We start from the raw sequence: 259,078 nt of genomic DNA, 5'->3' as shown, positions 1-259,078 counted from the left end.
GGAGGCACGGGGCTCCACGGGGCACGGCGCGGCCCCACGGCCCCGTGCTCCCCGTCACGGTGGGGTGACGGCGGGCCGCCCACCCCCAGCTGTGTTTCCACCGCGCGGCGCAGCCAGGCATGGCGGGGTGGGAGCGCAGTGGGGATGGCTGTGCAGCCAGGGGCTGCCCCACTGCGTGGTCCCCATAGCACAGCTCCTCATGCTGCTCCCCAGGGCCTGGCTGGCTGTCCATTGCAAGGATCGCTTCATCCTCTGCAGCTCCTTCCCCGTTGTATGGCTCAGACCCCAGTGTTAAGACCAACCACTGCATGGATCGGGTATTGCACAGCTCCTTCAGTGCATGGTTCCCTCCACATCGCACAGTTCCTTCCCCATTACACGGCTCCATCTCCACTGCAGAGCTCCATCCCCATGCACAGCCCTCATTTGCAAGGTTCCCTTCCTATGGCACAGCTCCCAGCTGCACGGCACCTTCCCCACTGCACACCTCTCCATGGCACACCTCCATGCACGGGGTCCCTGGTGCAGCGATGCTGCTGGGAGCTGTGGTCCCCTCCAGGAGGGCTGGCAGCAGCCGTACCCATGTGTCACCCTGCAGCTGTACCCGCTCTGCTCCACGCTGCCCTGCCACCTTCCTTCCCCTTCTTGCACTTGCCATCTGTCACCGGCCTCCCTTGCTCTGTGGCCACTGTGTGCTGCAGGGAGTAACCCCCCCGGCAGTCTCAGGGTGGGCTGTGGTGGCTCTGGAGTGCTGCTGGTCCCAACACTCCTGGTTGGTGGGGATGGGGCTCACTGCGTGGGACAGACATGTGACAATGCAGGGCAGGATGCTGCCCTCAGGTTTGTGTCCTGGAGTGGGGGGGGACACGGCCAGCTGCCCACATGCACAGCAGATGTCTGCCCTCTGCTGCTCCATCCCCCGGCACCTGCTGGCCACCGGCCATCTGGACCCCAGATCCGCCAGGGATGATGCTCAGCACCAACTTCGTTGGCCCCCAGCTCCCAACCCGGGCTCCTGGGGGTGTCCATGTCCCCACACAGCTCTGTGTCTCCAAATGGGCACTTTGAGCTCCACCCGCCCCCCCCCCACCCCTTTGGTTGGGGCTGAGCCACACACCCTGTGCTGTTGGGAGTGCATTGCATTAAGCAGCTCGCTGATTAATTATGGATCCAGCAGAAAGCTTTTATTGCATTAGAGTTTACTGGTGGCAACATCCGTATTTATTAAAAAGAAAGAAAGAGAAAAAAAAAAAGGAACATCATTACAAATGTGTAAACAGCACTATTTTACAGGGAGGCTGATGCTCAGGGGGAGCACTGCGGCTGCAACCCTGCACCATACGGGGGGTGGCCAGGAAGGGACAGGGCCCTACATGGGAGCACAGTGAGGGACAGGGATGTGGGGACACAGCGATGCTGGGGGGAGGACGAGGGATCCCAGCTGGGTCAGCCCAAGACAGGGCACAGGGAGCAGTGCAGAGGTACTCGGTGTGAAGTGCCATCCCAAGTGCATCCTGCCTCATGCGGAGAGGATAAGTGCAAAATGGCCCTATTATGATAATGGTGTGAAATTATGATGGATGGAGATTAGCTGCTTATTGGAGGAAATGGTGGGGGCACGTGTGACACGGCCCAGACTGGGGTCGAGGATACAGGGACAGGAGATGGCCCCTGGAGCTCTTCCTATGGCCTTACCATCCTGGGAGCTGCTGGCTGTGGGGCTGGAGACGTGCTGCACACACAGTGGGATCGTGCCACATGGATGGTGCAATCCTCACACAGCCCCAGGGACTCCTGACACGTTGTGCCAACCTCACGCATCCCCAGTTAGGGGAGAGCCTGCTTAATGGGGACAGCAGGGAGCTGTGCTGTAGGGCTGTGCTGTGGGGCAGTGTGGGAGGCAATGAGGCAGTGCTGGCACCCCTGCGGATCCCCATAAAGGGGAGCTTGCCATAAATGTGGCTCTCAGTGACTGCGGTGTTCCAGGGTTGTCCTTGACTCCTGCCCAGGTACAACTGTGCACATCCCCCAGACGCAGCCAAGCTCCAGCTCTGGCCGCATCCCACTAAAAAGCCACAAAAACTCAGAATCTGGGGCAGAAAGGTGAAAACTGAAGAGGCACGGAGGGTCACAGCACCTTCGCCCACCCTGGTGGTCACAGCTGGGGCACGCATGGGGACACCACATGGCATCAGGCCATAGAGGCCACACATTGCATCCAGGAGGGACCCCCAAGCCTCCCACCCATTGGCACACAGCCTCTCCCTGCTTTCTCCTTCCCAATTTCCTGGGCCCCCCTCTCGCAGCAGGTGGATGCTGGGTAAGAGGTGTGTCTGGGAGCCGTGCTCGCCACGCAGCGTCGCCACACGGGGCTGCTGCCGTCGTCGCCTCCTGCTCGCCGGTGTGGGGTACGTGTGGGGACATGGGGACAGATGGGGCCGAGCCTCCCCACGTGGCACCAGGGTGCTCCGGAGAGCGATGAGGATGTGCCAAAAGGAAAGGTCCCCCGCACGCGGCGATGGCACCGCTGCCAGATCCTCGCTTTGCGTTTTTCCTTTTATTTCCACCCCCCCCCCCCTTGTTTGGCTTTTGGCAGCGGTGCTGGGAACAACAGCAGCCCCCCACGCCCCCAGCCCCGTGCCAGGGTGGGTGATGGCAGAGGGGCTCAGCTCAGCTGCGGAGCATCCCCGCGCTGCGTGCTGCCAAGTTCCCTGCGCTGGCACCGCAGGCGGCTCCGGAGGCAGCGAGGCTGGGGATGGATTGTGAAAGGGAGTGAGGAGAAAAAAAAAGATGGACGCATGCCATCGCTGGAGCGGCGAGGCTGCCAAAATGCCAGCAGGCAGCGTGGGGCCGAAGCCAGCCGGAGGGGAGAGGAGGGTCTGCAGCCCATCGTCGCTCGGCACATGGAGGACGGGCGGCGCGGCGGAGCGCGGCTTGGCGGGGCAGGATGGATGGATGGTGGATGGTGAAGCTGGAAGGTATGACTTGCCTTCGTTTGCATGCCTGCTGGGTGCGTGGTGGTGGGCAGGGTGCCCGTGGCCTCGCTGTGCTGCTGCTGGCACCGTGCTCCCGATGCCTATGGAGGAAGGTATGGGGCTGCGGGTGCTGGCGGTGCTGCAGGGGGGGACGTGCCTTCGCCGTGCGGTGTAGGTTGCCCAGGGCCGGGGCTGGGCTTTGTCTGGCTGGGCTTTGTCTGCTGCGATAGATGGAGGCAGCAGGGCTGGGACATGTGGGGCCGGCCGGGAGCAGGGCACGGCGGGAGGCTGAGTTTGGGAAGGGGAAGCGATGGGACAGCCCCATGGATGGCAGCCCAGAGGCTCTCTGGCCCCCACGTAATGCAGAAATGCTGGCTGCCAGAGAGCAGGGTGGCATGTGCTCTGGCACCACATACAGCATCCCAAAGGAACCAACCCCTGCTCCCGAGCTAGGCATGGGATCAGGAGGGGCTGGAGGGCAGAGCAGAGCAATGGAGATGGTGCTGCAGTCCTCAACACAAAACAGATGGTGAGCAGAGCGCTGTCCTCATCCCCAGGCTGAGCTTGGGGCTGCAGGGTGCCGGGGCTGCATGTTTGGGGTGTGCAGTGTGTGCTGAGGATGGGGCTGCAGCACCAATGCTGAGCCCCCTTCACTGCCCCAGCTCCTGCACTGTGCTCTGCACCCACCAAGGAACCCACTGCCCAGCTGCATCTCTGTGCCCCCTGCTCCCACACCATCAGGAACGCCTTCCTCGGGATCCCAGGGAACAGCCCATGAAAACCTCCTGGGACCATTGCTCAGGGCAGGATGGAGCCCTGAGCTTCCACCGTGGGGGGCTGAGTGTGCCCCCTGCTGTGGGACGCCCCCCCTCCGTACCCCTCTCTCCCTCGTTTTCCTCCATATTTCACAGTTCCTGCTTCCTGCACAAGCTGGGGGTCTCCGGGGACTCCAGCCAGATGTTCTCTGCAGCACACCACATTGCTTTCCTAATGAAATATTCATGCAGCCTCGCTGCTTTGCTTGCCATGAAAGCCTTCGGCAGCTCCCAGCCGTGGAAGCCCTGGGCAGGCAGCGCTGTGCTGCACACTATGGCTCGGCATCCTTCATCCCTCCGTGCTCATCCTCCTCCTCTTCGGGCTGAGCAGGGGATGCCAGCACAGGAACTTTGTCCCTGCTCTCCTGGGACGTTATAATGAGGCATCGCCCACGCGAGGCTCTGCCACAGGGACAGCGGTGTCCCCTGTGGGGGGTGACAGCTCTGGGACCCCCACGTGGCCCACGGAGTGTCGGCAGAGTGGTGGCACAGTGGCAGAGCCAGGGGCCTTGCCTGCCCTGCAGCTCCCTGCCAGCCTGCAGCGTGAGCGATGCCACGCACCATAACCCAATTAGGTTGTTTATGCAAACAGTCAGGTTTTACGTTTCAGTAAAAAGCTTAGATCACCTTAATCAAAGCGAAAGACCCGATATCATCACCAGCACTGGCTGTGGTTAGTCGGGATGTCCTGCTGACTGCATCCCACGGGTGCTGCCACACTGGGCTCCCCCCAGCACGGCGTCGCTCACGCGCAGGAGATAGCAGTCAAGCCAGGGCCCCTCCACCCGCAGCCTGGAGATAATGAACTGCAGCTCCAGAGGTGTTAATCAGTCCCTGATGAGCTGCAGGTCTGCCCCTCTATCTGTCAGCGCCCAGGCAGGGCCATTAGCAGTGCAGTAATTGTGGCTGCGGTCACATCAGAGCGGGAAGGGGGCTGGCTGGGAGCGTGGGAGCATCCCTGGAGCAGGAGCAGCATCCAGCAGGGCTGCAGAGGGCACGTCCCTTCCTTCCCTAGATGGCATGTGGTAGAAACAAGGTGGTGGTGCCACGCTGGGCAGCACCCGCTCCATCCCCATCCCTCCATTCCTTCCTTCCTTCCTTCATTCACTCATTCATTGCTGGACCCAGGGCACTGCAGCACTGTGGGGTCGGAGCATCCCGATGCTGGGAGAAAATCCCCACAGCTGCAGCTGGAGGGGAGCACAGCAGCACGGGTTGTGTGGCACAGGGCCACCGCTGGGGATGACACGGTGAGGTGGGGACATGCCCGCCTGCACTGCCTCCCCGCACACCCAGCGCCGGTCGCTGAGTAATAAGCTATGCATGTAGTGTAGAAATAAAACATGTTCTGCAGAACAAATGATGTTAATTTGCTGAGAGGCTCTGAAGCTGAGTATTAGCGAAATGCCTTGAGGGAGAGAGCGGCAGCTGTGCTGGAATTAATGGCAACGTGCCGAATTAGCACCGCTATGCATCATAGTCAGAGGGAAAAATTACCGGAGAGAGGGGGAAAACAGCCCCCTCCCCACACCAGCCCGGACCCCCATGTGCCACAGAGCAGAGCCTGGTGCCTGCAGCGTGCCCTTGCCCCCAGCAGCAGGGCCTGGTGCCCAGCAGCAAGCTGCTCTGAGCTCTGCAGCTTCTCCGTCAAGCTGTCCTCAGGAGTGCTCAGCATCCCCCAGAGTGCTCAGCATCCTTCCGGACTGAACTGTGCCATTGCAACCTCCCCAGAGGAGCACCTCCTGCTGCTCCCCCTCCCCAGTGCCCAGCACTGAGCTGCGGGCCAGGCAGTGGCGGGCTGGTGGCATCCTCTGTGTCTCTCAGTGCCCGTGGATGCTCATCCCTTGTGGCACAGAACACCGCTCTATCTCTGACCTTTCTGCTTTTTGCTCCACAGATCCTCAGCCCCACGCTGGATGGAGCAGCCCCAGCCTGGCCCTGGCTGCTGCCGTGCCACCACCCTGCTGCAGCCCTTCGGGTACAGTTCCAGGTCGTGGGCTTGTGTCTCCTTCTCTGGACAGGAGCAGCCAACAGCGTGGACCACAGTGGATGTGCCGTGGGAGCCTGCTCCTCGTGGGGCTGTGCCAACAGCCAAGCACCCATCCTGGGCTCGGGTCTCAGCACCCCCAGGAGCACATCCAGGCAGAAGATGCCCCCCACCCACCCACCACACACGGAGCTTTGCCACGCACAGTTGACGTGGGAGCACGGATTTGACCTGGGGAGGATGATGGCAGCAGCGTGGAGGGCAGCACCACGGAGCACCATCACTGCCTGACGGATACACGTGCCCCGTGCCCTGGGGACACTCAGCAGTGGCTGTCCCGTTCCCATTCTGCTTCGTGCTCTGCTCTATGCACCACCCCGACCCCGTGGACCCCAGGGATGTGTCTGGCAGCCCCCACAGCCCCGGGAGCAGGGTGCCTGGCCCTGGGGCTGCCGGTCACTGCCGGGTGCATCTGCCGGGGCACGCAAGAGTGACTCCAGATGCATTAGAAGTGCCGCGCTCGAATTTCAATTTCATCGTCTCACAATCATTTTCAGGCTCCTCTTAGTGCCACATTAACGAAGCCTGCTCGTTTGAATGCATAATTAGCCCAAGCATTCTACCTCGCTAATTTCGAAGCAGGAGAAGAGAGTTGGGGTGGGGGGGGGGGGTAGAATTTGCATATTAATTTAGCAGAGGGAGAGAAAAATTGTTTACCACTTGCTTCTTGCTGTTGATCACAGCGGACTTAACTCTTTCCCGGGTGCCATATGGAGCTGTGAGCCGGGCGCAGGCCAGCACGTGGGATGGGATGCAAAGGTTACATGGCTGCAGCTAAGTCCCCACTGCACGGTGTTGTGCCTGTTGGGAGCCAACTGGGGGCACTGGGGCCGCAAGCCAGGGGTCGGGGTGGGCAGGGGGCAGCTGGGATGGAGGGGAAGTGACATTGCCCCTGTGCACAGACATAGGGGCACCCAACTGCACTGCTCAGCCTGCGGAGTGCTGTGGGGTGTGGAGGTGTGTGCAGAGCATCCTCAGTCTGTCCCCTCCATAGGGACACCACCGTCCTCCTCCCTGCTCAGCATCGCTCAGCCTGAGAAGCAAGTAGTGCTGCTGCCTGCCCCAAAATCCCTCTGCAAAGGATGCATTGCCCTGGGGATACTGAGGTGCCCTCAGCACTGTGCCCGCAGCTATGGGGAACCCTCTGGACAGAGGGACACCTGCACTGAGCACTGGAAACACTGTGGGAGCCTTTGTTTGGGGTCTGTGGGCACCCTGAGCTGGGCTGGGTGGTGATTTATCTGCCTCCTGTCAGCTCACAGCTGCCAACCGCTTCCATTTGCTCTGCCATTAAAAAATCGCAGGTCTGACAGGTAGGAACGAAATAAAGCAGAAGAGAAAAGCCTCAAAAAATAACTCAGCAAGAGCATGGCGGGCTCGCCACGTCTGGAACCTTCCTCACATCCATTCTGCTCTACGAATCCGCGTCCCCAAAGGACTTGGGGCATCCTGGACAGCCCACAAGGGGTCACCCCAGAGCATCCTGATGTCCTGGGGAGCGCAGGTACAGGACCTGGCACTGGGCTGCCACCCAGGGGACACCGCACGCCGTCCCCATGATGCCGTGCTGGCAGCACAGGGCCGGCCCACACAGGGTTAACCACTGATTGCAGCCTTTGTCTCTGCATCAGTGTACATAATGCGCCCTGCATTTGCATACTGCAGTGTGCGCTCAATTAAAATGAACTTTTAATTTCTTCTAAGTAAATTACTTCTTCCCGCTACGTGACGTGCACAAATGTCAGAATAATGGGAGAGCCTTAATGAGCTGGGAATGAGGGGCGGGGAGGGGGGCACGGGGGCACTGGGCCACACTGCAGCCACCTCCCAGGGACACTCCTGCTGCCACCGTGTCCCCAGGGCAGGGAGGACTGGTAGCCACCTCCTTGCCATCCCTTCCTCCTGCTTGCTGCAGCATCTCTGCAAGGTCCTGCCTGCCTCTGGGCACCTGCACACCTCGCACCATCCCCAAAACACCCCATGGGCATCTCCTGCATACAGTGCCCCAGGGTGGCTCTTCCAGCCCGTGGTGGCCCAGGGTGATGCTCAAGGTGACGGTCAGGATGATGCTCAGCAGCACGATGCCCTGCAGCCCAGCCCTGCTCCTGCATAGGACCACCCTCCCGTCCGAGGGCCGCAGACGTGGGGCCAGATGGCAGGCGAGATTACTGCAATTTGATTTTCAGCTAAATCACAAACCTGGATGAGCGAGTGCTGCTCCAGATGCATTATCCCTAATCCCCTGGAAGGGAACCTTTTGGAGGAGACGGTCCCGGGGCCAGCTTGGGAGCAGCTGGGTAATCCCAGCCGGGCTGTGCTGGGGGACGTGGTGCGCTCCGGATACGCCGCGCTGCGTCACCGCGCTCACTGCGACCCACATTTGGTGCTGCACAGCCGGGGTGGGAGCAGATGGGGCCAGATGGAGTCCCACCAGGAGCAGGCGGGCACTGGGGTGGCCTGTGCTGGAGCCCATCCCGGCTGTTGGCCCACGGGGAGGAGTAGGGATGGGATGTGGGGAGCAGGGGGCACAGCCAGGATCCCCTGAGCCTGGAGCATCTCCACGTTGCCCTAAGGGCATCCCAGCACTTGGGGTGGGGGTGCCAAAGGGAGCCATCCCCTTTGGCCATCCCCACACCTATAACTGGGATGTGGGAGTGACTCCTGGCTTGCCAGGAGGAAGAGGAGGGGTGGAGCAGGGTGGCTTGGCTCCATGGGCTTTGTGCTCTTGCTCCCTGTGCAAGCTGTCCTGGCTCCACGCGTTTGGAGCCCTCACTTTGGCAGCACCCTTCCCCAGCCCCAGGCCCCATCCTCCCCTTTGGGGTCATCTCCTCCTGCAGAACTTCAAACAGGAGAGCAGCACAACTCCTGCGAACAACCCAACCCCTCCAGCAGGGGAATGCAGAGCGCTCGTCCCTCCGCTCCCGTACGCATCACCCGTTCCTGCGCTACTGCTGACCCCGATTTCCCATCGCACGGCGCCGGCGGCCGAGGTCACACCGGCTGCAGACTGCCCATCCATCACCGGGCGACGGCGCGCACAGCACTGATCGCAGAGCAAAGGGAACCGGGGGACAGAGGCGATCAATGGGCGCATTAACATGAGCCCGCGCCCTGCTCCCCTGGGGCTGGAGGCGGTCCGGGCAGCAGCAGTATTAATTCCCCCCCCACCCCCCCCCCCCCCGCCCTCAGCAGGAGGAGGAGATGTGTGGCATTCAGCTTTGTCTGTCCACACACTGCTGCCTCCTCCAAGGCCGTGAGTTTCCCACTGTGGTGCCCCCGGATCGGGGCTCCCCCGGAACGGAGCCACGCGTTCCCCCAGCGCCGAAATTTACATTGAACCGCAAATTAATTTCATAATTTTTTCCTCTCTAATTATGCCAACATCTGCTGCAGGGCCCAAGCTGTGCACATGCATTTTAATACATCCCTCCCCCACGTCTCTCTCTCTCCCAGCTCTGAACTTTTCGGTAATTATCGGCAGGAGGAGGGCTCCTTTCCGCAGGAGGGCAAAGCTGGGCGCAGGGGAGGAGGTGCCGTGCTTTGGGGGCTGGGATGGGGGGGGGCTTCATGCTGGGTACCAGGGACCGGCTCTCCCCCAGGGATGCTCCATCCCGTGGCTGCTTGTAGCCTCTTCCTGCCCCCACACCAGGACGCCTTGGTCCTATTTTCACCCACCTGCATGTCCAGGAGACCCCGGGGTCCTGGCAGCCCCCTCCCCTCTCCTACCGCATGTCTGCTCCTACTCATTGTCTTGCTGTCAGATGTAAAAGATCACCTGGATGCCGAGTAATTAAAACCTGGCAATGACCAACTGACAGCAGCAAGCCTGGCGGGTGCTCACATCATCCCTGGAACTCAGCAGGGCACTGCAACGGGGCAGGAGCTGCTGAGGAATAGCCCACCTGCACTGCCCCACTGCCCTGTGCGCTCTGCCTGCAGCCAGGACCTCACGGGGTGCTCAGAGCCAGGGTCACCCCATAACCCACCTGTCCCCATTACGGGGACACCTTACAGTGGGCATGGCACCATGCGTGCCCTATACCACGAGCATCCTTCCATGTGCGTGGCACCCCCGGGTGCTGCACTGCCCCTGGATGCTCCCACTCCATGCATGGCACCCACGGGCAGTGTCCCACACCGGGATGCTCCCACACTGGACGTGGAACTCAGAGGAGCTGCGCCACACTGGGATGACCCCGCTCTGTGCACAGAGCCCATGGGTGCTGCGCTGTGCTCTGCAGCTGGGAGGCAGCACCGTGCACCTTGGGATGCAGATCCCCCAGCAAGCAGCACGCAGCCAACGTCCACATCACCCCTTCCAGGACCCGGACGCCCCATCCCCGGCTCTGAAGGCTCCGTGCCCCCGCAGCACCCGGCCTGGCTGCTGACCCCATCCCGCAGCACAGCTCCTCTCCCACCCAGGGAGGGGAGGAGGAGGGCAGAAAACAAAACGATGATAGATGGCAAAGCCATTGAAGTGCTGCCGAGTCAACTCCATATTTTTTAACGGCATTTAAATGCTTCCCAAGCAGATTAATAAGGTCTAGGTAATAGCAGAACCAGTCTATATTTATTCTATCTTAAACGCCAGTTTGTCAGGCTGTATTAATATTGATGGCAAGGCTTGGATTGAGGACAGCGAGCGCTGGGACTTGGCTTTATCTCTCCCCACCAGGCTGCCTCAGCCCCTTATCAGGCCGTGCTGCACAGCAGCTGCCTCTTCAAGGGCTCAGCGCATCCCTCTCCTCCCCCCGCTCCCTCTTTTTAATCAGAGGAGGAGAAGTTGCTGGCTTGATCGTTCCATTTTTATCTCTTTTATTTACTCCATTTTCATGTCTTTCAGCGCATATTTTATTCCCATCAAGGCAAGACCATTGATAGCTTAAGCTGCCCCCCCCCTCCCCGGATCCCCCCCCCGTGCTGTGTGACAGGGAAGGACGAGGGGGAATTACAGGGGAACTGCCCCCCTGCCCTCCCCTGCTGCCCCTCGCTGCTGGGTCCCACTGCCACCGATGTCCCCAGAGCACCCAGTGCCATGACACAGCAGGGAAAGCAATGTGAGGACGTTGGCTTCAGGTCCACAGGTGATGAGTGCAGAATAATCCTCACGGATGTGGGTGGCACGAGGAGGGGTGTGGTGTGCCATGGGTGGTGGCTCCGTCCTCCTCCTCGCCCCATGCCCGTGCACTGAGCATCAAAGGGCCCCGCTGCTGGGAAATGGAAATCCTCATTAGCTAATAAAAAGCCCATCGCTCGCTCTGCCTTTAATATAATTAACAGCAGCCAAGACTTCAATTAAGGTTTTATCCAAACTTCAAAATGCCACTCTCGCTCCGTAATTACGCCGGGGCTCCCTGGGCCGTGCCCACGCGTGCAGTGAGCTTGTCCCTGACAGCAAATGTCTGTGCCACTGCTCCTTAGTGGGAGGCAGCGGTTCTGCTCTGACTTCAGAGGGAAAATGTGCTGGAGGGAGTGCGTGGTGTTGGGAACCAGGTGGCCCTCACAGCTCCGAATGCTGATGGGGATGGGTGGGGTTGAAGGGCGAGGGGCTTGGGGATGGCTGAGCCCCTGGATGTGCAGGGATGTGTGAGCTCCAGGGATGTGCAGGGATGCTGGGTGCCAGGGGATGCCCAGGGATGCCAGGCTCTGCCCTGGTGCACAGCACAGCCCATCTCCTGCCCTGCTCGTGGCTGCAGATGAGGGAGAAACAGCCCCAGGAGACGACCCCGCAGATGGCAGCGCTGTTGGAGAGACAGGGCCCGTAATCCTCCCCATGGGTCCCATTATCATCTCTATCTGGTGAAAAAACTCTCGTCCTGGATGTGTCTAATCCTAATCGCTCCGTATCGCGTGGGGCCACTTCAGATGGCCAGACAGGCAGACCTGCCCCCGTCCCCACATATCTGCACAGCCACCACCGGGGGGGGGGGGACTCCTCTGCTCCTAATCCCTGCGTGAGGGCTTCTTTTAAAAGGGGATTTGCTGCTGATTCCCTCCGCGAGCTGAGCGGTCATTACAGGGGTCAGCATCAGAGCGGGGAGAGCCTTGGTAAAAAATAATAGCAGCACATTAATTTGGGGGAGGGGGGGGTGGGGCAAGCCAAGCTTCTGTGTGCAGGGTACGAGGGGCTGGGGGCTCTGGGGGTACTCGCTGAGATGCCCCATTCGCTCCCCTACGAAACCCTCGTGCAGACCTCTCTGTGTTCACATCCATATGTATGGGGGCACGCGGTGTCCCCAAGGATTAAATCCAGCAGGGAAACATCCCGCAGCAGGTGCAGCCTGCCACAGGGCTGAGCGGCCGCCAGCCGGCCCCCGGATCCCGACACATCTGTGCTCATCAGTTGGACACCAGATGGGCCCCGGGTGTGTGATTTGGGTTGGGGTGAGGACAGGTCTGGCTCGCCCTGGGATGCTCACATGCTGACAGCATCCCCAGTACTCTTAGCCCGGCGTTTTTAGCTTGGTTTTGCCAACTGGAGGCTAGGACTGGGTGTGGGACAGCTCAGGGTTATACCACTGAGCCCCTGGGCCATAGAGGTGACTCAACTCCAACCCTGTGCATCTCAAGCCTATGCATCCCCACTGTGTGCCTCAGCTTGACCAAAGCCCCACTCCAGTAGGACTTTACTTTTCATGGGACATGAATGCCATGAGAAGGAGGAGGATTTGCTTTCCTCCAGCCCTGCCCCTACCCATCATCCACTCCTGCCCATATCTTCCCCCAGTCCCACACACAGAAAAAGCCCTAATGCTAGTACCCATACCCACTCATCTTCATCCTCATCCTCATCTCCATCCCGTGCTCATCCTCATTTTCACCCTCATCCAGCCCCCATCCATTCCCACCCATGCTCATCTCCATCCCTACCCTTATCCTCAACCTTATCCCATCTCCTTCCGATTGCACCCCATCTCATCCCATCCCCATACATGTGCCTGTCCATTCCCATCCCCAATCCAGCCCCATCCCAGTGCATCCCATCCCCATCCCCAACCCCATCCCACCCCACCCCCATTCCCATCCTTATCCCCAGCCCCACCGTTGCCAGCACAGCCCTGGGTCGCTTGGGGTCATTCTGTTTGGGGCACAGAGCCCAGCACCCCTCTTTGGTGCTGCTGCACATCCCCACAGCTCACAACAGCATTTCTCCTCCTCTTCCCCCCTCCCCTCTCTCTCCCTTTCTGAAAATTGATAATTAACCTTTTGTCCACGCGGCTGTTGTGTTTATTTGGTGCGGGCGGCTGCGGGGCGCTGATATGGAAATCGCAGCCGGCAGCAGCTCCGCGTCCCCTGCGCAATCCGCGGCGCTCACAGCCGCTGGGCAGAGATAAGCAGGTGCTCCTTCACAGCCCGCAGCTGCCTGCGAGGGCAGCCCTACCTGATCACTGCAATCTCAGTGAAAAACTACTTGAGGTTGGGCTGCCGCGATGGGGAGAGCCGATAGGCACCTCCTGCCTCCGCCCCTGTCCTCTCTGCCGCGCTCGTCTCACTGCTCCGTCTCCCTCTTATCTCCCTCTCCACATCCCTTTGATTTGACTTTATTTTTTTATTTTTTAATCCCTGAAAGAATTCGTCTTTGTGTTTCGGGTGAACTCCCTTCTCTCCCAGTTCTCCCTTTCAGTCCTGGAGCCTTCCCCGTCCTCCTGCGCTGCACCCACGTTTGTGGAGGTGGATTTGGGCATCAGCGGGGATGGATGGGGATGGGGAGGGGGATCGGGATGGGATGGGGATGGGAACATGGACGGGGCTGGGGATGGGGGCAGGGATGAAGATGGGAATGGGGATGAGGATGGGATGGGAATGGGATGGGATGGAATGGGATTGGACTCCATGATCTCTAGAGGTCCCTTCCAACCCCTACAACTCTGTGATTCTGTGATTGGGAATGGGAACATGGATAGGATTGGGAATAGGGGTAGGGATGAGTATGAGTATGAGAATGAGGATGTGATGGGAATGGGGATGGGGATGAGGATGGGGATGGGGATGGCAATAGGGATGAGGATGGGAATGGGATGGGGATGATGTTGGGATGGGGATAGGATGGGAGGGGATGGGGATGGGATGGGAATGGGATGGGGACGAGGTTGAGAATGAGGAGGGGATAAGATAGGATAAGATGGTATGGGGATGGGGAGAGAATGAGAATGTGGATGGTGTGGGATGGAGATGGGAAGGGGATGGGTACCAGCACCCCCTCAAAAAAATGGTTGCATTGGATGAGCACGCATCCATTGCAGTGCTCAAAACGTGCGACCCATGGGATGCCATCAACCCTTTTGGGTTCAGTGCATGTTGTTATTTTGCTCACGGGTTACTGCTGTGGCTTTCTCTGACCTTGGTTTCCCAGCTGGGGGTGGTCCCATCGTTCCCCCCGTGTCACGCAGAGATGACATTTTGCTGCAGCTGCTGCCGGGGGTTTCTCGCTTCCCCTCACACTCTTGCTCTGAGTGTCGGGGTGGGGGGAGCAGCTCCCGCTTCTCCTTTAGCGGGGGGAAGTTTCTGCTCAGCACCAAACGTGCAGCTCTGACTCAGAAAGAGAGCACCCGGGAGTGCCGTGATGCCCCACAGGGTGGGCAGGGAGCGGGACCCCGGGATCCCCCACACAGGGCAGACCCCATGCCCAGGGCTGGGGCATTCCCCATGCAGCTGCTGGGCGGCTGTGTGCTGTTCTCCTGCCAGAGAAAGCCCTGAGCTGCAGGTGATGTGGGGGACACGGGGCTGCAGCGGGTGGGGATTTTCCTCGTAGGCCCCAGAAGCCTCCAGCTCTGACTCTCAGGGTGCTCCCCAGGACCAACCTCTGCCAGGCAACCCCTGCGTGCCTCCAGTACGACCCCTGCCAGGAGGTCCTGAGGATGCTGAGCCCACCCGGCCCTGCAGGAAATAAAAGGGGATAAAGCATGATCCCAAAACAGGGAGGAAAACCCTCCAGCCCCAGCACTGTGCCCCTCAGCCTCCATGATCTGCCTGCCCCAGCAGAGCATCCTGGGGTCGGGGGATGGAGCTGCCCCAGAGCATCACCGGGATGTGGGATGCAGCATGCTTGTGGGTAGAGGGATGCATCCCCTGGGGGCTGTGCCCCGTTCAGCCTGGCTGGGTGCTGTCTGTCTGACTGTGGCCCTTTGGCCCCGTGCTGGGGCTTCCCCATGTGCCCTACAGCACAGAGCCACGTGCACAGTCCCCCGGGACCCCCAGCACTGTGTTGTCTGTCCCTCCAGCAGAGATGCTGCAGAGTGCCGACCCCTCTCGGCCCCCTCCCCGCCTGCATCCCCCATCCCCTCCCGTCCCCCGATGGCTGTGGGTTGGGGGAGTGGAGCGGGAGCCCCGGGAGCCATCTGTGGGAGCCCAGGTGGCCGCCGAGACACGCCATCTGCTGAGCCACCTTCGGGGACCGTGCCGGCGCTGCTGTATTTTTAGGACGCGTTTCCTTCCCTCCCACCTGCAGCCTTTCGGTTTTCTAACAAGTTGTTTCTCTCTCTCGTGGCTGCACTGTCAGAGAGCCCCAACCCCAGTGCAGGGGGAGGGCTGGGGGTGCACCCTACTGGGGGCCACCCTGTGCACAGGGCAGGCAAGGCACCGAGCGAGCACCAGGACACCAGCAAGGGACATCGCACACCCACACCATCCCCGTGCGAGGAGCTCATCACTTTGCAGGCCTGCAGCAAAGGGGATGAGCTCCGGGGGTTGCAGCTCGCACTGATCAGCCATGCTGGGTTACACCACGCTGTGCAGCTCCCGTCCCCGTGCTGCATGGCTATCCTGCACCATGCCAGCTGTGCCATGCCAGGCTGCATTTTGCCAGCTGTGCCATGCTGGCTTGATGCCGCACCTTGATGGCAATGCCACGCTGTGCCATGCTGCCATCCATGCCGAGCTGCACCGCGCCGTCCCCTGGCCGTGAGGAAGTGAAGCTGGCGAGAAGGGGAAGTTGTTGGAAAGTCAGACCGGAATGGCTGATAGGGAAGGCAGAGCTGGGCTTGGTCACAGATGGTTCCTGTTGGGGAAGGACACGGGTGCAGCTGCCCGGCCTCCCCCCACCCGCTGCATTATCGCTGCCCGGCAGCTGTTCACCTTCCCCCTCGCCATGGGACACGGTGCTGCTGCCACCGAGGGCCCGGCGGTCACACGAACGGCCGTGGCAGTGGGGCAGGCACCGTGCGGGCAGGACGCCCTGAGCTGCCCCACACTGCACTGAGCCCTGCTGCACACAGCCTGCCTGGTGCTGCTCCTGCAGTGGCACAGGGCTGTGCAGGAGGGGGCTGGCTGTGCTTGGGAGCACCCCCAGGTCCGACGGGCACTCGTTTGGCAGGACCAGCCCAGGTAAGATTGAGGTGGATGTGGGGAGGTGGGGGCTGTGGCTGACCCGTGTGTGCGTGTCGTGGTGATGGTGACTCGTACTGATGTCACTGGGCTGGACGGGGGTGGGTGCCCTATGGGGTGTCCCCATGAAGGCATGGCTGAGCCTGTAGCGTTGGCAGGAGAGGGCATGGGGACCTGTTTGCTGCCAGCCCCGCAATTTACCTTTCTGTAAGGAGCTGCGAGCTGTGATGATCTCCTATCTGTGGAGCCCGAGCCCTCAGTTTGCCTGCTGATTTCTGTCGCTGTAGGCTCAGCAGCCCACGTGCTGCTCGGGAGCACATTCCCATGCTCACGCCGTGGCAGCAGGGTCAGACCCAGCCCCGTGGCTCTGCGGGTGCTCCTTGCAGCGTGGCAGCACCAGAGCCAGCTGCAGGGGCTGTGGGTCCCCATGCACTGTGCTGAGTATCCCTCAGCCCCATATCTGGGCACCCGCTGGGCTGTGCCGGCTGCGGGAAGGAAAGCGGCTCCCGGCTGAGTCACCGGCGTTGGTCTGCCACGAGTGAACAATGCTGGCCCTCTGCCGTGCTTCCCCTCGCTCACCCCTTTTCCTGGCAGTAGACCCCCCAGATGCCAAGAGCTGGGGCTGCCCCCTCTCTGGGACCAGTGGGGACCACAGACCCAGCGTAGGGATGCTGCTGCCCGCTCCGTGCTGGCACACACCGGGTGCTGCCCGCAGAGCCCCACCGCTCGGAGCATCCCGGGGCTGATAACGCGGTGCTGACCGGAAGGGCTCAGCGAGATTGCTGCTGCCCGGCGGAGCCGCCGGTTGGAGGTTTGGCAGGAGAAATGTTTGTTTTGTTGGCCAAATCTCTCGGCAAACTTCCTGATTTGCTCGCTGCGGTGTCGGTGCACGGAGCTGTTATCTCGGATGCGCAGCGGGGCAGGGAAGAGGTGGGGAAAGGGAAATGAAATACAACAGAGGTGGCACATTTTTCGCTCGTGATAACGAGCCCTGCTTTTAGCCTGGGAACTTGGAAACGATGCAGGTGGACAGAGGCTGCTGCCGTGCCCCCCATTGCTGCAGTGCTTCTGGAGCTTGTGGTGCAACCCAGAGCTGCTGGGAGCCTGGGGATGCCCATGGTATGGCACAGCATGGCACAGCACATGGCACAGCGTGGTGCTGCTGCGCTGCCCCACAGCAGGCTGTGCTGGACCCACTCCTGCCTGCTCCTATTGGTTTTTCAAGGACCTTTTGTTGGCCCTCAGCTCCGAACCCCCGGGGATGGATGGGGCTGCTCCCTCCAGCCCTGCAGCAGGGGAAGGCAGGCACAGCAGCGCTGGCAGCAGCAGCTTCCTGCACAGCAGATGTCCCCGCGGCGGATGCAGCTGCAGCGGGCGATAGCCAGCAGGGCGAGCTGCCTCCTCCAGCTGCTGGCTGCCCACCAACCCTTATCTCCCCCGTGCCACCCCTGCCCAGTCAGCTCATGGGGAGAGGGGCTCCAGCCCCAAACACTCAGGGGAGAGCACCGAGGGTGGCAGCACAGCTCCTGTAACGCATCCAGGGATGGATTTACAAGGTGCTCAGCTCCTTGGAGGCAACAGATGGGACAGGGGAACCCAGACGGGCAGGCAGACACGCGGGGTGACACCGGAAACCTGCAGGCATGGCTCAGTGCCTCCACCCCCAGAGATGCCCCTCCTGCGTGGGGCACGGGGTGACTCAAGGAGTGTGGGGGGGAAGGTATGAGGAAGGCAGTGCTGAGGGCTGTTTTATAAAGCCTGGGGCTTGGGAAGGGGACTGCAGCCTGAGGAGCCATTGGCTCTCACCATTGGACTCAGAGATCCCAAAGCCGTGCCACGGGAAACCCTTTGCCTGGGGCAGCATTTTGAGAGCCCTCAGAGCTCTGTGCTGGAGGACATCCCTTCTCCATCCACACACTGAGCCAGAAACGATGTGTTCTGGTGCCACCATCACTCATGGGACCAATGCACCTGGAGCACTGCTGCAGGGACGATGCTCAGCGGTGGGAGATGCCACCTCCCCAAACAAAGAGACAGTGTGTGCACGCTGAGCCATCAATTAGTGGTGACATGACAGATGCAAAGCCCCAAAGTCGTTATAGGAGGTTCCAGCCCCTCTGGGAACCCACGAGGGCTGCAGGGCTCATCCTGCCCAGCCCCAGATTTGCAGGGGAAGGATTCCAGAGCTGTGCTGGTGCAGATCCCGGCTATCAGCCCCTCGCAGGAGCTTATCTGCCAGCCCAGTTGCTCACTATGCTGCTCTCCCATTGCCGCAGAGCTGGGGGCATTGGGTGGCTGTGTTGTTCCGTGGGATCCACGCGCGTTCGTGGGAGCGCTGGGCTGGGGGGAGGGGGGGGCACTAAGGGGTTAACCCAAGGAAGTTTGCTCCCTCTCAGCCGTGATTTAAACCAGACCGAAAGGTTCTGTCATCCATCACGCTAACAGCCGGATCGTTGTGTTTTAAAGTGTCTGTAATTGCAGCGATGCTGAGAGCGGGAGGGAGATAAAGGCGGGGAGGGGGGGTGGGGGGAGGGCACGGGGCTGGGAGTGAAGGGCACGGGGCTGGGAGCAGTGCCCCTCCTCGGTGGGAACGATGCATCGCGGTGGGTGCTGGGACCCCCCCGCTGCCCTCAGAGCATCCAAAAGCACGAACCCACCCGGGGTTGGGGCAAAACCCGAAGGCTTTGTGCTCCAGATATCGCCTTTATCTCACGGGGAGCTCAGCACGACATCCACCGCCCCTCCCTGCACGTCGGGGGGGGGGGGGGGGGGGGGCAGAGGGTGACATCCCACCCTGGTGAGGCTGTGGTCCCTCTGTCCCAGCTCTGGAGCCCCGTGCTGGCACACTGACGGGGCGTTATTAACATTCAGCCCAGGCCCTTCGAATGAAGCGGGCTGACACAAATGTTTATTTTCGCAGCGGTGAATTATGACTTCAATAGACCCAAATTACAGGGCTGCGTGCAGAATGGGAACACAGCGGCCCCTGGCACCAAAACGGCGTCGGGGGGGGGGGGGGGGGGGGAGGTGGTGGTGACACCCCACAGCCCCAAACGGACCAGGAATGGGGAAGGTGGGGGCTTTTCCCACCCAGACCCCCAGGACAGGGAGGCTGGGATAGCGTGGATCCTGGCAGTGGTGGATTTTACAGCGAATCCAGCAGCTTGCAGGGCACCCCCGTGGCCTGCTCCCTGCTCTCCTGGCTGCAGAGAGAAGTGGAGAAACCAGAGCATTGCTGGGAAGCACTCGGGGAATCGCTAGGTGCTCCACTTAGATCGCTGCATCTCCACAGGCCAGCCGGGGCTGTGCTGCTGCTGCAGTGCTGCTCGGCCCGGGGGGGTCCTGGGGAAGCCCAGCACTGCGCGCAGTGAGGCAGCACGAGCAGGATTGCTGCCTGCAGGGTGCACAGCAGCAGGAGCTGGAGGGGAGAGCGATGCTGCTCAGGCTGGTTTGGGGATGTCCAACTTGAGGTGGTGCAGCAGAAGCTGAGCGTGCAGCAGTGGTCTGGTGGCCGCGTAGAGGTCATTCTGTGGCCGTGCAATGCCCGCTTAGTGGCCATGTGGTGGCCACACCACGGCCGTGCCCGGGGCAGTGTCTGTGCAGCAGCTGTGCAGCGTCGGTGCCACGCAGCACCCGGCAGCAGTTGTGCAATGCTGGTGACACTGCCTGGCAGCGCTGCCTCCGTCCCCAGCGCCCGCGCTCTGGGAAGAGGAGAGGATGACTGATGCAACGGCCATACAGGCACAGCAACTTGCAGAGGGGAGGCAGCTGCCAAGCAGAGCGATTACGCAAAGAGGCAGGGCTTCAGCTCGCAGGGAAATTAGCAGGGCTGGCGTTACCCGGCGCACCAGCCAGCAACAACACTGTAGTAGGACTTGGGGAGGGAGGGACGCCTTTAACGTTGCCCCCCACTGCAGGAACGGGGCATACAGAGGTGCGTGGACACGCAGGAAGGCTGTGCTGAGCATTGAGGTGGGCAGGGAGTCCCACACCCCCCTAATGTGCGTGGCTGGCCCCAGGGAGCCTGGGCAAGGAGGCGTGGGGTGGGGGTACCCGATGGCCAAGGTGGGGGGGGGGGGGTTGCGTGGATTATGGGTGCACAGATGTTGTAGCTGTGTGCGTGGCTGCTCCCACTGCAACCTGGGCATCCCTGGGGCATCAGGGGAAGGAAGCAGAGCAACCCCAGCCCCTTGCAACCCCCAGCCCCACACGGACGTCTCCCATTGCCATGCAAATCCTCACCCCAGCCCTTTGCCTGCCCCTTGCATCCTCCCAGAATATGTGCAGCCCCCCCCCCCGCAACCCGCAGCTTTGCAACCCACGCAAAATCCTGAGCCTTCTGCACACTCCATCACCCTGCAGACCCCAAGCCTGAATCTTGGGGCAAAAGGGGGAAACAAGACCCCAGCAACCTCTGGGCAACCCCCTTGGTCCATGCACCTCCCTTACAACCCACTCAACCCCCCGTGCAAGACCCCAACCCTTGCGGTTCCTTTCACCCTACTCCCCCCGGGCCCCACGCATCCTCCGCACCCCTCTGCAAACCCCTCGGTCCGTGCATCCCGCGCATCCCTCCGGTTCCCCCCCCCCCGTCCCATCCCATCCCCCCCCGCGGTCCCCGCTCGGGCGGCGGTGGCGGTGCCGGCGGAGGGCACCCCCTAGCGGCGGCGGGGGGGGCCGGGTGGTGTAAGGCAGCGGCGCGGGCGGGCGGTGCTCACTCCGGGGCGGGCGGCGGCTGCGGGCGGCCCATCCCCGCACGGGAGCGCGGCCGCGGGACCCCGTGGCCGCTGCACGGCGCCGGGGGATGGGCCGGAGGGCAGAGAGCAGGGGGCGAAGAGCCCCGAGGATCTGAGCGCTTTCTCCGCTCCCCGGCTCGCCTTCGTCCCGCTGTACGTCCGTCCGTCCGTCCGTCCGTCCGTCCGTCCCCCCTCCACCACCGCCGGGAGCGGTGCCCCGATCCCCGGGCTGGCGGCTCCCGGCGGTTCCGGGAGCGGGGGGCAGGTGCAGGGGGGAACCGCCGCCGGTTCTCCCCATCTCGGGACGTACCTCACGGCCCCGGCGCTCCTCAGGACGGTGAGTGCCGGGGAGAGGGGAGCGGGGCGGGGCGGGGCGGGGGTCGGGGCCGCTGTCGGTGCCGTCGGAGCCCCCGGTGCTCGAGGGGATGAGGACGCTCCGGTCGCGGTGCCCGGTGCGGTTCCTCGCCCTGCGGAGCGCCGTCCGTGCGGTGCGGGGCTGCGGGGCGCTCCCCCGGGGCAGGGCGCGGTGCGGGGAGCGATGCTCGGCCGGCGGCTGCGTGCCGCTGCCGTCAGCCCCGCACCGCCCCGAGCTTCCCGCACGGCCGCGGGAGGCGTTGCCGGGTACGGAGCCCCGGCCCCGCCGCTGGATTCGGCCGCAGGAGCTGCGGGATCGGGACGCGGGAGCCACGCGGGGTGACACCGGGGAACGGTCGCACCGCTCCGGTCCCGCGGCCCCGCACCGCTTCCACGCGTCTTTCGCTGCGGTTTTTGGTTCCGTTTTATTTATTTATTTATTTTTTGCTCTCAGCCGACAGAGAGAGAGAGAGAAAAAAAAACAAAAAAACCCCCAACTTCTCAACTTCCCTTCGGTGTCACGGAGCCGCCGCTGCTTCATTTTGTTTTCTTAATTTGGGGTCACGTGCGCGTTGACAGTGCCTTTGAATGGGAGCGATGCTCTCGTCTCCAGCTCAGAAGGAGCTCCGGAGCGCTTCGCTCCGCAGTTTTCCCTCCGTTGTTTTCCCTCCGTTCGGGAACAAAGAGAGATTTTTTTTTCTTCTTCTTTTTCTCCCCCCCCCCCCTTTTGCTTTTTCCCTCCACCTCTAATTAAAAGGAATATCAGTTCCCCGCTCCTTTGTCGAGCGATTTGAGGACCGACCGCCGCCGCTCCGCTTCGGGCGCGGGGACGATGCGGAGCCGTCCGGGAATCACGCGGTGGGTGCGGAGCAGCAGTGGGGGGCGACGCTGAGAGCCCCGCAACCCCGCACCGCCCCTCGGGTGAGGACATCAGCCCCCGCCGCGCTGAGCCGAGTTTGGGGTCCGCGTTGGTTGGGGTTGGGAAGAGCGCCGGGGCTGTGCAGAGGGGGTCGTCCGTTTCGGTGCCGGGGGGGGCACGGTGTGTTTGGAAAATGTGCACGGAGGGAGGAGGAGGAGGAGGAGGCGGAATGCTCTCCTGTGGGGTCGGGTGTCGGTGTGCGGTGCTGTGAGGCCTCGTGTGGGTTCGATGGGGGGAGGACTTTGAGGGTGGAGGATGCAAAAACGCCCCGGTGCGGCACACGGAGCTGGGAAGGGGGCCGTGGGGGGCCGACAGCCCGGGGTGGGCTGTGCTCATCGCCCTGCTCGCCTTCTCCGTGGTGATGAGCGGTCGGATCCGCACAGCTCATCCTCAGAGCCCCACAGCGTCCCTCCGGGGGCTGCGGGACCCCGGGGGGGGGGGGGGGGGTCACAAAGCGGGGACGGATCGGTCGCAGCCACGGGCACCGATTCTGCCCCTGGCCGGACGGGAGCAGCGGTGGCACGAGCAGTGTTTGAGCGGCTCAGGGCCTGATCCTGCAGGCAGCGCTGGGAGCTCGGAGCAGAGCTGGAGTGTCCCCAGCGCTGGGACGGGGGCTGAGCGGGTCGGGGCTTATTTTTGGATTTCCTGGTGCTTGTTTGCTGCCTCCCCTCCCACCCTGCTCGGCCTCCCCAGGGGCAGCCCCACCTTGACGAGCCCGCAGCTTCCCTTTGGAAGATGCTGACCAACGTTTCCAGAAAGCATCCGAAGGATTTCCTGTTTATTTTGCTAAATTCTCATTAATTTTTTCCTTCTTCTTTTTTTTTTTTTTTTTTTTTTCCCTGCCGTTATTGCATTAAATCTCAAACGGGCAAAATTGCCTTGAGATGGAGCCTGCGGTTAAAGAGAGACAAAGAGTTGGCGACGCAGCAGCCCCGAGGCCGTGGGGGTGCTCCGCGGGACCCCCCCCCCCCTTCCCAGAGCCGTCCCCATCCCGGTGCTTGTGTGGGGCAGCGGGTGCTACTTGTAGGGACAAGGCCAGCCTCGGGCACTGCAGAAAAACGGCACGGGGTGTTTTAACCCGGGGCTGACACTGTGACCCCACGGCACGGGGACGTGGCCATTGCGTGGGGATGTGCCCCACGGTGTGCCCAGACCCACGGCACGGGGACGCGGCCCCGCAGCGTGTCTGTACCCGTAGCACTGGGATGTGGCTGTTGCACGGGGACGCGGTTTGCGGCCGTGGACGCCTCCTGTCCGGGCAATGCTTTGCACAGCTCAGCCCCACGCGTGCCCACGCGAGCCCTCGTGCTGTTTGCTCGCAGTGTTTGGAGAGCCTATGTAATCCCCAGGTGCACAGACAGCTGGGGAACGGCGAGGTGGGGGGGGGGGTGCGTGCTGCCGCCTCCTCCCACGAGCTGCTGCTGGCGATGGGGCACAGCACCGTGCCGTGGGGCAGGGTCCGTCCCACGCTCCCCCGGCACCGATGGGTCGGGTCCTGAGCTGGAGAGGCACGGGGACACGGGGACCCCTCTCCCAGCACCCGGTCCCACGCTGAGTCACGCGTCCCGGCGCTCGGTCCCGAGACGCTTTTCCAGGCGAAGGCTGAAATGCACAAAATGTTCGACTTGTAAAATATGTAGCGTGAGAAAATAGCCTTTTCTGCTCTCCTCCTCGCCGCCGCCGCTCCCCCTGCCCCATCTGCTCGCTTGGAGCACCGCCCGCAGCCGGGGAAAGGAGGGGGGGGGGCTGTGGGGGGGCGGCAGAGCGATGCGGCTGACGGCAGCGGGGTCACCCGGTGATCAGAGCCGGGCCGGGGTCCCGTGCCACCCCGCATCCATCGCAGGGAGCACCGCGGCTGCGTCGGCTCCGTGGGGATGATGCACGGGGAAAGCATCCTCCTTCCTCCCTCCCTGCGTGCTCTCCCCACCCGTCCAGCTGCTCGTGTCGTGGGGGGGGGACGCGGCCGTTCCCAGGTGGGAGGGAGGGAGGGGGGGTTGAAGCGGGGTGTCATGGGGAGGCCATGGGAAATACCCTACGAGGAACCTGGGAGGGAGCCGAAATCCCCGGAGCTGGCGACGAGCCATTGTTTTCAGCAGCCACCTTAATCCATCATTATCTGGGCATATTTCGGATCCTTGCCAAGAGCAAGGTGGGAAGGGGGGTGGGGGTGGGGGGGCTGCGAGCATGCTTTCCCTATTCCCCTGCCATCCTTTTTGCTGCCTGTGTGTAATTAACAGAGTAATTAAAAACAGGATGAGTTAATTGGTATTCATTTATGTGGCAGATGTTTTTAATTGAGATACGAAACAATTTACCTGTTTACATAAACAATAGCAAATGAAGGCTTGTAAAACAGAGAGGGCTTTTTTGCGGGGTTGGGATTTCCCCCCCCACCCCTTTTTTTTTTTTTCAAGGGAAAATCGGAATGCTTTCCTCCCCTCCTGCCCCCTCCCACCACCCCGGCTGGGAGCTGTGGGGGGGGGTTGGGTTGCAAGGGGCAGCACCCAGGGAGTGTGGGCACCCCGTGGTGCTGCTCTGCTGCAGCGAGGCTGGGGAGCACCCTGGGGACACCTCGCTTTCATTCTGCTGGACCGGGGCATCCTGCAGCCATTCTGGGACCCCATCGCTTCTCTGCAGAGCCCTTTTGGATGTGGGATCACTCTTCGGTCGGCAGCGTCCTCCCAGCACCTCGATGTGCTTCCCCTCTGCGTGCCGTTGGGGACGAGCTGCGTCCTCACCCGATGTCACCCCCTTGGTCACCGTGTCCCCAGGGTGGGACCTTTCCCCGTGCCGGGGCTGTGTCCTAGAGCTGATGGCAGCAGCACTGGGGTAGGTTTGGCTCAGCGAGCATCTCCGTGGGCATCCCATCCCCATGGCCTCTGTCGCGTGTCCCCTGGGGTGCTCGGGGCTGTGGCACTCAGCACCCCCATAACGCGGCTGCTTTCTGCTCCGGGAGGGCAGCGGGGTGGCAGTGCCCCCACGTGCGTCCCCCCGACCCCTGCCCGCTCGCACACGTGGAGCTGCCGCCGGCGCAGCGCTGCCCTAACGCGCTCCAGATGGAGCGGCTCCGGCCCCGGCGATCCTATCGGGGAGTTGTTCTTGGCCCCCGTGGCACCGGCAGCTGAGCAGCAGGAATGCTTTCCTTTGTTTGGGAGGCAGCCTGGCTTCGGGAGACGTCGCCTCCAGCATCTGGATTTCATTTGTGGCCATTTGGAGAGCATGAAAGATGCTGTTCTTTTAATTCCCTTTTAACTCCTTCCTCGCCGACAGCTCTCTGGGCCAGCTCCGTGCTCTTGGGGGGGAGGAAAGAGCAGAGGGGGTGCAGCCACCCCCCTGTGCTGTGCAGCCCCCGTGGGTACAGCCCTGCTGTCCCGGTCCCCGGCTGCCCCGTGGAGCTGCACTGCCTGCAGTGGTGGCACAGCGGGGAGCAGCGTGCCAGGGGTTAAACCCTGTGTGTGTGTGTGTGTGAGACAAACAGGGGTTGGGGGCGCGGGGGTCCGGCATCCCATTCCCAGGGGGAGGCAGGGCGGGGTGCGGCGGCGGAGAAAAGACTAATCCTTTTATTTTTATATTATTACTTATTCATCTGGGCTGCGCCGCTGAAGCCTAATGGAAACCAGATGTAGGAAAACAGACACAGCCCCGAGCGGCTGGGACGAATTACCCCGAAGGAAAATAAATAAATAAATAAATCATCATAATAAAATGGGGGGAGTAGGGGGGCGGGAGAAATTCCAGCGGAGGTTGAGTGGTGCTGGGGAAGTGCTGCTGTGTTTGGGGGGCATGGCTGGAGATCCCTAGGAGGGACAGAGGGACGCGGGGCTGAGAGCAGGATGCTGGCACCGGGGGGGGCACTGTGGGGTGAACGTTGGGGTGTGTGGAGGGTGAGGCAGCGTCCTGCGGCAGCACCGTGGGGACGGTGCCACCCAGCACAGCTCTGGGTGTTCCTGGGCTCCCCGTTTTGGGGCTGTCCCTCTCTCCCGTGCCCATGCAGCGGTGTTGGGACGGCGGCGAACGCAGCAGGAAAAAATTTATGGCTTGGAGAGGAGGGAGGGGGGAAGAAAAGGAAAGAAATCACACGCCCAGACGCGGCGGTTCCGCGGGTGTTTGTTCAGCTTCGTGGAAACTCTCCTCCCGGTGGGGAGCGTGGAACAGCCGCGTTGGCGCCGTTGTTCTCCTGCATGGGGTGAGGGAGGGATGGGGACGGGGCAGGGTGGACACCAGGTGGGTGCTGCAGGGCTCAGTGCCGTCTCCAGGGCTGTCCCCTGCTCCCCCCCCGTCTCACCCCGTCTGCCCTCGGGGCCGGGTGCTGCTCTGCTGTCGGATGTGCCGCGTGTCCGTGCGGGACGCGGACACCCTCAGGGTGCACGAGGTGCCCCGCACTCCCACCCCACTTTCAGGGATGGGGATGCCCCAGAAAATCCCGCGGTCCCCGCTGTGCCGGGCCCGCCCCGGTGCCGCTCACCGCCCGCCCTGTCCCCGCAGACCCCGCCGCACCGGGGGCCGCCGCCATGCCCGACTCCCCGGCCGATGTCAAGACGCAGCCCAGGTCCACGCCGCCCAACATGCCGCCGCCGCCGCAGGGAGCCACGCGCCAGCCCTCCTTCACACCCAGCACCAGTGAGTACGGGGATGGGGACAGGTGGCCAAGGGGGGGCCCCGCTAGCGCCGTGTCGGGGTGCGCCGTGTCCTCATGCCATCCGTGTGTGCCCGAGAGGGGATTGCTGCCATGAGGGACTCTGCCACTGCTGCTCTGCGTGCTCATCGTGGGCTCGCACTGGGGTCCATCCCAGCAGTGATGTCACAGCCTCGGATGGGCAGCTGAGGCAGGCAGGGGACCAGGCAGCCCCTGCCCCCAGGCTGCTGTGGCTTGCCGAGGTCTCTCTCTGGGCACGCACGTGCCTGTACATCCTTCTCGCATAGAAACCCCATCAGGGATGAAACAGCCCCAGGATGATGCCCCAGCCCCGTGTGCCCGGCCACGCTCCTGACCAGCTGTCCTCTAATTAGAAATCACACTGCACCCATCTGCACCCTGATGGGTTTTGCTTTTTAATCCCAACCCTTCCACAGGGGCAGGCTGCGGGCACCCAGTGGTGCTGCCACCACCCCAGCCCTCCTTCGGGGCACAGCTCTGCTTGTTCTCAGCCCTGTGGCAGTTCTGCAAGCTGCCTGCCGTGCTGGGGCTGGGCAGGGACGCCATGGGGCACCCGCTGAGCTCCAATGGGACGCACAGAGCTGTGCCCGCAGTGCTGTGCCCAAACCGGGCCCCCCCCGGGCTGAGAGCTGCCCCTCTGCTCTCTCATCACAGCGTGTTTTATTTTGCTTGCAGATCGAGACGCTGTCCCTCCGACGTTTCTGCCCCGCGGCCGTTTTCATGGTTGCTTGAAATGGTCGATGGTCTGTCTCTGTAAGTAAAGTGAAGCACACGCTCTCATGAGAGACCCGAGATGCAGCGCTGCCCCCTAACCCCTCTCCTTGCCCCCCATCCCAAAGATGCTCACCCCGTCCCCGTGCTGGCTGAGGGACACGTGCGGCAGCTAACTTAGGAACACACCTGTCGTGGGAATAAAAGCAGTTGTGGCCACGGGGTTATTTTCAGCTCCCCTTTGGCTGCCTGGCCAGGGAGCGAGCACGGCAGGCAGGGTCAGAGTGTGTGTGGGGCATGGCCATACTGCTCAGCACTGCGGGATGGGATCTGGGCACGGGGTGCTGCCCCCAACCCGGTGCTCTGCGCCCCAAAGTGACCCCAGCCCCGCGGTGCCCCACGGGATGCTTGGGGCTCCCCATCCCTGACCTCTCCTCTCCTCTTGCAGTGATGAATGGCAGCAGCCACTCGCCCACTGCCATCAATGGGGCCCCGTCCACCCCCAATGGGTTCAGCAATGGGCCGGCCACCTCCTCCAGCGCCTCGCTGTCCACCCACCAGCTCCCACCGGCCTGTGGAGCCCGGCAGCTCAGCAAACTCAAGCGCTTCCTCACCACCCTGCAGCAGTTTGGCAACGACATCTCACCTGAGATTGGGGAGCGGGTGCGCACCCTCGTCCTGGGACTCGTGGTACGTGCCCCCGTGTCTGTGTGGGATGGAGATGGTGGATGGAGGTGCTGCTCAGTCCTCAGCGTTAGGTTAGATTTAGAGACACAGGCTGAAAAAAGAGGTTGCTTGGATGGAGCTTTGGGCATCCTGATCTGGGAGATGCGACTGCATCCATGGCAGAGAGCTGGAACTGGATGGGCTGGAAGGTCCCATCCAACCCAACCCATTCTGTCATTCTGTGGCTCTGTGATCTTTAAGATCCTGTCCAACCCAACCAAAATGGCTCTGTGGTCTTTAAGGTCCCATCCAACCCAACCCATTCTGTCATTCTGTGGCTCTGTGATCTTTAAGATCCTGTCCAACCCAACCAAAATGGCTCTATGCTCTTTAAGGTCCTTCCAACCCAACCTTTCCATGGCTCTGTGGTCTTTAAGGTCCCATCCAACCCAACCCATTCTACGGTTCTGTGATTCCACCGTATTGTTAAATGGCAAGAAGGAACCCTTTGGAGCTGCAGTGCTTTAAGTTCAGGACAAATGGAGGCACCACGCGGGTCCTGCGTAACAGAGGGTTCCCCTGGTGCAGCATGGGGGGCACAGGGCTGGGGCTGAGCCGGGTCTGTCCCCACAGAACTCCACGCTGACCATTGAGGAGTTCCATGCCAAGCTGCAGGAGGCCACCAACTTCCCACTGCGGCCCTTTGTCATCCCCTTCCTGAAGGTGGGTGCCCCACGTGTCCCTCCATGTGCATGTGCTCCCGTGGGGCTCTCGGCCATAGCAGGGTGAGCGCTGTCTGCGAAGCATTTGCAATTTGTTAAAAAAAAAAAAAAAAAAAGAAAAAAAAAAATCCCCTTTTGGACATTTTCTTGAATATCTTTCTCCTGTTGCGGAGGGATTCACCCATCACTGCCACTCCTGGCAGATGTTCTGGCCCCGCTAGTGGGGAAATGCCAAACCTGTGCCCCTCTCCACACGCAGACCCTTTGCTGCCCCATTGGGAGGGTTGGAGCTGCATGGAGTTGGCTCTGGGGGGACAGCAGAGCATCCCCAAGGCCGGCACCCTGCTCCCAGCTGCTCCCACCCTGGGCTGCAGCTGCTTCCCATTACCCTGAGCGCGAGCAGGCGGGCGCGGCGTGCTTCCCAGACTCCGGGTTGGTTGGTTGGTTGTTTTTTTGGGGGGGATTGTTCCCCCAGCCAGGGAAAAGGGCGGTGTGCGTCTCCACCTCGTGCTAATGTGTCGGACAGATGGGGGTTTGGCCGCGACTCAGCTGCCTGAAGAGAAAAGCAGAGCTGGCAGCCGGAGCACCTGGCTTACATGTGTTCCTGCTGCTCCGCCGCCGCTGCTCTGAGAGCTACGGGAACAGGGGTGGCTGCTTGTAGGGCAGCTTTTGGGCAACCTCTCCCTCCAGGCCAACCTGCCCCTGCTGCAGCGTGAGCTGCTGCACTGCGCCCGCATGGCCAAGCAGAGCCCGGCGCAGTACCTGGCGCAGCACGAGCAGCTGCTGCTGGATGCCAACGCCTCCTCTCCCATCGACTCCTCCGAGCTGCTCCTGGAGGTCAGCGAGAGCGGCAAGAGGAGGACACCAGACAGGTGAGGATGTGGTTTGGAGGGATGCATCCGTCTCGCCCCGACGGGCAGAAGGGGTGTGCTGTTCTCAGGCTGGGATGGGTGGGGGGAACGCAGGGCAGTGTGGGGTGGCACGGGGTCAGGGGATGCAAGATGCGTACCCACACGTGGGGCTGCGCGTGGATGCTTGGGGACCCCCTGGGGACCCCTTGGGAACCCACATCCTCCCTCCCTGCCCCCTCCCCACCCCCCAGGACCAAAGAGAACGGTTTGGAGCGCGACCCCCTGCACCCCGAGCACCTCAGCAAGCGGCCGTGCACCATGAGCCCGGCGCAGCGCTACAGCCCCAGCAACGGGCTGAGCCACCCCCCCAACGGGCTGCCTCACCCCCCCGGCCCCCCAGCCCAGCACTACCGCCTGGAGGACATGGCCATGGCGCACCACTACCGCGACGCCTACCGCCACGCCGACCCCCGCGAGCGCCCGCGGCCTGGTGAGCCTGGCTCCATGCTTTGGGGGCAGGGGGCGCAGTGTGGGGCTGGGAGGGATGCACATCTGACCCCCCCCCCCCCCCCCTTCTCCCCCATCCCAACCCTGCCCTGTGCTTGCAGCGGTGCACGGGGCACGCCAGGAGGAGGTGATCGACCACCGGCTCACCGACAGGGAATGGGCAGAGGAGTGGAAGCACCTCAACAACGTACGTAGAGCCCCCAGTTCCCACCAGGTCCCCCCCGTGGCCTTTTTCCCCGAGCATACTTTGCACCCGTGGCCCAAATCCCAGCCCAGCACCCGGCAGCTCCTCCCAACCCCGCCGTCCTCCTCCCTGCAGCTGCTGAACTGCATCATGGACATGGTGGAGAAGACCCGGCGGTCGCTGACGGTGCTGCGGCGGTGCCAGGAGGCCGACCGTGAGGAGCTCAACCACTGGATCCGCCGCTACAGCGACGCCGAGGACATGAAGAAAGGCAGCCCCCCCTCCGCCCGCCCCCACAACAGCTCGTCCAGCTCCGAGGCACCCCAGTTAGGTATTGGCCTGGGGGGGGGCTGCACCCTCTCCGGGGTGTTTGTGCCACTCCCCCAGCACTGGGTTGGGACGGAGGGAGTGGCTGCTGCTTAACGTGCCCCCCTTTCCCCCCCCCAACATCTCTCCTTCGCAGATGTGCACCGGGACTTTGCACCGCGGCCGCTCTCAGGGTACATGCCCGAGGAGATCTGGAGGAAGGCTGGTGAGTGTGGCCCCCCGCATTCCCTCCCCATACCCACGGGGCCTGACGGGGGGTGGGGGGGGCCTGGAAGCCCCCCAGGTGCCCAGCCCCCGTTCCACACCGCCCGTCTCCCTTCCAGAAGAAGCTGTGAACGAAGTGAAGCGGCAGGCCATGTCCGAGCTGCAGAAAGCTGTGTCGGATGCCGAGCGCAAAGCCCACGAGCTGATCACCACTGAGCGCGCCAAGATGGAGCGGGCGCTGGCCGAGGCCAAGCGGCAGGCATCCGAGGATGCCCTCACTGTCATCAACCAGCAGGAGGACTCCAGCGAGGTGGGACGGGACGCCCCATGTGGGACCCACATCTGTGCGTGCCTACGGCACCCTGGGGTGGTTGTAGTAGTGCTGTCCGGATGGGAAGGAAAAGGGATTTGGGGAGAAGGAGGCACAGTTTGGGGTTGGAGTGCGTGGTTCAGTATGAGGGTGTGCAGTGCAGGATGGGCGTGCAAAGCTGGGGATGGGTTGTGTGATGCAGGATAGGATGCGTGGTCCAGGATGGGATGCGTGAGACAGAATGGGGGTGCACGGTCCAGGAATGGGAGGATGCGTGGTTCAGGATCAGGGTGTGCAGTTGGATGGGGTGCGTGGTGCTGGATAGGGTGCTCAGTCTGGGTGGGGGTGTGTGGTCTGGGATGGGATGAAGACCTGCTGTATGGGATGGCATGCGTGGCTCAGGAAGGGGTGTATGGGATGTGGGGTGTGATGCAGGACCAGAGGACAGAGCGCAGGATGGAATGCATGGTCTGAGATGGGGTGCGTGGACCAAGACCATGGGAATGCAGTCAGGGGTGTGCTGCGTGGTTCAAGCAGGAGTACGTGGTCTGAGATGAGGCTGCACAGTCCAGCATGGGGCTGCAGGCTCCGGGATGGGGTGTGTGGTCCAGGCTGTAGGGCTCACAGTCCAGGCTGAGGTGCGTGGCCTAGGACGTGGTTCAGAGTCCACAAAGAGTGCGCGTGATTTCGGGTGTGGAGCACGGTCCAGAATGCAGATGCACATTCAGGGCTGGGATTCACAGTCCAGGAATGCGGCGCGTGGTGCAGGAGCATGGAGCACAGCCTGGGATGGGTTGGCTGTCCCCCCCTCCCCGTAGCACTGACTTTTGCCCCCTCTGTCCCCGCAGAGCTGCTGGAACTGCGGGCGCAAAGCGAGCGAGACCTGCAGCGGCTGCAACACCGCCCGCTACTGCGGCTCCTTCTGCCAGCACAAGGATTGGGAGAAGCACCACCACGTCTGCGGGCAGACTCTGCAGGGGCTGCCGGCCCCCTCCGCCCCCACCGCCGTGGGGCAGCCCGAGGCGGTGCCCCCTATGGCCAGCAGCCCCAGCGACGCGGGCTCTGCGGGCGCATCCCGCGCTGGCACGCCGGGCACCCCGGCCCCGCTGGAGAGCGCATCGCGCTGAGCGCGGACTGACCCACCCGCGGCTCTCCGCTCCCCCACCCGGTGACCTCCGAACCGACCTCGAGCTCTCAGATAATCCTCACGGATCCTCAAACTGAGCTTTACGTGGAGTTAAAGGCAAATACCCACCTCCTCTGTTGGCGTTTCGATTGTTGGTTTTGGCTTTTTTTTTTTTTTTTGCTTTTCTTTTTGCTCAGTTGGGGTTTTTGGGGGGGGGGTTTAGCCCCCCTTCCCCCCGACCTTTGGGTGATCGCTGTTCCTCGCTGCCGTGTGGTTTTTGGCCTTTTTTTAATATATATATATATATATCAACGTTTGGGTTTTTCCTCCTTTCTGGATGAGGAGCTCGCTCGCCGGAGGAAGACGAACCCTCTGTTCCTTCGTCTTTCTTTCTTTTTTTTGTGGGTTTGTTTTTGGGTTGTTTTTTTTTTTTTCCTTCTTTTTACAAAAATAAAAAAATAAAAAAAAAAGATTAAAAAATAAAAAGGAAAACGTCGGACTCTTTGGCTTTAAAACACACACAAATAAAAAGAGAAAAGAAAATACAAAAAGGAAAATCCCAAAAACGCAGACAGCGCCGAGCCCGACGGAAGCTCACCTGTAACTACCTTGCTAGCTAGCCAAGAACAGACCAGACCCACCTCTGCTCCAAAGGAAACCCAAAAACCAGACAGACCCAAACGTCACTCCGCTGCCAAAGTTCGTGTCGTTCCGTTGCTCCGCCGCCGCCCGTCCTCACGGCACCGGGGGTTGGAAGAGTTTCTGTGACCGTAAAGCAAAAAAAATAAAATGTCCTTTTTTTCTTTTTTGTATGAAAAACAAAACAGCAACAAAAAAAAAGTGAGAAAATAAACAGAAAAATACAAACGTAGTGCGACCCAATGAAACGAAGACGCGGCGCTCCCCGCGTGGCACTGGGGACGTGAGCGGGGACGCGGTGCAGCCCTACCTCTGCCCCACGCTGGGGATGGGAGTGGCACAGGGGATGGATGGACCCGTGGGTGCCCGACCCGCTCCCTGCGTTGGATATTTTGGGGTTTAAAGCAACGATTTCCAGGAGGAAAGGAGAAAAAGAAAGGAAAGGAAGCGGCACCTCCCCCCGGGAGGCGCGCGGAGGACGGAGTGCAATATGGAAAGCGTGCGGCTCCGCGAGGAGGGACCCAGTGCTGCACCTTCATGGAATGTAAATAGCGTCTGCAGAGGTCCAAAAAGTACCCGAAGGATGGTGACGAGGATGAGAAGAGACGTTTGCCAAATAAAGGATGGTGATCTGCACGGGAGGATGTGGCGTGTAGGAGCTAGGCTGAACCACGAAGCAGAAGTCATGTGCTCGATAGGAGCTTTAGTTTTGCAAGAACCCATCCTGTGTGTTTTCTGTTGGCAGGGGAGACGGAGGGGGTCGGGATGCTCTGGTTGTGGGGCTGTGGGGTTGGCCGGGCCGGTGTGCCACGGTATCCTATGGCGTGGTGTGTCATGATGTGCTACGGTGTGCCATGTCATGCCATGGTGTGCTATCGTGTGCCGTGGTATCCCATGCCATGCCATGGTTCGTCACGATGAGCTATGATGTGTCATGCTGCGCCATGCCATGGTGTGCCATGGTTTGCCATGCCTCAGTGCCCCGTGCCATGCCATGCTACAGCACGATGCCATCTCCCACCCCCAGCCCCACTGCCAGTCTCTGTGCACCCCAAGACCCCATGCCGGGGGGGGGCTGCGCCGGGGGCCCCCCACGTGACTGTTCACTTTATTTATGGTGTGACATATGTAATATTGTCTATTTTTCTTACGTTTCCTGAGAAGAGGTAATATATAAGAGTCTTGTGGGTGCTCCCACCGGGGCCGCCTGCTCCCTGGGTGTCCGTCCCCCCCCCCCCCCGACCCCGTGTGCCCCCTCCCCACCCTGTGCCGGGGCTCTGCCTCTCTACCTCCGCCTCGCCGGGAAACCACAGACGGGAGCACTCACACAGCGTCTGCTCTCGTTTCCACTCCTTTCTGTTTTGCTTTTTTTTTTTTTTAATGATTATTTCTTAATTATTTTTTCCTGTTTTTTTTTTTGTTGTTGTTTGTTTGTTTTATTAATTTTTATTTTTTAAACAATAAAAATACCCTAACGAACCTTGCATCGAAACCAAAAGCCGGGGGAAGGGAGGGAGGGAGGGAGGGAGGGTGGGAGGGGTATGGGCGGTGCGGACGTCCAAACCAGAACGACAGCTTTAAAGTGTGACATTTCCCAAAAATAGCGATGGGGGGAGGACGGCAGCCACGGGGGTGGCAGAACTGCTGTAGGGTTCTGCTCCAAACCGGTGCTGAGATGTGCATGGGGACCAGGGAGGCACGGCCCGTGCCTTGCTTGCATCCTTCGGGGGCTTTGTGGCTGACGGCTGTGCCATGTGGTCCTGGGGCAACCGCATGGCATGGGGACCACTGGGTGCTGCTCGGGGATGCAGAGTGCCCTGTGCCAGCTCAAGTCCCCGTGGCTACCTGCTCCTGTTTTGGCTCTGTATCCCCATGTTGTGGCTGCAGTGGGGCTTGTGGCATGGGGACAGCTCACCCAAGGTCCCTGTTCCCATGGGATGGCAGAGCTGTGCTGTAGGGTGCAGGGGGGGGCACAGCAACACGCCTCACCCCCAGCACTGCACCGGGGCCATGTATCCCCCACCCAAAAACCCGCGTGAAACCAAAGTGCCACCTCCTGGCAATGCTCCCAGGATCCCAAACCTCCCTGGGCAGCCCCCAGCAGCGTCACTGCCGCCCCTGGCCCGCCTCCTCAGAGCATCCCCTGCTCCTCGCCTGGCTTTGGGGATTGGGACATCACCTTGATCTGCAGCAGCTCACCTCGGGGACCCCTCTGATGTCAGCCAAAGGCACAGCACCGGGAGGGAGGTGTCGTGCTGCTGTTCTCCACCCCTGCAGCACCGCACCAGCCATGGGGATGGGGACAGCGGGGGTCCCCAGGGCCGGGGGCTGAGGGCAGAGCTTTGGTAGTGGGTTTTGGGGCCAGCACAGAGAGATGACATGGTAGGACTTTCCTTCGGCATGCTGTCCGTCCCCGCCCCCCCCTCTGATTCCCCCCCCCATGCTGTTCCCTGCTTTCTCTTTGTGTACTGTATGTTTGATCTGTGAAAGATGTAAACTTTATGATTCAGGTTCTGTCTGTTCTTATCTCTGTATCTGTGTAATAAAAGATGATTTAATATCAACCCGAGGTCTCGGCAGCCTGGGTGTGTGCCGGGTGCCCTGCACCCCCTGCCCCCCAGTCTGGGGCGGGTCGGGAAATCCCCGTGAGCATCACAGTAGTGGACATCGGTTACTGTCCCCTAGGATCTGCCCTCCCTCTTGCCATCCTGAGGAGTCAGAGCAGCAGCGGGAGTCAGTGGAGAAAACGCTAGTTTTGGGGCGGGTCAGACCCACGCGTGTCGGCCCCACCTCGCCCAGGCGTACACGCGAGGCAGTGGCCGACCCCGGGTCTCGAACTCGCGGTTCCGAGGTCCGAGCCCAGGGCGGGGCCGCTTCCCGCCACGCCAGCACGGGGCGTGGCCCTGCTCTGATTGGCTGCTGATGTATGAAAGTGGCGCGCCGGCGGGAAAGGCGCACGTGGCAGCGGGAGGTGCGCGCTCCTGGCGGTGGTCGCAGCATGTTTGCGGGCAGGGCGAGGTGGGTCTGCGTGGGGGGCTGGGGCGCACCGCTGGGGGGGGTGCACCGCGGCTGCCCAGTGCTCGCGGTGATGTGAGTTTGTCCGTGAGTGAGCTTGTCCTTCCTGGGTTGGGGCGGTGTGGCCTGCTGCTTCTCTGCCTGCTATGGGAGCTCTGTGTCCTCTGCTTCCCTGCTACCAGTGGGGCTGATGTTTGATCGCGGCCTTTGGGCTCAAAGGAAGCTCCTTTCTGCAGTTTCCTGAGCTGGGAGGTGGAAGTGGACTGGAGAGGTTGTAGTAGTGCTTGTTGCTGCAGCTGTGGGGTTTCGTTGCAAGCCTACCTGCAGAATCAAGAGCAGAGAGCTCAGGAGGTGGTTGCTTTTCCTTCTGCTGGAACCAGCTTTGCCTGCTTAACATCCTGCTTTTGTTTCTGTGTTAAATAGCTGTTTGTTGAGTTACTTTCTGCTCCTATTCCTTCCTAGTCCTCTCTTCTTGGACTCTTCTGAGGTCTGGTGGCAAGACCCAGTGTCCATGGCAGCAATGGAGGCATCCTGGGATGTGCCACCAGAGGTGGCAGCTCTGCAGAGGGCTGCGGATGATGACTCAGACCAGAGCCACCACGAGGAGGACAGCTTGGAGGAGCTGGGTGTGCAGGACCCTGTGAGTGTCTGGCTGAATGTGGAATCAGTTTTCCCCTTGCCTATAAGGAAATTGGAAACCTCCTACATCTCTCATTAAGTGTTTCAAGAAGTTAAGAGTAATTTGGGGCTCCTGTTGTTAAAATCTCTGAGCTGAGAAGCAGGAAATTGAAGTCACTCTCCTGCTGCTTGCCTTTCCCTGTTGAGATATCTGCTTGTCTCAGCTGAGCTCAATGGTTCTGTTCACCACTGGCTTCAATCTCTGGTTCCTTCTGGCATTTCTGCTGCTGGGATGCCTCTATTGCAGCACTGCTTTGTGGGCAAATGCAAGGAAGGAAATGTTAACTGGTTTTTCTCACTGGTGGAGCAAGAGCTGAACTCACCTTACGCATTGTCCCCGCTGTGGAAGCCCATTACTGCAGCACAATGTGGGGAGTGGTCTGTGCCATGAGCTGTACTTTGGGTTCCAGGAGCTGGAGGCCATCAAAGCCAGAGTGCGGGAGATGGAGGAGGAGGATGAGAGGCTGAAGGAGCTGCAGCTGGAGGCTGAGAGCTGCCTCCTCATGGGCTCAGAGGCAGGTACGAGCTGTCCTTGGGTGCTGCTGTGCTCCCCAGCAGCGTGGGGTATCAGTGGGGCCGTGTCCCTCTGGGTAGCCCCACACCCGCAGGGACTGGGCACCTAATGTGGGGGAGGGAGGGGGTGCCAGGCATAGCATGATGCTGTCTCGTGTCTTACCCACCCCCCACCTTTGCAAGCTGAGATGCTGTAAATTAATTTTGATTAGGTAATTGAGTTGAGCACCCTCAGGTGCTGTAAAACAGTTTCCCCATGTCCTTCTTGTGCAGAGAGATGGGGCAATGGGTGGAGGAGGAGGAGGTTAAAGCGTGGGGTTGGGGATGCCCAGCCTTCCCCCCCCTGCTGCAGGGCTTCCCTGTGACAGCACAGCCTCAATCTCTGCAGGTCTGTTCCAGAGGACGACGGAGGAGAAGGTGGAGGCTGACCAGAGGTCCATCTACGTGGGCAATGTAAGTGGAGGCTGTGGAGCAGGGCCCTCCCTGCTGCTCCTCACCTGGTGGATGTATGCCCCCATCTCTGGTGAGGGGACTGCCTGGCTGGTCCCAAACCCCATGGAACACGAGGGCTGTGGCTGCAGGTGGACTACGGGGGCACAGCAGAGGAGCTGCAGTCACATTTCAACAGCTGCGGGCGGATCAACCGCGTGACCATCCTCTGCGATAAGTTCTCGGGGCATCCCAAAGGGTCAGTGCTGGGCTGCTGCTCTGTGTGACTCTATGAACAGCTTCGGGGTCCTGAAAAGAAGCAAAGCACGTGGCTTGAGTGTTTGCAAAGGAGGCAGTGTCCTCCGTGGGGGCTGGGTGTGCCCTGGGGAGGGATGCTCTGGGCTGCACCCGCAGTGCTGTGCTCCCCGTTCCCGGCAGGTACGCGTACATCGAGTTTGAGCAGAAGAGCTCCGTGAAGGCAGCGGTGGAGCTGGATGAGAGCGTGTTCAGGGGCCGTGTCATTAAGGTCAGAGCTGGGCCAAGCCTTGGGGTACATCCATCCGTCCCAGCCCTACGGCACAGGGCCTGTGCTGAGCCCCCACTGCCTTTCAGGTGCTGCCCAAGAGGACCAACGTACCCGGCATCAGCAGCACCGACCGTGGCGGCCGCCGGGGCCGCTTCCAGGCCCGGGGAGGGCTGATCCCACGCTGGGGTTACTACGGGGGGCAGCCCATGAGGCTGCGGGGGAGGACATACAGGTGAGGGGCCCTGTGTTTGGCTTGTGGGGCCGAGCTTTTGGGCTGCTGATGCCTCGTGCTGAGCGGTGCCCCCGAGCTCCAGTGTGGTTCTGTTTTTGCCTAGGGGTCGGGCGAGGCTGCTGCCTTGGTATTTCCCGTACTAGAAAGGAGGACTGTGCTGCCCTGGAGATGCCGATGGGACCGAAGAGATGGGATTGGAGAGATTTAAAAACAAACAAACAAAAAATGCCTACCCAAGCCAAAAAAAAGATTAATTTTAAAATGCCATCTGTCTGCCCGTGGGGATTAGTGGTGGCAGCTGAGTGCTGTGCAGCTGGAGCTGGGTGTGAGGGGGAATGCTGGGCCTGCTGTGCCAGCATCCCAGCAGCCATCTCCTTACCTTGGGGCTTGTTTTTAAAGGGGAAACTTTGTGTTTAAAAAAAAAAAGGCAGGCTGGGACACCACCATGATGATGTGAAGTTCTGCGTTGCAATCAGTTTTATTATGTAACTCTCACACTAATCTTTCCAGATCCTCGCTTAGGATTCCTCTGGCCCAGATGAGCTGGCTCCTAAAGCAGCTTTTCACAGCTCGGGGCATTGCCAGACTAAAAATCCCACTAAGTTTTGTTTTCCTTAGGACTTTGGGATATATATACATATTTAAAGCTTTGGGCCATAACTCTTGTGTTGGTTTTACACTTTCTCCAGCGTGGGCTGTGCTGTTGAGGCTGGCCTTGGTTTCTCAGTGTGAGAGAGCCTTGGGCTCAGGCTGCAGAAGCCTGATGGCTTTGAGCTTTCCTTTAGAAGGTTTGTCAATCATCGAGGTTTAAGTTTTTAACAGAAACTACTTCAGAGCATCTGGATAGTGAGCTGTGGAATAGGGAATGCTGAACTCTGAGTGAGAGTGGTGAAGACTTTTACAGCTGTGCCTTGTTTAGGAGGTGGGAGAGGCTCAGGTGCTGCCACCTCCCTTTATTTGGCAGCTTCGTGTATGGTTAAATGTATTTAAGTTCTGTTTGAGAAGGTATTGTAAATGTCACTTATTCTTAAAATAAATGATCCTGCTGTGTGAACCTCATCTGCAGTGAGACCATGCAGGGCACTGATGCTCTGCACTGACCTGGCTTTCTCCACATATCCTTTGGAACTGTGTAGGGTTATTTTTCCCTCTGCCCAGGTGCTTTTCTAGTCTTCTATGTAGTAGCTGCTCTTGATTTGGTATTCTTTAATTAGAACAGCTTGGAGCTACAGGGGGAGGAGATGCTAATAGATTAGTTTGGGATGAGCCAGGCAGCTGTGCAATCCTGATGTCTTAATCTCTTGGCATGGATTTATCCCAGCTGCACTACCTGTGCTCCCTGACCTGCACCAGAAATACTGCCCGGCCTGTTTCAGTGAGCTGCAAAGTGAGAACAGCAAACGCTGTCCAACCCAAGTCACCCATGCACCTTCCCCAGGAAGGCAGGATGAGTGCAGGACCCAGCAGGCTCAAGGTGCTGGCTGAGGCCAGCTCTGGCTGCCAGAGTGTTCTCAAGTATGCCAGCACTCTGTGGTTGCAGAGACCTGGAGCCTTCAGCTGACTTGTGCTGTTTTCTCTTTCCAAGAACTACTGGAGTAAGTACAGACAGATCTGAGCGTTCCCAGAAAGGGAAAAACAGGGTGAGGAGACCAAGTGTGTTTGAAACAAGCACTGCTTCTCCTGTTCCCGACACAGCAGCGAATGGGGAATGGCAAACAGCAGAAGGAGTGTGCTGCTGCTCTGCTCCTTTGCATCAGAGGAAGTGCTCTCAAGCACCAGCACTTCTGAGGAGCAGTGCCACTATCTGTGCCTCTCAGCTGCCTGCAATCTAGGCTGACCCCAATAATAATCGTCTCTTAGCTGTCTCTTGTGCAGCTGTGCTTGCTCTAATCACAGGCACAGTGGGAACTGCTGTTTTTCCACAAAGCCAAATTTCTACAGAAACATCTGAGCTGCACAGGAGCACAGCTGCATACATTTCTGTAGGGAACAAGCCTCATCTGATGCTGCTGACCTTCCTGAAGGAAGAGAGCTGGCTCTTGCATGCTCTCTGAAAGCACGAGAGAAGCAGAGCAGTGACTTCTGTGCAGTACTCAGGTTTGCAGGAGCAGAGGCTCGTGTGGAGCTTGCAGGTGTCAGGTTTATTTTACATAGGCTTAAAATATTACACAGGGAAAACAATATATACATCACGCTGCAGGCACACTCCTGTACACAGGGAATGTTCTCAATGCTTGGATCAGACTGGGCAGAGCCTCAGCACACCTGCATCATCATGGAGTTCACCATATTATCAAAGGCCCTAGGGAAGGAAATAACACAGCATTAAAGGAAGCAGCTAGTTCTGCACACCACATCCCTAAACAATACCAGTAGCTAGCAATGCTTCTTACTGGTTAATGAGCTGGCTTTCCTCAGGCTGAATGCATGGTTTCACTCTAGATACAGCATGTTCTCTTGAGTGAATAATGACTTTAATTAAGCTGAAGTAAGGACAGGTCTTCTCCTGGCTAAGTTTTCTTGCCTAAGCAATATCAACTCACAGCATTATTTGCATTTCTTGGGAGATTTCAGTTTAGAAATAGGGAGCAGTAGCCCTCACACAAGGAGTGTGGATAAAGAGTGAGGATAAACCCTGGACGACTGCAGCTGTTTGTTCTGTGCAACCTCTCTATCTACCTGCATGGAAATTTTTCTATCCCAAGGACACCTTTATCTTGAGTCAGTGTTTCTAACGCCAGCACTGAGATGGGAGAGAGAAGGTTCTCACAGGACTATCAAGAGTTTCCTATTATGTGGTAATGACCCAAAGACAACACAGCTGTTTTCCATCTAGGTGGTTACAGCACGTACATCCGGGCTGGCCAAGCACAGGGGTTATGTTCCCAGTCCTGCTGCAAGTCCCAGAAGGATGACAAAGATGCTCAGACCTCTTACCTGGAATGGATACGGTCCCCTGGGTTATAAAACGGGTTGCACATTATGTCTGTATAGGAATTATGCAGCTTTCGGAACATCTGAAAAGGGATTGTGGTTTAATCAATGAGTTTTTTGCTTCTCAGTGCTTCATGAATAAGAGGAAGCAGAAGAAACACCAATGCAGCAAATTGTGCTGATTTCCTGCACTTACACTGCGGATCTCATTGTCCCGAAGAGCTGTGTTTGAAGAATCCACCACCATAACAAACTTCACTTTCGAGTTTGTCACGTAGCCATATCTGGGCAGCTGTTAAGGAAGGCGTTAGGGAGGCTGGCAAAGCAACTCAAACAAAAAAGCCAAGAAAATATTGTGTTCTTGCTGCACTTGGCACGTAGCTAGGACTAGATGAGGTAAGCAAGACACCAGGTTGCTCCCCTTTCTCTCTGACTGCTGCCACTTCTGGTAACTCCAGATGTAGCTTGCTCCTGAGCTGGCCAGCAATGCATGCCTTGCACTTCAGAAGCAGTCTCCCATCTGGTGCTTTGGGTTTCTCTCCTCTCAGGAGCTGTTTCAATGACCTACCTTATCTATTGTCATTTGTCAGGCTGCACGCAGAGACCTGGAGCCCCTCTAATATCGTGATGATCTGGAACTCCAAAAATCAATGGGTAGTTTGTGAAAACCCAGAAATCAGATCTCTTAGAGCAGATCACCTCCATCTGCAGGGGTCAGAGAAAAAGCCAGAGAATGGTGAAAAGGTCAACTTTGTGACTTAAAAACACCAGGACGGCTGCTGAACTGAGCAAGGGACCAAACCCAACTCTCTCTGTGATGAACCGGGTTGCAAACAAGCCTGTGCATCTTCTGCTGATGGCTTTAACGCAGCAGCAGATGGGAAGAGAGCTTAACCATACAGGTTAAACTTGCAGGGAAGGTTATTAAATACACTCAGGCATGGTTGTGGTGAATGTCAAGTACCAACACCTACGAAGGCATGACTGTAGGGAGACGCTGAGATGTTACAAAGATACACTTTGTAGTCTTCAGTTGGATAGAGGAGCCCTAGATAGAGCTCCCTCTGATCCACCATAGCTTTGCCCATGGCAGAGATCTTCTCATCCACGACGTCCAGGGAAGTGTGCACGGTGTAGTGGAACTTGAGCTCATTTTCTGTCGGAACGCTCCGGATGTAGAGGGGGTAATTCTGGGGAGGACGACAAATGATGCCAACGCGGGCAGGGCCCCGCTCCCGGAATCGCCGGCTAACGCTACTGGAGTGCTTTCACACCGAGCCCACCTCGCACCCAAAGCCAGCCCGGCCCTCCCGCAGCACAGAGCTGTGGTTTGCAGGGGGCAGGAGATCTCTCCCGCACCACGTCTCCCCCTTTCCCCCGCTCGGGCTCTGCAGGCGGGCCCCCTGCCCCACCTCCCAGCCCCTCGTCCCGCTCCCCTCCCCGACCCGCAGACCGCCCCCACCTCTTTGGCGATCACGGCGATGCACACCGCCATCTTGGCCCCGCCTCCTCGCCGCCCGGGTCACGTGCCGGAGGGAGGAGGCGGTCATGTGACGCGGGGCGGTCATGTGACGCGGCGGTTGCCATGGCGAGAGCGGTGTTGGTGCTCCTGTGGCTGCGCTGGGCCCTGAGCTGCGCCGCGCCGCCCAACGTGGTTCTGCTGCTCATGGACGATGTGAGTGCGGGTCCCGGCCCCTGGGGGGGCACCTGGGCCGAGGGGGTGTTACGTGTGCCCCCCCTTTCTCCCCCATCCTGATAGTGGGGCCTACTGTAGGCCTGGGCGCGTTGCTGCTGGGCAGTGCGTGGGGCAGAGGGCGATACTGAGGGGGTGAAGTGGACGGGGGCCACCAGGGAGACCTGTGGGCCCTTTTGGGGGCTGGTGTTTGGAGATGTGCTTGAGGGAACTGGGGCTGTGGGGTGAGCGTGGCCCTGCTGGGTGAGCTCTGTCCTTTGGCGGTTTTGGGGTGGCCCTCAGGATCCCACTGATGTTTGAGGAATTGGTTTGGGCCGCTCAGGAGCTCAGTAGGGCTGTGGCCTGACCCCCAGCTCGCTTGTGGTATGGGCTCTTTGCACAGAGGCTTCAAGGGGTTGGCTCCCTGACCCCGCAGCTGGCTCGTTCTGAACGTTCCTTTCAAGCATTCCTAAAGAGTTGCAGGTGGGACTGATGGGACTTGTGTTTCAAGAGCACCTTGCACATTTAGTGAGCACAGTGGTGGTGGGTTGGGGTTGGACTAGGTGATCTTTGCAGTCTTTTTCTGACGTTGGTGACTTTATGATTTTCAGTTTGCTTCTTCATGTTCTGTCTGACCACTACTTCCGAGCAGTTCTCTCTGCGTGTACCATCTCAGGACAGCGTGGTCACAGTTTGCTGCATCCATTCCCTTTGTCTCTTGAGCAGCACGTGGGTAGGGTCTGCATCATGACTCATGGTCACAGGCTTTGGGCACAGTGATTCAGGCACTGCTTGTGGTTTGGTGTGATGGTCTGGAAAAGTTTGAATGAAGCTGGTGACTGCTTCCTGTGAGAGCTGCCACAGTAACTCACAGTGAGTTGATTTGTCTTTCGAGTCCTTTTGAGGTTTTCTGTGAAAGCAGTGGCAATTTGAAGGTGCTCATCGTGTGCCTCTTTCTGTTCCTTGTTTGTGGATGTCCTGCTGAAATCAAGTGGGACTTCTCAGGTCTGTAAAGTCGAACCTGGAAGCAGGCATTTTGGAAATAGTGCTTACATATGAACCAGCTTATCTAATGACTACTCACTTTATCAGCTTGTTCATAATGACTGAGTGATTAACTGTCCTTGGCAGGAGAGTGTATTCACCAGCTGGTAAGTGTTGGAAGGTGGGATGTTTTGGTTTTATCCCAGCATTGATGGAATCACTGGCCAAGTTAAGGCTTGGCTTTCTGAACTACAGAAATAATTGTGTCAGTACCTTCCAATACCATAGATGGATGCAGGGGCAAGCAGCACTGAGTAAGGTGAAGCTTTAAATATAGATAAACTGATACCTTTCAGGAAATGCTTTAGAAACCCAAATGATCCTCCTGAAGAGCTGTACAGAAGGAAAACTGTAGCTGTTAGGCAGCAGATATGATCCCAGGTTAAATAAATCGCAGGTACAGAAGTGCATTTGTTTTCAGCACAAGCTTGAGTTGCTGCTCTCCTCCCACTTTGCTTCTCCTCTCGTGTTTTCCTGTCATCCTTCAGATGTATTTGGAGTAGAAATGCACTGTGTGCTGTCCTAATCTCAGAAAGCTGGTGAGGGTGTGTATGTGACTCGAAGCCTGCTGGGCTTCCTTCTCCCACTGCAACCTGCCTGTCTTGCTGTTGTTCTTGTGGTGTTTTAATCCTCTTGTATGATCCCACTCTGGAAGTGTTGGTACAGCAGAAGACATAATGAGGCACAGATCCTGACCCGAGCTTCTGTGAACTGCTTATTTATTTATGTGCTGCTCATTAGAAATGCATCTCCACGGTCTTTCTCCTTTGATCCTTTGGTGGCTTCTGTGGCTGTCACTGTGTGAATTAGAGCAGTGCAACGTTCTGTTCTGGTGTCTTTTGTGACGATAAAGACACTGAAGAGCTGAGGACTTGGGGGTGACTGCTGAATCCATTTCAGTTCCACATCCATGTTCAGATCGCTTCTCTGTTCCAAACCTCACTGCTGCAGTGCACATGGTAGACTCTGGATGGGACCAGACAGATGGCTTTCTAAACATCGAGATGCATTACATCCTCTATATTAGTTGCTCACCTGATACACATCTGTATTAAGGAAAGCTATTGCCTTTTTTTAAAGCCCAATATAATCTCTAGCAACCACGGTGCCTAATTGCTCATTAAGTTGTTCCCTTCTACAACCTTCTGTTTTAAGTCACTTACTTTTATTTGTGTTATTACCAGTAATAGTTTTCAGCAGCAAACATAGACAGCGTGACAGTAATTTTACAGCTCTCCTGGATGGGGACTGTGCAGCCCCACTGTGCTGGGAGGGAGGCACAGACTCAAACCCCCATTTGCAAATAAGCAGAGTGTCGTGCGATGCCTCTGGCAGGTTTCTCTCCAGAGCTTGCTTTTAAGATAAACATCTTCCTGCAGCACTGCTTGTGAATTCAGACCTTTTCCTTGCTTTAAGTGTGTAGTAGATGGAGCAGATTGAGAGGGTGCAGGGGTCGAAGACACTCAGCCAAGGGCTGAACAGCTTGACTTGCAGCTGTACGCCACCGAGTGCATGCTGTGTCATACCCTCCTGCTATGTGTGTGCCTGCCACTCTTCAGGCTCTGCAGTGACAATTGAGGACATTAGGGCTCTTAACCTCGTTCTGCTACAGCTGTTTTAATGTCCACTTGAGGACGAGCAAGTCGTCCAACCTCGTGTGTGCCTCAGTTCCTCATCTGCAGCAAAAACCACGATAGTTCCCAGCTTCGTGGGGTTGGGGAGGATTGGTTTGATCGTGGCTGTGAAGTGCTCCCTGAGCAGGGAGATGAGCTCTATAAAGATTTAGAAACGGAGGGATAAAATAAAAGTTTTATGTGAGCCCAGGAGCACTGTCATTTGTGGAAGAGTAGAAGTACTTTCATGTCTTGTGGTGTGTTCTTCTTGCAGATGGGCTGGGGTGATTTGGGAGCTTTTGGAGAGCCTTCTAAGGAAACTCCTAACCTAGACCAGATGGCTTCGGAAGGGATGCTTTTCCTGGATTTTTATACTGCCAGCCCCCTCTGCTCTCCGTGTAAGTAAACCTGAGCTTTAAACTAGCACATAAGAATGCCACCTTCTGAGATTGGGATGTGTGCCAGCCTGTGACATGAGCTAGCAACCAAATCAGTGATTGCCCTCAGGGCGGAGTTTGGATTTGGTGCTTTGATCTTGTGTGTTGCTTCCTTTTTGTTCGTGTTTTGACTGCAAAACCTACAGTCTTAAGTTCTTTTAAAGCAGTACTTCAGTGATCAGTTCAGCTCAGTTCAGCTGGAGGACTCTGTCTCCTATTCTGCTTTAGTATTCTAGCCTCATTTTTCTTGATTCCTTGGGGGCAAACAAAGCAGTGTCTTAATTGTTGCTGAACAAAAGGTGCATAGTTTGCCTGACTCTGTTGGCTTTGGTGAGGCTTTTTGTGCAAGGAGTGGTGGCAGGTTGTATGCACTTGTTGACCCTGATGGCTAAGCAAGATTACTGGGGAAGAGGCAAGAGAGGAACATTTGAGTTTGGGTGGGAGAGGTTATTTATTTGTTTATAATCCTTTTTGCTTGTTTGTTTATGTTGCTGCCCCCCCAGCTTTACTAACAATCAAGAACTGAAACAAAAATGAGGAATGGGAGCCACACTGCTTGGATTTTCTCTGAGGAAATCATTTGTCAACGTGCTCATCTCTGCCCTTGCTCAGCAGAGGCACTTAGAGTCCAGTGAAATGCCACTAAGTCCAGTGGTACTTTTGCATGTGCTTAAACATCCATTTAAATGTTCCCTGCAGTCAGGACCTGGCTTTTATTGCCAAAGCTGGACAGCTTCTTTTAGTTCACTGTTGCATGACTTTCATTCAGTTTGTGTCAGGATTTCCTCTTAAATACCTGTGCCAGGTATTCCATTTCTAATGGCTGAGGTAGGAGGGCTGCAACTGCTTACTGATGGAAGTAATTGCTTTTCAGCAGTGGGTAAAGTAATTTGACAGAGGGGTCAAATTTTCATCAAGCTTATCCTGGAATAACTCTAATTGTGTGGCATGAGAACGCAGCTATCTGTGTGGTTCATTGAGAAGGGGATTGCTGCCTGCTCTAACTGAGGCTGGCCCGAGTAGCTGGCTGTCTCTGGACACTGGTGTGCTTCAGCCTGAACGTGGTAATGCTGACAGCAAGCAGAGTGCACATAAAGTGACATGATTTTTGTTTGTTTCTGCAGCAAGGGCAGCGCTGCTGACGGGTCGTCTCCCCATCAGGAATGGATTTTACACAACCAATGCACATGCCAGAAACGGTACGGGCTTCGTTCCTGGTTCCTCTTCTGAGTTGTCTGTGTGCTTAGCTTGCCACGGTTATCTTCTCTTCAGGGTCTTCCAGGGTGGCACAAAAAGATTGCCATGTTAGCTGCTGGTAATAAGCGTGAAATTTGTTGTTTCCTCCTCATCAAGCAGAAAACCTTCTCCTGTGAGGAGATGTAAACAAGGTCGGTTGATCCATTTGCTTTTGCTGGCTGAGAAGTGTTTCCTCTGGGCAGTGCAATTGGTGTCTGGTTAAACAGAGGCACGTGGGGTGTGTTAACACCCAGAGCAAAGTGCAGGCTGCTTCTGCAGCATGGCTTTTCTAACTCTTTCAGGAAGGGCCATTTTATAGCCCTGTTGTGCCTGTGCTGCTTCCAGGAAACACTGTGTGTGCATGATGTCCCTGAGTTGATTTTGGTTCCAGAGTGACAGATGCTGTGTGAGGCCACGGAGCAGCAGCTAGTACTGATCCACACTATCAGCAAGCGTGCTCCCAACCTCCATCCTCACCAAAGTCACACCTTGTATCCTCAAGGGCTGCAGAGGTAAATGACATTTCCTTCAGCTCTCGTGGCCTGAGCCAACTTATCGATGCTTTGATTCAGGAAAAGAAACGCCTTCCTTTTAGGAGACACAAACCGAGTTTGCAGAAGTGAAGGCAACGCTGATGCACACCTAAAGCACTCGTTTTCATGATGATGCTCACTCCCTTCTGCCCCTTTTCAGGGCCTCACCTTCCTTCTGCAATAGCAGCCCCCTTATTTATTTATTTTTATTGGAGTGGTGTAGAAATAAGAGGAGCTCTCTCTTTACTTGAGACGCACTGTTTGCTAAATCAACTGGCCCCCTTCATCTCTTGCTCTGGGAAGACTTCCAAAGAGTGATAGTGCAGGAACTTCAAACTAACTGCTCTTTCTGATCCAGTAATAATAGTTCTAATGATGGGTGGCCGTGAGCTGTTTGCTGTCATAATTGTAAGAGTCAGAAGGATTTTTCTTTGTTCATTGCAGCATACACACCGCAGGATATAGTAGGAGGAATTCAGGACTCTGAAATACTGCTCCCAGAGCTGCTGAAGAAAGCTGGCTACACCAATAAGATCATTGGCAAATGGTAAACTTTGCTCAGATCTCTTGCTTTGAGACTTCTACTTGTGTGTGTGTGTGTGTGTGTGTATCACAAGGGAGCAGTGGGACAACCTGAACTGCAGGAGAAAGACGTCTGAGCTTCAAAGCAGGCTCTTTCCAAATCTGTGGTGGATCTTTGCTCCTGCTGTGATCAGTTTCTGAACAGAGTGTTAGCATTACAAGTACATACATACATCTGTACATATATACAAACCCTGCAGCTCTTTGTGTTTTCATCTGTGTACCACACTACTTAATTACATGAGGAGGTGCCAAGATGTTCTGCTGGAGCTTGCCTTTGTCGCCTACGTGATTTTTATCTTTGTCCTCTGCTGCAAGTTGTTCTTTTTCTTTTTTTTTTTTTTTTTTTGATAGGCTGAGCTGTGCAAGCTTTTTGGGAGGCTGGGGAGGGGAGAAGTGTGTGGTACTGGAATAGAGATACAGATGCTTGAAGATGAGTGGATTGAAACCAGAGCCACACTGAAGCCTGTTCACTTAGTGTAGGAGATCAGGGAGGGTGGGGAGGGGCTTGGCCAGGGCAGCTGATGCTTCCAGGTGTTCTGAAAGAACCAGAGAGCTGATCCAGTGCTCTCTGCACGCTGTGCTTTGGCTTCGTTGACTTTCAGGGGAGAACAGGGAAATCTTTGCAGATGTTTCGTGATGTCTGTGAAGAACTGGAAGGGAAAAGGCTGAAAAGGTATTCTGTTCAAACACAGGCAGTGGAACCACTGCTGTAGTAGTTGAAACTGGTGCATTTATAACATTCGAATTTCAGATGCGCTCGTGGGCTCTGATGGAATCCCACGGGGCCCAGGGATCTCTGATTGCAATTTGGAACAGTGCTGTAATAAATAAATGTATAAATAGCAGCTTCAGAACTACTTACACCCCAAGCTGAGTACTGCTTGGTTAACAGTAATTGTTAATGAAGAGACTTCAGACTGGATTAGTAGCAGGGGGGGATGCTGTTTAGGAAAGTAATGGGATGCATTTTCTTGAACTGTTTTGCTCAGAAGTTAGAGAAGAGTGAGATTGGATTGTGGCTGGATTCACCAGTACTGCTGAAATTGGGAAGAAAGCAAACTAACCAGAGATAGTGAATTATTTATTATCACGAATCCGAGCAGCACAGTGGCCATGAAGAATCGGATCAGTGGGCTGAATGCAATAAGATGCAGTTCAGTGCTAATAAATGCAAATTCATACACCCGGGGAAAAGAAATAAACAATGCAGCTACAGATTGGTTCCAGGCAGTTATTTGGAAAACAGCAAATCTGGAAGGACCTGCAGCTGCTAGCATGAAGCAGACTAAATAACAATGTGCAGAGCACTGTCATGATGGATCCAGGAACTGTTGTACCGGAGAGTTCTGGGGCATGGTGCTGTGCAGCAGCACTCTCTGGCATTTGTGAACATCACCTGCTTTGCAGAAGGGTGTTTGGAGGGGGAAAAAATGGTGTTAAGACAGTAATTCAATTGGAGTTTCATTTTAGGATTTCAGGGCTTGTCGAGATCTTAAATTTTTTCCAGCAGATTTTGTATCCTTTAAACATCCCTTTTCAAACCTTTGCAGGGCATCAGTGAGTTCCACAGCTTGATGGTATGTTTGCAAGTCTAGTTTTGTCCGTGCCCACTTCTGAATTTGTTGCTCTTCATTAAATATCCTGCATATTTTTGGGGGGATGTGGCAGGGAGAGAACAATCCGCCTTCTGCTTCTCTGATTATTTCATGCCTCCTTCATGTCTCTTCTTTTCCTTTGTAAGTTCTCTTGGGTCTTTCTCAGAGCAAGATGTTTTCCCTTTTTGCCTGCTGTTCCCCAGGAGTAGCTTTGTAGCACTGTATATATAGAGGAGGAAAGGGGGAAGTCCTGTGTTGGAGACCTGCAGTTTTAGTTACATCACTGAGATACTTTCATTTATGCTGCAACTCATTTTGGAATAGCTCAGAATGACAGCCTGGATCACTTTATTCCAGGTAATGCATTTTATGTCCCTTATGTTCAGAGGGTGGTGGCACAAAACAGACAGGTTGCAGTGCAGACTTGAGAGTAGAAGCTGGAATGGTTGAATAAACATTGAGGTACAGAGATCTCCTTTAGAGATTGGGAGAGGGTGGGCAGTTTTTATCTTTGAGGTAGAGAATTTAGAATTTAGCTGGAAGTTAGGGATGGAGAGTTTTCAAGCAGAGTAGTAGAAGGCAGCTGTCATCAGTAGTAGCTAAATAGGTTTTATGTTCACTTGTGCACATCAAGAACTTGTTCTCATTTACATTCAGGTCTCTCTGTACCATTTTGGCAAAATAAAGACTCCATAAAAGGAATGCAAATGTAACGGTACACTTCATGAGCTTTGTCGTGGTTTATTTTTTGTAGCTCGGTGGTATAAAAGTGACTTGTTATAGATCAGAATCCTTAAGCAAAATATCCTGTGTGTTGTGGTGGCTCTGGGCTGTGCAGTTCATCAGTACACATCATCAGGACGGCGTGAGGGAAGGCACCAGTGCTAGGCAGTAATGGAAAACAGGCTGGGCATGGGAGCTGGACATGGGGCTGGCATGGGAGCACTGGAATAACTCTGTATGGATCCGTTTGCTGCAAGAAAGATCAAGACAGTGCTCTGCAGTCGTTCTTTGATTGAAATGCTTGAAGTTTTTCTTCTTAGGCAAAGATTGTTTTCTTGCATACCATTCTGATGAGATTATAGTTTGCTTCAATGCAGGAGAATTTTAACTCGTCTATTCCTTTTCTTTCTAGGCATCTGGGTCACAGGCCCCAGTTCCACCCCCTGAAACATGGTTTTGATGAATGGTTTGGATCCCCAAACTGCCATTTTGGACCTTACGATAACAGAGCGCACCCAAATATCCCTGTGTATAGGGACTGGGAAATGATTGGCAGGTAATTCAGCTACTTGCCTGTTAGTTGCCTTCAAAAACATTACCTAGTTGCTGGGAATGTTCTTTCCTTTGCTCTCTCTGCTGACGTTTCTGTGCTGGAAGACAAGAGCTAGCATAGCAAACCAATACTGACTCAAAGGGGTTGGCAGAACCAGAAGCTGCTTCAGAATGAAGCAGAGTTGCAGCTCTGGTTGGATGGGCAGTGGTGTGCAGGTGCTTCACCCCACGTGGGGCACTCCTCCAGCGTGTCAAGCATTAGGAATATCTTGCTTCAGATGTGTTCTGAGATGCTTCTGCTGAAGGCCCTGTTTGCTCTGCAGCTCAGCAGTATGAAACAGCTCCAGGGCTGGTTTAATCCACTGTGCCCTGCGGTCACCATCTGCAGCAGTTACTTAAAAGGGGTAGGGGTAAGAAAACAGACATGTGGAATGGTCTTTGTTTTCTTGGTTGTCCATCCTTCTGAATGGAAGGTGGTGCTCAGGTCTGTGATTCAAATAGCTGCTGGCTTAACATCCATGAGCGAGTCTGAGGCTGGCCAGTGTCCAAGATGTGGGTAGTGATTTCCACTGGGGTTAAGACAGAGAGAAGGGAAGGCCTTGTGGGGAAGTGCATGGGGCAGACAGGAGCAAGATTAACTGTCAGGAGGTCTGTGAGTTTCACATCCCAGAAGTCCTACTTCTGCATACTAGTGCTTCCCAGCGCCTCGGCTTGCTCGTTGGCAACTGAAGTTCACTCTAAACTCCTAACCTATTTTTTTGCAGGAATCCTGTCTCCCTCAGCACTCCCTTAGTGTCTAAGTGTAAAATCCGAGCTCGTTAAAGATGAAGTTAGGTGCTTGATTGTGAGGGTTAGTGATGGCCAAGCTGCAGGTTGCATGCAGACCATCTGGGGACCGTGGCTGCTCCGCAGTACCTCCCAGAGATGTTTGCTTATCCTGTTGTGCCCGCAGGCTTCCTGTGATGATTTCATTGCACTGCTTCTCTTGGAAGCTGCTCCCACTCAGTAGAGAAAGGCTGCTTTCTTCCTCCTTGCCTTGCTTTGTAGTAACCTCTTCTCTGTTTGTGCAGTACTAGGCTCCAAGTGTGCAGTCTGTACCGTGCTTACTATTTGCTTTTGTGCCCGGTGTCATCTCTTTTCACTTGCTGTTATTCTCACGAGGACTGCCACCTGCCCTTCCTCACTTAATTGCTGTCTGAAGATACGTCAAGAACAACGTTTTTGGAGCAGTGGAGCAGCCCACGTTGTGATTCCAGGATTGCTCTGTCTCACTGTGCGTTTTTGAGTGCTTCTAAAAATATTACTCACATATCAAACAGCTTTTCACGGCAGGAGTAGTGCCATAAGTTTATTACGTGTGCTACCCCTATTCTCATAGCTCACAGTGAGAAATCAGTGGCTCAGATTCATCCAAAGGCATTAGATAGAATCTGGTCGTTTCACTGCTTTGTCCCATAACTCAAAATGTGATGATGCTGCCCTTAATATCTGAAGGGAATTGGCTGGTTACCTAACAGAGGATTCTTCCCTTTTGCTCAGGAGCAGCAGTCACGTGCTGTGTGCATAATGGCAGGGGGAAGCTTTTTTGTGTTGTGTGTCCCTTGGGATTTATTCTCTCATTTCTCTCTGATTCTTTGCAGATACTATGAAGATTTCAGAATTGATCTGAAGACAGGTGAAGCCAACCTGACTCAGATCTACCTACAGGTACGGTGTATTTCAGTGCTGGTTTCTAACCCACAGTGACTTCATGGTATTTGTTTTTGAAGCGACCTGGATGACAGAGAGTGATTCTGTTACATTTATTTTTATTGTTGTTTACAGGAAGCTCTCGATTTCATTAGCAAGCAGCAGGCCAGCCAGCAACCCTTCTTTTTATACTGGGCAATCGATGCTACTCATGCTCCTGTTTATGCTTCCAAACATTTCCTGGGCACTAGTCAGAGAGGACTGTAAGTCTTATTTTTGCACGTCCTTTTATTTATCTGTTTATTTTTACTTAATACCTCAAGCTGGGGAGATGTAAAGCCTCAGGTGTGTTTATTAGTTCCAAGTACGTAGATAATTAATCAGAAGTGTGTGTGCTGAAGTACGTGAGCACGTGTGTGTTAGTGAGGGCTTTGCTTGGGTTGTTCTGTAATATTTTTGCTATGATCTTAAATGGAGATCACACGACTGAAATGGGGGTGGGAAGCCTAAGCTCCTTTGCCAGTTCGTGTGAGTAATGAGGTGCTGTATGTGGTGTTATAATTTCTGGAAGGCTTTTGTATGATTAGTGTCTATTTTAGTGGCTTATAAATCAGAACAGCAAGTAGAGAAAAGCGTGCTTGGAAAGCACAGGTTACAGGAGGCAAGAGCAGCTCTGCAGCTACGATGAGCCTCGCTCCTCAGAGTGCAATTTCAAACCAATATCCATAAGCAAAATGGAATTATTAGCTTTAAGACTATGGCAAAAGGGTATTGCTTGTGTCTGAGAACCTTGATAGATCAGTGTTTATCTGTTCTAGCCTCTGTCCAGGAGCAGCTCAGAGCTGAGCAAATTCTGACTCTTAATATCCAAGAGAAGCTGCTCTGGGCAGGTAAGAGGCACAGGCTTTGCAGTGACACTGATAAAACTTTTATTACAGTACTTGGTGCAGAAGGGAAGTGTTTCTTTTCACAGGACTGGTTTGAACTGTGTTCACTACAAGCGCTTTGGCTTTTTTCAATACGTTATGCTGTGTGAATCTTCTCCTCTTTTGCTGCCTTTAATGTTTTGCATCTGCTTTTGCTTCAGGTATGGGGATGCTGTGCGGGAAATTGATGACAGCATTGGAAAAATCCTGAAACACCTTCAGAAGCTGGGCATCAGCGAGAACACTTTCGTGTTTTTCACCTCTGATAATGGGGCTGCTCTCATTTCAGCACCTAAACAAGGCGAGCCTCAAATTAACAAAGCTGGGCTGGGATCATGAACTCAAGGCTTATATCTCCATGTCAGAGGGGCCTGTACCTGGGAGTTTCCCTTAGCCTCTATGCAATCAGGAGGAGCCTCAGAGTTCACTCACCTTTAGAGTGAGTTCTGCTCGCATTCCTTCCTTCTGGGGACTGTTGGACATCTCCACTTTGCACTGCTCTGGCAGGGATTGAATATATTGTAATTGATTTAGGCCCAAGCAGACTAACTTAGCAGGGTTTTTATTCTCCATCTGCCTGGAGTTTATTTGAGCATCAAAGTAATTGCAGAGATCGAGAGCCATTTCTTCTTTAACTCTCTTGAAAAATATCAGGAAGAAAAACCTATTTTTGTTCTGCTCTGTTTAAAGGATCATTTCTCACAGAGTCATTGCAAATTGATTTTATAACCCACTCTTTTCTATTTGGAGGCAAACTGTCTCGTGGTTATTAGACCACAGAGCAGGAAGTATCCTGAGCTCTGATGTCAGCTGAGCCACTGTGTTTGACTTTGTGTGACCTGGAATCAGCCTGTTTGTTCCTCAGTAAACTCTGCTGTAAGGATGGGTTAAAAACCCAGACACTCCTGCAAATCACTTGCTATCTCTGAGAGAGAACATTCAGGGAATGTGTGATTACTGTTTTTTGTTCTCCTATCTGTGTCTAATACTGCTCAGGTACTTCAGAAGGTTATCAGGAGAACCCTCTTGTGAACGTGTTGGATTTCTTTAACTTACAGACAGCAGTTAACATCCCTGAAGGGAAGGAAAATGCTTCAAAGTCTTTCCTGTGTGTTTTATTCTTTGTTCAAGATTGCAAGTGGTGTTTAACTGTCCATTTCTCATGCTCACTCCTAAAATTCATCATAAAGGGGTTTGGAAAAAAAAAATCAGCTCTGGACATATTATTTGAAGAAGGATTCATGCAGAAGTGGAAGTTAGTTTAAAAGTAGCCTACAAATTTCTTAGTTGACAATGTCCCTTTGTTGTATGATGTTGGCATGTTGTGGGGTTTATATCTGTTTCTTTCTCTAGGAGGAAGCAATGGTCGTTTTCTCTGTGGCAAACAAACCACCTTTGAAGGTGGCATGAGAGAGCCAGCTATTGCTTGGTGGCCTGGACATATACCTGCAGGAGGCGTGAGTATCTGCTTTTAGCAGCTCTGATCAGTGTTGAGTGGACTGAAGCGAATGGGCATTGGGTCAGACTTTGAGCATTTCAGTCCTGACACTTGTCTAAATAAGGAGCTGCCTCTAGAGAACAGTGCCATTCCTGTTCATTCTTGCAAATATGCAACTGCTGGGCCTGTGATCAGCACTTCTGGGAAGCACCACGTGTTCTGGCCTTCTTGTCTTCGTAGTTCAAACCCTTTACTCTTTTGGACCACAGTATTTTTAGTGGGTTACATATTAGAACAAACTGAAGTGTGAGCACAAGTCCCAGTCTCTCTGTGCTTCAAAGCCTCCAGTGATTTAACCCTCACAGCTCCTGCTTTGGTGCTTGATGAAAGCTCACTCGGAGAGGTGTAGATACCAGAATATTGCTCTTATCTGCCTGTACACAAATTCAGATACCATCACTTCAAAATAATCCTCTGGTGACGCTGCCAGCCTCTGTTGTCCCAGTTCTCATTAAGGAAAGATGCAATCAATTCTTCTGCGGGCAGGGATTTTAGTAAATAATACAAATCCCCTCCCCTCTGTGAGCATCTCTCATCCCTAAAGAAAGTGATACTTTATTAAGTGGGCACTGAGCTTAAAACTGCAAACGATTCATAAATAAAACATTTATTTTTCTAAGTTGCATTCCTTCTGAATGGCTTAATTGAGTTGGGATAATGATAATTTATTGTTTAGGTTTAGGAGGATGCCATCAGGTGTCGTGGACCCGCAGCTGAGGGCAGAAGGGTAGTTTGGTTTCATCGTTCTTAAGGAATTCACAAAACCTACTAGGGATGTGCTGTGATATTTTTTTAATTTGAAATGAAAACAGTCTTTTTGTTTAAATTTAAACATTTCCATAAAGTCTTTACAAGCCAAGTACAACAGCCTGGGGCAAGCACAGGGGAACATGAGACCGAAACCGACTGTTTTGTTTTCCGTGTCCAAACTGAATAATGTGCTAAAAGTAAACATGCATTATAAATGGGGACAAGTAAATACCGAGTGTAGGAATTCTTTCCGTTGTAGTAACTCCAACAGTAATTAGGAACACAAGCAGAGAAATCTGGAGGCCTGTTCCTTTTCCACATGCAACGAGCTGGTACCGCTCTCGCAGCGGCGGTGCCGTGCACGTGGCGTAGCTTTCTGCAGTGAGAAGAGGTGTCAGTGACCTGGTGTGATGTGTGGCTTCCTGCCTGATGTTACAGCTGAAGCTGTGTGTATTTCCACGTGCAGTCATTGTGGTGCAGAGTTAATGTGTCTGCACACGGGCTGGAACGGCCGACGTACCGCGGTGAGCACGTGTGAGCTGCAGGCTGTGCTTCAGGCATGCTGGGCAGGTGTGTGCCCAAGAACCCCCTCCTGCACCACTGTTGGTATCATCCTTGGCACTTCAGCACGTGCTTAAATCCAGATTCTCCTTATGCTGGGCTCCAGTTTGGGATTGTCAGCCAGATGCCTGTGCATGCAGGTGTTACGCTCCCCGATGTGCTCTTGGGCTTCGCTGGTGCACCCTGAGAAAGCTGTTCTGAGCTGTGTCCTCAGGATGTGTTGCTTTGTTCTGAGCTGAACCCTGATACGATGCTATAAGTAAGAATGTGACAGCTACTTACATGTCTTTTCTGCTTGCATTCTTGCCATCGAGGCTCTGGCAGTGATGCCCAGAGGAGCACTATCTGCAGGTGAGAGGTTTGGCATTGCTTCTGTGAAATACAGCTTACTTTGTGCAAGCACGTAGAGTGCCTGTAGTTTCTGCTTCATCATTGCCTCTTTAGACATAGCAAGTGAAGAGGTTTGTGTTTACTAGCATGCTTTTGGCTTCTTTTCAATATCATATGGAGTCTGTAGCTTCAACATCTTCTTGACTGAGTTGAAAGCAGTCTTGTGTAGTCCATGTAAAGCCTGGAAAGCCTGCTTCCAAGTGCCTCACTGCACTCTCCTTTCGAATGAGCTGAAGGAAATGAAGGCTTGGGTGCCCTGCACCAGGGTGGAAGCAGAGTGCTTCTCAGGAGTGCTGAAATACCCTCTGCTCCATCCTGTGCTGGGGTTGCTCTGTTCCAGCCACGGAGGTTTTGCAGAGCAGGCGTTGGGCCAGCAGCCATCTCAGCTGGCACCGCTGCAGCAGAAGAGGACATGTGCCTCTGGCCAGTGAAATCCAGCTATTGGCTGGGAGGCTCCTCCTGCTGATGGAATCTGGCAGTCTCTTCATCATCTTATCGATATCTGTGTTTTGTTGGGTTCCTGATCAAGGGCGCAGCTTGTAAAATGAAGGAGTGCCTTTTCAGGTAAACAAAAGAAGTTGGGTGACAGGATTGCTGGCACTTGACAGGATATCGATAGAGGTTGGGGTGTTGGGCACGGTTGGCTGATTCAGTTATTCTGGGGAGAGGGGATGCCTTGGGAGGCTGTGTTGCTCTTGGCATCAACATTCAGTAATTCAGGTCCCCCGTCAGGAATATTTATTCACAGGAAAACAGCCTTTCTGCAGTTTCTTCCTCAGCGATGCTTTCCAGGTGAGTTCACAACAAATCACCATTTCAACATTCCCCGCATCACATCTGCCTTCTGGAAGGATCCAGCTGGAAAAAAAAAAAGACTCATATTCTGTTGGTATTTGAATCCTCCTCCTCCTCCTCTCTTCCCTCACCCTCCTCCCCTTCTTCTCTCGTGCCTGCTTCCTGAAGGAGAAAAGAACATATCAACCCAAAGACAGCATTGCAACCTTTTCTTTGCTATCTCCCATGGGGCGCAAATTGAAATTGAATTAGACAGGGATATCAGGTCTGCTCGCTGTGATAACTGTAAAAGGATTTTATTTAAAAACACCCTGACATTTGTTCACCCAGTTTCAAATATTTAGCTTTCCTCCTTTCCATTCCTGGCGGGGGCGACTTTATTAATTGTCGCCTTTGATTCAGAGTTAAAGCTTGAAAGCACTGATAACAGCAGTGGTGACTATTTCTTCCAGCGACGTGGCCCACAGCAAAAGGATTTCATTTTCTTAAAGACGTTCTGTGTATACGGAGGGTTTATTAAAAAGAAGGGGGAGGAAGAAGGGGGGGAGAAATCCGTCCTTACGTGCGTAATACCGGCTGTTTCTCGCTGATATGACCAATATCTGATCTCACTCTTTTTTATATATTATTTATTTTCTCTGGGCTGTTGCCCTCTCTGGATTTTTTTTTTCTTAAAAAAAAAGGAAAGGGAAAGGCAACTAGAATGAAAAAGCACTGTTGACAGGAGAAAATGGTAATTTTTGTATTTTTCTCTGAAAATACTTCAAAGTTTTATATAAATATTAACCTTTTTTTCCCCCTATTCTACAATGCGGTGCTGCAGAGCACAGATAAATCCAAGTGGCTGTGGCACGGGCATTTAATTTCCTTAAGAAGTTTTCTCTGCTTCATGGAAAAATGCGGTCTGAGACCAGAAACGTAATTGGATGATTAAAGAGAGTCATCTACATCTGGCTATGGGTAATAAGGAGCGGGTACAAGGAGGCTGTGGTGGCCCCGCGGGGTTGTCACAATGCGATATATGAATTAGGTGATATTAGAGGCACGAGTCTCAGGTCAGCAGCTGCCTCTTGCTGCTTGTTATCAAAAGATTGAGGCGAGGGAATGGAGTGACAACAAGAAAAGTGACTTTTGGATTTGCTGTAAAATGGCGAGGCCTCGTTACAAAAAGCTTGGGACACCGTTCTGCCCGCCTGATGTGGCAGGATCAGGGAGCAGGCGTGTGCCACTTGTGCTTTGATTGGACTCTGAGCTCTGCACGTGCTGTTCTGCTGACCCCACAGCATTCCTAAGGCTTGCTCGAGGTAAATTAGTCAGCAGATGAGCCTGCAAGGGGCTGAGCATCTCTGCTGGGGTGCTGAGCACTTGTAATCCCTGCTGACCTCAGTGAGCTTTCCTGAGATCAGTGGCTCATGAATCTGTACAGCCCTGGGAGCGAGCTGATGCTTCTTGGGTTTTTGTTGTTGTTTTTTTTTCCTCTACATTATTTTTTTTATTTTTATTTTTAGAATTTCAGTATTTTCTGCACACGCACACAAGACCAGAGAGCAGCCTTTGTGAGGGGGCAGTGCTGGGGGCATCCCGATGTCCACCAGTAAGGCTTCACAGCTAATGCCCATGACCTTCTCCCAGACCTGTTGGTTGCCCTGCCTTCCTGGACAAGGGTTTCTGTGCTCAGGGCTTCCCCTTGGGCGTAGAGCTTTGCCCCTTGTTTGCTTCTTAGGAGTTGTGAGAAAGCATTCTTCCACCCAGCTTTCATATTACATGTTCCTGCCAACACCTTTTGATGTATGAAAGCCATTACACTTTGAAATTGCTGTAATCAAGTAACGTGATATTGTAATGTTGAACTTGTAATCAGTCCTCTGCATGTTGCTCTCTCCACTATTTTTGTGTGTGTGTGTGTTTTTAACTTGCTAATTCTTCACTTCTTTGCAGCTCAGCTTCTTAATGAAAGTCCTGGTATCCCCAGAGAAATAGCATTTTCCCTTTATTTATTTTTTTCTCAGGAGCAAGTATTGCAAATATTCATTTACCATGTTATTGTTTGTCGTGAAGCGAGTCAGGCCATCCAGGCCAGGGGTCTGTGTGGGACAAGGAGGAGGATTCAGAGATACAAAGACTTGGATAGTGACAGCAGTGTGATGTTCACACCCATGTTAGCAAGCTGCCAGTAGGACGTGGGTTTCGCTCACAGCATGCTTCTGAATTTACTGTTGTGAGGTCCTATCAGATGGCTTCTTGTCTCTGAACAAGAAGGGCTTTTTTCACATCACATCTTGTGCTGGTGCATCCTGGTGCAAAGCATGCTTGCTCTCGCTCTTGATTTGAATCGCTCTGCTTCAGTGTAGTGTGCTGCTGGCTAATTAAAGATCCCACAGCAGCTAACTGCAGCTTATCCCACAGAGGACGGGAGCAAAGCTTCAGAGAGAATCAGTCAGAAGATAACATTAGGGTTTTAGAATAAGGCAGAGAGATAAGCATGGCTTCCAATTAAAGAAAAAAACAGCAGCGAGAAACAAACAACAAAAAAATGCTGTGCAAATCTCCATTGGAACCAAAACCAGATGTTTTCTCCCTTATTAAAATATATCCTAAAAATACCACAACTTTACAGTTTTTGAATTGTTGGAAATGGTTTGCAGATGAAGTCATCAGGCTCTTTTTGTTGTTATCCACCTATCCCTGTGCTTTTTGTGAACGCTTTCAGGATATTCTGGAGTATGGAGATGACCTGGGGAGGGAACAAATCAAGGACTTTTTTTTTTCTTTCTCGTTTTAAGTGCTGATTTTTCAGTCCAAAAATGGTTCAGAATTTGTTAAATGAGGTTGAACGGTGTAAAAAATAATAATAATAATAATAAATAAATTAAAAAATTTGCTCCTTAGAGTGGATACATGGAGAGAAGTGAGAAGGGAAAGAGAGGAAAACGAAACAGAATGCAAATCCTGGCAGTGGAGACATATCAGTCATGTCCTTTATGATTGTAACGTGAGGTTTGCTGGTGGCTGCAGCACTGTGAAGGGATGTACTCTTAGAAGATGCTTAGCAGAGAGAGAGGTTCAGGAGGCGATGCTTTTGCTTTGGAGGAAACCAGCCTCCTCCTCTATGGCTTTGACTGAAGGTCTTTTTGCAGAAGGTGTTTCTGTTGATTTTTCAGGTCAGTCGTCAGCTGGGCAGCGTGATGGATCTCTTCACCACCAGCCTCTCCCTGGTGGGTCTGCAGCCTCCGAGTGACAGACAGATTGACGGCATCGACCTTTTACCTGCCATCTTGCAGGGCAAGCTAATTGACAGGTTAGTTATGAGCCTGGAGCTCTCATCCTTGCCTCCGAACTGAAGTGGTGCCAAGCTTTCCCTTGTTTTTGGTTCATTTTTGTTTTGTTAAATCAAGTTTGCAGAAATATTTGATGAGCTGGACGGATGTGTCTTTGCTCCTGGCCAATGAAGTGAGGTAGCACCAGGGCCGTGCATTAATCCTCTGCTGGAGCAGGCAGAGGTGAGATTTCCTGACACACAACATATTGCTGTACGATGGAGTCTGGGGACGAATGTAAATGGCAGGGGGTTAGCAGGGATCCGTGGAACAGCATATGGCAACAAGGGAGATAAAAGCCTGTGAACTGTAGCCTGGGTAGGGGAAAATACATTATTTATTACTGGAAAAACATCCATGAGTATATTGGCTCTTTGCAGAATATAGCTCTGGTTTGACAGATTGGAATTAAAGGCTGGGCTGCCACAGGTGAAGCAGAAGCCCACCTCTACCCACGGTCCTGTTTCTTTAGGTGCTTTTATAAAGCCTCGTTTGAATTAAAGAGCTGAGATCCTTGTGGGCATGGAGGAGTCCCGTTGGGGTGCAGGACTAAGAACTGACAGCAAGCATTGTTGGCTGTCACCAGAAGGTCTGGAGGTCAAGCGAGGTATTTTTGTTGAGATTTGGATAAGTAATTTGGCAGCATGGGAAATTCTGAGTGCAAACATATTCTTTGTCACTGCAGCAGCAAGGAAACATACACATGCAAAATATACTTGAATTCTTTTCTGCATTGCATGTGAGTCTTTGTTCCACAAATTGTTGCTTATGTGCCTGTTAAAGCGAGGTGTGATGGAGTCATCACGTGAATGACTCTTTTGTCTTTCTTATTTATTTCTTTTTTCTTACATTTTTTTTTCCACCCCAAACCTGACTGGGACTTCTCAGTTCCCATAGTCCCAAGAAGTTTCAAGGGGATGCAGTTGTAAGGTTCTTGTAAGCTTTTAAAGGAAAAAAAATGACCAGGAAAGAAAGGAATCGGTGACAGTAGAATTTTCAGTATAAGCTGTAAGCCTTGCTCAGAGATGGAAATGTTGTTGGGTTTTTTCTATGCAAAACCTAACCCCCGTGCCTTCAGTCAGAGGGTCACATCACAGCTTGTCGAGTAATCTGTGTTTATGGCAAGGAAAAAAGAGACTGGCATATATCAAGCTGGCATGTTTGTTTGGGCTGTTTTATTTTGTTGATGAAGCTGGTTCAGATCAAGTTCTGCCTTTTGGCGGGCTTCTCAGGCTGCCTTTGTTCCACGGGCATTTCAGGTGTTAGGATGCAGGACCAGGCACTGCTGGCAGCAGCAGTTTCCCCTTTGTTCATGAGCAGTTCCTAATGACAAAGGCTCATTGTTTGTGCAAGGAACCTGCAGAGAAAGCTGCTGTTTTAAAACAGAGGAGAGGTAAGGCCACTCCTGTCATTCAGTTAGCATTTAGGGACTGTGTTTTTTCCAGGTGGCATCACTAGAGCGAGTTGCCTTTGCCTAGTGGCATCTGAATCAAAGACAAAGGGTGTTTGTACCCTTCCCAACGTGATAAAAGAGCCCTGTGCTCTCCTCCTGCCAGCAGGCTGATGCAGGAGAGGAGGAGGTCTGGAGTCCTTGCAGGATGAGCTGCAGCTACTATTCCCTCAAAAAATGAGAGCATGTTTTGAGGGATGCTAACAGGATGCCCGGGAGGAAGTGTAGTGCACATGCTTTGGGTGCGGATTGTGCCCTCGGTGGAGAACTTCAGGGGAACTTTGGGGGAGAAGTTGAAGATTCTGCTGTGAGTTTAGATGATTCAAAGGGCACTTTAGGGGAAAGCAAATGGGTGGGAGTTCAAATTGAAGCCTGTCTGGCTGCCAGGTTTTTCTTTATATGAAGCTTTTCTGATATGAAATTCACAACAGGTCAGCACCTGGTGTCCTCCCCGGCCATCCTGTGCCTCAGACAGGAACAGCACATATCTCAACGCTGCCATAAAGAGGAGTGTGAGCATCACATACTCTGTGAATCCCCGTTTCTCTCTGGCAGACGCTCACCACTTCTGAGACATTTGGTGTTTAAGTCGGCACGCTCTATAGGAAATAACAGGGTCTGATAGTTCAAGGATTAACAATCACTGGCAGCCGAGCTGTATAATATTTCATTCTTGCACCATGTGAGCTCTCAACTTGATGAACACTTTAAAAAATGTTAATTGAAAACCTTGCAGTGGAGACTATTAGGAGGCAGCCTGTTTCTGACTGATAGCTGGATCGGAAGTCAGACGCCATTAAAGTGTTTGTCTCCCTTATCAGCGAGGCAGCGGAGGCAGCTGCCCGGGCTGGTGCTGGCATTGCTCATGCAGTTCTGCTCTCCCTTGCAGGCCCATATTCTATTATCGTGGCAACGAGATGATGGCTGTGAGAGTTGGGCTGTACAAGGCTCACTACTGGACCTGGAGCAACTCCTGGGAGGAGTACAGCAAGGTAACAGCACACCGACCTGCGCCTTCGCCTCGTTCCTTCTCTCTTTCCCAGTTGTTCTCCAGGGGGGAAATAATCATTTAAAGAGGAGTTTTAATTGGGGAATGCCACGGGGTGCTTGCAAAGCAGCCTTTCGTTCATTCAAAAGAGCCTTTCGCCTCTTGAGAGCTACCTGATTTCCAAAATCCAAGGGGACTGGTGTCACCTGAGCCCCTGGGCTGAAGTCAGAGACAAGCAGAGGATGATGAGCAAAGCCTGACTTGTTCCAAGTGGAGTTCCCTTTAAGCAGTGCTTAATGCCCCTTAATGTTAAGCTCTTTTCCCTGCTGAATTCTGATCTCTGACGTGTACCTTTACAAAGCTTGGAGGCTGATGCTGAATGAATGGGTCATTTATCACAGTATCTGGTGAAAAAGACCCAGAGTGCCCTGAACTGTGGAACGGGGATAGGGATGTGTTGTTTTGTTGGTTTTATATTTATTTTTCCTGAGAAGGAAAAGGAAAGCTTTTCTGTGCAGTGGAAAGAACAGCAGCCATCAAAAACAGTACGCTCCATATGTTTAATCTGTTGCCAGCACTTGTGCAAGCCCACGTCACTCTGTAAGGTGCTTTACATTTTGTTGGCCAAATAGGCACGGCTTCTGTAATTCTCTGTCTCATCTTCTCACAATTAGATGTTAAACACTATTATTTTTCTTCTTTTGTGACTTCCTTGCCTCAGACTTGGGCGCTGTTTCTTGAACGGCAGGTTCACACGTGTGCCTTGCTGATTCTACCTTTAGACATGAGCTAAATGCATTATGGCACAGCTTTCAGCAATTCTGTCAGCAGATTGGGGAGGGATTGTTTGTATGCTTGATTTTTTTTGTCTTTTTTTTCTTCTTCTTTAACTTATGGTGGGTCCTCAAGGCATCACAGGTGCAGAAAGAAGTGCTGATGACATTTGTGGATGTAAAAGTGCACGGTGTCTTTCATTGGGATGTCCTGAGGGTAGAAGGAAACGTCAGCTCCAAGGGAGTCATTCACATTCAGGGCTGTAAATGTCTGCGTTTGTCTTTTTAAGACTGCAGTGCTCCAGGAGTCAAAGTTTCTGTTTTTCACAGATGAGAAAGGAAAGTTGACTGTGTCACCGCTAATATTGCACGGCCAAAATGACATAACATGTTTGTCTTAAGTTAGTATAGGAGTAAAGCACATATGCCATACATGACCTAGTGTGGAGGATTTTTCCCTGTGTGAGAGACACTGGGAGCTTACACGTGGTGTTGCATAGCTGTATGAATGGACTTGGAGGCATGCTCACCCTGTGTGCTTGGAAGATAACACCACACGTGAATAATTGCTCTCCATTGTAATATATGCACATACACATACTTACATACCTTGTTTGGAAGGAAATAAACGTCTGCATTGATCTAAACTTATTGGTACATGTCTGAGTGTGTGTGTGGCTGTGATAATGGGGACCAGTTACTCATTTCAGAAGCTCTCCTACTGTGAGAAATGGCAGTTGTGCAATTAAGGAATATTTATTTCTTTCTAAGCCGTTGTTTAACTGCTGTCTGATAAAAGTCAGCAATTATACTGTACATCAGAGAAATGATTAAAAATTCACTTGCTTTCCTGCAGCTTGTATCACATGTGGTTGATGTGGGTAAAATTGGAGCACATTAGTGGACAGGCTAGCCATTAACAACATGCAGAGGAAGCTGAGGCTGAAATTTGTTCCAATTCTCCTCGTGTCCTCAAGCCATTAATTACAAGCCTTGCAAGTTTAAAAATAGAAATAAATCAGAATGCAGAACAGTTCCACAGCTCTGAGCCTTGGTTTAGGAATTCTGTAATCTCACCTTCTGATACAGTGCCTCTTTTAGTGGCTGTTGTTCTCAGCCGTTTTGATATTGGACTGGAACTATTCAGCTGCAATCAAAAAGGCAAATTTGTTTGCTAATTTCCTTTGAAGAATGGATTTGCATACGCGTGTGCGTGGTGCTGGGAGCTCTGTCTGTCAGCAGGCTTGCTGTTCAATACGTTTGATTTGCCATCCCATTAGAGCTCCAGCTAATGAGGCCGTGTCAGTTGTCTGATCTCTAGCGTGGGTCCTCACCTCATTGTGAATCTAACAGGAAATTGTAGTTAGCTTTCAAACGTGAAGTTCTTTCTGTCTGAAGGGTCCTGACTCGGACCTGGAATGAGCGGATGCGTCTGGTTGGCATGCAGTTCATTTGGAAGAGGCCTGAAGTTGGCCACATGTGTCAGAACAGCTGTCTGCCCAGATTTAGAAGGTTTGTTCTGTGGGTGGTTGAGTGTCTCGTTGTTTTGACGCATACGTGGCACCCTTTGGCCAAACCTCCTTTTCCTTTCTCATTCCCCTGTTACTGACAGTGTGGGAAACGGTGGATACAGAAAACTTGTGCTGGTTTTTGCCCATATGTTGTGCATTTTTGTTTGACTTTTAGATGAGATCGTACTGCTAAAGCATCCAGGAATCATAGTTTCGTGTTGACATTGGAAAACTTGAAATTGTTGCACGTCTTGGGTCTGGGCACAGCCATGTCAGTTTAGAGCTACCAGTCCTTATGGGATTAACTAGAAGGAATGTGCAGTGTTGGCCTCTAACCTGGAAAGCTATGCACTTGAATGTCGTATAAGTTAGTTAAGAAATAAAGTATGTGTATATAAATAAAAATCTACCAGAGGGAAGCAGCTTACACAAAGCAATTCTTGGGAAGCATAACAGGCAGATGAATGCCTCTCTCCGTATGGCACTCGGAATATTTACACTGGACAGAGCAGTATGCAGGTTTCTGGTTGTCCTGGACTCCCATGACATTAGCATGCCCTTGCTGGTCTGCATCCTCTGCCTTGTGACTTGGTGCTGAAATCTGCCAGCTTTCACAGGAATGAAGTGTGCGGTTCCATTCCTGTTGGACTGGGGGGAAAAACGGGATGTAGGCTGGTGGAGATCAACTGAAAGACAAATCCATGTAGAGTGTTGTATGGGAACTGTTGAATCAAGGCCTGAAGCACGGATTGATCACCTGAGGTGAGCATTGAGAGAAAAATGGCTATTCTCAACGGATTTACCCGAGTAGCCAGCAGGTCCTTCAGGAATTGCTTCGGGTGATGCTGCGTAGAGGAGGTAGGAGTATGAGCTAGCAGAAGAAAGGAAATCGCCATCTCTCTGCCTGCCACTGAGATTAGCCAGCGGAGAACGGTCCTTGTGCCTTCCAAGAGCAGTGATGCAAGAAGGGGGAAAAAAAATAATTTTAAAAGATGTGGAAAAAGCCCTTGGGTTCATTGGAAAGTGGCTGATATCAACCTTTCTGCTGTCAGCTCAGCATCTTGTCAGTAGCCTCCAGTGATTTTTGGAGGGGCTCCTGTGTCTTTAAGGGTGGAGGCGCCTGCGAGAAGACCCTATTGTTTTAATGTAAAATGCCACCGGGGTGATTCCTGCTGCAGTCGGTCTGATTGCCCTTCTCCTCAACGCAGAGGGATCGATAAAGCCTTTTCTGCAAGGGGGATGTGAAGTCAAGTAGAACCTCACAAATAATGACATTTGATTGTGGTCCTCTGAGCGCATGAGCTCGCCATCGATCCCTTCTGCCCGAGAACCGACGGGGGCTCGCTGAGCTGCCCATCTTCGGGGGTCTCTTCCAGACAGTTAACACATTAGCAGCAATTTTTGTTCAGCAGGCCGCTCGGAGCTCCGGGCTGGGAGGTTTTGTTGAGAGCCGCAGGCAGAGCGACAGCGGCAGCGAGAAACGTGCCCGGCTTTAACTAACCGCTGATCTTTTCTCCCTGCAATAGGAACTCAGCAGCTCTGGGTTTTGTGCCGTGGAATGAGGAGCCGTGGCCAGCAGACAGCCCCCCACGTGCCATGAGTGCTCTGCTCGGCAGGTCGGAGCTGGGCCAGAGCCAGGGTGACGAATTGCCAGAGGGCTCCGGGTGACACGAGCGGTGATTCCATCGCCTGGCGCGGAGCCCACGCTGGCAGCCAGCTGTATTTGTCTCATGTCTATATTGACATAGCATCTGTGGTCCATTTGCTCTGGAAATTGAAGCATAAGCTGTGCGGCCGATTGCCACCAGGTCTTAGGGACTGAAAAGCCATCCAGGTTACGGGACTGCTACGGGACGTGCTCAGCCCGAGGTTTCCCTGATGTGCAGGGAGTGATGCTTGGCTTAAAGAACAAGAAACCAATTCCTGGGATTACTCCTCCAGCAGACAGGTGCAGAATGCTGCTGGTGTAAGAGGTCTGGAGCTGAGATATTTCTGATCGCCACCTGATGCTCTTTGATTGGTTCCCTTAGAAAGCACGGAGCTGGTGCGCTTCAGATAGGATCTTCTGGCTTGCGTCCTTTTGTAGTCGAGGAGGAAAGATCCCAGCATTTGCTTAAACACAGGGAGTGACCTTTCTGCTTTGTTTGATCAGCATTGCTGTCAAGATGCAAATTACCTTGGGTTGTGTGTGGAGTGATTTGGAAGGCATGTGCTTTCACTGATCCCCTGCATATTGTTACTGCCAGTCTGCCAGAGAAGGAGCTCGGGGTCAATAATAACAAAGCGGTGGCTGGGGCTTGGTTATCGTGGAGCAGACTGTACCTCCCTCCCTCTTTGCTCTTCTTTACATCACACAGCTTTGGAGTGCAGTTGCTGTCCTGCTGGCAGTAGATGAGGACACCTCTCTGCTTCTCGTGGAACGAGGTGGCTTTTGCTCCAGCTGAGAATTGAGCAGTTCTGTATTTATGCTTAAAGCCTGCAGTGTCGTTAGGGTCTGTGGGGCATGTTATCTCATCAGGCTTTTACAAGAAAAGGCAAAAAGAACTATTGAATGATTTCAAGTTATCTTTTAGTGACCTCCACCAACAAAAGTGCTCGGGAGGAGACTCCCCTTCCTCACCAGGCACCCTGTCCTTCAGCCTGCATGGGGCAGCACAGCCATTTCCCTCCTGCCCCACTGCAGGGCAGCTCCTTCTCTCCTGTGAAGGATGGATGCACAGAGTTTGGGCACATCCCTCCTCCCCATCTCCCAGCAACACACGTGGCCAAATCCTCATGCTGTCCAAGCAGCTAGAGGCATTGTCCAGATGCTCCAGAGTGTGGATTGCCTCATCTTTAAGTACTCCTCAAATCTCAAGCAGATTTAGTTTATTCTGGTTTTGCTCCAGAAATTAAAAGCAATCTGGATGTGAGGATCCCAGACTTTCAGCTCTCTGGTATAAGTGATTTTTTTTTTTTTTATTTCCATCCTGAGAACTGAAAATGCTTTGAGATAAGCAGCAAAATGAAGCAGAGCTTGTGGGTGATAAGTTAAATACTTCTGTCAAATGTGCAGAAGAGCAGGCCCTGCCATCTGTATCTGTGGTGTATTACTTGCTGTGTTGCTGGACAGTGCCTCGATCAGGCCCGGGAGGATGGCATTGTACCTCTTATATTTTGCTCACTTGCTGATGAGCAAGGCAGAAAACGTTTTAAACTGACTCTGGTGCTTGAACATTAGCAGTCACACAGTACGTGGAAATAATTGTGGTCTCTTACATTTGCGGAGATAAAAGTTGAAAGGCCTCAGAAATTTAAAGCGTGGTTTCAGCCACGCTTTAGGAGGGAGAGTTATTTATCAGTGTCATAAAGCAGTAAGTTTGATTGATTATTGTTTTCCCCAGCAGACTGCTTTTGAGCAGGGCATTGACTGCTTAGATTAGAAAGACAGATAGCTTTTGGCTAGCGGCCTCAGGCAAGGTGTCACTGCACCTTTTTTTCCTAGGAGGCTCTGGGACATCCCTGAGCCCTATCCTGGAGCCTTGGCTAAAGGAAACAGAAGACAAAATGTAAGCAGGGCAGTATTTAAATAAATACCCAAGAGACCAAAATCTTCTTTCAAACTGAAGCGTTTGCAGCCAAAGAGTATTGTACCAATTAGCAGGCTCTTAATTAAATTGCTTGTTTGATTTGCATCCAAATTATAATTTGGATGTTATGTAGGCTTTGATACCTTTTCATTAACAGTTCCTTTTGGAAAAAAAAAATATCCAAAATCTATTTCCCACTCCCTTTTCCGAGGCCTGTGGCATCAGAAGGTGGGAAGGTCAATCATTTTTGTATCCATTTAAAGTCCATTATTGGCCGGCCACTACAACCTATCAAGCAACTCTCTTATTTTTCCAGTCAGTGATTCAGGAATCTATAGCTCAGTGCAGATAAATGGGATTTCATGGGCTTCTAACCTTCCTGCTTTATTGAAAAGCAGAATATTAACTGCTCCACTGACCAGCTGTCCATTAAAAACACAGGATATTTTTAGAAAATTGTTTGCCAATCAAATCCTACCAACATCTGTAGAGAGCCTTTCACTTGGTTTGGTTTTTAAGCAAATGCTACAGCTGCTTTTCTGGCCCCATTGAAATATTCCCATTTATCCTCTCTCCACGTCTCTGTCCTTGTCTCAGGTATTGTAAGGAGCGCAGCGTGCTGGCTGGAATTGTAAAACTGAGCTTTAACAAGTCCATTTGGTGCCAGCCCTCGCTGGTCCGCGGGGCTCCCCGCCTTATTTTCTGTTCAGTGAAATTAGTGCTTTGCGTTTTTTGCTGTTCCCAGGGCTAAAATGAGTTCTGTTAGCCCACAAGGCTGCAGGCAGGCTCTGGGTTATTAGCCTGACATCTGGCTAATAACTGGCTGCGGTTTGGGAGCTGCAGCCTGGAGATGTGTGCAAGGGCAGATGCAGAGAGCTGGCTGCTCTGGGCCCGTGAGCAGACCACTGGCTCTGTCCCTTGGTGGCCATCAAGTGCTTCCCCACAGCTGGTGGCCAGCAGAGTCCCAATCCTTGTGCCCTTGGTGCTGTTGCTGCGGGGAGGTCCCAATCTCTCCCCCTGCAGACTTGAACCTTAGTGACAGCAGTGTCTCCGGGCATAATGCAGCTCTCCCAGCACAGCTCTCGTTCCCAGGTGAGTGCTTCAATACCCGCCCTCTGAGATGCTATAAATCAGGTCAACAAATGCACCCGTGCCTTCAGAATTAGCTTCCACTATTACGGCAGTGCAGTGCTAGTGTTGTCACCTTATTTTGCCTCCTACGGATTGGAATCCGTTTGGAAGAATGAAGTGGACTCTCTGGGTTTAAACTAGTTGTGGGTTTCACAGGTAGACTGGAACAAGATGCCTCACCTGCTTCACACCTGATGACCTTTTCCCTTCTCTTCGCTGCAGGGCATTGATTTCTGTCCTGGGCAGAATGTCTCTGGAGTGACAACACATTCACAGGAGGAGCACAGCACTTTACCACTGCTCTTCCACCTGGGCAGGGACCCTGGAGAAAAGTACCCGTTAAGGTGAGCCAATTAACAAAGATGTGAAAACACCCAGCACTGCTGCTGTATGTGTTACATAATTCATTTGCCTCGGTAGCTGGTTGGTTGGTTTTTTTCCTACAATCTGCTGGAAAACTGTCCCAGAAAGCCATCACCAGCAAAAAGTGGCAAAGAAAAGGAACGTACATTTTCAATTGGTCGAGCTGGGTGTGTGCAGGTGTTTGTGGCTCAGCAGCGTGCTCGCTTTTGGGCAGGGCTAAGCGTGGATCAGCTGTGGAATGAAGCAGCAGCGATAATGTGTGTGCACTGGAGCTACTCTGCTGCAATTCCCAGTGCTTTTTGGGGCTAGGGAAGAAACACCTAGTGATCTTTCCATGCTCTGCAGTGTTGTGGTTTTTTTTCTATGCATTAAATCTGTGAAAGCAACTGGGGTAACCCACCAATTTCCCAGCCCAGCTGAAGGAGCTTCTCCAGAGAGTCCTGGTGAGAGGACTTTCTGCCCAATCCTTTTCCCTTCTCGGGCTTCCTGGCTGTCCAAATCCATTTTCCTATAAGCCTCCTATTGTAATATTTATCTCCAGCACACACCGTGCCCTGAGAGATTTCTGCGAGGATTTATGTAGCCATCAGCCAGCTCCGTCCACACATAAATCTGGCATCTCCAAAATGCTGCCGAGGTGTCCCGGCTCCCTCCTCCCTTCTGACTGAGTTCTGTTCTCTGGCAGAGCTAAGTGCAGCCTCATCCCTCACGAGTGGCTCTGACTTGGAGGATGTGGGAGCAAATAAAGGAAAAACTAGTGCTGCTGTGGCTGCCTGCACAGACATGGTTTTGTGCAGCAGCTTTAACAGAGAGATGTTTCCTGAGCTGACAGGACTGCAATTACTCAACTGTTTTAAATAATTGAGTGGATACACTCGCTCCATTACTTCCAAAAGAACTGAGCCTGTGCTGTCCACTAAGTGTTTCCACTAGAGAGAAGGGGAGGAAAAATATTTTCACTTCTCTCTCACTTAACAGGCGAGCACCCTAGAGGTACATTAGGCAGTGTATAAAGCTCTTCAGAAGCCCAGCACGTTAGCTCTTCCTTTCTGTTGCATTTCAGCACTAATGAGTAAAGCAAATCTGCAGCTCCTGTATTTCACATTCAGCTCGGTGAGACAATGCTGCTGGCTTGGGATTCCAGATGAGATTATGCCCTGTTCCTTTATTTTAGGAAGATGAATGGGTAGAAATGACCCCTTTTTTTTCCAAAAAATCAAATGAATGGCAGCATTAAGTGAACTGCAGTTTGTCTGCTGTTCGTGTACTCTCTAATCCTTCCAGATTTGATGGAGTGGAGATCTTAGTCAAGGGATGTTTCCTGACAACACCCACTTCCCTCTTATTTAGAGAGGAATTAAGGTTGTCCCTTACAACCACCACGAGCTGAGCATTGAAATAATTTCCAGTGTGACATCTGCAGTCATTTCTCACATGGTTCCATTGTTTTTTGGACACTCAAAGCTGTTTATTTGATTGAATTTTATACCAAGATGATGACGTGATTATGGGAAGCTGTAATGTTGCTTAATATGCAGACCCTAATAGAAAGCTGCTTCCTCATAAATGACTCTTCTGCAGCACGTTAGGTTGCTGTTGTCTCCTCTCTGGTCACAGTGGGAAAACTCATGGGAAGTGGGTCTCCTATATCCAACGCGGTAATTAAATTATCCTCATTTGTGGAGCTGTTCCTGTTGTGTATTTTTATTTAGCTTAATTATCCCCCTTGGCAGGCAGCCTGCTGGGAGTCCTGACACTAATGCTTCTCAGAAGGGAACCCAGCATTCTCCTCCAAGCATGCATCAGTCTGTCCATACGTGCTGGGTGTGCTCGTACCACGGAGCTCAGCCCGAGGTTTCTGTGTTCACACCCCGTGTTGGCCACCACCCCCTGCTCATCCCCAGGCAGCCCTGCAGGAGCAGGGTGGATCACACCTCTCTTTCACCAGCTTGGCTCCTCCGCAGCATCCTTTCGTTGCCAGAGCCTTAAGAAAAATGTGTTGCCTCCCTGATTTCTTGGTATGTTTCCCTCTTTTATTTTACGTAGTTTACTATCTTGCCTTGTTAAAAACGCACCTGGTTTTTATAGGTTTTCTGCTGCTCTTCTGGAGGCTGTGCAGGAGCACCGTGGCACGCTGATACCCTGTGTTTCTCTGTTTGCTTTTGTCACGTTTATGACTATTTTTCCCTCATTTCAGCACAACCCTTTCCTCTCCCCAAAACAAGACTTCAGTCATCTGTTGCGTCTCTTGGTTTGCGTTAGTTTGGCACAGGGGCACGTGCAAAACCACATGCAAAGAGGTTTCATCCCTTTGTTTGGAGGCCAGGCATCACACGCTCCAGAGTGCTTTACAGGTTAAACACATCTGGACTCCTCAGAGCCAAGGTGTCCTGGAAATCAGATCAGCCAGCTGAGGCAGAGCTCCTTGCAGAGTGCTTATGTTCAGGCAGTCTCATCTGAATTTTGTGGGTCTGTACTGCGTGAGGTGGAGTCTTTTTCAAGGCTTTGGTTTCAGTTCCTCTCAGAATGTAGAAATTGGCTCTTTCTGTCGTTCTCAGAGAGCTGGCTGCTGAAGGGATCACCAGAGATTCCTTTGAGATCTGGAGAGAGCATGTGAACTTCAGTTCCCTGGGCTTTGCAGTGAAGCAGAACGAGTCCTTCCTCTTCCTGACACAGCTTGCCGCATTTCCTGAAGCCTGCCTGGAAGCATTATCAGCAAAAGCTTATCTGAGGAGCACTTTCTGTGCAGTGGAAAACCTGGCCAGGCCATTCTAGGCCGGCCCTGCCACCGTGCTGAGGACACGTCTGGCACTTCTGAGCCACATGGCACCCTGCAGTTACGTTCCCCTGTGCGTGAGGCTGGGTGTGCATCCTTCTGCATGTCTGACCCTCGGAGCAGACCCTCCCAACAGGGCAGTGGCCGTTCCTTTCTGCAGTTGCTCCTCTGTTTTAGGCTAGATCTCCTCCAGCACCTCGACTCCTGCCAAGGGATGTAATTGCGTTTGCCCTCATTGCCTTGAAAGATAGCTACCGATGTTTCTCTGGCTTGCAACTTTACCACAGCAGTCCAACAGCCTCAGCAACTTTCCACGTTGTTATCTGGAACTTGTAGCAGTGCCAAACACACATTGTGAATCCTGCCTGAGCTTGCCCCTGCGATGGCATTTCACCTCACCGCATCAGCGGGCGGGATGGAGCACGATGCCTGTCCTGTGGCTGACCTTCAGCATTAGCATCAGGTACATTCACTGCCAGGCTTTTATCTCCCTCTTTTCTCAGATGAGTGGACTCATGTGGGAGCTGTGGGGCTCTGTTCCTTGAGTGGAGAGGAGCTTGGCACCACAGGATGCGCTCTGTGTTTGTATGGCAGCAGGATGAGGTGGGGCACGAGCATGCCTACAGGTACTGATAAGGGAACATTGGCAGCTGGAGAGGTGCTTGCAGTGAGAGCACCTGGAATACGAGGGTGTGTGGGCAGTGTGCTTCAAAGGAGTGTGGTTCCTGCTAAATAATCTTTCTTTCGGTTGCCAGAGGTGGTAACGTGTCTGTATGCATATGAGTTGCCTTGTTACCTAGGTTTTGTGTAGAGAGAAATGAACTTTGTGTCATCCGAGAGATTGAGGGGACCTGTGTTGGCTGCTGGATAGAAGGGTTTTTTTGGCTCGTTTGTTTTTAAAGCTCTCGGCCTTTAAATATGGACTGTGTGTCAAGCAGCACACAAAGCAGAAGCGTTTCTGTGAGTCTAAGCAGCATTTTGTTTCCTCCCTAGATGCACTAACTGATTTTTGGGGGTTTTGGGTTTTCTTGGTTAGTTGGCTGATCTTGTTTCCCTTCAAAACACCCAAACCGTGCAGTGCCTTTGTTACCAAATATATCAGAATGCAGAACTAAAAGATCTGATAGGTCTTCTTCTTCACTGCAGTCTGTTACGTTCGGGGTGTTGGGTGTCCCCTAGGTCCCCCCTGTGGAACTTGTTTCTCCACTCAGCCTATATTTGACAAATTCAGTTATGTTATCTGTTGGTATCTTCCCACCCAGCTGTCAGCTTTACTAGCGATGGCACAGGTTGTGTTTTACCCAAATAACTCACGCCAGTCAGGGAGAGCACGAGCAGTAATACGTAACTGGCACAGCTTCAGGTACAGCTAACAAAACACGCAGTGCAAACTGAAGGGGAAAGTGCAGTTTGGGGCAGAATCCAAAGCTGCAAAAAGAGTTCATAGCAGAAATCCTCCGTAATTCAGTCTGTATGCACCAGAGGTGCAGAGCCTCGATAACAATTAAGTACAGCTCACGTCTTGTTGGCACTCCAGGATGGTAACGGTGTCTGCTCTGAGCTATTAGCCCTGCTCAGAACCAAGGTTGCTACGTTTGGAGTGACAAAGTACCTACATTTTACTTAGGGCAATGGATTTAACTGTTATGGAAGGAGAAGTGGAAGTGCTAAGATGTGGCTGATGAACGTAATGATTTTTAGAACGCATTAATTAACAGGAGAGCTCACAAATGCCTACTCTGAGCAGATGGAAAATCCTGGGAATTATCAGAGAGGTAATTGCACTGGTTATGGAAGCAGCAAAGAAGGGAAGAAGCTCCTGGAGGGAAGCTAGAGGGGAAAAGATGTGATAGGAAAACTGCCAGGCTCACCTTAGTGATCAGGGCGGAAACCTCTCTGCTGAGAGAAGAGGGAAGGAGCAAAACAGAGAGGAAAATGAGTACAACAAAGAGCCAGAACTTTGCACGGGGGAGGTGCTGACTCCTTGCCTTACAGAAAGAAAAAGAAATGGCAACAGCTGCATTGCAGGAGTGAATTAACTGCTGCCACAGGAGAGGTGGCTCTGAGAAAAGATACAGCGATGGAGACCGTGGAAGACTGAGGATGGAGGCAACCTCAGCTCGACTGATTGCTGCTCGGTTGCTGCTCTCTGCTTGGCTCAGTCCAGGGTCAGGGCTCTGCAGCATGCAGTCTGATCAACCTGTAACTTGTGCTTAACTGCAGCAGGCCAGCAGCCTGCAGGTAGTTTGGTGAGCTACTGCCTGGACTAGAGGGCTGCTGTACGAGGAAGAATATTAGAAGAGCCACGTGAGCCGGTTTCAGAAATGCCAAATGCTGTTTTGAGGCCACCAAGGTGAGGGGCATCACACCTGCAGGGGTGCTTACACCTGGGTCCTGTGGGTGCTGCTGGACTGGAGAGGTGCCTTACAGTGGGGACTGCCCTTTGCTTTTCTGTTTGTCCCTGTGAGCCTCTCCTGTAAGCGCGTGCTGCCGAATTTCAGAAGCAGAGCTCTGTGTGTTGTTGACTTCAAGCTCCGAAGGAACTTGCTGATAGAAAAAAGGAATGGAGGAAGCCTGAGTAATAGGACAAGATGAGAACTTGGATGCCACGTTGCAGAGCAGCCTCAGAGCACTGAGAACAGATACAATCAAATTACCTGTATCTAGGTATATTTCACAATCAAAAATGGGCTTTTTTTTTTTTAATTAAAATAATTCCAGTGGAGGAGGAAGTAAAATACACAGATCATCAGCCAGGTTCTGAGCTCTCCTGCTGATGCTGTGTGTGTCTGGTAGAACGTGCTGGAAATGTGAAAGCTGCTATTGAGAGCCTGCTGTCCTATTTCTATCGAGTGCACTATGTCATAACCATCTGGGTACATTCCTTTGAACAAGAATGTGGTTCTGTCACTCTCAGGATAGAGATACATTGCTGTGCCTATGCACAAATCATCAGGAAGAGGTATAAATTAATATATCAAGATCTGGATTTGGAAAAAAGTGCTGCAAGCGCTCCTTAATTTCCTGTGGTGGCTTTGATGCGTTTGACAGTGTATTAATTATGGTAGAGCATCCCCTTCCTCCCCCTCACAGGTCGGGATGGTGGCAGAGCTGAAGGTGAGGGACTGAAACAGTGCTCTACTACCAGAGTGTCAGCAAACCCTCCTCCTTCCAACCAGAGTTTCACCATAGGCCACGGTGGGGTTAATAGCAGAGCAGGTTACACTCGGAGCTGTTTGGAGAAGGAGGAGATGGGAACAGATTGCCAAGGCACAATTACACTAAATGAACTAAGCACAGGCCACACCTGTGCCTGGGACCCTGTGCTGGCAATCCAGCCCTGATTGGCCCTCCAGAGACTTCCCGGAGGTAAAGTGTCAATTAGTGTAATGACCCTGGACTTTGTCCACTCCGTTCGCTCATTCTGAGCGTGGAATAATTTCATGTGCACTGGGGGATCTCTTTTAGCAAACTCCTCACAACACCACCTGCTCACCCTGCGCTCTCATTCTTCCAGTGCTATTCCCAGCTCTCCTTCTGCAGGATTGTTGAGCTGGAATACAAAATGCAGCGTGCCCTGGAGGCAGCGAGATCTGCAGCCTTGCTTAGACAACAATGCCCAAACACCTGTACGGATATTATCTTGTGTTGTAGAAGAGGATGTAGCAAGCCCTGCCCTTGTGGTCCAGACCTGCATATGCACTCTGGGAAAGGAGGGGACTGTGGTTCCAGAATAGGAGAGGTTCCTGGCTCCATTAACAACTCAGACTGGTTACTGAGAAGCAATGATCCCCAGCTTGTGTGCAGATTAAAGGCACTCCTCTCTTGCAGACTTGGCCACAAAATGCACTTTGTTCATAGGGCTGGAGAGTTTGAAGCTGCTGTATGCAGTCAGGGTTCAGATCAAGTGCCACGTGGGTGTTGGATCTTGTTATGTGCTACAGAGGTCTGTGTTCCACCGAGCCATCTGAACACCACCTCTGGCCATCTTCCAGTGCTGAGTGACACCTTACAGCCTTGGGGTCTGTTGCTGCCATGTACTTCAGCACCAGGAAGACAGCTGCAATCGGATATAAGCCAGCATCAACAGGTTTAGCCAGCTTAAGAGCATGTTAAACCCCACTGAGGTGAGGTTTATAGGTTAGCAGTGCAACCTGGAGCGTAATCTATGTGTGCTCTTTAGCCTTAGCAAGCAGAGTGCTTCTGTGAGAAGCACGAGTCTTTTCTGTGTGCCAGGCTGTTCCTGTCGTGCTTTGGGGAGGGCATTCAGCCTATGCTAGAGGCTCAAATAATCTAAGATGTAGAAGCTGCAGGGGAGAGCGGTTGAAAAGCACCAGGAGCTGAGGCTTGGCCAAGATTTCCTGTCCCTGCTGAGCAAGCTGAAACAGCCAGGAGTGTCCTGAACGTGGGAATTACAGCAAGAAGTGATGCAAGCCGACTCTGTTACACTGCAGCATTCACGTGTCTAATAATGAGTAACGATGCTGTGGGTAGAAGCAGTCTTGAAGATTATAGCAAAAAGGGTTTTTTTGTTATTTATTCCTTCCCTGGGACAGGACTGGCATATTTGGAGCAAAAAGCAGCAGTTGTGACAATGGCATTGTTTATCTTTCATCCCAACCACAGCTGTGTTTTGCAGTGGTCTGTCCAGATGACAGCTCATTTGGACTGATACGTATGGAAAGCTGCTTCGTTGGGTGAAGTGGGGCTCTTGAACACTTAAATATTTGTAAAGACCTGAAGAGCTTAATGAGATAGCAGCGACGTTTTGTCTTAGAGGTCTGCTTCCACAAGATCTGGAATGGCAATGAACACGTTGGGTAGCTAGGAGAGCAGCAGCAGAAGGCACAAAGCCATGAGCTGTCTGAATATCCCACCCCCCTCCCTGCGTGTGCAGGGCTTTGCTGCTCTGTCTCTCTGTGTGCAGGCTCTCCTTCCTCAGCCGTCCTCTGTGTGTGGACACAGGTTAGCTTGAAATGCTCCCTACCTCTTTGAAAAACCCACACTGATACTTCCGAGCCCTCTGTGTTTGAAACCCAACCAGAGGTCTCCCATATAAAACACTGCTGAGCTGAGAGGCCGTTGTGCTGCTGGGATGTGATGCTCACCGAGCTGGGGTCGCAGCCTGGGCTGTCCTCAGTGAGGGAGAAGCCATAGGCATGGCTGGTGGCCTCCTCTGCTTGCAGCAGTCTTTGGGGCAGCACAGTTTGTGAGATCTATGAGGGATGCAGCACGCAGATCTGGGGGCTTCACAGTTTCTGCACAGTCCACGCAGTCAGTGCAGCCAGGATACGGCCAGTGTGAGAGCAACCGATCAGTCTGCTGGAGCTTGTCACTGCAAATTCCTTTCCACTTCTCTATCGGCAGCGCTCAGCCCCATCCCCACCACCAGCTCCTCTCTGGACAGCTGCCGAGATGCGATATTTATAGGGTTTACTGGAAACTGTTGGCACATCGCTGGGCTTCGAAATGTGATTGTTTTTCAAAGTAGGAAATGAGCTGGAGCGTGGGGCTGGTGGCCAGCTTGGACTGCGAGCAAAGGGAGCCCGAGGTCAGCACCAGGCCGCATTGTTTCTCTTTTATCTTCAGAGGCAGTTTGCTGCTCTATTTTGTTTTTTTTTTTTTTTTTTAAGTGACTCTTAAGGTGATGGACAAAATGAGATTATGGGTTCGTCGTCCTCCACATTAGAAATGCTTGAAGTGTTGGTGAAGTACACTCGGAACCACTTAAACAAGTACCTACTGGAGTAACAGTTGGGTAAAAATCGGGTAATTTATCAGGCTTGGAGCCTGACGGATGGGTCCCGGCTTGGGATAATAAAGCTATAGTGTTGTGAAATGAAGGAGGTATTCTTCACTTGGACAACTCGCTCCTATTCTTCTCCATCTTCCTGTTTGCATAACATTAGTTCATTTTTGCTTCGCGATCGTGAAGTTGTGCTAGCCAACAGTTGGTTGCATCTGAAGCCCTTAGCTTGAGAACTCTCTTGAAAACAAAGCATTGACATTGCCTTCACTTCCCTTCAATAATTGCCTCCACGTGATGCAGCGCTGCAGAAGAGCTCTCAAAAGAGTGGAGGATGGGAGCAGTGGGTACGGGCTGACCTCTCTTATGTGCTAATGTTCCTGGCCAGGTGTCTGCCTGGTATTCTGGTTTCCCTAGATAATCAGGGGCAGACAAGCCCAGAAGCACCTTTCCTTTGCTAATGACATCCCCCTGGGGGCCAGCACAAGCTGGCAGCATTTCTGTCCAACAAGGAAGTGAGGCACTGGGGCTGCTGGAAGCTGAACAGCAAGCTGAAGCTCTGTGCTGAGCCACACTCTGCTGTGCTGGGGAGGGCACCCAGGCCTGTGCCATCCCTGCTCCCCAGGCTGAGAATCAGACCTGCAGCCTCATCCCCAGCCAGGAGGGATTCTTTCAGCCCAGGACCTTTGTTCCCTGTGGACCTGCAGGCAGTTAGTGGTGGCTAACTCTCCTCTCATGCTCTTCTCCTTTGCTGCAGCCCAGCAAACGTCTTCTGGCAAAGCTTAGAGATGCTTTAATGATGCTCCGTGTCACACCCGATATATTCAGGAAGCCCTGCTAACAACTTCTGATTTTTTTTCCTCACATTCTAGTTTTGCCAGCGATGAATACCAAGGAGTTATGAGGCGGATATCTGCCGTGGTGCAGCAGCACAAGGAGACCATGGTGCCAGGAGTGCCACAGCTCAACGTGTGCGACAAGGCCGTCATGGTGAGCTGCTAAAATTCCTTAGCTTAAAATGTATTCTGTGAAGGATTAAAAACATTGCTGAATGCTGGGAAAGGATGGAGAGGAAGAGGGGAGGGCTGTTAGTTACCTGTGGGATGCAGCAGCACTGGGCATCTCGTACAGAGCCAGTGTGTGCAAGGTCTGCCAGCACTGTGTGATAAACGGTGACTTCCTTCCTCAGAGATATCGAGATATCTACTTTTCCTTTCTAATCCCCTCTGCAGTTCTCAAAAGCTCTCTGTGTTTTGAGTGGTGCAACTGAGACAGTGGATTCTGGCAGGTACTCAGATCACTGAGCATCTTTGGTCCCGCATGGTCTCCTCTGAGTACTCCCGTGTCTGTCTTTTCCCAAGTCCTTCTGGCCTGAAGCTGGCCAAACTGGTTTCCAGTTCTGTATTCTGTTTTGAATTGTGTGTTGGAAAAGTTAGTTTGGCTTTCCTTCCGAATGCTGCTTGGTGTGTTGTGAACCTGAGAAATAAATGGGATGGTTCTTGGGAGATAAGGTTGTCAGATGGCAAGAGTTTGTGTAATTTAAGGGGATGTACCTGTACAGACTGACACAAAACAGCAACAGACAAAGTCTTCCTGACCCTGAAGTAGTCTTACAAAGTATATGGTGAGTACCTGCTGCTTAGGCTCTGCAGAGAAGTGCAGAACGTGGAGCTGCCTCTCTCTCCTTAATAAGAAGGCACAGATCTTCTGTAGCATTGTCACTGCTTTTCATTTTTGGATGTTAAGCAGGAAAAAGATTTGAAGGACCATTGTTCCCGTGTTGTTCCTTATTCAACTTTTCCCTTAATAAACCCCATTCTGTGCTCCTCTGGGATGTTATGTGGGCTCAGGCACTCTCCTCAGTGTCTGGCTGCTGCCAGAGCCCTTCCCTGGAAAGACATTTCTTCTGTGCTCCAAAACTGTGCTCCAAAACTGGCTCACAAAGTGCAGGCACGGTGCTGTTGTGGTGCAGTGTGTTCAGGAACTGCAAAAGCAATGTGTTTGTCAGCACCCGGTGCCTTTGGGCTGCACAGTGGAACAAGTGCTGGACTGGAGGTCCCACACTTCCCCCCATGCCCCAGCCCTCTCTCTGGAGCTGCATGTCAGCCTTGCTGCACTCACAGCATCCTCAGGGCTCTCAGTGCCTGCAGCCCGGACCTAGGAAGCTGTCTTGCACTACAGATGCACTTTTTCTTTTGTTCTCACTTTCTTTGTTCCTTTGGATCTCTGTTGCCTCTACGAAGCGTCTTGAAATTTCCTATGGTGCGTTTGAAAATGGAGAAACGGATTTAGAAAACGGCATGAATTGTTTGTGAGTGGTCTGGAGCCCTTCACACAGAGCCTTCAGCCAAAACTCCGCTGTGTTCTGCTCTGCCTGCAGAGATAGCTGGTGTCTCACTGCCATCTGTTGTCGGCTGCGTGGAATAGAAACCTGCTCCGGTTGTTTTGATGGGGTTAAAGCTTTTCTTTGCCTCTGTAGGAATGTCATCGATTTAATGACATGAAAAACTTAATGACATAAAAGGCAGCGGGTCAGGGCTGAACTGGGCGTTAAGAATCCCCCACGGGTGGACGTGGGGAGTCGGGGAAAGAGCACACAAGATTTCTGCAGGCAGAGATCTGCCATTCACATTAGCACAAACCCAAATTTTAAATGACACAACCCCCCCCCCCTTACCCAAACTCCTTCCTTTGGAAGTTGAGGTTTGCAGCAGGATTCCTTTCTGATGTTGCTTCTCTGTTGTGCTCGTGCTGCAGAAAGGTAGTTTGAGAAAGATGAAAACGAGGGAGGAAAACAGTTTTGCTCTGCGTTAATTGGAGTAGTTGGCTCATAAATACCTCCTACCCCATCTGTTCATGAATTTGTCCATCACAGTGCTTGTTAAAATACAGGCATTTTTCCCTCACATGCCCTCAGCCTTCCAACACTGGTGCTTTTTACTTGCTTCCTTAATAAAGTACACGGCTATTGTGGTGCTGAGGGTACGAGCTGCTTTCTGGAGTGTAGAACTGGGAGTTCACCAACAGCTCATGATCTGCTTGCTCCACGCTACTGCAGGTGAGGGAAGAAGTCCCTACGAGTCCCACCAGCCTGCATTTTACAGGAGAGACTGCCATATTCCAGCAGAGGGAATCATCTGAGGCATAAGGATTTGCAGCCTTCCCTAAAGCCTTTCTGAATAGGGTTTGGAGCTGGAAAATGGATGATCCCAGGAGCATCCGCTGCAAGAGTTGTATTTCTCAAGCACCACATAAGAGCACTGTTGTGAGAGGCAAAAAGGGGCTGTTGGGACACAGGGCTCAGCAGACACTCTGTGTGAATGCCTGACTTCATTTGTCTGTGTATTCTGTTTGTTTTTTAACAGAATTGGTCTCCCCCAGGCTGTGAGAAGCTAGGGAAGTGCCTGAAACCACCCAAGTCTGATCCGAAGAAATGCTTTTGGCTTCACTGATCTTTCCTGCCACCCTCAGGAGCTGCCCAGGCAGCCCTCTAACCAGCTGGACGCCGACCTTACAATGCATCTCTTCTCATGTTGGCACTCCTGTTTACACAGGAAGGGTGTGATGTATGTGTGATATCATCATTTGCTCTTCCAAAAGGGACAGTGTTTATATTGCTAGTGCTCAGGGTTCAGCCTGTCCTCCTCTGTCCGTTTGGTTGTTTCCGTAAATGGTAAATTTTCAAAGACTGTTTTAACTGTGAAAGACCTCTGGACAACCACAGCTCTGCCGTGAGCTCAGAAACACCACGGATGCACCTTTCCTCTGGTGTCTTCCAGCCTGGAGTCATTGCTCATGTGGGTGCCCCAGCAGTCGGGGACTGCTCAGGAAATGGACAGCCCTGCCCGAGCTGCCCTTGTTTTCTTTGCATATAACTTGTTGTTTTAACATTTCGTTTCCATTGTGGACTCTCTGGACACCGACTTGTTTTTGCCTGTTCTTCCCAAGCTTGCAAGCACTGGCTGTAGCTGTACGGCCCACACTGCTGCTGTGCATGCCTGAGCGCACACAAATGCTGCGTTCAGTTCTCAGCTAAGGGGCAGCTACAGGCACAACACCCTGACTTCTTTCCTTCTGTAGCTGCAAACATTCACCAGGTCGAGTTATAAGGAAATTTGCAGATAGGGTTCACGTGAGCATTGCCTTTCTGGTGGTGTGGGGTGCGTTCTGTGGGAGCTGGGGCTCTGCTGTTCATCTGTGGGATTTTCTTTGTTTCCAGAAATCTAGATCCAAATATGGTGTAAGCCTCTCTTGTAGCCTCGTGACCTGGGCCCAGCCAACTGCAGGCTCAGAAATGCCCGTTTGCATCACACGTTAACTCTTGACCCTGTTTCCAGTGTATGCTCTCCGAGGAATTCTCCTTGTGCAAACTCTCCCCAGCCTGGGTGTAGCACTTCTCTAAACACAGTTCCTGGTAAATGTGGATTCTCCGCATAATTTCACACTGTAAACTGCTCATCCCGTTTCGAGTCTGTTGTTCACGCCCCACACCGTTGCTAATAAATGTCTGTTGAGCAGAACCCAGCCAGGTGGGTGTGGAGGGGAATAGTTAGAAGCAGTGTAAGCTCGCTGCCTGCACCAGGGACCGCTCTGCTTTCATCCCTGCTCTGTTTGATGCAGGACACGTGCCCTCTCTGCGTGGTGTTTTGCTGCCCTGAGGAAGATCAGGGTAACTCACAGGACTGTTTCCTTCCCAGGCAAAGCTGGGGCCGCTCTGAGACATGCTGACAGCTTCTGTGTTAACTGCTGTGCTCTTCCCCCCGCGGACCTGTTGCCCTTGCCCTCCCTATAATCCCAAATGCTCTCATCCCCCCCTTCCTATGGTTCGTGCTACCTGTAATCTCCACAGCAATTCCTAGCGTCCATCTCCTGAAGCTGGATGATCCTCTAAGATCACAGAGCTCGAGTCCCAGCATCCAACCTGCCCCAACCAAGAGCTGTGCTCAGATCCCTACCATCTGTTCTTGTCACAGATAAAGATGCCACCAGACGAGGGAGTCTGTCACCGCAGCCAGAGCTGCTCTCAGCTCTCCAATGAGTGTCTGCTGCAGAGTGCAACAGCTTTGTCCCTGTGCACTGCTCACAAACAAGCCCAGGGCTGGCTGCTCACCCAGACATGCAGCCCAGCTCTCAGTGTTTGCCCCGTGCTCGTGGTGAGCACGCTGGGTGCTGGTAGCCCTGTGCCCTGCGTGCTGCTTTGTTCTTCTCTCTCTTGCAGCTTGCAGTTTTGAAGACAGAGGGTTTTTTTCCTCCTCTGCATGACTTGCTTGGACACGCTCAGCAGTGTTTGGTTACCCAGTGCTCAAAGGCTTCGTCCCTTCTTGAAACAGTCCCTCTGTGCATAGATACTGGATGTAAACTTTGCACTGCAGAGCTGGCTGCTGGAAGTCACTTGAAGTCTGTTTGCTTAATCGCTTCGCGTTCATTAGCTGTGAAAGATCAAGGCTTTGTGCAAAGGAGCAACTGCTCTGGGAACAGCAGTGCTACAGCTGGACGGCCAGGCAGGGTTTTAAATCAGTGCCTTTCCCAAAGACGTACAGATTTTGACGTGGAAGTGAGCTGAGGAGAACAAACAAACCGATTTATCAGTGAGGAGGTGGAGCTGTTGGTGTGCACACACCTGTGGAGCAGCTGGCACCTCGCTTCGGGGCCATCCCAGCTCTGCCTCCTGGATCACGGGGCTGGCTGGCCTTAAAAATAACTTGTTTTGTTTTCCTTGCATTATTTTTATCACAGATCAATTACCCAGCCCACACAGCTGCCTGGCACAGTTTGGAGGCAGGGGGGTAAGTGAGCTGAGCACGCAGCCATGGGGACGTAACGCTGCCTGCGTGCAGCTTGGGGGGCAGCCCCAAAACGCAGCGTGGGGTGTCCCCTCTGCCCCTCCGGTCCGTGTGACAGCTGCCTGCTGTGGGGACTGCCCCTGCTGCGGGGGTCCTGGCTCTGCAGGGGCTGTGTGTGCCACAGCTGTGGGCAGGGAGAGGGGCTTGGTGGGATTGAGTGAGCCACAGCAGAGCTGCTTCCCCTGGTGGCTTTGTCCCTAAGGCAGCATCAGCCCGAGGCTGCTTCTGTGTGATGTTCCTTGCTTTATGTTTCAGTCCATTCCCCAAATGCTGAGAGCTTGATATCTGCTCAAGGCTGAGAGCGTGAGGAATTCCTCTCCTGCCTTTAATTTCCAATCAGACCCTCCTGGGTCTCCCTCTGTCCCACCCTCCGCGCACGGAAGCTTCTGAAATGGATATAACTAATAAACGTGGCAAAAAGTCCTCCTGCACTTACAGTCTGCGACCACAAAAAAAAAACCCAAAACCAGAGCCTCCACTGGAAAGCCTGCAGCAACAAATGGATGATGTTAAATTAGTCTCCATGGACCGACAGTTCGGGGCAGCTGAGCACAGGGATCGGAATGCAGAAGATCAATTCCCAACACTTAGAGCCAAGGTTAATGCCCTGCAAAGGGTATCAGAGTGCAGCGGTGAGATAACGTGCCTCCACGCTCCCAGTGCCAAGCGGAGGAGCGTGGTGTTAAAGCAGGGATGGGAACGCTGGGAGCAGAACGAGAGCATTTGATTGCTGTTCCGTGCTGTTGGTTGGGCTTTCGGGCTGAAGGGGACAGCGTGCTTTTGCTAAAGGACCTGGAATGAACACCACGGAGAGATGTTGAACCGAGGGCACCTGTGTGGCTCTGCAGACAGCAAAGCAGCCGAGGTGAACATCTCCTGAAGGCCTGAGAAGACTTTCCTCCCACCGAGGACACTGCAGCCACGACACGACGTCATAGCAGAAGGAAGAGCTTGGAAGGTGAGCGTGGGTTCAGGAGGGGATCTGAGGGGGGAGGTGGTGCTGGGAGGCTGAGCAGGGCTCCTCAGCCTGGGGAGCTGTGCAGGCTGTGTGCACTGTGAGTGATGGACTGCTTCATCTGCAGCCAAGTTTTGCAGTTAGAGTGGCTCGTTTTCCCCTCTTCTGAATGGTTTTAATAGCTGGAAACGCTCTTCTGCTGTTGTTTTCTGGTTCTGTTGGATGTTTTCCATTCGCTAGCGCAGCAGTGTGTCTCCAATCAAACTTTTTAAGAGCAGTTGTGAGGGAAGAACTGAAATCTCATTTTAGGTCCCTTCTCTTTGCTGGAAAGCATCTCCTTCCAGACACAGAACAGAGCCCATTTCTTGGTTTTCTTCATATCCCCTGCTTCCACTTGTGATTTCGCTGTTGCTCGAAGTCCAGTCCGAATTATATAAGCACTAAATAAAGGTGCAGCCCTAGCCAAGAGCCTGTGGTCTCTTAGAAGAGCAGAAACCTCTGCCATCCAGCTCGGTGAGAGGCAGCCTGGCAGCTCATGTGCCATTCGCTGCCTTTTTCCCTCCCAGAGCCACTTCACACCCTCCTGGGTGATACAATACGCAGGCTGGCAGTGCAATTTCCCCCCCAAAAAAAAGGGATAGGGGCAGAAAAGCCCATGGGCTGGTTTGCCAGCAGCGAGGAACGCGTGCCAAATGCATTAGCTCTGCCTCCAAATCCCCCCTCCCACTTCAGCAGGAGGATGGAAGGAGCTCTGTGTCCCCTCCAAGGGCCTGAGCTGGGTGAGCTGGGGTCGGCTGGGAGCGGGATGCTCAGCAGGCAGCACTGGGGCACAGTCCCTCACCCCTGGGGACACAGCAAGCTCTCTGCTCAAAGCAGCAGCCCAGAGCCCAGCTTGCTGGCTGGGGAGCTGCATTCCTCTGCTGTTGAAATAAGATATTTCAAATTTGTGGGTTTGCACTGGTTTAAAGTGCATGCGTTTCCAAAGCTGAAATTGAAACGAAGCGTTCCGGAGGATTTGGATGGAAATTTCAGTTCTCGTTTCCCCTGGTGGGGTATGTTGAAATTTTGGGCATTTTGTTCCACTTCACGCTGAAGTTTGAACATCCTGAACGGAACAGAAACTTCCACGCTCTTCTAATTGCCCAGTGAGGCTGATTAGAGCGAGCTCTGAAGGCTCTGTCCACATGGTTGCTGCGTTCACAGTCTAACAACATCTCTCACATCGAGATCTTAAAGCACTCTGCAGTCACAGATCGTCCATGGGTCGGGTAGAGGGGCAAAGGCAGCATCCCTCTCCTTCAGAGCCATCAAGGGGGGGGGGGGCAGATGTGAGTCTGCAACCCCTCCTCCGGGCACGGAGCAGCCCAGCCCTCCCTGCAGATGCTGCCATCTCCCCGTGATGAGATATTCCGGAGCTGAAGCCCTTTGACATCACCGTTGGAAATTGGTCCTAGGAAAGTTCTTTTCGGATGGAAATTGCAGTAGGAGTCAGTGTGGGTGTTAAAACCAGTCCGTGCTGCTAGGTGCAGCCCCCCCCCCCGAAATGGGGGTTGATTAACGACGTGCAGTGCTGACAAAAGCTCGGAGAAACGTTCCTAAACCCGACTTCTGGCAGCTGAAGGGTCGGTGTGACCCTCTGTAGGATCAGCACGGGGCCTGGGAACCTCGTGCAGCTGCTGTGCTGTGGGGTCACGGGTGGGAACTGAGCTGTGGCTGCACGGCCAGGTGAGGAGGAGGGCCCCTTCCCAGCTCCTGCTTATTTCCACGGGCAGGCAGAGTAATTCCATCGCTTCCATCCACCAGGAGGAAGAGAGCTGGGGCAGCTCACATCTGCTGTTGTCGTTGGTGGGATGACAGAAGAGAAAAACCCTTGGAGCCCTCCTGCAGGAGCAGAGCAGCTCCTGCTCCAGCGCACGGCCCCGTGCCGCAGCTGTGTGTGCTCCGCTGGAACAGCTGTTAGGATTTTTTTTTTGCTGGTGCCAAAGAGATAATCTGACTTCAGGGAAAATCTTACCCTGCGAGGGAACGGCTGTGGAAGGAGGCACGCTGTGTGGGCTGCCCCTGGCAAGGGAGCCTGGCGAGGAAGGGAGCAAGCTCTGCAGTGACCTTCGGCTCGTCCCCAACCGCTGCCTTGGGCCAAAGAGACCCTCCAGGTGGAGGAGGAAGCAGAGCAGTGGAGGATTCGGCCTGCAGCAAATGCTTCTCCTAGGGGCTGTGCAGTGAGAGCTGGAAACCGCAGCAGCACAGGGTGCTGGGGGGCAGGCGGGACCCCCATCTCACAGCTGGGAGGTCCTCGGGCTGTGGGGGCAGCTCCGTGCCCACGGGCAGGCAGCTGCGGGTGGGGGCTGCTCCCTTTCAGCAGTGGGTGCTGGGCTTGGCTCAGCGGGCAGCTGTACCTAGCCGCATTTGGAGCAGATCCAGGTCGGACCCGCTAATGGAAAAGGAGACCTGCAACCGTTGGGCAGCACGTCTCCTGCCCACGACGGGTTTCGCGTGGGCAAACGTCAAATTCCCACACCAGGAAGGAGACGGATGTGGGGGCCGTGCAGGAGCACTGTGCCCCACCAGCAGGCGCTCCGGTGCGCCCACCTGCCCCGATCGTAACCCGAACTGCTTTAAGCAACACAACGGGGCGACTCCACGCGCTCCGCTGGGCACGGCACCTCTTTTCCCGAGCTGCGTGGGGGGTGTCCCGGTGGGGGGGGTGTCCGGGTGGGGGGGTACAAGCCGGGGGTGCCCCGCACCGCGGCAGCGGAGCTCAGCGCAGCCGCGCAGTGCCAGCGGAGCTCCGCCCGCCGGGGACGCGCAGCGGCGGCTGCGCACTCAGTGCGCGCAACGCCATGAGCGAGCAACGGCTGCGTGCGCTGCGCGGCCGCGTGCGCTCCTTCCCCGACTTCCCCGTGCCCGGTGTGATGTTCCGGTGCGGGGTCGGGGAGGGAGGATGGGGATGGAGACGAGGAGATGGGGATGGGAGCTGGGGGATGGGACACGGGAATTGGGGTGGGGTTTGGGCTGGAGACGGAGCGGGACCTGGGGCGTGGGGGGTGGGGATGGAGACGAGGAGCTGGGAATAAAGCAGGGGGTGTGAATGGGGCTGTGGCTGGGCAGGACATGCGTCCTCTGGGTGTAGTGGCAGCATCACCTGCACCCCTTGGTTGCTTGCTGACTGTTCTCCCTCTGCTTGCAGAGACATCAGCCCCCTGTTGAAGGATCCTGAAGCTTTCAAGGCTTTGATTGATCTCCTGGAAGATCACCTGAGGGCATCCTTCCCCAAAATCGATGTCATTGCAGGTGGGTGTTCACTGAGATGCCTCTGCAGGGCACTGTGTGCTCAGAATCCCCAGGTGCTAAGTGTGTGCAGAGCCTTGCTAACAGGACAGGAAATTCCATAGCCCTTGGACACTGTCTGCTGGCCTGCTTTGTACAGTACCACCAGCACGGTGTTGCCCTTAACCCAGTGCTGTCCCTTCCTGAAATACTGGTTTGGGATGTGGCACTTGCCAACCAATGCTAGTTCTGTGCCAGTTTCCTAATTCCATTGTTAAAGAAGAGGCATTCAGAGTGCACTGAAGCTCGGCGTGCTGTGCCTGGGTAGCCCTGTGGCAGGGAGCCCCTGTTCCAGCACGTTTGCCTTCCCATGCAGCTTTTACAAGCCAACTGAAACGGCCATAGGGGTGATAATGCGTTGCAGCGCATGTTTTAAAGAAGCTGAGAATGAAAATGCTGGGAAAGGCACTGCTGGTGCTGGGTGATAGCTCAGGAGCTCGGACCAAACCTCCTCCAGGTGCCCGCCGATACGATAACCTGCTGTGCAAAGTCCTTGGCTGCGTGGCTGCACTGATAAAGGGCTCAGCTGAGCTCAGCTCTGTCAAGGAGAGCTGGAGAGGGGGGGCCCAGAGGGCTGCTGGGGGGTGGGGGGTCGCTGACGGGCTGTGGGACACCACACTGACTCCTTAGGGTGAGCCCAGTGCTGTAGTGTTTGCATGTAACCCTTGGGAATCGCTGTGCTCAGCAGGATAACATGGGGTGTCGATCTCAAGTGGCTTTTCTGAGCTCTCTTGCTGCTTGCCCTCCCCCCCACCAGGTCTGGACTCCCGTGGCTTCCTCATAGGCCCCCCCCTGGCTCAGAGACTGGGGGTTGGCTTCGTGCTGATCCGAAAGAAGGGGAAACTCCCTGGCCCCACCGAGTCCATCTCGTACGCCCTGGAGTACGGCAAGGTGATGCCCGGCGGGGCAGGGCTTAGCAGGCTGTGCCTGGGCTCTGGGTGGAGGGGCTGAGCAGTGGGCAGACCATGCCAGTGTCACACTGCTGGTGCCTGACAGAGAGCCAGCCCTGCGTCTGTGCTGGGGGGGTCCACAGGGGCTGCACTCCTGCTCAGTCAGAGCTCCAGTGTGGAGAATACGGATTTTCCCCTCTGGGACAGCTGCAGGGGGATGAGGGTTGGCCCTGCAATCTCTGCTGTGCAGTTTATTTCCATGACACTGCTGCGGCTCTGGGTTTCGGGTGCTAAGGTTGATCTCTGGAGCCGTGTCCGTGTTCCCATTAGCAGGTTGGGAAGTGTTGCTCCGCGAGGCAGGGCCGCACTGAAGCTGCTCTTTGCACCCCGCAGGCTGAACTTGAAATCCAAAGAGACGCCGTGGAGGCAGGACAGAAAGTGGTCGTTGTGGATGACTTGCTCGCAACTGGAGGTGAGGAGAGTGGGGTCACCCCGGATCCCTCCACGGGGGGACCTCGAGAACGTTGTGTGTGTGTCGATCAACTGCGGCAGCTGCACCCCGGGCTGGAGCTCCCTGCACGGCTGAACCTCTCTCTGCGTGCAGGTACGATGCGTGCAGCCTGCGAGCTGCTGGCGAGGCTGAAGGCAGACATCCTGGAGTGCCTGGTGGTCATCGAGCTGAGGGCCCTGGGAGGGGCAGCAAAGCTGGAGGCCGTCCCCTTCCACTCCCTGCTGCAGTACGACTGAGGCTGCTGCGGTGGCTCTGGGTCGATGCCCCTTGCACCTTCACTCCTCTTTGTTTGCCAAGCCACAGATGGAGCGTGTTTAGTGCACGGATCCTTTTTTATCCCTTTTTTATTTGAGTTCATCTCTTTGGGGAGGGGGAGACCACGGTGCCGTTTGACCGGTGTTGTTTTTGAGGCTACCAAAGTGGGGCAGGGCAGCAGGTCCCTCTGCCTGGTCTGAGCAGGGTTCGGGCCAGCCCCAGGCTACTCCCTCTCCCTGTCCCTCTCAGCAGGGGCTGAGCTCACTGGTACAATAAACATTCACTTATTTTTCTATGTTTTCTAAACTATCTCAGCGCTCTTCTTGCAGTAACTGGAGCTGTTAACGACCCTTATGGGATCATTGACAGCCACCCTGACCTTACAGGAGGGCAGCAGTGACCTCATCCAGCTATCTCCATCCCGCAGGCTGGAGGGGGGCAGCGCAGATCTCAGTGCTGGGGGAGCACAGAGCGTGGGGACAGCCCCTCCATCACCACTCAGTGCTCCCCTGAGGTGCTCAGCACTGCCTGCAGGACCCCACTGTGCAACGCACAAGAGGGGGAAAAATGAATTCCACCCTGCAGAGCTGTGGAAAGCAGCTGTGTGCTGTGGAGGCGAGTGCAAGCCTCGCTGCTGCCAGGGCTGGCTGCGTGCACAGCCAAGGGGTGACATCAGGGAACCTGGGGACAGTGCTTTCACTCAATGCCATCACTCAGCAGCAGCACCTCGGAGCTGCTGCTTCCAGGCAGGAGGGGAGCAGTGAAGGCTGCTGCCTGAAGCCCTGCAGGGCGAAGGACGGCCCCTCAGTGCCACCCCTTCCAGCAGAAGGCGTCGTTCTCCCATCCCAGGTGAGCAGCCGTGCGTGGGGCAGCCCCTCCAGGCAGTCCCCCCCACTCTGCCCCACCAGCCCCGCTGACAAGAGCTGCATTCAGCTCTGCAGAGCCCACGCTCACTTTTTCCAGCAAGGCTTTCTGCAGAGTTGGACTGTGCCCCACAGCCCTTCCCTGCGTGAGCGGCCGGGGCCCTCTGCCACGGAGCAGTGCAGGCAGCAGGAGGGGAAGAGCACCAGCTTCACCAGGCGACTCGGCTCTATTTAAAACATTTAATGCAGATGTGTTTTGACAAGTCCTGTCGTTTCCAGCGAGCGCTGGAGATGTGCTTCCCTCCCTTAAAAACAGAACGAGACCCAAAAGCGGCGCTTTGTGACTGCTTCTCTCCCTCCTTCCTCCTCGCCCCCCTCTCCCCAGCACACAGAAGCAGCCCCTGCGCCCACCCAGGACGTGGCACAAGAGGGCTGCAAGCTCTGGATCTCACCCACAACCCCACACCGCCTTCAGCTTCAGAGGCAGCTGCAACCTGCAGGGACCCAACGGAGGAACTAACTCAATCAACACTTGCTTTGCTCCCGGAGCACGGCTGGAGCCACGTGGGGGGAGCCCAGACCCTGAGCGCTCAGAGGGCTTCTGCCTCCTTGGCCGCCTTCTCCAGCTTCTCGGTGACGAGCCCGAGCTCCACGTGCTTGTCCAGCTTGATGTAGGTGTCATTTCGGATGGTGTGGATCGTCACCCAGTCGGGCAGCAGCTCTGCCAGGAGCCGCAGGTGCTTCTCCATCTCACCTGCAGGGATGCACCCACTCAGCAGCTCAGCTCCCAGCCCAGCCCCGTGCCGCCCGCAGCCCCGCGCTCCCCTACCTGCTGCCACCTGCGTGGGGTGGCTGTCAGCCACGCGGGCACACGCCAGCTCCATGGGCAGTGCCTGCTTCTTCTCAGCCACGAAGATGCCACGCAGGATGCGGGCCACGGCCGGGAGCCGGCCCAGCGCGGCCACACGCTCCTCCTGCCCCACTGCCCGCGTCATCAGCGCCTGCAGCCGCCGTGCCTCCTTCGCTCGGATCTGGGGAGCACAGGGAGGGGTCAGGAGCAGGTGGACCCCCCCCCCCCCAATGCGGGGCCGTGGCCAGGATGGAATTACTCACCCGCTCCAGCAGCTCCTGGGACACCCCTCTGAGAGCGCTGGAGGTGCTGGCAGGGGATGCTGCTTTGGAAAGCGCCGGTTCCTCCGCACCGGCTTCAGCGCTTCTCAAGGCCAGGTTGGCAAGAGCTTTTTCCATCTGCTCATGTGGACGGAGGAGGAGTTGCGTTACAGGCGAGAGGAAGGAGAAGTTTTCCCCCCTCCACAGCCCCGGGGCCACCCTGCAGCAGCCTGGTGCTCTCCCCCCATGTGCTTCAGACCCATCTGCGTGGGGCACGGCCTCACCTCCAGCCTCGTGCACACTGATGCGTTCCCATCTGAGTCAGCCCACACAGGAGCAGCCCTTCCCCACCCCTACCTGTACCCATAGGGCTGGCTGCCGTGGGGCAGTGGAGTGCTCCCTGCTCACCTTAGTGCTCATCGTGCCCCGAGCTGTGCTCAGCACCTCCTGCGCCGTGCTGATCCTGTTCTGCTGCGGTGGCTGTGGCAGCTCTGCCGGGCTGATGTCGGGCACCTCATCCACTTTGAAGCGGGGATGCCAGCGGGTCAGCTTGTCCTCTGGCACCTCCATGGGCGGGCTCAGGGAGGCCAGGAACGCCTGCACGGGGGGGCGGGGGGGAGAATACAGCAGCTGGCTTGGGGAAAGCCAGAACGGGGAGAAATCCCAGCAGGGCTGGTGCTCACCGCGTGGTGCTGCTTGACGATGTCCACCAAACTGCGGTGGAACTCCTTCCTGCGCTCCAGCAGCCGTGATGCTGACAGGTGAGGGCGGCCGCACAGCTGCTCATCTGCAGGGAGAGAGCAGAGCACCGCTGCGGCAAAGCCCCGAGGGTACAGCAGCAGAGCTGTGGGGCTGCCCCACGCTCACGCTGCTCCAAAGCCAGCACGTCCCAGCCACGCATACCTTCCCCCAGCACCGGCTCCAGTGTCAGCTGGTACTCCGACTTCTTCACGCCGCTGCTGTAGGTGGGGATGTTCTTCTCCTGGCGGAAGCGGTAGGAGCTGGGGTACACCGCCTTGATCTGCCCCACGTGCCGCTCCTCAAACTGCCTGCAACGGCACCAGGGAGGTGGGGAACCCCGAGGGCTGACGCCGGGAAGCATCCCCAGCCTCACACCAGCACTCACTTGCGCATCATGTCCTGCACGCCCTGCTTGACCTTGGCGAAGGTGATGGTCTCGGAGCGGTTGAAGAGCATCCCAGCGATGGTGTCCACGCTGCGGAACATCTCCGCCAGCACTTTGTACTTGTAGGGCAGCGTCAGCCCCGGCGGTGTGTCCTGTGCCAGGGTGTGGAAGCGCTGGTACGCGGAGAGCTTTGAGCTGCTGGGAACGGAGAGGGGTCACTGGGACGGCCCCGAGCCCACCTGGGCCAGAACGGAGCCCTGGAGCCCAGCAGCGCTGAGATGGGAGCGCTGTACAGCCAGGCTGGGGCACGGTTCCCTCTGCTCCCCCCCATCCCAGCAACTCATGCTGCTCCCAGCTCACAGTGCTCTGGTGAAGCCATCACTTCGCCCACTATGGGGCTGATCCGAGGAACCCCACTGCCCCTCTCACCAAAACTACACCACCTCACGGGCACAGCAGCACTGCGGCCCCTTCCCTCGTGGCAGCAGCCCCGTGATACCCCACCTTTCCCCCCTCGGAGCTGTTCCTCACCCATTCTCTGCTGCCGGAGCCTCGGTCCCGGTGACCGCAGGTGGTCCCGTCCCACTGCCCGCTGCCTTGGCACGGAGCCGCAGCTCCAGGCCCCGCAGGCTCTGCAGGCGGCCCCGCAGCTCAGCGCTGGCCCCGGCAGGGATGGGGGGCAGCTGGGTGGGGGGCTTCATCCTCATCCTCTGCAGGCGGCTCTGCAGCGTGGCCAGCTCCTCCTGCGGGGTCAGGGACAGTCAGCAAAGGGCGAAGGCACACAGGGAAGCCATCAGGCGGAGGCACCGAGCCCCCTTCCCCCCACGCCCGTACCTGCTCCAGGCACGGCGTGGTCGCGCTGTCCTGCTCCGGGCCGGGGTCTATGGGGTGCTCCCGTGGGCCCAGGGATGGGGGGCTGGCGGGCTGTGGGTCAGCGGGAGATAGGATTAGGGGATGAAAGCCGGGGCTGCCACCCCGCACCCCAACCAAACACCGGGATCCCGAGGCCCCAACCCCAAAACAAACGCTGGGACCAACCCCACCCCCCCGTCCCAAAAGAAACCGGGGACCCCTCCCACTCGAGCACCCCTCCCCACGTCACACACCGGGAGGAGCACGCTGCCCCGCGTCCATCCCCGCTCCCCCAGCACGCACCTCCGGCCCCGCATCCCTCGGCAGCAGCAGCCGTTTCCGCGCCGCCTTCCCGCCCCGCTCCCCGCCGGGACTTTCCGCCTCCATCTCGCGGCGGCTCCGCTTCTTCCCCGCCAACCGCGGCACCTCCGGGGCAGCGCTGCGGGTCGGGGTGCGCGGCGATGCGGGAGGAGGAGGAGCGGAGCCATCGCTCCGCGGCGGGGCGAGGAGGGCGGCCTTGAGGCCGCGGCCGCCGTGCTTGGCGGGGAGCTTGGCGGCGGCGGCTTTGGTGCGGCCGAAGAAATCGGTGAGCCGGAGCTGCGCCATTGCGCGGAGCGGGACCCGCAGCGACCGAACCGCGCCGGGGATGCGGGCGGGCCCGCGCGCGCGCGAAACGCGCCGCTCATTGGACGGGAGCCGCGGCTCCGCCCACCGGCGGGTCACGTGAGGAAGAATTGGCGCCACGGGGCTCTTAAAGGCGCCGCGCTGCTTTGGCCGTCTCGCTGCACGTGGGGTGCGTGCTCGGTTCGGGGGTGCCGGCACCCCGCGCTGGGGGTGGGCTCTCTCATCTGTTCTCCCGGAGCGGGGCCGGGCCCGCAGTGGGGTGGCCGCGAGGTCTCCGCGGTGCCCGAGTCGCTGCGGTTTGGGCTCTGAACGCGAGCGCAGTGCATCCCCGTGGGGGCGGCCGGAGCCGGGGGAGGTTCCGCTGTTTCCCCGCTGAACCGCAAAAGCGGTGCGGAGGTCCCCTCCCCACCTGCTAATGGCAGGTTGCCTGGAAAGCTCCCGGCCGAGCACTCAGCCCGCGCCCGCAACGCATTACGGGGCCGCGTTGCACTCCAACGCGACGCTGGAAGGCGGAGCGGGGCACTCAGGGCCGGAGCGGGGCTCTGCGGTGCCGTTCCCGGCTCCCATTTGCTCCCGCAGCCTCCGGGCTCGGGTTGGGAGAGGGATTGGTCGCTTCCCGGCCCTGCTCCGTCCGTGGGGCTTTTCCGGCGTCCATCTCTGCAGCGGTGCCCACGCAGCGCCTCGTGGCTCAGCACCCACGGGCGGATCCCGCAGGGTACGGCCCCGAGGATCGGTGCGAGCACCGGACGCGTCGTGGGGCTGCGGAGCGGGAGTGGGAGCGGGATGGGCGGCGGGGGGGGGGCAGCTGGGGTGCGGGGTACCAGCTGCTCGTGAAGTGCGTTTGGAGAACAAACGCGGAGAAGCCAAAGAATGCGGAGAATGTCACGGGATGATACTTCCCGGTCGGGGTTGGAGCGACGGCGGTTTCCAGCCGGGCTGCGGGACACCCCCAGCTCTGCGGGACACCCCCAGCTCTGCGGGAGCAGCGCACGGTGCTCCCACCCCGGGAGCGCTGCCCGACCCGACGTTCTCAGCCTCAATTAACTCCGCAGTCTTTTATCTCTTTCACGACGAGCGAACAGAGGGAGCGCACCGTCTCGTAGCTGCAACTTATTTATTTTATCCTCCCCCCTCCCGTTCCACTCCCGCGCCTCTGCGTCTCAGCGCAGCCGGTGGAAGAGCTGAGACCGGGCAACTCGCGGCACTGATGGCTGCGGCGCTCCGGGCGGAGCGAGGCGGGGCCGGGCCGAGGGGGCCGGGCGGTGCCGCGGATAAAGGCAGCGGAGGGGCGGGGGGAAGAGCGTTCCCTCGCAGCGCTCCGGGTCCGGCCCTGCGGGGCGGAACGGGAACGGAACGGGAACGGCCCGGCCCGGCTCGGCATGGCCCGTCCCGCGGCCGCCTGAAGTATGGAGCGGCGGGCTCTGTGTGCGGGGCTGTATTGGCTGCTGCTGCCGCTCGCCCTGCTCGCCGGTGGGTGCACGTGGTGCGCGTTATTTCCTCTCGTGGGGTGGGGGGACTCGGGGCGGCGCGGCTCATTGGGGGTGTCGGGCCCGCGGGCTCGCGGTGCGGGGCTGCCGTTCCCACGGGTGAATAGGAGCCGCGGCGACGGGGGTCGGCGGTGGGTGGGTTGGGGGGGGGCAGGAGGGGCATGCAACTTTTTCCCGTCAACCGGAGCGGCACTCGGGGGCTGCGGGCACCGCGCTGTCACACGCGGCCGCCCCGTCCCGCGTCCCCGGGGCCGTACGGACGGAGCCCCCCCCGTCCCCGCACCCCTCGGCCGTGCGCTGCGTTGGGGCGGCCGTTCCCCGCACCACCCACGGCGGGCAGCGCCTGGCCCCCAGCCTGGAAAATCCCCGTGTCCCCGCGAGCGGGACAAGAATCGGCCCTTTGAACGTGGGCACCGTCCGAAAGGAAAACCTCTCCGGCTCCGCGGGGCTCCGTCAACACGCGTCGTTCAACGGACTCCTTGTGCCCGGCGGTGCGTGGACACCGCGGACGGACCCCCCCCCCGCCCCTCTCCGTCCCCCCCCGGGGTGTGCCGACCCCCGGAGGAGCGGGGCCCGTCCCCTCGGTGCTGGCGGAGGAAGTCGGTGGTGGTTGAAAAGCTTCTTTCTGCTGTTCGCTGTGTGCGAGGAGTGACTCAGTGCATCGCGCAGGATGTGAGGAGGTTAATTATAACCCTGCCTGCAAACCGGGCCGGGAAGGTGGCCGGGCGACGCTTGCACAAGGCCGGGCTCATCCCGTGGGGTTACGCGTGTCCGTGGCGGTGCCGTGGATCCGTCGCGCCGTATCCGAGCTGCTCTCGGCCCCGGACCGCTCTGCGGGATGCGGTGCTGCTCCGACGCGGCCGTTTTCCCCCTTCCCAACCCCTCCCCCCCCCCCCCAACCCGGTGGTGTTTGGGTGAAGTCGAAATAGAGGTGCGGGTGACTCAGCGGGTGCTCCGGGGACAGCTGGGCCCCCCGTGCGGGGGGAAACTGAGGCACGGGGCGGGCGGGAGCCCCGCAGCCTTCCTTCCCCTGCAATTAAGCTTTTCCCCGACGTCCGCAGGATGTGTGCTGGTGGCTCCCAGCCAGCCCGGTGGGGGCGGTGGCCGGACCCTGCGGCACGGTGTGGGGCAGCCCCCCGCTGGCCGCGACCCCGTGGGGTGCTGCTCTGTAGGGCCGGATTCCCACCCGGCGTGGGGGTGGGCTGAGCCGCGTGCAGCCCCCACTCCCGCGACCACCCATCGCACCCAGCATCCCTCAAGCACTCGGGCAGCGCTTCCCTAGGGATGCGGCCCCCAAAACGAGGGGTGGTTCTGAGCTGGAGGGGGGTGAGGACGCGGCCCCCCTCCCCACCCAGCGGAGCCCCCCCGCCCTCGGGGTGTGGGGGTCCTTGGGGAGCGGTGCAGGCGCGGTGCCCGGCGTGGGCTGCAGCCATCTGCCTCCTGCGGTCAGGTGCTTTTTTTAAATGAGGGGAAATAAGAGGAGGAAAAAAAAAAAAAAAAGGGAGAGAGAGGGGAAAAAAAAAATCCAAAACCCAACACAAAACTGCCACCAGACGTCTCCAAGAGCAATAACTCCGCTTCCTCCCAAGGGCGGTCCTGGGGGATGGGCTGCGGGGGGTGATGCTCTCCCTCGGAGCCGCGGGGTGTGCCGCTGCCCTGGGGGGGGGGTGTCGGGACGCGGTGGACCCCCGTTGAGCTGCGGGGGTGCCCTGAGATCTGGGATCCCCCTGGGAACGCAGGTGTCGGTTGGGCAGTGCGGGCATCCCGGTGCGGAGCTTTGGGGCCCCGTCCCCTTGCGGCCCTTCTGCTTTGGGGCAGGGCTGCCCGTTTAACCTCTCTGCTCCCGCTTCCTCCCATGCGCAGCGATGATAAGGACTCGGGGCGGGACAACCGCGCAGTTTATCCCCAGCGGCCGCCGTCGGTGCTGCGGGGGACGTCGGGGCCGTCCCCGTCGTTGGGCTGCGGGCTGGCATCGAGCACCGCTTCCCCCGGCGATGCTTTCCCCATCCCACCCGGCTGTGGGTTTTCCCGGGCACGGGGCTGCGATCCTATAGCATCCCCCTGGGGAGTGGGACGGCCCCTGCCCCGCGCTGGCAGCACCAGGATGGATTTTCCACGCAAACAGGATATGGTGGGGCTGGTTCTTCTTCCCGGAAAGCAGAGAGATGGGGCTGGGAACGGGAATGCTCCCGTTTCACCGGGCTCTCACCGTCTTTGGGGGGGCTGCGGGGGTCTCTCCGCGTGCAGCCAGCACTACCGACGGGGTGCCGGTGGGGGGGGGGGGGGGGGAGGGTCGGGGGTCCCATCCCATCTGACCCCCATCTTCCGAGTCTGCACGAGCCGTGCACAGCGGCGCATCTTTGCCCGGCTCCCGGCGCTGCTCTTTGTCCTCTGGGACTCGGAGCCGGGCGGACCCAGCGGGGAAACAGCCGGCAACGAACGGGAGCAAATCCTCGTGGGCGATGGGTGCCACCCCACCCCACTCCCACGCGCCCACCCGCCCACCCGGCTCTGTGCAGCGGCGGGGAGCGGCCGTCCCGGTGCCGCGGGGCAGTTCGCCCTTGGCACGCTGTGCGCTCCCAGCGCTGCCGAACTGGTTTTCCTCCCCCCCCACACCCCCCCGTGCTGCTCTTTCCCCGCTGTCAGCACGGAGGGGAACTGGTTTGCTCCGTGGGTGCGGGACGGCGGTGGGACGCTCCTCCTCCCCGTCCCTCATTCTGCTGCAGATGAACCCCCAAAAGCGGTGTCCCCCAACCTTTGGGGGCACGAAGCAGCCGAGCTTGTGCTGCCGCGGGTTGTCCCTATAGCACGTGCGTGCCCAGCGCTGCCACCCACCCCCCACCCCAGTGATGCTCTGGGCACCGATCCCCCTTCTCCCCACCATTGGGGTGATCCCCCCCATCCCCCCCCAGGCTCTGGCTGCTCCCTGCCGGGCCCGGCTGCTCGGGGCTGGCGCGGGGAGAGGAATAGTTGTTCCATGAGATCATGGCTTTGCCGAAATGCAGCGTGCGGGGAGGTGACGCGGGATGGGGTCACCGCTGGGAGGCGGTGGGCGGTGGCTGGCCCCGACGGGCGTGGGGATGTGAGCGGCCCCCAGCCCCTCTCGGGGGGCACGGGGCAAGCGGGGACCCCACTGTAGCCCCGCATTGGGGTGCGTGGGGAGGCTCACGCAGGATGCTCCGTCCCGTTAAAGCCTCATAAACACAGGAAGGGCCGTGCCGGGATCGCAGCACGTCCCCTGGCACCCGGCCCGCCCCTGCACCCCGGCACTGCGGGGTCGGGTCCTTTCTGGTTTGGAAGGGAGTGGACCCTCTCTGGGGCTGCCATGGGGTCTGCACCGTTTTGGAGTGACCCAGACAGGATGTTCTCATCCCGATGCTGGGGTCTCTATGAGGTACGGATGCTCCGGTGCAGCCCCCGTGCCCCCAATCCTGCCCACCCTGTGCCCCCAGCCTGCCTGTTCCGCTTCAACGTCCTCTCCCTGGTGTACCTGCTCTTCCTCCTGCTGCTGCCGTGGTTCCCGGGGCCGGCTGACGTCTCAGGTGAGGGCATTGCATCCCGGGGACCATCAATGGGGTCTGGGACTATTTTTAGGGGGCGCACGCTGTCCCTGCTCCAGGTACCCGCTCCACCTTTGTGGTTTCCTCAGGGCCGGGCGGCTCCACGTGGCAGCCTCATTTGGTTAATTATAGCCTGGTGCAACTATTAATAGTCCTCGTGCTGCGAGGTGGCCAATTTCAGGCCTTGGCCCTATTAACCAGAAACCTCAATGCCGTTCCCGGTGCGTGGCCCCGTGCCCGGGCGGGTGCCCGGGATGTGCCCCCTGCAGGCAGGGAAGTGAGGGGCTGGGGGCACGGCTGCAGCTGGGGGCAGCTCTGGGATGGGATGAGGGGCAGTGGTGTGCTGCATCCCGCTGAACAGAGAGGGGAGTGTGGCTTTGGGGTCCCGCAGTGCCTCGTGCCTCAGTTTCCCCAGTGGTGTGGCAGAAGGGATGCCCCTGGGAGGGGCTGAGGGATGTGAGGGCAGGCAGCACTGGCTCGGCACCAGTGTACCCTTCCTGGGAGTTCAGAGTGGGGATGCTGGCACCCCTGGGGGCTGCTGGGGGCGATGGGTGCCCATCTCTTGCAGGTCACGCCGGCCGCCTCCTCAAAGCTCTGTTGGGGACCAGCCTCCTCTTCCTCCTCGCCCACTTCGTTTTCCAGATATGCCTGTACACGCTTCCCGCCCTGGACCAGCTGCTGGGGCCCAGCTGTGAGTACCCCCCTGCCAGGTGCCCCAGAGCCCCCCCAAGCTGGTGGCATTTGGGTGCGGGACCCCACCTGCTGCGTGCTATGGGGCTGCTGTGGGGCCGGTGCCACCCTAACACCTCTTTCCTTCCCCGCAGGCAGCAGCTGGGAGGTCCTCGCCCGGCACATCGGGGTCACCAGGTATGGCTCCCTTCACGTTGGATGCAGTCACTAGTAGTGGAGATTCTGCCCCCCAACCCCACTCTTTCCCCCTCCCCAGGCTGGATTTGGGTGACCTCCCCAACTCGGTGCGCCTGGTGGCCCCCGACGTCGGCATCCTGCTGGTCTCATCCCTCTGCCTGTGCCTGTGCCACCGCCTCGTCCCCAAGGGCAGCGCCCGCAGACCCCCGTCCCCGCAGCCCCATGAGCAGGTGAGGTGACACCTCCTTTAGGGCCCTGTCTGTCCCCGTGGGGACACCCCAGTGCCGGGGGGATCCGGGTCGGGGAGCGGAGTTCGGGCGGTCAGCGATGGATCGGGTCCCCCCTGTGCCTCCCCCTCCCCGGGGTGACTCAACCGTGGAGGAGCGCCCGTGTTTGCTCCCGCGTTTCCATAGGGATCCCACAAACAGCCCGGGCCCCACAGAGCTGCTCCGTGTGGGACGGCAGAGCACGGGCTGCCCACGGCTGGGGATGGAGCCAGCTGGGAGCCGTGCCGTGCCGTGCCGTGCCGTGCCAGCATCACCCGTGCAGCTCCGTGCTGTTGGCACCCCCGTGTTCCCAGCCCCATTTCGGGTGCACCCCGCAGCCCCACGTGGGGCAGTGCTGTAACCGGAGCACCGATGCCTTCGCAGAGAGCAGGGGAGGCAGCCTGGAAAAAAGCTCAGTGCTGGGAACCCGGCTGCTGCTGCCAAGAAAAACAGCCGCGTTTCAGAGGCGCTTTCCAAGCGGCTCTGAGATAAACACGGCCAGGTGCAGGGCTGGGCCCCGAGCGTGGGGAAACTGAGGCACGGCCGGCAGCGGGGACTTGGGGGAGCCCCTGGGGGGGGTTGGGGCTCAGCGCTGTGCTTCCTGCCCACTGCAGGGGGAAGAGCAGGACGTGGAGCAGCGTGGTGGCACGGCCGGCGGGGACACGCCGCTCAGCGCCAGGCTGCGGGTGACGGCGCACTGGGTGCTGTGGGCGGCCGGGAAGGGGCTGGCCATCCTGCTGCTGGCCTTGGCCGGTGGGTCCGGGGCTGGGGAGGGGAGAGGTGGGGGCACGAGATGAATTTTGGAGGGTTGGGGGATGTCTGGTTTTAGGGGGTGCGGGTGACTGACCGCCCCACGGGGCGCTGCTCTGCAGGGATCACCCTGCCCTCCGCCTCCTCCAGCGTCTACTACCTGCTGTTTGTGGGGCTGTGCTCCTGGTGGGCATGCCACCTCCCCTCCAGCCGTGCTGCCTTCGATGCCCTCTGTGCCCTCATCGGCCTCTACGCTGCTGCCCACCTCCTGTGCCTCTATGCCTACCAAGCGCCCTTCGTGCAGGGGGTCTTCCCTCCCCCCACCATCTGGGCACGGTGAGCGGTGCCGTGGGTGTCCCCCTCTGTGTGTACTCCCCCACATCCCCAGGGATGGTTTGCAGGCAGCGTGGCCCCTGCTTGGCCCCCATCCTGCTCCGTGCCATCCTTGTCGTCCCCCCCCCTTCCCCGCAGGGTGTTTGGCTTCAAGGACATCATCCTGTACAACAACTGCTCCCGGCCCAACGCCCTGCAGCTCAACACCGACCACCCCTGGCCTGTCTATGCCAACCCTGGCATCCTGCTGCTGCTCTACTACACCGTGGCCACGCTGCTGAAGCTGCGCCGCCTGGATGCCAGGGTGAGGGGGTGGGGGGCTGCATGCACCCCAATGGCCCAGGACGTGTGGTGGGGGAGGGGGTGCTGTGCTCAGGGATGGGACCCCCCCCGGGTTGCAGCTGGCTCCTTGTCCTCGCAGAGAGCAGCAGTGCCAGCGCAGCCCCCGGCACGGGATCTGCTGGAGCTGGAGAGCTGGCCCAAGGATGGTGACGGCGTGGCCGAGGACACCAAGGTGAGCTGGGGGGAGCGGCACCCCGGTGCTCTGGGGGTGACAGTGGGTGCTCAGCCCTCTCCGCCCCCTCCCCCTCCCCAGCCCATGCTGTCCTCCAGCACTGGGAAGCGCGGCAGGGAGAACTGCACCGTCCACGTCATGGGTGATGCCACGCCGCCGGGTAAGCCCAGCCCCAGCACTGCCTCCTCCCTGCCCTGCAGTGGGGTGGGCACTCACAGCTCCTGCTCCCCCCCCCCCCGGCCAGGCAGGGACCGTCCAGCAGAGCGGCTGCCCCTGCAGGCACTGTGGCACGTCGTCATGAACCAGAGCTACGTCTGCGCCCTCATTGCCATGATGGTAAGGGGGGCACCCTGAGAATTTTTCTCCGACTCCTGAGCCTGAAAACAGAGGAGAAAGCCGAGCTTTTCCATCCCGCAGGTGTGGAGCATCACCTACCACAGCTGGCTGACCTTCGTGCTGCTGCTCTGGTCCTGCCTCATCTGGATCGTGCGCAGCCGGCACCACTTCGCCATGCTCTGCTCGCCCTTCCTGCTGCTTTATGGCATCGCCCTCTGCAGCCTGCAGTACGTGTGGGGCATGGACCTGGCCCCCGAGCTGCCCACCCGCGTCGGCCTCATGAGCCTGGAGCAGCTGGGGCTGGTGCACCCCAAGTACCCCTGCCTGGACCTGGGGGCCAAGGTACCCCCCCGCTCTGCCCCCATCCCCGTCCCTGTGGTGCCCGCTGGCCCCACTCACCGCCTGTCCCCGCAGCTCCTGCTCACCCTCACCTTCTGGCTGCTGGTTCGGCAGTTCGTTAAGGAGAAACTGCTAACGAGGACGTGCCCGGCCACCCCGCTGCTGGAGGTGACCGTTTCGGATTCAGGTGAGGGTCCCCCAGTGATGGCTGTCCCCGTGCCACCCGTGGGTCGTGGTGCCAGCGGTGCTGTGCCTTGCAGAGCCCGGCCGGCAGCGGGACGTGCTGAAGGCACTGGGGGCTCTGGTGAGGGATTTCTACGCCAAGTACTGGATCTGTGTGTGTGCTGGCATGTTCATCGTGGTCAGCTTCGCCGGCCGCCTCGTGGTCTACAAGATCGTCTACATGTTCCTCTTCCTCCTCTGCCTCACCCTCTTCCAGGTACAGGGGACCGAGGCGTTGGCCCCAAACGCTGCGTGCCCCCGCTGGCACCGTGCTGATGTCCCCCTCCCTGTAGGTGTACTACAGCCTATGGCGCAAAGTGCTGAAGGGCTTCTGGTGGCTGGTGGTGGCCTACACCATGCTGGTGCTCATCGCTGTCTACACCTTCCAGTTCGAGGACTTCCCCATGTACTGGAGGAACATGACAGGTCTCACCAACGAGCAGTGAGTGTCCCCAGGGCACGGCCTGGAGATGCGTTGCGTGTGGGGAAACTGAGGCACGGAAGGTTTGCCCCACTGAGGGCACCCCCACGTGGCGGAGGGGTGGATGGAGGTAACCCCACGCTGACCACGTCGTCCCCTCCCTTCCAGGTTGGGTGACCTGGGGCTGGAGCAGTTCAGCGTCTCCGAGCTCTTCTCCAGCACTCTCATCCCGGGCTTCTTTCTGCTGGCCTGCATCCTTCAGCTGCATTACTTCCACCAACCCTTCATGCACATCACCGACCTGGAGCACGTCCCCGCCGCCGATCCACGGCCCTGCCACGTCCCCCGGCCCGAGGAGCTGCACGGGAGCAGGCTGCTGCGGGACGCTGTCGTTGCAGAGAGTGCCAGGACTGAGGGGGAGGGGTCCGACACCGCCTCGCAGGGTACTGCCAGCAGTGGGGTGTCCTTGGGGATGGGATGGGATGTCCTCCAAGCCAAGAAGGGGCTGGGAGAATACAGAGCTGAGTCTGGGTGTCCTCCGAACCGGGGAGGGCACAGGGATTTGGGGTGTCCTTGAGGCCAAGAAGGGAATGGGAGCTTACAGAGCTGCGTTGGGGCGTCCTGAGCCTGGGCGAGTACAGGGGTGGGTTAGGGCATTCCCCAAGCCTGGAAGGAGGGGGCAGGATTGGGGTACCCTCCAATCCCACGGTGGTCTGTGTCCCCACAGCACCCAGCAAGTGGGGGCTGGTGCTGGAGCGCCTCATCGTGCTGGGCTGGACCTTCTCGGACACGCTGACCCGCGGGCAGGTCTTCGTGAGGCGCCTGCTGGAGCTGCACATCCTCAAGCTGGTGGCCCTCTATACCGTCTGGGTGGCTCTGCAGGAGGTACAGCACCGGGGCTGGGGGTCCTGGCGAGTGTCCCCTGGGACTGACACCGTTGTCACCCCCAGGTATCGCTGATGAATTTCTTGCTGGTGCTGCTGTGGGCTTTCGCCGTGCCCTACTGCCGCTTCCGCCACATGGCCTCGTGCCTCTCCACCGTCTGGACCTGCATCATCATCGTCTGCAAGATGCTCTACCAGCTCAAGATCGTCGACCCCAGCGAGTACTCCAGCAACTGCACCCAGGTGCCGGGCCGGGGATGGGGGGCAGCGGTGGGGTCCGGTGGCTGCGGGGTGCTGACCCCACATCCTCCCACAGCCACAGCTCAACAGCACCAACCTGAGCCCGGAGGAGATGGGCAACTCCACGCTGTACCGCGGCCCCGTGGACCCCGCCAACTGGTTTGGCATCCGCAAGGGCTTCCCCAACCTGGGCTACATCCAGGTGGGTGGGGGGCACGGGTGGGAACACGGTGGGACGCTCCGTGCCCCCTGAGCCCAGTGGGGCTCAGCACCCCTTCTCCTCCCCCCCCAGAACCACCTCCTGGTGCTGCTGCTGCTGGTGCTGGAGGCGGTGGTGTACCGGCGCCAGGAGTATTACCGTAAGCAGCACCAGCTGGCAGTGCCCATCACTGAGACCATCTTCGAGGACGTGTCCCGCGAGCAGCTGGACCACGGCTTGCTCACCTGCACCAAGTACTTCCTCAACTACTTCTACTACAAGTTCGGCTTGGAGGTGGGCAGCGGGGGCTGCGGGGCACCGCGGGGCGCAGGGTACGTGCGGAGCTGAGCTCCTGAGCCACCCCAAATCCAGATCTGCTTCCTGATGACGGTGAACGTGATCGGGCAGAGGATGAACTTCATGGTGATCCTGCACGGCTGCTGGCTGGTCGTCATCCTGACACGGCGCCGGCGGGCGGCCATCGCACGCCTCTGGCCCAAGTACTGCCTCTTCCTCGTGGTCTTCCTCCTCTACCAGTACCTGCTGTGCGTCGGCATGCCGCCCGCCCTCTGCGTGGGTAAGGGGCGTGGGGAGGGGGCTGGGGGGTTTTGGGGGGGCTGGGATGCAGCGTGCCGCTGTCCCCCTCCTCCCCAGATTACCCGTGGCGCTGGAGCCGGTCCCTCCCCATGAACTCGGCGCTCATCAAGTGGCTCTACCTGCCTGACTTCTTCGTGGCCCCCAAATCCACCAACCTCATCAGTGAGTGCCCCCCGGGATGGGTCGGGGAGGGGTCATTCCTTGGGGCGGGGCTTGGGAGGTGCCCACCCCCGTTTGGGATGAGGACGAGAGAAAGATCCCCTCCCATTGAGGGGAGAAGGAGTGGCCACGAGCCCCCCCTGCACCCCCCCCGTTGGGGAAGGGGCTTTTGGTCGAAGGAGGAGGAGCCATGTGTTGTTGAGGAGCCGTGTGTGCCCGCAGATGACTTCGTGCTGCTGCTGTGTGCTGCGCAGCAGTGGAGGGTGTTTGTGGCCGAGCGCAGTGAGGAGTGGCTGCGGGCTGCGGGTGACAACGCGGACCGGCCGGACCTGGAACGGGAGCCCCACAACCCCACTCCCAACTTCATCCACTGCAGGTGAGACCCCACGGCTGGGATGTGGGAGAGGGCTGGCATTTCCAGGCAGCGGGACGTGCTGGGATGCGGTCCCCTGGGATGGGGATGGGGTTGCAGCAGTATAGGGCCCGGGAAGCCCTCCCCCGGGCTGGGACAGGACCTCCTCTCACTAAGGTGGTACCCCCACAGCTGGGATAGGAGCACCCTGAGGGTGCAGTGGGACCTTTCGGGGAGATGCAGTGGTGGTACAGGAACCCACTGGGCATTGGGATACCCATCAAATGGAACAAGCGCTTTGTACCCCAAGATGAGCACCAGGTCACTGAAGAGGGCTGAACCCCTCAGTTTGGCTGCGGGGGTGTAGCACTTTGCTGCACCCCAACCCCAGATGGAGCTGGGTGCAGGTCCTGGGAGCGGATGGGGACCCTGCTCTGAGCACCCCGTTGTGCAGGTCCTACTTGGACATGGCGAAGGTGGTGGTCTTCCGCTACCTCTTCTGGTTTGTCCTGGTGGTGGTCTTCATCACCGGGGCCACCCGCATCAGCCTCTTCGGCCTCGGTTACCTGCTCGCCTGCTTCTACCTCCTGCTCTTTGGCACTGCCATGCTGCGCAAACCGGCACGGGCACGCCTCGTGCTCTGGGACTGCCTCATCCTCTACAACATCACCGTCATCATCTCCAAAAACATGCTGTCGGTGAGGGCTCCGTCCCCAGGGCTGCTCCTCGGGTCACCCACGTGGGTGCAGAGGGACTGACCTGCTGTCTGCCCGCAGCTCCTCTCCTGCGTCTTCGTGCAGCAGATGCAGAGCAACTTCTGCTGGGTGATCCAGCTCTTCAGCCTGGTCTGCACCGTCAAGGGCTACTACGACCGTGAGCAGGGGCACAGGGTGGGCTGGGGCTGACGGGGGGGCATTTTGGGGTGCTGCTTCACCTGCCCTTCCAACCCTTTGTCCGCCAGCCAAGGAGATGGGCAAGGACCAGGACTGCTCGCTGCCAGTGGAGGAGGCTGGCATCATCTGGGACAGCATCTGTTTCTTCTTCCTCCTGCTCCAGCGCCGTGTCTTCCTCAGCTACTACTTCTTGCACGTCATGCTGGACCTCCAGGCTTCAGCCCTGCAGGCCTCCAGGTGGGGCAGGGGATATCTGTGGGGTCTCTGAGGGTGCTGGGTGTGGTTACCCACCTCCCACTGTCCCCATTGCTGCAGAGGAGTCGCGTTGTTCAGAGCCAGCCTCATGAAGAGCATGCGCTCCCACCGGCAGGCTGAGAAGAAGTCGCTGGCTCAACTCAAACGGCAGTGAGTGGCTTTTGAGGGGGGGAGGGAGGGATCCTTGGGGCACCCCTAGAGCTGTTGGGACACCCCAAGGCACGGGGAGTGCCATGGGGACGGGCGGTACCCAAGCATGGCCGTGGGGTACTGAGGGTTTGGGGAGCTCCGGAGCATCCTGTGCTGCATCCCGCAGGATGGAGCGGATCCGTGCCAAGCAGGAGAAGTACCACCAGGAACGGCTGCCCGGTGCTGAGGGGCAGGATGGGGCCAGGGCAGGTGAGAGCCGCTGGGGGGGGTCCCAGGGGGGGGGGGTCCCCACCCCCTCCAGCTCCCTTCTGTCACCGGCGTGGTGGCCTCAGCCCATCACCAGCCCCAGCATCCTCATCCCTTGCTGAGCGAGGACCGGTGCGGCCTGGCAATGAACGCACAGTGCTCAAACCCCCCCAACACCCCCCAGCCCCTCCCCACGCCATCCACTGGGGTGGGGGCCCCCGCTGTGGGCCACGCTCAGCCCCCACTGCCGTTCCACAGCGCCCGGCAGCCCGGCGGACCCTGCCCGGCAGAGGGAGCGGTGGTGGCGGCCATGGTTAGACCACGCCGCAGGTACTGCCCCGCGGGCGGCACGCGGTGCCACCGAGGGGAGCGACGGTGACGGTGCTTTTGGCGAGGTGACGCCCCGCATGCCTCCTGTCCCCGCTCTTGGCATTAACCGGGGCGTTCTCCTCTCGCGTGCACTAACGGGGCATGCAGTCTGGGGATGCCTGGCACTGAGGTCCCCCCGTGGGTGTCCGTGGGGACGGTTTGGGCATTGGCTGTGCTGTGTCGTGACGCCCTCTGTCACCCCGACAGTGCTGCATTCTGGGGAATACTTCCTCTTCGAGTCTGACAGTGAGGAAGAGGAGGAGGCGGCGGTGCCCGAGGAGCCGCGGCCGGGCAGGCAGAGCGCCTTCCAGGTGAGCGTGGTGGCAGTTTGGGGGGGCTGGCTGTGGGGCTGGGTGCTGACAGCCCCCTCCCCAATGCAGCTCGCCTACCAGGCCTGGATGACCAACACCAGGACGGCACTGCGGCAGCAGGAGCACGAGCAGCCGGACGACGAGCTCACTGCAGGTGGGACTGGCTCATCCCAAAATGGGGCTACCAGACCCCCACATGGGGATACTGTACCCTAAAGTGGGGCTGGGGGTGCCTGGCAGGGGGGAAGCAGTTCTGTCCCACTGTTTTCAGTTGGGGTCCTGTCTCAGTGGGGTTCCTGGTGTGTGCGTGTGTGCTCTCTGATGGTAAATATAGGGCTGGGCACAAGCTGTGTGTCCATCCTTGTGCTTTTAAGAGGGAGGGCGGTCGGGGTGGTGGGCAGAAAAGCCACAAAGGGGCTTCAGAAGCCATCCCATCATGGAGAGGGCATGTCTTGCTGCCGGCCTTGCAGGGGACAGCAGAGCGAGGGAGGAGGCATTAGAGGCACCTGAAGAGGCCGAAGGCCAGGAGGAAGAGGAGGAGGAGGAGGAAGGATCCGGTAGGTGGGCAGCAGGACCCTGCAGGCCATAGCAGGGGGTGCCCTGGGTGTGCTGAGGGGGTGCAGAGCCATGAGCCCCCTCTCTCCTTGCCCAGCAGAGCGGGGTAACGTGCTGCAGCGGGCGCTGAACACCCTGCGCTTCCTGTGGGTGCTGTGCCAGGCCATGGTGGATGGCCTCACCCAGTGGCTGGATGCCTGCACTCAGGAGCACACTGACATGTCCACCGTGCTGCAGCTCGAGAGATACGTCCTGACACAGCGCCTGGCCAAGGTGACACCTGGGGGGGGGGCGTAATGGTGGCACTGGGATGGCAACACCGCGGCGGTGCTGACCCTATGCCTGCTGTAGGGTGAGGATGTGCACCGTGGGGTGCTGGATGAGCTCTACCTGCTGCCACCCGAGGAGCCCCCCGAGGAGCCCCAAAACGGCGTCGCTTCCAGGCAGGTGCATAGATACCCCCCCCCCCCGGGGTGCCCACCTGCCCGCTGTGGGGGCTGCCCAGGAGGGTGCTCACCTGTCCCCGTGCTGTCCGCAGTGGGCACAACGGAGCTGAGTGTGAACAAAGGGCTGAGCCCCCCCTGGCTCAGTGCCCACTGCGGAGTGGCAGCCAGGAGCAGGTGGCGAGCTGGGGGTCACGGGAAGACGTGGCGGGGTCTCGGGAGCTCCTGGCCCTGCCACAGAACCGGAGCCGGACAGCCAGCGAGCTGCTGGGGAGCAGGTACGGCGTGGGGATGGAGGCACTGGGGATGATGGAGATGGGGTTGGAGGTGATGGGGATGATGGTGGGGATGGGGTCACAGTGGGATTGGGGTGCAGGCTCAGCCCCCACCCCCCACAGGCGGCTGTACTTCGCCGAGCTGGAGGAGTCGGAGAAGTTCTACCAGTCCCACAACCGCTTTCTGAAGCTGCTGCTCGCCGTCTACCACTGCGTGGCCGCCCACTCCGAGCTGCTCTGCTACTTCATCATCATCCTCAACAACATGGTGACCGCCTCCGTCATCTCCCTCTTCCTTCCCATCCTCGTCTTCCTCTGGGCCATGCTCTCCATCCCCCGGCCCAGCAAGCGCTTCTGGATGACCGCCATCGTCTTCACTGAGGTGGGCAGGATGCGGCCGCCCAGGGGACGGTGACACGACGACGACCAGCTCTGGCTGCCACCTACTGACGCCCGTATCCCTGCAGGTGATGGTGGTGGTGAAATACCTCTTCCAGTTCAGTTTCTTCCCCTGGAACGGCTATGCCATGCTGGTGCGTAACGAGGGCAAGCCCTTCTTCCCACCCCGCATCCTGGGGCTGGAGAAGACCGACCGCTACATCAAGTACGACCTCATCCAGCTCCTGGCACTCTTCTTCCACCGCTCGCTGCTGCTGGTGAGCCCTGGGGCTGCTTCGTGGGTGGGGGCTGGTGGTGGCAGCCCCACTGTGTCCCCCTGACCCTCGTCCTTCCCAGTGCTATGGGCTGTGGGACCACGAGGAGGATCCCTTCACCAAGAAGAAGCCAGAGGTGGAGCAGGCAGAGGATGAGGAGGAGGAGGAGCGGCAGGAGGAAGCAGGGTCCCCAGTGGTGCTGGCAGAGCCAGGAGCTCTGGGTGCAGCCATGGGGTCAGAGCTGGAGGGTGATGCCCGAGGGCAGGAGGAGGGGACCGGGGATGGAGCCACACAGCTCCGCTTCAGGAGGAAGAGGCAGCGGGGCAAGGAGCCAGCGGCAGCAGTGGAGGAAGGTGAGTGGCTGGAACTGGGCAGGATGTGGTCTTGCACGGAGCTGAGTGGTCACCCGTGGTGCTTGTCACCCACAGCGGATGGGGAGGAGGAGGAAGAGGGGGGGGAAGAGGAAGAGGAGGAAGAAGAGGAGGCAAAACAGAGCCACTCTCAGAAGAAGCTGAAGGCGTTTGGTCTCCGGGTCAAGCTCTTCTTCCTCACCATGTGAGTGCCCCACAGTTTGGGTTGGGGCCGGGACCAGCTTGCAGCCCACTGCTCACCTGTCCCCCATCTTTGTTCCCTCCAGGGCACAGAACATGTACCAGCCCGTGCGTGGGTTCTTCCACGACATCCTGCACAGCCAGTACCGAGCAGCCACCGATGTCTACGCCTTCATGTTCCTGGCTGACGTGGTTGACTTCATCATCATCATCTTTGGTTTCTGGGCCTTTGGGGTGAGCAGGAGGCTCTGCGGGGTGCCAGAGGGTGGGAGCCCAACGTGGGGTCAGGTGGGGCTGTGTCTTCAGCTTTTTGGTGTCCCCAGAAACACTCGGCTGCCGCCGACATCACCTCCTCGCTGTCGGATGACCAAGTGCCAGAGGCCTTCCTGGTCATGCTGCTCATCCAGTTCACCACCATGGTGATCGACCGTGCCCTCTACCTCCGTAAGACTGTACTGGGCAAGCTCATCTTCCAGGTCATCCTGGTCTTCAGCATCCATCTCTGGATGTTCTTCATCCTTCCAGCTGTCACCGAAAGGTACCGGTCCCCGTCGAGCAACCTCTAATGTCAGGATGTCCTGACGTGTAGTCCTTGAGTGGCCTTTGGGGTGGTCCCTTTGTGTGCCCCAGGGCAGGAGAGGAGTGACACGTCCCTCCCGCAGGTTGTTCAGCCTCAACACGGTGGCTCAGCTGTGGTACTTTGTCAAGTGCATCTACTTCTCACTGTCAGCTTACCAGATCCGCTGCGGCTATCCCACCCGCATCCTGGGCAACTTCCTCACCAAGAAATACAACCACCTCAACCTCTTCCTCTTCCAGGGGTACGGGGCAGCAAGTGGCACGGGGAAAGGTTGCCCCATTTAGGTGGGTGCAGCTGTACCAGCCCCACCTCCCCGTGCCCCCCAGGTTCCGCCTCGTGCCCTTCCTGGTGGAGCTGCGTGCTGTCATGGACTGGGTCTGGACCGACACCACGCTGTCTCTGTCCAACTGGATGTGCGTGGAAGACATCTACGCCAACATCTTCATCATCAAGTGCAGCCGTGAGACGGAGAAGGTACGGCCCCAGTGAGCCCGCCGCCATTGGGGTGTCCCCAGCTGGGTCCTGCCTGGCAGCCCGTGCCGTCTCTCTGCAGAAATACCCGCAGCCCAAAGGGCAGAAGAAGAAGAAGATCGTCAAATACGGCATGGGTGGCCTCATCATCCTCTTCCTGGTGGCCATCATCTGGTTCCCGCTGCTCTTCATGTCGCTGGTGCGCTCGGTGGTGGGCGTCGTCAACCATCCCATCGACGTCACCGTCACCCTCAAGCTGGGGGGGTACGAGGTGAGGACGGGGGGAGGGGCAGGCTCTGTGCTGGGCACCGGGATCCCGCTCTGACCGCAGCGTGTCCCCGCAGCCGCTGTTCACCATGAGCGCCCAGCAGCAGTCCATCCAGCCCTTCACCCCGCAGGACTACGAAGCGCTGACCAATGCGTTCGAGAGGCAGCCGGTAGCCCCCAAACCCCACCAGTCCCCTTTCCTCCACCCCCCAACGGGTGCCCCAGAGGGGTGCTGAGCCGCGCGCCCCGTTCCGTCCCCAGGTGGCCATGCAGTTCATCACGCTGTACGGCTACGAGGACATCGTCACGGCGCGCATCGAGGGCAGCTCGGGCTCGCTGTGGAGCATCAGCCCTCCCAGCCGCGAGCAGATGCGCCGAGAGCTGCAGAATGGTTCCTCTGACATCACCCTGCGCCTCACCTGGACCTTCCAGAGGTAACAGCGGGGTTACCGGGGGGGGGGGCAGCCCTCTCTGTGCCCCCTCCCCCTGCCCTGGCAAACCTCTGTGCCCACAGGGACCTGGGGAAGGGCGGCACGGTGGAGCACACCTTTGACAAGCACACCACCGACCTGCAGCCCGGAGCTCCCGAGCGCATGGAGCTGGCCCAGCTGCTGCAGGGCACCCGTGACGCCCCGGTGTGAGTGTCCCTAAGGGGGCTCTGGGAAAGGGGACGCCCCCGGGGGTGGTGCCTCACTCTGCTTTCTTGCAGGCAAGTGCCCAAACTCTTCCCCAAATACATCCGGGCGCCCAACGGTCCCGAAGCCAACCCGGTCAAGCAGCTGCTGCCAGGTGGGTCCTGTTGTCTGTCGTATACGTGGTGGGGGTCTCGGCCACTCTGCCTGACCCACCCTGTCCACCCCACAGATGGAGAGGACAGCTACCTGGATGTCGAGGTGCAGCTGAAACGGGAGCGCTCGGGCTCAGGGCAGGGTGGTGACAGCTTCCTGGAGTGGTGGGTGGTGCGGCTGAAGAATGCTCCGGCACGCGATGGCAACATCCTGCCCATGGTTATCTTCAACGACAAAGTCAGCCCCCCCAGCCTGGGCTTCCTGGCCGGCTACGGGTGCGTGGGGGGGCAGGGGAGGGAGCTGGGGGTGGGGGGGTGGGAGCGAAGGCGGCTTCATCCCGTCCCCTTGCAGGATCATGGGGCTGTACGTCTCCATCGTGCTGGTGATTGGGAAGTTCGTGCGGGGCTTCTTCAGCGAGATCTCGCACTCCATCATGTTTGAGGAGCTGCCCTGCGTGGACCGCATCCTGAAGCTGTGCCAGGACATCTTCCTGGTGCGGGAGACGGGAGAGCTGGAGCTGGAGGAGGAGCTCTACGCCAAGCTCATCTTCCTCTACCGCTCACCCGAGACCATGATCAAGTGGACGAGGGAGAAGGAGTAAGGGGGAAAGCCTCCGGCCCTCCCACGGGGACATCACCGCCAATGCCTTAAGCAGCCCCGCGGGGTCGCGTCCTGCTGGGGGGCACGGGACGGTGCTTTTAGAAGGAGGATCTCATCCTCCCGTTGCTTTGAAGCCATCCAACCGGCAGAGACCATGCTGTGCCTTCTCTGGGGGCTGGCCAGCTGTGTGGGGGGTGGCAGGACTTGATGCTGCATCCCCCCCGGCTTCTGGGGGTGGGCACGAGCCAGCCTCTCGCTGCACCCCCCAGCCCTGTTCCACAACCAGGTTGAACTCTAAAGCAATACCCCTATAGCCCCAACATGGGGGGCACGGTGCTGTGGCCCCCCCCTTCTGGGGTGGCTGGCATCCCCAGCCGGACTGTAAACACTTGTGACTTTTTTTTTTTTTTTTTAATTCAAATGGTTTATTTATACAGATATCTAATAAAACAAAGCTGAGGCCACCCCAGCTTCCCTCAGCAGTGGGGTGGGAGCAGGGATGTGATGCCTGTGGGTATCAGCAGCCCTGCATGGGCACTTGGAGTGGGGTGGGGGGGGTCTCCCCAAACCCCTGCTGGTACTGGATCATTTAAACCTGGTGTGAAAGCAGCTGTCTGCATGCCAGGTATCAGCATGGGTGGCCCCAGATTCCCTCACCCTTATAGGACCCTCCTGCCCCATGATGACACGGCTCTGTGCCCCACAGCCTGGCCCGGTGCCGTCAGCTCCCACCAGGCTCCTCCTCATCGTCCTCCAGCAGGAATTCCTGGATCTGCTGCTTCATCAGAGCCCTGTGAGGGACAGACCCACAGCAGGGGCCCTGCTGGCTGCACTGCCTCCACCCCTCAAGGAACGGACCTCCCCAGCTCGTCCCCTACCTGCAGCTCCTGTGCTGTGCTTCGCTGCGCACGTAGGGTGGCAGCGTGGCAGGGGGACCCTGCAAGAGAGGGGACAGTGGGGACACAGCCCTGGCCCCATTTCCTGGGGAGCCACCCCAAAAAGCCTCACCATTTCCTTGAAGGTGAGGCGGCAGCTATAGCACAGCAGTGGGATGAAGGCAGCTCTGCTCTCAGCCCTGCGAGGAGAGGGACGGAGCGGTGACAGTGTCCCCATTGGTGTCTCCACGTCCCCCGTGCTGGAGGACATCCTACTGCTCACCCATTCCCTGTTTCCTCCTTGACCAGCGTGGGCTCTAAGGCCAGCTCCTCCTCTGCAAGAGCCAGGGGACAGTCACACACTTGCCATACGCCGTCACCCCAGCGTGTCCCCAGTGCCACTCACCCCCAGCAATGTCCAGGGCACAGAGGCAGAGCAGGCAGCGCTGCAGCTCGCTGCTGGCTTCAGCAGGAGCCACGCTCAGCTTCTCACCTGTCCTGCAGATGTGAAGAGGGGATGAGCAGGGGCACCCCAATACCTGCCCCCAACCACCCCGCCCTGAGGTGCTGTACCGGTACACGGTGCTGATGGTGGAGGGAAAGTCCACCTGCAACCCCAGCAGGAAGCTCTCCATCAGGCGGTGGATGCTGGTCTTCTCCCGGCGCTGCAGGGAGAATGGAGAGGATGGGGGTCCCAGAACTCAGTCTGGCTGGAAGTGAGGGCACGAGGATGCTCCTACCTTGGCATGGAGGGGTGGTGTGATTACAGTGGGGACCCCGAAGAAGTGGTTGTAGAATGCAATCTCCTTGGCCATGTAGTCCCGCATGGGACGCACCACTGTCACATCGCCGTGTCGGTTGTCCACAAAGCCCTGCAGATGAGCAGGAGTCCGCTGAGGGACTGCCACCAAGCTGAGGGACAGCCCCAGGCACAGAGCAGCCCTCAGTGCCTGGGTCCAACCCCACTCCCGGGCAGAGCTGGCACTCACCGTGTCCACAGCGAGGAAGGCACCGCGTCCCAGCGCCAGGTTGGTGAGCAGCTTGATGGCCACACGGGTGCAGCTCTCACCTGTCATCACCTTGGTGTACCCCTGAGTGCGGGCAGTGTGCAGGAGGAGGTGGCTCCTGGGAACACAGTGACACCAGCTCAGAGCCATGGGGCCGTGCCACGCGCTCGCTGGGCAGGAGAAGCCCCTCACCGCAGCATCTGTAGCAGCTCCTCCTTTGCTGTCAGTGTCTCTGCCGCATCAAAGAGCCGCAGCAGCTCCTCAGTGCGGGCAGCTGCAGGGAGGCGGACATGGGAGTCCCCCGTGGGGCCACCCTGGGTGCTGAGCTCTGTGGGCGAGGTGCCACCATCCCCACTGGCCTCCTCCTGCCGCTGCTGCTGGATGAAGCCCTCTACAGCTGCCTTGTAAGAAGGACTCGGCTCGCTGCCCCCACCAGGGCCCCGTCGCAGGATGGAGCCAGGCAGCTCCAAGGCCTGCAGGCAGAGACAGGGAGCTGAGTGCAGGCAGACACATCTCCCCACATCATTCCCCCCAACCCCAACCTGTCCCCACCTGCTCCAGGGAGGCCAGGTAGTAGGGGAAGCCAGTTTCCTGCAGCAGGGACTCCATGCGGCTCAGGGTTTGCTCCCGCTGCACCCGGCTCTGCCCACACACTGCTCCCTCTGTGGGCACAGCGATGGCAATGGGACACACCCCGGGGTACCACAGCCCCACAGCAGGAATGGGAAGGAGGGATGGGGACGGGCAGCAGGGATTGGACATGCCTTACCATCAATGTAGACGAGGCCGGGCACGAAGCGCAGCCGCTTGGCCGTCTCACGGCTCAGCCCCTGGCACAGCAGTGGGGTAAGCAGGCTGAGCTGTGCCCCACGCCCCCTGCTCCCCCTACACTTACCTCCTGCACCTGCCGCAGCATGGCACTGGAGGCCATCCCACCCGACAGTGCCAGCAGCACCTGCAGGGACAGCGGGGACGATCAGCGGCCACAGAGCACCACCCCCAGCACCACATCCCCCCTCCACCCCACGTGTCCCCTGTACCTTCTCCCCTGGGAAGATGACACGGTTCTTGCCCAGCATGGCACGGAACTTGTGCACAAAGTACTCACGGAAACAGGCACTGCAGGGACACAGACAGCCCTAAGCACCCACCCACCGAGCGCTGCTGTGCCTGGCTCTCCATGTCTGTGAGACCCAGTGTCCCCAAGCCCCCCATTCTAAAGCTCTTATCAGTATGTGCTGATGTCCCCAGACCCAACATCTCTGAGCCTTACATCCCTGATGCCCCCAAGGCCTGCACCCCACAGCCCTGATGTCTCCTTGTCCTGATGACCCAGTGTTGCCAATCCCTGACACCCCCACGCCCTCCATCCCAGAACCCTCGTGCTTCCCAGCCCTACACTGCCAAACCACATCCCCAAGCTGCAATGTCTCCAGCCCCTGAATCCACACTCTCCATGCCTTGATGTCCCCCAAGATGTGATGTCCCTATTCCTGGATGTCACCAAACCCAATATCCCCAAGTGGTGATGTCACCAGGTGTCCCCAAGCCCCAGTGTCCCCCAAGTAGTGATGTTCCCAAGTAGTGATGTCCCTAAGCCCTAGTGTCCCCATAACCCACCGTCCCCAAGTGGTGACGTCCCCAAGCGCTGGCATCTCCCAACCCCACACGTCCCCACACCCCGATACCCCCGCATCCCGATCCCCTCACCGACAGAACGCATCCCCGATGCGGACGACGACGGCGGCGTTGCCCTCCCCGCACTTCACGCACGGCCTCGGTTGACTGCGGGGAACGGAACCGTCACCGATCCCCGCCCGAAGCGGAGCACGGCCCCGGCGGGACGCTGCGTTCGCGATGTCCCTTTCCCACCTGCACACGGGGGCAGCGCGTCCCCGCACCGCCGCTTCCCCGCACCCCCCGCAGCGCTCCGACGCATCGCACATGGCCGCTCCGCTCCCCCCCCCCCACCTCCCTCACCGGCGGCGCGCGGTGATGACGTCACGCAGCTCTCTACGTCACACCGCGCCACCCCCCCCCGCCCCGCCGCGGCCGCCATGTTCCGCAGCCTGCTGGTGGCGGCGGCGCAGCGCCCCCCGGCCCCGGGGCCCGGCCCCCCCCGCCCGCCGCCCCCCCCCGGCCCCGCGGCCGAGGCGTTGGAGGCTCAGTTCAGCTGCCCCATCTGCCTGGAGGTCTTCCACCGCGCCGTCGGCATCGCGGGCTGCGGCCACACGTGAGCGGGGGCGGCGGCGGCGGCGGCGGCGGCGGGGGGAGCCTGAGGGGGCCGGCGTCCCCGAGCGGGCGGTGGGCCCGGGGCTGCTGGAGGTGCGCGGTGAGGGCTGGGCTCCAGCCGGGCCTCCGGAGCCGCGAGCCCCATCCTGCTGCCCGGCCTCAGCCGGGGCTGGCATCCCATCCTGCAGTGAGCCCTTAGCCCTGCCTGCCGTCCTGTATCCTTGCTGGCACCGGGACCCACCCCATCCCATCCCGTGCCATCCCATGCCGCGCCATTTACCTGGGATCTCCATCCCCTCTGCGACCACATTTACTTGCCCTACCTGAGGTAGGGAGCTGCTTCGGCAGAGGGGTTGGACTCGATGATCTCTAGAGGTCCCTTCCAACCCCTGTGATTGTGTGATCCCCGTTCCCCACGACCCTCATCCCAGCCCACAGTGTGCCCAGTGCCGAGCCCCCGTCGGTGTCACACAGTGCTTGGGTTGGATGGGAACCTCAGAGATCATCCAGCTCCAATCCCCTGCAGGTGAGGCTGTGCTGGGCCTTATCCAGCCTGAACCCACAACTCCTCCACGCTAGGACCCCATCCTGCACCCTGGGCGGTGCTGGGATCCCCCACCCCATTCTGTGCCCACACTGAGACCTTCTGCTTGTCCCCAGGGTGTCCTGAGGTCTCAGCAAAGCACCTTCCTCTCTCCCTGGCTGTTCCAGCTTGGGTCTCAGGTTGGAAATCCCCCTTGGCACCCATGCTCTGTGGTAGCAGGGGCTGTGTTCCAGCTAGGAACACTGGGTCTGCTTGGCAGCACGTTGTGTTGGTGACACCTCTGCATGGGACACCCTCATCTTGTCCCAAGGCTGTGGCACCTCTTGGTGCCTTGGTGTGTTCGAGGCTGAGGGTGCTGCATGGGGGTGGCAGGGAATTGGAGGAGAGGACCCCCTCCCTGTAGTATTCCCCCTCTCATCCACAGTGCACGTGGCTCCTCCGCAGCTCTGGCCCTACTAAGTGTGTCACACAGCCACCTGGGAACCCCCGGTGGTGACATCCCTGCAGGATTTGCTGTTGTCAGTGTGTGGGATGGGGACTGTGGCAGCTGCATGAGCTGGGTAGCAGGCACTGTGCCACTTTAGGTCACCATGTCTGTGTGCTGTGGGGTTGCAAGAGGAGGGCAGGGAGCGGCACGGTGCTCAGCCCTCCCCCCTCTGCACGGCTGCGTGGGCTTCCCTCTGTGCTGCAGGCATAAGGACCTTGAGAGGAGGTGAGCTGGGCTCTAATGCTTGAGCTTGCATGCTCTCTTCCTTGCAGCTTGAGTGCTCAGCACCCAATATTGTTCAGCTCTGCTCAAATCTGGGCCATCTGCTCGCTGCTCTTGGCCTCCAAGCAGTGGGCACACGTGCACAGAGCCCTATGGCATGTGCAAGGAGCAAGCAGCTCCTCTGGGGATTGAGCTGTGCCTGACACACCCTCATCATCTCCCACACTGCCCCATGGGGATGCTGCTTGCTCGGTTTTGGGGTTGCCCAGGAGCCCATGGTCCCGTCCTGGGGCTGAGGTCCCTCTCCCGCTGCTCTCTGTGCCCCCAGGTTCTGTGGGGAGTGCCTGCAGCCCTGCCTCCAGGTGCCATCCCCACTCTGCCCTCTCTGCCGGATGCCCTTCGACCCCAAGAAGGTGGAGAAAGCCTCCAGTGTGGAGAAGCAGCTCTCATCCTACAAGGCTCCCTGCAGAGGCTGCAGCAAGAAGGTAAGGCGTGACCTGGCCCAGCATGGGGTGGTCAGTTGTGGGGTGCTTCTGATCCACTGTAAGGCTGTGATTCGTGGTGCACCTCCACAGACTGTGCTGGTGTGCTTTCTGCCTTCCAGTAACTGTGAGGATTTTCCTCTAACTGCCTGTGTGTCGCCACTGTCGTGGTGCCAGAGCAGTTCAGGGCTGTCAGCAGTTCCTCTTTTGCAGAGGAAATTGGAGCTAGTGCTGCAATAGTGCAGCCAGCCTGACTTTTTATGTGTAACCTCAGTTTGCTGTGCTGTTGATTGGTCAGGGCTGCTTTCCTCTTCCACACTGTCGGTTCCAGTGCTTCACCTGATGGCAGGAGGTGTTCCTGCAGCCTCCAGGGATATTTCTTCTCTCCTTCTCCAGGTGACCCTAGCGAAAATGCGGTCTCATGTCTCATCTTGTGCAAAGGTGCAGGAGCAGATGGCCAACTGCCCCAAGTTCGCCCCAGTTGTCCCCACGTCCCAGCCTATCCCCAGGTACTGTCAGGGGTTACGTAGGAAGATGCATACTTCACCAGAAGCTCTGAAATCCACACGTGTGTTTTGCTTGCTCGTTATCCCAGGCTGTTTACAGCGAGGAACATCAGCACACTTACCCTGGTGGCGTCTGCAGCCCTGGCTCTGCTCTGTGTCTCAGCCAGCGAGAAGGGACTGAGCAGATCAGGGCGGCTGAGCCCATGCTTGGGGTGGGAATGGGCTGGTTTGGCTTTACCGTGAGCAGGTGGGACAAAGCAGAACAGGCAGCAACAGAGGTGGCTGGGTTCATTGGAAAGAAATCGATCCAGGCCCTTCCCAGGAGTCTGAGCTTGTTCTCGTTCTCTTTAGCAATATTCCCAATCGCTCAACATTTGTGTGCCCGTATTGTGGGGCCCGGAACCTGGACCAGCAGGAACTGGTGAAGCACTGCATGGAGAACCACCGCAACGACCCCAACAAAGTGGTGAGCAAGGCTGGGGTGGTTCTGGGTGGGTAACTGCTGGGAATCTGAATAGATTGATGGCATCCTGCTGCTAGCACACAGAGCACCCCGTGTTGGCTTCATCAGGGGCTGTGAGACCCAGCTGGGTCTGGATTTGCTCTCCCCATTGCCGTTGCTTTGACTGAGGTGGGGAACTCGCAGCTCTGAAAGGTGCTCATGTGCACACTGAACTAGTCAGCGAGCTAAAAGCAGTGTGGGCCATGTGCCAGCAGCTGTGTGTGCAGAGGGATCTGCTGAGAGGGTGGAGGAGCTTGGCACATCCACTGCAGTGGACACCCAACCCCGGAGAGAGGGTCCACCGCTCACTTCTCCCTTGTGCCATGGCTGCAGCAGCTCCTTGATGCCCCCCAAGGAGAGGTGGAGGCTGCTCTGTGCCCACATCTCACAGCTCCCCTGTCCCTGCCTGCTGCAGGTGTGCCCTGTCTGCTCAGCCATGCCCTGGGGGGACCCCAGCTACAAGAGTGCGAATTTCCTGCAGCACCTCCTGCACCGGCACAAGTTCTCCTACGACACCTTCGTGGTGAGTGTGGCTGTGAGCCAGAGCAGGATCATCTTCCCCACGTCCCACACAGAGTGGCTGGGTGGCAAATCCAGCCCTTGTCAGGGGGTGTAAGGGGACAGTTCCTCCTCTGGGCTTTGTGGGGTGCATGCAGCACACGTAGCCCCACTCGGGAGAGCCCCTGGGTGTTCACACTGGTCCTCGTTAGACACATACAGGGAAACAGTCACCCCGAGGGCAGCAGAGAGAAACATTATCCCTCTCCGTGAAGATGGTTTGTTTATTCCTTGTTCTCCATTAAACTCTTCCCCTGAGGAACTGTAGTACAAAAGCCCTTTTCTTCAAGGCTTCACGTGGGGAAACACGAGGAGAGGGTGAGGAGCAGCCCGGCCTGCAGCATGGAAGATTTGGCTGCAGCACAGGGGGCCGTCCTTTTGGGGGGCTGCAGACCCTCTGTGTGGGGTGTAGGGGTGTGGCTGTGCAGCTCTGGGACCAGTGGGTGATTTTCTCAGCATCCTGACTTTATTGTTCCATACCTCCCTCCGACTATTGGCAGAGGAGTGTCCCCAGCCCAGGACTGGCTTATTGTGACTGCAGCACCGGAGAAGCGTGTGGCCTTGCAGGAAAACTTCTCCTGGTGCCCATCTGAGAAACTGTGGGCAGTTTCATCCCTTCCTGCTGCCAGGTCTGAGAGCAGGGGCGATGTCAGGAGGCTGAACCCAAGCGGGAAAGGGACGGTGACTCAAAGACAGGGTAACAGAGTGCTCACACCACTGCTTTCCTGACTGCCCTTCTCCTTTTAGGACTATAACATCGACGAGGAGGCAGCCCTGCAGGCTGCCCTGGCTCTGTCGCTCTCTGAGAACTGAGGGCTGCCATGGAGCTTTGCTTTGGACCCCTCCTCACGCCCCTTTTGCACACTCAACCTTCCTGCTGAGGAGGCCCAGAACTCACAGCCCCCTGAGAATCACCGCCTCTCTTCCCCTCGTCTCTCCGGGCTGATCCCACTGCCACAAAGGAGGTGGAGATGCCTCAGCATCACGCTGGACTGGTGAGTGAGCAGAGAGGAGAGAGGACAGGCATTTCATATCCGTACACGGAGAATATAGCTGTATCCAGATCTATTTATCAGTAGATGCTTTTTGGCACCGTTTGTCTTCATGCTCTTTGTTGCAAACTCGATAGGTACGTAAAACCACGTTGCGTTTGATGCAGAGATGCCCTAGTTTGAAACTGCAGCCGTCCACATCCTTCCTGGTTTGTTTGGTTTTTGTTTTTTTTTTGGGAAATGAAGCAAACAGCACAGAGTGTTTGGGGTTTGTTTTTTGTGTTGTTTTTTTTTTTGCTCTTGAAACCCGACGGGGTTATTTCTGGAGACGTGGCTCTGCCCCATCCCCCGCGCTGCGGTTGGGAGCTGCCCCCTCCCCCTGCTGCCACACAGCCCGGCCCTAAAGCGGCGGGGCTGAACCCCGGAGCAACTCCCACCTCCCTCCTTTTGTACCGGCTCTTGTGATACCGCGTTCTTGCGTTTTTCTACGCCTTTTTCCACGTTTTGTAGGGCGGGAATGGAAGCTGTTAACTCTTCGCACTGCAATATCCGTCGCCGGGGACGAGAGTATTTTTATGGGACATTATTAAGAAAGTCTATTTTTTAAGAAAAAAAAAAAAAAAACCTACTAAAAAAAAAAAAACCCAACCAAAATCCAAACCAAACACGCTGTGGATTTGAAATTTGGGTGGGAGGGAGGAGCTGGACCCTGGGCCTGCAGCTGGGACTCTGCTGAGCCACGTGAGCCTCTGGGCTTCCTCCTCTCTTCCCTCTGGGCTGTCCCCTTCTGCTGTCAGCTTCTGTCTGCAGGCCGTGGTGTGGGTCAGAGCACGGCCCTGCCCCACAGCTCCGCTTGGAAGAGGACCTTTGTGAGGACAAGCAGCCCCTTTGTGGTCTCAGAGCCGTGTGCTGTGACCCCTGGGCTCCCCGCGTTCTCAGTGGGTGCAGCTTCTCATAGCTTCTCTGGGCTGTAATGCTGATGAGTGGCTTTCCTTCCTCTGCTCTCTCAGATGCTTGCAATTAAACAGCAAGCAGCGTTAGAGTGCTGAGCCGGGAGCAGAGGGCCCGACCCACCGGGCTGGACTTGCGAAAGCTCTGCTGGAAATTGCCCAAGTTTGGATTTTCCTCCAAACCCACAGCTGTACCCCTTCGGCAGGGCAGCAGAGGGTTTCACTGGGAGGCTCCGTGCTCCTGCAGCAGCAGTGTTAACCCTTGCTCGGCCGTGTGGCGCTGCTGGATGTCACCCAGAGGGGTGGGTTTGGTGCTGCCAGCTGGTGCTCAGTGCAGGGCAGCTGGGTTGTGTGTGGCTGCCAGCTGTGTGGGGACGTGTCCCCGTGGTGGCTGTGCAGAACGCCAGCCCTAACACAGTGCATCTCGTCCCCTGAAGCAGGAGACCACGGGATGCCTCTCTTCTCTCTCAAGTGCTGCTCAGTAGCAGCACTGTCTGGATGGGCAGAAATCAGCTGCAGGGCACGTGCTGTGTCCCCATGCCACGCAGTGCACGGGCAGAAGGTGCAGCTCTCCATGCCCTCACCTTTTGGCCCAGCAGGTCCCTGTGCCCCACTATCCCCTTCCTCCCTGCCCTGTGCTGTCTGAGTCCTGGCTCCCTCCAGCTCTGCTCTAGCAATACTGTCTTTGTACTTTAAGTAGTACCATGCGCTCTGGGGGCTGGGCTCTCTCCTGTGCTTTTGGGAGGGGGAAAGGGCTGGGGCTGCTCTTCTCCCTCTGTGCAGCCGGGGTTAGTGGGAAGCAGCAGTGTGTTCCCCTGCCGTGTGTCCAGCCCGGGGGCTTTCCCTGCTCCTGGTAGGATGGAGCAGGGACGTCAGAGAGGAACCTGATCGGGTTTCCGTGTCCCCTCCTCGTCTGGGACCCCCAGGTTTCTGCTTCGAGGGCTCTGCCCCACGCCGCCCTCTGTTGGAGCTCTCACTGCCTGCCTGGGGGCAGTCCGGGACAGTGCTGTTAACGCCTCTGTCTCCTTCCTCTTCCTCCTCCTCCTCTTCCTCCTTTTTGCCCCGGCAGTGCTGGAGCAGGGGCAGCAGTGGCTGCTTTTGTAAAGCACTTTAAGGCAGCTGGGGCAGCTCCTGCCCCTTGCCCCCTTGGCGTGGGGTGGGGACTCATGCTGTGCTGCCAGCCGTGCTCGTCGATGTTACCCTGACTTTTTGCATAATGACTAGAACTTTTAACGAGACATACTGGTTGTTTTTGGGTTGTTTTTTTTTTTTTTTTTTTTTTTTAAGAAGTAAATAATAATAATAAATACAATGACGTATTTGTAGCAAACCATTTTTCTCAATAAAGGCAGTTTCATCCACGGGCCAGTTTCATCCATGCAGTCTGTGCCCCACAGAGGGCCCAAAATCCCTCCCTGGGCATAGGGTTTGTTCCTACAGCCCTGTCCCCCGAGTCGTTAACTCCTGCTCTTATTGGCAGCGACATCACCAGACCCCATGGGAGCCCCGTGGCCACCCAGTGCTGGCAGCAGGTCCTGGCACACGCTGGGAGTGCTGTCCTGAAAGCACTGCTGGGCTCGAGCCAGGGCAGTGTGACGGGTGTTCCTGCCCCGGGTGTCCTGGGGAGGTGTCCTGGCTCCGTGCCCTTATGGGGTTCCCCGGGGGATGCAGTGTGGGCCTGCAGGATCTGGCTGGTGCAGTGCATCCTCATCCCCATCCCACATCCCCTGCCCAGGCCATGGGGACGTGCTGTGCCGGGAGGGGGGGGGGGGAACTCCTGCCCTGGGTGCTCCTATAGGGTTTGTACCCTAGGGATCCCACAAGTGACCCTGAGTGCGGTGGTGCCCCGTGGTGTCACTCTGGTGGCTGGAGTAAGGAGGAGACCCTGGGGGCATTTGGGGGGATGTCAGCAGTGGGGTGCCACGTGCCCCTCCCCCCAGTGCTGCTTGCAGCTGCTAAATCAGGCCCCCACCTGCCCCTGCGGCAGGGAAAGAATCCCACACCCCAAAATAGCCATGTGCCCATGGAAAATGCTTTCAAAGCCCCCGGGGGGGGGCACTCAGAGCCTGAAATGGCCCTCACTGTACCTGCCAGCACCCATTGCGGGGGGGTTACCCCAAAATACTCCCTATGGGCTGCTCCCTCAGCCTCTGGTGTGGGTTTTGGGGGCCCATGACCTCCCCAGTGTCACCCACGTGCCAGAACTGTGTCCTCAGCCACTTGTGGGCATGGCCAGGGGACAAAAATACCCCACGGGAGCGAGGGGACACTGCTGGGGGGGGTGGGTGCTGGAAGGGTAATAAGGGCTCCCGCTGCTTGTCATGCTGGGAGCACTGGGGATACTGGGAGCACCCGCGTATTGGGTGTACTGGGCACTGGGTGGGTGGCGGGGGGCACTGGGAGCGCTGGAATGAATGGGGTACGGGAGCACTGGTGGCACTGGGACCACCCCCACCCACTACAACTGATTCCGGCGCATGCGCACTGCTCACCGGGCACGGCGTTGGCTCCGCCCCTTTCACGCCCTCGCCCCGCGCCGTCAATGGGCGGGACGGGGCGGGACCTCCCCGTGGTCCGATCGCTGCTATTGGTCATCCGGCCCCGGCCGCTGCGCCGCCAGCCAATGGCGTGGCGGGACTCGCACGCGCGAGCGGGTGGGCGGGGCGTGGCGGCGGCGGTGTGCGGGAGCATGGCGGCGGAGCGGGGCACGGCGCGCGTCACCTGCACGGCGCCCGTCAACATCGCCGTCATCAAATACTGTGAGTGCGGGCGGGGGAGCGGGCCGGGCCGGGCTCGGCTCGGCTCGGCTCGGTTGGACTGGGTTGTGTCATGCCGTGCCATGCCGGGTTGCGCTGTGCCGAGCAGTGTGGTTTGCCGTGCCGTGCCGTGCCGTGCCGTGCCATCCCAAGCAGTGCCGTGCAGAGTGCACTGCGCCGTGCCGTGCCGTGCCGTGCCGTGCCGAGCAGTGCTGTACCTCTCCACATCTCCCCCAGGGGGTAAACGCGACACCGACCTCATCCTGCCCATCAACTCCTCGCTCAGCGTGACGCTGCACCAGGACCAGGTTGGTGCGGGGCCGCGTGCCCCCCTCCCACCTCCAACAAGAGCCCTGGGGCTCCGATATCCCCCCCCCCCCCCCGAGCTCAGCACCGTCCCACACAGCTGAGGACCACCACCACAGCCGCCGCGAGCCGCGACTTCACCGAGGACCGCCTGTGGCTGAACGGGGTGGAGGTGGATGCGGGGCAGCCCCGGCTGCAAGCCTGCCTGCGGGAAGGTGAGCTGTGCCGGGGGTCGGGGGGGGGGGGGGGGGGCAGAGCCACGCGTCCCGTGCCCCCCCCCCTGACCCCCTCCCCGCACAGTGCGGCGCCTGGCCCGCAAGCGGCGCGGCGACGATGCCACGGCCCCGCTCAGCCTCTCCTACAAAGTGCACGTCGCCTCCGAGAACAACTTCCCCACCGCCGCCGGGTTGGCGTCCTCGGCCTCAGGCTACGCCTGCCTGGGTGGGTGTGTGGGGCGCAGGGGGTCGGGGTTTGGGGCAGCGTGATGGGGACGGCGTGACCTTGGCCGCGTCGTCCTCGCAGTGTCAGCACTGGCACGGCTGTACGGCGTGGAGGGTGAGCTGTCCGAGGTGGCACGGCGTGGGTCGGGCAGCGCGTGCCGCAGCATGCTGGGGGGGTTCGTGCAGTGGCAGCGTGGGGAGCGGCTGGACGGCAGGGACAGCGTGGCACAGCAGCTGCAGCCCGAGACGCACTGGCCGGAGCTGAGCGTCCTCGTGCTGGTGGTGAGGGATGGGGTTGCTTTTAGGGCTGGGAGTTGTCGGCCCTCGGGGGGCAGGGGGGGGGTGCCCACGTTCTGTGGTCTCGTGTAGGTGAGCGGGGAGAAGAAGGCGGTGGGGAGCACGGCGGGGATGCAGACCAGCGTGGACACCAGCCCTCTGCTGAAGGTGGGTTGGGTGTTTGGGTGCGTTTCTGCTCCCACAGAGGGGTGATGCAGCAGTGCGGGAGGTGGGGCAGTCCCGGCCCTCGGGGTGTCTGAAAAGCACAGAGATGTGGCACGAGGGGACGTGGTCAGCGGGCGTGGTGGGATCGGTTGGGTTGGGATCTTAGACATCTCCTCCAATGGTTCACTACAGCGGGGCTGGGGGGGGGCTGTGGGGAAGCAGATCCCATGGGATCCATCCCGAGGTGACCTCCCCCATGCTCCCCATGTAGTACCGTGCCGAGGTGGTGGTGCCGGAGCGCATGACCCGCATGGCACGCTGCATCCGGGACCGGGACTTCGAGGCCTTTGGCCAGCTGACCATGCAGGACAGCAACCAGTTTCACGCCACCTGCCTCGACACCTTCCCCCCCATCTTCTACCTCAACGACGTCTCGCAGCGCATCATCGCCCTGGCACACCGCTTCAACGCCCACCATGGGCGCACCAAGGTGGGGCAGCCCCTCCCCCCACGGCCCCGCGGTTGGCACTGTGCCCCTCTCACCGTGTCCCTGTCCCCAGGTGGCCTACACCTTCGATGCTGGCCCCAACGCGGTCATCTTCATGCTGGAGGACACGGTGGATGAGTTCGTGGAGGTGGTGAGGCGCAGCTTCCCACCCTCCTCCAACGGGGACCAGTAAGGGGGCTCCCATCTGGGACTGGTGGGGTGGGGGTGGGGGTAGAGACTGATGGGGTGGGAAAGGGGTTGGAACCGTGGGACGAGGACATGGGACAGGGTTGGGGACAGCTGAGTGCCATCCGTGGTGCAGGTTCCTGCGAGGCCGGCCCGTTGGCACAGCAGTGCTGCCAGAGGAGCTGGTGTCAGCCGTGGTGGTGGATCCGGTCCCGGGGGCCGTTCACTACATCCTGCACACCAAGGTATGGGGGGGACGTGGCACTGACCCCAGTGCTCCCTGCTGTCCCCTGACACGTCTCCTGTCCCCACAGCCTGGCCCCGGCCCGCAGCTCCTGGATGACCCCAGTCAGCACCTGCTGGGCCCCGATGGGCTCCCGTGCCGCTCAGCCTGAGAACGGGGGACACCGTGATGGGGACACCGCTGGGGACGGCAGGGATGCCCCGCGACCCCTCTGGGGGGCACGCAGGCAGGGACGGTGCCTGCCTCGGGGCTGTGAAGTGTTGTGCCCATCTGTCCCCATCCCGGATGTGTCCCCTCCCGGTGCCTGCTTTTTTACTCTTTTGTGACCAAACAATAGAGGTTTTCCAGCCACGGCGCTGCTCTGTGGGCTCTGCGTGCCGTGTCACACATCCCCGCGTCCCAGAGGGGGTTCACCCTCACCCGGGTCCCTCCATCAGAGCTGCTCGCGTCCCACGTCGCCCTATGTCCCCGTGTCCCCCCCGCGGCCCGGCGCTGCCCGAGGGGGCGTGGCCTAAACTCAGTGGGCGTGACCTGAGGTTATTTATGGGCGGGGATTACGAGAAGGGGCGTGGCCTAAGGAGGGGAAGGGGCTCGGCTGTGCGGTTCCTGCGCTGCCTTCCGGGTCGGGCCGAGCCGAGCCGAGCCGAGCCGAGCCGAGCCAGGCCATGGGGCAGATCGAGTGGGCCATGTGGGCCAACGAGCAGGCCCTGGCAGCTGGACTGAGTGAGTGCGGGGCGGGGGTGCGGGGTTAGGGGCAGCTCGATGGCAGTGCGGGGGACGAAGGGCTGAATATGGGATTGGGATGCGGGAATGGGTTTACGGGGGTCGGGGTACAGGGTTGAGGATGCAGGGATATGGGTACAGGACATGGGAGGGGCCCGAACCCCCGCTCCACTCAGGGACCCCGGGGACCCCCGTCTGTATTCCCCCACCCCCCACCCCGAGCCGTTCCCCCCCCCTCCATCCGCCCCCCGCCCGTTTTGGCGCAGCCCCCGCCCGGGGATGGAGGAAGTGAGCGGCAATGAGGACGCGGAAGCGCCGACGGGAGCGTGTCACCCCCCATAGTGTGTCACCGTGGGGCTCCCACGCTGTCCCCCCCAACCCTGCCACTACTGGGGGTATCCCAGCGCCATCCCCCGCCCCCCCTCCTCCATTCCCTGCTCTGGTTCTTGTGGGGTCCCACGCAGAGCATCCCTCGGTGCCCCCCCCCTCGTGGGGGGGTGCTTTGTGCCGGAGTGACAGCCGTGTCCCCGCTGTCCCGCAGTCATGCTGACCGGTGGGGTCCGTGGCCGTGGCGGGGCAGTTCAAGGGGTGGTACTTCGCTGCCTACGCCATGTATCCTTACGGTGTTCAGGGTGGAGGGGGCGGCCCCGCATCTCCCTTCCCCTGCCTGGCCCCAAATCGCTCCATTCCTGCCCCTTTCCCTACAACACTGACCTCCTCTCCCCACCCCCACCCCTCCCCCCACCCCGGGCCCATTTTCTGCCCTTTCCCTACGGATCTTTCCCCCACCCTTGTCTCCGAGCACCCCTTTTCCTTGACCCCCCCCCCCAACCCGCACAGAGCTGCGGGTGCCTTCGTCTGCCTGCTGGAGTACCCACGCAGCAAACGGCAGAAGGGCTCCACCATGGAGCGCTGGTGAGTGATGGGGTGCTACTGGGATGCCTGCATGCTGGGAGGGGGGGGGGGGGGGTCCTTTAAGGCTGGGTGCCCCCCCCCCTGACTCTGCACATTGCCCCACAGTGGCCAGAGGTACATGACAGTGGTGCTGAAGGCGTTCGGGACCGCTCACCAGGAATTACTACATCCGTGCCATCCTGCATGCAGCGTGAGTGGGGTGCGGGGTTGGGGCTGGGGGACACCCCCTAAACCACCCTTCTCTCCCCTTAACTCCCCCTGTACCCCCAGGCTGGCCGTCCCCGCTGGCTTTCTGCTCTCCACCATCCTGGGCACCGTCTGTCTGGGTATTGCCAGCGGCATCTACCTGCTGGTGAGCTGCTTTGGGGGGGGGGGGGGGGGGTCAGCTTGGGGGGGAGGGGCTGGGGCTGGGGTCCCCCCACTGACTGCCCCAGTACCGACTCTGCAGGCAGCGGTGCGTGGGGAGGAGTGGAGACCCATTGAGCAGAAGCCCCGGGAGCGGCCGCACATGGGGGACACCATCAAGCAGCCCCCCAGCAACCCCCCCCCCCGGCCCCCCGCCGACGCACGCAGGAAGCAGACGGCCGAAGTGGGGGGGCAGGTGAACCCCATCCCTGTCGAGGCTGAGTAACACGGAGCTGGGGGTCCTGCTGCTGCACCCTCTTCCCAGCTGCGCCCCTCACCCCCACAGTGGTCCCCAAACCCCCGGGGTTTCTCAGCCTCCTCAGCTCCTGGGGGGATCTCAATCCCTGGGGGATGCTCAGGTGCCCCCCACCCCCATCCACGCAGCCCCACCGTGCTGCTGGGGCTCACGCAGCTCTGCTCGCTGCACCACCTCTCACGTTTTGTACGTTGTCGTATGTATATATATATTTTCTGGTTGCTTTTTTGCAATAAAAGGACTGAGAGGCCTCAGATCCTTCCTGACCCCCCCCCCCCCCAATCATGTTCATTGCACCCGTGTGCCCTGAGTGCGAGCTGGGAGCTCAGTGCCCAAATCTTCAGTGACCCCAATGATGGGAAAAACCTGCTGTGGGGACAGGCCTTGGGATGTGCAGTTCCCAGAGGTGACACCCAGCCCCTTGACCCCCACCCCAGCACCCATGGGTGTTCTCACATGGGACAACCCCGGTAGGTGGCGCTGAGCCCGTGGGATGTGGGTGCCCAGGGCAGAGCTGTGGGAAAGGAGTGGGTGGTGGCGGGGTGCTGGCGTGGGGCCGGGCCCCCCCTGCCCTCCCCATTGCCTCCCCCTTCCCCTGGGTGTGCTTTAGGGGTGGGAGGTTCCCCCCCATGCAGCTCCATCCCTGCATTCTTGGCATCTCTCCCCCAGCATCCATGGGGTGCAACTGTGGGACCCCCCCTCCATGCACCTCTGCCCCTTGCCCTCCCAGTTATCCCAGTACGGCCCAAACTGGGCAGCGTGCCACACCTGGGGCTGGGGTCAGGCTTTTATTTTCAGGCTGCACACACTGCTGGCATTAAATTGCACACGGAGGCCTCAATAAATAGCACTGCAGGGGGGAATAAATAATTGGGGAGCACCCGGGGAGGGCTCCAGGCACGGGCTGAGGCTGAGCCCAGGGCTGCTGCCTTTGGGGGGGGGGGGTGCAGAAAGGTGGGGAGGAGGGGGCGGGGGGGTCAGCAATAAATACAGGATTACAAAAATAAATCCCCCTGCGGCATCATAAATAACTCATAAATAAATGGCGACAGGGGTCGAGGAGTGGGGACAGGGGTGGGAACGGGTGCTCTAAAACAAGCACGAGGACGGTGACACGGTCACGGGGGGGGAGGGGGGGAGAAGGAGGGGAGGGGGCTCCACGGGAGCGGGGTCAGCGCCCGGTGCGGGGCAGGACGCAGGTGCAGCCCACGGGCACGTGGATGTAGTCCACCTCGAAGGTGACGAGGCCGGGGCTGGCGGGGCGCGGGCACGGCTTGCGGCGCAGCACCATCATGGTCTGGTGGATGGGCACTGAGTTGAGGGCCGTGGTCTCCCGCCCCGTTTTCACGTCCACGCAGCCGGTGCACAGGCACTCGGCGAAGGCAAGCTTGCGCGGGTAGCGGTCCTCGTCCTCGTCGATGCTGCAAGAAGGGCACGGTGTCGAGGGATGACGTGGTGAGCATCCGGCCCTCTGTGCCCGTCCCACTGCATCTCTGCATCCATCCCATGGGATGCTTCCCACTCTGCCCCTCTGCATCCACCCCTCTCCATCCTGCTCTGTCCATGCCACTCTGTCCCATTGTGACCATTCCTATCCATCCTGCCGCATCCTACTGTCTCTATCCCTAGCTATCCCTCTCCATCTCTCTGTTCATCCCTCTCCATCCCACTGTGCCCATCCCAATCCATCCCACTCCATCCATCGCTATCCCTCCCGATGTGTTCATCCCAGTCCACCCCTCTGTGCACATGCCTATCCATTCTGCTGCATCCCTCTCCATCCTACTGTACCCATCCCTCTTCATCCCTCTCCATCCCACTGAATCCATCCCTCTCCGTCTCGCTGCGTCCATCCCATTGAATCCCACCCCATCCATCCCTCTCCATCCCTTTCCATCCATCCCTCTCCTTCCCACTGTGTCCATCCCATTGCATCCCACCCCATCCATCCCTTCCATCCCACTGTGTGCACCCCTCTCCGTCTCTCTCTATCCCTTTCCATCCCTCTCCGTCCCTCTCCATCCCTTTCCAACCCTCTCCATCCATCCCTCTTCATCCCACCGTGTCCATCCCTCTCTATCCCTCCATCCCTCCACATCCCACCGTGTCCATCCCTCTCCACCCTTCCGAGTCCACCCCCTCTCCCTCCCACTCCACCCCACCCCAGCACCCACCGGTACCGCCACGGGGAGATGGACCTCTCGTGGGGCTCACTGCGCAGCCCGGTGCGGAGCTGCAGCGCGGGACACGAGTGCTCTCTGCGTCGCCGACGCCGTTGGGCGGCCTCGATCTGCGGCACCAGCTGCACGGGCACGTGCTGCTCCCAGCGCAGGCTGCGGCCCAGGAAGTGCATGGGGGCCTCTCCATCCCGCAGCTCTCCCACCCCATAGCAGCGCACGTGGGGGGGGTGGTGGTGCGTGGGGGCAGCGGGGCGACGCAGGCAGCGGCACAGCACCGCGGCGCTCAGCAGCGCCAGCGCTCCCAGCCAGCCCTGCGTGGGGAGCAGAGGGGGGTCGGGGGGGGTCAGCGTGGGGCACACACGCACTTCACATGTGCACTTACAGCTGCACGGATGTACACGGTGTGTTTCCACACGCAGAGCCCACGGGCGTGCGTTGCCCCGTCTGTACACGGGCAGCACGCGCACGCAACGCGTTTGTACACACAGGTAACACACAGCCATGTGTAAAACACGTCTACGTGCACAATAACACACTTACACAGGCAGGACGCGTGCGTGCTAACATGTACTTGGACATACATGTGACATACGTATGTATAGAACAGGTATACACACACACAACATGTATATACACACGGTACATTAACACGTGTAACAATACACACACATACACAGCCATAGAGCACACACACGTGTAACATTTACACACATACATACCCACACAGCGCACACGTGTGACATATATATGATGTCCGTGCACACAGACAGCAATTACACATCTATGCACACACACAACACGTATATGTGCATCTATATTACATCTATATATGCAAATCTATAGCATGTTTGCACACGCATACACACAACACATATGTGCACCCCTAATGCACACATAGCACATATGGACAAGCGTGTGTATATTACATTTGGACATATATATGTAACACATTGGTACATGCATGCACGCGTGACACGTCCATGCACACATCCACAGATACACCACTTCTGTACACAGCTGTAGAACATCTGTGCATCCACGCACGCCCAGAACACATCCATGCACACACACCCATATAACACGCCTATACACACGTGTAACATCCATGCACACCTCTGTGCACACACACACACACGCCCCTATCTGCGTCCACAGCTCCCGGCGTGCACTCACGAGCCCGTTCACACCCGCGTGTGCATGCACGCGTGCACACATCCCCCCCTCCCCCCCCCCCCAGTGCCGCGGGCATTACCATGGGCTGCAGGAGGTGTCGGGGCACTCCGAGCTGAACCCGCCGCGGCCCCGAGTGGCAGCGCTGCCGCCGTCCCCGCCTTTATATAGGGTTAGCGCAGGTGATGTACACACACCTGGAAACTCCAGCTCGGGCTGCCTTCCTCCTCCCCGCGGCCGCCGCACTTCCTTCTCCCGGCGCGTCCCAGCCCCGCGCGTGGGGGAGCGGGGAGAGCGGCACGGGCCGCCCCATAGCCGCCCCATAGGGATGGAGGGGAATTCGGGGGGGTTTTGCGATGGGATGGGATCCTCGGAGGGTCACGTCCTGAGGACGTCGGCGGGGTGGAGGGTGGGAAAGAGAGGGGGGTCCCGCGGGGAGGAGCCCACGGCCACGCGGACCCCCTTAGGGAGGCGAAGTTGCCGTCGCTGGGGATGGGACGGTCCCCGCGCTGTCACAGCGCGGATCCCATTGCGCAAACGCGGAGGTGATATCACCGTCGCGTTCCCGGGCTGCCGCGAACCTGGAGCAGAAATCCCACATTGGGCAACCCTGGAAAGGGCCGAGGTGGGAGATGGGGGGGGAAAGAAGGGGGCCGGGGTTAGGGGATGCAGCCACTCCCCCTCCCCCCCCCAGCTCTGCAGGGATAAAAGGACGGGATGCCCCCAGGCACAGGGGGCCCAGGAAGACAGCGGAGGGAACGGGTTATCAAAATACTTTATTTCAGGGAAGATCCCCTCAAAAAAAAAAAAAAAAAACAAACAAACCAACAAAATAAAACCCCAAATTAAACAAAACGACCCCTTCTCCCCCCCCCAAAAAAAATAAAATAACACCCCAAACTGAAATCCCAACAGGAGGAAGAGACCCTTCTCCTTACACAGACATCCACAGCCCAGGGCTCCTTTGAAATCAACTCCAACACTCCAGGCTTCAAATAAAAGACAGCTCGCTTATCCCAATCAGACTTTATAGTCAAGAATATATATATATTTATATATATTTGTTCCTGGTGGGGGGGTGGGGGGGGGGAACGTTGCCAGGAGTTCACAGCAGTTTCGGGCTCTCTGTTACACAGTATACAGAACTGCATGGCTGGAGACACTCAACACACAGCAGGGCTAGCTAGGATACAGCGGGAGGCTGGCAGAGAGGAGAGGACGCAGGGAGAGCATCCCACGGGGCTGGAGGCCTCTGTGCATAATTTACACGGGGGGGGGGGGGGAAGAAAAGAAACAAAGAGGTGGGGGGAGGGGGGGGGGGCTGCCCCCGTCCTGGCGCCGTCTTTATTTATCTTTGTGTGGGTTTTTTTTAATGTTTTTTTTGTTTTTTTTTTTTCCTCTTAAAAGAATCGCAGCCCAAAATAAAGACAGAACTGCAAAATCCCAAAGTGGCTGCTGCCTTTTTTTTTTTTTTTTTTTTTTTTTTTGTGTAACGCTATTTATAAAAACAGGAACAGTCAGTGGAAGGGGCAGCGTGGCCCCCACTATACTTTCCCAGGGATTTTGGCTCTCTTGCGAGCGATGGCGTCTTCCACGGCCTTGAGCTGCTTGAGGAGCTCCTCCCGTCGGGACAGGGTGCTGGATTTGCCCCCCTTGGCTCCTGCAGGACCTGGCTCTGCTGCTTTGCCCGGGATGCTCGTCACCTTGCTGGAGCTCTTGGACTGCGGGGAGAGCGGGCGCTTCCTGCGGGGGGAGAGAGAGGGCAGGGGGGGTGAGATGAGGGAAACGGAGCCCTTGGGGCTTTGGGGTGAGGAGGTGGGGGGTGGGGATGGTCCCGGGGTTGGGGTCAGGGTGAAAAAGCCCGCACGTGGCACTGCCAAGCTGAATGGCAGCAGAGGGGGGAGGAGCAAGGATGTGGTGGACACCACAGGTCCTCTTCAAGCACTAGAAAATCAGAGCCCGGGGCCAGGGGAAGGACGGGGCTGTGGTAGCTGGAGCTAGATTTATTTTCATTTGGGAAGACTGTGACACACAGAAGTTGAGGCTGGCTCACTCCTGCCCCAAAGGGATGACAGGAGTCCTGCTGGCCAGGGCTGCTCGCTCAGAGATCCCTGAGATGACAGCAGGGAAATGCAAAGCACCACTGGCTGGGGGGCTTTAGGTGTGCCCCTCCACAACCCTTCAGGCAGAGGGCTCAGCGTGCAGCACGGCCCCGGGGCCCTGCAGCCACACATCCAGTTCTGCAGAGGGACATTCCCAGGCTGCCAAGAGGACGTGAGCTGGCCACCCGTCACCAGAGGGGATGGAAAAGCCCTCACAAGGGCCCCGTTTTAACATCTCCCAGCAGGCCAAGGGAACCGGGCACCCAGAGGAGCTCAGCAGCAGCAGGAAGGAGTTGCAGTCTCTTTCTCACATGAGGCAGAGGCACGGCTGAGCTCTCACCTAACCCACTTGGCTCCTCTTGCCGGAACTGACCTCAAGAAACCCCCCCCGGGCTCCTGCTCGTTTCTGAGCCGGAACAGCTCAGTGGCAGCTTCTGCACGAAGCCCTGAGCACCTCTGGCTGCTGCCCAAGAGCTCCGCGTCCTTCCTCTCCCTGTGCCTCCATGGCAACAACTGGAAACTGCTCCAGTCACAGAGCCCCAGAGCTGCCCCGAGGAGGAACTCAACCTGGGGACAAGTGGGGGAATGGGAAGGAGCACAAGAGCTCCTCGGGCACGTGTTAAGCCACCAGAAATATCCACTTGGTGCGAGCCTCACCTCACCTGGCAAAGGCTCGAGGAGAGCACAGGGTCTTCTCTGCAGGGCTGTGACTTCAGGGAGATGAGGGCCTCCTGCCACAAGCCCTGGCTTTGGCTCTGCTGCCCCACAGACCCACGAGCACAAGCAGGCACTCACCTGTCTGCCTGTGCAGGAGATGGCTTCGGGTTCTGGCCCCTCTGTCGTTCCTGTTTGGGTGATGAGGCTCTCGCAGTCCCCTTCCTGTCACGAGAGCCTACCAGGGGAATAACAAGGTGAGATGCTCTTGTCACCAAGCTCGCTGAGGATGCTGCCTTGTGAGCCAACCAGCCCAGTGCAGCAGCACTCAGAAAGGGTTGAGCTTTGCTTGCAAACCCACAGGGCAGGTGCATCCCTGTGCACCAAACTGGTGCTCCACGATCCCAGGGCTGATTATCCTGTTTGTACAACGGGCACGCAGACACCTACACCAGCTCTGTGTCATCCAGCTAACTGGGAGTGTGAGCTTCATGACACAGCCGGGCTCAGGCCGAGGATGTTGCAGGTTTGGCTTACAGAAGGAGGGATGTGACACTCAGCTCTGTGCCATGATACTTCTGCACAAGCTGCATGCCACAGGGCCTCATGCTCAGCCAGGGCTTGAGTCCCATACACCGCTGTCTAAAAAGTTTTTCTCACGTACAGTGTCATGCCTGGAGAGGAAATTAAGTGTACAACTATGTCTAGAACTGTAAAATCAGCACAGTTTGCTAGATCAACTCATTCACCTGTCTGCAGCCCAGCACCTGTGAACTACATCCCAGTGAACTTCAACCTCACCCAATCCTCTCCATGCTGCACTAGTTGAACGCAATCAGGTTATTAGCACAGAAATTTTTTTCTGGCTAGCACCCAGAGTCAACAAGATACACCTACAGCTGAGACAACAGGGAAAACAACATCACGTGGCAGCACTGGCTCGCCATGGCAAAACCAGGCATCTCTGGCCATCGACTGCTGCCCTCTTGTTTTTTGCATGCAGTGTGTAAGCTGGGTTTTCCAAGATGCTAACAGTGCTGCTGTGGACTCAGACAGAGGAGGACACTTGGAAAGCCTGTGTCTTTCTAAACACGCAGGGCAGTGTCAGGTTGTGTCACACGCAAGTGGGGAAATCATCTCATTTCACAGGATGGATGATGCAGTCAAGTATTGCACTCATCCTGGAGCCCTGGCAGCCTGTGCTCCCTTCTCCAAGCACTGCCAGAACCTCTATGAGGAGACTGAGATCTCACTGTGATACACAGAAATACAGAGCAAAGACCCTGAGAACGCAGCAGCCACAACCAGGGCCGTTACAGGAGGGCGGGCAGCCTTCATGGGCAGATGGACGTGCACCTACATGGAGATGAGAAGTAAGGGCTGCTTTGTTTTCTTGCAGGGAGTTACACAGACACAGTGGAGCCAGGCACTGGCAAGGAACACCACAAGACAGCTAGGCACGGCCAGGCCCAGGGCTGACCTCACCTTGCTGACTTCCCAGGCACACCGCAGCACCTCACCACCACGTTTTTGCAGCAGGATGGCTAATCTGCCCGTGTTGTCTGAGGGTTTGGAAGGGCACATGCCTGCAATTAGCCCCTGCAGCAAGGGGACTCCTAGAGGACGCTGTCCCCTCGACACAGGCTGCCTCTGGCAGCAGAGCAGGAACCCCTCTGAGGGCTGAGTCTCACCTCTGTCGGGTGACAGGTTGGCCCGTTTGGCAGGAGGAGAGCTCGGCCTGTCTTTGTCTGCTGGCTCGTATCTCTTCCTGCTTCCTTTGTCAGCTGCCTGAATGGAATGAAAGAGACAGAAGGACTCAGCAGCCATTTCCCTCCAGGGAGGGAAGCAAGCAGGTGATTTCCTGTGACAGGTGCCAGCGATGTGCTGGCTCACTAGCACATCTCCCATTATTAAACCCTGTGCATACCAGTCCCCACCATCACTGGCACCAAGGACAGCAAATGCCAACGAGCTGTGCCTTCCAGCACCCGTGCCAGCCCATCCTTAGGTGTAATTGCACACTCCTCCTTGCAGAGCATGCCTCACAGACTTGATAAAGGTGCCCCACGTCACAGCATGGGGAAGCAGGGAAAACTGCAGCCTTAGACTGCAACGGAGAATTCAGACTGTCAGAAAAAACACGAGTGCTTCAAAAGCAGGAACCGACCACGTGATGGGAGCCAACACCCAGCTCCAGCACAAGGCCCCACGAGGCCAAACTCTCTCACATGATCCAAGATTGTAGCTCTGCTGAAGGCACTCAACTGGGGCACTGGGCTCAATCCCAGCTGCTGCGGGAGGCAGTCATCACTTTTACCTCCTGACTCAGTTAATGACTTGCCAGCAGTTGGCTCTGGAGCAGGCCAGCAGGAGGACAGCTCGCTGCAAGCGTGCCTTCAGCAGGCAAGGTCCTAGCACATGTGGGACCTTCCTCTGCAGCCTTCGAGAAAGCAGGGAACAGCCCTTGAAGCTGCAGCAGGAATGTGCCCCAGGGAAGCTGCCAACCCGGCCCCAAGCTCCAGCCACCGCAGGGTGTGTGCTGCCAGACAGGTTCTGTTGCAGCCTTGCTGATCCCAGCTGCAGACCGACCTGCTGAGCTCATCCTGACAGCACAGGGCCTGGAGCTCCCTTCCTCCAGCCCACAGCTCCACAGCTGTCCCCATCCCATCTGCTCCTCAGTCCCCTGAGTGCAGGGAATCGCAGCCACCCCCCCCCCTCACCTTATTCAAGAGCGTCAGTTTGATCTCTTTGTGAGCGCTGAAGCCACCCTGCTGGGACTGGGGGGCCGTGGGCTGCTGGGCCTGAAGGAGCTGCTGGGATTTGCCCCCCTGGGTGGGCTTGGCTGATTTCAGCTGAGCAGGCACGTCCCGTTTCCGCTTTTCCTCTTTAGCACTGTCTTCTTTTTTTGACTTTCCTGTTGAAACCAGAGTGCAGACAGGAATTGCTTACAAGCCACTCTTTCTCCTGCCCTCCCTCTGAGAGGATGCTGCTCCATCAGGGGCTGAAGATGCCCACACAGTTAGCACTGCACGTGGCCCCAAGATTAAATGATCCAGGAAACCATAACTTCTGCAGAGAGAACACTTAACAATAAAGGACAAAAGGCCCCCACTGCTACCTCTGCTGCTGTCTAAAAGGAACAGAGGACGTGCAACACGATACTGGATCCATCCAGAAGGTTGGGCATCACCTTGCAGAGGTGACAGGGGACAAACTGAGAAGAGGGAACGTCACGCAGAGTGCCTGGGCAGGAGAAAGCAGCTTTAGAGCCACACAGATGAAAGCTCCACATCTTCCCTTCTCCACAGTCCTACCTGCCTCAGGGAAAGCCTCTGCACTCCCCTAGTCCACACCAAGCCCTTGTGAGCTGCTCACCCACTTCCCAGAGGCCGAGAGCACCACCAAGCTGTTTGTACATCCCTCCCTTTCTTTACCCAGGGCCCCTTGGAGAAGAGAATCAAAAAAAGCAAACCAGGTACCTCTACCTTTCTTCTGCTGCGCCGGGGTGGGGGATCGGGAGCTGGCAGAGGAGACAGGGCTGGCCAGGTCTGCATACATGTCTTCCGAGTCAGCACTGCGCACGGAGCTGCTGCTGGAGGAGGCACTAGAGACAGAAGAAACGCTGCTCACGCTCAGGGACCTGGAAAGAGCCAACAAGCCGTTACAGTCACGAATGCAACAAGGAGGCAGCGATGAGATGGATGTCTTTGTTTTCATTCCCCAAAACAGAGCGGGCTGGGATGACAGCTCCCAGGGCAGGCTGCATTCAGCAAAAGGACAAAGGCTGCTGGGGTGCTGGCAATATGAAAGCCAAGAATGGGTTGGATGGGAGTCTGGAAAGTAGTGTTTATTTATAAACAGGATTAAGGCAACAACTTAAGCAGGTCACTGTTACTCCAGAAAACAAAAAGTGAAAGCAGGGTGTGTGCTGCCATGTACGTGTCAGCACTGTGGCTCAGGTTGTCAAGGGTTTCCTGGCAGTGGTGGTGTTGCTCAGTATGCATTTATTCATGGAGGCTTTGAACGCCTGGAGCCCTACTGCCCACATCTCCCCAGGGTACAGGAGAGCCCAGCTGCCTGCTCTGAGGATGCACACGCTGTCGGGAGTGGTAATGACAGGGAAGGAGGCCTGCAAGATGGCTATCTTTGAGTGGATTCACAACATTACAGATGTCAGACAGCCCTATTTATCCGAGAAAGGCTTTCTACTTAGGAACATGTCATCCAGGGCTATGCACAAGTAGACCTCCCCTGCAGGGGCAAGTCTCCAGCACAGCCATGCCCAAATCCCAACCAGGCAGCTGCTGCCAGGCAGGAGCAGCTGTATGCTAACCCCAGGAATATTTACACAGCCTCTCCAGCAGGTTCTGCAGGAGACCCAGGCTCACTCCTTGACAGCTGGACTGAGCACAAACCTGCAGACGTGCCCTGCAACAAGCTGCAAAGTCACTACCCATGGGTATCCACGGCAGAGCTGAGCTCCGGGAGGAGAACAACAGTGACTGGATGAGCCTTTGGGAAAGCTGCTGGTTGCGTGACTGCAACAGCAAACTTGGCTTGGCTACAGGCTATTTCCTAGAAGTTTCCTCCTTGTCTATGCACCTGCAAAAGCAACAAGTGCAGTCTGGTGCCACATGAGCAACGCCTGCACCGAAGTTTTGCACACATCTCCTCTCAAACCGTCGTGAAGCAGCGCAGTGCAGAGCAAGCTGAGTGCTCAGAGCTCTCTGAACTTCTTGCATCACCCCTGCCTGATGTGATGAACACGACAAGCACGCTGTAAACAAGCCTGCATTTCTGTACAATAACGCGGATATTGAAGCTGGGAGTTTCACGGAGCTCAGATATGAGAATTAACACTGGGCTGAGCCAAATCCTATTTTATCCACTGGCTTTAGGTGCTAGCAGGTCTAGCTGTCCATCTGTACTTCCTTACTGGGAAGCTCTGTGTTTCAAGGCTGCCTCTGAAGTTTCAGGGCTCCCTGCGTACCAACAGACGCAAGAAGGAAGGAGTTGGAAGAGGTTCATCTAATGACTCTTTGCTGGAGTTAGCTGTTTATAGATCTCACAGACTAACTGCCATTGAACTAGTCACTCGGGGCTAAATGCAAAGGGAACTGGTCGTGCAACTTCACCAGCAAAGCAAAAATATCATTAGTGGGGCCTTTTAGGTGTTTTCTGACCCGCCTTCCTGCCAGGCCCAGCATCTCCCCTAAGGACATTCAGTAACTGGAGGGAGCAGAGGTTTAGAATTGCAAAGCCCCGCAGACCAAAACTGTTACCTGGTAAATAAATTAATGTGTAGGGTGGTTCAGAGTTTTGTTTTGTTTTTGTTCCTCTTTCCCACAGCTAGGACCTGGATGTCAGGAGAAACAGCTGTAGCGATGGTTTAGGTAAACACAGAGAGTTCAGCACACGACAAATTATTTCCTTGATGAAGCTACGAGGCCTCCACCGTGATTCAGGACTCAGGATTCACAATGCCACAAGAAGGAACACGTCCACAACAAGAAGGAACAAGCAGGAACACATCCTACTCGCCTACAGCTGCTGACACTGGAACCTAGAGAGAGCCTCTGTTGCACGAAAGCACAGACACTAACAGACAGTTATCATCTGCTGCTAGGAAAGGCCAAGGCTGTACCTGGATTTCCTGGATCCGGATGGGGAGTGGGAGGCTGAGGCAGATGATGATCTGGAATGAGATCTGGAGAGAGACCGAGACAGAGACCTGGACCGGGAGCTGGAGCCGCTGTAGCTGCTGGCACTGCCGCTGATGCTGCCACTGATGGTCCTCCTGCAACACAGCCAACAACACTCACCTGGCTGCTCCCGGTGACACGGGGCTGCAGGGACAGCTGGAGCACAGAGCTGGCACACTGCTCTTCTGTATCGTGTGAAAGAATGGTGCTTTGCAAACAGAATCGGTTGGGATGCTCTTCTCAGCATTGTTTTCCCTTTGTCTCTTTTCGGAACAGTAGATGCTTTATGCAAGACTGAATTATGCTAGGCAGAGCCAGATGAAGGGTGAGCTAAAGCTGCTTAATCCCATACTGACACCAGGAGCAAACGCTTCCTGTAAACAGAAACTGCTCACTGCAAAACACAGTGGGACTACCTCGTCTCTCAGGCTCCCTAAATAGAGATTTTTTGAGTAACACACCAGCACCGACATAAATAGAGCTGTCAGAGTGTAGGGCAGTGGGCTTTGCGTGGGCATTTGCAAGAAGAAAAAACCAACAAACCAAGACTGGGAGAAAGAAGAAGGGAAAATGTGATTAACTTGTGAAATAGGAACTAGAATGGAAGGAGCTTCTATGGAAAAGAAATGGTAGTGATCGATTTCCACCTATGGAAAAAACGGCTCAGCTCCAGCCCTTCTCTTCAGCTACTGGTAAGAAACAGGAGAGGTAATCCCATGCAAAATTAAGAACTCGGAATGCTTCCAAAAGCCTGAACATACAGCAGATGTACAGCCTCCTCCAGAACACACTGCTGTACCGTGTCATCCCACGATCCAAAACAAATCAGGTGTGCCTTACTGCAGGACAGCAGGCTGCACTCTGCTTCCTGCACACCAAGCTTTCGTTGCCAAAGCACACGGGTATTGCACTGGGATTCAAAACTTACAGTGCAAGAAGGATGCTCGAAGAGTTTCAGCCACGTTCAGCTGACTCAGTGTCTCTCCAAGAACAGGCAATGCTACCTGCATTTATTCCGTAACATTTTAAAATACAGAATAGATAAAACCTGATTAAAATATTTACATAGAGATGAGTGCTCCTTGTTTGAACGCTATCAGAAGCTTCTCTCATTTCAAATGCAAAGGGAAGAGCAAAAGACAACAAAAACAATTAGAGGACAGACAGAACAAACCCCCTGAGACGTTCAGACATCACAGGGTGAAGCTGGCAGGAGAAAGCAGAGCACGAGAGCCTGCAAGCTGTGCTCGGAGGACACAGCACTGCTGGATGCTGATGGACCAGCTCTATCTCTTCCCACCCCAGGAAACAGATTCTGCTTCAATACTGAGGAGTCCTTGTAACAGGCACTCTAGCTCAGGACTCGCTCTATCTTCCAGGAGATCAAACCTCACTCCACCCCACAGCTTTCTTACCTCCTGGGTGGAGTCCTGGTCTGACGTTCCTTCCTTCTTGCCTCCCTATTATCCCCTGGTTTGGCTGGCTCTGGTGCAGCTGCTGTAATTTTAGCGAGTGGCTGAGGGACTGGAAGGGCAGCTAGTTTCTTCACTGATTTTTCACTGTAAGATAAAATTTTCATATGCATGACCAAACTCGGAAGGCACAGAACGCAGGCATTTTCTGAAGTGATGAGATGCACCGATAGTTGTTGCTGCACAACTACTGCAGAAAGCAAGCTCAGTTCACCAAGCTGCTCTTGGACAACACAGATCCCCTGAAAGGGATCTGTTTCCTCTACTCTCAATCAAGTCACCTCCTCAGAGACCATTTTGGAGATATTTCCTACCAGCCCACCAACTAACGAAGCAGGCTGTGCAGAATCACTGTTGTTTCTTATTCGAGTCTATGCTTTTCTACCCTGCAGAATACTTGCAGTAATACCTCACACTGCTGTGCAGGCTGCTGTGATTTTAGCCAGCACCTGGCACGTGAGATGGGGATCACTTTGGTGCTGCTCATTTCGGGCTCAGAGCATTCCAACCTCTGCTCTAGTAGCTGGGTGCTGCTCAGCATCCCCAGCAGTGCTGTCACACCTGCTATTAACTGGGGAGGAGGCAGCTGCCTGCATACTAAAACAGAGACTGCTCATTCCTCTGTGTTTAAGAATATGTGAATTCATTCCCTGAAGAACATGGGTTAAGCACATGTAATGTGACACAGTGAAAGCAATTCCCCCCCACCCCACTAGTGCAGGTTGCTGCCTGGTGTCATGTGCTAACAAAGCAGCACTGCAGTGTACACTGGAAGGGTATAAAGACATCACTGCAGGCAGAGAATCTGTCCTTAAAGGGTTGGCCCTTCTGAGGTGAGAAGAAAAAAAACAATAAAGCACACTGAGGATGTACAAGAAGTGTGGCAAAGGGTACTGCCCCATATTCCGGAGGATTCAGGGGGATTCCCATGGTGTAATTGATTTGCAGGTGACCTTAGCAGCGGTGACATCACTACGGTGTTGTGACACCCTCCAACGTATCCGTAACTTACTACGAATTACAGCAGTCTGTGAAACAGCAGCTTCAAGTATTCCAAAGAGCAGCATACAACAACTACACAGAAACAGTATTCAGCTATTTATCATCTGCCCAACAGCCCCAGAGCCACCACACTGCTTCAATTTGTCTCCAGAATTAAAAGCAGATGACTTGGGACTGCTTTGTTATACTAAGGATGAGCATTAACTAAAACTAGAGCAGATGAATGAACTGGGCTTCTGCAGAGCTCCTGCATGAGCACTCTGCACACACAGCATTTAAATAGCAAATCACGTATGTATTTAAACCCTCATGTATACATACAATGCTGAAGGATACTTGTACAGTTTAACTCAAGATGTGAAAGCGCTGCCACTTCAACAGCTATGCAAAGCTCAAGTCAAGTTTTGCATCTTCCGTTTCTTTCTTAAGCTGTCAGGAAGGTCAGAAAGGTCTGACTCGGGTCAGGAATTGGGCTGCTCCTTGGAAGCCTTTCTGTGCTGTGTCACCAAAAGGGATACGAAGCCTTACCCTTTACCAGCAGGTGGTAACAAGTCTCCTTTAGCCTTCATGAGTGGCTTGTGTGGAGATGGTGTTGGGGAAGGAGACGGTGACGATGAGAAGGACCGTGACCTGGAAAGGAAGACACCAGATGTTGTCACCCCGTGATTCTCCTTACTGGCAAGACTGGAAGTGCCCTCCTTGCAGCTCGGTACTTGAGATGCCTTGTGACTTGCTTTCTGAAGAACCTTTACTACACTCCTATGGAGTGTTCCTCACTCTCCCACCTTCAGAGAGAGGAATGCTAATTTAAGTGTCCTGAATGCTTGGCATTGTCACATGAGGAACTGAGGCTGGAATGGGGTGGTTAGGGAAGGTCAGCTTGCTCTGCTAGAAAGATGCATGTGCTGGCAGCTGGAGTCTCTCCTAGGAGAAATCCCCTCTCCAAACAAAGCCATCAACTAAGCGATTCACTCTGAGGATTGGTGCAATTTCAGCTCTGACGAGGAGCCTATCTAGGGAGCCAGCTCTCCTTCTATGCATATTCCAGATTTGGGAAACTGTCTGCAGGGGCAAGGAAGTGACAGAGTTATGAACATACCTGTGTTTAATTAGTATGGAACACAGGATTGTTACTTTGAAGTATCAGGACTATCACAAGACAAAACTGCATGGACTGCTTTATTAAAGAAACGTGATTTGCCTCTTTAAATATAAATTCCAGTGCAGCAATAGAAAAGAGATGCCAACAACTTCCAATCATAAAATGCAAATGATGGAAACGTTAATCTCAGCCAGGCTCCTATAACTGCTTGGTAACCACAAGCCTGGGAAACAGCCCAGCCACAGCAGCAGGGTACACGTGGGTGGGAGCACCAGGGAGAGGAGGGGGTGGCTGACACATCTGCTTTATTCCACAACTGAAGCAGCAGGCTGCCTCGCAGTCTCTCGTGTTTCCCTCACTTAGGAGCGGATCCAACGTTTCATTTCAGGAGCTGGCTGTTTGCTTTTAATTAGCACCAAAAGCAGTAGCTAGTAAGCGTTTGGGAAGCAGGACACAATTCCTTTTGAACCCATTACCTGGACCTGCTGCCTGAGAAAGAGCTGTGTCTTGAGGAGCGGCTAGAGTAAGAGCTGTAAGAGGACGATCTGGAACGAGATCGTGAGGAGCCTGAACCAGAATAGGTGGACGACCGAGAAGAGGACCTGCAAGAAAAGCATTTCATTCAGTCCCTGAGAGACCAAGGTACACTCCTTCCAAGTTTTCAAACACTGCTCCAAAAACGCCTGCCCTCTCCTGGAGGGCCTTCCAGGACCACAGCCTTTCCTCCGTCCCCATCCTACCCTTTCCTCTAAGGCATCCTTCTATCACTTCTAGCCCTCCTGAACAGGTTTTCCTTCAGCTAATGACTTTCCATCCCTTTTCGAGGACTCCTAGCACACAACTTTACATCTTTTCCCCCAGCAACTCCCCCTGCTCCAATTAGGTTGGGTCACACATGTGAGGGAGAAAGTAGAAAAATCAACTGCAGCAATCCCAGCGAAAAAACCTATCTGCTTCATGAGGGCTTTGGTTTATAGATCTGTATCTTCAATTCACCGTGCTCCTCATTCTCCTACAATACGTTTTTTCCTCCTTGCAGGAGCTTCAAGTTCAAACATTCGAATGGATCCAGCTTATGCCTCAACTCCCCTAGAAAAATCTTAAAGGGGCACTTTTTTTTCTGAGGAGTGGACTTCACCCCCCCCTGCACCTCTCCAAGGCTCCCATCAAGCCACTGTGAACCCAGTTTTTTCCCCAGGTAGCAGCATGCTACCACCTCTCTAGCACTCCTTGAGCGAAGAAAGGCACCAACTCCCACAGCTTCCAGCTCCTTCTACACCAGATGTCAGTTTCTGCCTCGGACAGCATACCTGAAGAGTTATTTTTCCCAAGGCCATGCTGCTGCTTTCAGTACATCACAGCTCTTCATAGCACCCACACTATGTGAGCCCTCTGCCTTCCATCTCACTACCTCCTATACACCAGTGTCCGTAGCAGCTATCGAGCAGCAAGTCTTCAACTGCCTCCCCAAATGCCTTCACGTCTGCTAACAAGAGAGGCACACCACGCTCCCTGGTGTGAGGGAGCACTACCAAGGCTCTTCCCTTACCGTGAAGAGCCAGAAGCAGAAGCTGAAGAAGCAGAGGTTTTCCGGCGCCTGCGTGCCCGGCTGGGAGAGACAGACAACCCAAGTTTCTTTTTGGGGGACTTAGATCGTCGCCAGGGGTCCTTCCACTCGTCTGCTCTCTTTGACTGAGCAGTGGTGATGGCAGAAGCCTCCTTCTCCTTCTTTGGTGGCTCAGGCTGACGGCTGGAAAACAAAGAGGAGTGAAGTCCCTGGGATCTTATATCACGAGGCCAATAGGAACATAGGTCCAGAAATTCAGTGTACTGGTACAAGCTCTTAATCTCCACTGCAGGATATTCAGCATCGTTCTGTGACAACTGAGTATTAGAACAGCCACTGTACACAAAACAGATCTGTAAAACAGTGACTGCAAGTGCTCAGGAGAATGGTACCTGAAAGGTCTGTGAAGTGCTCCCTTAGACTGAGCAGCAAGCAGCCACAGCTGGTCTCAGCCTCAGCTCCTTGCCTCCAAGGAGAGGACACAAGCACGTGCCAGAGGGAAGGGACCCAGAAAGCTGCTTCTTTCACCTACACCAGGTGGTTAGAGCTGGAGCAACCTCAGCCTGGGGGCCAGATCCCAGCACGATGAGAATCCTAACCAGGCCTAGTCTGAGGATGGACTTGGGAGTGTGCATGAGCCACCTCCTTGACACAGCCAACTAACCCCAACAGCCAGCAGGCTCTAGAAGGAGAGCTTCAGCCTGAGCTCCTCTCCCACAGCTCCCTTACTGGAGCATCACGTGGGGTTGTCACCAGCCTCACCCCAGCCGAGACACACCGATGTGCTTTTACACCTCCACAAAGGGGATGGTCACCTCGTCAGCTGAGCAGAAAGCAGTTTACAGTTGGCTGTTTATCACCGTATTATTTTCTAGGTGCTTATAAACACAGCTGAACACGTGCTCTCCTGTTCCTGATAACACTGAAGATTTGATGGGGCACCCTCCCTCTCTTCCCTTCCCTGTTTAACCCCTCTCTTTGCTCCACTGGGCTTCCATTCTCCCCCACATCCCTCTGAAAATCATTCAGTCCTAACTTTTCAGCATCTGCACCAGATAGTTCCTTAATGAGTTTCTTCAGGGCCAGGCTTTATCACCTCTCTTATCTGTGGATGATTTAACCTGGGTTTTTTCCTCACCCTTACTCTACCACACACGTGACTGGTCAACTACCTGCTCGTAACCCTCTTTGTCAGGTTTTAGGCAAAGTTTATGCTTGCTTAAAGGTTTATGAAGTCTACTGCGCTCATCAAATCACCTGTGTAATTACGTATTCATTCCTTTTCTCCAAATAATGAGCCCTCTCACTCGGAGGACTGGGGAGGGAAGGCACTTCCATCTCCAGGCTCAGCCAGTACCTCCCTATTAGTCACACCACTGTGAAGCAACCACTCCCCACGCGACTTCCTCTACTTTTTGAGATAAAAAAGCAACCTCCAAGTTTTCTAATAATTCCACGGATTGCGTTTCTTGCCACAACACTTTTCCAACAGACGTGGGATAATTAAAGCCCATCATTAGCAGCTTGCTCTTCCCTTTGAAGGCTTCACCAGTCGCTAAGATGCCTCACCAGCTCCTTGTTTGGTAGCACCCCAAATTGCCTCTGCACAGTTGAACTCCTACAGCCTCTCCCCTCTTGCCAAACTCCCCCACTTGTATACGATGACATCAAGTGACAGCACAACATCCTGTTCTTTCTCTGTCTTCCCAGATTTAACTCCACCAGCTTTCCAGTTTGTCCCTCCCCTGTCTCTGCATAGCATTTAACGAAAGAAGGAATGACTCTCTCACGCTCACCTGCCCCACAAATCTTCCAGCCTCAACAAGATGATGCTTCTGAGCATGCCGGACCAGCATGCAGAACTGCTGACTGCCTGGTAAGAGACCCAGGCAGGCTATGGCTCAGCATGATTCACCAGAATCTTGGTTCAGCTAAACCATCCTTTCCCGTATTGCTCTACCATATGCTATTTAATGTGTTATTTGCAGTGGGCTGGTCTAGTTTTCCACATTACATCTGCAATTACATCTGAGTGTCTAATCAGGGAGGAAAACCGTGATTCTGAACGTGGGGCTGAGATAGACCCGACCTACTATTCACACTCTGATAATGCTGAATGGCTGTAGCCAGGTTTCAGCTCCTGTTCCAGCAGATTCAAGGTTATCTGACCTCTGGAGTATCTTCAAAGCAACAAAGCACAAAGCAGGAAGAAAGGAGGAAAGGTTCAGCCTACACACCTTGCATCAAGCAGCAGGTTAAAGGGCAACAGAACAGAGGAGGAGAACACTGTGGGAAGATCCCACTGAACACGGCCAGACTGCACGTCATTCTGATGTCCTCTCCTCTGGGACGTGCTTTGGGAGGTGTGAGGGGAGCATTCTGCTGGCACAGAAAGGCACAGCTTCCACCTCAAGACTTGGAAAAAAACCTGCTGAGAACCTTTTCACAGCACTTAACTCTAGGCCTTGGCTACAAGCTTGGAGCAAAGGCAACTACGAGAACAATTCCCATCACTTGCACCCATTAGCTGGCTTGATGCAATTCTCTTGATGAGGTCACTTTCTAGAGGAGAGGTTTCTTCCCCAGGAAAACCACAACAGAAGGCCTCATTTCTGGGTATGCTTCGGCTTTTGACTCAGCAGTAAATGTGTCACCACACTAGAGCCAAGAAAGAAAGATGATGCTCGTGTCAGGGCATTATCAAAGGCTTTCCTCAAGAGTTACTTGCGTGCCCAACATGTACCATCACCACATGAACTTGTTCGGTTTAGCACGAGGGACTGCTGCCCGATGCCATTTGGCTCATCTCCTTCAGTGGAATTCAGGAGTCAGAACTGAAAGTGAGCGTGAGCAAGTGCCAAGATCCTCACCACCTCTATTACAGCCAGCACCAGTTTCACTGCAAACACAACCACGTCCCGCTGCAGGTGGGTACAGGTGGATGAAAGCAGGGGAAGCTGCAGCGTTCAGAGCACAGCTGGATGGGGAATGGCACCCAACACGATCGCTGCTCACCACGATGCTGTGCTGCTGGGCTTTAACAATGTCTTTCATCCTGGGGTAGGCTCTCTGCACTTTCACTCCGGGTGATTTCCACTTCCCATCCTGTGCTGGATCTGGTGTTTGACCGAGCTCTCTGTGAGCCAGCTCAACTCCCTGGTTGAAGAAGGAGGAACAAAGAGAACAAAGCCCCACTTTGGAGCTGGGTTGGCGAATCCTAGCAGCGTGGAGGGACTGAACAACTGCTGGAGGTGGCATGAGGCTTACAGGGAGCTTGGGTAGTGAACCTGGAGGTCAGCTCCTGCATCTACACCAGCTCATCCTTGGCCAACACTCACCCAGCTGCAGGCAAACCTGCTACCAGAGCACCTGTGTAAATCCAGGTCTCCTTTTTCACCCACTTGCAGTTTACAGGAGTGCGTTTAGAGAATTAACTCCCTAATTAGATAGGTACATCAAGAGGTTAAAAAAAAATGACAAAGGGAACGAAGGGGACTAACGAAACTCAATCAAAAGCAGCTTCGTTCCCTCGCAGAGCCCAGAGCAGCAGCATCCTGCATCACCGGGGCACGAGCGATGACTGCAGAGCACAGCTATTTCCGAAGCCCATTTTAACCTTAAAATAACTGACTGCTTTATTTCCCACAACGAACACATTAATGCCTATTTGGCTGGAATTAAAAGTTCTCATCGAGCGGAGAACTGAAGCTGAACGTGGCTTTGGCAAGGCCAGGAGGAACAAAGGTAACAGCACTGCACGGCACGGCCCCAGCTCCCACCAAACCCGAGCAGGAATTCAGACTGGGGGGTGGTGATGGTGGGGGAATTCGAGCTGGGTGCCCCCCGTAAGCCTTCCTGCTCGTGTGCTATGCCAATGATGCTAAAGCATTTCTAATCTCAGCCGGAAAATAAGCTTCCCAGGGAAAAGTGCTTCCTTCCTTCCCTCCCTCCCCGCGTGACAGCGGCACCACGGGTAACGCACATCTTATCGGCGTCGCCGGTGACGTCAGCCTGGCTCCGGGGCTGCTGTTTTGGCTGCCACTTCCAGCTCAATTTTTCTCCAAGAGGAAAGTCCGACGACGAGGGCTTTCAAACTGCTTCATTTCTCGCAGGAGAGCTAAGGTTGTGTCACCGGCACACGTTTTCCTGCGGTGTCAGTGGAATTTTCCAAAGGAAGTGAACTCGAGGAATGTTTGCAGGCGGCGCCGGAGCCCTCGTTAAGGGCTCTATAATTTCTGCAGAATGAGCTCCAGCCGTGCATGCTGGCACATCTTCCGTCCCAGCACACTTGAAGTCAATCATCTCCAGTGCTGGACTCACCCCGCAGCCACTGAGCTGCAGGAGTGTTAGCTGAGGTTTTGCTTTTCTCGAGAGGTTTCCATCTCCAGCCGAGTAATCAGTTGCTTAAAAATAAATAAATAAATAAAAAGATCTCTTCAAAGCCCGACGAGGAGAGGCTTTGAAATTAAATAGCTGCAGATACAATCTGAACCTCCAGGATGAAATCATCCCAGTGGGCAGATAAACCTATCTGCGATGAGATCTGCCCCGAGGGCCGAGCATTTGACGCCTTGAGAGCCTTCCTGAAATGAAGGGACCCACATGCAGCGATGCTCCCAACTCCGCCAGGCTTTAATAAAATCCAGTGTGTGGGATCACTCCGGCAATTCCGACTCCAAAACAGCAAAGAAAAACACGTTCCTTGAGATCCACACCTGAGTCACTCGATGCCCTTCTTCGTATTGAGGTGTGGTTACGAAACCCTTCTCCTTTTGCTGCACGACCTCAGGAACCACAGTGATCAACCAAAAGCTCCGGACAACGGTAGCGCTCTGCAGAGAACCTGGACAAGTTTTGTTGAGTTGGTTTGCAGAGAGATTTTATTATTGTTCCTTTCCCAAATGAACTGGGAGAATAAAGAGACGTTGCCTAACCAGGTTCTATTGCTCAGCCTGGAAGCTGCACCCCACGAAACTGGGATCCTTCATAAGAGCATCTTCTTCCCCCTAGAATCCCGTGATCCACCTCAACAAGAGCTGATTTGTGCAGAGCTGCTTCCAGCAGGACTCAAAGCAAGGAGCAGACCTAGCACTATAGGGAGACCACCAGCAGCTGCCAGGAAAGGTGAGAATGACCCTCAGGACTCCAAAATCTTCCAAAAAACAAGTTCAGTCAGTCTGTGATCTCTTTCTCTCTCACACACACACTCTCATGATTCATTCCATTTGCATTCCCTTCTTTTTGCCACTCCTTTATCTAATCAGCCTCCCTCTAACACTTTCTAACTTGCAAGCCCTGGGTAACCTGCGCTCATTGATTTCAGACTCCAGGGTATCCTGCTCATTAACAAGAGCACCCCAGGGATTAATAACGGCCTATTACAGAGACAACGTGAACCAGCTTGAATAAAAATGCCAGGGAGCACTGGAAAGGGAACACAGCCCTCCGTCCCAGGGCCCACAGCACTGTAAGCATCTCACAGCCCGTGGCTGCCAGCACCTCAACAGATGCTGGGGAGAAACACGGTGCTCCATGCTGGAAGAGCTTTCTGAAGGATCTGTGGTTCACTACAGAAGAGCTGCCCTTTCTGACACTGCTTTCAGTTTCAGCATCCCCACTCGCAGGCATTATTCTTAATGGCTGCCTAAGTGCACTCCATCGACAGCCTCTAACCCAGACGAGGAAAACTTCCTTCCACACAGCTCTGCTGCACACCCTGCACGCATAGGGCAACGCACACAAGTTCACCAGGATGTGGCCTCTTCCTGGGGACTTGGGAGCTGCTGGTGTCTCCCGTCTGCACCCAGATTCCTCTCTGAGCATCCTCCTCACCCCATCTGCACTGGTGTCCTGCAGGTTTTGGGTGCTGGATCCTGGGCCTAGATTGAATTTACCAACATGTGGACAAACCTCCCGGAGAACTTCAGAGGACCAATTTCTCACCTTAGCCCGAACATTCATCAAAGCACAGCCTGCAGCACCCTGTACGTGGAAAACCCTGTGCTAATCAGGGTGGGAAAGAACCCGAGAGCTATCTCACTGACCACAGCACAGGATTATTTCCTCTCCCTTCCTGCTCACAGGGAACCACCATGCCAGGGAGGCAATGACCGCAGGGCACTGCCCTGGCTGGTGGGTCCTATGCCTTAATCCTCTTCAGTGCTTTGGAAAGAAACACTAACAAGTCCCACAGCAGCAAATGTGTTGCTTAACGCCCCGCTGAAACAATCAGATTCACTCGGATGATGACAGGATAAAGACCTATGCAACAATAGAAGGATTAAAACACATTACTGTTTCTCTTTGTGCAGGGTTGCAGCTGAAAGCCAGCAGCACCACGGCTGGATCCAGCGCTCAGGTTGGAACATCTTGTCCTGCTTTAAGTCAAATCCAATCTTTCATGCCAACTTTACTCCAACACACTTTGCACAACAGTGAACTACACTGACATGAGATAGATACAGAGCTGAAATCTGGTGCTCAGCAAAACCAGGCACAGCCTGGGGCTCCAGAACTTGTTCTGGAAATGGGGAGCACGGGGCCAGACAGCCACGTTATCCCTCCCATGGATCACAAAGTGTCCCGGCTTGTTTGAGTGTTCGATGCCTGAGGAGGGAGGAGGAGGAGGAACAATTTTACTGGCGCTGCAATCTCAGATTGTAGACTTCTTGGAAAGCTCATCTCGAGCTTGGGAAATGAAAAACAACAACCAAGCACAAAGCAGCAATTACAAGCTCCTTCGAGAAGGTCTGATCCTCGTATGCCAACCCTACTGGAAGCCCAAGTGCTGCAGCCTCTTCTTTCAAAAGGCAGAAGGAGAAACACTGGCCATCGAGCCTGCTTGGGTTTATGTGTGTGTTTCTTAAATGCTAATCTTCCTCACCTGCAGCAAACATGATGCAAGGAAGTCCTCTGGTTCTCTGCTGTTATCAGCCTTAACCGCTGCGCGCTGTTTAGACATCAGATTAAAGTTTCCTGTTTTCAGCACCATCGAAAAGGAACTTGTTTTCATGATTCACGCATTTGCTTTTCAAGTTGTCTTTCATCCTTTTGACTCCACGTTCTGCACACACGGTGATGAGGGCACCTGGGAGGGGCAGACCTGCCAAAATCTGGGCTCCAGCGAATGGGGAAAGCACAGAGGCTATAAATAGAGCTGCAGGTGAGTGCTGTGCTGCTATCACGCGTCCTGCTACCCGGGACACGTAAACTGATTGCAAACCTTTTACACATTAAACAAACTTGGGAACTGTTTGATGCCAAGGTGCCAAAAACAGAGCCTCTGCAGCCCAGCCCAAAGGAAGGGATGTGGGGGAAAGGTGAGGCTGCTCCAATGGGCACTGGGTAAAGCCCATCCAAAGGCTGCATGGGACAAGGCCACGCTGCCCGGAGGGATGCTGCACCCTGGCTGTGATGAGGGCTTTGGGGTATGCAGAGCAGAGGAACAAACTGCTGCATGAGGGGGGGATGTCTAGTGCCTGGTTTAGTGGGTGGCAATTCTACCAAGCTGACCTTTAAGGTCTCTTCTAACCCAAGCTGTTCTATGAACCTGTTCTGTGATTCTGAGTCTTCCAACGGAGCATCAATTGAGTTACTAGTTGCCTATTTACCACCAAGAGATAAAAATGCTTCTTGCTGACAGCCTTCACATAACCCACACGAAGCCAAAAAGAAAGCCTGGCATGCTCTGCCTCCCTCCTGGCTTTCTGCCTGCCTTGCAGACATCTGTTTCAGCTTTCAGCGCCAGGCTGAGGACACTTACAGTTGTAGGTTCTCTGTGATCCACGTCTAGAAATAACAGCAGACAACAGAGAGGCACACCAAGGACTGAGAGGGTGATGAAGCTGTGGCACAGGCTGCCCTGAGGAGTTGGGGATGCCCCAACTCTGGAGGTGCTCAAAACCACATTGGATGGGGCCACTGGCGGCCTGATCTGATGGATGGCCACCTGCCCACAGCCAGGGGAGCCATGATCTTTAAGATCCTTTCTGACCTGTGCCATTCTGCAATCCTATGAAGATTTAACTTCAAGAAGTTGTTCTGGAGTTACAAGAGGCAGTTCACAGTTCACTTAAGAGATGCATACGAGACAGAGGTGCATGCAAAGGAGGCAGGAAACCTGTATCCACGAAGCACGTAAATGCTGTAAACCCATCTCTCAGCTCACACAGATGGTTACAAGAGGCAGATGGGTCTAAGATTGGCCAGCATGGTCACTGCTCCTACCCAGCACACCCTGGGCAGCACTGACAGTGAAAGCTTCTCCACCAAGCCCTACCCATGACCGTGCACAAGTGTCAAGGGAAGGAGACAGGCAATCATGGGCACAGTGACTCAATGCCTAGCACCCTGCCAATCAGCTGATGTTGCTTTCGCCATCATCACCACATGGACAGTGAGATCTCTTCCATCACTGACTCAACGAGAGCACAAACCAACAGTAAATGTGTAATTAAGTGCACAAATGATGGTTTTAAGTGAAGACTACAATTAAAGGTAGTTCCCCCTTATTACTATGACCATTCAGACACTGTTACTGCATCAGAGCACTCATGAGACACAGTCCCAGTGCTCTGAAAATGAGACTTCCTCTTGAAAAAAGGTCATAAAAAATAATCAGTCCTCCCATCTAGCAATACAAACAAAAATTCTGCATGAGATCCAAGACTAATCCCTTCCCTCACCTGAAAGCATGCAAACCCACGTGGCATCTTGGTGCTGGCCTTCTTAGCCCCGTTCAACATTAAAACACACTCCTCCTTATGCTCATGATGTTCTCCTCCAGTGCTTAAGAAGCAAATTACATCGTTCAGAAGGAGAAGCTTCAGTATGTCTCGGGGAACACAACTTCCCTACACCCCCTTCTGCCCAAGCACACACATACACACACTTGTGCACCCAAATGTTTCTCAATGCACCATCACAAAGCTCTACCTGCCTCTGGTTTCCATGGTCCTGTTGCTGCTGATGAGTTTTCCTGAACGTGTGTTACAGAAGGAAATCTCACACTTTTCCCTCTTTCTGAACCAAAAGGTGTTGCAACATCAGAACTTTCCACTAGATAAGTTCTGTATTTATACAGTGCTTTACAAACATGCCTTGTACACAGTATACATGTCATTGTACTGAAGTAACAGTACACATGTCATTGTACTGACTAGAAGGAACTAATTTCAAGACACACAGTTCTCTCACCTTTTCTAACCTCTTTTAGGAGCTTTACTTGATGAAGTAAACTCAGTCCCAAACCAGCTTTGATTCGTGGCCAAGGCCACAGAGAGCCTGCAGAGCATCTGCAGGATGGGGATCTGCACTGTGGACTCAGCCTTCCACCACAAACTCCAGCCCCACGGACAGGGACAAGCTGAACATTTCCATACCTCCAGGCCACAGGACTGGCACTCTGCTCCTTTCAGATCCCAGTTACACAGACTGCTGCATATCTGATGTTTTAGCTCCACTTAGTGGCCAGCAAGGCTCACGTGAAGTGCTGCCTTGCTCCTGAAAATATAGACTACAGAATTGCAGACAACAAAGAGCAGGCCCAGAGGAAGGCCGGAGGTGAGGCCTGGCACTGCTGCCCAGCAAGCTGGAGGTGCTCAGGGCCAGGTGGGATGGGGCCCTGAGCAACCTCACCTCATGCAGGGGCAGGAACTGGACAGGCTGTAAGGTCCCTGGCAACCTATGCCATTGGATGGGCTCGTGCTAATCATACATGACCCACAGCTAGAACGCAAAGTATGAACTCAAGCCAACGCTTACCTCGGTAGCAGCGGGGACCGGGGCTTTGGTTTATCTTTGTCCTTGTCCCGGTCCCGGTCCCTGTCCCGGTCTCTGTCCCGGTCCCTCCTGTCCTTCTCGTCTCTCTTCACCCGCTCCCTCTCGCGTTCCCACTCTTCTTTCCTCCGCTGCCGCTCCTTGTCGCGCTCCCGTTCGCGCTCCCGTTCACGCTCCCTTTGGCGCCGCTCTCGTTCCCGTTCCCTCTCCCTTTCTCGTTCCCTCTCACGTTGTCTGTTCTCTCTTTCCCTTTCCCGTTCTCGCTCTCTTTCCTTTAATAATAATAACAAAAAAAGAGCCATCAGTGTGTCAGGGTGCTAACATCTAACCCAGGGCACAGTGAGGCCTCCACGTCGCAGACCACACTCAATCCTATACGCCCTCCCACGTGAGAGCAAAGTACTGAGACAAATCCAGAGCAGGGAGAGCAGAGAGGAACAGAAACACTGCACCACATTCATCATGCTTGCCGTTTTCAAAGGTAACAGGCAAAAATTACTTTCGCTTATTATACCTATTAAGGAAATGTATTGATGCCTACAAGTATTTACTCATAATGTGAATGTTTATAACAAGCTAATCAACTTTAGAAACAAGGCCCACGAACATAATTGATGGTGCATGACATGCAGCAACAGTGAGGACAAGGCTCCTGTTTCTGCAGTGCCTCTGTAAGAAATAAAAAGTCATAAAGCAAAGGAAAGCCACTTTCTTAAGGACGTGATGAACACCACCTAAAAGCTTCCCAGCGAGCAGCAGTTACTCTTCCAGACACTACTTTTCAGTCACAACAGCTTGCAAAAGGAGGAGCAGGGAGATGGTTCACAGCCTTATTTCCATCGTGTTCTGTACCTTGTGGCAGCACAACACCAACTGATGGTGGCTGGGGTTTTGGCAGCTGGCAGGGTGCTCTCCTTGCCCAACTCAAAGCAATTAACATGCAGTTGCAGCAGCAGAGGACAGCCATGCTGGAGCCTCTGCCTGCCCACATCTAATCCTTTCCGCCTGTCCCAGTAACTAACAAGTAAACCATTCCTCAGCCACATTATTTCCTGGAAACTGCCTCCCCTCTCCAAAACTTCCAAGAACGGTTGCACAACTGCCTCGTGCTTGAAGAAGCAGCCAGAGCACGTGAAGAGGAAGCACCCTGTGTTAGGAGAGCAGAAAGCTGCACCCAGCAGTGCCACTGACCTGCCAGCTCCCTTACCTAACGTGTTCTGCTGAAGATTTAACTATCTGTAAGGTTTAGCACCTTGAACATACGAGAGAAATCCTGCTTCAGCTGCACTGGAAACATGACAAGGAGTAGGAATGCTGGGAGAGAGTTGAAAGGGAAAGCAAAGGAGAGGGATTACCTTACTTACTCTGTAGTTACGGTATGGATCCGGATCTGTGTACTGCACCCTGAAGTTCTCGTACTGCCCACCACGCCAGAACCGTTCTATTTCATAGTCGTAATAGGGATCTGCATAGGGATCAAGCCTACAATGAAAAACAGAAGGTCAGAGAGGGAAAGAGCACTTTGCCACCATACAGAGACACTACACAGCCTAGGTCAGGTCTTAGTCACTGTGTACTGTCAAGAAGAAATGTGCTCAGTGGTTTACGGCTGTATAAAGTGGTTTATTTCCCACATTTCCCAAACAGAAACCACCTTTTTAAAATGCAGCTTATCATAGAAAAAGCACCACGTTTTCTTGGTAACACAAAAAAGGTCACTGCTAACCCAATTCAGCCTTCAGACCAACGTGGTAAAAAAATACAGAACCACCCATCGCTTCCTTACAGCTACTTCCAACGTATGTAGATGTAACAGAACACATTTTGCCTCACTGACCGAGGGCTGCACCCTCTGTGCTCACAGGCACAGCTCTCTCGAGCACACCCCAAGAAGAGCAGGCTGCCACCTCCTGCTCCACGGCCACCAGAGGTGATGGGTGCACAGCAGTGCTGCCTGGACAGGGAGCAGTGATGCTGAGCAGTCAGACAGCAGTGCTGTGTCCCTACACCTGAAGTACTCCATGCATTGAAGGTAACTGCAACTGCAGCTGATATCCTCCAGTGGAAAGCCCCCGAGCACACAAATGGACTTGGGGGGGGGGGGGGGACGTGACATACAAAATACTGTAATTACTTTAGAGGAGGAAAAGGATCTAAATCCCACCCTCCTTAAATCTCCAACGCCTCCTCTGCTTAAAGATTTCTGTTAGCATTTTCTGATGGTTTTAGTTGACGTTTTAAATTCGTATATCCAACCACATCCAATCCCTGCCAGCCACCTGGAGTGCAAATATCAGATCCATGGTACAGATGGGGAGGTGGGTATGGGAAACAAGAAACTTCCAGGGCCACAGAAGAGTCAGCGTGGCAGAACCAGGATTGCAAACAAGCACTCTTAACTTACAGATCATCCACACAGGGACTCTGGCTGGTGAGTAAGGGGAATTTGCATTTGAAGAAGTGCCAAATAACCTGAGCCAGGCTACAATGGAAGTGCTCCCCTGCCAGACTAGAGGCTACTTGTATTTCTTTCAGTACTTTTAAATGATTTAAGGTTTCTGCCTGAATTGATAGGGCAAAGGAAAGCATACCAGGGAATCTTGAGTACTGCTGCCCAACCCTTTACCAAAGGCTGATGCCAACCAGGTAGCAGTAGAGACATCAGGCATTCAAACAGAAAAAAATCTCAAGCTACACCAAAAAGGAAACTCTTCACTTTTTAACCCAGCCTCAAATCCAAATCTCTGCATTCCCTTCCTATGCCATTAATAGTCTTTTTATTCATTTAATGAGCAGCCCTGCTGTGCATTTAAGCAATTACAGATAATTCAGTGCTTAAACCCTTAGGTGAATAATGGGTATCACCCCAAAAATACATCCATTCAATGAACTGCCAGCCACATCTGCATGCCAGGTGTCTGTGGCCTCGGAAGTTTTCAGAAGTGCAATGGAGAAAAAAAGGGGAATATTTTCTTACAGATGCAACAGTACCAGAATCAAAGACCTGCTTACCCATAGTTAATGTTTTCTTTGATGTCCACCTCCCTATAGTTTTTCAAAAAAGAGAAAGGGATTCATGAACTATTTCGACATCTCCACATGTCACAAGACAGCATTTATTAACATCCCAGCTGAACCATCACTGGATCATTGGCTGGTGTCAATCCATGAATGAGAGAGAAACTGCTATTTCTAGATCATACAGCAGTAACAACTTGGTAACTTTTGCCTGTGCACACTATGTATTTTAACACCTCAGCCTGCTTCTACATAAAATCCATTACTTTCAGCAACTCCATTTGTTTGCTTACTTCTATTTAATGTTGGCTACATGCTTGACTACTTGCACAGACAAGGCCTGAATGCAGCACAACAAATCCTTTCATAAATGAGGCAATGGCATAGAAGAACACTGAGTGGAGATGCTAGTTGTCACACACAGTTATAAAACAACGAAGCTGTATGGTTACCCACAGAGTACTGCTGATAACGTGCCCCAGGTACAACTGAATGCTGAGAACAAAAGACAGAGGTTGATTTCTGCAATGGGAAAGAATCAGCAGGGGGAACTGTTTGGTTAATTTGCAGAACTGAATGGAAATATTTCCAAAATCTGTACATGTAAGAACAGAGGATATGTGTGCAAGAGAGAAAGATGGTTTCACCTATGTCACTGCACAACACAAACCTCTCTCAAATGTTTTCCGTTCCGTTTTTTAGCTTCAGAACTACTGTGCTCATCTCCCAAAGCAGAATGATGTACCCATGCACCTGCCTCTGCCTGCCTGCTCTCAGGAAGGTGTCCCAGGTCACTAACATTTCACATCTTCTTTAGCAGTCACCTACAACTTGAGCTCAGGATGCTTGTTTTTTGCCCAGGCTCTGCCCCAGCTGCTACCAGGTTTGCTTTCTGACCAGTCCCTTACTGAACAGTTTACTAGGAACTGGTCAAGATGTTTGTTAGGAGTTTTCTGTGCCAATAACCTTGCAAATAAACACTCAGCCAGCTGAGCAGCCACGAAGCTCTTGGATGCTGACAGTACTCCAACTTCACAACCCCAATTTTGGTGTTTAAATCTCTCATGGCTTGGAAATAAAAAAAAATAAAGAGAAAAAAAGGCAGAAGAATGAACTGGTGACAGGTGTTCTTCCTGCCCAGCTACCTGAAGACTGTCACACTGTACTGCACTCCCCACCCATCTATTCTATGCAGCAAGAACAAAACTGCAGCTTACGCTGGATCTCGGACATCTCTGGTGATGCGGTAATTCCAGTCACGGAAAAACTCATTTTCTTTGTCAAATTCACGCTCATCTTCTCCAATAGTCACAGTGAACCTCTTTTCCTCAAAGTCAGGCTCCTGTTCTTTTCTCATCGTTGCCTTTTTTAATACCTGTAAGAAAAACAGAAGTACTGTGAAGAGAACTTTCCCCAGAGGCACAGAAAAAATCTTCACTTGGGAGAAATACGCCCTTCAACTAAAGCACCCTTCTTCTGCCCCAGGAATGTGCACACTAAGGAACTGCCTTGCTGCAGAAAGTATAATTCACTACTGCTCAGCTCAGAACAGCTGCTGTACTACGCTTCAATCATGCAAACCCCGTGTTCTGAGGTGATCAGAGAGACACGGATCTTGTTGGTGCTAGAAAAACAGAAAGGGAAACGACCAGCCTGAAAAGCACTGCTTCACTGAGGGCATGACTTCAGCACCCCCAAACTGCCCTGGGCCACAAGCTCCCCCATGGCTCATGCTGATAAAAAAAACAAACCTGGACGTCAGCTCCTCTTGCCTGTACAATAATTGTGATAGCTGGAGGCAGCAGTTGATAAATTAAAAGGCAAAAGGAAGGCTTCCTAGAAAGAGCCTACATGACACGCTGCAAAAGAAAGCTCTGCTAACGTTCTGCTACCAGTGAAACCTGTCTGTGTGTTCTGGAGGAAGCCAGCATACCTGAGGATGCCACTCACCTCCTTTGCATGCCGGAGTCCTCTCTCCCAGGCACTTTCTGTTGGAGGATCCGGAGGAGGGGGAGGTAAAATTTCATCAACCACTGGCCCTCCCTGTCAGAAGGGTAAGAAGACGAAGACAGACATTCAACATTAGTTTTCAAGCAAGCATTCACTTTGTGAACAGCTACTCAGGAGTACCTTCAGAATCTCTGGAGATGCATCAGCAGGGCATGCGCTGGGACACACGTGGAAAATTATTCCCCTCTACTAGCAACTTCAAGACCACCTTTTCAGAATCACACACGCAGTAAACGTATAGAACTTTGCTAAAACACTAGCTCAGAGCCTTCGCTCCTCCTGGAGCACGAGACAGAAGCTGAATGCAGAAGCCAGGAATTCACACAAAAGGAGTGCATACCCACGGGTTGGCTGGCATCAGCGGGTGAGGGCCGATGGGCGGTGCACCATTCGGAGAGAAGGGCTCAGGCTTGGAGATCAAGGAGTAGTTTCCTTTGTCATTCACCCCGGGGTGTATAAATCGACAGTTCATGCCCCAAGTGCAATGACCTGTGGAAATACACAGTTCTCTGTTAGGCCCACCTATGCCTGAGCAGCCCCACCATCATTTGAAGCCCGTTAAGGAATACCTGTTAGGACCACCCTTCTCTCCCAGCCTGCTGAGCCTTGCCTACTTACATATTGTTGTCAACCCCCCACTGTCCCAGGGAGGATAAATTCAACAGCTCCAGTCACAACCAGATGAATGTACAAGAACCTTATTGAGCCAGGGAGAAGGGAGTGATGGATGCGGACACACCGTTAAGCAAACGTGGTAATAAGCCCACGAGCTCTGCAAACCATATTAAAGACAAATGCTTCAACTCAGAGCTTCACCTTCCACAGAAAAACAACCACTAAAACCTGACAGCAAAGAAAACATCACAGTGCATTCAGAATTAGCAGCAATCTGGTGAGGCACAACTGTATATCACAGATTTCTCTCTGCAGCCGACTCCACACGCCTGCCAGCACAAAGCAGGAAAGGAGACACTGCTAAGGAGGGCAGCAGCAGCAGCAACCTGCAGCAGCTTGCTCATTAGCTTCAGTCATCACCCCAAGGACCCCAAGGCAGTGCTCAGGGGTCTCTAGGAGGATATAAAGCCAAATCCTGATTTTAATTCAGCTTCTCTTAGAAACAATGCCCGTTTTTTTTTTTTCCTGCTGGCAATTCACTCAGCATCAGACCACAGACTCTTTGCAGATCTCACAGAGGAGAAATGCATCACAAAGGCATTACTAATTCTGTGCTTTCTTGGGCATCAACACATCGACTTTACAGGTAACAGAGCTGCTGGCAGCATGTGGCCCAAGGAAGAAGTCTCCCAGGCCTCAGCATCGTGTCAGAAATCCGTGCTGCACCTGGGTGGAGGGAAGCACTTGGTCCCTGGAGGGGGTCTGTGAGACACTCCACCAGCTCCTACTGCTGGTACTACCTGCACAGAGGTGTCAAGGGGAATGATCCCCCTGAGGAGCACGTGGCAGAGCGGCCACCCATCAAACTCCTTCACTGAAAGGCCTCCAACTCTCCATTCATGCAATAGGGGTGATGCAGCTGGACGAGTGCTCATCAGGCACAGCGAGGCTGAAAAACTGGATGTCCTCAAGGTCCCAGGAGAGCAGCACATGATGGCAACAAAGCCCTGAGGGGAGCGCTCCAAAGCCAGCGTCAGCATGACCTGAACCAGTGCCAAGTCAAAGAACACCTGGGGCAGGAGAGCCCGCAGCCTGAACTTTGACTCAGGCAAACATTTCCATCCAGCGGAGGTGTGTGTTGTGCAAAGGATTAAGGAGCAAGCAGAGGGATTTCCCTGTGCCATCAGCATCCCTATCATGCTAGGCAAAGGCAGAAGATGAGGAAGCCAGGGATGTGCTAGGCGATGGGCACGTCTCTGGAAACCCCCAGGCAGGTCCCTACGCTGCGTGTGCTGCTGATGCAAGGAGGGAGGACTCCACCCTGCTCTCCACCCTCCTTTCAATTTCAGATTTCAATCAATTTTTCAATGGTGATCACGAAGTAAAGCATGGTAAATGAGCAGGCTGAAGGAAGAACTATATAGTTTATAACATAACTGACCAAGAACTGTAAACAGTTTAAGAAAATCATTATAAAATCGGTTCTCTACAGTAAAAAGTCACATGGGCTTTGGGGAATGGTGCATTAGGAAGAATCAAAAAGAAGCATAATGGTTAGATCTAAAAGCATCAAGTCTTAGGTTTAATTTGCAGGGAGAAATACATTGCATGACTACCTGCTCCAACTCCTTCTGAGACTGACGACTGCAAGCTTATTTCAGGAACGTGGTTTCTCATTCAGCACAGCATAACCTTTCAGCTTGAGGAATAAAAAGCTATGGCTATGCAGGCATCTGGTCAACAAGAGCATTTCAGCCTGCTTGTCTGCAAGGGCTCAGCAGGAATCCATATGAGCTGCATTTATATTTCTCAGAGGGAAACTATTTCTAGCCCTATTTTCAGTTTAAAAAATAATAAGGGTGCTGTTTAATAACTGGGAAAGTGAGCTGGCCATCAAATTGCAAGAAACAATTACATTTTGGCAAGGCATCAGCTTGATAAGAAATAATGAAATCTGCCATTTTTGTTTTCCAGTGAATAACATCACAGAACCTCTTGAAGCAACAGCTGATTGTTAAACCAGCCCCTGCAGTTCTACTCCATGCTGTTTTAAGAACTCTGGTCTCTCTTTAATTGCTTCTCCTGTGTTCAGCACACCTGGGTCACAGGATTTTTTGCATATTGGCCCTGTGTAAATTCAGCACCTGGCCACCAGAAAGGTGATACTGGGGATACATGGAGCAGAGATTATGGTGTAGAGAGCAGCTGTAAAATGGAGTGAGAAAAATGACAGCACCTTTGGTTTGGCTCCACCATTACAGCATGCCATTACCTTTCATGAAGAACCTGCAGGTGGGACGAGGCCTCACTTTTCTGTCATTGGGATCTTTTACTTCTCCTTCTTCCAAGTCATCATCCTGGAACAGACAGACAGAGGCTGACATTTCACACAGCGATTTGACATTTCACAATATGGTCAGATATCAGTCACTGAAAGCACACCCTGGGGCAAAGCACAGGGGAAATTAAGGAAAAAAAAAGGTTGTGATAAACACCCCTTAGTATATCTGCAATGCACTGCTAGCAGCAGGAACGTGGATCAACTTCAGTGCTTCTCAAAGCTGACTGCAAGACCCAGAAGGCATCGTGAAACATCCTGGCACCACATGTAGACCATGCTGCATCAACCTAAACTCAGAGGCCCAAAAACCAATGGTGCAGTGGATTAAAATCTTAACATACCTTGGTTGAATGAGGCTGGTTGTGTGCTTCCAGCTCACAGCCAAGCGGAATGCAATTAGAGGAAGCCTCATGCAAACGAGCTCAATTGCATTACCTTTCCTTGCTGCAGGCTATGAGTGCACCCTGATAGCTATGGCAGCACAGCTGAGTGATGCCACTGTCCTCCAGAGCCCTCACTCTGTCTGTCTCTGCTCAGCACCCGTCACACCTGCTCAGCTCAAGCAAATTTCTTCTGTTAATTGATATAAACTACACAGCAGAATTCCTGAGTACAGCACTTAATGCAGTGACCCAATACAGTCACCCTCCACTCCTCAGCTCCACGCAGCAGTTAGAGAGGAAGAAACTCAGGAAGATGGGAGGTTTCTTCGAAGGCTCAGAACCACAGGGGACAAGCATGGAGTAACGCCACGAAACTCCTCCAGGAGACAGCAGCCAGGGCTTTGAAGTCCCTGCCTCCCCTTTGTTCTATGTGAGCACAGAGCTGTCAGGCACCAGACACTCTCAAGGAAAACAGTTACCTCTCCTAAAAGGCACATGCCTTATCTCACCATCTCCGTTCACCACTCATTTTTCAGGGCACAGAACATCTGAGCAGGGAGCAGCTGGTGGGGAGGCCTTCCCACCACAAGGCAATACCAACTGCCCCGTAGCAGCGGTGGGAACAGATTAAGAAAGTCGTGTGCTCTGATCAAATTAGAAGCTAAAAAATGAGGAAAAAGCATTGTTCATCTCTAGATGAACACAGGGTCTGCAGAGAGACGGGTTAACAGCCCCCTCTGCGTCCCCTCGAGGGCAACAGGAGGGCCTGATTTTAAAGACAACACTTTTATTCAAATTAAAATTCGTATCAATATCCCCTCCTCCAAAGAGGGGAGCCTGAAAGCAGAGGAAAACGTGGAGTTTTGAGAGGTTCCCCAAAAGCCAGGGATGGCATTCAGGGACGTGTGAATGGCACGACCAGCTCAACTCTCTGCTTTCAAAAGAGCCGTGTGAAGTCTCTGCAGACGCTGTACTTGGAACAAAAGGGAAAGTATTTATTTCTGTGAGGTCTCCTTGGAATCAGGCAGCTGGGAACCCCGTTATGAGTTAATGTATGAGAAACACAGTACAAATTCATCCCGTGCTTTGTAAGGAGAGCGGCCCTAAGAATGCCACAGATTCTAAAGGAAAGCATTCATATTTTAATCAAGAAGCAGGCACGGAGTCAGGACTCTGGGGACTTTTTTTTATCCTTCCTGGACTCTCTCACATCACGCCAAAATTTCTTCTAACTCAATCAGAAACACACAAAACTTTTGGAAAACACTGTAAGTGGTTAGGGAAACTGCTTGGCAGTATGGGCACGAGGGAAAGCTGCATCACTTTTTTTTTTTAAGAACCAAAAAGAAAACCAAAACAAAAAAACCCCACAGCTTTTTTGGGTGAAAAACAGCTGACTGTGGAGCAAATTGTTCTCTTCTGGTCTTAATACGACTGAGAAACAATCCTTCTGTATGGGCTCCACTCTAATAAAATCCCACCTCGGCCCCTGAGCACAGCAGGACAAACAGTGCTCCCTTTTTCCTAAATACCTGCTTATGTTTCTCAGCTGTGAAACAGCACCTACTGGGCCTGCACATCCCCGAGCTGATGACCATCCCCACAGAGCCTGCCTGGTTAAGCTCTTCCCTGGAAGCCCAGCACGGTCTGCTCCTCCTGCTGCTCCCAGAGCACACCTGGGGCCCTGGGTTTCTCACACCCCTGACACCAAGTCCAGGAGCTGCACTTCGGCCTCTCAAACCAAACAGATGAGACAGCTTCTGAATGCCTGATCCATCGCTAAGTAATTTGCCATCAGCATTACCTAGAAGTCCTCTGAGAGCCAAAGCAGAATAGTTTCTTAAGGCACTGGAGCTGTTCCACGTTAGGCAGTGAATAGCTTACTTGCAACTGCTCCAGCAACATGTGGCACATAAAATTTTTCTACAGTACGTGGCAATGGATGCCCTAGCAACCGAGGTTAGGACTTGGCCCACAACGCAGTATTACCTCTGATGGAAACGTGTTACTTGCACGTTGGGGACACAACTAGCACAGACACCCACACCAGAGAACACAGAAAGGCACGGCGCTCAGCAAGGCAGCAGTCCAAACACAAGCACAGCTCTCTCCCAGCAGGACTGACCTCCCCAGATCAGCTCCTACTTACATCAATTTCACCATCGTCGATCTCTCCATCATCTTCCTCTTTCTTCTTCTCCTTGACGGGATCCTGGCCATCCTTTTCATCATCGCTTTTACCGCTGGATTTTTTCCCCTCTTCAGGAGCGTCATCTCCTTTCTCCTCTTCCTCATCATCCTCACCAGCAGCTTTCTCAACATCCTCCTCTGCAGGAGCAGCACTTGGTTCCTCAGGAACCTCCTCGTCATAGTCCAACTCATGCTCATCCAGCTCGCGGGTGACAGAGGACGCTTCATCACCGAGGTCGTTGGCACGGTTTTCCTCCTCTCCTTTGCGAGGTGGGGGGCTCTTCAGCTCCCCACTCTGCTCGTTGTTGTCAGAGTCCTGAGACTTGGCTTCGCTCAAGTGGTCCTCTTCATCCGAGTGGTTCTCCTCGCCACGGCTCAGTGCCCGGGCTGCATCCTCCTCCTCACCCAGGACGCTGCCTTGCCCACCCTCTCCATCAAGTCCCCGCTCTGAACCGCTCTCCTTCAGGACCTCGTCGTCAGAAAGCTGCTGGTCCTCATCAGGAGAGCAGGGGTTTCGCTCAGGGCTGTTGGAAACATCCATCAGTACCCAATAGCCTGTGGAAGGAAAAATGCTACACTTGTTATGGGGAATGAGCTGGGAAAAAAAAAAAAAAGCTGTGTCCTAAAGGGGGAAAAATGAAAATGCCCGGATCCGTGAATGTGGTTTATCACATGTATCTTCAAGAAGGAAACAGTTTAAACTGCATAAAAAAGCTTACCCCAACATTACTCCAGATAAGCTGAGAGTGTGTTACTCTTGATTTACATGGATACAGCTTGAGGCTGGGATTTCATCTACAAGCTCTACCAGTGGGAGAGCAGCTCACTGAGTAATCATGAGAAATCCCAAGTCAGGCCTCCCACCCCCATGGCATTTCTCTTGCAAGCAAGTGAGCGAGCTCCAGAGCACAGGGTCATGTTTTCAGACTCATCTGGTCAGTATAAGCATGTGGCACTGCAGATAGCATGGACTCCTGAAGAGGCAAGAACACCATTTACAACGATTCTGGGAAAAACAGCCCATACTTTGATAGTCCTTTTTACACCACAACCAGGACAGGTTCAAGAAAACTAAAGGAAAGGAAGTGTGGTCAGGGAATTTGGTGCTGAGATATGACAGGAAAGCAGATGGAGGAGCATGGAGCACTGCTTCTGTGTGCTAAGAGCCTGTGCTGGAAAATCAGGAAGAGCTTTATTACCCATGCTTCTCATCTACTTCCCTATAAACTTCCTGGGACAAGGGCTGTTGCATCCGTGCCCCACATGCTGCCAGATGTACTGTCATCACTGAGACAGCATCGCCTGCCTCCAGCACAGTGCAGCCCTCATTAGCTGGCATTGGCAGCAGACTCTGGAGCTGAAAGTCACTCTCTTGCTTGTCACAGCATGGGAGGTCGCAGGGAAGCTACCAATGCTCCTCAAAAAATAAAAGCAGCAGTACGAGTGTATCAAAACAATAGCACCCAGAAACTTTGCCTGACTTCAAGTCTCCAAAGCACTGAGCAAACATCAGCTAGCTCATACACGTGAGGGCAATACGAACACCCAACAGAGCCCTGTGGAGCAGAAGGGTCGTGCTGAGCTGCCTGCAAGCACCTCGTGCCTCCCTCCTTGCACTTCTGAGCAAGTTGGCTCTTGCTCACAACCAAAGCTGTGATTTTACTGAAAAGAGATAAACCAAATTAAAAGACAGCAACTGGCTCTCCGTGGTAGTGGCTCTGGGCAGTTAAGCAGGATGCAGTCTGAAACAAATTATATTCTTACTGAGCGTATAAAGGTTGATGCTGAGTTCATAAATGCTTGCACAAATCGTTACTGGCTTCAAGAGGAATTTTATGACAGCAGTTTTAATTGCCTAAGTGCCTGAGAAGTTACACTTTGCATGCATGTAGAGCAGCTCAGCGTATTACACCCGAAAGGTCAGCCTGAAGAGGCCAGCAGAAATACAGAAGCTGTCAAGTACAGATGTATTCAGGAAATTTGTTTTCTAATTCCTTAAGAACAACCAGAACCAAAGCAAGGCTTTTAAGTGACTCGCTGCCTTTCTGCACTCGACACCGAGCCCTCCAGAGGGCTGGGAGAAAAGGAATACATTCTCACCCCCCAGCTGGACTCATGAGCATGAAACATTCACCTCCACTATTAAAGCTATTGTAAAAAAAATCCAGAGCATTGCTAGTTATAACAACTTCCTATTCATTTCCAACAGCAGAAATGATAAGAAACACGGTAAGTGACAGCTGATTGCAAAGAGGTCACAAAATCCAAGCGATCTGCTTTTGCAGTGAGTGCCTCTGGCTTCATGCAAGTTTCCCTTCAGCAATGGGCCCGACATCCTCCTGGTGCCTCTACCTGCTCGAGCAGTGAAGCAACACACAGAAGGCACTTATGGTCTCCACGCTGTTTTCTATGCTGTAGGAATTCAGCAAGAGCACAGCTCAGCTGTTCCCTGTTCACTGGTGTGCAAGAAAAGATGCCCCAAGATCAAGGAAATCAGGTTTTCTGAAAACAAATCCTCCAGCCATCCCTCACCCCTGGGCATCCCCCTGGGTCTGAGCCAAGAGGACAGCAAGTGAATGTGGTTTAGATCACAGTCACAAGCTTACCTGGAACAGCAACACACCAGAAGAATGATCTGAGATGGGAGAACGCCTCATCTCTGACCTAACCAGTATTACTTGTAGCCACTCTTATAGGGAATAAAATACATAACTTGAGTGCTATGACAGGTGAGAGCACCAGAGGAAAAATTCTGTGGAATGGTGGAGCCTTTACCATAGTCACTCAAGCCTCCTTGCAAGCTGGAATGGCTTTGTCCCTTTCCTGACAACCTAAAGCACACATCCCAAGTCCTGCCTCACAATAACCTGCACAGCAGTTCATCCCAAAGCTCTGGAATCCTGCAAGTTGCTATTTAAAAAACTGTTGTTTTTTCTTTCCACTCTCCTTTAATTACACATACAGATGGATATTAGGAAAATCTGAGGATAAAAATGACTCCACGGAAGCATTTCAAATTGAGCAATACTGACATAAGTAACGGAGCAGAAATGCACAGCTTTCACACTCGTGGGAAATCCTGAATTTTTGTCTTCGAACCAAGACTGCTCCTCACCACCTTCAAAACTGGTTATAAAAGCAAAAAGTTAACTTCTAAACTACAAGTAAGATGGTTTGACTTGTAGCTCTGAGTGATGGGGCAATGAACCAGCGACACCTCTCAATTAGCAGCGGCTTATCTTCAGAGCTATCTTCAAAACTGCAGGTAGTTCAGGCAAAGCTGACTTTGGCCACAGCTGCCCTACCTCTTCTACTACAAAACTGGCTTCATCTGTTGAAACTGCGTCAAGTTTTCATTTCCCTCACATCTAAAACAGATGAGTTCAGAACGGTCTGCTCTGCCAGGCTTGACAAAATGTACAACCCTTCCACTGAGAAGCTTTGGAGCAAATGCAGCCACGGCACGCACCTTTGGCCAGAACTGTGTCTTGCACTGTCCACAGAAGCACTTGTGCATGCTTTAACGAGTTGTAAGTCCCTTAGAGGCAGTTCTCATGTTGTCAGTAGAGACACTGCATATCTGGCAGCTAAGCTTTCCAGCTGTCCCATCTGCAGCAAACACATGCCATCCTCCCAGCTCTGACACCGCTTGCTGTCCCCGCAGATCGAGCAAGAATCTCCCTCCTGTTGTTCCTTCTGAATCCTCATGACCCATCCAGCTCCTGTTGTGTCATGCAGCAGCCTGCTGGTGCTGCCATCAAGAGTATTACAGATGGTCCACCAAAAATGCAAGCAAGTGAAGTGAAGAAAACCCCTCAACAGCTTTTTGCAAAGTTTGGCCTTCCCTTCACTAAATGTCTAGAGACAAGAGAAGGCACTGTGAAAAGACACATCCAGAAGCACTTGGGAACAGGATGAAAAAGGTAAGAAGAGCCCTAGGGGACATCTGGCTGCAATGATCTGCAGCTTTCTTACTAACCAAACTGCCTTTTCTCCCTGCAGCCCCTTGCCTTGCTCCCTGCACACACACAGACCATTAAAGAGGCAGCCAGTGCCCTCTGTTAGAACACAGCCCTTGCTTTTCTCCAAGATGGCCTGTTGTCACATCCAGGCCTGGTGGAAAAGTTACACAATACATATGCAGCAGGAAGCAGTGCTGAAGCTCCACAGACTGAGCTCTGAATATTCCCAACTTAAGGAATGGAACTGGTCAGCATTTCATGGCCCACGTATGGTGGAACAGTGGTGCTCCTTCTACATCAGCCACTGGCACAGCTGCCCCCACCCAGGAGGATTTGGATGCAACAGCAGAGGGTGCCCATCTCGTTCCCTGCTCCCACTCGAGACTCACAGCCCTGCTGGAAAACATTTCCAGTTACAGGTTTTAGTCTGGGATCACACAGGTACACCTCATAGGCTGCTCCCACTCAGCACAGCGTTTCTCTGCTTTGTGCTCTGGTTGCATGTCTCCCAGCAGTGCCTATCACAGGCAGGAGGCTGAAATTCTGGTTTCTTACTGCTCTTTTTTTCCCAACCAGAACTCATTAGAAGTTTAAGCCGTATCGTTAACCAAGCTGACGAAGCTCAGCTTCGTATGCAGCTGACTCACTGCTGAAGGTAGCAGTTTGGTGGCAGACTAAACAGTGGTACTGACAGGACCAATCTGAAGCAGGCACCATGGAAAGATAATCTTGGCAAGCGTTGTTTCCATTCATTAAATTTCTCCCTCAGCCTTCATACAGTGCCACAAATGAACAAGAAATACACCCTGAACACAGTACAGCAACCAATGGCTCAGCTGATTTCAGCACCTCTGGCAGCAAGAAGGCATCGAGGGCCCCACAAAAAAACGTGTCCTGACAGATCCATCAGCTTCTCTCTTTAACTGTACAAATTGCCAGTGGGATGGTGAGAACCAAGCTCATCCCCAACGTCCATAACTTCCAGACAGACACCTCGCAGCTCCCAGGAGCTCATGGGGCAGACACCAGGGGACCAGCACTGCCTCTTGGCACTGCTGGTGAGAGGGAACAGAGGCCTTTCTGTTCAGGCAGAACTCTCAGGGATAACAGAAAGTTTGCTGGTTATTTATTTTTATTTTCTTCAACTTCTTGTAGCCATTCCAATGCAAAATCAAAATATTTCCATTTATCCATGAACATCAGTGCTTAAATGCAGAATAAAAAAGTTCCAAGTCAAGTCACAAGGATGGGTGAAGAGTGATGTGCAAGCCGAGGAGAACAAATGGGAAACACAGCTGACAAGATTGGTTAGAAAACTAACACAGCACAAAAAGGTTTTGGAGACAGAAATGTGCAAAAGAGAAATGGAAGGCAGGAACCATAATGAGCAAAAACATAAAAGAACAACAAAAACAGGAAGAAAAGGAAATAAAAAGCCATATTAAATCAGGAAGAAACAGAACAAAAGCAAAGCACTCAGCCCTTTGTTTTGAATGAGACCACAGTCCTTAGCAGGTTAATTAACTAAAATACAAACTTATCTGACATCCTCTAAGAAGAGCTGACTTTGACAATGCACAGCATCCAGCAGCTGTCAGGTAAGTTGTTAATGCAGAGAACTAAGCCACCTTTTGGCATTAATGTAAGAGAACCCCTTGGTGACAGCCATCTTCAGTGAGCTGACTTTTAAAAGAATGCACACAGCTCTGATCCAGAACACTGATTCAACTCACTACATTGCATCAGGTGAGCTTTAAGCCAGAAAGCTTAAGAGAAACAGAGCTGCACGCAGCTGGAGTTTGTGTTCATAGTGAAACTGATTTTCCTACAGCTGGAGCACACCCGGCCCTTCCTGCAGCTCTGTGCTGGCAGATGCTAATTTTGAATGACAGGAGCCACGACACCATGCCACAGAACAAGTACAGTAACCCTCGCACACTGCAGAATCTGTGAATACCCACAAAGCTGAACTTCACCGGCCTTACCTCAGCTTCCTCCTGCCAGGCTGAGGACCTGCAGCACCCCAGGCTCCGGAGCTCTCCCTGTTCCCACCTGTGTGGGAAGAAAGTCGGTCAGAACCCCTCAGGCCTGGGCTGCAACCCACCCCTCCAGCATTACCCCTTCAATCAAACCCCCCCCAACCCACCTCAGCTTCTCCCCCTCCGCACTCCCACCCACCCCGGGGCCGCACCCCGAACAGCCCCATCTCAGCACCGCCGGGTTTAGGTGGGGGGGCACCCCGGGGCCGCCGCCCCCCTCCCCTCCCTTCGCCTCCTCCCACCAACCCCACCCCGCCGGGAGCGTCCCATCACCTGCACTCATCCCCTCAGGGGTCGCTTGCTCCCGCCCCTCCCCCACCCCCCCGCTTCCGCCGCTGCCACCCGGGCCCGCCCCCCCCCCTCCGCTCCCTCCGTTTCCCGGCACTAGGCCGCAGCCGGCACGCGAGGAGCGCGGCGGGGCTGGAGCCGCTCACCTGGGCCGGGCGGGGCCGAGCGGGGCGGGGGGACAACGGGCGGGGCGGGGCGGGGCGCGAGCGGGGCGGGGGACAGCGGCGGCAGCGGCTCCGGCGCGGACGGGACGGGGCCTCTACTCGCGGCGGCGCAAGGCGGCCATGGCGTGACGTCATCAGAGGGCGACGGCCCTTCAGGCGGGGGGAGGGGAGCGAGGGGGGCGGAGCCTGCGCGACCCGGAGCTATGCACTGCCCGCCCCTTAAAGGGGCCGCGCGCGGGAAGCGGTCTGTACACGTCACACGAGGCCGGTCACGTGCACGCATGGAGACGTGCATGCGTATGGATGCATGTTTCTATGCAGAAATGAACGTAGATATGCACACATGTGGATTGAGTGTAAATGTGCATACACACGCAGGGGCACAGCTACGTGCAAGTGAGCACCAAGCATTTGGGGCGCTGGAACAGTGCTTGTTTCACTACTGGGACGATGCACTCTTGAGACTGTCCCTTCACTGCCCCATTGCAGGAGCTGCAAGCGGATCAGCGCGGCAGGGCTGGTCCCACCCCTTGTGCCAGTAGCTGGAGGGGACTGGTTTAGGTGGGAGGGGCGAGGTCGGGAGGGGTGGAGCCTTTGTGACAGCTATATAAGGTGAATGGAGCTGCGTGGGACATAGATTGAGGTTGTTTGGTAGAGGTGAGTGGGGATGGGGATGGGGATGGGGATGGGGATGGGGATGGGGATGGGGATGGGGATGGGGATGGGGATGGGGATGGGGATGGGGATGGGGATGGGGATGGGGATGGGGATGGGGATGCATGATTCTCTTCGATGGGAGCTATCCACAGACTATCATATTTGCTGGGGTGGGTGCCTCTGGCTCCCTAAATTCCTCGCAGTCCCCCAAAGGGGCTGGGGGTACAGCCCTATATCTCTGCTAACCTTTGCTCCAGAACTGACTCAGGGCCCACATGTTGCTTTACGCAAGAGCTGTGCTGGCAGCAGGACTCTGCCCGTTGCCTCCTGCCTGTTCCTGGTCAAAGGGCAGGCACTGTCCCTGCTGAGCAGGGTGGGTACCACTGGGATATAGGGCTGGGGTCTTCTGAAGGGTTTGGGAGAGCTGGAAACCTGAGCTGAAGCTTTTTCCCTGCCAGGTTCAGCCCTGTGCCAGCATGGATTACGCCAAGTCCCTGAGCCTGCGCCTGGCTGCGCCTGTCACCAAGTAAGCTTTGGGGTGACGCTGTCCCCTGGGCAGAGGACATCACTGCCTTTCCCCCCCTGACTCTGATACCTCTCAGCACTTTGAGTGAAAGCCCTGGGCTGGGGGTGCTGGCGCTGGGAAGCTCCCTGACCTTCCCCATCCCCTCCAGATGTGTCTCCGCCAGTGCTTCCATGACCCAGCAGCTGCTCCTCTCCAGCCCGGCCCCACGGCCCCGACCCTTCCGTGTCTGCAACTGGGACCGCAGCCTGCGCAAGGGCATCATGGCCCACAGCCTGGCAGAGCTGCTGTGCCAGGTGAGCTCTCCATCTGCCTCTCTGAGACCCATCCGTCTGATGGGCTGTCCCCTCACTACAGCCCCATTGCAGGCTCAGAGCACCCTGCTCGTCCCCGACCCCATCACGCTGGTCCTGGATGAGGATGGCACTGTGGTGGAGACGGAGGCTTTCTTCTGCACCCTGGAGGAGGGCACAGTGCTGATGGCCCTGGGCAAGGGGCAGTCGTGGTCTGCCTGCAAGGTGAGCGTGGGCTGTGGGAGCCTGTTTCATCCCGTGGGCATCCCACTGGGGTCAATGGGGATGATGCTGGGTGAGGCAGCAGGAGGTTCCTTGGGCAACTCCTGCTGTGCTTTAGGCTCCTGGCTACCAGCTGAGCCTGTCCCGCAAGCCGCCCCGCCGCATCGATGTCGCCTGTGTCACTTTTGACCTGTACAAGACCAACCCGCAGGACCTGGGCTGCCTCAACGTCAAAGCCACGCTCTATGGCACCTACAGCATGTCCTATGACCTGCGCTGCTACGGGGCCAAGAGGCTCATGAAGTGAGTGCTGGGAGGGAAGCCACAGCATGCACGGGAGCACAGAGTGATGCTCACTCTTTGTTTTTTTGACCCCCTACCCAGGGAAGCGCTGCGCTGGATGCTCTTCAGCATGCAGGCCACGGGGCACGTGCTGCTGGGCACCTCCTGCTACATGCAGCAGCTGCTGGATGCCACAGAGGAGCCCAAGGAGGAGAAGAGCCATGTGCCGCTGTCCCATGTCCTGCCTCACACCCTCCCCCTGCTGCCCCCCAGCAAGATGCTGCAGTGAAGAGAAGGGGGTTATGTCCCCTCCTGGGGGTCCCAGAGTCCCTCCCTAGGTCAGTACCCAGAGCCTCTCCCTGCATGCTGCTGGCTGGATGCAGCCACCTCTTCTCTTTGATGCCTGCTGCTCTGTAAATATATTTATTCAAGTAAAACTATGCTTTTTGCAAGGCTGCTCTGTGTCCTTTCCCCTCCCTGGCTGTGTGTGTGTGTGTGGGGGGGGGGGTTTCAGCTGCTTGCCCCACTTGGCACAGGGATGTGCCAGGCTGTGGTGCAAGGGCTGCTGCTGCAAGAGGCCCTGGGGGAGCTGTGGCTCTGCTTCTGCCTGCCTGGTGCCAGCTCCTGGCAGGAGTGAGAGGAGGGAGAGCAAATTGGTGCCCACCTGTGCTGGAGAGGGGACAGGGTTTCAGAGAGGGAGTATCCTGGGTGAGGAGTGAGTGGTGTATGTGCATCCCCCTGGGTTGCCCCCTACAAGCTCAATAATGCTGAGTTACAGAAGGAAGAGGACCCCATTAACCCAGCCAAGCTCCGGTTGCAGTGGTTTTATGTAGGATTTACTGGTTAACATTGGCTTAACCCCAGCTCCCTGTGGTGTCCCCAGCCCAGCAGGGATACCAGATCCCAGCCCAGGTTTGAGACTGAAGCCCTGGACCCCACAGCAAAACCCAGGGCTGGGTGTGGGACAGCACAGCCCACTTGCAGCTCATTAATTTCGTTAGCCAGACAATTAGTCATCAGCCTCCATCCCCACACCTGCTGCACCACCCGAGCAGGGGCTGCACCCCAGCCCCCACCCTCCAGCATGGAGGCAGCACCCGGTGTTATCAGACATATTTATTTCTGTACACGCTTATACACACAGTTCCCAAGGTTGCTTCATTCTCAGTTTCAGTGCTCTCCTCATCCAGGGCCTGGTTGTGCCCCCACCACCCCACTTCCCTGTAGTGTCTGCCCCCACAGCCCAGTTTCCCTGCAGCACCATGTGGGGAGGAGCAGTGGGGCAGACAGAGGGGGTTTTCCAGGGCTGGGAGGGTGGCCCCCCCACCCACACCACGGTGCTTTTAGGTCTGTGCTCAGTGGTCCTTCCACTTGGGATGCACATCAGCACCCAGAGCAGAGGGATGTGGTGCTCTGGGGACACAGAGGGGCTGTGGAAGCCCCCCCGGGGTCCATCACCCCGACCCAACCCCACACCTGCAGTGAGGACGGTGCCGCATCGCTTCATAAATACACATCCATCACCGGGATGTCGGTCCCCAGTGTCCCCCCGGCCCACACTGTTCCCACGCAGCCCCCCCCCCCTCCAAACTGCCAATCAAAGCTGGGAGGGTTGGGGGGGGGGGGGGTGAGGGGCTTTACTTGACGTGCTCAGCCGCGTGGGACGAGCAATAATACTTCTTGTGGGCGATGAAGGTGGACAAGCTGCTGAACTTGATGTTGCACAGGCGACAGTACCGGTGGTTGCCGTTGGGCACGGGGCTGGGGGCAGCCTTGGCCGGGGGGGTCTGCACCCCCCGGTCTGTATAGGAGGGCGGCGTGGGGGGTTTGTCAGCGGGGGGCCGTGGTGAGGCGGGGGGCCGGGGGCTGCCGTTGGGGGGGGCATCGCGGGCCTCCTTGCCGTTGAAGCTGTCCCGGCGGAGGCGTGGGGCGGGTGGGCGCGGGGGTGAGGAGGCGGGGGGCTCGGGCGTCCTGCCCCCCCCTGGCCGTGGGGTGTCGGGGAGGCCGTGCGTGGCCACAAAGAGCCCGTGGACGTGGCGGAAGTGCTCCATGAGGTCCCCCTTGATGGCCCCGTTGAGCGGGCAGTAGGGGCAGACAGAGAGCGGCCCTTTGGCACCTTTCGGGTACCGCGAATCCCCCACGGGGTAGGTGGGCGGCAGAGCCTTGGCGGTCCCAGCAGTGGCCGTTTTGTCCCCTTCACCGTCGCGGTGTCCCTTGGGCGCGGCCCCTTTGATCTTCTGGAGATGCTCCATGGCGCCGGGCTGCAGCGGGGTAGCGGGGCAGGAGAACTTCTTGTGGGCCAGGTAGCTGTCCAAGCTGTTGAAGCTGAGGCGGCACGCCGTGCACTCGTGGTAGTCGGCCAACGGCGGCAACGCGGACGCAGCCTGCTCCCCGCCGCTCCGCCGCGGCTTCTTGCTCAGATCAATGGGGCCCTCGGCGTCGGGGCTGGAGCTGGGCGAAGGGACGGGCGCCGGGGCTTTGGGGTCGGGCGGCGGCGGGGGCTCGGCCCCGTGGATCTCGTAGAGCTTGCGGCGTTTGCGGGTGCGGAGGGGCTGCGGGACGAAGGGCACCTTGGGCACGCCGGGCCGGCGCAGCGGCGGGTCGTGGCGCGAGGCGCAGTAGAAGCGTTTGTGGACGGCGTAGGTCTCGTGGCGGCTGAAGCGGATGTTGCACGCCTCGCACAGCGTCTTGCTGGGGTCCTCGTCCCCCTCCGAGCTGACGGGGCTCTGGCTGTCCTCGCTGCACCGCCCCGATGCCACCACCTCCGCCTCCGGGGACACCGCTTTGCTTTCTTCCAGCAGGGCGGGCGGTGTGGCTGCGCGCCCCACGTCCCCGTCCCCTGATGGAGCGCTCTGCCCTTCACCTGGCGGAGCAGACAGCAGTGTCCCCGCGTTGGGGGGACCCTTGGGAACTGTGGGGGTCACTTTGAGCTTTCGGGCACCACTGGGGGGGCTGTCCTCGGCCAGGTGGCGGCTGGAGCAGTAGAGCCGCTTGTGCACGTAGTAGTTGTTGATGTTGTTGAAGGTGATCTCGCACTCGAAGCACGTCGCGCCTTTCGGCACCGGCGCTCCGGCGAACAGTCCCGGCGGCACCACGCCGTGGCCCTGCTTCAGCCGGCTGTGCACCAGCTCTGACATCTTGGCCAGGATCTCGGACGCCTGTGGCACCACCGCCGCAGCCTCGTGGCCGAACAGGTACTGCGGCAGGAACACCGTGCCGCCCGCCGTGCCAGAACCCGGCTCGCTGGGCACGGGGCTGGAGCCCGGCGTGGGGCTGGCCAGCTCTGACTTCACCTTCCCTGGGGGAAGGCTGCGGGGGGATGAGGTCCGGGAGCTGGGCTCTGGCTCTGAGTTGGGGCTACCAGCGGCCTCTCCGCTTTTGGGTTCCTCTGCCTCGCTCGCAGCCGGGCTGTCAGCTGGCTCCTCCTTGATGCGGACGGCCTCACTGGAGGAGGAGGAGGAGGAGGACTGAGCTTCTCTGGGGGCTTCACCATTCTGTGCCTCTGAGGATGTGGGTCCTGTGGTGGTGTCTGAGGGTGATGAGGGCTGTGGGGTGGCATCGGGGCCGGGCAGGACGGCGGGCAGGGGGCCATGCAGCACCACGTGCTGTGGCAGGGCTGGCAGCCCCTCGGGCAGGAAGGTGGGCAGGCTGCACTTCAGCACAGGCGCGTTGTTCGGCTGGCTCAGCCCTGTTGCAGGGAGAGAGGAGTTAGAGTGGCATCCCACCCCACATCTGGGGCCATGGGGGGGACACAGCCCTCAGCGGGGCCATGTCAGGTGTCACTAGGGGGGGTTGGCCTGTGGAGCCTGCCCCATACCCACCGGGGGTGAGGGGTTTGGCAGCGGGCAGCGCTGGCCCCGGCGAGTACACCTCTCCCTTGGAGCCCGGCTGGCAGATCATGTGGTTGGTGACCAGGTGGCTGTAGAGGATGTCCCGCGTGGTGGAGATGAAACCACAGCTGTGGCAGACACCTGCGAAGGACACAGAGTGGGTCTGACCCACGGGCATGGGTCCCACTGCAGGACCCCTCCCCATCGTTGCCATCCCCTGGTGCCACTATCCCTGTGGGCACACCAGGCCGTGCTCACTCACCGTTGAGGGTGTCCGTGTGCACCTTCAGGTGACGCTCACAGTTGGCTTTGGTGGTGAAGGCAGACAGGCAGATCAGGCAGACAAACGGACGCTCCCCTGCAAGGAGGACAGAGGGACACCTCAATGCTGACGGACAGGGACAACGCATACCCAGCTACGCCTGCTCCATCTTTACAGCAGAAGGCTTTGCAGGGTGAGCTCCAGTAAGCCAACTGGGGAAGAGCCTCATCTGGCTGCAAGCAACCCGCAGCCTCCCTGCCCCCCTGCCAGGTGGGGTCCCTGCTGTCCCCCAGCCACGCCGTGCCCATACCGCTGTGGCTCCGCATGTGGATTTCCAAGGAGCTGGCGCTGGGGCAGCTCTTCTTGCACTGTGGGAAGGGGCAGACACGTTCATTGGGGTACGTCTCCTTGGGCTTCTCGTCCACGGCGGGCGAGCCCGCGCTCTGCCGGCTGGCGCAGTAGTACATCAGGTGGGCTTGCAGGTTGCGCTCACTCCGGTACCAGATCCCACAGTCCTTGCACGGGAAGACGTCCTCTGCAGAGGGAAGGGACGGATGATGGGGGATGAGGTGAGCATGGAGATGAGGACCCCACGTCCCCTCGGGGACCCCTTGCCCGGCATCGCCCCGGCACTCACTGTTCACCACGGCGGTGGCCAGGATGGCAGCCATGCCCGCCTGCTGGGGCAGCAGCTGGATGTCGGAGTGCAGCGCGGCCGGGTAGGGCGAGTCACCGGGCTCTGCCTTCACCACCTGCCCAGTGATGGCTGCTGGCTCTGCCACCACGAAGCCACACAGGGGCTCATCCTCCCGCACGGCACGCGTGGTCCTGCACCACACGGCATCATCTGCAGGCACAGAGATGAGTGCTCAGCGTGACCGGTGCTCAGCCCTGCCGGGTGCTTCTCCCTCCCCCCCCCATGGCTCAGCCCCAGCTCGCCTGGAGGTGGCAGTGTCAGCCCATGCCTGAGCTGCGCCGATGGGCACAGCCCTACACTGCCAGCTTTGCTCTGCCCCGTCCCATGCTTGCAGCGCTGCTTGCACTTCATCTTGCGCAGCACCCACCGCCGTGCCCACCCCCCCCGACCCCGGCGTGGGTACCAACCCTTCCTGTAGATGACAGCGTTGGCCTCGGGCTCTCCAGGCACCACGGGCAGACGGGACAGCCAGCAGCTCTCATCCCCCAGCACCAGCGTCACGGGTGGGCTCTGCTGCGGGGAGGGAGGGGGGCAGGTGAGCATCGGTCTGCATGGCACTGGGACAGCAGGGGACACTGGGGCTCTGCCCACGCCAGCACCGCACCCAGTGCTGCTTCCCTGCATCTCTAATGAATATTAATGAGTGAGGATGAGAGGTGGGGGGGGGGGGGGGGGTTGGAAATTAATCTGCCTGATCCTCCGATGGCTGCTGCGGTAACGATATGAAATCTAATTATTCGTCCCAATATTTCTAAACCCTCCAACTCAGACTGACAGTCTCAGCTGGTTTTAGGCCTTATCACCACGAGGAGCCGAGTGCTCGCAGCGTGATAAAGCGCACGCACACACACACGCACACACACACACACACACACACACGCACGCTGCACCAGTGCACACGTGGTGCTGAGCCTGCAGAAAGTGGCACTGGGGAGCAGCTTGGCTCTGTGCGCAGGGGAGCCGAGCAGATCCAGCTCCCCACAGTGTCCAGGACCCCGCAGCACCCCTGGGTGCTCCTGCTCCATCCGCAGCCATGGCGGCAGCTGCCTATCCTCAGCCCATGCTGAGAACCTTCCTTGTTTTCCCCTAAACAAAGAGGTCAGTGTCTCCGTGCTGAACCGGGGCTGATAACCATCAGAAACCCTATCTGCTCCGCATCCGCCCGCGGTTGGTGTTAGCAGGGCAGCTCCCCCCCCAGCAGGCATCCTTCCTTGGGGGAAATGGGACGGGCACCTCTTGCATCCCCTTACTGCAGGCGGTTTTGTACACCCTCCTGAGCAGTGGAGTTTTGGGGAGCACCGTGAGGACGCAGCAGGCATCTTCCTCCTCCTCCATCACCTCGGCCACGCAGCAGCGGGCACAAGCGATGCTCCTCATGCACCGAGGCCACAAAACACCCTCAGTTCCCACTCAAACCTGTGTATGGGATGGATGTCCAGCTGCAGGCTGGCACGTGGGGGAGACCTCCTCTATTCCCCCCCCCCCCCCCCCGCCGCCAGCAACAACGTGAAGGGACCCGAGGGCGACAGCCTGTATCACGGATGGGGCTGCGATTCCTTCCTCGCTTCCCCAGGCAGAGATAGGAGGGAGGCGAGCGGCGGAGGAAAGCAGGGCTGGGAATCATCAGCCCGCCTCGATAAGGGAGCTGCTGAAATGGGAGCAAAAATATTTAGACAATAAATGAAGTATCAGAAAAAAGCCGCGCATATCTTTAAGGAATCAATCATCCTGTACTGAGTGTCTGGACACACGGCGCCAAGCGGGAGATACGGAGCCAAACTGGGCAGATAAGGGTTAATCAAGGATTTAATTCGGCAAAGATAAACGGGTCTGAGCTAAGAAAAAAAAAGAAAAAAAAAAAAAAAAGAGTGAGGGAGAGTGGAGGAGGAGGAGTGGGGATGGAGCCAAGCTGAGATCCCGGCTGTAAAGCCCCTGGGCTGGAGCTGACCTGCATGGCTGCACGGAGAGGAAGGATGTGAGTGGGCCCAGCCTCTCCACGCATCCCTGCACACCCGCACACACACCCATGCACGCCACTTGCACTGGCAGAGCAAGCACGAGCCACCAGCAGTCTCTGCTGGTCCCAGCTCTGCAACACAGAACTCCAGGAGTCATGCCCAAAAGCAGCAGAAAGCCATCCTTCCCAAAGGCTCCCAGCCCCTCACTGTGCCCCTGCTTGTCCCTGAATCTCCCAATCCTCCTGCAGCCCGACCCCATCTCTTCACGTACCAGCAAACAGCCCAGCTGCAGTGCCAGTGGGACCACCAGCCTCTCACTGGTGCTGCTGTCTGGAGCAGCCAAAAGCAGCCAGGGGATCCCATAAGGTCCTGGAGCTCAGCACAGGGAAAACCTCTCCCCAACCAATCCCTCTCCCCAGACTCACTCATCCTTGCTATGGGGCTCTGCCCACCCCTATAAGTGCTCCTTACCACCTCGCCGTGTCCTGGAGATGTCGGCTCGCTGTGGATGCTGCCCTGGAAGGGTCCCCAGGAGAAGCCCTTGGGGAGGCTCTGGCGGGCTCGCACCCGGCGCTCCCCGTCCTGCACCACCAGCTCCAGCTCATCTGCAAGGACAAGCACGCTGTCAGCTGGTCCCAAACCCATCCATCTCCATCCCCATCAGTGCCTGGAAGAAGAGGAAGGTACCACACAGGTTTTGGGAAGATCCCATGCACTGATAGGCTCCCCAGCCACTTGAACCACAGTTCCCAGGCCAGGGAATCCCCCAGGCCCCAAGCTTGGTGGTCCCATACTGCTGCTGGGGGTCGGGACACACCGCAGAGCAGAGGAGAGGAAGGAGCGTTTCCCATCCTCGCATCCAAAGTCGCAGCAGCTTCAGGGCTTAATGGCTTTGATTATCTGATAAGGCTCTGGTTTAATGGGTTAGATAACATGTTAATACACTATGAAGGCTGCTCTAAAATGTTTTAACTGTGCCTTTGTCTTTCGGAGCGCAGATAAGATGGCAGGTAACCAATACTGGGATGTATGCGCTCTGGATGCTCTGTGCCATGAGGATGCTCCGTGAGGACACCGAGCTGCCACAAGCCCCATGTGGGGTCCCTCTAAAGCCACCACGTATTGGGTCACCATCCCTGGTGTCACCACAGCACCATGGGGGATATGGGTGTCGCGTCCTCTGGGGGCATTCACAAAGCACCAGGGTCCTGCAGGCGGGGAGAAGGCTGTGCTAGTTGGAAGGCAAATTGCTTTCAGGGCTAGAAATGCGGGGAGGAGAAAATGATCCCATGGCTGCTGAGATTGAAATCTGATGTGTTTATTAGCTGGGCTGACATCTGGATCCTCTCTGCACCGGGGTTATTCCAGGTGAGCGTCAGGTGCTGTGTGTAGGGTGGGGGGACCCACGCTTGCCCAGCCTCGTGCTGTCACCTCAGGTCCCCTCTGTCCACTGACACCCCTCCAGATCACAGAGGGGTAGGAGGAGGAGGGCAGAGAGCTGGGAGAGCCCATGGGTTTGTCCCCTAGGGCCCAGGTTCCCTATGTGCTCAGAGCTCCCTGGCTCACTGCTGCCTTTGCCAGCCTGCAGCCCAGCTGCTCTCGGGGAAGCTGTCCCCATCCCAACCCAACTGCCGCCCCCCACCCACCCCGGCATTGTCCCCCTGATGCCCCCCCCCTCTCCCCCCATCTCTGTGGTAATCAGCAGCGTTTGGGTCAGGAGACCATGTCTCCGAGATAAGCGCGTTCGCCTGACACTTCCCATGTCAGAGCACTTCATCTTCTGTGTATCAATCCCCAGCAGAGAAAACACGCAGGCGCTGATAAAGAGAAAACCGTTCCAGACAGGGGGACAAAAATAGAGCCGGCCCCACTGTGGGGCACGCAGCAGGATGGGCTGTCTGCTGCCACCCCCAAAAACGCAGCGTGGGGATGGTGCTGGCTGGATCTGCTGCCTGTGCACGAACGGGATGCACGCTGCTGGTTGTGCCCCCCATGGGGACACAGAGTGACAGGGAGGTGGCCAGCTGTGTCCCTGTCCCTACGCTCATCACAGCACCCAAGGAGAGGAGGAAAGAAGTTTGTTCCCAAATAAACACGCAGTCATCACTGCATCCTCTGCTGTGGGGGAAACAGCACTGAGCTGGCTTCGGGGATGCCACCCAAACCAGCTCCACAAGCAGTGTCCCCAAACGGGGACATCCACCTGCACGGTGGCCCTGTCCGTGCACCAGAAGCCAGCACCAACAGCACTGTGTTCAGCCCCAGAGCACTGCAGCGGGGACGTGGCACACGGCAGTGCCACCCCTTGGGGACGCTCGAGGTGACCAACAAGCACACAGCCCGGACAGTGGCCCCAGGGAGCAAAGTCTGTGTGCCCCACACTGCCACCGACGCTCGGTGTCACCACCCTGTGGTGTGACACAGCCCTTATCTAATCTCACCATCGGGTCCTGGTGAGGCGGAACCACACCGATATTGCAGGAATTCCCATCTCCGAGATGATTAACCAAACGGGGCAGGGATGGGGCTGTTTGCTTTGGGACACCAAAAGCAGCAGAAAGGATGGAAAAATAAAACCAACCCGACCCACAAAGCTCGGTCCCAACGGCTGCACCTGCTCAGGAGCTGCACAGGATCCCAGCATCCATCCCAATGCTCATCACAATGAGACACCACTCGGGGTCACATCCCCATGCTGCAGCTCTTGGGGACGACAGCTCCTTCTCCCCCCCCCCCCTCCCAACGCTGTGCTCCAGCTTATCTCCCCATCGAGATTTCAAAGAAATGGCCCGAGCTATGCTGGAGAGCAAAGATTAATCCTGTCATCGCCTCGCTGCTCGCTATCGGCTGATAAATGAAAGAGAAAGGCTGGCTGCCACCTGCACCGGGGGGCTGACGGGGTCCTGGAGACGAGGGGACAAAGGGTGACCTGGGGTGACACGAGGTGACACGTGCTCTCTTCCTCCAGGAGTGAGCAGAAGGGAAGGACGGAGGGTGACCCACTGGTTGCATCCCCAAAAAGTCCCGCGTCCCTTGCCCCGGTGTGTATCCGTGGGACTTTAATCAAATTCTAACACATCAGATCCACCCTGGGACAGGATCTATGATTTGAGGACTCTGAGTGTTTGCAGCTGCCTGGATACTATCTGGATAAATAGTGCTATCAGGGAGTCATGGGATTGCTTCCCAGCACCATGCATCACTCCTATTAATACTATGCCTTGTGCCCTGCCCCCCAGGGCCAGGTCTGGGGGTCAGATGGGGGCCTTAATGCCCCAAACACCCTAAAACGAGGCATCCTGGAGAGCACAGAAGTGAGACATCGTTAGCGATGCCTGGGACACAGGAAGAAGTGGGTCCCAGCCCAGCCTGTGGCTTGGGGATCCCTGAAGGGGAGGCTGACTCTGTCCGTCTGCCCATTTGTCCGTCCATCCGTTCCCCTATTTATCCACCTATCCGTCCATCTGCCCATCAGCAACCTATCCACCTATCCATCCACCTACCAAGCCATCCATCCAGACATCTGTCCACCTGTTTGTCCACCCATCCATCCACCCACCCACCTGTCCATCCGCCCACCCTCCCAGCCATCCCCCCGTGGGTACCCTCCCTCCCAAAGGACCATCCCACGCAGGAAACGTGATCCGAGCGTGGAAGCGGAGCCCCCGATCCCCCCGCTGCTGTTTTCAGAAGCCGTGTGAGCGCGTGCGGCGGAAGGAATAAATCCTGACAACTCAACTAGCGCAATGATGTGATGGCACCGCGCCGATAAGATGGAGGGAGCCGATTGGGAAGAGTCTTAAGCTGCAAACACGCAGCATCTCCACTCTTCACCTCCGCTCACAAAGGGAAATCTCTCCAAAGGGGCTAAGGAGATTATCCCGGCTTTGCCGTCCCGGGTGCTCGAGTAATCAGGGCAGCCTTGGGAACAACAAAGGAGCGAGAGGGGCTTAAATTAGAGCAGGTGAGGATGGGGGCTCGGGCAGCTCTCACCCCTCTCCCACTGATCCCAGGCCGCCGTGGGACAGCCCTGACCCCACAGGGGGACATCGTGGCTCAGATCTGTGCTTTTGGGCTCCTCTGGGGGTGGGGGGCACGCACACTACTGCCAGGGTCGGGGGGAGAGTTCTGCCCTTATCGCTCCCCACCATCGCTCTCCATTTATTGATTGATTTTTTTCCCTTTTTTTTTTTTTTTGCCACAGTACAACAGCAAATCTTTATCGTGCTGAACCCTGACCCCGGTTAATGGAGGAGCTGTTACCTACCCCGAGCAGCACAGCGGGTGCTGGTGGGGGGGGGTGTGAAGGAGGGTGCAGGGCCCCGCTCACCAGCTGTGCTGCTGGTGGCTGTGTTGGCACTGGGTGTGCCACAGGGTGCCCACGTACCCCAGGGAGCTGCGGTGCCCTGCCCCAGCAGGATGAGTGCCGATAGCTGGGTTTGCATTCAGGGCGTTGCTGCGTCCCACAGATGGATGAGGGCACGGTCCTAAGGGGTCCCCATCCCATATCCCATAAATGCATGAGGCGTGCTGCTAAGGGATCCCCATTCTGGCAGGGGAAAGAGCAGGAGGAGAGGGATGGGGGGGGGCAACAAAAGCAGCCTGGAGTCCCCTTTTCCCGCTGACCACAGTGGCTGCCCCAGTGGGAGATGCCATCACACCTCATTCCAGAACAGAATGGGTCTGTCCCTGTCAGGATACCATTGGCCCCACAGCCTTTGCTGCACTGAGGGGCGGTAGCGCCGACCATTAGGAATAAAACTGGGAACCCCCCAGCAAGAAGAGAAACTTCAAACATCCATCTGCTCCAGCCGTGCACGCAGCCCACCCTGAGCATCCCCCCACGTCAACACCATCCCAAAACTGCCTCGAGCATCCCCCCAACCCCACACCGTGCCCAAGCAGCGAGGTGACAGCCACATCCCCCATGTCCCCAACCCAGGACGAGCGTCACCAGCCCTGCTGCAGTCCCACTGCTCTCAGTGCCATCGCAGAGCTCTGCCACACCACCAGCAGGCCAAGCACGGAGGGCAGGACCCCCACCTCATGGGACTGCCACCCCAAACCCCAACTTCTCCTCTTTCCTTCCTAGCAATCTACCACGAACACAACTCTCTGCCGCTCGGCCCGGCTCCGGGTGATAAAAGAGAAATAGCTGGAATAATTTTTCCCACCCACACATACCATCGTGGAGGGGAAGGGGGAGCGTGGGGCTGTCCGTCAGGACGAGCCGTCCCTCCTCGCCGTGCCCTGCTCACCCCGATAATAAACCTTGAGGTTTGCACACCAGCTCCGGGCGGCGAGAGATTATTCGGGCAGGAGTCAGGGCACAGATAAACACAACTGAACGAGAGAGGGAGGCGAAAGGGAAAGGGGGGTGGGGGGGGGAAGGAACAAAAGAAAGAAAAAAAAATGGGGTTGTAGTTTTAATTAGATGGAGGGGGGAAAAAAAATGGCTTTAAGAAAGTTATCTCTGCGCTGGAGCAGGGAGAGCACGTGGAGATGGGCTAAGGTGGATACGGGGTCTGAAATGGGGATGGGGGCAATGTGAACCCTGAAGCCTGATGGCCCCGTGTGGGGTGGGGGGGACACTGTGCCCTACACCTGGGTGACTCTGTGGGGAGGGATGTGGGCAGGTGATTGCTATCTGTGTGGCATTGTGCTTGGGGTCGTGGGTTTTAGTTTTCTGGGGGGGGATATCGGTGCGTGGTGAAGGATGGGGTACCCCAGGACCCCTCACTCAGCACAAAGCTGTCCAAAAAAGCAGCGGCTCCCGGGGCTGCGGCCTGCCAAGGGGATTCTCTGCTGCCTAAGTGAGGCTGAGCTGCCTATAGCTCTGCTCTCCGCACCAACCCCTCATTCAGAGCCTCTCATTGTACCCCTCCAGGAGGAGGTGAGGACTGGGAGGGGGCACAGCCCTGTATGCCCAATTCTCCCCATCGGAGAGGGGCTGGAGGCTGCAGTGCTCCCCAGATCCCAGCTCCAAAGCGAGTGGGAGAGGTGGAGAAGCATTCTCTGGGAGAATGCTGGTCACGGGATGGTTTGGGGGATGGGATGGGTGCAAAGCCCCCTCTGGGACCCAGACAGCGCCTGGTGGGCACGGACACCAGCGTTCCCACAGACACCATTGTTCCCACACTGCTACCTCTCCAGAAAGTGCCCCAGAGTGACCAAGGAGCAGCCCCCCTCCGACACCAACCCGGCCCCGTCCATCTGCAGCGCTCCCAAGCGCAGGAGTACGGGCTGCAGTTATCAGCTGCTCGCGTATCAGAGCCCCCTGCGAACAAGGTCGTTTCAAAGATTAAAAAATACTCAAAAAAAAAAAACAACCCAACAACTCACCCCCACACCTCCCGTGCACGAGGCCGAGGAGAGCCGGGATGGTCTGTGGCACAGAGGTGTGACCACGTCACACACATTGTCACCCATTGGAAGAGCATCCCGAGGGCTGAGCACCCACAGAGCCCTGCGGACCCCCCCAAGACCTCGTGGGGTGCGAACAAAGGCGCTGGGAGCTGCCCCCCCCCTCCAATTCCCTCCTCCCTGCATCTTCACGGCTGCCATTGCTGACATACGGTGGATCCTGCCAGATAAAAAGAAAATTCAGGCTGCTCAGAGTTTCCCTTTTTGCCAGCTCCATCCCTGATAAGTGCAGAGCCTGCAGAGCTCCTGATAGACGGGCTATCGCGGCGGTTGGTGCGAAAGGAACACCCTATCGCTGCAGCATCGCCGGACCGCCATCAACTCCCAGCCACACAGAAATTAATACCACTCCAATTACCAGAATAGAGATGGGCTGGGAGAAGGCGATAATAAAATCTCTTTTACATAAAGAATGCAAATAACCCGCTGCGGAGAAGGGGGGGGGGGAGGAAGGGGAGGCATGGCCGGAGCTGCACGGTGCTCATCTCGGGGAGCACGCTGCAGTGCAGCCCCACGGAAACCCCGACGGACCAGGCACAGAAAATGCTGCCCAGGGTGAAAGGGATGGGGTTTGGGATTGCTGGGGGGGGGGGGAAGGGTTGCTTTTAGGAGCGAAGCGTCGCGGTCACGGGGACAAAGGGCTGGAGAGGAGATAAGGAGGAGCCGGGACGGCCCCGCAGCTCCTTCCTGCAGGAAGGGATGGGGGTATCAGTGGGGCCGCCGCACGCTTCCCCTCGGATGGGGAGCGGGGCCCATCCGTGGGGATTGGGGCAGCTGCTGCACACATGTGCTGCTGGCCAGACCTTCCCAGGGCTCTGCATTGTGCGTGGCCGTGGGTGTCCCCACACATCGCCAGGCTGGGGTTAGCCATCCAGCACTTGGGGTCACCCCTTCCCGTCATGTGCAACGGGGAGGAAGCGCGCTGCTCCGTGAGGCTGCCAACGCGACGCTACATCCCATCATCCACGGCGGCATTGGACCCCAAAACACGACACAACCAACCCTTGGGAACGGTCACCCCGGTCCCCATTGCACACGCACCCACAGACATGATCTCCATGGGGGAACCCCGACCTTCTCCCCATCGGTGTGAGGTTTGCAGATAGCGGCGCGATAGGGCGCGGGACACCCGGAGAGCACGGCGTGGAGATACCAGTGGGGAGATAGATGGCTCGAGCTGTGTCTTGGGGTTTTGATAAGCATCGCTAAACCACTCGAGTGGTTACAGGGATGTCTGCAAAGTGCCCCGTGAGCACATGGGGCAGGACAGAGCTCCTGCGTGCCACAGCCCTCGTGGCTTTTATGATCCCAATGGCAAAGCAGGGGACGTGGGGCACCGTGCCCGTCGCCCTCTGCGTGGAGCACAGCAGGAGGAAGGGTGCTTGCAGCACTCCCCAATCTCAGCCCCATTTCTGCAGTAGGAGCACACAGTGAAGGCCGTGCGGGGACCCACCTGGCCCATTCCAAGAGCTCAGCTCCGGTGTGTTGTCTCCAGGATCTGATTTCTCCGTCTCCTTTGGGCTCTCCGGGACATCTTTGCTGTCCACCTCTGCAGCAGAAGGACACGAGGTCAATAGGGAGCACCCCAACCCATGGCACACACAGCAAACCCTGCGCCTCTCCTGTACCAAACCACATACAGGGGGACCCCAATCCATGGCATAATGCACATTTATGGGGACCCCAAATCCACAGCCACCCTGAGTCCACGGCACAAGGCACTACATCCATGAGGACCCCACAAACCCATGACACAACGCACTAGATCCATGAGGACCCCAAAGCCACACAATGCACCAGATCCTTGGGAATCCTAAATCCACGGCACAGTGCACATCCATGGGAACCCCAAACCCAAGACACAATGGACATCCATGGGGACCCCAAAAAACCATGGCACAATGCACCACATCCATAGGGACCTCAAACCCACACAATACAACACACCCATGGGGACCCCTTAAATTAGTCTATGCCACAATGTACCACAGCCATGCGAACCCCAAACCCATGGCACAGTGCGCGTCCATGGGGACCCCCAAGAACCCATGGCACAACGCACCACATCCACGGGGACCCCAAACCCACACAATGCACCACATCCACGGGGACCCCGATGCCCCCACACCAAACCCCACCAGCACCCACAGCCCCACGTCACCCGTTGGCTGCGCTCCCCCGTCACGGCTCTATTTGTGGCATATTCATAGCAACTTGATAACAATTATTTTCTCCATTAACTGCTGCTGGAGATGAGGCAGATAAGAGCCTATCTGCATATGACAGTGTGGAAGATTAGTGCCCAAAGTACATGTTTGCCTTCGTCCCGGGCGGATCACCCGCGCGGAGCCCAATCGATAGGCGCCGGAGCGAACACCCCGGGGTGACGTCACCGCCATGGCAGATTATTAATACAGGTGATAAGCGGAATGATTAACATCAAATAAATCAATCACCGGGTATAAAAGTCCTATTATTTTTGGCTATAAATCAAAGTGCCTGGCATATTGATTTTTATCCATCTCGCTGAAAGCTTTAGTGGCCGTTATTGCTGCTCGGCGTTATCTCTGCTATCACCTCTTTATCGAGCCGGGCCAGTGCCAGGTGCAGCTCTGCGCCCGGCTCCCAGCTCCGTGCCCCCATCAGATAACACTCCCCATTCCCAAGAAAACCCTGCCTCCGTGGGGCTGACCCCGTGCTTTTGGGGTTGGGGTGCACAGCGGGAGCCTCTCAGCCAGCCCCACACACCGTGCCCTGCTGCTGCTATCTCGCTGGGTGGCTGATTAGGGTTTGCCCCCACCTCCGCAGGAAGGAACCGAAGGGCTATCTGGGCCCCAGGGTGGGGCAGCAGGCGGCAGGCAGGCGGCAGCGGGCAGGAAGCGGGCGGCAGCGGCACAGCTCCGTCCCCATCCCATTGGCTCTGTCCCCATCCCACCACACCAACGTTAACCTCGGGGGGTCCTCTGGGTCCCCGCATCCCTCCCCATAACAGTGCCAACGCGTTTGCAGGGCAGCATCCCAGCCTGCTTTGGGATCCAGCACAGTCCCACACGTGGTCCAACCCCAAACTGTCACCAGCTATCGTTCCCCATGTGCCCAGAACCCACTGAGAGCATCCTCATTTCTGACCATCGCCGCAGCATGGAGCTTCCAGGAGCGCCAGCGTTTTGCTGAACCCTTGATGGGATGCTCTGTCTCCTAATGGGGAATAAATGGGGCAGGGGCCCTCACCTTCGCTGCTGGGGGGGCTGCAGGCGTCGCGCTCCGCTGAGCCCTCACACTCTGAGGTGGCCCCGTCCCTCTCCATGGGGCTCTGCTCTCCTGCAGCAGCGTCCTCGCCTTCCTCCATCGCTCCCAGGGAACCTGTGGGGCACAGAGGATGGTCAGCGTGGTCCCCTGCAGCCCTGCGAGGCAGTGGCATCCACACTCATTGAGGAGCTCCACAGGGTATATCCCCCATGGTCCCCACGCCCCTCTCCTGATGAGGGGGGGGGGGTCCCAGAGAAACGGGGACGCTGCAGGCACGCATCCTCCCGCAGTGCTGGAGGAAACTGGGGAGGTATATTGGGTGGAAAACAGGATGTGAGCGGGGTGGCTGAAGGGCACATGTTGCACGGGGCAGGAGAGATGCATACAGGGTGACTGCAGGGTGCAGGAGGGATGCACCACAGGTACCTCACCACGCCGCCGTCCCCATGGCAACGCAGCATCCCTCCCGCACCAAATTAAGGCACACCCCCAGCACATGGCACAGCGGGCAGGGAGCACAGCACTGGGATGGGGCTGCAGCCCTCCGCCGCTCGCCGTGACTCCAGGCATGTATATTTACAGCGGGAGAACAAAGGGCCATAATCTATACAAAGCAGACAACAATGAGCGTGAATAAAGAGGCTGCCGGAGAAGGGAAGGCAATTTATTCTAATTCTGCTAATTTCAGTTCCAGCACAATTAAAAAGACTCTGATAATATTCAGAAACAATCGCCGGCTAACAAATCGTTTCTCTCGTGGTAAATGAAACATTGTTAGGCTAATTTTTTCTTTCACGCCTTCCCAGCTCTCGGGCTCCTGATAAAGTTAACCCGAATCGTGCTGCTCCAGCACAGCACTGCCACAGAGGGATGGGGAGGGACCAATGGGGACGGCACCGTGTGCCCATGGGTGTCCCAGTGAGTGCCCCCAGTGGGTGCCCCAATGGGATCCCAATGAGTGCCCCCAATGGGATCCCAATGAGTGCCCCCAATGGGATCCCAATGAGTGCCCCCAGTGAGTGCTCCCAATAGATACCCACATGGATGTCCCAATGAGTACCCCCAGTGTGCACCCCAATGGCACCACCCTACTCACATCCCACCCAGAGAGGTGATGGAGACAAAACCCATCTGAAAAACTCATTTTTTGATAGGGGATGCCTGCAGGGAAGGGTCGCAGCAGGCGTGGACAGGCAGCACCCTCTGCGTCTGGACCCACGTCCCCAAAGGTGCAGCCCAACGTGCAGCATCCCAGTCCCTGGCAGGGAAGCACTGATGGCTTTGGGGCTTAAAGGAGCCCTCGGTTGTGTTAAAAAATTAAAGAAGGGGGGGGAAATGAGAAAAAAAAATAAAAAGAGGGAAAAAGAGTCGGAGCAGAGCATCATTTCTGCGGGATTGCTGGGAGCCCTGCGCAGTTATCGCCGCACACAGCCTCCCTCCGCTTGCCTGATCTGTCTATTCTTCATTAAGCAAATACGCTGAAATGGAAATGAAAACATAATAGCTATTTGATTTTCGGCGAGATATTTTGCATATTGGTTCGGTGCTGATAGCGGAATTTCATCAACTCCCTTTTTTCATGCTTTAAAACTGAATTACTGAGGCTGGCTTTACAGCGAGGGGAAGAGCCCAAAAGCGCTCTGCTCCGAGATCCTCCGCTTGGCGATTAACTCTTCTTCCTCCTCCCTCCTTCTCTCTCTCTCTCCCTCTCTCATTTTTTTTCTCTTTCCTTGATAATAAGGAGTTTTATTTCCCGAATTACAGCGACTGTAAGGACGTGCGTTGAGGTGTGTGACGCACTCATGTGCCAGCACTGGGGTTGGGTGTAGGGATGGGGCCGTGGCGACAACCCTACACCTTTGTGCCCTCAAAGCAAGGAGCATTCTGCTGTCCCTCAACTGGGACAGCTCTGACTTTGGGAAAATAAAACGGAATGAAAAAAGAAGAGGGGACTTTTCCATGCTGCCAAGAGAGAGACCCTGGGCGCTCTGAGAGCAGGCATGCAGACAAGAGCAAAGCGATAAGGGGCCGTGATAACAGATAGAAAATAGCAACAGATCCAGACTTTCCCACCGGCTCTGAGCGGGGAGGAGGAGGAGGAGCCCATGGAAGCGGTCCCGAGAGCTGCAGCACTGCACGTGCGAGCCGGGGCGACCCGTGAGCTGCTGGCTTTTATCAACAGGCATCAAAGTTCAGGAGTCGGTGGAGGTTTAAGTAAAAGGGGTCAGCGTTGCCCAGTGCCGTGAGCCATGGACTAAAGGGTGAGCCCACATCTCACCCCAAATCGTCCAGAAGATCGTGGGGACGGAGGAGAGCTCGAGCAGTTGGTATGGTGACCTCTTTGGTGCCCAGAGACCCAACCCCCCCCCCACCAGCGTCCCCATTTCTCTGGTCTGGGGTCAGCATCACAGAACCACGTGCACAGCTATGGGGTCAGCCAGCAGCCATACAGCGATCCCGTTCTTCATCTCCCCTGCACCCCTCATGCTCTTCCTGATGCCTCCACTGACAATCCAAATTAAGAAGAGAATTCAGCTCCAAATGCAGAGGAAAACCAATCCCAATCCCCATCAGCCAGATGAGCATCCCCACCAGGCCCTGGCTTCCCGTGTATGGAGCACCACCAGGATGGGACGTTGGGATGCTCATCAGTTACACTGCAATGGCGATGGAGTTTGGGTGCTTTAGGGCAGTGCAGTAGCCTCCAGATCCCAAATTACTTCTAAACCTCAAATCTCCCTCTTTTCCCCAAACCAGCCCAGATTAGCAGAGAAGAGCCTCAGCAAGCAGCTGTTCCCTGGACAACCCTGTCTCCCTGCTCTGTATCAGTTCCCATCTGCACCACTGCCAACTGGATGTCCCCATCCACGCCCTGTGGCAGTCCCCCTCCCACCCCATAAAGCCATCCCCATTGCTGTGCAGCCACGGGGCCGCGTTCGCCGCTGCATGGGGATTCCCCGGGGTCTTGTATTGAGGTTGTGCTGCAGCCGCCCTACAGCACGTGATGCCTGGGGAGCAACCTGGGCTGCAGGGTGATCCAAAACCACTGCTATCTGATGGGCCAGCAGCCCACACTTCTCACCCAATTTTTCCCGGCTCTTATTAAGGTTTCTCTTCCAGCAGCCCTAATGCTCTGTATGGCCTCGGGTGCCCTGAGCAGCACAGGAGGTGCCAGGAGCTGCAGCCAACAGAGGTTTTGGCGGCTAGGAAATGACACAGGTCCCCAAAGGGCGTGCAATCTACGGGGTGATTTTGTCCACCCCTTGGCTGACCTTTCCCATCTTAACCTGACCAAAATTGCAATATACTCCCCAGTGACGGCGACCCATTCGTTTTGGGGGCAAACGAGCGTTTTTGTGCACAAAACTCTCCCTATCAGCCCAAGTGCAGGTTTGGAACGGTATCCCCACCCCCACCCCCCCCAACCCCCGGAAGATATCAGTATTTTTAATATCAACCCCATGCACGGAGCTGATAATGTTGGGGCCAGCCCCAGCTGTACCTATCTCGAATCAGGAGCCCTTTTCTATCGCGCCCAGATAAACTCGCCCTGTGGCTCCCTTGTGTTAAAAGGGCGAGGGAGAAAAAAATTAATAAGCATGTATATATCTGGGGAGGTGCAGGGGAGAGGATGCTCACGTCCACACCATAGGACTGAGGGCGTCTTGCCGCCAGGGTGGGATGCTCTGTTGGGTGCCTCAATGCATGGTGACCCAACCCAACGGCTGCAGGGGACACCTGCATCCCTAAGGGAACGCTCTGGGACCAAAGCAGTGGCTCTATTAACTCCACCCACAAGGGGCTAAGGGACACCGGTGACACATAGGTGGCACCTTCCCTATGGCAGGGGTGCATCCTCCCACGAGCGTGCCATTGGGATTGCAACCCATGGCCACCTCCTCCATCCTGGAGCATCCCCCAAAGCAAGCGGGGCCAAGACAGGGAGAGCTCCCCCAGATCTCCCATCCCAACCACCCCTCTGCATTCTTGGAGCAACGGAGGAAGACGATGGCAGCGCAGAGCCCATCCCAGCGACGGGCCCATGCTCCCCCCCAAACCACGCACATATAGAAGGGGGAAAAAAAAAACAAACCAGCAAAAACCAACCAGAAAAAGCCGAGCCGAAAGGCAGAGCCTGAGAAAAACCAGCCCTGCTGATAGGGGAGAGATTGGTTTCAGCCGGAGCTGCTCCCCCTGCCAAGTCCACATCCTATCTGCGCGGGGTGCAGTTACTTAACATTCATCACCGGCTGAACTCTGTAACTTTATCAGCGCCCGAGCATGGCGCCATCGCCGAGCCCAGCCATTCCCGGCGCTCAGATAGGGCCGATAAACCGCTGATAGATTACAGGAGATTGTTTCACTTCAGGGGACGCGATTACTAATACTAATAGCGAGAGAGCCCGCGTCGTATCAAACAGCCGCCGCGGGGCGGGGGGAGCGGCCGCGGGGGGCACGGGGAAATAATGAGAAAGAAAATACAGGAACAATGACAATGAAGTGACTTTACGTTTCAGATGGGGCCGATAAGGCCCTGATAGATTTTAAGAGAGGAGAGCTTCTAATAGAGCCGTCCCCGGCCCCGGCGCATCAGATGGATTGGAGGAGATTGCTGCGCAAAAATGGGGATGCAATCTGCTGCTGGAGGATGGGGCGGGAGGGGAGATGCTGCTGCAATGCCTCTGCGTGGGGGGGGAAACTGAGGCAGCACCATGCAGGGCACAGGGATGCAAGGGGATGCGCAACTGGGATCGGGTGGCACGGCTGTGTGGTCCAGGAAGTGGTCCCAAAGGGATCAGGGAGCAAACGGGCCCTGGCTGATGGCGGCCAAAAGGACTTTTTTGGGGTGAAATATCTCAGTTTCTGTTATTTCTCCTCCAATTTGGAATAACGATGTCCTGTTGGGAGCCTGTGCGGGACCCCGGAGGATGGAATAGGGAAAGGACAGATCGGAATGGGGATGGGAATGGAGATGGCATGGGACTGGTGTGTGATGGGAACAGGGAGCGATGGGGATGCTCACCCATTGCACAGCCCCACAGACACCACAAGCAGCAGGCGATGGTGAAGCCACAGTTCACACTCTGTGCTGATCCAGTGACAAACTGCCCCCAGACCCACCCTGGGACCACTCTCCACCTCTCAGGTCCCCAACCTGGAGAGCCCCAAATCCCTCCATCCAAATAACCACCAGCAAAGGGACTGGGTCGGATTGTGACCCCGAGCCTGAAACTTCAGCCTTCAACTACACCACAAGAGCATGAGGGTACAGCCAGATGCCCACCACCAGAAACCCACTCCTGGGGATGCTCCCACTGGGGGTCCCTGCTGCCTCCCACTCCTCCCAACGTGCCACCAGTCCCAGCTGTACGATCAATAACACGGGGACAAGCAAGGACAGGGAGCACAACACATCCCTGGGGGGACACAGCACACACTGAGCCATCAGTTGCTCTCCTGCATCCCTTGCTGCTCCCATGGGTGCGCAGCCCCCAGCACCCTTCGCAGCCCCCGACGCCGGGTTGGTGTCTGCACACCACGCGTGCTTGGGTTGCTTTTCTTTTTCTCTCTCTATTTTTTTTTTTCCTGTTCTTGGCATTTTGGTGGAGCGAGATAAGGGTAAAAAACAACAGAGCTGCTCGGAGAGTGAAAAAGGGAGATAGATAACGCAGATACCGACTCCTACACAAAACAGTCCTGGCTTTATCGCTGCTTTTTATCGCAGTTCCTCTAAAAAAAAAATAAAGAGAACAGCCCAACTGGAATGGGGCAGCACATTAAAAAATGAACTTTATACTGTTTGCTCTTTAGTTTTATATTTGGATGAAACAAACTGAGATCCCTGCAGCCGATACCTTTCCCTGTGCTAGGAACCAAAAAGCCTGCGAGTCCCGTTGGCTCCAGCAGGGATGGTTCAGGAACCTCTGTAATATTAAAGCCCAATAAGAGTGATTTTTCAGGGCACCAGGCAGGAAGGTCTGAGCATCCTTACAGCTGGATGGGATAACAGCGAGATGGGCCTGTGGGATGGGGCAGGTCGCAAAGCTGGACCTTGCAGCAGCACCCCAGGGCTGAACCTGACCCTGAGAGCACAATGAACAGATGCAGAGAAGAGATGGGAAGAAGTCCCGGAAGCAGAGCTGGGGGGGGAAAAGTACAGCCAGACCCTGCGAGCTGGCTGCAGTCCATTGGGAACAACCACGTGCCACATGACAGCTGGTGAAGCTGAGCATCCCCACGGCATGCACGGTGCCAGCAGGACCCGGGTGGCCAAGTGCCACCACCCCTGGGGACACAACGCTGGTGGCTGAGTACAGGAGCCATGGATGCAAGGATGTGATCTAGCTCATAGCACAGGAAGCATGTGGCCCCGTGTGCTCAAACCCCAAAAGCCGCTGCCCGCTGTGCCCCACCTCACCCTGAGAAAAAGGGAAAGGGAATGAAAAAAATAATAATAAAAATGGACTGGAGGTTTCTCCCCTCCCCTCGCTCTCCCTTCCCTACCTTCTTTTTGAAAAACATAATTTATCTGTGTATTATCAAGAAATCCAGACACTTTAATCAGTGAGCTATGAAGTCAGTATTTCCATTCTTATCTAGCGGAGGAGTGGAAATGGAGAGCAGATAGGCAGCTCCGAGCCGGGCCGTGGTGGGGAATGTTAATGGGAGGAGCAGCAGAGCCATTGGCTACCGAGCTGCCGCTATCGCTGCCATTATCGCGGCCTTATCGTGGCAACCATCGCAGCGCAGTAATGGGGCCAGTTCAACTTTCCGCATTATCATAGAGCTGGAAGTAGTGCGAGAGGCCTCGGCTGGGAGACAGAGCACCATGAGCTGCCTGAAGTGCTGGGAATGGGTGCCCAGGTGGTGATGATGATGATGGCACCGTGCTCGGCCACCCCGTTGTGCCAAAGGATGAGCACCACGCGACCCTACTGCGTGGGATGGGCAGAGAGAGGAGAGAGAGAGAGAGAGGGAGAGAGAGGCCCGCATTCAAAGGGGAGATGTCAAGAAAATATGTCGATGTGAGAAACGGGAGATAAAGAATTATTTTGGAGGAAAAAAAAAAAGCAAAAAAAAAAAAGCCCGTGGAAGGCTCTTATCGGGAGTGACTCATAGGCACACACTCCTTAACCCCGCTGCAGCCCAAGGTCAGCAGTTACATTCCTTTCAGCATTTCATCCCTTCCGAAAAAACATGCTGCTGCAGGAACAATGCGCAGCCTTCACTGCGGCGGCCGTCGGAAGAGGGAACTTTATTACCCCCGAAACACTTGAACTTTTCTGATAAAATATGGAGCAGGACGGCAGCCTCACCGAGCCCGGGCGGCCAAAACTCCTGAGTCAGGCGGCAGCGGCGGTCACGGGATGCAGCCAGCGAGCTGTGTGAGAGGAGACCTCCCCTTCCCCCAGGAGCTGAGGATGAGGCCTCTTCCCTTGCCCAAAGAGGGTCAACTCGACCCCAAACTGAAGGGTGCAGCAGCTCTGCCCCAGCTCTGGTCCCAGAGTGCCGCCCTCGCAATGGATGCGGGCAACACCCCACATCCTATGGGATGTCCACATCGCCCAAATCCCACTGGTGGGCATCCAACACAGAGGGATGCAGGGTGTTGCCAGGTTGCCTTTGGGATGCCCTGTTCTGCCCTATCCACTGCTCCATCTGCCACAGCATCCTCAGGGACATGGCTGCTCCTTCCCAGCCCGCATCGACCCCCCCCAGCAACTCGGCAGAAGGGGAAGCAGCCTCCTGATCCACCCAGGGACAACAGAGACCTCACCAGTCTGGATACAGAGCACGAAACCCGTGCACAACCCTGTGGCTCCAGGACAGGGATGTCCCAAAGCACAGTGCCTGTCTCCCTCAGAGCCCTGGAAGTGACCCCTGGCTCACCATAGGATGTACACCAGGGTTCTCACCCTGCATACAGTGGCAAGGATGGCACGGAGCTTACAGGGACAGACCCCTGGAGGGGTCTGAAGTCGGGGCAGCATCCCCCAGCAGTCCCACAACGGGCAGAGCACGGCACAGCCCAGAGTACGGCACCTGAGTGATGATCATGCCGTGGGGAGACACAGAAGTGAGCCTTCCCTTTGCCACCAGCCACGGTGACAACCCTTTTTCCAACCCCAGGGGTTACGAGGTTGCCTTTTCCCAACCTCACAGCATCACCTAGAGCTGGCTGAATGCCTGCACCCTGCCGGGAGCCGGGCTGGTGGCCGTGCAGGACCAGAGCCAGGATGGGGGGACACGTCCCATAGCCACATCCTCACCATCACAGCACCACGAGCCCAGCCTGGGCCACCCCATCATCCTACAAAGATGCTCTGAGGGACCACGCTGGGTCCTCACCTCCGAGTGCTGCTCCTGGTGCATCCCAAGGGGATGGCAGAGGGTGGCTGCGGGGGCAGCGGTGCCACGGGGCCCCGCCAGCACTGAGTCACAGCTGGCAGGAGCTCGGAGGGGTTTGCACAAGAGGGGAGGGGTTGGCACACGGGGCGGCAGCGCCCATGGGAGCAGCAGCAGAACCCTGCGGGACGTGGGGACCGTCCCCATCAGAGGGGCTGTGCCCCTCCCCCCCTTCCCGATAGGACGGGTTTAGGGAGGTGTTGATTATCCTCGGGGTCTCCCTGCAGATGAGGTGGGGAATCCTTCCCAACCCCGAGGGGAGGTGGGGAAGCACGTTGTCTGCCACCCACTCCTCTCTGGCAGCGCGGATGGGGAAACTGAGGCACGGAGGGCGGTGAGGATGGAAAAGTGCAGCAGCAGAACAACAGGAGGAGGGAGGGGGGGGGGAAATAAAAAGAGCAGAGCGGAGGGAGTTAGTCACCTGCATGCTACCGAGAGGAGTGACGCAGAGCCAACAGCGGGAGGAGCCCCGGGAGGATCAGATGCCGCGGGGTGACCGCCGGCACCAAAAATAGAGCCCAGCACCGGGGTTCCTGCAGCACCCGCGGCCCCACTGCACTGCACTACAACAGAAGAAAGTCACCTCCCTCCCCTCCCCCAAACGGGGCTCGCTATCTAACACCATCACACGGCAATTAAAAAGCATCCACAGCCAAAAATACGACCGCGCACTCTCCCCCCCCCCCCCCCACCCAACACACACACACACACACACACACACACCACCACGTGCGTTCGCTGCGCTGAGCAGAATCGGAGATAGCGATCGGAAAAGAAAGTCAGTGCTCGTCAAAGTAATGCAACATCTGTAGGTGATAAGCTCGGCTTCCACTTGAGGCTGCTTCGCACACGGGGGGTGGGGACGACAACCCCCCCCCCCCCCCGAGAAATAACAGCACATGCACGCTGCTGCCCCCCCCCCCCCCCCCCCAATCAGGTAATTAAAGCACCTGCATTAATCAGCACTGCAACGGAAGGGAGCGTGGGAGCTCTTTCTGCCCCTCGTTGCTGTGTTTGTTGGTGCAGCGAGTGCTGCTCCAGCCTGGTCGGCAGAGATAAGCGACCCTTATCTGCGCTGGCGATCTCTATCAGGATGGAGATCGGCTGCCCTTATCGGAGCGCAGATCTGCTCGGGCTGAGAGCAGAATAGAAAGGGAAAAGGAAAAAAAAAATAGAAAAAAAAGAAAAAAAAAAACCCCAAACCCACAGCCTCCTGCAACGACAACAAAAGTGCTCACTTCCAGCTCGTTTAGGAAGGGAAAAAAGAAATAAATACATCTGTATACTAAAACAGCCCTCGGGGAGGTGCTGAGGTCAATGTTATCACCCCCCCCCCCCCATCGCGGGGCTGCGTGCCGCCAGCTGCTTGCTCATCAGCCGCGCTCCTGCGTTTGAAGTTAATAAATATCACGGGGCTATCAGCACCGGGGATCGGCTCCTGCGCTCTATCAGCCCCTCACATCTATCTGCCAGCAGAACAAAAGGCTGAAAAAAAAAAAAGAAAAGAAAAAGAAATAATAAAAGAAAATAAAGCGGCGGCAGCTGCAGGGAGCTCAGCGTGTGAAATGTGGCGATGGAGGGAAAGGGGGGATGAGAATGTGGGGTTAGGACCTGCACGTGGCATGGGGACGGGAATGTGGGGTGGGGAACGGCACAGGACATGGGATTTAGGATGGGGAATGGCACGTGGCATGGAGATGCTGGATGTGGGGTAAGGAATGGGGATGCAGGATAGGGAATGGCACGTGGCATGGGAACGCAGGATAGGGAATAGGGACATGGGATAGAGAATGGGATGGGGACACAGGATGGGGACCCTGCTGAACACAACACTACAGAGCGCCCATCTGCACATTCCCATTGCGTGGCACTATGGGATGGGGGGGGGGGAGGGCACCCCCAACCCCTCCCTGGGGGAGAGGAAACCTTCATCACGCACATGCAGAGCAGAGGGGAAGGTTGAAGCGGGCAGTTAAATATAGTCCAGTGTCTGATCTTTGTCTTATCGCTGCCGGCGATCGGCCGCCACCTCCCCCCCCTTGATCTGCTCTGCACATCGGGCTTCTCAAAAAATGAAAAAAAAAAACCCAACACAGAATGCAAAATAAATAAATAAAATAAAATAAAAAAGGGAGAGACGAAGACAAGAGAGGGAACATAGCGTCACTGGGGAAAAATAAAATAAGCAGATAGGGATCTGGAGGAGGTTTTAATGCTCCAGCCGAGATGATAAAAAGGATAGACTTTGTGGAAACAGGTCCGGTCTGTACATGAGAGGAGTCTGGTTACCAGAGCCCTGATTCATGCATACTTTCCCTCCTCGGGAGAGGGCCGTCGGAGGCAGCGCAACGCGCTCTCGCGGCGCTCCACGTCTCTAATGACTGTTTTCATGTTGACACATACAGGAAGGCTTCCAAGCTTTCAGCTTTTAATCGCTTTTGGCCATCGCTGGCGGCCTGAGATCAGCCTCCCACTGTATCAGCACTTCGCATCTCTGCAGCGAGCGGTGGGGGGGGGGGGTGAGCCGCCCTCACCCCATATCCCCCCTCCCCGTACACTCACCCCACCCCCGTACCCCATATACCCTCTCTATATGACCCTGCTTTCCCCACCCGGAGGGTCAAGAGAGACCCGGATCCATCGCTGGGGCGCAGAGAGAGGAACCCGCAGAAGTTGGATAAAAGGAAACAGGGAATAATCAGGAGAGGGAAAAAAAAAAAAAAAACCCCGAAAAAAAAAAAAAACCAACACAAAACACCAACAGAAAAAAAAATAAAAAACCCGAGGAGGCAGCTGGGACTATTTTTAACTCCAGCCGGGTAAAAGTCTGCCGAGCTTTATCGCCAGAACAATCACCCCAGGCAGGGAAACAGGTAGGTGCAACTCAGCCTTGCAATTATTTCAAGAGAAAGATAAAGCCCTATTATCACATGGTGGCCAGCCTTTCCTATCCTCCCATCTCGGCCTTATCGCCCGCTTCCATCGACTTGAGGGGAAAAAAAAAAAAGAAAGAAAAGAAAAACCAACAGAGAGAGAGGAAGGGAAAACGCAGCCGGCGGAGCCCGACAGCGAAAACTTCCAACAGTTGAGGGAATTTCTCGTCAAACGCGGCGACAACCGGCGCATCCCCGGCCCCGCATCCCACGGACCCACGCGGGACAGCGACCGCACGGCCCCACGGGGATCCCGACTTCCCCCCCGGGGATACGGAGAGCGGACGCACGACAGCGAGCGGGATGTCCCGTGGAGGTCGGGGAACCCCACGCGGGACTGAGAGCCCCGTGGGCGGCTCCGGCGGGTGGGAGCGATACGATCGGCATTGCAGGGCCGTCCCGACAGAGCGATGGTATCTACGGGGCCGGGACTCGCGGAGCGGAATATTTGCAGCGCTTATCGAGGGCACCATCGGGAGCGGAGCCGAGGGGAGGGCGGTGGGCACGGTGGTGGGGAGGGGGGGACGGGTATGGGGTGTGTGTGGGGGGGTAGGTTGGGGGCAGAGGCGGAGTGTAAAAGGGTAATAAAAAATAATTAAAAGAAACGGTACACATCAATCAGGATGTATTAAAAAGAACCGAATAAGAAAGAGGAGAAAAACAAAATTATTAAAAAAAAAATCATTAAAAATCACTAAAAAATAAAATAATAAAAAAATAATAAAAAGGGCCATTAAAACACGAATAACACCATTAAAAAAAAAACAAAAACAAAATAGCCACGAAAAAGGGGGCGCGCGACGGGGAAGAAGCGAGCGGCGACGACGGACTCACGTTTGATCTGCCGGGGGTTGCTCTGTTTCCTCCTGGACATCGCTCGGCTCGGGGCGAGCCTGGCGGCTGGGCGGGCGGCAGGTGGGTGGCGGCGGGCGGGCCCCCGGCTGCTCGCATGCCCGCCCGCCCCCCCCCTGCCCCCCGCGCTGCCGGGCCGGGGCCGGGGCCGGGGCCGTACGCGGCGGTGCGGAACCGCCGCCGCCGCCGCGGGATTTTCTCAATGGGGCGCCCGGGACGGCTCAAACGCGCGGAACGTTCCACGGGGGCGTGGCCTCCCCCGCCGCGGCCGCCCATAGGCCGCCGCCCCCCGCCAGGCCACGCCCACCGGATGGCGTAGTGCCGCGCGGCGCGGGGCGGGGCTGTGTGCGTGCGCGCGTATGTGTGTGTGCGGGTGGGGGGCGGAGCATCAGGTTTGGGGGTCGGTGCGTCCCGTTGGGGGTCCTACCCCGGTCCTGTAGGGTCCTGTCCTCGTCTTTTGAGCATCCCCAAACCTCGTTGCGTGTCCCCATCCCCCATTGGGGTCTCCAAGGGCGGCCCCACCTCGACCCCTCCCAATTTGGAGTCTCGGCGCAGCTTTTTGGGAGCTCCGCTATCCCGCTGTGAGACCCCCGATGGTTTTGGGGTGACGCTGTGGGTTTCCAGTTCCGCCTTGGAGTTCCGGGCTCCCCAAGCTCGCACATAACCCTCGCAGAGGGGACCTGCTGTATAGGGAGCCCCCCCGTCCCGCTGTGCCCCTGCGCATGGGGACAGCTGGGGACATCCGAAGGGTGACATCCCGTCCTTCCCACCCCCTGCAGTGTTCCCGCAGTGCCCTGTTCTGCTCTTCCAACCCCATCTGAGGATGGAGGGCCCCCAGAATCCCACCAGGGTCCCTGGCTCAGGGCGGTGGGGGCAAACCCTTTGGGACAGGTGTTGGCACCTCTGTGGCAGCCCCTGGTGTCAGCGCAGCTAGTTTGGGGCCATGCAGGGGGCAAACAGGGGCCGCTTTCATCGTGGGTCCATAACCAGAATATTTCTGCTGTCAAAAATAACCGGGCCCAGCAAAACTCAGCCCTTGGAAACTGCAGGACCCCATAATGGGATGGCACAGCATGGCATGGTGCTGCTTGGCCATATATACCCCCGACCTCTCCCTCAATGTGTGGTGTGCCTTATTTTTTTTTTTCTTTTTCTTTCTTTTTTTCTTCCTATCTATTTTTTTTCCTCCTCTTTTTTTTTTTTTAAAGGGTTTTTAATTAACTTCCTGTTTCAATGGTGGGATAATGAGTTTTAAGCAGCACATGATTCCAGTAAAGAGGTCAAGCCGGCAATGAGGATGTCAAAAGAAATTAAGTGAGGAATTAAGAAGAGTTCCAGGGGAAAAAACGGAACCATTGAGGGCAGAGATGCTGCAGAGTGCTCCCTGCCCTGCTCTCCATTCAGCCCCTAAATGTCCCACACCGCTTTTCACCTCGTTTGGCCCCGAACTGCAGCTTTCCTGGAGACCATCAAAGCTCCGGGCACGTGGCTGTGTCCAAGGCCTTTTAATTCTCCTCCACACAGCTCATGTGTGCAGTGGGATGAAGCACCCCTTTGCTACATGTACGCAGGGCCCTGAGGGCTGCCCGTTCCCTGCCCTGTGGGGTCGGCAGGGGATGGGGCTTTGGGGCCACCCGTGGGGGGTCCATGTGATATTTCGGGGTCTGGGTGCTGAGGACACAGTGTCACAGCATCTTGGAGACAGTTAGGTGAAGCCTTTGATTCAATGCAACGCAAACATAAGGATGGATCTGGGGGGGGGGGGCTGTAGCCCGAATTTCCTCCCCCAGTGTGCAAAGCCCGGCGGGGAAATGCTGGCTGCTCCCCACAGAGCTCCCCAGGGACAGACCCAATGCGTGGCTGCACCTCACCCTGCAAGAAACCCCCAAAACCTGGGAGGAGCATGCAGCACCAAGGGGAGGGAACAGGTAGCAGTCCTTCCCCTCGCGCGTTCCTTGCCAGTGTCCTTTTAATCAGCTTGTTGGCACGCTCCCAAACCCTATAAGATCCCCCCTTCCCCAGGCCTCAGAATTTGCAGTTGCTTCAGATCAGTTCTGTTGGTGCAGCAGCGTCCCCCATCGTGCTGTGTGTCCCATCCCGTTGCATGGGGTGTCCCTGCGTGGGGACACCTCCTCGTGGGTGTGGGTGACAGTGGCTGCACCTCCTCTTGGATTTTTTCTCCCCCTGCCCCCCATCCTGTTGTGTTTGCAGAGCGATTGTTATAGGGTAACAGAATAAATAGCGTGTTTTCCCGAGGAGTGAATTACATGCCTGCAGAGCAGAGATAATGCACAAGCAGCCGTTTCCCCCATTGTGAGCGAGGTGACATCTTTTTATGGAGCTGTGTACATTTGTATTAGTGCCAATTAATCTGGGCTGATATTATTAGAGAGGATGTGTCGGCGGAGGAATGTAAAATGGAAAAAGCTCGGGCGCTGCCTTGGCCATGTTTCATGGGTAACGATTTCGGGTACACCCCGAGAGGTGCTGGGCACCCACGGGGACCACAGCTGTGTGCTGGTCAGTAGCACAGTGGGGCTGTGCTGGGTTTGCAGGAATGAAATGGCTGCAAAAGTCTTCTTTTTTTTTTTTTTTTTGTGCCTTTTGGTCTGAAAAGGGAGGAATTGCATCCGGGGTGCTCTGCAGTGCCGGGTGCCGGGCGGGCCCTGCCACCTACCGGCGTTCACAGCCCGCCCCGCTGCCACTTGTCACCTGCTGCACTGAGCCCTGGTGGCTTGGGCTTCGAAGGAACAGAGCAGGTTGCTCCTGGGTGGTGGGCAGTGTGCAGGAAAGCCCCCCCACTCCATGCCCTGAGCTCAGGGGATTTGGGATTGGACCATGTGGGTCCCCTCCAACCCGGGATATTCTGTGGTTCTATGATTTCTTGGTGTGCTTTCTTTCTTTTTGCCTATCCTGCCTTTTGGGGCTGATGCCACAGCCCTGGAATGGACTGATATCCCACACACTGTGCCTGGGGCAGGATGATCCCCAGCCCCCACCCCTGCACTCGGCACCCACCCCAGCCTGGGGGTTCCCTCCCTGACTCTGCGCTGGCCCTTACATCTGCATGGAGCATCACGTCCCCGTCCTGTTTGCACTCAGATGTGCAGTTTGCACACCTGAGGCTGTGGGTGCATGTGGTCCCTGGAGAGGAGGGGGCAATGCGGGACAGGATTTAAATTACTGCTGTGCAAGGAACAGCCGGATTTGACTCAAGCAACAAAAATATCTCCAGCCGTGCCAGCAATGTGACAACCATGGTGGATCCCATTATCCACCAGGCACAGCAGAGAGGCTTAGAGCACCTGCACTGCTGGAACTTGAAGGGAGGATGTTCGGGGCTCCAGCAGCATTTGGGGGAGCAGAGGAGGGGGTGGGCGTGCAGGAGTAAGGTCAGAGCAGCTCCTGCACAACTTCCCTGCACCTGCCTGCAGCGAACCTGTTGCTCTCAGTGGGATTTTTCCACGGTGTGAAGCTGGAGGTGCAGGAGAGCTGCAGCAGCAAAGTGGAGTGAAATACTCCTCTACCCGGTAGGGCTGCAGCCCCGGTGAAATATAGGAGCAAGAAAACATAAAAGTCCCATTTCCAACTCCATAATATTTCCTGCCAAAACAAAGTAAAATGTGCTGCTTTAAATTTTCTGCAAAATTCTTTTGAGGTTATTTTTTCCCCTAAATTAAGCCATACTAATTATTTTCTGCTGCTTTATCTCCACTCTGCAACACACCAGGAGGGTGCGGGCGGTGAGCATTTTAAGCCTCCATAAACAAAAGAGTAGTTTGGAAAATAATTCTATCAATTAATCAAATTAATCCTGCAGTTTTAGTTACAAGCCCCAAGTGGCAAGGATTCCAGCCCGCAGTTATGAGCTATCTCTCATTGACAGCGTTTAAATGTTATGATTGCAACAGTAATTAAAGAACGTAATACGCCCGGCTTTGTGTCAGCCTCCCACCTCCAGACCTCAGTGCTGCACAGCAGAGGTCATCTCGAGGACAATTTGGGCACGACCAAAGTGGGGTAGGTTTCCTCACCTGGGCCTGATGCCTGCAGTTCTGTGTCACCGTCAATGGGTGAGTAGAGTCCCCATCCCTCGAGGAGCTCCAGAGCTGTGGAGATGTGGCACCCGGGGACAAGATGTATGGCATGGTGGGATGGATTGGGGTTGGACTTGGTGGTCGTTGAGGTCTTCTCCATCCTCAATGGCTCTCCATGGTTAGACTCGGTGATTCTAGAGGTCTTTTCCAAACTTAATGCTACTCAAGGCAAGAGGAATATGGAAAACATTGGAGGTGTCTTGAGGATGCCACTTGGAAGTCCCCATAGTGGAAATCAGGGCATGACGGACGCTGGGGATTGGCACAGTGATCTCACATCCATTGATCAGCCAAGAGCACTAAAGATATGGCAGAACTGTTTATTTTTTTGTTTTTGTTTTAATGGGGCCCAGAGCAAGTGGATGGGGTTTGGGCAGTAGCTCTGGAAAATGGGCACCAGAAAATGGGCATGAATTTCTGCTGGGGCAAAATAAATGCTTACACTGAGCCCGCATCCTGCTTTGCATGGGACACCACCAAAGCACGCAGAACATCAGCCTCTGAAACTGATGGTGCTGCGGTTAGGTCAGGAATTGGGGCTGAGAGAGGGACGGGCACAGCTGGGGAGAAAGAGCCCACAAACGTCACACAGACAGGGAATTTCTGTGAAAATATTGGAATATATTTGAAAAGATTAATCACGTATGACTTTACAGTACCACCCCATATTTTCATCTCATACTTTATTTAACAATATTAAAGAGGCACTTTAAAAGCACACATACAACATCATAAAACGGCGTTTCCTGCTCTCTCTCTCTCTCTGCTTCTCTGACAAAATATCAAAATAAAAACTTTTGACATAACACATTGCACCCAAGGTAAATTACCTACAATATTTTTATACAATACAAAGAACTGTAAAGATACATATTAACAGAATAAAGCCTCTTTTTTTCTTTTTTTCTTTTTCTTTTTAAATCTGAAACAAAACAAAACGAAACAAAACAAAATTGCAGGACAGACGCAAAGTACTCTGACTGTTCATATCACATCAGTGCATTACTTCACCTCCTTGACTTGGGAGTGTTTCAATAGTATTTAGTTATCTTCCATGTCCTCGTTTGCACCTGAGATTTCTTTCTGGTTCGAAAGTTCGGTTGTATAACGTGCTCGTTGGGCGTGACATAACCTTCGTGACACTACGGAGTACCAGCATACAGGATTGTCCCTAACGTTGGATTTTCCTGCCTTGTTTTCTCTTCCAGGTTAACGGCTGCTTCCTAACGGTTCCCTTTCATTTCTCGATCGAGGAAGTCTGTATTCACATTACAAAAGAAGAATAGCACCAGTAACTGCATAGTAAAAGCGGATACCTATAGAGCCACTAACTCGATACAGTAAGATAGGGTGGGAGTGATACCGCTGGGGGCACTCGGGGAGTGCCGCTGCGGTGCGGCACAGTTTTGTCGTTGCGCCAAACAAAAAATAATCAACCCCACACGAACGACAACAAAACATCATCAAAATCTCCGAGCCCCTTTCCCCCCCTCCCCTGTCCCCCCTTCCCAACCCCCCCCCCAAAAAAAACAACAACAAGAGTTTGTCACAAGTGTCAAGGTGCAGTGTGCCGGCGACTCTCAGTGGTCACAGAGCGGCAGCAGCGCTCGGACAGCCCCGGCGCCTTCGGGGTTCTCCTGACGACGTAGAAACCAATTCCCAGGGATGGCTGTCAAAATATGGGATGCTTGATGCTTAATTTAATTATTATTATTATTTTTAATTGTATCAGCTCTTAGGCCGGCTCCCAATTAAATGAATTGTATGGGATTATTTGTGCAAAATCTTCAAAAAAAAAAAAATAAAAAATTTGCTTTCTACAGTGTACTGCACCTTATGAATAAGACGTCTATGGAATGAAGTTCATCTCTTCAAGTACTTTGTACAAAGATAACACAGACACAGTCTCAAAAGGGTCTGAGATTTGCAAGTATCCTTATAACCTCAGCACTTCTGCAATAAAGCAATTGCTCTTCACGATTCAGTCTGCCCAAAGCGATTACAATTTCGGTTCGTGAAAATCATCAGCAACATCAAAGTTCTAGCATTTGCATGATAAATCAGGTGAATTAAAGTAGATTAGTAGACACAAAGCAAACTATTTCACAGAGGCTGCAGTGCAAGTTCATTTAAGCTAGACAGAAAAATCATGCTACACAAACGAATTGAATGCTTTGATAATTTTTCCCTTGCAAACCCCATGAAAGCAGCTGCGGATCACCATAAGTCACTTCCATAAATTACTCTGAAGTATCTCTTCTTAAAGGAATCTTAAAGCTGGTTAATTTTTGCCCGAAGAGCTGGCTGAGCAGGTTGTTCTGGGACTCGGCGGTGCGGTAGCTGGCCGGCCCGGCGGGCCTGGTGCTGCGTGCAGGCCGTGGGTCGTGCAGTGAGCCACGTGGGGGCTGCACCGCACCTTTGGCCAACACCTGCTGGAGGCTCTTCCCCAAAATGGCCTTCCTCCGCCGCACGTCCCCGTTGGCGTGCCGCACCTCTCCCTTCTTCTGGCTGCAAGCATCCGGCACCGTTTTCCTCAGCTGGGAGCCCACTCTGAGCCTGGGCAGCATCTTGTTGCAGTGGGTGTCCCTCCGCCCAGGGGACAGGGCTGGGCCTTCGCCGTTGCTCCAGTCATTGCGTTTGAGCTCGCCGGAGCCCTCGCTCCTGGACAGACCCGGTGTCCGCATTTTCTTCTTTTTGCCATCCCCTTCCATGTTCTCCCGGGAGCCGGCGCTGCCCCGGTGGCTCAGGGATTTGTGCTCTTTCCGCCTCTTGGGGTGAAGCTTGGCTGTGTTGTTGGCCGCCTCGCCCCGCGCCTGGTGGCCCATGGACCTGCTGGGGTTGCCGCCGTGGTCCTTGGGGCTCGTGCCGCTGTCCTTGGTGCTGGCCTCGGGCACGGGTTTGTCCTTCACCAAACCACCTTGCTGGCCCTCCTCAGGAGCAGCCTCCCCACCCGTGGTCTTCTTCTGCAGGGCTGAATCTTTGGCAGCTCTGTTCAGTGCAGGTGACGCCGTCTTGTCCTTCAGAGGCAGGGGGTGGTGGGCAGACCCCGGAGAAGTGGCTTTGGATGCTCCTTCCCAAGAGGAGGTCTCACTGGGGTTGCCCCACAGCGTCCTGTGGATCTCCTTGGCTGGGGGAGCCTCTGCCCGTGGGGAAGGAAGCTCTGAGACCTTCTTGGCAAGCTGGAGAAATGGGATCCCATCCATAGCATCGGTGGCTGCATTGGGATTTTCCAAAAGTCCTGCCATGTATTCGTCTTTGTTGCCTATGCTTGTTCTTTTAGGCGTATTGGCATAGCCACATTTCTCAGTGAGGTGTGGAGGAGACAGCTTTTGGTCTGTGTCTTGGTTGCAAGCTAACCCAGCAAAGTCAATGCCAAACTCAGGCGAGTCCAAGAAAGGAAGTGGTTTCCCATCAAACGCTCCTTTCTCCAGCTCCTCAATGGACAGGGCAGCGATGTGGCTGAGCTCTGGGCCGCTTGTCACAGCCTGTGGCAAAGATGGGGAGAGGCAAGGGGGAGGAGGAAGGGTGTCAAACTGAGATTTCTCCATCTCTGCCAGCAGGTCAGACAAGTCACCCACCATCTCTTCTGTTTTCACCGAGGCCTGGGGCAGAGGCACCACCGGGTCCCCGGAGGCTGTAGGGAAGGAGGCAGGAGGAGGCTGCAAGTTGGGGCCAGTTGGAGACTCCACCAACTGCAGGTCAGCAGCGTGGTTGAGATGAGTGGGTGAGCTACTGTGGTGAGCAATCTTCCTCCTCTTGCTTGGTGGCATGCTCTCCCGCACAGAGCTGTCCTCCCTGCCCTTCTCTCTGCCCTCTCTGGAGGCGGTGCTGGGCCTCATGACCCCTCTGAATTTAAAAGTCTTGTTGCTTCCCACTAAGTGCTTCTCCATGTGCCGGTCGTACTGCTCCTTCTTAGAGAAAGTGTAGTTGCACATGCTGCATATGAAGGACTTCTTGATAACGTGCATGACATCTGCACAGAGCTCGCAGGCATACAGTGTGGTGTGCTTGATCTCCTGCTCCTCCACAATCCCATGCTCCCGGCTGAGGTGGTTTCGAAGCTCTTTGGTCTCCTGGTAGAACATGGGGCACTTGTGGCACAAGTAAATCTTCTGCAAACTGTGCACCACCAAGTGCCGCTGGAGTTTGAAGGGTTTGGGAAACTGCTTGCCACAGTGATGGCAGTCCCTGGAAGGATCCTTGCAGTCTGGGTGCATGGGGACAGATTTTGGAGTGCCTTCACTTTTTGAATTATGCTCTGGAGAAGGGCTGGCAGACGCTTTGGAGGAGCAGAGTGCAGGCGGCTTCACTTTGATGCTGCTTTCTAAGGGCTCTTTCATCACCTTGGCCTCCTGCTCAAGGGGTAGCTCCCTGGGGCTCCTGCTCTCTCTGTTCACCACATGCTTGCAGCTGGAGTCAGCATGCCGGGATGACCTGCCGGGCTTCCGACACATAATAGTGTTGAGGAAATGGGTGACAGCATCATTGTCTTCACCAAAGCAAGATGGTAGGCCCATCACAGACTTCTGCACTTGCCCTTTGCGAGCAAACTGTGTGGCATGCTCCCGGAGATGCTCGTTGTACATCCAGACGTCGGAAATCTCCTTCAGACACATCCCACAGGCCCACAGGCCTGCCTTGTTCTTGGCATGCTTCTCCTTCAGGTGGTCCCGCAGCTGTTCCCGGGAGCTGAACTTGCGCTGGACGCACATGTAGCAGGTGGGTGGCGGGGATGGGTTGTGGGTTAGCTTGTGGAAGTCCAGCTCTCCTAGTGTCAGGAACCACTGGAAGCAGACCTTGCATTTGTATTGCTTGTCTTTGGCCTTGATGGTGATGTCACCACGGTTTTTGCTCAGCTTCCCATCTTCCAGCTTGCTCCTGCTATGCTTGCTGTGCTGGCCTGGCTTTGGCTTGAGATTTACAGCGCTGCTGTCCCCAGACGGATCTTCACAAGGGCCAAAGAAACACACATCTCTCATTTTAAGCTTCGCATTCAGCCTCTCAATGTCAATGGTGTGGAATTCAGGAGAACCTGAATCTTCACTCACCCTGCCATTGTAGGGTTCCTCCACTAGGTCTGGTGGTTCAGAGCTCATTTCTCCAAGCGACTGCTCGCTCTCGAGGCCCATTGGGGCCTCAAACATCTCAGCAGACAGGCTTTCTCCTTCCTTCTCTAGATTACACCAGATGTTCACGCTGCGGACGTTGTCTATTTGGGTGTTTTGGCACAAAAAGGTCAGCACATTGTCCTCCAAATCAATGACCTCTTTCTCTTGGTTGGTCTTTTCACCCTCTGACCTCAATGCAACACTTTCAGATTCACTAGGAACATCTTCTCCACTCTTTGCCTTGTTGCCGTGACACATGTTGAGCGTTAAGGCATCATCAATGGAGATGGTCTCGTATTCACAAGGGTCCTCCCTGGTGATGCAGAAGGAGCTGGTGTCACTGAGGTTGGATGGTACTTGGATGGTGAAGAGGTCAATGGCACCTGCTGGCTGGAGCTTTGCCTCGCTGATGGGCTTGGGTTTCTTGCTGCGCTTCCCATAGACCCGTGTGCATTTCCTTCGGATGAACTGGTCATCTCTGGGGAACAGCTGGGAGAACGTGGAGTCTTCATCCAGTGAGTGCTCCCTGCTTGGTGGAAGCTCTGCTTTTGCCCAGTGCTTTGGCTCTGCAGATGTGGGGCTGGCTGCTGGCATGGGCTGCAGGGAACTGTGCGTGGGGGACATCTGGGAACCTTCCAGATCATACGTCTCCAGCAGTGGGACCCCATGGGAAGGAGATGGGGGACTCTGTGAAGCACTGCTCCAGTTCCTGCTGCCGCTGCCTCCCAAACCATCTCGTGTCTCAGCGTCCATCTTCTCCATGCTGCTGGCACCGTGATGCTGCTCTTTACCTACCTTGCCCAATCCCTCCCCGACTTGCTTCACCAACCCACTAACCCACATTTCGCAGGCCTGCGTGCTACCTTCTACTTGTTCTTCCATCTCCTCAGGACAGGCAGCTGTGCCTGTTGCTGCCTTCCCACTGGCCATCTCCTTTGAAGACACTATCCTGTCACCTAGGTCCTCTGCAAGCTCAGCTGCACATGGAGACTGCTTTGTGTTCTGAGGGTGCTGTGATGAGTTGGGCCTGTTTTGTTCCTCCGTAGAGATGCAACCACCTGGCTCATGCAAGCCCTCCATGACATCAGGCAGGCTGGGGCTGAGGAGTGCAGGAGGAGAACTTGAATTCTCCAGCTCACATGGACGATCAGGCTCGTGCCTGCTGGAGAATGCCTTTGCTTTCCTTCGTCTCACTTTCCTGTTCAGCTTCTTCTCAGAACTGCCATTTACCCCTTCAAGATCTTTGCTTCGGCTCCTTCTGCCCTTTTCCCCCTTCCTGCCCTGCCTGCCTGGGTCCAGCTTCCCAGCTGACACCTCCCCTGCTGCCCTTGCCTCCACACACTGCCCCTTTGCCTCCATCTCCCGGTGCAGAAAGCGTGTGTGGTGCAGTTCCTGGGACACCTCCAGTGATATCACGCTGAGGTCGCTCAGCACTCTGCTGACCACCTCCTGCATCTGCACGCTGGGCTCTTTCTCCAGCCTGGTGCATATTTTCTTGGGGACATGCTCAACCACATCAGCCGGTGTCTGGGAGCTGCAGGTTTTCTCTTTGGCCACCTTCAGGCTCCTCCTGGGGACTTTCTGGGGTGCTGCTTTTGATGTGTGGTCTGCAGGGATCAAGGCAGACCTGGGGGCCTTGCTGGGCTGCAGCACGCTGCTGTTCCTCACGTGGTGTTTGACAGCTTTGTGCCTGGTCAGACCTGGCTTGGAGCGGAAAGAGGCTGAGCAGATGTCGCAGGTGACCTGGAGCACACCAGGGTTCTTTTCTTTATGGGGTTCATGCTGGGAAGGGTTTGGAGTACTGGCACTTGTGTCATCCTCCCCTTGGTCTGTGTTATTCAGTGAGCAACTCGCAGCTTCTCTGTCATGCTCAGCCCTTTGGCTCTTGGGACTCTCACCTTGTGAACTCTTTTCCCTGTTCTCCGTGATTTTGGAGAGATCACCACTTTCTGCCTCTGCTGTGTCTGTGTGGTGGTCATTGAGTTCGGTGGGACCGAGATCTCCGGTCCTTTTAAGACCTCTACAGACAGCAGTTGGCACCTGCAGGGCAACAAAACCGCTGGACAGAGCCTCTGGGTCATCTTGATGCTTACTGCCACCATCAGAGCAGTTCTCAAACTTTTTCTCTTGATTTATGTTTACGTCTCTGCCTGTGACTGATGGCAGATCTGTCGTGGGCTGGGTTGGGTAGTCTGCACTTTCTGGAGGGACGGAGTTAACGTCCGTATCTGGGATAGCACGCACTTGGTTTTGTTTAGGAGAGCCTGGCTGCACATCACTGGCACTTTCAGGTCCTTCCTTCTCAGCACCCTTGTGGCTGAGAGGTGGTGAGCAGGGAGCAGAGCATGGCTCACGGGGACCCTCCATCTCCCACACGTTCTTCTCTTCTAAGAGCTGGCTGCCAAAGCTGGGGGACTCTTCTCCATCAGCCCCACTGCTCTGCAAGTATTTGGGGTGGGAAGAACTCAGCGAGGGCTGCCTGGGCACAGCTTCATCTGCGTAGTGACGGCCGAGGGACTTTTTCTTGCTGTCCCCTTCTCTGGGGAGCTTTGCATTTACCGTGCAGGTTTTTGGGTCGTGCAGCAAGGGGGGATGTACCTGGAGCTCACCGGAGGGACCCAGCGTGTCGGTGGGGCTGTTGGGAGTGCTGCCTGCTCCCACGTGCATAATTTGCATGGATTCTGACACCTGCACATCAGGGTCAGCTCCTTCACACCACACTCCACATTCAGCCTCGTTTGTCCCCAGCATCTCTGTGGCTGCGCTGCCCTGTGCTTCTTTCTCCAGCAAATTATGGCTTAAATGGGATTGCTTGTGTTTTGTAAATGCCAAGGTCGCTTTGTTTTTATCTGGCTCCTGCTCTTCCATGAGCTGATCAGCTTTCTTTCCTTGCCCTGGCAGCAGGGTCACTGCTGTGCTTTTGAGTGGTGAGAGGTCACTGTGCTCTGGGGAAGCTCCATCTGCACGGATATTAATGTCATTCAGCTCCGTGTGCTCATTTGCTAAGTGCTGCAGCTCTGCTACATTATTTTGCAGCTCGGGGTCAGCAAATGTGGATAGTTTTGCACTGTAAGAGCCCATTGCACTGAACGACTCCAGCTGCTCGTGTGCATCAGGGAAGAGCACAGCATCTTTAGCGGGGGTAGTGATGTTTTCTGCGTTGCCCACCACGGGGCCAACCCCTTCCCCTGGGGCAGGGCAATATGTCTGATTTTCCCCATCATTGCTCTCCTCTTTCTGCTCTGGCTGGCTCTTGCTGGAGGCAGTAGGGTGGCCGGGGGCCAGCAGCGCAGGGAAGCATGGCAGCAGCAGCTCCTCCTCATTGCTCTTCACTGTCCGTGCCACAAAGAGCTGGAGCTGCTGCAGCGGGTTGGTGTCCTGGGGGGTCTTTGGAGAGCTCTGCTTGGGCAGGCTAAGCATGTCGAGCAGCCGTGCCGTGTGCTTGCTGCCCCTGTCTCCGTGCCCAGGGGCCAGGAAGGCTGTGGGGCTCTTCCTGTCCTCCACTTCTTCCAGCAGTGCAGACCCACTGCCGTCCCCATTGAAATCCACAGCACCCTTCCCCATTTTGGGTGCCTCAGACTTGCCAAAGGGCCTTTCTTCTGCATCTGGGACATCTTTGATGCGAGGCGAGAAGACAAGATCTGCAGCTGTGTCTGGATCTGCCTGAAAGCCCTGATCAGAGTTATGGCTTGGAAGACAGGCATTGAACTTCTCCAGCTCTGCAGTGAGCTCCCCTGTTTTCCCCGGTGCAGGCAACCTCTCAGCATCAGATGTGTGAGCCAGGGGCTGCAGGCTGTCCTCCCCAGATCTGCTTGCCTCCAGTGTCTCAGGGAACACGGTGTGGGTGGCAGCAGGAGGGCTTTTTGCAGCAGGGTCTGCAGGGTAGACGGGCACCTCGGTCGTGTCAGCTGTGCATGACTTGGGTGGGCTTTTGGAGGAAGACTCATTTTCCTTCTTTCTGGGGTCACTTCCCTCACTGGCCTCAGCTCCCCGCAGCTGTTCCCCGCTCTTTATGGGACAAAGCCCATCTGCAGGGGCTGGCGTGCACATCCCAGCATCCAGCGAGACGTACCCTGCGGGTCCGTGCCAGGGCTCCCTGCCTCCCTCATAGCCTCCATGTGCAACTGCTGGCTTCTCGCCCCCCAGCCTGTCCCCAGCACACACCTTGGTGGTCAGGAGGTTCGAGCTGCCCAGGTCATCTGTCACAAAGATCCCCTTCTGGTGGCCCATCCCCGGCTCGTCGGGTAGGGATGATGGGAAGGGCTCAGCCGGTCCCCGTGGGGCCGCAGCAGCGTGATGCTCTCCTTTCTGCAGAGTGGTTGGCACCTCACTGCTCAGCTTGCTGGTTTGCAGCTGACTCTCCAGCTCTGTCACTAAGCGCTTGATCTCCAGCTCGTCATCTGATATGTTGTTCATGAAAGTCACATTGTAATCTGTTATCCTGTCCGGCAGAGGCAGCTGGCTGGCGGGGATGGGTCCCTCCTCCGGGAATTTCTTGGTGAGTGGCTTGTCCACCGACAGTCCGTGGAAGGGAGCCATGTCTTCGGGCAGCATTGGGGCCACCTCCTCCATCAGGGACCAGTCCTTCTCCGGCATGAACGCTGAGTATGGCTGCTCGAAGGGCAGCGGCTTGCCGGGGGCACCTCCAGGGCAGGCGAACGCTGTCACATAGCTGTCCTTGCTCGCAGGCACCGTCTCGTACAGCGGTGAATCGAACTCGGCCACTGGCAGCTCTCCAAAAATGGAAGAGGAATCGAAGCTGAGAGGGGAGGAGATCTTAGTCTGCGGGGTCTCTGTGGTGTAGGGGGGGATGCTGGCATGCTTCTGCTCGAAGGAGCCAGCGTTGATGTCCTCTCGGCATAAATACATCTCCTCCATGTGTGAGGGCCCCAAGGACGGTGGCTTTGAGAAGAGATTGGCATCGTAGTGAGCGGGAAGGCCTTTGGGATCAAAAAACGTGTTGTCACTGCTGACGTATGGATCGGGTGCTTTGGCCAGCATCATTCCCACAGCGTCATCACCGAATGGGGTGGCTGGCATGGTGTAGCCCTTCCCACTGTCAGTAAGCCCAGGTGCCTCCCCAGCTGAGTAGGCAGCACTGGGGCTGGATCCATCTCCACCATGGGCTGGAGCCATCAGTTCCTCTGCGTGGTACTTGAGTGCATCGCCCTCATATGGGGCAAAGTGCTGCCTCTGGGCAACCACCGCCGACCCGGGTGAGCTCTGAGCCTCCAGGGTAGGTTCTCTTGCCTCGACTGTGGGGTTTGCTGCTCCTTCAGGTTCTTCTGCCTCCTTCTTATAGGAGATCCTGATGGGGCTCCTGCCCAAGGTGGCCGTGCTGGGCAGCTGCTTCTCCTGGGTCTGTGGTAGCGGCTCCTCCTCTATGTCCCCTGCTGTGTCAGCATCTGCTTCAGTGCCTAGATGTGATCTGGAGCCTGCCACCAAAGGCTTGGCTGACCCAACCTGCCTGCTCCCTTGGGAAAAGTCTCCCTTGTTTTTCTGGCTCATCTTCGGGCTTCTGTCTTCAGGATGGCCAAGAGCATCTGGCGGTGTCATTGCCAGGCTGCCTGAGCACCCTGTCCCCACCATTCCTGCCTTCTTGCTTTCCGGCTCGCTGGGACTGGCCTTGGTGCAAGCTCTAGGATTGCTGCCCATGGACGACTGGCTGCTGCGCCTGCAGCCTCTGCTGGCACTGTCCCCTTTCTTGTCAGTCTCTGGACTGGAAAGCCTGCTGTGCTCCGGTGCCTCTCTTTTCTGGCGGTTCCTTCTCCGGCTGTAGCTCCAGGCTGGATCTTTCTCTTTGGCTCTCTCGCCTCTCCCGGGGCATTTCTTGCTGAAGCCGTATTTGGCTCTCCCCATAAACGCTGCTCCCCGCTTTCTTCTCCCACGGAGCTTGCTGCACGCCGCTCCTTCCTCCTCCGAGTCGGAGATGTACTCATACTCCTGGAGCCGGCCCTCCTGGGCTCCTGGAGCCGGCCTCCCAGCGAGCGTGGGCAGCTTGCTGCTCTTCGTGTGCAGCTGGTGGAGCTTGTTCTTCTGCTGCACGATCTTGTGGATCAGCTCCTTGCTCCACGTCCCGCTGCGGGCCTTCCTCTTCTTCACCTCCTTCATGGAGAACCGAGGTGGCTTGGGGCTCTTGCTGGAAGCACCCTGAGGCTCCTGGTTGAGCTTCTTGGGCTGCTTCTGGCTGGAGGCTGGCCTGGAGGACGCTGGTGGAAGGCTGTTCTTCCTGCCCACCCTTGGCCTGGCTGTTCTCTCCTCCACCACTGGTTCTGTCTGCTCGGTCTCGCGGGCTGCCATCCTCCGTGCTGGCCTCCTCTTGTGACTGTGCTGCCTTCCCGCTCTCCTCTTCGCTCTCTCCTTGCCCCACTGGCTGTCTGCAGAGCAGTAACCATCCTTGGGTTGGCCCACTCCTTTCTCCTCCGTGGCCGCGTGCTTCACTTTGCTCTCCGAAGCCAGGCCTTCCTTCGCTTTGTGGGACGCCGCGCTGCCAGCAGCCTTCACTGCCGTTAGATCCTCATCGGCGAAGACGTCTATGAAGCTGCTGTCGATCTCTGGGTTGTCTGACTGGTAGCCCAGGCCGTTGAGAGCTTCGGTGATCAGGCTGTCCAGCTTGGCATCGTCGATGTCCAGGTCGGAGGCGGTGAGCGGCAGCGAGCTGGCGGTGAGTCCATTGAAGAGTCCGCCCTTCAGCGCGTCCTCCTTGCCTTCACTCTTGCTTTCCCCATCCGACAGAAACTCCTCGCCCTTGTTTAGCCCCAACAAATGGGTCTGGGGGTTCGGAGACAATGGCACGCTGGCAGGTGGCTTGGGGGGCTCGGGGGCTCGCCGTCCCTCTTTGGCCTCAGGGTGGGATGCGCAGAACTGGCGGTGCTCCAGGAAGGAGGCCAGGTTGCTGTAGTTCTGGTCGCACTGCTTGCAGGTCAGCAGCACGTCCAGTTGGTCCAGGCTGGCGCTGCTCAGCGAGCCGGCCAGCAGGTGATGGGATGCGTAGGGCGGTGGTGGAGGGGTGCTCCCATCCAACTCCTCCAAGCAGTTTTTGGCCACCTCCACGCCTGGTTTGTGAAAGGGACTCTCCGGGGAGCACTTCAGGAGGCTGTCATCCTTTAGGGTGTCGGGAGGGAAGTGGAAGGGCTTGGCAGGGTCCTGGGAATGGAAATGGAGAGAGGCTGAGCTCAGCACCTCAGAGGGGTGGAAGCTTTTGCTGCCCTCCTTGGGATGGCACGGGTGGTGGAAGAAGGATGAAGGGGCCAGTGCTGTGGGCATCTGGCTGTCGTCAAAGCCTGGATTGAGCGGGCTGCTGGACATGGGAGAGAGCGAGGAGCACGTGCTGCCACAGGTGGGGTTGGGGACAGGGGAAGGCAGCGGGGACTCACATGGGGAGGTGGCTACCAAGGCTGATGGTGGCAGGACCAGCGCTGAGCCTGATGAGCTCCTGGAGGCAGGAGGAGCAGGAGGCAGCCCTGCCTGGTTCATGCCATAGAAGAGGGCTTTGCTTCTCAAGTTGCAGCTGGGAGATCCCGGATCCTTGCCACTGTCAAAAGAAAAACCACCCGTGGATGTGGGGTCCCCATGCTGTGTCCCAAGGCTCTCTCCTGATAAGAGCTTTTTGCTGTGGTACCCCGAGGGGCTGCTTAGTGGGGGCCCTTTGTGGGCTTTGCCGCTGCCCGGCCACTCCGCGGTGCTGAGAGGGAAAGGGAGCTTCTGTCCGGGGACTGCTCTTGGCAGCTCCATCCTGCTGGGAGTGGGCACTGCGGGAGCGACGTGTATCTGCTGCCAGGGCATCCTGGTGCTTTTCTGCCTCTGCTGCCTCTGCTCGGATCCAGGCTGGCACTCGAAGGAGAACTGGCTTCCAACAGGGTTTGAATAAGGTGCTGAGTTCTGGTCCATGGGGGAAAACACCTTCGCAGCTCCCCCCCAGGCTTGCACGAGTCGGGGGTGGGTGGGTACCGGGGGAGGAATGCTGGTCTCAAAAGGCACCGATCCCGCACTGCCCGCGGGGGGACTGCAATAGGCTTTGCTCTGAAAGTGCACTTGGGAGAGATTGGGTGGCATGTTCCTTCGAAGGGGGCTGCTCTGCAGCAGCAGCCGTGGGCTGGGCACACTGTCCTTGGCTGAGGCTTGCCCCTTACCGACTGGCTTTGGCACGTTAGGCGAGTGTAAACTAGACGGAAAAACAGCTTGGTTTTCTTGGAAAGTGCTTGGGTTTTGGTCGATAGCACCAGAAGATGAGAGAGCACCACTGGGGTCGGTGGGATGCTCGCTCCTGCCCTTGTAGCACGGCAGCGGGCCACGGTGTGGGGCAGGCAGTGGGGCCAGCAGTGGGGGCACCCCGTACAGCCGGCCTGGGGGGCACGTGCCCTCAAAGGGGCCGACACTCGACGTCTCCTCCTGCCAGTCGCGGGGAGACGATGAATGGAAGCTGAATGCCCCGTGAGCTGCTTGCCCGGTGGCAATGGCCACGTCCAGGTATTCAGCGTCGCCACGGTACGGCTCCTTCCCCGCCTCGTGCAGCAGCTGGAAGGGGAACTGGAAGGGCAAAGTGCCCAGAGAGTGGCTGCCTGCTTTGCCACCCTCGGGGAAAGAGCTGGGCTTGACCCCATAGCTAGCACCTGCGAAGCTCTTCTCCGGAGAGGGCCACACGTTGGCCCCGTTCGCCTGAAACTCAAAGTAATGTAGCTGCCCATTGGTGCCGGGGCTCTTGAGGGGCACGCCGGCGGGGGGCTGCCCTTTGGGGCCGTGGGGTGGTGAGGTATAGTTGGCAGAGGTACGGCCGGCAGCCGCCTCGGGGAAGCAGCGGCCGAAGCTCAGCTCCTCCTCCTCGGGGACGTTGGGTGCGTGGAAGCGGTAAGTGCCCGCCGCGGGACCTCGGCCGGTGTCGGGTGCCTTCGGGGGGGTCACTTTCTGCTGGGGGTAGGCGATGCCGATGGTGGGGCTGGGACGGGTGCTGGCGATGCTGAGGCGGTAGAGCTGGTGCTGGCCCCGCTCGCCCTTCCCTGCTCGCCGGCTGCGCTCGCGGGTTCGTCCTTTGCCCGGCGGGGACTGCGGGCTGCCCTTGATGCCGCCCCAGCCGCTCTCACCCGCAAACTTGGGGTTGTTGTGGAGGGATTTGAAGTCGATCTTCCCCGCTTGCTGCGGCCGGATCACGGCTTCCCGCTGGCTGTGGGGCTCCTTGTCCTTGGTGGTGGTGAACGAAGACATCCCCTCGGTGCCGCCGAGCCCTCTGCCATCCTTCTCGCCGCAGCCTTCGAAGCCAAAGTCCTTGTCCTGCTCTTTGGGGCCGGCCTCGCTCTTCTCGCTGATGTTGTACGCATGCTGGGTCTCTCCAGTCATGGTACCCGGGGAGGGGGCTACGCGGCCCCACGCGCCCGTCCTGCTGCCGCCTCCTGTCCGCCCGTCATGGCACGGTGCCGTGGGGACGGGCACGGGGACGGGCACGGGGCGCTGCGGGCTGCCGGGCTCTGGCACGGTGCTGCTGCATCCTTCAACCCGGACCTGGGGAAAGGAGGAGAAATGGCACGGAGTGAGAAAGTGGTGCGAGGCAGAACCCATTCCCTTTGTGCTCTGAGAAGCGAAAATCCGCGAGCAATCCCAGGGTGAAAGTTTTTTGTGCTTCAAAGGATGCCAGGAGCAGTTCACCTTCACAAGAGCTGCTGAGCCAGGCACTTTTTGCTCCCTTGGAAGCTATTTCTGTTCACTTCTTAGCAACATCGGCAGAAAAAGATGACAGAAGAGCTCCACCTACGGATTACCAGGGAGGGCTGACAGCAGGGCTGGGGGAGACATCCCAAAAGGGGCCCTGGATTTTGGGGTATGGCCGCACTTAGAGCTGGGAAGGGCACATAGCGAAAGGCTTTAACAACCCTCAGTCCCCTTTTTGCATCATTCCCCCAAGCATCACTGCATACTCTCTGTGGCAAATGCTGTTCTGCAATGTGGGGAGAAGAGGCATCCCAAAGATCAATCTGCCTCCTGCCCATCCCTGTTTCCTGCTGGAGGATGGGGTTATCCCCCCAGCAGCGCTCCCCTGTGGCCACCACTTGTCCCTCCTCCAGATTTTAGGCACGGAGAAATAGGTGAGAGTGTAAAAAAGAAGTGCAGAATTTCCCAGCTGATCTTACGGTATAGGTCCTGGAAGGATTTATTTCCCATTCCCAAGTGAAAGTGGCCCTTTGGTGCCTGCAGCAGCAGTGCTGCAGGGGGCAAAGCCCCAATTATGACCCTGAGAAGGGGAGGGGGCACTGGGGGCTGTAAATAAGGGTCAGGTGCAGCTCGCTGGTGTTGTGCTGATTGCAGATCCCTCACAGCCATGCATGGCACGAGAACGGAGAGAGACACCTCTGCGCCCTCCCCCTGCAGCCCCTTCTGGGACAATGCAGGAAGGGAAAAACAAAGCAGGAGGACATTTTTTCACCCCCCCAAAGTGAAAGGAGCCCCGACCCGATGGGGCCAACCCCCGTGGCTCTGGCCCTGCCACTGGCCAAAGCCAACACAGCACAGCAGCACGCGGGGCTCCGGCGGGCAGACAATGCCCCGCTTATGCTGTGACAGCACAGCTTGTTTACTGCTGTTTAACTTTGCAAAGGCTCCTGGCCAAGATAAAATAACCAAGGCCAGCGTGAGCTCCGTTATCACAGTCGCGCTCTTTCAGCCACATAAAGGGGCTATTTTTTGGGGGGAGGAAAGGCTTGGTTGTGTGTCCCGAAAGCTGCGGCGTTGGCATGGCGAGGGCTGGGGGCTGCTGCTGTGTTAGTGCTGAGCTCCAGGAGAAATAAACACGGTGCTGGCAGAGGGATCTGGGGATGGTGAGGTGGGGAAAGCGGAGCTGGTGGCACGCAGGAGCGTGATGGAGAGCTGTGAGTGCTGGCAGAGCCCGGGCACGGATGGGTTGAACTCAGCCCATAGGTGGTGCTTGGAGCTGAAGGATCTGCTCTCCAAAACCCTGGCTGAACGGGACAAAGAAGAAGGGCTCAGGGATCTCAGCCCTGACTGTGGTGCCCCGCTGCGCCCTCTGGTTGGCACAGGAGCCCGGGAGCAGCACAGGGCAGGGATGTGGGGCTGCTCTGTCCCATGCAGGCACTGCCACAGGCCACGGGACATGCATAAGGAGGGCAGGTTGCTTTAATTTAGAGCAATAATCCTTCGCTCTAGGGTTGATGGATCGAGCACAGACACAGCTGGATGGGAAACACAGAATAAAATGCAAATAAGGTCCATTGCCTCTTCTATCTTTATGGAAGTGACTCTCAGCCTGCTCTTTTGCCTGGCTGTACATGGACAGGCACGCACAGTGTGGAAGTGCCACACAAGGAACGTGGCACACAGCCCTGTCTCCAGGTGTGCAAGCAGCGCTCCACCATGGGAGCATCCATCCTGAAGGGCTGCCCCTCCACGAAAGCAAAAACAAAGCCCCAAATGGCCAAAATAGACCCCTACAGCTGCTGAAACAAAGCAGACAAAGAGGACCGAAACCCTCTGCAAAACCCCACTGCAGCTCCAGTCCTGCACGGGGTCAGGGATGGGGAGGACGATCTGGAGCCCTGCGGGGGAGCGGAGGACACAGCTCGGGTTCGGTGTCTCCCTCGCCTGACCTTGGGTGAGACATTTAATCGTGGTGACTCAGCTCTCCATCTGTAAATCAGCCCTGATAAGGCTTTCCCTTGCCTATCTGCCGCGTGTATCAGCTCCTTAGATTAGCAAGGCAGGGACTGTTCTTACGAGTTGTGCGTGCGGTGCCCCGGTGTCAGGAAGCCCTGATAGGGCTGGGCAGTGTGTGGGGTTAGTGCTTGGGGTTGGGGTCTAGTAGGGGTGGGGGTCCCTCTTGGATGCCAGCGCTGGGTGCTGTTATCCAGGTGGGTACTGTGGTTAATACAAATGCAGCTTTGGGCAGACAGGGACGGGTGTGGGAGTGGATGGAATAAATAAACACAAATCCCATCTGGGCCGCACCTTTAGGGAGGCACACAAAGAGCCCGTGCCAGAGAGCAGAGAGGCTGTGCTTCCCCTAAAAGTCCCCAGATACTATCCCCCCCAACCCTTTGCTGTTTCTGCCACCAAACTCTGAAGATGCTTTGATTTCTGTCTGCCCTGCATGGATGGAGAGAGGCATTTAAAGGATTTCCATCCCATCTGGGCAGGTCAAGAAGCTGCCTCTGACAGTGAGGCTTTGGCCGGGGCTGTTAAAAATCCCTTCCCCTCATCAACTGGCCCCTTCTCAAAGCCAGGACTGTTTCAGCTTTCTGTCTCTTGTGGCCAGGAAAGCATCTGGGGAGGTCGGAGCGATGGGGTCTGAGCCTCGGCATCCCCTCACTGGGGGGGCCTGGGGGGGGGGGGGGAGGTTGTGGCATGCCCTGAGCCTGCTGGGATGAGGAGCAAAGCCTGGCTCACAAAAATAGCATCAGAGCACGCCGTCAGCTGGCCGGTACCTTGGCACCCCTCCGCCGCGCCGCTACTGCCGGGACTCACTTCCACCTCCCATGAAATATGAATTTCTTGGCTGCAAGGGAAAGAGAGAACTATGTCAGGAATCCGTGTTTGGCTTGGCTGCGGCACAGTGGCTCCCAGCGCCTGGGTTGGGCTCTGGCACACGGCTGAGAGAAGGAGGGGTTCCCGCCCCAAAGTGCTCTGCCACGGCCACGCTGGGATGGGTGCCCCCAGGGAAGGGAAACTGAAGCAGAGATGGAGATGAGGGTTCTGAATCCCACTCCATCCCCTCCATCTCATCCCCATCCCCGCATCCCATCTCTATCCCCTGCATCTTTCCCTATCCCCTGCAACTCATCCTCATCCCCTGCCTCCTACCCATCCCCTGCATCTCATCCCAGCTCTGTCTGCCTCCTCCCAGCCCTGCTCCCTGCATCCCACTTAGGAATGGAGAGAATAGAGCTCAAGGGGTTTTCAGGGCTCACTGTTTTCTCCCTGCAAGCTCCTGGCCCAGCCCAGAGCTCAGGATCTCTGCAGCACAGTGCCAATTGATGCTTGCTGCTCCCCAGGAGCACGTGTGCTGCTTCATCAGATCCCCAGACAGCTCATCCCTCTGATGTTAACTCCCAAAATAATGAGAAAATAGAATGGGAGACAGCTCCTGTCCATGCATGGCACATCAAGAGGAACACGATGGGTCCTTCAGCCCTAGGGAGGGAGGCTGGGGTTGAGGACCAGGGCTGGAGACTGAAGGAGAAGGTTTGGTGATGGACACAGGCTTATTCTGAGGAAGGCTGGGGCATCCCTTGGGGAGAAGCCATGGGATGGAAACCCTGCTGGTGTGCACACACACACGGGTGGTTTGGTCTGGCTCTGTCCGGGTGAGGAGCACCACGAGAGTTCATTTCCAGCAGATGTTGCTGGCCAGAGGACGAGTTGGAAGGCTATCCAGAAAGTTTGCTTCTTGCTCACAAAGGTCCAAAACTGACTTTCTGGATCCGAATGGCTTTGGGTTTCCAAGCTGGTGAACGTCCAACTTTCGGTCTGGATCCAGATTTTGCAGAGAGTCCAAATCCTTCCTTGGCTTCTAATGCAAGCTGGTCCCAAACAGCAGCAGGCACATCCTGAGCTGCTCCCTGGGTACCCCTTGGGGTGCTGCATGCCAGTGTCTGGGCACTGCACCCATATTCCTCCCAGATATCCACTCTGCCTGATCCAGAGGTGCTGGCAGGACTGGGAAATGCCCCATGGGGCTCCTCAGGGGCATCCAGAGTGGTGGAAAGAGGAGAAGCCATGGGAAGTGGTCACCCCTGCCTGCTGTCTGTGTAAGAAGAGCCGGGTAGACTGAGGAAAACAAATCCCATAGATCCCAGTGCCCGGTGCACACTGCTGCAGGTGCTCACACTGACCCCATCCCAAGGCTCTTTCCCAAAGGCGATGGGATGGCGATGGTAAACACACAGCTTGGCTATGCTATGAGCCAGCAGAGCTCTTCAAGTGCCCCATTCCCTAAAATATCCCATAGATGAGGCACCTGAGTACCTCTCTCACCCCAATCCCGAGCCCCCAGCACCGTGCAGCTTTAATCTCCTCCAGGGATCAGCAGCGGAGCCAGGGCTGACAGCAGCATCTTTGTGGGGCTGTCAGGAAGAATGACTTATTTTGACATTTATTTAAGAAATATTAATCTTTCATTTTCCTTCTAAATGCTCCTGTTTGCTGAGGATCTATCTGTTACCTAAGTGCTCCGATAAATCTTCCAAGGTAAAATTACATGTTAGATGCTGCCAGAAGGGTACATTTAAGAATGCTTCCCAAATTATCAACTGCATTAATCTTAATTACTTTGGTAAAAGTAGAGTCTGGCATTAGGGAGAGCTAAATTGAACGGGTGTTTGTTTGTCTTTATCATATCACATATTTGAGATCATTTAACGGGACGCAGATAAAAGGCACAGGGCAGCACGGGGCAGAGTGACAAGGAGCAGGAGGGGACCAAGGAGCCCAGGAAAAAGAAATATTTAAGCAGTTTTAATGCACATTAGTGCTGTTTGGAGTGAAGAAGGAAGATGAGGATAGAAGCAGGCCGGTGTCCCACTCAATGTGTGCTGCAGGGAAGCACTGCTGCTTAAATCCCTCTTATTTGGATGAATGGGACCAGGCACTCGCTCGGAGTGAGCACATTGTGAAGTATTTCGAGGCACAGAAATGAAATAAAGCACAAGGATTAAGTGCTCCCTTTAACTGGGGCCTTGGAGAGGTATTGGGTATCTCTGCATCTCCCCAGGTCTTCATGACCTGGGTATGTTCACTATCACCGAGTGAGCTTGCATAAGTGAGGACGAGGAGGATTTCTCCTTCCCTTCTACCCTTCCCTTCCCTTCCCTTCCCTTCCCTTCCCTTCCCTTCCCTTCCCTTCCCTTCCCTTCCCTTCCCTTCCCTTCCCTTCCCTTCCCTTCCCTTCCCTTCCCTTCCCTTCCCTTCCCTTCCCTTCCCTTCCCTTCCCTTCCCTTCCCCTCCCTATGATGATGAGCACATGGATGTTTGCAGGGAGGTGATGGAAATGGGTGAGAGAAGCACCTGCAGAGGTGCTGATGGGGACTGGCTGTGGGTCTGCAACCCCTGGATGCCCCACTTCCCTGACACAGTTGCTCTGGCTGTTGTGACTCAAAAAAGAAGAAATAAAAAAAAAAAAACAGGAATAGAAGAAGGAAAAATAAGGAAAAACGGCAATGACACCATTCCCAGCACAGTATCACGTTTCCTTCCTCCCAGCAGAGCCTGGGTCTGCTCCAAGCTGCCTTCCCCTCTGCTCCTGGTCAAACAGGGACAGGAAACCCGAGAGCAGATGAGAACATCTCTGTCATTTTCACCCAAGCCTCAGTTATCTCGTTGTCCTTTTGGCATCCCTTCAGTCCCCTTCGCTCCACGGCACGTCTGCGCTGGGTGTCACCGTGTCACCCCGTGTCCCCTCCATGAGCATCCACCACGTCCTGGCTCCTCTGCAATGCCACCGAGGTCCCTATCTGTGCCCATATGGGGCTGTTTCTCACCCAGCACACGTTCCCTGAGCAAGGTGCTTGGCTCACCCCATGGGTGTGAGCAGCTCTGATCCTTCCCATGTGGATGCTGATGGCCCGGGTAGGATGTTGGGTGACACTGGGTGACACTGGGTGACACTGGGTGACATTGGGTGACACTGAATGACACTGAGTGGCACTGAGTGGCAGTGGCCACCCCCAACCCGACCTCGTTACTTTGGGATCGGATAGGAGGAGACTCCTGCCAGATTTGGGGGGGCTTTAAAGCTGTCAACTTTTCCTATCATCATGAGCAACGTTTTAAATAAGCTCTGTCCTCTGAAATTTGCTTCTGAAAGACAAGATTAATGAGCATTTCCTTTGGGGATTTATTGCACTGTTAATTATTCTCTCCCAGAAATTTGGTTCCGTATATTATCACCCCTCCCCCCCCCTTTTTTTTTTCAATTAAAAGTGATTAAAATTTGCTCTCTATAAAAGAAAAGTGCTTTTTTTAATTTTTTTTTTTTTTTATATTTTAAACTATCCCCTTCCTGATTAAGCATAATAGCCGAGAGAGGGAGATAAAAGTGGCTGCTGCGGGATCGGCCGCCCCTTGCTGCGGTGATGGGTGCGGGACCCGCAGGCGCGCTGCAGTGCGCGGCCGGACCCGCAGAGGGAGGCAGAGGGAAGCGGAGGGATGCGGGGGGAAGAGGAGGGATGCGCGGAAAGTGGAGGTGTCCGGGGCTGGGGCCAGCAGCTCCGGGTGCTTCTGGTGTATTTCCGTGTCATTTCGGTGCTGTTTTAGTGGCATTTCGTTGCTATTCTGGCGCAATTTCTGCGCAATTTCAGCGCACTTCAGTGCTATTTCAGTGCCATCTTGGAGCATTTTGGTGCTATTTTAGGGCCTTTCCAATGCTATTTAGTGCTATTTCGGTGTCATTGTGGTGCCATTTGGATGCAATTTCAGTGCAATTTCAGCACCCCTCGGTGCTATTTCAGTGCCATTTTGGTGCAATTTCAGCACAATTCTGTGCTATTTTAGTGCCATTTCAGACCTATTTCAGTGGCATTTTGGAGCATTTGGGTGCAATTTCAGCTCATTTTGGTGCCATTTCAGTGCCATATCAATGCTATTTCAGTGCTATTTTGGTGCCACTTCGGTGCAGTTTTAGTGCCATTTCTCTGTATTTCAGTTCTGGTGCATTTTAGTGCAATTTCGGTACCACTTCGGTACATTTTCAGTGCCATTTCAATGCCATTTCCATGCACCAACCTCTCCAGGAGATGCTCCATGGTATACTGATACTGTTGGCTATGGAGATGGCAATTCCAAAGCAGTACCCACTCCCCACAGAGATGACTTTCACCCCCCAAATGACTTTTTGCTGCAGGGAACAGTCCTGGAGAAGGGACTGAGAGCTGGGACAGGCACAGAGCTCACACACCGCACGCACTCCCCAGCAGACATTCCTCGTGTGTCTCTCAAATGCAAAACATTCCGAAAATGCTCGAAACACAAATGCTCGCTTGGTGGGGGACGGATCCGGTTACACCCAGGGCACAGGGGAGTGGTGCTGGAAAACACCCTGCAGCCGGAACAGAGCCCCAGCCATCATCCACAGCAAGGCTGGCTTTAACCCCACACTGCCCCCTGTGCACAAGTCCCACTGGTTTCCTTTTTGGGTGGTAGAAAGCAAATAGGATGCTGAGCTAAATGCAAGAGCTAGGGACAAACCCAAGACAAAAACCATCTTCATCCCCAATCATTTCCATCCCCATAGCAATTCTGTTCACGGAGGAAACTCACTTCAGAATCCTCTGAACTGTTGCTTAAAGTTTGCCACCCCCTCCAGCACGTTACATGGCATTCTGGCAGGATTTCCTTCACCCCTTGAAGGATTTCCTTCCCTAGTGCACTTGGGGCTTTGCAGCAAACAGCAAAACAAGCACTGAAGCATGAAATCTGGACCAAAAACTAGGGGAGATGGTATGGGCCAACACAGCTTGGCACAGAGATGGCAGTGCCAATGCCATGTGTCACGAGCTGCCAGCTCTCTGCTGGGCTCACAGTGCAAACTGCTGTGCTGAGCTTCCAGCCTGGCCAGGAGCACTGGTGCAATGTAAGCAATGCATTATGAGGCATCACCCCAAAGTCCTCACTGAGCTGTGGCAGCCACTGAGGCTGAGAGCTGCCCTCTGTTCTCCCCAGGAGCAAGAAAGGCGTGGGGCCCAGAAAATCCACATGGAGCTGTAAAAAAGGCTGAAGAACAGAGGCACATTCATGGCACACCTCAATCGGCCGCTTGGTGCGGGTGATGGGAGCAGCTGCATGCAGAACGTGCTGGGATGTGATGGCAGGATCCTGCCCCAAAGCTTTGGGGGCTGGCAGTGGAGCCCCGTGAGTGGGATGCCTGCAGGGATGGGGCAGATGTGCTCTGGTGAGATGCTTCATGGGGCTCCTGCCCCTCTTTGCAGAGGGCTGAAGAATTGCATCACGCAACTGTCTGCATTTTGCTGCAGGTGAAGAAGCAGTTGGGTGCAGCAGCATTGTGCATCCCTCCTTCACATGAGCTTGCAAGATGAAAAATGAGGTTGGGGGATTTCCCATCCGCTTTGGGGCATGGTTTGGAGGGTGAGCAGGAGGATGCACTAAGCACACAATGTGGGGAGGGTGATCCAAAGAGAAAATGCTGCTGGCCTTCCTGCACAGCTACAGCCATCCCCAGGGCTGGACTGTGCATGGTGAGGTGATGCTGTGAGTAAAGGGTGGCTGAAAAGCACAGAAATTGCCCCAAAATGAGGCTGGAACTTCAGCACGGTGGCCCACATCGATCCCACTAACACACACTCTGCCTGCAGATAGACTGGGATGCAGGTGGGGATGGCTCATCATCTCCCTTCCAGCGGGCAGAAGTGGGGGAATCTGGGGGAAATGGGGCATTCTGTGGTAGTAAGGACAGTGCTCCAGGTTTCCCAGTTTTTTCCTCATCTGAACCGCAGAAGGATTTCTGAAAAAGGACACCAAGCCCCAGCCCTCTGGGAGCCTGCCTGAAGGAAAAAATGTGTATTTTTATATCCTGGCTGGAAAGCGGAATTCCTCCGAGCAGCGACAATTTGTCATCGTTCAAAAACAAAAAATAAATAAAAGATAAAACTTCTCACTTCTGCCCAATGAGCAAAGCCCCTCACTGGGGCTTCCCTCCTCCCCCCAAGGGCTGCTCCCAGGGCATGCTCATCCCTGTGTCCCTTCCTTCCCAGCACAAACCATCCCAGACAACACTGAATGTGATACTGCTGGAAGCCATTCATTTCCCTGCTCCATTCCACTGCCATGGTGCTAACAGGGGATGACCAAATCCCGCAAAGTTTTAGACAGAATCCACACCCCAGCTGCTTTTTTTCCTTCACCTGCAGGCTTAATACACCCTCCTATCATCAGCAACGGGGAATCAATGAAAATCAGAGTGGAGAGCACACTCTCAGCTCACTCAGCTCTTTTTGCTCCACTTTTCCAACAGGACAATGCAACTCAGAACTTTCACACTGCTGTTTAGTTCATTAGGAAAGTTGGGTTTAGGGAGAGAGGTGTTGGAGGGGAGTGCTTTACCCTAACACTTCCTGCAGATGTGAACTTGAACAAAACAAATCTGCTTGTGGGACAGGAAAGGCTCAACACCCTGGGCACCTTCCTGACCAAACACAGCCTGTGTTCAGCACCCTCCTGACACACAGAGCAGCATTTACCTTGGGATTCATCAACCCCCCCATCAGATAAAACCCAATTCCAAAGAAAGAGCAAAAGGAAAAGAATTAAATGTCCTCCTGTGCCTCTGTGTGTCCATCAGCGCATCCCTGCATCCCTCTACGTGACTGTGAGTCCATCTGTCCATCCACCTGTGCATCCATGTGTTTGGATTGTCATGGATTGGACACTCTGTCCATCTGTGCATCCATGTGTTTGTGCATCCATATGCATGTTCATCTGTGCACTTGTCTGCACCTCTGTCTGCACGTCCGTGTGTCTGCCTGTGCATCCATCTGTCCATCTGTGCATTCGTTTCTGTGTCCACCTGAGCATCTGCATGTTCATCTGTCTGTTTGCCTGCACATCTACGTGTCCACCTGTGCGTCCAACTCCACACTCATCTGTGTGTCCATGTGTCTGCTCCCTGCTGTGCATTGCTCCTGGGCAGTGCCATCTGCCCCCCCACCTCAGTGGGGCTTCTCCATGGGTCCAGGTGTCCCCATGGTGGGAGCACTCTCAGCAAAGCAGTGCTGTCTGCTCAGCCCCCCCCAAGAAGGATGCACGTGCAAGGACACCAGGGCTGCTTCATGGAAACAGCACAAAGGTGTCACCAAAGGGAAAACACCAGTGCTCAGTTCTGGTTTGTCCCTTAAATAGAAGAGGATGTGGGACAGTGTTGTCCATCCCTGGGAGGGCTGAGATTTGGGTGCACGGCCCTGCCTGGATAACCTTGTGTGCTCAGGGATGCTGCAGTGTGGGACACCACACCACCACCACAACAAACCACCTGCACAAGCAACCCTACAATAACAAGGTGGGAATCAGCAGGAGGAAAACGGGCTGATGGGACTGGGATCCCCCAAACAGAGCAAAGGAGAGGAGGCAGAGGCACAGCAAGAGGACAAATCCCTCATCCCCACATCCTGACACCCAGCCTCCTTCTGCTGGCCGCCCTTTAATCGTCCTCCCCACGGGTTTCTAAACTGGGACTCACAGCATCCGACTGGAGCAGGACTTGTGCTTTGTGGTTGGTTGGTTGTTTTTTTTAAATCTGTTTCTCACAAACCCATTACAAAAGCAGCAAAACGCCCTGCCTGCCCCTAAAGCACCCCCAGAGCCACAGCAGGGGCTGCAGGGGACACGGAGGGCTCTGCCTACGGTTCTGCACTGCAGCCAAAGCGAGGAGAGCTGGGGCTGCTTGGCCCTTTTATCAGCTGCCAGCTCCCAGCCCAGCCTTTAGGTGATGGGATCCAAAAATCCCTGGAAGGCAGGGCTTGGCACGGCTGGAGCACAGATGCTGCCTCTGCCCCGCTGCTGTAATTATGCCACCAAACTTAGAAAGCAGCGGAAGAGCCGCGTGTAGCACAGCAATGAGGAGGATGTTTGATCGCAGCGCGTTGCACGTTGTTTTCCTCTGCGTGGTTCCGGCCACCAACACGCAGCCAAACCCAATCACAACACCTTGTGCTGATGGGAGATGCTCCCTTCTCCCCGGGACTCCCCTCCTCCTGCCTGAGGAGGAATGATTTCTCCTCGTCATCCTTGAGATTAAAATGGATATATGCGTGGGAACCAGCGGCGGCGGCAGCGGGGATGGCAGAGGAGCACAGCTGATCCCTATCACAGTGCACCCACCAATGCTGTGCATCAATCTGCTGCCCCTCAAGGAAACATGTGGATCAGAGCTGCTCTTCTCAGCTCTGCTTTATCTCCACTCTGTGTAACTCATCCTCTCCACATCAGGTTGGGCTCTGCGTGGAGAAGTGATGGTGCACACAGCCAATGTGGCTTCAGGGCTGCAAATGCCATCCTTGAAGCACTGTTCCTTATACTCAGCCTGTTTGTCACCTCTTTCAGTGTGACACCATTTCTCTTGTCCTGTACCAACTGACTCTGGCAAAGAGTTTGTCCCCTTCCCTCTTACAGCCCTGCTTTAGGTATGGGAAGGCTGCTCCACCCATCAAATCCATATCCTTCCAATTTAGAGAGAAGGATGTTACAGGGGGACTGTGTCCAAGGCCTTGCTGAAGTCCAGGCAGGTGACATTAGCAGCTCCTCCTTTGTCTGCTGATGCAGTTATGCCAACACAGAAGTCCACTGGGGTGGTCAGGCACCTTCTATTCGGGTCTTTCCTGGAGGGGTTTATGTGCAAACTTGAAGTCCATTTAAACATCGCCGGGTGTGCAGGGCTGGTGAGGTCCTGCAATGCACCGAGGGAGCTGCTGCAGGTAGCCATGAGATGGCCCAGCAAATCCCAACATGCTGCTGGGGGCAAAGGGCTGAGCCATGGAGAGATGACAAGAGCCCTTCCTCTGGTGACCTGCTCTCTGCCAAGCAGAGCCGTGGGCAAAAGGAAACATCAGTACATCCACCTTGGCAGACTTCTAGGAGCTCCCTCCCAGGACCCTCCTGGTGGATGCTTCCCAAAGACTGCACACAGCCTCCAACTTGCCCATCCCATGCAGCAAGTGTCACCACGCAACAACGGCCACCAACGTGTCCCCCTCTGCAAAAACCACAGGCAAAGAAAGAGTACTTTTGTTTCTTCCTCCTCTATTGACACAGCTGGGAGGGCTGGGGCCAGGGTAGGGCTCCTCCTCTGCCAGAATGCTCCGTGCATTTGCTCTGTAGCTCCAGCAGTGCTGGAAGAGGCACAGCTCCTTCGACGGCGCACACCAGCTCCATGCAAGAGCATCCCTAGCATTATGCTGGGGCCACCAGCAGGGCTGCAATGGGAACAATGCATCCAGCTGTTCCCCATGGGTCACCTCTGATCCCTCAACACCAGGAAGAGCACCACCACCTCTCAGCAGCGTGATCCACATTGCCACCATTGGTGGTTTGCTCCTCTTTGCCTCCAGCCTCTGAGACAAGAGACAAATGAAGGCCATTCCTTTACTTTCCTGCCTCATCAGGATGACAGGTGAAGCAATAAAATGCTTTTCTTTTATAGAGCCATAAACTTAATTTGCTTTTAAACCATTTCCTTCCACTTGTAGCTCAGCAGAGATCCTGCACTGCCAGCAAAGCTGCAGCATTTCCCTCAGCACATAGAAGCAGAAGATGGCAGCTTCTTTGGGCAAGCTTATGTGGAAGATGGATTGGAGGAAAGAGAGGAAACTTCTCAGGGCAATAAGGGCTGTATAGTTAGCAGATGTACAGTTAACAGAATAAACAGTTCCAATAGTATAGCAGTCAAGATGTATAATGAGAAAGATTATTGCAACCAAAGGGAATAATTGAAAAGAGATGGAACGCTCACCCATGTCCCAGGATCACAGTGGAAAAACTCCAAAGGGAGCAGTCTCCAGAAAGAGATCCTTTCCTAGTGGCACTCAGCCCTTAAATGAGGTCTAGCAGAGCTGGAGCTAGGCTCCAACCCCTTCTGGTCACACAGGTGCATTGCCTTCACCTGTGCTCCCGTGTCTGACTCAGTGCTCACCTCAGGTGATCCATCAGTGGTTCAGGCTGTGACTCAACAGCTCCCATACAAAGGCCTATTTTCCATCTTAGGGCACTAAGGGTCTACGATCCATCAGGGAGGACTGGGATAGATGGGCAGTGCTGCATCTGATGCACACACGTGCTGGAGCACACAGCTCACCCCCAAGTTGCACTCCTTAGGGATGTGCTGAGCCACCCACTTTGCATCTCCTGCCCACAGGTGGTGGCCACATCACTGTCACCCACCTGGTACCCGTGGATGGCTCCGTCCTACATGGGCTCCCTGCACACTCCTGCTACGTGCAGCTCTGCGTGGCAGCGGCTCCTGGGCAGCAGAGAGGCCATTCCTGATGCTCGTGGGGTGAATCCTTTGCTCGTGGCAGCTGTGCTCGTCCCGTGGTGCTCAGTGGGCAGCCCTCGTGCTGGGTCTGTGGGAGAAGGCAGTACTCAGGGTCGGGGGAACATCTGCAAGGGTGATGCTGGTCAGCAGACTCCATCCACCACCGCAGTGGCAATCTCGTACCACCCCAGGCTGTCATGCTATAAACCCCCAAGGAGTTATGTGGGAGAAGCTCCAGTGCAGAGGCTGCTACAGAAAGCAAGTGTAAGGGTGTTCTTGTGCACCTGCCTGCATCCTCCTCCGTGGCTCTCGCTGCTGCACCCCTGCAGCTGTGCTTGGGGTGCATGGGGACACACAACACTGCCTGTCCTGAGCTCACAGAGACAGCCATCCCAAAAGCACTATTACTCTCTGAGCACAACTTAATGCACAGCAAGAATCATGCCTGACACAGCTCCATGTGCTGCCCGTTAGCACTGTGCCCTTTGCTGTGCTCAGCACTCCTTAATGTACCAAACTCTGCCTCCCAGGTCCACCCTGACCCTCCCCAGGTGCACTGATTCCCCCAGAGCTGGGATGGGACTGCTCCCACTCCCTGCCTATTTTCTGCTCCCAACCTGACCTGTGGCAGCAAGGTGGATGTTCTGGGGGTGAATTCAGGCAGCCCCAGGGATGCCAAGCACAGAGTTTTCTGATGACCCAGACAAACATAACCCTTCGTGGAGGACTCGGGATGTGACCTAATTCCACCTCCCTGGGTTCCAGCAGATGCTGAAAAGCACAGCTACTACCCCCAGCAGCAGTGCCCCAATCTGCTGGGCTCCTCTAAAGCAGAAAAATTCAGGGAGCACGGTGAATGCCATTAGGGAGAACTGCACCATGTGCACTCCTCGCCCTCAGGCTCAGTGGAATCTGTAGAAAAGATGTCCCTGGCACCAAAGGCTTCCAGCCCCCAGAAGTTTAAAGCACAACGTGAAGCTCACTTCAAAGAGCAGCAGCTTCCTCCTTGATAGCATCAGGAGTCTGGATCAAAGGCTGCGTCCTAGGAAGTTCAGCACGGGAAGGGAAAATAAAATTGCTTCCTCTGGAGCATTCCTCACTGCTGAAAATAAGCTGGGGTAGGCAAGCTGGAGCATCATCTATAGTTAGAGCTATAGCTGATGTCGAACTGTGCTGCCTTAATGCCTTATGGGGCATGGAGGTGGCCTGGCAGTGGAGGGCAGGGGCAGCAGTGGATCTACAGATGCTCTTTGTCTGCAGCAATCCACGCAATCCACAGAGCAGGCTCTGATCACAGCACACTGAAACAAACCCCATTCACACATCAGCAAAATCACACTGATTTTTGGCACTTTGAGAGCGTGCAAACCACCCGAGCCTGGTCCTGCACAGGCAGGTTTTGCAAGAGCCCCTGGCACTGCCGACCACGTGCAGAGCACCCACGAATCATCAGATGTGCCACATGCCCGTGCTGTTTGTGAGCTCCTCCTGCAAGCCCACCTCCATCCCGTTCAGAGGTCCCACTCCTGCAGGCAGATGATGGCTCTTCCCCTCCTCCTCCTGCCCCAGCACACGGGGACAGCAGCTCCATTCTCCGCTGTGGCCTCTGCAATGATTAGTGCCTTTCAGGAGCAGGCTGGCTTTTTTTTTCCTGCTCGCCGGCCCCAGATGAATAGCTCTGGGCAGAAGCGAGCAGACAGCATCCCCTGTATTCCACGCCTCATATGAAAACCAGATGCCACGAGTACGATTACAAATCAAAGCTGACAGGGGGACGAGAGGTTTACTCAGGAATTGAGAGAGGGCAAGAAACCTTTCCAGCAGGGCTACCGTTCAGCCCCAGCACACAGACCCACGATTGTGCCCCGGAGCTGTGACACTGAGCCTGAAAAATGCCCACGGGCGGCCCCTCCCGCAGCGTTACCACCTCCCCCTTGGCCTCGAAACCGACGATAGCTGGGATGAGAAGTCATTACCTGGGGACACTCTTGGTGCTGTTAGTTTTTAACTTAGTGCTGCTGCATTTTGCACAGCGGGGGTGGGCTGCTGGTGCAGAGCTGCGTGGGAAAGCTGCTCCTATGGGCATGGGGGTGGTGGGATCTCAATGGGCAAAGCATCCCCCCCTGGGCTGCCAGCCCCTGTTCCATCTTCCCCTCTTTCATCAGCCCCTCATCCACAGCTGATTCTCAGTGACAGCCCCAGCCCTGCAGCCATCCCCAGTGAACTCAGCATTGCAAAACCCTTCCCAGCCAACATTTCCTTCCACTTGTCTGGATTTCTCCCTCCTGCAAGAAGAGATTTCACGCAGCATCCGCCCTGCCACCATTGCAACCTGAGAGCATTTCAGCTCTGTGGCAGAGGCAGGCAGCTGGCAGCAGAGATGGCTGGGGCTGGGGAAGTACTCCGGGATGAGAAGGATGCAGTGCATTCAGATTATCATCACTTCCCACCATCAGTCAGCCATTGGCTCCCAGGATCGTTGCACCGAGGGATTCTGGCCTCGCTCTGAGAGCTGCGGTTGGATGGAGAAGAGATTCTACAGCAGCGTCCAGAGAGCTCACCGTGGCTTCCGTAATCTCTTCCAACACCAATTATCCCCACTCCTAAAGCTTTCCCACTTGAATTCCCCAGCCTGCAGCTTTGGCTCTGCCACCGGGTGCTTCCCTCCCTGTTGCTGTTGCCTGAGAGCAAACCTCAGCTCTTCAACTCACTCCTGGATCCTCCTATTTCTTTTTTAATTTGCACTAAAACTGAATTCACCCTTGCCCCTAGGGTTCCTGCAGGCACCCCGACAACCCTGGCTTCATTGCTTCAGCCTCCAAGGCATCTCCAGGCTCCTGCAGCATCACCAAATGATTGAAGTACACTTAGAGGTGTGGGGCCGGCAGGGAAGGGGTTCAGGCTCTATTTAATAATGAAACAGCAGCTCCAAGCTCTGCTAACCTGCCGTGGGTGGCTGCTTCTTGCTGCTCTTATGCCTTGCTGTGCACAAAACCGATGGGGGCCACCTGCCTGGTGCTGTGCATGCCCTGCCACCACGCCGCACTGTCATGGCACTGCACCATCACCAGCCCAGCAGCATCAGTCCTTTCTGCTGCAGCTCAATAAATGGCAGAGAAATGCTTTCCTGTCCCAGAGGCCACCAGAACACGCTCGGAAGGACCTGATATGGAAAAACAGCTCAACCTGACTGGGAAGGCCATGCCATGCTTTGGGGCCGGGCTGCTGGGAGCGCGTGGGAACCCTGCCGAGCCCGACACCCTGTCACCAGCTCCCGCGCGCGCCTCTGAGCGCCGGCCAAGGAAAACACCATTGTGTCAGGAGCAGACGCGGGGCCCGTGCCAGCGAGGGCCGAACAGCAGCTCTTTGTGTCCCCCGGCAGTGCTCCAGTGAGGGGTTAGGTCAGCCCGAGCGAAGCTTTTCACTCTGAGCCTTTGTTAATCTATAGGGGAAATGAGCGGTGTTACAGTGGCGGGGGCTGGGTGGCACGGAGAGGGGGTGAGGAGGAGAGCAAGCATGACACGCGAGGGGCTGGCAGCGGCTCAGTGGGATGGGAGCGATGCTGTGGCCACCAGGATTGCATCCCATCCTCTGCATCCCCCCTGCATCCTATCCTCTGCATCCCCCCTGCATCCCATCCTCTGCATCCCCCCTGCATCCTGCACCCTGCATCCCATCCCCCAAGCTGCATCCTCTGCATTCCATCCCCTGCGTTGCACCCCCCGGATACTGTCCCCTGCATCCTATCCCCTACATCCCCTCTATATCCCACACTCTACATCCCATCCCCTCCATGCCCCCTACACCCCATCCCCTGCATCTCTCCCTGCATTCCACCCCGTGCATCCTATCCCTGTATCCCTTCCCCCTTGTCATCCCTGCATCCCATCCTCTGACACCCAGGGACAGGGGGGCTGTGCTGAGCAAGGATGGGGAGAGGTTGCTGATGGGCTCCCCGGGCTGCACAAGGTGCACGAGCCTTTTTGGGCTGGTTTCATGCACTGACTGCAATGCTTTCATTTTGCTTCAGCTGCTTGAAACCTCCTCCAGCAGCTTCTTAAGCTCCCCAAGCCCAGGCTGCCTCCTGGGTATTTCCTGGGGATTTTAGAAGGTCTTTTAGAGAGAGAAGAGCGGGATGCAGCCTTGGCATCCTCGTGGCTCTCTGTCTGCAGGTTGGACATGGGGATCTGCAAAGCCCCTTGCTCTGCAGGATGGAGCATGCTCCAATGCACCCAGGTCCTGCTCCCTGGCCATTCTCTCTGTGTTCATCACCCCAGATCCAGGCAGGGAGAACCTGGTGGTGCCACAAGCACATGGACATCCATCCCCTCATCTGTAACAGCCACGGCTCCGTGCTCCAGGAGCTTCACAGGCCCTTGGTTTATTTTCAGCAGACAAAATGTCAACATTTTTAGGCACAGAGGGACGGCCGGAGAGCCTGACCTGTCAACATCCAGAATGGAAAACACGCTCGTCAAGTGCTCAGGATGAGGTTCTAATTACTCCCCACATACCAGCCTGCATAAATACAGCACAGAGGTCCAAGAAAAGCACGCTCTGAGTCCGATGAGCTTTTCCCGGAGCTGAGCTCAGCCTCCTTTCCTCGGGAACCACACGCTTCTGCTCCTGCAGACAGCAGCTTGCTTCCGCCGGGGTGGCTTTGCGCTGGCCCTAAAGTTGGAGCTGTTTCACTCAGCACCTTGCTGCCAAGGAGAGCAGTGGTGCTGCAGGATGAGAGCCGGGCAGATGTGTCTGAACAGTGCCAGTGTAGGTTTGGGGGGATGCTGATCATCCCGACCCCAAAGGACGTGCAGGCAGGTTGAGATGCTGCAGGCTGTGCGTTGGGCTGTCGCTCCGGGGGGTTCTGCATTGCTCCCTGTTGCTGCTGTCCCAAAAAAGGGGGATCTGCTTTGACTTGGTGACCACTTTATCATCTGCCCAGAGCTCTGCAATGCAAAGCAGCCCAAAAAGCGGTGCTCGCAGGGCCGTTTGAAGCCCCACGTGGGGGACCTGCCCTCTGCAATCCATTTACCACTTGGCACTGCTCAGAGGGCTATTTTTAAAAGGTATGCAACTGTCCCAGAAACCCAACTTTGAAGTATGGTTCAAGGCTTTGTTGTTGGGAAAAGAAAGGGCTTTTAACATTCGTAATTAAATGCAAACACGAGCGAGCTACGGGACTGGAGCTGGCCAAGGCAGGTCAGCTCTGCTCCTCCAGTGCTGGATGCTGTCCACAGCACACTCCAGAGCCCGCTGCCCTCCTCTCATCACTGCAAAACGCTGCATGTTGCTGTCAGCTGGGAAAATTTCCATCCTAGATGCCACTAAGAATCAGAAGTGAAGAATCCATTGCCATCGGTGCTGCCGTATGAAAGCCAATCCCAAAGCTGGATGGAGCTGCTGCTGATGGCTCCCCCGCTCCCGGCCTTCCTCCCCTCCTCTTCCTCCCAGTGCTGGGATGATGGGGAGGCTGCTCCCCTCCTGGCCGAGAGGGAAAAGCAGTGTGCTGTGTGACGCTGGGAGAAATGGGGATCCCCTCTTTCTTCCTTTTGGAGGGTGGAAATTTGGAGGTGTTACCCCATGCTGGGGCAGGAGGGTGTTAATTCAGCACAGCAGCCTGCTGGGAAGGGGCATTAACCACTCCCTGGCATGACGATGGGGAGGGGATAGATGCTTGCTTGTAATTAAACAGCAGCGGATCCAACCCAAAACGAGATGAGGCTCTGATTTGAAGGGGACACTGACGCTCGCCTGTGGCTACATTTTTCACATGCCTTCCTGAGGAGATGGCTATCGGTGCACGGATTGAGCCCTGCTGTCTGCAGGCTGCAAAGTCCCACGGTGCCAGGTGTGGGACGTGGGACAAATCCAAAGCTGTGGGTCGGGAAGGAACCCAGCCTGGTGGCTGCATGGAAAGCAGGTGGGCAGGCAGCAGGGCTGGCAGTGAGGCTGGAGCATTGCACCGAGGCCAAAACGCAGAGTGAATACCTGCCAGCACCCTGCACATGCCTGCTGCTCCCAGCCCAGGAGTGTCAGGGACAGGTGCCATGAAACCTGCCCATAAATTCAAATGGCTCCCCATTAACTGCAGCCCTAAAGCTCTGGGTGGGATATTCCCTTCTGAAGTGGGGTCGGGATAAACCTGGGTGGTTTTCTCAGTTGTCAACACGCTGCCTTCTCCAATTTGGTGGGTTCAGTTTGCTCCCTCACAGCTGCACCCACAGGCTCTGCCCTGTACAGGGGCAGTCACCCCTGTGTGATGCTGAGGAGCACTGGACTCTCCCTTCCAACATCTCCTGGCTTCCCGGGATGCTGCTGTAGGACCAGGTGTCCAGCATCACCTCCACTGACCACTGCATTGAGGCTTCACAGTAAGCAGAGCACCAGCAGTGATCACTAGGGAGGCTCCAACCGGTCAGCAGTGGACATCTGTAGGGTGCAGACAAACCCCAAACAAGTTCATGAGGTTTCCTCATCATTCTTTGTCTTGGGGAGTAGCTTTGCTTGTGATAACACAAAGGCAGTGGAAAGATTCAGAGAGTTACATCCATGTTCAGCCACAGAAACTCAACCACGGCAAATCCACGGGGATCTGTGCCCGAAGTGAGCAGGAAGAGATGATAACAAGTCCCATTCCCAAGCCCAAGCAGACAGCACTTATGAAGGAGATAACTTTCTGACTGCAGACAGGCGGACGGCTGATCCTTTTTAATAGAAGTTGCATGGGACGGTATCACAGATTTCTTGGCAAGCCAAGAACTGCTCCCTGCGAGTCGTTCCTTGGAAGCTCATCCCTGACTCCACTTCCACACACGTCAGTGAGGCCTGACCCCATTCAGTGTGATGCTGTGAGTCTGCATCCACCCAAACCTGGGGTCGGGAAGTCAGGACCGGGTCGCAGACGGAGATGCGTGCAGCCCCACAGCCATGCAGCAGATCCACACAGTGCTGCTTCCCAGCCACATTAAGGCCCCTTTATGCTCCTTGAGCCATGTAAAGAGGCCTCTGAGTGAGTGTAAATTAAATTTAAGTTAGTTCTGCTTCCTTCTGAAGGCCTCTTTATGGTTCCAGCAAGAGGCGAAGGCGCTGCGCTGTGTGGATGCGTTGGGAACAGGGTCCTGGGGAGGGCACAGCAGGAATCCCACGGCCGTGCTCCTCCTTCCCAAGGGTGGAGCGGGCTGGGATGTGGTTTTGAACATCCAGGCACATTTTTCCCAGGCAGGTGAAGGCATTCTGCCAACCTGTGACACAGGTAACTCCATTCTGCCAGAGCGAGCTTCCCCCGCAGCAGCAGCGTGAGGGATATGGGGCATCCCGCAGAGCTCTCCCTCCAAAGGTGCTGCTGGGAGGTGCTGAGCAGCCTCTTCCCAAAAATACAGCTGTGTCCTCACGGTGCCAAGAGCAACTCCTGCTGTCAGTGCATGCCTGACAGCCACAGGGCAGAGGATGCTCTGCCCTGCAGCACCGATGTCCCACCGGGGCTTTACGCACCCTCAGCTGCTCCTCCTGAGCACCAGGACCCCACAGCCCCCCTGCAGGAGCTGAGTGCATTCCCCATGGCCCCGTGAGTCTTTCCCTGAGGATGATGATCAACTCTCAGCTGACTGCTGTTTGCTCATGGGGCCGCAGCACCTCTCAGCCAGGGGGTCTCTGTGGGGTGGGAATCCCCTCCCCAAAGCGCCCGGATGCCAATCACCCCCTCTCCAGGCACACGTTTCCAAAGCTATTCACTCAGCCCCGAAGGAGTTAACGGAGCAGAGCACGACTCGGATTCCTCCACCTAACCCTCCCAAGTCCCCGTATAACCAGACTTGGCACTTTGAGAAAGCTCCACAAATCCAGAGGCTAAAACGCGCTGCCTTCCCTTCGTCAAGAGAAGGCAAGTCCCAGCTAATTGAGGAAACAGAGCCTTCCCCAGCCCCCTTCCAGCCTGCTTATTTATTTAGGGTCTTTCTTCTCTTTCTCTCTCTCTCTCTCTCTCTTTTTTTTTTTGTTCTTCCCCCAGCAAACATCAGGAAAAGAAAGTGCAAATTAATTTGGTGGGGCACGGCTGCGTTTTATGATGCTCCCCAGCTGGCGACCACAGTTAACCCCATCAGTGCATCCCGGGCACAGCATCCCCCAGTGCCCACAGCCACTGCCCGAGGGGGTTCCCCCCGTGCCCCTGCCCCTTCCCCATGCAGGAAGAGGGAGGCAATGGGATTGGCAAAGAGTAGTGCAGTGCCAGCAGATGATTCTGTTCTGTTGGACCTCCTTTTTTCTCTCCCCCCTCCCTCACCCCCCATCTCTCTGCTGCTGTGGGTTTCCCGGTGCTTACAGTAGTTGTGTGTGTGTGTGTGTGCATGGGTTTTTTTGTTGGGTTTTTTTTTTTTCTGACTACTGCTCACAATTCAAAGGAAATCTGGGAAACCGAATTCTCAGCTCTCCAAAGCAGCGAATGGAAAGTCACTTAAAGGGACGCCTGCCTTAAAGCGGCCGCGGAGATTTTCCTTTTACCTTGAAGAATAAAAGGGGTGAACTCCCCCCCCCCACACACACACACACCCTCTTTGAACTGAGCACCCCGATCTCCATTGTCCCCTGGGGACAGCTGAGGTGTCCTCAGCCTGGAGGTGTTGGTTGGGCACAGAGTGCCCCCCACGGCCACCCCGTCCTTGGGGGCACGCGCAGAGGGGTGGCAGCCCCATGGGGACCTGTTCCCCACATCCCACCTCTGCGGGGATTTGGCTCCGTGAGTCCTCCCCTCACCCCCCCTCAGGGGGAGGTGGCCTCAGCACCAGGAGAAGGGTTAAAAAGGGAAAATAAAGGGGAAAAAAAAAAAGGAGGAGAAGGAGGAAAGGAAGGACTGACATCAAAGGCAACTTCTCTGCTCGGCAGATGAGCAGATCCATCCTCACTTCATATTTTTTGCAGATGAACTCGGGGTGGAGGGGGCGGGTTAACCCTTTGTCTGCCGGTGCAGCAGGGATAGGGATGTGCTGAGTGCGGTGTCCTGAGAGAGCATCCCTTCCCCAGCTGCAAACTGGGGGGGATTTTTAGCTGGGGAGAGGAGGGGATGGGTGGGAAGGGACCGGCAAAGCTTTTTCTGTTGAAAGGTTGGTGATGGCACAACCAGCCTGAATAGTTTGCAGCTGAGCGGCATCGCTTTTTAAAGCTGACAATCCTCGTTGAGTCATTGAATGGGCAAAAAAAAAAAAGGGGGGGAGAAAAGTTGTGTTAAAGGGAACACTGCAGAGAGAAACCAACCCCAGGAAAGCTCCGGAGCCGCGAGCCGGGTATTAAAACCCCAACACTGACATGTGGCAAACAGCACGCTCTGCTTTCCACCCCGTCCTTCCACCAAACAAAAATAATATTGACACTGCAAGCCCTAAATGACAAAAGGGTGTTTACTCACCTCATTATAGGGCGGCTGGAGGGGAGGGCTGCATTCTCCTCGGCTGGAAATTAAAAAGTCAGGGGATGAAGTGCTGCTGTCTCACCCCGTGCAGTTCCTCCGTAATCTGTGTATAAAAAGAGAAGTCTTCATTACTGACCACAGGCACGGAGCTGCTCACGCCCCCTCCGCGTGCACAGCCAGTAGCACACAGAAGTTGGGAGATGGAGAAGGAGAGGAGTGCAGATTGAGCTGCACCTCTGGTGGGGAGAGGGAGAGGAGTCAAAAATGGGGAGGAAAAATGAGGGGGGGGAGGAAAAAAAGGGGAAAAGAAAGGAAAACAGGAAAAGAAGGAGGGTGGTGGAAAAAAGGGGGAAAAGGGGAAAAAGGAAAAAAAGGAAAAAAGAAGAAAAGAGGGGTAAAAAGAGGGGAAAATGGGAAAAAGAAAAACGGGGAGAAAATGGGAGGAACGGGGAGGAAAGGGGAAAAAAGAAAAAAGGGGGAAAAGAGTGAAAAAGGGAAGAAGAAAAATAAGAGTAAAAGGGGAAAATAGAAAGAAAAAGGAAGGAACGGAGGGGAAATGGCAGAAAATGGAAAAAAGAGAAAGGGAGCTAAAAAAGGGGGGGTGGGGAGGGGAAAAAAGAGGGAAAAGGGGAAAAATAGGCAGAAAGGGGGAGGAAAGAGGGAAAAGAAAATAAAAAATAGGGGGGAAATAGAGTGAAAAGGGAAAAAAATGAAAGTAGAGGTAAAAGGGGAAAAAGAAAGTAAAGGGGATAAAAGAAAGGGGAAAAGGGGAAAGGAAAAAAAAGAAAAAGGGGATTAAGGGGAAAAAGGACAGAAAGGGGAAAAAAGAAAAAAGGGGGAAAAGAGGAAAAATGGAAAAAAGAAAAATGGGGAGAAAAGGGGACGAAAAAGGGAAAAAGAAAGAAAAAATGGTGTGAAAAAGAAAAAAGAAAAGGAGTAGAAGGGCAAAAAAGAAACATAATGGGAAAAAGAAAGGTGAAAAAGAGGAAAAATAGGGAAAAGAGGGAGAAAGAGGAAAAAAGGGAGAAAAAGCAAAAGGGAAAGGGAGTAAATGGAAAACAAGAAAAAAGGGGAAAAGGGAAAAAAAGAGAGAGGTAAGGGGAGTAAAGGAAAAAAGAAAAAAAAGGGAGAAGTGGAAAAAAGAGGGGGAAAATAAAGGAAAAGGGGAAGAAAAGAAAAAAAGGCGGAAAGGTGAAAATGGGGAGAAAAGAAAAAGGGAATTAAAGGGGAAATGGTGGAATGGTATATATAAAAAATGGAGAAAAAGGGAATGAAGGGGTAAAAGGGTGAAAAAGAAAGAGGAAAAGTTTTTAAAAGACAGGGAAAAGGGAAAGGACGAAAAAAGGAAAAGAAGAAAAAAGGGGAGGAAAAAAGGAAGAAAAGAGGGAAAAAATGGAAAGGAAAAAAAGGGGAAAAAGGGGAAAAAAAGTTCTTTTGCTCTGAATATGACATGGGAGGAAAAGTGGCTGTGGAGTTTGTGAGAGGTGACAGAGGTGGGGAGGTGGTGTGCCCTAAGGATTAAAAAATGCACACTGGGGAACCTCAGCCAAAGCCTTGATGAGAAGGGCTGCTACGAACTGTCAGCTCGTGGATTGCATTTTCAGCCCTTGCTGGCACTGCAGCTCCGAGGGCAACTTCTGCCAGATGGGGAGAGCTGCCAGTGTGGGGTTTCAGCCCCACAGGCAGCAGCTGTGCACACCACAGCCTGCTCCCAGTTACACCCCAGTGCACCCAGAGCCACCCCAGGGCCAACACAGCAGGGTTGGGGCTGATGGCAGCAGGATCAGGCCCGTCCCTACAGCTGGCAGGAGGAATTCAGCTCTTCAGGTGGGGGGAACCATCAATTCCCATCTGCACCATCACATGGAGAAGTGGCTGCTGTCCCATCCCAGCCCGTGGCAGTGGTGCTGCAACAGCTTTGGGTGTTGTTTGCAAATACAGCTCGTGCAGGTTGGAGTTGTTCCTATTTAACATCGTCCTCTTTTAGTTATTTATTTATTTACTTATTTATTTGGCTTTTGCTTTCCAAAAGGTAAAACCCACGCGTGGCTTTTTGGGAAAACACCCCAAAACATCCTTTGTGCTGCAGGTCTTGTACACCCATAGGAAACCCTGCTCCAGGAATTAGGGTGCTGTGGTGCCAGCCCTTAGAGGATCTATTTGGGGAACACACAACCCAAGCATAACCCCAAGAAGAACATCCCATGAAGACAGAGGGAGGAGTTTTGGGAATGGGGTTATTCCTGAGGAGCTTCCCCGAGCTGTATGAACTGCGTGCATTCTCGCAGCGCTCTGGCCCCAAACGAGGATGTTTTTTTAGGAGGCCAAACAATGCATTTCAAAATACATGCTGTATTCACAGATTTGTTTTGAATCCGCTAACGTGAAACCACTGATATAACTGTCACACAGCAAACATCTCATTACACAGCATAGAGGGAGCAGTTCTCTTTGTGCCCCCCCCACACCCCTCCTCCCCTTCTCCAAGCTCTGCACTCTCGGCCTTGGCCAAGATGCTTCTCATGTAAATCAAAGCCAGGTGCATCTTTCTACGTGGAACACATCACTAATACACACTGATTAAAACACGTATGTGCCCGTGCCCAACTGCAACCCAGCCCATCCTTTGGAGGAGCTGGAATTTGCTTTTTGCCCAGGAACAGAGGTTTTCCCCCACCAGCATTGGTGACCCCATCTTGTCTGATAATAAGGACAGTGGGAGGTTTGGTTTGCACGAGGGATGGGGTGAGAACAGAACTCAGGTCTCACCACAGCACCCGTCATGGGTGTCTGATGCCAGTGTGAACCCCCCAGCCCAGATGTGTGCACCCCCCAGCTCAGATGTGCTCAGCATCACTGCCTGGGATGGCACCAGGAAAGGTGCTGAGGACCCAGTTACACCCCAGTGCTACTATCCCGATGGGGCTCACCCTGCTGGGATTATCATGGCTGGCAGAAGCACAGCAGCATTGCTCATCTTTGCCATTAGCTTTCTCTTTATTTCAGGCTTCTCGAAACCACAACCCAAGAAGCAGGGAAAGAAGGGCTGTCCTAACAGCAGACATCAGGAGTGGCCGCTCCAGATCCCTCGTGGTGACTCGGGACAGCTCTGAGAGATGGGCATGCAGCCAGGTAGCAGCAAAGCATGCAGTCTGCTCCATGGGTAGAGCAGCTTGAGGAGCCAAGAATGCTATTTAGTCTGTCCTATGCAGTTTGCAAGGGAGATTTTGGGAACAGAGAGGACTGGGCACCACACTGTGTCTCCACTGCTGATGAAGGGACAGTGCCTCTCCACCTCCTCCCTGCCCAATTCCCACCTGGCTGCCCATCCACAGCCTTGTGTCTCCACGGAGAGAGGACAACCACCTCCACCCCTGGGCAGGGGAAGGGCAGCTCCAAGGCAGCGAGGCAACGGATGGGCAGCATGAAGCTGCTGCTTTGCTCTGCACTGCTGGTGAAATCCCATCCCTTTTTCAGTTGGAAAAACTTGCCACGTGCCAATTTGCTTCACCAGCTCCTCCACAAAGCTGTGAGAGGGGGCAGAGGAGCAGTGGGTGCTCCATGTCCCTTCCCAAAGGCTGCTCTGATTGCAGCCCTCTGTGACCCCCCGGACCCAAGCACTGATTTATTTTCTCTGTCTCTAATCTCAGGCTCTACAGAACAGAGTGGCTCAGGGGGAAGCTGAGCACATCAGTGGCCATATACCCCCAAAGCCCCCAGCGTAGGGACCCCACGGTGAGCACCACCCTGGCACCAATCCCCCAAACCCATCTCTGCCCGGGGTTCAAACGAGGACCTGCAGGTTGTGCGAGGGGAAACTGAGGCGTGAGGCACACGGAGCAGCACTGTGAGTTGCTTTCATAGCCCGATCTTAGGGGAAAAAATGAAAAATGAACGATGATTTTGGCATTCCTGCCCTCGTGGTGAGCAGCAGGAGTGTGCGGGGCAGCTGTTTGCACAGCCCCGATGCCAGTAGGGTTGTAGCATCCCTTCCCAGCCCTTTGCAGACATTCAAGCTGGGAATCCTGCTAATGAAAGGAAAACAGAGAGGAGCTGCGGAGCGGAGGCCCAGGGTGTGGTAACTCTAGAAGGCAGCGAGGAGGCATGAATGAAACCTTTCACTGTGGTCCAGAGGAGCCCGTGGCACACGGGATTGAGGAATGCGAGGCAGGGCGAGCGCGCGGCGCGGGGCAGCAGCCACGTTCGTTAATTAATTAGCGGGATGGGATGGAGCTGCAGCACGGAGCGGGCAGCAGGATGTGTCCCAGCAGCTGGGGAAGGGGAGAAGGAGGCTCGCTTCCCAAAGGCTGAAAAGCTGTCCTTATTTTTTCCTGTAATTATGTCTCCAAGGGATCGCTAACGTTTACATTTTTGTGCGAGCTGTATAGTTTATTCACGGCCCCGCGCAGCAAAGGGCTCCGCTCATAAATGGCAGCATTGATGCTCGTGCTCCTATACATTGTGCTCAGTGCACACTGTGAATGGGTGCAGTGTGTGGGGGAACGCCTCGCCCGGCGCTGCTGGGGGAAAATCCCCCAAAAGCAGAAAGGGGGGAGGGCACAGAGATTCCTTCACACCCTCCGCCGGATGGTTTCACCCCCTTTTCCCACTTCAGAAATAAATCCGTCAGGAAAAAGTGGAGGAAATGATCCCTTAATGTGGCAGACGGCCCCCAGCCCTGCTCCCCTCTGCTCCTTCGCTTTCTCCTGCGTCTCGCCAGGAGATATTGTGATGGGGCAGTAGGACAGTGTTCTCCATGCCACACGCTCAGCTGGAGTACTCTTCTTTATCTGGAGCTCCTTGGGAAGCCTCTCCCCAACCTGAAGTTGGGAATGGCCAAAAATTGCCCTCAGAGGGCTGACAATTGCCCTCAGAGGACGTGCAGCACAGGTGAGATGAGTTTGGGCAGCCTCAGGCACGCATCCATCTCTGCACACCACCTCGTGCACTGGGCTGTCCCCACCTCATCCTTACAATCCCATTTCTCAGAGCTGAGGACTACCTCCAAACTCCTATTCCTCCATGCCAGCAGCAGTCCAAGTGCAAAGCCCTGCACCAAAGCAATGAGCCCCCTCTGCCTCCGTGTCTTTCTGTGGGGATAAGAGCATCTCCTTCAGCCAGCAGCATCCCAGCCCCGCTGCCTCGCACGCTCCAAACACAAATAGTGCCCCTCTGTGCCTCCTCCACGGACACATAGATGGCATTATATTGAGCTGGCCCCAGCTCTCGGGCATAATATTTTTTTAGCAGAGGACTAAATATTTTTAACATATGCAAACATGCATGGCTGAGGCACCTCCAGAGCCGGGATGCTGAGGGGCAGAACAATGTCACCTTTCTATTGCAGGGCTGCCCGTCCCCGAGGTGATGACCACGCAGCCTGGGAGGGATGGGGGCAAAGATGAACGTGGGAGATATTTGGGGTGAATTCTGCAGGAGAAGAGATCTGGATTCCTTTGGGGTGAAGGAGTGGGGATGCACAGAGCAGAGGTCTGTCTGCTGGGCACGGGTGCCCGTGCAAACATACCTGTGTGCGCAGCAGCCTTGGCCGGGAGGAAGCATTCCTGGCTTTGAGCAAACAGAAAGGTGCCGGGTCAAGTAAGTGGAGCACAAAGTTCTGCCGTAGGTAAATAGGTCACTGTCGGCTCTCAACGGAGAGGAATGGCTGGGGACATTCCAGCCATCCCAGGCACGTACCACTGCCCTCCCATCCACCTCTGCGATGGGGAAACTGAGGCACGAGTGCCCCTGCAGCTGTGTGCGTTTGGCTGCGAGGATGCTGCACTGGTACCTGAGCAGAGTGAGAAGCCCAATTCAAACCTTCAATGTGTGCGATGAGCTGCATCAGGAATGGAGTGCAACTCTGCTTTGTTGCTCAGCCCAGCCCTGGGATGCCCAGCTCTGCGTGTCCTCTTCCTTTGTCGCTAAGAGGACACTTTGTACTGCCCCCAAGTGCTGCATTGATGAAAGTGGGAGCAGAATGCTGCCCACTGAAAAGCCCCCTGCACCCGGGATGGGGTGAAAGAGAACGTGGGGCACAGGGGTCCCCTCTGTTTTTGATGACAGGCCCATCCCAGCACACAGAAGCACGTCGCAAAGGAGCTACATGGGGCTGTCCCATCCAAAAGCAAGAGCCAGATTCAATAGGAATGCATGCACATATTCCTGTTGCTCCTTCCAAGTCCCCAGACATATTTTCAGCCCTGGATGCTGACGATCCCTCCCCCTCCCAGGACTGATGGGGACAAAGAAGGGACCCCAAGGTTGGGCCAACTGATGCCCATGGGACAGCACAGCCCCCACCGAGGGGACGGGTTTGGCTGCTGGTGACAGCAGCTTCCTGCAGCTGGGAGTGCAGCAGCCGACGTGAGGATTTTGCTCCTTGGCTGTGCTGGCACGGCTGCGACGTGTGGACTGGGCTCACGACTCGTAGGAACGTCTGCTTTCAAGCTTTTAAAGTCGAATAAAAACAACCCAAGCTCGCCTTGCCTCTCCTCCCGCCGAGCCGCAAAGCTGCATCCATGCCCCCAGTGGGGGAAACGTGGCGATGCGCAGGAGCAAAATGTCACCGCAGTGCTGGGCACAGAGGGGACGGCTGGTGGCTGGCACTGTGCTGGCATGGCTCCTGGCCCCCTGCCTCACTCACTGCCAGCTTCACGACTCGGGTTTTGTTTGGTTTGGAAAGGCGTGCCATGCCTGCGAGAAGCGCGATGTTCCCTCGCGGCTGCGATGCAGGAGGCGGTGCCCGGCTGCCTCTGTTCCCTGTGCAAACACACACTGGATCCAGAGCTCGGCACCTTGTGGAGGTGAAACTCAAAGGCTCGGTTTTCCAGCACTTGAAGTGCTGAAAGATGGCGATGAAGCCAAAAGAAAAAAAAAAAAGAGGCGTCGCGGTGGTGGCTGCACCTTGCTAAGGCTTTGCTGTACCTGCATGGCATGCAGCCCTGTGCCACAGCATCAGCTGTCACAGTGCGGAGCTCCAGCATCCTATGGCAGAGAGAGGATGTGCTCTTGGGTGGAAGGGACATGGGGGTGTCACACAGGTGGCTGCTGGCCTCGGCAGGAGGAGGATTCATACTTTGAGGCTTTTAAGCATCGCTTTGTGGCCATGGGGTTCTTGGCTGCTTTGGGGGGATCCATGTGATCATGGATCTTGCCACCACTGCAGAGGTGTCACCACATCACCTCTTCCCATTTCTTGCTGCTGAAATGGGACAGAGGCCTTTTCATTCATCTGCAACCAACAAACTCCTGTTGGATTTTGCAGTCCGAAAAGAAACCTGTGCATGTCACCTGCAAAGGCAAGGTGAGCTGCTGAGCCCAGTCCTGCCTCCCACCTGGAGCTTAACCCACCCTCATTTATTTGCATTATGAATTCAGCAGAAATAATGGAGGAGGGAGCTCCACCTTCCCCTGCCCGTCTTCAACCAGCTCACAGAATCATGGTGATGTGCCCCAGTCCTGCAGCACCATCCCATGGGTTTGTGGGGATCTGGGCATGGGGGAGTGACACTGGGCAGTGAATCCCATCTCACCACATCCTGCTACATCCCCACCTGAGCCAAATTCCTCCTGGAGTCACAGGCTTCCCCCCCTGCACCCACTGCCCCATAGATCCACGTGGTTCCCTTCAGACTCGAGATATTCTATGAGATTCTTTCGTGCATTATTGTGAATGCAGCAGTTCCACCCGGGTTTTTGCTCCAAGGAAAAGAAGCTTTTTCATGGAGCTTCGAGCAACGTGTGCATTCCTAACACGAGTCCCAGGGGAGGAGGGCAGGCTGCAGGCTCCCAGGTATGGGGGAGATGAAAGGACACCTCACAATTGCTGCTCAATGCCGGATGAGTGTTTTTCCTCCAAATTACGGGAGAGGAAATCCAATATTTTTTTAGGACTTGACTTTGCATAATAAGGAATGGCGGGGGGAGAACAATTCGGTATTCACACGCAGTGCAAACAAGAGCCTTTCAAAAGCCTCACACCTCCCAGCACAGCCCCGGCTCAGCTGTGACCTGTCCCCAGATGTCCCCCATGGGGCTGGGACCCGTGAGGATTCAGAACAGAGGCGGATATGCCCGAGTGACATCACCTGAATGAAGATCAGTGCTGCAGCCACATGAAGCAGGAGGTGGGGAGTGCAGCCCTGTGCCAGCATCGCATCGTGCCAGACCCAATTTTGGGACATCTCTCCCCAGAATACATCTCACCTCTGTGGTGTCTGTGCCCTTGCATGAGCCCAACCTTCACCCAAACACAGAAAGCAAGCAGCAAGGTCATCTATCAGGACTCTGAAGGGCAAAATGTACTCAGCAAATGCAGGAAAGGACTCGAGCCCGTGGCCCTTCCTTCACCAAACCCTGGCTGCTCTGCTTGCCTCCATCCTTTGCCACTTATTCCCCAACTGCTCCCTGCAGCCCTTGCTGCACAGCTGCCCTTTGCTAGTAAACAGCACTCAGCCCTGGGGCCAGCTTTCCCAGCACTAAAAGCCCACTTATTTCTGTTTGTCTTGACAAAACAGTAGCAGATTTGTGCTATAAATCCCCATTAATGGAACAATCTATGTTGGCTTGTTCCCATTAGCACTTTCCAAGAGAGAAAACCCTTGTGTGCATGCACATGCATGCATGCGTGCGTGTGTGTGTGTGTGTGTGTGTGTGCGCACTTCTTCCCCTTTCAAACAACATCCAGTACTCTAAAATCTCCCCCAGCAGATGCCAGAATTCATAATCAGAAACTAAATATTTCAAATCCCGACAAATTTAAACAGAGCAATGCCTTGTTGCATCACTTTCTAGAAGGCTTCTTTCAAACAAAAGCTGATGCTCAATCCATGCACGTGCACTCTGTTGAAACGGGGGGGAGCATTTGTCCAAAGTCTTGTAAAGGCATCAATTAGCTTTCAGCACGGAGGTGAAGGAGGATTAATCCAGCATGCGTGTGGGGGCTCATCCATTACCAGGTTTCCCAAATATCCACTGGAAAGCAATGCCTAGCCTGTCTGGTCTCTGATTTAGGAGGTGCGTGGAGCCCTTAGAGGGGAGAGAGAGGATCTCTGCATTTTCCAGCAGCAGAGCTCCCAGCATCCTGGTGGGGTGCAGCAGCCACATCCATTGCAAAGCTTTGATGGGCTCACTGCCCCCACCTCACCCATGCCATGCTCCAGCTTAAGCCTCTTGATGGGGATGGGGGAAAAAAAGCTCGCTGGTGGTGAAGGGCTCCAGCAAACAGGGCAGGGTGGAAGCAAGAGGTCTAAAGGCATGGACAGGAGGGGTGTACTTGCACTGCAGCATCTGCTTTAGCAGAAGAAGAGCGCTGCTTCCTTCCTCCATCCCCTCCTCTCCTCTTCCCTCCTTCAGCTGTGCAGACGGATGGATCTCATCCCGATGGGGCTCACCCTGCTGGGATTATCCCGACGGCCTTCATCCTGCCGGCGTTTCTCCCGCTGTATGTTCTCAAATGGCAAACAGGTGGCGATGTTGTACTCCAGGATTTCAGTTTCCAGCCCCAAAAGCCGGGATGCATCCAGAGAGCCGCCCTCTGAGGCGGTCGGACCGCATCCCCCCCCCCCATCCCGGGGTGCAGTGGGGCAGGGTCTCCTGGCTGCAGGCACAGGAGCTGAGCAGAGACGTGCAGTGAGGAAGGGCTTTGCAGACAACCTGTGTGCACCAAAAGCACCAGCTCAGTGGAGAAGATCGTGGGGTTAATGAGTTTTCTTGCACCCAAAGCCACTTGCAGGTGCAGTCTGCCTTGCATGGCCACGCCCCACTGACAACGGTGTCCTGGGTGAAATCAGCACGATGACATCCTGCTGCACTCATGCCTGGAGGGAAGTCTATGCAGGATCGTGTCCTCAGGTGATGCAGCGTGAGGACTAGGGACACGGGAGGGGACCAGGGACACGGGAGGGGACCAGGGATGCAGGGCTGCAGGTGGCAGTGCTGGGGCAGATGCTGCTGCTGTGGTCACAGTCCCATGCAGTGTGTGTGTGATGTCACCCAGCACCTCCACCAGAAGTGTGCTCGTGCTCTGTGCTGCTGTGGAATCATGTCTTTTTTTGTTGTTGTTTTGCAGAGAAACAGATCTGGAGTCTGTCTGTGAAGCACGTTCCTACCCCTGTGCTGGAGCTCACCTCTGCTTCTCATCCTCTGGAAGGAGGGGAGGTGGAAGATCACAGAGGAGCTCCTTCCCCTTGCTGTGCCTCCAGGCAGGAGATGCCCGCAGCGTGGATGCGTTGAGTAGCAGAGCAGTGCCAGGTTCCTACAGGCTGGAGGCATTTCTTCAGCAAAGTCCTTTTGGCCACAGCTCACGGGGCACCAGCGATGCCAGGTGATGGAGAGCAGCAGCAGAAGGGCTCCCAGTGGTACCAGGCTGAAGGGATCCATCCTGTCCCCCCAGCACCATCTGTGCAGGAAAAGGTGAGCACTGTGTGGAGGGGACGGCCCGAAGTTCTGGGTGAATTTCAGCAGGAGAGGCTGAGGCTGTGGTGGGCGGGTTGAGAACCACAGGGCAGCACCCGCAGGCATGGCCCAGCAGGATGAAAAGTGATGTTGTAAAGCTAAAGAAGAGACACAGTGCACTCATCCCCAAAGACCCGTCTTGCAGAGCAGACACGAGTCATCTAAGGTCACAACCAGAGCTCTGCAGAGCTCAGGAGAGAGGCAGCTCCCATGCACCAAGCCCAAAGCCCATCCCTCACCACACCACAGCAACCACAACCAACACAGAGCAAAAGATGCAGCCTACAGGGTGGTGAATGAGCCTGATCCCACTCCTCCAGTGCCTGCACAGGGAAAGCTGCAGCTCACCGCCCTGAAATCCCCTTCTGTTACTCAAATCCTGAGTTTCTGTATAAAAAATCCATCTCTGAACACCTCTGGGCAAAGGCTTTCCTCATCCCTTGTTCACTGATGAACTATTTCCCTCTCCCAGCTGGCATGGGGTCAGGGTATGGTGACCTGTCTTGCAATGGGACAGCATGAGCTGTGACAAAATGCATATAGGAGCAGCACACAGTGTCTGAACCACCCTACAGCAGAGCCTTACTTAAACAAAACGAAACAAAACCCCTTCAGAACAGAAACGTGTACATCCCAGCTCCTTGCTGGTGTTATCTAGCAGCCAGGGAAATGCACGTTATTCGAAACTGCCATAAATATTAGGGGATGTCTGATCTCCAAGGGCCAGAGGGTTTGATGTGTGGATGCTGTCATCTAGGAACGAGCAGGGAGCAGAGGACGTGCACTACTGACTCACACCGCAGAGATGCTGGGAATCAGCTGCAGTTCCCCTGCTTTCATAATCTCACGGATTTTATTTGCTTGAGGTTGTTGGTAACTGTTGCTTAGTAGTGGGCCACTGGCCCTTTAACACCTTTTTCCTCCAAGGATGGGCAGCCAAAGAGGACGGCGGGCGATCCCAGGGTGTTTCATTGCATGGGATCTACAGCAGCTCTTGCTAAAGGACTTTTGAGTCCCTGGGTGCTTCGATCCCGAGCGCGATGCAGCGAAACCACAGCGAAATGAAAGCAGCAGAATAACTGCAGGCACATCTGCTTGTCACGGAGGGCCCCAGGGACCCCTAAGCCCATGTTTTGGGTGGGCTGAACTCCATCCCAGCCCTGGGGGGCACCCCCAGCCCCAAGCCCTGGTGGCACTCTGTTACCTCGCAGCAAACCACCGCTCTCCTGCAGCGCCGATGGCAAATGCTTGCTTTAAACAATGCGTGCTTTGGGGTGTATTCAGTAA

The 259,078-nt window shown here is 55.8% G+C and overlaps 16 protein-coding genes across 35 annotated transcripts; 9 read left to right on the top strand and 7 right to left on the bottom strand.

Moving 5' to 3' along the window:
• The first annotated feature begins 15,811 nt into the window (after positions 1–15,811).
• CBFA2T3 (CBFA2/RUNX1 partner transcriptional co-repressor 3) lies at positions 15,812–32,644 on the top strand. Of its 6 annotated transcripts, none has more exons than XM_065745303.1 (12): positions 15,812–16,160; positions 26,655–26,789; positions 27,502–27,579; positions 27,986–28,227; positions 28,837–28,926; positions 29,616–29,797; positions 30,028–30,266; positions 30,385–30,470; positions 30,603–30,798; positions 30,931–30,999; positions 31,121–31,308; positions 32,157–32,644. In XM_065745303.1, exons 2-12 carry the CDS (start codon positions 26,681–26,683, stop codon positions 32,433–32,435), a joined length of 1,758 nt encoding a protein of 585 aa, XP_065601375.1. In that variant the 5' UTR covers positions 15,812–16,160; positions 26,655–26,680; the 3' UTR covers positions 32,436–32,644. The 6 variants fall into 6 exon arrangements, with proteins under 6 accessions (XP_065601375.1, XP_065601378.1, XP_065601374.1 ...); XM_065745306.1 differs by having other exon boundaries at positions 31,118–31,342; positions 32,157–32,244; XM_065745302.1 differs by having other exon boundaries at positions 15,814–16,160; positions 31,118–31,308.
• Positions 32,645–36,071: 3,427 nt separating this feature from the next.
• PABPN1L (PABPN1 like, cytoplasmic) lies at positions 36,072–38,879 on the top strand. Its single transcript, XM_065745410.1, has 8 exons — positions 36,072–36,091; positions 36,551–36,728; positions 37,177–37,285; positions 37,668–37,732; positions 37,861–37,967; positions 38,147–38,234; positions 38,321–38,466; positions 38,570–38,879. Exons 1-8 carry the CDS (start codon positions 36,072–36,074, stop codon positions 38,607–38,609), a joined length of 753 nt encoding a protein of 250 aa, XP_065601482.1. The 3' UTR covers positions 38,610–38,879.
• A 1,707-nt stretch (positions 38,880–40,586) lies between these two features.
• Positions 40,587–42,950, bottom strand: TRAPPC2L (trafficking protein particle complex subunit 2L). The gene is made up of 5 exons (XM_065745411.1): positions 42,863–42,950; positions 42,418–42,590; positions 41,597–41,684; positions 41,404–41,483; positions 40,587–40,768 (listed from the first exon to the last, which is right to left on the bottom strand). Exons 1-5 carry the CDS (start codon positions 42,893–42,895, stop codon positions 40,723–40,725), a joined length of 420 nt encoding a protein of 139 aa, XP_065601483.1. The 5' UTR covers positions 42,896–42,950; the 3' UTR covers positions 40,587–40,722.
• A 29-nt stretch (positions 42,951–42,979) lies between these two features.
• Positions 42,980–84,138, top strand: GALNS (galactosamine (N-acetyl)-6-sulfatase). Its single transcript, XM_065745409.1, has 14 exons — positions 42,980–43,075; positions 46,004–46,127; positions 47,291–47,365; positions 48,380–48,482; positions 51,251–51,394; positions 53,031–53,097; positions 53,215–53,342; positions 54,167–54,306; positions 55,359–55,462; positions 61,161–61,297; positions 63,656–63,758; positions 70,961–71,082; positions 80,496–80,613; positions 82,989–84,138. The coding sequence occupies exons 1-14, from the start codon at positions 42,986–42,988 to the stop codon at positions 83,073–83,075; spliced, it is 1,542 nt and encodes a 513-aa protein (XP_065601481.1). The 5' UTR covers positions 42,980–42,985; the 3' UTR covers positions 83,076–84,138.
• Positions 84,139–89,252: 5,114 nt separating this feature from the next.
• APRT (adenine phosphoribosyltransferase) lies at positions 89,253–91,591 on the top strand. The gene is made up of 5 exons (XM_065745443.1): positions 89,253–89,341; positions 89,609–89,712; positions 90,506–90,639; positions 91,032–91,110; positions 91,243–91,591. The coding sequence occupies exons 1-5, from the start codon at positions 89,262–89,264 to the stop codon at positions 91,383–91,385; spliced, it is 540 nt and encodes a 179-aa protein (XP_065601515.1). The 5' UTR covers positions 89,253–89,261; the 3' UTR covers positions 91,386–91,591.
• Positions 91,592–92,475: 884 nt separating this feature from the next.
• Positions 92,476–95,985, bottom strand: CDT1 (chromatin licensing and DNA replication factor 1). The gene is made up of 10 exons (XM_065745353.1): positions 95,659–95,985; positions 95,338–95,427; positions 95,035–95,246; positions 94,504–94,701; positions 94,281–94,426; positions 94,061–94,164; positions 93,786–93,974; positions 93,381–93,515; positions 93,097–93,298; positions 92,476–93,021 (listed from the first exon to the last, which is right to left on the bottom strand). Exons 1-10 carry the CDS (start codon positions 95,959–95,961, stop codon positions 92,858–92,860), a joined length of 1,743 nt encoding a protein of 580 aa, XP_065601425.1. The 5' UTR covers positions 95,962–95,985; the 3' UTR covers positions 92,476–92,857.
• Positions 95,986–97,298: 1,313 nt separating this feature from the next.
• PIEZO1 (piezo type mechanosensitive ion channel component 1 (Er blood group)) lies at positions 97,299–115,376 on the top strand. The gene is made up of 50 exons (XM_065745406.1): positions 97,299–97,449; positions 100,919–101,008; positions 101,595–101,717; positions 101,851–101,893; positions 101,973–102,123; positions 102,774–102,912; positions 103,032–103,245; positions 103,381–103,546; positions 103,664–103,756; positions 103,838–103,916; positions 104,001–104,092; positions 104,174–104,434; positions 104,507–104,618; positions 104,692–104,870; positions 104,947–105,095; positions 105,243–105,517; positions 105,802–105,959; positions 106,025–106,201; positions 106,275–106,400; positions 106,491–106,691; positions 106,770–106,974; positions 107,052–107,156; positions 107,376–107,529; positions 107,960–108,203; positions 108,282–108,378; positions 108,467–108,635; positions 108,714–108,803; positions 108,970–109,052; positions 109,308–109,379; positions 109,626–109,729; positions 109,799–109,883; positions 110,200–110,286; positions 110,385–110,557; positions 110,636–110,727; positions 110,823–111,005; positions 111,126–111,384; positions 111,470–111,658; positions 111,738–112,008; positions 112,084–112,210; positions 112,293–112,440; positions 112,530–112,744; positions 112,869–113,027; positions 113,113–113,260; positions 113,340–113,528; positions 113,602–113,694; positions 113,786–113,958; positions 114,039–114,161; positions 114,234–114,313; positions 114,389–114,587; positions 114,664–115,376. Exons 1-50 carry the CDS (start codon positions 97,386–97,388, stop codon positions 114,911–114,913), a joined length of 7,458 nt encoding a protein of 2,485 aa, XP_065601478.1. The 5' UTR covers positions 97,299–97,385; the 3' UTR covers positions 114,914–115,376.
• On the bottom strand, positions 115,309–118,740 carry CTU2 (cytosolic thiouridylase subunit 2). 2 transcript variants are annotated; one of them, XM_065745393.1, is made up of 15 exons: positions 118,667–118,740; positions 118,505–118,579; positions 117,835–117,913; positions 117,690–117,749; positions 117,564–117,624; positions 117,347–117,456; positions 116,987–117,267; positions 116,777–116,912; positions 116,528–116,659; positions 116,361–116,452; positions 116,194–116,285; positions 116,071–116,122; positions 115,921–115,987; positions 115,791–115,849; positions 115,309–115,703 (listed from the first exon to the last, which is right to left on the bottom strand). In XM_065745393.1, the coding sequence occupies exons 1-15, from the start codon at positions 118,738–118,740 to the stop codon at positions 115,634–115,636; spliced, it is 1,440 nt and encodes a 479-aa protein (XP_065601465.1). In that variant the 3' UTR covers positions 115,309–115,633. The 2 variants fall into 2 exon arrangements, with proteins under 2 accessions (XP_065601465.1, XP_065601464.1); XM_065745392.1 differs by having other exon boundaries at positions 115,791–115,987.
• A 111-nt stretch (positions 118,741–118,851) lies between these two features.
• Positions 118,852–123,548, top strand: RNF166 (ring finger protein 166). Of its 3 annotated transcripts, XR_010622716.1 has the most exons (7): positions 118,852–119,027; positions 120,608–120,764; positions 121,158–121,270; positions 121,619–121,733; positions 122,185–122,292; positions 123,075–123,322; positions 123,457–123,548. XR_010622716.1 is itself a non-coding variant. In XM_065745351.1 (6 exons), exons 1-6 carry the CDS (start codon positions 118,852–118,854, stop codon positions 123,138–123,140), a joined length of 735 nt encoding a protein of 244 aa, XP_065601423.1. In that variant the 3' UTR covers positions 123,141–123,420. The 3 variants fall into 3 exon arrangements, 2 of the variants coding, with proteins under 2 accessions (XP_065601423.1, XP_065601424.1); XM_065745351.1 differs by lacking the exon at positions 123,457–123,548 and having other exon boundaries at positions 123,075–123,420; XM_065745352.1 differs by lacking the exons at positions 118,852–119,027; positions 123,457–123,548 and adding an exon at positions 119,482–120,282 and having other exon boundaries at positions 123,075–123,420.
• A 3,389-nt stretch (positions 123,549–126,937) lies between these two features.
• Positions 126,938–129,297, top strand: MVD (mevalonate diphosphate decarboxylase). Its single transcript, XM_065745271.1, has 10 exons — positions 126,938–127,028; positions 127,263–127,333; positions 127,432–127,546; positions 127,632–127,772; positions 127,854–128,053; positions 128,141–128,215; positions 128,484–128,702; positions 128,773–128,888; positions 129,022–129,130; positions 129,200–129,297. Exons 1-10 carry the CDS (start codon positions 126,959–126,961, stop codon positions 129,278–129,280), a joined length of 1,197 nt encoding a protein of 398 aa, XP_065601343.1. The 5' UTR covers positions 126,938–126,958; the 3' UTR covers positions 129,281–129,297.
• A 408-nt stretch (positions 129,298–129,705) lies between these two features.
• LOC136054233 (cytochrome b-245 light chain) lies at positions 129,706–131,485 on the top strand. Its single transcript, XM_065745403.1, is given in 8 exon segments — positions 129,706–129,852; positions 130,394–130,413; positions 130,415–130,464; positions 130,693–130,767; positions 130,873–130,909; positions 130,911–130,957; positions 131,038–131,119; positions 131,216–131,485. Coding segments are annotated over 8 exon segments (552 nt in total). The 5' UTR covers positions 129,706–129,794; the 3' UTR covers positions 131,399–131,485.
• A 1,019-nt stretch (positions 131,486–132,504) lies between these two features.
• IL17C (interleukin 17C) lies at positions 132,505–134,823 on the bottom strand. The gene is made up of 3 exons (XM_065745314.1): positions 134,782–134,823; positions 133,603–133,919; positions 132,505–132,849 (listed from the first exon to the last, which is right to left on the bottom strand). Exons 1-3 carry the CDS (start codon positions 134,821–134,823, stop codon positions 132,600–132,602), a joined length of 609 nt encoding a protein of 202 aa, XP_065601386.1. The 3' UTR covers positions 132,505–132,599.
• Positions 134,824–136,134: 1,311 nt separating this feature from the next.
• Positions 136,135–174,719, bottom strand: ZC3H18 (zinc finger CCCH-type containing 18). 6 transcript variants are annotated; one of them, XM_065745426.1, is made up of 19 exons: positions 174,661–174,719; positions 168,673–169,268; positions 166,072–166,156; positions 163,525–163,673; positions 163,125–163,217; positions 162,392–162,549; positions 161,169–161,201; positions 159,512–159,638; positions 158,142–158,428; positions 148,362–148,562; positions 147,289–147,414; positions 146,239–146,340; positions 144,652–144,795; positions 143,179–143,331; positions 141,014–141,174; positions 140,255–140,448; positions 139,226–139,322; positions 137,676–137,772; positions 136,135–136,521 (listed from the first exon to the last, which is right to left on the bottom strand). In XM_065745426.1, exons 2-19 carry the CDS (start codon positions 169,252–169,254, stop codon positions 136,323–136,325), a joined length of 2,988 nt encoding a protein of 995 aa, XP_065601498.1. In that variant the 5' UTR covers positions 169,255–169,268; positions 174,661–174,719; the 3' UTR covers positions 136,135–136,322. The 6 variants fall into 6 exon arrangements, with proteins under 6 accessions (XP_065601498.1, XP_065601499.1, XP_065601500.1 ...); XM_065745427.1 differs by having other exon boundaries at positions 141,020–141,174; XM_065745428.1 differs by having other exon boundaries at positions 159,521–159,638.
• A 1,258-nt stretch (positions 174,720–175,977) lies between these two features.
• Positions 175,978–177,585, top strand: CIDEC (cell death inducing DFFA like effector c). The gene is made up of 6 exons (XM_065745272.1): positions 175,978–176,196; positions 176,282–176,349; positions 176,498–176,642; positions 176,715–176,864; positions 176,980–177,164; positions 177,246–177,585. The coding sequence occupies exons 2-6, from the start codon at positions 176,300–176,302 to the stop codon at positions 177,430–177,432; spliced, it is 717 nt and encodes a 238-aa protein (XP_065601344.1). The 5' UTR covers positions 175,978–176,196; positions 176,282–176,299; the 3' UTR covers positions 177,433–177,585.
• Positions 177,586–178,756: 1,171 nt separating this feature from the next.
• On the bottom strand, positions 178,757–205,954 carry ZFPM1 (zinc finger protein, FOG family member 1). 7 transcript variants are annotated; one of them, XM_065745446.1, is made up of 10 exons: positions 205,736–205,954; positions 193,545–193,676; positions 191,767–191,862; positions 184,362–184,495; positions 182,340–182,445; positions 181,873–182,082; positions 181,546–181,770; positions 181,236–181,331; positions 180,965–181,114; positions 178,757–180,834 (listed from the first exon to the last, which is right to left on the bottom strand). In XM_065745446.1, the coding sequence occupies exons 1-10, from the start codon at positions 205,773–205,775 to the stop codon at positions 178,781–178,783; spliced, it is 3,243 nt and encodes a 1,080-aa protein (XP_065601518.1). In that variant the 5' UTR covers positions 205,776–205,954; the 3' UTR covers positions 178,757–178,780. The 7 variants fall into 7 exon arrangements, with proteins under 7 accessions (XP_065601518.1, XP_065601519.1, XP_065601520.1 ...); XM_065745447.1 differs by having other exon boundaries at positions 178,757–180,831; XM_065745448.1 differs by having other exon boundaries at positions 182,340–182,442.
• Positions 205,955–211,403: 5,449 nt separating this feature from the next.
• On the bottom strand, positions 211,404–224,291 carry ZNF469 (zinc finger protein 469). Its single transcript, XM_065745350.1, has one exon. The coding sequence runs from the start codon at positions 224,289–224,291 to the stop codon at positions 212,091–212,093; it is 12,201 nt and encodes a 4,066-aa protein (XP_065601422.1). The 3' UTR covers positions 211,404–212,090.
• Between the last annotated feature and the right edge of the window lie 34,787 nt (positions 224,292–259,078).

Source organism: Cyrtonyx montezumae, unplaced genomic scaffold (genome assembly GCF_038088225.1).
Source record: "Cyrtonyx montezumae isolate F1298 unplaced genomic scaffold, pur_monq_1.0 scaffold_35, whole genome shotgun sequence".
In the NCBI taxonomy this organism is placed as follows: Eukaryota; Metazoa; Chordata; class Aves; order Galliformes; family Odontophoridae; genus Cyrtonyx; species Cyrtonyx montezumae.
Note: the sequence above shows the minus strand (reverse complement) of the source record. Positions and strands in the feature narration are given on the sequence as shown.

Excerpts from the sequence above, each read along its gene's own strand:
- GALNS (XM_065745409.1), top strand. The coding sequence starts at position 42,986 with ATGGCGAGAGCGGTGTTGGTGCTCCTGTGGCTGCGCTGGGCCCTGAGC. Across the intron at positions 53,098-53,214 it reads TGACTCAGATCTACCTACAG|GAAGCTCTCGATTTCATTAG; the intron begins GTACGGTGTATT and ends TGTTGTTTACAG. Across the intron at positions 63,759-70,960 it reads CCTGGGAGGAGTACAGCAAG|GGCATTGATTTCTGTCCTGG; the intron begins GTAACAGCACAC and ends TCTTCGCTGCAG.
- CIDEC (XM_065745272.1), top strand. The coding sequence starts at position 176,300 with ATGGATTACGCCAAGTCCCTGAGCCTGCGCCTGGCTGCGCCTGTCACC. Across the intron at positions 176,865-176,979 it reads AGTCGTGGTCTGCCTGCAAG|GCTCCTGGCTACCAGCTGAG; the intron begins GTGAGCGTGGGC and ends GCTGTGCTTTAG. Across the intron at positions 177,165-177,245 it reads GGGGCCAAGAGGCTCATGAA|GGAAGCGCTGCGCTGGATGC; the intron begins GTGAGTGCTGGG and ends CCCCCTACCCAG.
- CBFA2T3 (XM_065745302.1), top strand. The coding sequence starts at position 26,681 with ATGCCCGACTCCCCGGCCGATGTCAAGACGCAGCCCAGGTCCACGCCG. Across the intron at positions 26,790-27,501 it reads CTCCTTCACACCCAGCACCA|ATCGAGACGCTGTCCCTCCG; the intron begins GTGAGTACGGGG and ends TTTTGCTTGCAG. Across the intron at positions 28,927-29,615 it reads TTGTCATCCCCTTCCTGAAG|GCCAACCTGCCCCTGCTGCA; the intron begins GTGGGTGCCCCA and ends CTCTCCCTCCAG.
- PIEZO1 (XM_065745406.1), top strand. The coding sequence starts at position 97,386 with ATGGAGCGGCGGGCTCTGTGTGCGGGGCTGTATTGGCTGCTGCTGCCG. Across the intron at positions 113,959-114,038 it reads CTCACCTGGACCTTCCAGAG|GGACCTGGGGAAGGGCGGCA; the intron begins GTAACAGCGGGG and ends CTGTGCCCACAG. Across the intron at positions 114,314-114,388 it reads GGTCAAGCAGCTGCTGCCAG|ATGGAGAGGACAGCTACCTG; the intron begins GTGGGTCCTGTT and ends TCCACCCCACAG.
- ZNF469 (XM_065745350.1), bottom strand. The coding sequence starts at position 224,291 with ATGACTGGAGAGACCCAGCATGCGTACAACATCAGCGAGAAGAGCGAG.
- RNF166 (XM_065745351.1), top strand. The coding sequence starts at position 118,852 with ATGTTCCGCAGCCTGCTGGTGGCGGCGGCGCAGCGCCCCCCGGCCCCG. Across the intron at positions 121,734-122,184 it reads GCAACGACCCCAACAAAGTG|GTGTGCCCTGTCTGCTCAGC; the intron begins GTGAGCAAGGCT and ends TGCCTGCTGCAG. Across the intron at positions 122,293-123,074 it reads TCTCCTACGACACCTTCGTG|GACTATAACATCGACGAGGA; the intron begins GTGAGTGTGGCT and ends TTCTCCTTTTAG.
- CDT1 (XM_065745353.1), bottom strand. The coding sequence starts at position 95,961 with ATGGCGCAGCTCCGGCTCACCGATTTCTTCGGCCGCACCAAAGCCGCC. Across the intron at positions 94,702-95,034 it reads GCTCCGGCAGCAGAGAATGG|CAGCTCAAAGCTCTCCGCGT; the intron begins GTGAGGAACAGC and ends CTCCGTTCCCAG. Across the intron at positions 93,022-93,096 it reads CCCCACGCAGGTGGCAGCAG|GTGAGATGGAGAAGCACCTG; the intron begins GTAGGGGAGCGC and ends GCATCCCTGCAG.
- ZC3H18 (XM_065745426.1), bottom strand. The coding sequence starts at position 169,254 with ATGGATGTTTCCAACAGCCCTGAGCGAAACCCCTGCTCTCCTGATGAG. Across the intron at positions 139,323-140,254 it reads AACTGACGCTCTTGAATAAG|GCAGCTGACAAAGGAAGCAG; the intron begins GTGAGGGGGGGG and ends CATTCCATTCAG. Across the intron at positions 137,773-139,225 it reads CAACCTGTCACCCGACAGAG|GCTCTCGTGACAGGAAGGGG; the intron begins GTGAGACTCAGC and ends TTCCCCTGGTAG.
- TRAPPC2L (XM_065745411.1), bottom strand. The coding sequence starts at position 42,895 with ATGGCGGTGTGCATCGCCGTGATCGCCAAAGAG. Across the intron at positions 42,591-42,862 it reads TCGCCGTGATCGCCAAAGAG|AATTACCCCCTCTACATCCG; the intron begins GTGGGGGCGGTC and ends CGTCCTCCCCAG. Across the intron at positions 40,769-41,403 it reads GGGGACCGTATCCATTCCAG|GGCCTTTGATAATATGGTGA; the intron begins GTAAGAGGTCTG and ends TTCCTTCCCTAG.
- IL17C (XM_065745314.1), bottom strand. The coding sequence starts at position 134,823 with ATGTGTGCACGCGTGCATGCACACGCGGGTGTGAACGGGCTC. Across the intron at positions 133,920-134,781 it reads ACGCGGGTGTGAACGGGCTC|GGCTGGCTGGGAGCGCTGGC; the intron begins GTGAGTGCACGC and ends CTCCCCACGCAG. Across the intron at positions 132,850-133,602 it reads ATCTCCCCGTGGCGGTACCG|CATCGACGAGGACGAGGACC; the intron begins GTGGGTGCTGGG and ends CCCTTCTTGCAG.
- PABPN1L (XM_065745410.1), top strand. The coding sequence starts at position 36,072 with ATGTTTGCGGGCAGGGCGAG. Across the intron at positions 36,729-37,176 it reads AGCTGGGTGTGCAGGACCCT|GAGCTGGAGGCCATCAAAGC; the intron begins GTGAGTGTCTGG and ends TTTGGGTTCCAG. Across the intron at positions 38,467-38,569 it reads CTGCGGGGGAGGACATACAG|GGGTCGGGCGAGGCTGCTGC; the intron begins GTGAGGGGCCCT and ends GTTTTTGCCTAG.
- APRT (XM_065745443.1), top strand. The coding sequence starts at position 89,262 with ATGAGCGAGCAACGGCTGCGTGCGCTGCGCGGCCGCGTGCGCTCCTTC. Across the intron at positions 89,342-89,608 it reads GTGCCCGGTGTGATGTTCCG|AGACATCAGCCCCCTGTTGA; the intron begins GTGCGGGGTCGG and ends CTCTGCTTGCAG. Across the intron at positions 91,111-91,242 it reads TGACTTGCTCGCAACTGGAG|GTACGATGCGTGCAGCCTGC; the intron begins GTGAGGAGAGTG and ends CTCTGCGTGCAG.
- MVD (XM_065745271.1), top strand. The coding sequence starts at position 126,959 with ATGGCGGCGGAGCGGGGCACGGCGCGCGTCACCTGCACGGCGCCCGTC. Across the intron at positions 127,029-127,262 it reads CATCGCCGTCATCAAATACT|GGGGTAAACGCGACACCGAC; the intron begins GTGAGTGCGGGC and ends CATCTCCCCCAG. Across the intron at positions 128,703-128,772 it reads CCCACCATGGGCGCACCAAG|GTGGCCTACACCTTCGATGC; the intron begins GTGGGGCAGCCC and ends CCCTGTCCCCAG.
- ZFPM1 (XM_065745446.1), bottom strand. The coding sequence starts at position 205,775 with ATGTCCAGGAGGAAACAGAGCAACCCCCGGCAGATCAAAC. Across the intron at positions 184,496-191,766 it reads GAGCTCTTGGAATGGGCCAG|ATGAGCTGGAGCTGGTGGTG; the intron begins GTGGGTCCCCGC and ends TTGTCCTTGCAG. Across the intron at positions 181,115-181,235 it reads GCACACGGACACCCTCAACG|GTGTCTGCCACAGCTGTGGT; the intron begins GTGAGTGAGCAC and ends TGTCCTTCGCAG.
- CTU2 (XM_065745392.1), bottom strand. The coding sequence starts at position 118,740 with ATGTGCGATGCGTCGGAGCGCTGCGGGGGGTGCGGGGAAGCGGCGGTG. Across the intron at positions 117,625-117,689 it reads TGCTGCGGCAGGTGCAGGAG|GGGCTGAGCCGTGAGACGGC; the intron begins GTAAGTGTAGGG and ends CTGCTGTGCCAG. Across the intron at positions 116,453-116,527 it reads CACCACCCCTCCATGCCAAG|CGCCGGGAGAAGACCAGCAT; the intron begins GTAGGAGCATCC and ends TTCTCCCTGCAG.